The sequence below is a fragment of the Lethenteron reissneri genome, chromosome 18 (genome assembly GCF_015708825.2).
Source record: "Lethenteron reissneri isolate LAM-NWPU_2019-01 chromosome 18, ASM1570882v1, whole genome shotgun sequence".
Classification (NCBI taxonomy): Eukaryota; Metazoa; Chordata; class Hyperoartia; order Petromyzontiformes; family Petromyzontidae; genus Lethenteron; species Lethenteron reissneri.
Genome location: NC_083796.1, coordinates 5,518,361 through 5,794,115, shown reverse-complemented (window position 1 = coordinate 5,794,115; position 275,755 = coordinate 5,518,361). Strand labels below are relative to the sequence as shown.

Here is a 275,755-nt window from a genome sequence, read left to right as displayed (position 1 = left end):
CAACAGATTTGTGACCACAGAGGTGCCCACAGTGAGGCTTGTCCTCATGGCGGAGCTGTGAACAATCTCCACCTACGCAAATAACAAAGACTTACACACTCGTCTCCAAGGAGCTGCTCAACACCGACGTACATCAAAAGGACAAAAGCTAAATCGTAAAAAAACGAGTACAATGACGCGATCTGAAATCGGAGCAAAAAACAACCGCGTCACAGAAGAAACAACGCAATAATAACGTCCATAATAGAGCTTGTTTGGGGTAGATTGCGTAAATATATAAATGTGTCGTTAAACCCGCCACCACCCGACACAGCGAATTAGTAAGATTTGTCACGTAAACAGAACGTGGCCAATTCGTGACTAGTACAGCACACCGGTGTGTTGGAGAGTAAATCTACAACATTTACAATAACGTAATAATGATGATAATGTGAGTGGCAGCCAAGGTATGGAAGACGTCCCACAGAGGACGTCAACTGTGGAGATGGAGCGGTGCGATTAGTTTCGCGTGCAGATATTAGGTGGATGGTGACATCGCGGGATCGGATTAAAACACAACTTGGCAGAACCCTGCTGGGAAACAAAGACTTGTGAGGCTTTCCTCGGTAAACAAACGTGAATAAATAAGATATGGATCACCATTGGAACCTCATTTGCCAGTAAAAATATGATAATTGTTTTTTTACCCTTATATCTGGCAACAAAACTGACACTTTTTTTTACAAGGAGTCATGTTTACATAGACCACAATACCTGCAGTCATAATGCAAACAAAAAACATAACTCTGATAATGTGCACTGTCCTGGACCAATCAACTTCAAGGACAGTGCACATTATCAGAGTTATGTTTTTTGTTTGCATTATGACTGCAGGTATTGTGGTCTATGTAAACATGACTCCTTGTAAAAAAGGTGTCAGTTTTGTTGCCAGATATGAGGGTAAAAAAACTATTATCAAGATATGGATCGTTAAAAGTGGCGGCGGCGGCTTGGGGAGGCCTTCATTGGTTCATCCAGCAGTGGCTTGATCATGGTTCACGAGTACGTGTATAATGAACACAACGAATGCCAATCATAACATTTAGTTCAAAGTTCATTTATTAGTATTCTTAGGTTTTTTCGGTAAAGTCACGTAGGTAAAAAATAAAAATTAATAAAAGTAAAATAAAAATAAAATAAATATTTTTTATTTTATTTTACTTTTATTACCGAAAAAACCTAAGAATATGAATACTTGCAGTCACGAAAGCTTCAAATATAGAATTCATTTATTAGGTATAGCCCTGTGAGCCATTCGGCTCTTGAATCGGGTGCAACCGCAACAAACAAAAAACAAAAACATGCACAAGAAAACATCTTAAAGTGACTATGTGCAAATAGAAAATCCAAGAAAAGACATGAAAATATTGCAGAAAAATCACCATACACCAACCCTGTGCAAAAATCCCAGTGGGATGCAAGTCAAACAACAACAACCACAAGACAACTTAGATTAAGGCCATCAGTCTAACTCTGTACTACAACAAACAAACATGGCCAAACCAAAAAACTTTTCGAAAATCCCCAAAATAAAGCCATAAAAGCAATGAAACAGTGGTCACATGAAAGGGACTGCACAGTAATTCGGCGGCAATGAGCGCTGCTTTTAAATAATGCCCTCAAGCCGTGGTGGTGGTGGTGCTTGTGCGTGAAGACTACGAAGTTGAGCAGTGAACGGGCTATGGGTGAACCATTGGTACAGCCTTTTAGCAATCAGAATCTTTATTTGTACTGGGGCAATCCGATGAGCGAGACATCTACTTAAAGCTTTCGTGACTGCAGGGATTCATCTTCTTGGTTCTTTCGGTAAAGTTCTGGTCTTCACCTGAGGACGGCTGCTTGCGTTGTGGCCGAAACGTCGTGATAATTATTTTATTATTTTTATTATTTTATTACTTCCCTTCTACGTGACTTTACCGAAAGAACCAAGAAGAGACATCTACTTTTCACACATGTCCAGTAGGGGCGGGTGAGAAAGTTACAAGAACAAACAATACGAAAACACGACATGAGTGCAGAGGAGAGGAAAGATTGCCATGTATTTTATCAGTGCACTGCTGGATTAAGGCCCCCCCAACGCCGTGCTGGTAATGGGGGCGTTGTTTTACCATAGGGGCCGTCCATAAATGACGTCACGCGATTTTGGACGATTTTTAACCCCCCCACCCCCATCGTCACACGGCGTCACAAAGTCAGACCCCCCCACCCCTCAAATGACGTCACAAAGCCCTGCCCCCCCCAAATAAATATAAAACATGCTTCAAATCGCTTTCAGCTATTGTCATTGTAGGGCGTATTTAATGTGGCGTTGCACCCTGATGTTGTAGGAGAAAACATTTATTTAAAAAAAGTCTATTTAATTAAGTAGAACGTGTTGTCTATATTTATTTAAAATTGCGCATTTTGATGTGACGTCACATTTCTCACCCCCCCCCCCGTCACACATCGTCACAAATGTCTCACCTCCCCCCCGCCCCGCTAGGTGCGTGACGTCATTTATGGACGGCCCCATACTTCACCACACTGGTTGGGCACAGGGATCAGATATCGTTCCAATTGGTTAATTTAAGTACAGTCCGTGCATTCGCCCGTTATTTCCAGATAAACACACATACTGCGAGAGGCTCTGATGTGTATTTGGTGAATATGGATGGCATGTGTTGTTGTGATGCTGCAAGTCGAGCCGTAGAAAGAGTACACATTGACCATTGGGCTTTTGTGCAAGGGGATTGCAATAAGACAAAGTAGGTCTCTGGTGTGTGTTTGCATCGCTATTACATCAGCTGAGGAGGAGGCTGAGCCGGGATAGCGTTTAATGGAAAAGCAATGTTTAAAGTGGTTATAATTAACGATGCCCATTTCGCCTAGATGAGGGTATTAGTAACAAGTGGATCGCGAGCAGGCTCTCATCTACCTCATTCGAATAAACATCTCTGTCCCACGTCCTGGCTTTAACATTCCTTGAACACGCTGGCCGATGTGGACATCTCCTTCTTACGTGGTTAATTAAAGACAAGCCACAGTAGTGTGATTGTGGTCATGAAACCCAAACTAGGGATCACATAGCAAGCCACTGTTGTCTGCGCTGCTTTAACGGAAAAGCAAAACGACACGAACTCTCTCCTGAAGCTTTCTCGTGACTACCAGACCTCGACATTGGCAATTAGCGCCTGAACACATTGCCATCATACGCAAGAATAGAATTAAAGTGGCGAAGGCGCCAGGGTTTGTGGAGAAGTGGGGAGTTCATCTTCTTGGTTCTTTCGGTAAAGTCACGTAGAAGGGAAGTAATAAAATCATAAAAATAAAACCGAAAGAACCAAGAAGATGAATCCCTGCAGTCACGAAAGCTTTAAATCGAAATTTAAGTGGGGAGTTGTTTAATAGGGAGTGTACGAAGCGGCCGTTAAATAATTTTGAGCCGATGACTCGAAAGCACGCCAGTGTTGCCTGTTTACCTTAATGTGGATAAGCTAGGAGCGTTTGTGGGAAGGCAAGTCGGAAGGATGGACAGGAGTGAACAAGGGGTTGGGATTTTTCAGCATAAAGATGGGAGGTTTGACTTCTGAGGACTGAGATGATGAATGAGCTCGGGGAAGACATGGAAACCTGTGTATCACAGAGAGACGGGCGACTTGAGTGAGAGCATGCGGGTAGGGTGGTTGTTGTGAAGACGTGCTATCTCGTGGTGTGAGAACACTGGGCAGATGGGGTTGGGCAAAACCTGGAAGCTGTGATGCAACAAAGTAATTGTTAATAAAATGCGGTTTAAGCTTATCCATTGCTGTGGACGTTGTTGTGTTGGGTCTGCTATGGAATGACACGTGAGTGTCATGTTAAAAGTGTTCATGCTCTCAACGTTATATTAAAAAGCACAACTTTTCCAAACAATCAGACAACATTTGACTGTCATCAAGGAAGCATGCATTAGTATATGTTGTGAGTGAGACTCAAACAGATTTAATGTAGACATAAACATTCGAGATTTTCAAACTTGTGTTAAATGTTCCATTACTTTATTTTGCAGCACTGGGTAATATAATCAGAAGTTAATGAAAAGTATACAATCATAATTTAGCATTTAATATTTTACATAGAAAAGCAAAACACTACAGCTGACATTGAATATGTCAAATCTTTCCTGATTCATGTAAAAGTATATCACGATGTCAAGCAATTGACACATTAAAGTTACACTATAACCACACAAGCAACATTTATATATCGGGCAATGTTTCGTTTCTATATAAAGCACACGCTCTTTACAAAAATGTGTTAATTTAACAGTTTTAAGATGCAGATGCAGTACACATGTAGATATACCCCTTTAAAGAGTTTTGCGACGTTTCATCATATTTCCTAATGAGCTAAAAGTGACAGATGAAACTCAGAAAACTTGCATTTTTAAAAAAATCTAAGGCCAATTGATGGCACAGACGATGTCGTGGATTTGAAAAAAACAGATTTCCACCGAGTCTGCTCCATATCTCCGTGTAACAATTTCCCCCCCTTGGAGCTCGATGAATTATCACAAATCATGGTCATTACAAAAAAAAAGTGATTTTTTTCAAGAATAGCATAACTGAATAGAAAACAATAAAGTCGTGCAAGCAAAATTCGATGCACTAGCACGAATATTGGATCTCATTTAAATCGATAATTGATGCATTGTTACATACCCAGCTCGGTCCTATTTGCATCTTATAATCACAGCAGCCTGAGAGAATTTGCCGAAGTGGCTCCAATCAGGGCCCATAGGCTGGGTGACATTGGCACCACGATGTCCACATACCCAAGTGTCAACAGCCCATTAAGTGGGACATGACACATCCCACAGGGCAGTGCATGTGCCTAATACGACACATTAATGCCCGACCACGATTGTCTCATGCTATAGAACAATGACTGAATATTCTTAATAATCCTAATGGTGCTCTATTACTGCTATCGTTGGTGTATCCACGTTTAAATCTTGGCTTCTCCATTTCTGATTTCTCTGCCTCCCTCTGTTCTCTCAGTGCTGTGTCTGTATGCTCTCTCCTGGGTTCTATTATGTATGCTTTCAATTGTCATCTGGGACCCTGGATCCATCAACAGGTCAGCCAAATTCACAAGACATGAACTGCAACCAAATGATCGTTGCATCTCAAAAGCCAATTAAAGGGCACATATGCTAATGATGACCATGTGTGCAATTCACATATTTTGCTGCATCTCAAGCAGATATGAGAACAAAAACAATTTACCTCCCAATAATTTGATGCATTGTTACAAATACATAGCTTGCTTACCTTTGGAGATGCGAATTTGGAATAATGGGCAGATCACAAATATACTCAGTACATATGTCCAATGTTTGAATTAGACTTAGTTCCACGTTAATTAAAAGCCCAATTCGTGTCCTTACGCTTGATTTGGCTTAATTGCTTAAAAACAGACTGCTCTGCCAGGTTTTTATGGTCATTTGCGAAAATGTGATTAACATATCTGTCTTTTATACACTGCTGAACAACGATTGTTTCTAAGTCATTATAGTAATAATAGTGGAGATGTTCATTGTAAAGTTGTCATATGTAGAACATGCTGAATAACTCTTCACATTCCATTTTAGTGATGGTTATTTGTGGCTCTTTAGCACAGGGTAATCTGAACATCATGCTAACCTATGCAACAGACTTCATATCAATTAAATATGTTTGGAAGTAATGTTATTGCAATTGCTCTTAAATCATTTTCTCGACTGTAAATCGTGGTGGATCTCTATAGAGGGCCTTGCTCTCTGGATGCCATTGAGATCTTTGACAGCACGGCACCCATACAAATGGAGTAGCTTTAGCCTAAACACAAATCCACAAAAAGAGAATAAATATCATACAACAAAAAACAAAGTACATCCATGCAATTATATACTAAATATGCTTCATATAATCACGTCAATGCATGTGTGTATATGTTTTACTTATATAGAGATTATACCTATGACAATTCTCCACCAGTTTATGAACTGCATTTTCTGTGATGTCCTGACAGAAGCTGAGCTTGACACTCTGCAAAGAGTCACGGCAGTAGGATCCTAGGAGGCACACACTGCAGGAGATGGGCACACGCGCAAGCAGAACATTGAACACAGCAAGCAGAAATTACACTTGGAAGTAATGGAATGCAATTAATCTTTTATATGGCGCATACATTCCAAGTAAAGGTATGTTCGGAATGGTCATCTGATAAAAGACTGCACCCAGCCCTTATCAATGCCTCAACTATTTAGTGGGGTAATTGCCGAACTGGTAATATAACACAAGTTGTATTGGTGCTGTGATGAAGCTTAGACTCTGCCTCTACATTTGCAAAATACATTAACGCCTACTTCCGCAAGCTAAAACATTGAAAAGATATGCAAAAGCATGCTTGATGGCCAACTTTGCATTTAGGAACTACAACACAAAGGACAAAGGTAAGCCACGATATTTGTTGCTATGTTTGCTTCTCTTCATATGATCGATTTTCGACAACATTTACTAAACATATTTAAAATATCAATTATATGTTTGATAACTGACAACATATTTAAACGCAACATATTTATAAATGATGTTTCATTATAGCCAACATTACATGCAGCATATTTAGATTTGTTTGATAATTGTACATGTTTGATACCTGTTGATGTGTCCTCGATTATCAAATATTCTTTATTGTCGATAATCAAACATAAGACTTGTTATTTATAGTAACACGTGCAACAAACGTAACATTTTCAATTCTTGAACATTATTAAATATGTTGTCGATGATTGAGGATATATTAAATACGTTCCTTAAATATTTCGTCGATGTTGGAACATAGATGAAGAATCAAACGCAGCAACAAATATCACGCCAAACAAAAGGAAAGTCCATCTATCTTTTGTTCGAGACAAATGGCTACGCCAAGGTGAAGCTCACGGAGGTTTGTTTTGTGTTTTTGTTTGCCAATACTGTAATGACATTACCTATTCAGACAAGAAGCTGTACTGCACGTGAAAGGTACCATTGAGAATGAAACACCGATTTCCATGGCAACGCTAAGAGCATACACTTCTGGCATCCTGGGCAGGAAACACTAATTATCGTCGGAATTTGTAATTTTAAAAATACGTATATTTCTCAATGTAGGTAGTTACAACAATACACTCTCCTTAGATGAGAACACACATTAAAATAGATACCACATTTTTGCACGCACCTGTTGTTTAGGTGACAAAACTTACTAATTGGCTGTATGTTGGTGGCGGGTTTAACAACACATTTATATTTACACGATCTGGCCCCACAAACGCCTCTATTATGCACGTGTTTCCGTTTGCATTTGTCTGCATATTACACAAAAGTTAATGGAATACAACAGCGTGATCTTTGCAACCTTCATAAACAGTACATGGAGGCAATGGAAATGTTGTCAAATTGAGTTAAATGTCAGAGGTCCTAACACGAGGGAATGCTTTGTGGTCTAATTGAACACCTACATACATTATGCACACTGACAATGAAGGTACGTTGCAGCCTGCTTCTTGACAAATTATGATTCGTAATAGGATCATTAAGGCTTACCATAAATTTTACATGCAACTAATTCGCTGCTATTTTAATCCGAGTAATATAATTAAAGTACTGTGAGAAAAAAAGACAATATTTTGGAAGACGCTCTTTATATATATCAATTATAATTATTTATACACATAAAATACGAAATATGCTTTGGAAATATAACATGGAATAAAAAAGTGAATATTGTACAATATATATCAAGCCAATTATAATTAATTTTAAAATTCCAATACCTTTTATTATAGATTGCATTAAATGGGTGTCCAGTTTCTACCAAAATTAACGTGTTTTATACAATGAAAACAATGTATATCTGTGACTATAATAGACACAAAGTCAATTTATCAAGATATTCAAGTGCTACATACATTTGAAACTTGATTAACATTGAACACCAGCAAATATTATCCAGGGTGGTCCAAAAGTCAGAACACAGCGGGTTATTTATTTTAATAAATCAGAAAAGGGTTCTTTCATTTATATGTAAAAATGCTTAAACTGACTTCCACAAACATGAATGCATGCATTAATTACCTTTTTCAAATTAATTTAGGATGTTGTATTTTAAAGATTACGACTGTCACCTTTGAAAGCTCATCAATTACGTTTTGTCTCAATTAATTCGGGGTTCTTGGTCGAGTTCTGTAAGCAACGGATTTGAGATGACCCAGAGGAAGAAAAAGAAGAAAACTAGATATTACAATAAATGAAGTAACCCAATGTGTCCTGACTTTTGGGCTACCTTGTACATCTCACTTGTGTAATGTCTTCATAGTTGTTGAGGTGATAAACCAAAGAGAACTTTAATCTTAACATAAACACTGTCAAGAAGTGAATGTAATATGTCACTCGGCTCTCCTAGCAACAAATCAAACAAACTGTAAAATATATGTACGAGTATATACATTACAACCTGTCTGGTTAAATTCCATTAACAAGTATTGCCCCTTCAGCTAACACAGTTGTCACCATTAAGGCCACGTAATATTGTGATTTTTTTTAAACAAACATGCATTGGGATAACTCCTATGAAAATGGACAGACTTGGATTTTACCACTTTTATGTCCACACATTCCAATTTACTTGCTTTCAAAGCAAATGTTGTAAAGCACTGTTCAAGCAACCTTTCAAATCTCTATAAAATTATCCATTAACTACTGCCTACTTATATTTATGTAAACCTTTACATGCACTCTTCAAGACCCCTACATTATCTATCTTTTGAAATTCAATTCACCACTAACTACTAGACACTTATTCTTAACAACATGTGCATTTAATTGAATGCCCATGCACTTTTTTTATCTGCCCTCTATTATTCTACAACACACTTTAGTTTGAGCGACAGTACTAAAGAGTTTAATGATGCAACAGCATGCATAATAAGCATACCCATAATGATAGCGATGTCAAACGGCCAAAGACATCACCTATTATTTCCACGCATTCCTCTTTAGAACAGTATTATTGATATTTATAATGGAGGAAGTGACCAGGACTGCAGTTAATGTCTTTTAAAGTGTCTCTGACACACTGAGATAATACTGAGGGCAGAGTTAGTATAACATGGATCGAGGCGTAAACCAGCTCCTTAAATAAAAAAAAAACGAAGTCCGTTTTACAGCTATAGGTCTCAAGCCTGTAACATATGGAGTTCTACACTCCGAAGTATCTCCATGGCCCAGTAGGACGAGGTACCCTCGTTTGGAGATGGAGGTGGAGCTTAGGTCCAGGGTGTTTAAGAGGCGGCAGTTCATGGCCAGAGCCTGCACTCCAACATCCGACACGCGCCTACATCCACTCACATCCAACGAGCTGCAGCAAGAACAGAGCACAAAGGAGCCAATTTACGGGGAATTCAATAGCAACGTTTGACACCACTATTTTATTCGAGATGCAATTGCCCTCCTGAGCTTATAATCATGGTGAGCAACATATTATAAATGAAGTATATAATGAACAACCCCACGAAAGTAAATATTTTGTTTAGAGCTATATTGAATGCAGATGTACAATGAATATATTTCCACAATTCTTATCTAATTGTATTTTTGTAAATGTTGAAGAAAAATAAACCTATTGAGGATTATGATTATTTTCTGAGGATCATTATAGTTTTTTACTTGCATTTAATAGCGTAGTAAACACAATACAGATGTTTATAAAGTGTTTATTCATTACAATCCAAATGTGTTGTGTCTTTGTCATACTAATGGAAACTGAAGCAATGCATTTAAACGTTTTACCAGCAGCTATTATAATTTGTAAACATTACCATATTTTAGGAAGGTAAGTTGCAATCTCCACCAGCGATTTATCCGTTATCTGGAGGCATGATGTGAGGATGAGATGTTGTAGATTTGGACAGTGTTGAGAAAAAATGTGAACACTTTGATCCCTGACCTACAAAATATGACAATACAGTAACACTATCAAAACAAATTCCATTATGCTTCACAAAAACATATATAAAATAAACTATGGTCTTATAATCAACTACAAGCACTTCATCATGATTCATTCCAATACACAGTTTAATACCACAAAATATATTCTTGGGTCTTTCAGTAAAGTCACGTAGATAGGTTCAAAGAAAAAAACCTATCTACGTGACTTTACCGAAAGACCCAAGAATATGAATTCCTGCAGTTACGAAAGCTTTGAGTTAACCACAAAATATGTTGCGGTATTGACTTGTGTTGTTATTTGGGCAGTAACACGGCCTAGTGGTAGCGGGTAAGCCACTTGCTGCAGAGATTCAGGGTTGAATGGCAGCGGTTGATCTGATTATTACTGTGGGTGCAATAGCCGTAATACTAAGCGCCGTCTGCTTCACAGTGGCCGTCAAAGATCCCGACGTCATTCGTAAGAGTAAACCAACTACGTGCCTGCGTCAGTGTACATTTGCAAAATTCGAACAACTCAATTGAGAATATACAGAGCAATTATTGTCCACTATTGGCAGACTAATGCCCGTTTGCAATCCAGGCGCTGAGTCACCTTGTGCCCACAGGGACAGCTGCCACTGGGGATGCACTTTTAAATGGGTTGAGATGAGATGTTATGTCAAATGCTCTGGGACGCCTTGACATATAGGGCTCTGTCAAAAACCAATCATTATAACCATTAACGATGTGAGCAAGAATGAAAAAAGTATCACCAACAGCAGTAAGTGCAGTCAGGTTTAAAGTCTGCACAAGCTTCATGCTGGTGGCCAGTCGCATCAGGCAGGTGTCCGTAGCCTTGGGCACTCGGCCCAAATTGAGGACCCGCAGTGAGGGGCACTTCTCTCCCAAGTGCATCAAGCTCGACGGTGTTAGGGCATGGCACCCAAACAGCTCCAACTCCGTCAAACTGCAATTCACAGGCAGAGATAATGTATTACTTCAACAAATAAACTGATGAGTGGATTTCCCAGATAAAACACAAAGCTAGGTTAGGATCATTGTCATCCTGATGAGCTACTATCCATCCACTGATGAATGAAGGCCTCCCCAACCTGTTGCCATGGCTTTGGCAGTGGGCAGGTCTTGCATAATGATGTCATGACGCTGTGGAATCATTCGGTCACCACACACTCCAAGCCATGATTGGCCCACTGCATGAATATCGGCATCGGGTTTGGCGGCTGGAGGGAAACCCGTCTCATATACGAATCACATCTCTGTAGACATGGGTTTAAATAATAAAACACTATAGAATAATAAACATTGCTTTACATAATCCTTAGCAACACCACCACACAAACGCTGTTGCCCTTTCCCTGGCACGTGGTGCTGTTGCTAGCTTGTGCAACATCCTTATCGTCAATAGTTTAATTAATTATGAACAGTATTATGAAGAACTATGAAAAATATATCTGCTGCAGGAGCTAAACATTTACGATATATTAGTCAGAAGCCGACTTTGTTGTATCCATTCATCCCCTCAATCTGTTATGTAAAACGCTAAATTAATATAGGCTGATAATTTTACTCTTTGATATCCTGGATTAAGCTAATTCATGACTTTTCTAATGTTTAATCCACAAAAATCTTTACCAGCTCTCTGGAGTATACTTTGCAAGCATTTTCCACTCTCCTGCTTTCACCCATACTCTACCTTCAGAGCTGAGTGCATCTAAATCAACAGAAAACACCAATTCCAGACAGATTTTATGTGCAGTCATTTGTAACCGAGCTGAGGCCATCAAACGTGCTGCACACAAGAACAATCTCAGACCAAAAATGACAACATTCATTTTTCGCTTCATCGCTTCAGGGTTTTAACCCAGTCACTTAGGTGCCAGCTCGTAGGTAATGGCTTTTAGGTGACGAACCACTCAACTTTCTCAGTTGTGTTTTTATTGGGAGCAATCGTGAGAAAAAAGGAATATGCATTTACTTGCATGCATGCAAAAAGTCTCTACCAGAACAATGCTGTCATAACAAATACTATCTGGAATTGACAGATAGGCAATAACCATCAAGAATTTCAGTTGACATTTTTTTGACAAGAACTGCATTTTGCAGAATCTGAAGATACAAATCTTTATTTCTCTTACAGGTTGTTTCATTTTCTAGAAAGCCATATTCAAAAACTTTGATACACAAATGGTGGTCTATTCACATCATGTCACAAACTATAGACGGTGCCACGGTGAATATCCTGAATAACGCCTTTTATTTACATTTTATGTGCAGTTATTGCTAAATCATCTGAACATAGCACATTTATGTCAGGCTGCAGGATATTAAAAGTGGCTTAAATATGATGATTGCTCTGCTTACGTCAAACAGGTCGTTAAATCTGTCGCAGAAATTACGCTCATCAGAAATGACTGCCTTTAAAACCGACAGGCTACAGATACACATCAAACATGAATGAGGGCATGTGTACTTAGCTTTTTTATTTTCTTTGATTAGACATATCACAGGCTATATATTGTCCTTTCAATAGCTAATCACAGTGTACACTTCTTCTCAGCTCACCACTGTCCGTGCAGCTCCAGCAAAATGTTGATGGCTTCATCGGTAACTGGACATCCGTTTAGATTCACCTTCTCCAATCTACACGTGTAAAGTTACATAAAAACACATGTCCTTTATGAAGTCAATGGGAGGAAAGCCTCGTAGATTAGAGAAATGCTGCTAATTTGTAATATTACATCAAAATAGAGTAAACAGCTGTTCAGCGGATCGAGAGCAGTGCGTGAACGTGAGTGAGGAGGTGTGCGTGCAGAAGAACGGCAGGGTGGGCGGACGATGGCCTCTCACCGGGACACGGAGCGGGCGAGTGCAATCACCCCATTCTGCGTGGCTGCACTCCAGGCTAGGTTCACGTTGGAGAGGTTTCTGCAGTGCGTGCTCGCATGTAGCAGCACCGAGTCACCCGTCAGGGTAACGCCAGCAGAGTTACTGACATCCAGCTCCTACAAAAAACAGCAGATTGTGATAAAAACAATTATATTTTTAAAGCAGCAGCACGACAATTGCTTGTTTATGCTGGTGCTGCCATATAGGCCTCGACTAGAGGGGATACAAGAAAAGCCCCTCGAAAAATATATTTGGCCTCCAGTTCCACACTGGCCAGACATCTTGGAAGAAGTGGGATTATCTCCACTTTTCTCTACCGCGCATGGCCTGCCAATGCCCTAACTGTGGTGTGCCAATTTATACTGCTGAGTGGACAGAGGTGGGCGGAATTAAGACACCTGTCCATTGCTTCAGATGCCGTTCCGGGAGATCAAAATGGAAATCTCTGGATTGCAAATCTAGTGTGCTCACCATCATACCATGACAGCATCCAAAAATGTGATAATCGTTCAAGAATAGCAATTTTTACGTAAATATCGTCACACGTTGATCTGCGTGGTACATCTCTAACAAAAATACGATGCATGACACAATGCCAACAATGCGGTGTTGTATTTAGGCATAGATGTAACTGTGACATATCATCCACACGATGAGTCATGTGAAAAATATATTTAAACGGTCAAACAGAGGTTACTTCTCTGAGATTTCCAAATGGATGCTTTTGTCTCAAGGGCATTATGCTGACAGCACAAATGGAATGAGCTGCTGAGAAAACAACGGCAAAAAATGTCCCCCAAAATTGTTCCACGTGTTGGTATTATACTTTGTGATGTCATGGACAATTATTTTTTGTGGGTGTCAATTTACTTTTGTTCACACATAATAAAAAAAGACTTACGATATACTTAAAACCTTTTAGCAACTACTCTAATTAAAAACAGAAAGCGTTTCACCTTAAATAAAATGTATTATTGTACATGTAAACACGTGCAATGTATTGATGTAATCCTACAGAAATATACAATGTGCATCATACACCACCTTTCTATCACACTCGAGGACAAAATTGCAGTGTTAGCCTTCTAAAACCTTGATGCAATGAATTTTGTCATTTCTAGATATTGAAGAATTTTAGGACATTCTCTTTAAATCGATCAGTCTTTGATATATTATGGGTATAATCAAGGATGGAAGAATAATTTCACTTCATAAGCAGAAATATTTCCTGAAGCTTCAAATCTACAAGAGATATGCTTCACGAACAACATGTGGTTTTGCACCACGACCACCCATAAAATTGGTAGCATGCTTGAATAAATGTATTTGCATACTGACAATGCACAGAAGCCCAGCCATTACATTTCCTTTCCCATTAGTGAATGCCAATTAGAATTAGCAATCTGGAATTAAAGAGCAATTTTAATTAACACATCACTCTTTGTACATTATGCACAGTGTCAATGTTCACACATTTTCTTAACTTGTTTTTTTCTACTGCAGATTTGCTAGCTATTGTTATTTCACAAAGATTATTAAATTGCGTTAAATACTAAAGGTTCTTTAGAAAATGTTATATTTACGAAATCATGTAAAAACCCATTGAAATAAATCCGGAAAGTAACTATCCAAATATCTGTACATTTTATCAAAGAGGAACAAAATACATCTGTGTATAGATATTTCCAATATTTTTTTAATTAACCTTACAAGGCATATATACAGTAAAACCTTGGATTGCGAGCATAATTCGTTCTGGAAACGTGTTTGTAATCCAAAGCACTCGTATATCAGTTGTGATCACTTGATGCTCGTCAGACAAAGCGTATACGTCCTACTCGTATTGCAAGACCTCGCTCGTTTATCAAATGAATATTTATTGAAAAAAATTGCTCGTCTTGTAAAACACTCGCAGACCAAGTTACTAGCAATCCAAGGTTTTGCTGTACAGTATTTTAAAAGTTATAATGTGTCAGTTTAACACGTAGGCTTTCGTGACCAATATCATCCATAATACAGGTTTTATTTACACCCACAAATCTGGCTGACTGCCTGATGATGCGGTTGTAATTACTGGCGAAACGTCGTACTCAGATTGCAAATGTTGTGGATTTGCTCTCCAACACACCGGTTAGTGCTGTACTAGTGACGAATTGGAATATTGTGTTTACGTGACAAAACCTTAATTGTCTGTGTTGGGTGGTGGTGGGTTTAATGACACATTTATATTTATGCGATCTAACCCAAAAACCTGTATTATGGAGTTATAATGTGTGTTGGCAGGCAGCTGTAAACGCCTCTGTTGAAAAACTAAAATGTCAAGAGCTCAACTTCTAAGCCGTTATTGTGCTTTCACTGTTTACAGGCAAAGTTCAACAACAAATAAAATATAGGTTCAACTAATCAGGAGACGGAGCGGCATTGTAACATAATAATACAGAACTTGAGTGTCTTAGGATTTACTAAATAACAGCAAGACAACAAAGTGCACTTATAACTAGGGTGTTTGGTGCGGTTATAAACTACATAACATATCCATGAGACCCTTTTGCTCGTATTAAGAATTGATGTCTTATAATAGGCGTTTATTCGGCGTTTGAACATCTTAGCGCCTGTATCAACTACATAACAGATTACATTTTAAGGCAATTAAAGCAATTCGGTTTACCGGAAAAAACATGGCTACATGTCATGTTGTTTGGCTTCATAATATGCCTTATAAGGTTCATATTAATGATAATAATGCGATGACCTCAACGACTGAAATAATGTCTTTAGAACTGCTTTTTAGGTTTCGTTTGTTTTCCCCCTACACCTCCGATTAGCACGGTTGGCCACGTATGGTGCCAAAGAAGTTCAACATACTGTAGATACATCTATATATTATTTAGGAATAAAATGGCAATGATTATTTTTTAACCAGTGCCAACGTAAAAAAATACATACCCTGGAGTGTCTATTAAAGTGATTTTAGAAATATAAAAAGAGTTACTGTATAGGCAAGTTTGAACATTAGAACACTACACCTCCATCATTGCATCAGACCCCTCGAGTCAGGAATCACACTGCCCTACCATGAACATGATTAATGTGCCCAAGCACACTGCAAACAAGATCAACTGCTTTTCCATGACAATCGAAAAAAAATCCTATATATAAAGGAAAGCGTGTTTTTACTGTATTCGAGCATTATTTGTGCTTGATTTAAATGCATGTCAGACCATGGATGGATGTTTTTTCATGGTAAAATGCCAGACAGAGCAAGCAAGCAGCAATGTCGGTCTTGTCTTGATACAATAAAAAACTGTTCAAATTATCCGAGAAAAAAGACGTGTCGCATGTCTGCCAGTTATGTATGTGACTGTACCATTTGTGTCAAATATAATTTGCACAGCCAGGAAAATATTTGTGAAACAAGACAAATATAAAACGAAGGCACAAAGCACCGGGTTTCCCAGGCCATTGTGTATTTTTTAAGTGTTGTCTTGCCCCAACTTGTCTAGAGCATTTATATTCAAGAGATCCATTCGGTGCCATCCAGCATAATTATTTACACACGAATTTAGAATAGAGTCCACGATATGTTTGCCTCCTGAGATGACACACAAGAAACGCCTGCACCTGCAATAAGCGTTGTCAGCTACATACGGTACAAAAGAAGTTGAACATACATACGTATAAACACCCAAATCATCAATTGGCAAAAACTTTATGAGAGTCAGAGAGCAGCTCTTCAGAATCAGAATATGTATTTATCCTGGAGGAATCCGATGAGCTATGAAGCTCTTTGTCACAGGGGCAAGTAAGAATGTTACAACAACAAACAATACAAAAACATGATCTATCAAAATCTTACAAGAGCGATAGCAGAGACTGCAACATAAAACGTCCTAGAAATACGCAGGACCTGAAAACGAAGTGTATGAATCATTTAATTACTTGGTGATTCTGAGTTGGCACTGAACATATTTGTCAATAACACTGTGGTCTTCAAATGAAAATATATATGTAATTGGTGACGTTTTAAGGTAATGTATCTTCTTCATCGCACACACAAACACACATTTCAAACTTCGTCTACTATACATGTTTGTGTTAATAACAAATGAGTAAAGTTTTCACATGAATAATACGATCATTGTTGCATTATTTGTATACCGTATTCTGAAAAACATAGACCCGACAAATATTTGACAAGCATTTGATATTCAACTATGAATTGAAGTTATATTTCTAGAAAGCCATTAAACAAACATATGCACGTAGACACATTTTATTCTGCCTTCGTGCTTTGAATGGTTACATAGAAATGGTGAACATATGTTAAACATTCACAACAGACTTAATTTATTTTGCAAAAACGTACCTTCAGTGTAACGTTTGATATCTAGGTCCCACATTAGAGGCTTTCGGGAGTTTGTTTTATTACCAGTAACTCGTTTTCCTTTTTTCCCTGGTTGATTGTGTCACTGAACAAGTTAATTTTCACCGTGCCATTAAACAAAGTCCCTTTCTGCCTCCAGATGGTCTCCATGGAAGCAGCCTCCCGTTACAGCTGAATGTCACTCTTTATGAGAAAAAAAAAATCACTGTTCACACAAAGCCCTTCTGTTTACAGACCTTTATGTTTATTCCATTAATTTAACATTCTGATTTCTTCCGCACATTTCAATTAAGGCCCAGCAGGCATATAACATGCATTGATTTAATGATTGCAATAGATGCTTATGTTCAAGATACACATATTAAATTGCGCATCTAAGAATCGATATTCACTATTTAAGAACATTAGATACACATGTTATGATAATGATATATCAGGCTTACGGAACAAACTAAAATGTACGAAATAATGTTATGAAAAAAGAAACAATGCAAATTATATGGTAAAATGAGACGAAAAATTGTCAATTCTTGAATCAAATCCAACTCATCACATCACTAAATGGATAAATACATTCCTGCGGAGGGAGCTGGTAGGAACGTTGAGTTGTTCGGTCAATGGTCAGGGTCAACGGCGGCGTGGTGTATTCCGCAAATATGCCCGACTGAGGGCGGGCACAAGCCGGCGTGAGTATGTTAAACGTTGAGTTTTATAAGGGCACCATGAGGTGACCAGCCCCTCCCCACCCAGCCCCCACCCAGCCCCACCCTCCCCACCCAGCCCCTCCCCACCCTCCCCACCCAGCCTCTCCCCACCCTCCCCACCCAGCCCCTCCCTCCCCACCCAGCCCCTCCCCACCCTCCCCTCTCCACCCAACCCCACCCCTCACATTTTTGGATGCACGACGGACGGACACAATAATCCCCTGTGGGCTGGTGTAACCAGGAGGTTCCTACCAGTATTATTCCATGCCTTGTGCTCAGTATGTAATGTACACGGTAGACATGCAAAAAATTGTTGCAACTGCATGTTATATTTGGCAGAGGAGCGAGAGAACCTGAATACAGATACTTTAGGACAGAGGTTGTTTTTTCTTACATCTGATTAAGTTATTTTTGTGAACTTTGTGAATCAATTCGTAACTTCAGTGTGCTCTTCCATGTCACAGTACATCTTTATCAAAAGGTCGTTGCAAAACACATTCTCTTATTGCTAGACAAACTCAACCTACATGAATTTGTAAGCACGTATTTTATTGCCAACAAGGACATTCAATTGATTTTGATAACGTTGAAGTGTTATGCAGAACCCATTATTACTGGCCAAGATTAGTTAGAGAATCAATTTAAATTGAGAAGAATTCCAATAATTTTAATCGCTGTGATAGCTATAGACTCAGCGCAGCCTGGAAGCGTATTGTTAAGTAATACACAACACACATTGCAATTCCTTACAGGTGAGTCACATGCTAAGTGGTGGATTACTGATCTATTACATAATTGCATACACCCCCACCTCCGCCTCTGATCTCGAATCCTGATGGAGTTCTACGATGTTGACGTCGTTCTGCACTATTTAAGACTGGAAGCAGGTGGATGGCTTCACTATTCTGGCAAATCGCCCGAAGATGCTGGATGTAATTTCCAGCGAAACGTCGTACTACTCAAATTGTAATTGTTGTGGATTCACTCTTCAACACACCGGTGGGCTAAAGTAGTGAACTATTTGTCTTTTGTCAACGTGACACATTTTTCACTGATTGGCCGTGTCGGGTGGTGGAGGGTTGCGACACATTTATAAATAACGTGATCTAACCCAAAAACCTATATTATGGACCTATTTCATAGCAAAATATGGGAATGAACACTGTCATGTTTGTCCAAATCAATTTGTGAAGATCTTAGAACCAGATCAACACGAGACTTATTAGTTAATTACGATGTTATTAAAGCAGATTCTAATAACATTTTATCTGTAATTATTGCTTTTCATTGCCTATTGATCTAAATCAGTATTCTAATTATTCAGTGTGCTGCATTAATGATATATTATTTCTGCTTTCTTGACAATCTTTGATAATTGAAACCAAATTAGCTCCAAGCCTTTTTATAAACCACAGGGGAAAAAGGGGAAAATGATGCTTCACTCACAGAACTTTTTTTCTCTAAAGGTCACCTTCCACTCCATCAATACTCAGCAGAACAAAATATTCAGCTGCAATGGCGGAGCAAGGATTTTCAGGTAGGGGGGCAACCCCTCCAGCAATGAAGAATGATATAGTTGTTAGTAAGTAAGGATTTGTGCCTTGCTTTTTATTCGACGCGTGTGCGGCAATGGCACAACCATCGATCGAGAGCCAAATTCGAACCGTGTGTGATCGGCATCGCGCTTTCAGGGAAGTCGTGTGCTGTATACGCAACTGCACACAATTCTGTGAGTCCCTTATAACTGCTTTTCCGTTACTTATTGCCAATTATGGACTCAAGACTATTGACCAATCATCTCTTAGAGTCCCTGGTACATAATATGCTACACAGGGGCAGTGGGGGTCACAAAATGCCGATTTATTACTAATAAACCCCAATGATCCGATCGAAATTAGGGATTTCGATCGGATCATTGGGGAGGCATGTGCCACCCCACTCCCCCCACTGGCTCCGCCAGTGTTCAGCTGTGTATGGAGCCACTTACTCGTGATCCAGTGTTTAGAAGCTAGGGTTCGTGGAGCACCTTTGAGATTTCTGGGCATTTGATAATTCTGCAAAGTGGGTTTGTAAACTTTCCGTGCAGACTTTTCAGCGTTATCCCATAATAAGCATGGAAGAAGAAGGCGGCAGCGATTATTTTCATGTCCGTGCAAGGATTGTGTATACTCGCCGTGATGCGGTCCCCACACTGCTTGAAGAGGGCTCGCAGGCCGGCCGCGGTGACGGTCCCCCGCGTGTCGCGACACCTCGTCAGGGACAGGCCCTCTGGGCGTCGGCGCCCCACGCTGGCCAACCATGCGTCGCTCAGCCGCACGCTGCCCTCAATCCGCACGGACCTCCCTGTCAAAAGACGCATGTGCAGGGCACCGCCGCACACACTCATAGCTGTGTCCTGCCCAGGGGCTTTCTGCTACATTTTGGGTATTCTCTCAAGTGTCTTTTTCAAAGTAATTTTGGATGGCATTAAAGGTGTACAATGCTGAGAAATAGATTTACACATTGAAGTAATGAAGACAAAATAGGTCTACATGTATAAAATGTATGAAATTTAAGCACACATGATAAATAATTGCCACTATTTAAAACCAATTTTGCTTGACATTACATTAGATTAAGGTTTTTGAATTGAACACAGCTATCAGGGAACGCTTTACGAGTACTCATTTTAAATCATTAATGCTGTGGAAAATATGGCAATGAGTGGGCTGTGTAAACGCTCATACTTAAGTGAAATTAATCATCTCCACCAATTCAATGAGATGGTAATTTTGTTTAATCATATTAAGGTGACAATGATGAACGCAATATTACAATTTAAAGTTCAGTCAAGGTTCTCTTTGGAAGTTGTGTTTTGTTCTCCAAATGAAATGTAAACATCTTATTTTCAGAGACTGAACGTGGCTATTGTTAGTCGTTGATAAATAATATAACTATTTCGGTTTCAAATATCAGTGGAGCAACTTTTTTTGGTTAAAATCAGTCAATGTTTATAACATATGGAGGTCGCTGGATGGCTCAGACTTGAGTGTACTCAGGTGGCATTGTTGAGACTATTCAAATATGGGCATCCACCAATATTATTCTTTAGTGGTGAGCTGCATTTTTCCATCCCAGTCATCACAGTGATTCCAAAAACAATCACACTACTTTTGTATATTTTTTACTTAAATTGGAAACGGTTTAACCATTGAAAATTAAAGGTTTTGGTTTGACTGCTATGAATTGAACATCTCTAGCGCATGACATATGGGAAATTGCATCGCCCCTAAGATTAAAGAGGTCACTTGAAGGCATTTCAAAAGTAGTTGTTTTACCACCTTCTGTAAAGAGGGGTGATCGATTGCTCTACCAGAGTTAATAATAAATTTTTGTTTGATGTCAGCAGCACAAATTAGTTTAAGAACTCTGCAATCACACATTATGTCAAGGTAATGACACACATGGACATTAAATGTAATCTAGCATTGGGAAAAACATGGCTGACTTGTTTTACTTCAGCCTGTGAAATGTGTGTGCTTGGGTATTCAGTATAGAGACCACATTGACAAGGGGGTCCAAAGTATGTGGGTTCTTAACCCTGATCTCAGCACTTCTGGTAACTTGTACAGAGAACGTCATTCAAACAAATAAGGGAGCAGTCATTCGGAGGGGACGGCCAGTTAGCTTACAGACAAACATTCTACAATAATATTTAATTTGTTTTTATGCCAGTATGTTAATCATTTAAATATAATTTAAGCTAAGCATTGGTGACCGAGCAAGCCTCTGACTACGTGTTATGCAGAAAAACTGTGAATTTGGGTGGAAAAAAAAACCCTCGATGATTCTTACAATGATCACTTTACTTCTATGGTAACACACTGCATGCAAAAGTAAAATACATGACAGTATAATACATATTGGTCACAAGTGATAATTCATATACATTATAATCAATATAGTTAATATAGTAAGCAAGATTAAAAAATATATAAAATTATGTACTTTGTATATTCCTATACTGAGATGTATTCTATCCACTGCTGGATAAAGGCATCCCCAACCCTCATGATCTTGTGATATAACAATCCATCTGTCTCCTGCACACAAGCTGATTTTATCACTTGATTTTCACGGTGGACACCCTATTGGGCGTGCTCCTCCTGTAGCTGCCACTGTCATTAGTCTTGATCAACAGCCATCGTCCGCCCATTCTAGTGTCGCATCCTGCCCAAGTCCACTTAATTTTCTTAACAGCCAATATGTCGAGAACTTGTGAATGTTTTCTAATCCACACATTTCTCTCCCTGTCTCTCTGTATAGGTGTAGCTCTCTACGGGTTTTGCTTTCTTCTCAGATTTTGTTCCATTTCATATACAAAATATTTGTAAACATTTTTACAATTATGCATTGTACAGTGAACATTTTTTTTATGAAGTGTCACTGAATAAGACCCACGAATGCACCTACAGAGGGACTGGTCAGAAGTCAGGCGGTTGAAAAGATGGCAGGTGCAGGCAGCTTGTGTGAGGTCACCATGTGACAGGAAGGAAAAGACTCGAAGCCACAGTTCCTCAGGTAGGTAAATCCACCTGGGGATGCAACCTGCACCCTGCACATCACCAGCACAGGATATTCAGCACCAAGCAATAATGTAATTCGTTTATCTGGGAGAGATTCACCAGTCTCAAGAACATTTTTCAGAATGGTCCTGCATTGGAATGTTCAGCTAACATCGTTTTTGAAGGTGTTTTGTGAGTGTGAATGAGGAAACCAATAAAACTCACACATCGGGAGGGATAACACTCACATGATCCCACTTGCTATACAACCACTAACAGACCACCTTATAGGCAAGCAAGATTCGGAACTGTGAAGTTTAATTAATCTACATGATCCAATAATGTGGATATGCATCTCCAACAAGAAAACCATTGCAGTTTATTTTAAAATTAGGTATTTTTGAAAGGATAAAAGAAAATACACTTTTCGTTTAACAATGTAAATTTTATTATGTATTTGTTTTTTACAATTACAAACATGTGAAGGTGAGTGGAATTACTTTGTCAAAATCCCAGGGATCTCGTGATTGTCACAGTATTTCAGTATGCACTGGATGTTATAGACTATGATATACTGTGCGTTCAAAATCATGACAGGAGATGCTGCTTTGTGAAATACCTGCTTCTTGATATTATTTATGTTTATTTTTTATGCTATCGAATGCAATATATATTTACATGTATCTCACCATTGTGGATGCGGCTGTGTAAGCCTGGGAGTCAGAATTGTTTGCCATCCACTCGGTAATTGTCCCTTAATCCACATATACAAATACAGAAAGTAGCACAAAATCAGAACTGCATTGCCAATGTTATTTTCTATTTATCACACGATGATTGACTGTCACACACGCGCATTACGACCACCGCCACTCGCAATGTTGCTTCCTCTCATAATCGTGAATTGCGTGTGCTCACGAAGATCCTGGTCAACTTGTTTGGCCTTTCCTTAAATCTGTAACTTGCTGACCCACCCCTACTGGACATCTGTAAAAAAGAGCTTCACAGCTCATCGGATTCCTCCAGTCTAAATAAAGATTCTGAATTAAATTTCGTGGAAGAGTAGGCCAAAATTCCCACTAAAAGGGCTATTTAGAACTGTATTCTTAGGTTTTTTTCCGGTAAAGTCACGTAGGTAAAAAATTCAAATTAATAAAAGTAAAATAAAAATAAATTCCAAGAAAACAGTCCTTGTATATATACTGGTTGAGGTTGGGAGGAGCCAAGGTAGGCCCTGAATATTTTTATTTAATAATTTTAATTTTTTACCTACGTGACTTTACCGAAAAAACCTAAGAATATGAATCATTGCAGTCACGAAAGCTTCAAATCTAGAAATATTTAGAACTGCATCGAGTGGAGGCCCTTCCATCAGCAGTGGTGGCGAGAGCAAGCAACAGCAGTACAGCGATGTACCTTTACCATAATTCCATTTACAGGGCGCAATGTGTTGTAAACGCATTAATCAGACATCAGAGTAGACTTGAAAGTGGTATGCTGGTCCTCTCTGCTATGTGGTGGGCACTACATTGTAAACGATCCTTCAGAAAATATGCACACACAGTTGTCATTACTGTAAGGCTGCTAGATAGATCCAATTACTGAAATGCATGCTTATTGTATGCACATACTCATGTAATCATCAGGTTTCACAGCCAAAACGTCTTTGTTATTTGCCACAACCGGTGCGAGTGAATTCTCATAAACACAGGAGTGATCACAACTGTAAAAGTTCACCATTACTCTATAATTATAAATGTAAACATTGTTACAGTATTGTATTTAATGCTTGTACAATACCATCCTATAAAATTAGACTGAACTTATATTTGCATACACACTGTACGAGGCATATTGTATTTGTACCACACGGCGATTACACTGTGCCAGCATAGTGAATCACATAAAGACAAAACTCTGGGAAACAAACAGGGCTGCCTGACAACATTCTGAATGAGTAAACATACCTCAAAGTTAGTAAGGGAAGCCATTAAAGCACTCCAATAATCCAGTACATGTTAATCAATCAATATAATAGCACCACGAGAGTGCTGATAATGGTTTTAAGCTTCAACCCCTGTTACGCAGCCTGAGACACATAGCCTAACAGGTAATTGTTTTTTTTATTTTCTTAGATTACATCTGCCTGTCAACACACAATTCTGTTCCAGCATTAACGTACATGCATTTTTCGCCTTCATAAACGAAGGGATAGTTGACAGTTGATGCTCATCGGAGATGCAGTCACCCGCAGGTCGGCTACTGACTCTCTTCACTGCACCCACACCCTTGCTTCCAAGAGTGGCATTGGAGCTGGCCGGCCTCTGAGGCAACGGTTTCAACGAGTCCCGCACAGCTCTCCGATTCCCGACTTGAGACTCACAGGAGGAAGCGGCAGTGGGACCCTTAGTGCCTGTCACTGTCGTTTACAGACACGTCCACATTAGGCACACACAAGTCGAATATACATCGATGGAACTTATGCTGTATTGTTTAACGCATTAGGCATACAGTAGTAGAATAAAACGTTACGGAATTTCTTAAGTTGTATTGTTTTGCACAATCAGGAAATTATAAACAATTGCCTGGAATAACAAGTTAAGTCTACGGTGCCCCAAAAATACAAAGGTCTGGTGTTCTTACATGGCGTTGATTTTTGTGAAGTAGTTGTTACTTGATGCAGTAGAATGTTTGCTGTTGCTGGTCTGTTTCTAACTGCTGATCTAAATTGTGAAAATAAGAACAATTACAAAGCCATTATTATACAATGTTAATGATGCAAAATGTAACGTTTTTCAGAATGAATAAGTAATTGGCTTGTTTACGCAGCAAATAGTCAACATGTATTACCTATAAAGGGGCATAGCATTTGCAGTTACATTCTGCCAATCCAGATTTGTGCTGAATGCAATTCACTTTGCAGGTATCGATCTTTCAATCTAGAAAAACCAAAGCCCATGGAGTTTAGTTTGTTCACTGTGATTTGTGGGATTCCTTTTACCCAGTAACAATGAACAGAAATCTGGACATGCATGTGAATAAGAGGGCCCAATGCAAATTGACTTTAGGACGAAACATGTTGTCTCTAGCTGAAGAAACTGCCATTATGGTTACAGCTGAACAACACTATCCATTATGGTAAAAGCATGCCTGCATTGTGCAACAGACCCACTATTATGTAGCAGTGACACACATGAATGATACTTGATATAAATGATTCCACTTTTTTTATCAACTGTGTAGAACAAAACTGTATAATGCTAAATATATAGTATATTATATTAAACTCTAAATAATAGTGTGATGTACTTACTTTGGTTTTAGTTCTCCACTTTGGTAGGTTGACCAATCAATGCTAGACCTGTCCCAGTGCCTCCTGTAGCCACTGCGTCTGATAAATTCGGTGGTCTTGCTCTTTCCTACAAATACATGGAAGCTACAAGATTACATATGCATTTCAATGAAATGTACAGAACTGTAAAAAAGATTAATAATTTGTCAGTTTAAACCCTGTTTTGATGGCAAATAATTTAACAATAAAAATATAACTGGCTTTGAAGTTTTCGTGACTGCAGGGATCCATACTCTTTGGTTCTTTTGGTAAAGTCACGTAGGTATAAAATAAAATAAATTAAATCACGACGTTTCGGGCGCAACACAAGCGTCCGTCATCAGGTAGGACAACCACAGCAAAAAACAATTGCTGAACCAAAGAGTATAAAAATATAACTACAATGTGTTAGAGATTAAGTGTTTACCTTGTATTTTACTTTTTCTGAGGTTGCTGCCATCACTTGATGTAAGCTTTCCATTTTCTTGTTTCATTCTTGAAGCCTTTATTCTCGGATTGGAGGATGGTGTAGGGCATGCCAGTGATTGCATTTTTTTACTCCACTCTGCACTATTCTCACATCTTCCCTCTCCCTCGTCTGATCCAGGTCTGTTGGAATCTTCATTTAGCTGATCAACCACTGCCTGCTTCACATAAGAGCCTTCATCCGAAGAAGTGTCAGAGTTTATATCCACATTTATTGATCTAAACTCTGCCTGTGGTAGATATGAAAGAGTTGAAAAGGATTCTGCAAATTTCATTACCGGAGCCTTCTCAACTTCGCTGGACTCGGCTACTGCTTCCAATTTACTGCGGCTGAATTCTGCAGGCCTCCTCGAAACAATGTTCACAACACCTCCAGATTCCACATCCCAATGATCCCTATCCTGGCTGTTGTTAAAACATTTACGATGGATTTTGTCATCTTTATCAGTATTCCTTTCTGAATCGACATGTTTATCAAGCACATCATGTAAGGATACATTGCCGAGATCTGGTGAATATATTGCTTCCCGTTCACTAGCCAACTCTGATGATGCATTGTGCACATCATCTCTTTTTGTTTGACCTTTTGTTGACTTCACAGAGGTCAGAATAGGCGCATGAATCACTGGTGATGAATTATTGTGGCCATGTTGCTTTCCATTTTCTGTCTGGTGTTGGCGAGCCTCTGTTAGGCTACTATCACATTGAAATATCTGAGAACCTATATCATTACCTTCTCTGTTGCTCTGTTGATTTTCTTGGATTCTCAACCTGTCTAAATGTTTTTCAATGCTCTGTTTGTGCCGTGCTGACTTTAGACTTTTCGTGTTGATGCTTCTTTTAGATTTCCTAGATGTATCCAATGAGCTGCCTACATCTTGGTCAAAGGACTGCAAAACAATCTTTGACGCTATTGGTAAATTTGGGCCAGTGTCCTCACCACGCATGAAAAAATGTTGAAGACTTTGATTTTGACTTTGACACCAATCTTCAGTGGCATCTTTATAACTGGGCACCATATTATTAAAGGATGAGAGATGGCTTTCTGTGATGCCACTCGTACATTTATATATTTTCTCACCATTTTCATTCATCTCTGAAGTTATGTCATCCCGAATATAAAGTTTATCGGTATATGGGTTCTCATTGACAGAACTAATGTCACTTTCAATTTCATTTGCCATAATATCAGAATATCGAAAGCAATACTTGACAGGGATTCTGTCAAAATGTTCATCTTCAGGATGTGGGACCATTAGATCACTATGACCATTATCTGTAAAACGCTCACATGCAATATTTTGCATCACCACAACAGCATTGTCCTCATCATCACTAGAATCGGTTAGTTTCTGATAACTATTCTGTAAAATGCATTTACTATTTTCCTTCAAAGTGTGCTCATCCTCTACATGTTCCACACATAGAGATGATTTGCTGACGAAAGCATTTCCATCAAAATTTAAATCTGGAAAAGTTTTGGTCTCACCTACCTCTTGTTTAAACTTTCTTGGTGAAGCTGAAAATGGGGTTTTCATTTGTTTTGTTTCCAATGACCTAGAAGGAGGAATATCTGCCCGAAATTTAGATTGACGGTTGCTATCACTTTCATCAAAGCTGGTATTGCAAACGGACTGAGATGAATATTTCTGAGAATGTAATTTACCACAGCCATAATTTCCATCATCTACTTGTGTGGAGAGCAAAATATCTGATTTGCTGTTACATTTTAGCATACCATCACCTTCTTTTACACCAATGTGGATGTAATTTTTTGATAATGGTGAACAATCATCTCCATTTTCTGTGATTCGTGAACCAGACCCTGTATTAATACATAGAGGCATCTCCAATTGTCCCGCATTCAAATCGTGATTTGAATTTACCCTTCTCAGCTGCCTATGTTTTAATATCTTACTTGCATAGTCAAGGACATGCCTCAATTTTTGTGTCTCAGAGACACTATTGTCTTCTAATATGTGATGTAAATCTGAATCATTAATGAGCAGGTTCTGGTTCGCTTCAGCTCCGCGCTTAATAGATATGTGGGGATGATCTTCTGAATTACAACCAGAAGCTTGCATAATTTGATAAGATTCTTCTGTAATGGGGTCTTCTCGGGCAATACTATTAATTTCACTTAATAACCCACATTTCGATGTTTCATTGTTAAGCATGTTCGAATCAATGTCTAAGTGTATAACTGCACTTTTGCACTGAGAATCTGACAGACGGTCACTATTGTATGGGTTATCTACTTGAATAATTTCATGCCTCAATTGATCAGCTCCTTCCAAGATCGTTTTGTCTAAATTAGGTTCAAAAAAGGATTCAGTATTACTTCCTGAACATTTATCAATTTCTTTTGGTGCTGGTTTCTTGCATTTGTCTGCCTGTGGAGCCTGGATTTTTTGTGGAGCTGTCGTAGATTTCAGCATCCTGTCATAGTAGGCAACTCGCTTTGATCGTAGACTTTTTACATCTCGAGTCCGGGGTGTGTCAGTTTCAAGGACAATTTCTGCCTGCAACCGGCGTAAAGTCCGTGCTGTGGTAGCTCCGTTCTGCATCTGCAAACAGGCAACCAATAAAATATCCGTACAGTACTTTATTGACTTGAAAGATAAAGTTGAACTTTCTGTGATGTCAGGTTGCTTATTGGTACGCTCTACTTATTTTCCAAAGCATTTTTGCAAGTGGTATTAATATCCATGTTGTCATGTCATTTTAACCAATTGCTTGATCTAAGAGATTATGACAAAATGCACTCAAATGTCACGTAGGGAAATGTGGGGCCATGGCTTGTTTAAAGGATGATGCTTAGTGAGTGGGTGGAAACATCAATAAAGGTTAGATGTTTTAGCAGACCCTCACTCACCCCTTAGCAGTTCATTGTCTTTTGAATGTCAGTGTGCTGTGCATTATTCGTCAAAATGAGCTTTAAAAAAAATTCTAGAGAAACAAAAAGACACCAAAAACAACCTACTGCCAAAAAGAGCAAACGTAGAAAAGTCCAAACTGAACGTACTGTTTATTCTTGGTTCTTTCGGTAAAGTCACGTAGAAGGGAAATAATAAAATAAAAAATATATAAAACAATACAATTCTCACGACGTTTCGACTGCAACACAAGAAATCATCATCAGGTGTGAAATCCACAACAAGAAAATGTTCTTGCAACACTGAAAATTTTATTGTTGTGGATTTCACACCTGATGATGATTTCTTGTGTTGCAGTCGAAACGTCGTGAGAATTTTATTGTTTTATATTTTTATTATTTTCTAATTTCCCTTCTACGTGACTTTACCGAAAGAACCAAGAATACGAATCCCTGCAGTCACGAAAGCTTTAAATAAAAATTTGAATGTACTGTATTGTCATTTGTGTCACCTACAATAAGAAAACAAATGTAAATTCATTAGGAATAGTGCTAAGAATGTATCAAATGAAGCCTCCATACGTAAGCAAAGATATAACAGGGCTTGCATAGCTCAGCACACATTTGTGAATGCACATGTAACGTCGCTCACGCACCTTTGGTGACCCATTGGTTGCAGCAGATGAAGCCATGTATCGCGAAAGGTCTGTTATGCTCAGAAGTCAAGCATAACCAAACTGAAAGACAAGGTTTGCATATTTTAGGCATGTCCTCAAAACAGCTTTGAATTGTATATGTACTTGAATTTCGGTGGCCGAGGCATGTCAAGTTTCAAGTTTAATCTATTAGGTACCTGTATAGCCCTGTGAGCCATGTGGCTCTTAAGTCACGCCTCGCCCGTCGCCACCACTGATGTCCTCTACTAACTATTGTATGTAGAGTGTGGAGACAGTAGATACTACTATTGTATGTAGGTTGTGTATGCATATATACAAAATACATTTATTTTGGGGGGGGGTGGGGAGTAAAAACAAATTGGGGGGGGGGGGAGGTCGACAATTTTTGTAAACATTTTGGATCATCTTTTTACCCCCACATCTGGGGGGTGGGATCCCCTTTCTATAACTTTTTGATTCAGGCCTTGTGAAAGGCTCCTATAATTTAGTTGACGGACAAACGCAACGGCGGGATTTAAGAATAGATTTTAACACATTCCTGCGGAGGGAGCTGGTAGGAACGTTGGGTTGCTCGGTCAATGGCCAGGGTCAACGGCGGCGTGGTGTATTCCGCAAATATGCCCGACTGTGAGGGCGGGCACAAGCCGGCCTGAGTAGGTTAAACGTTGAGTTTTATAAGGGCACCACGGGGTGACCAGCCCCTCCCCTCCCAACCCCACCCTTCCCACCCAGCCCCTCCCCACCCTCCCCTCCCCACGCAGCCCCTCCCCACCCTCCCACCCAGCCCCTCCCCACCCAGCCCCTCCCCACCCCTCCCAACCCCCACCCAGCCCCACCCCACCCTCCCCACCCAGCCCCTCCCCACCCCTCCCAAGCCCCACCCAGCCCCACCCCACCCTCCCCACCCGGCCCCTCCCCACCCAGCCCCTCCCTGCACGACGGACGGACACAATAATCCCCTGTGGGCTGGTGTAACCGGGAGGTTCCTACCAGTGTAATCCCCAAGCTTCCCAATGCAGTGAATGAATAGACTAAAGAGAATACAGTAAAGAGCGCCACCTCGTGTCTCAAAATCATATAATACGAATACCACGTTTAATACATTTTAATGCTCTGCTGGGCAAAGTCCAGTCAAAAGTCTTTATTGTGCATCCTTACCAAAGTGAAGTTACGTGGCTTAGTCTAACCTTAAACATGACAATCACTTTCAGGTTGGCGAAGCTGTTGCAACCTCGCCGGGTACTGGTCACCAGAACTCACGATGGTTTTTTTAAAAATAAAAATGTACTTATGTTATTGTAAAAATTAGCATTTTAACGCATGCAATTACTGTATTACTGTAGTTAAACAGAATTTACAACCTATTGCAAACCCACTGCTGTATGAAGGCCTCCCCACAACAGGTGCATGTCATGGGGGTTATTGAACCAAACCCTCATCACCACGCTGGTCAGTGCTGGTTGGTGAAGGGGCCCAGCAGGACCGCTTCAGATGTCACTCGTGGCAGCTGCCGAACCAGAGCGCGAATATTCTCCCCAAAATATTAATACGTCGTCGTTGTTGTTGTTCTTCTTGGTTCTTTCGGTAAAGTCACGTAGAAGGGAAGTAATAAAATAATAAAAATAAAACATAATAAAACAATTCTCACGACGTTTCGGCCACAACGCAAGCAGCCGTCCTCAGGTGAAAACCAGGTCCGTCGAGGCGACATTCAGACTCTGTCGCCTCGACGGACCTGGTTATCACCTGAGGACGGCTGCTTGCGTTGTGGCCGAAACGTCGTGAGAATTGTTTTATTATGTTTTATTTTTATTATTTTATTACTTCCCTTCTACGTGACTTTACCGAAAGAACCAAGAAGATGAATCCCTGCAGTCACGAAAGCTTTAAATCGAAGTTGTTGTTGTTGTTGTTTTCTATCACAGTACTAAGCACAGGCCCAAAAGGTCAAGCGACTAGCAACGAACGGCACTCTTTAAATGTTGCAACACGTTTTAATTGAATGAACAGGGTTACTATACGAACTTTGGATGGGTAGGGGTGGGGAGGAGATGATGGGAGGGAATTCGAAAGCGGCGCAATTGCCATCAAATAAGGAGCAAAAGAAGCGGAGGGGAGTGCGAGTGAGCGTTTAAATGAGTGAGTTTTGTGAGATAATGAGATAGTGTTTATAGTGTGAGTGAGTGAGTGAGTGCGCAGGTGGGCGAGTGATGATGGTTCTTGTTGTTGTTGTTACCTGCAGCCGTCTTCGTTGTTGGTGCTTGAACAAAGTTTGCTGGATGTTGCCGACACGCCCGGCAGACTGAGTCCTCAACGTCGGCGGAGGAACCAACAAGTAACCAAGGTAGCAGTAGTAGTACCAGCGACAGAAAGGTTATGTTACTAACTACTGATACATTACAACGCGTTCGTCAAACCTCAAATACATGCGCGCGTCCAGAGGCGAGTGAGTGAGCGCCCCCTAGCAACCACATTTCCCAAGCAGCATAGGCAGCCTCGGACACACGTGTTTTTGTTCCCGTACGCGGATTGGTCGCGGGTAGTAACACGCGGACCGTCGGGACCAATGAGAAGGCGTCTTGCGCCGTGGGGGATGGGGTTGGGGGGGGGAGGAGTGACCTATCCGCGTTGGGAAATGTAGTCTTCATGCAAAGTGCTGGCGACGCCGTTGCCGGGCAACCGAGCGCGCGAGACCACCAAGCTCCGCCCCCCCCCCACTTAGCAACGCCCACGTGGCCACGGCTCGAGGGGAGCTTGCCAGGTTAGAGGGATCCCCCCCCCCCTCCTCCGGGTGTTGTCAATGGATACAGGCGGACGCGGGACGGGACGTGGGGCGGGGGGGGACGCGGGGCGGGGGGGACGCGGGGCGGGGCGGGGGGCGGGGGGGGACGCGGGCGGGGCGGGGGGGGACGCGGGGCGGGGGGGGACGCGGGGGGGGGACGCGGGGGGCGGGGGGGGACGCGGGGCGGGGGGGGGACGCGGGGAGGGGCGGGGGGCGGGGGGGGGACGCGGGGCGGGGGGGGACGCGGGGGGGGACGCGGGGGGGGGCGGGGGGCGGGGGGGGACGTGGGGCGGGGGGCGAACGCGGGGGGGGGCGGGGGGCGGGGGGGGACGTGGGGCGGGGGGGGGACGCGGGGGGGGCGGGGGGCGGGGGGACGCGGGGGGGGGGCGGGGCTTCGTCTCGACACCGGTTGCCCTTCACTCATTTTCGAATCGGTTGTTGTGTCGGGGGTCGGGAGGTGCACTTTCGCCGATAGGACATCAAGCGTGCGGGGCTGCCACCACACATTTTAAACCATTGCGGGGAGGGGGGGGGGGTAAGAGCACGGTTTAGAGGAGGGAATATTGGGGGGTGGGGCGCACTAAAGGCCACCAGGGAGCGCCAGTGGCCCACGGGCCTTGCGATGAAGAACACCGAATTCATGTTAGGAACCGGGCCTCATAGCAGGAGGTGAGAGCGGTGAATCCGCGTGTGGCCCGCTCCCATTATTTTATTATTCACCACTTTCATCCGCGCCTCTTCCCCCACTGCCCACTTGTCTCAGTGTCACAGTTTTGTTGAGCCCACAAGCTGCTAACCCCAGAGCCGGCCCAGCCACTAAGCGACCCTTGCAATTGCAAAGGGCCCCGTGGCCAGCAGAGGGCCCCCTAGAGTCACTGCTAGCTCGTGGGTGAAAAAAATCATACGTCAAAGGGGCCTCCAACCAAATTTTGCTTAGGGCCCCCAAAGGTCTAAGGCCGGTTCTGGCTAACCCAGAGCCAACATGAGTAAAAGTATAACCCGTAAAAACAAAGTTTTTTTTTACTATAAATCCTTTATATGCGTGGCGGCTAGAGTCCTCTCGTCCTCTGGCTTGAGATGGCTGCCACCTATGGGTCAGATGATTGCATTGCACCATTAAGCAATTGGTAATAAAATATAATATTAAAAAGTGTAAAATTTTTGAAAAAATTTTCACGAACATTAATTGTCACGCAACACGAGTCTGTGTGGAAAATGTCAGCTCGATTGGATCACGGGAAGTGGGTTAAAAAACGACCGAAAGATTTGCACGGTCCTAAGCAAGCAAGCGAACTTAATATAAAGGATTTAAAAAAAACGTCGCTGGAGAGCTTCTTTGAAAACGGGGAAAGACCCAATGATGACCCCCCCCCCCCGGTCCGTCAAAACATTTTCTTCCACAAAACCGGTGCCAAAAATGTTGGGAACCGCTGATTCTAAATTCTATATCAAAGAATAAACTAATTGGTTACTACGGGGGGTGGGGGGGGGGGTAGCACACTGGAATTGCAACCTAAAGGTCGACGGTTCTTATAAGAATATGTTTGACCCTTTCTGGCAACAAAACAGGTGTTAAGATGTTAAAACGGAAAACAGAAACCTTTTGCAAGGAATCACGTCTGCATTAACCACAATAATTGTGGTGAAGATGCAGGGGGAAAAAAGCATGCTCTGATAATATATGGCCTTGTCTTTGAAACTGATTGGTCCACACCAGAGACAGCTTTCTTTTGAGCCTAAACTCAAACAGTGTTAGACCAGAGAATGCCAAAAGGCGTACAGCACAAAGACAATGCCACTTTCAGGGCATATATAGCCAGGTAAGAGCAGCTACAATATGGTATATTATTGACAGAAAGGGTTAAACTTTTTATTATATTTTTGATACTGACAAGAAGGTCCCATATCGCCGGTCCTTCTTGGATCCCCTGGCGCAACAGTTGCATCAATGGGGCACATTTCTGAGATCCCATCGCCTGTCCTCTCAGCAGTGTAGGTCGCTTGTGGTGGTGGGGTAAAGTGTGGGTGCCCGCCTGGTATGCAGGAGGTCGGGGGTTCGATTCCAACTCTGACGCCTGTATATTTGGAGTTGCAGTGTCTCTCTCCACGTGGTCATGTGGATTTTTTCTCTGGGTCCTCTGGGTTTTCCCTCCACATTTAGAATCGTGCGTTTAGGGTCTTTAACTTATTTGGCTGCGATAATGATAATCCACTTGGTTAGATCAATCATTTGTGGCCAGGTCGCTTCGGAAAAAGAAGCTAAAAGCTTAGTGGGCCTTTAACTACTAAAATAAAAAAAATCGTGATTTACTTACCCTTCCTATACTTTGCACTACTTTCGTGTCTTTGTATTATTTGTTGTAACTTTCTGACCCACCCTTACTGGACATCTATAGAAATTAACTTTAGGGGTCATCTATTGAGTAGTTATGCAAAAATCTGTCAAAACTTGACACCTCCCTGTACGCACGCGTACTTTGTACAGACCCCCCCCCCCCCCGAATCCTATAGAACGGCCGATATGTAATCCACGCAGAAACGATCAAGGATGAATAATGTTCACATGTTTAAGCAAAAAGACAACATTAAATAATTAAGTTGCGTTCCTTGGCCACTTATTTTGCTGAGCTGCGTGACAGCTCGCAGTCAGGGTGGCATACAAGTGACACCTCTCCCACAGTCCTATTGCGTGTAGTCACTTTAAGATGTTTCTTGTTCATGTTTTTGTTTGTTGCGGTTGCACCCGAGTCAAGAGCCGCATGGCTCACAGGGTTATATCTAATAAATGAAACTGAAAACTTAAATAATTATCCCGGTAATACTTGTCTGACAGCTGAAGAAACTGAACTGTGGCTTATTTGAATGCCAATGTAGACAAATTATTATCGAGGCTTCACCCCCCCCCCCCCCCCCCCCGCTGTTTCATATGCGTACGTACATTGTCAGTAGACTCCCCCATACGCAAGCGTACGCATTTGGGTTAACCCCCCTCCATGCGTACGTACTAAATGGATGGCCCCTTATACCTCATTGGATTAATCCAATACAATTATACATTCTGATTATGAACTTTTCCAAAACGTATGGAGAGCCAACAGTGGTCTGAGCAAGACATTGCACGTTTGCACCTCTACAGACCATCACCATCAACCCAGTAGTCCTGCAGTTCCTCTGGATCAGTGTTTTTCGAGCAGTATTTAAGCAGTAAACTGGACTGGTTTGGATATTACAGGTAGGAACAACAGGTACCACACTGCCCACCAGGGATTATTTGTCTGTCTGCCGTGCATATTTGTCTGTCGTGCACGAATGCACTGTCCAACCAAGTTCCTACCTGCCCACTCCGAAGGAACGTGTTCTGAGTGCCATCAGCATTGCCGTGGCTTCTTGCATAATAATCTATTGAATTAAAATTGCTATTCAGGCCCCTTATCTTGACTGACCATACATGTAACGTACTTGAAAAATCTTTTTTTCCCACTTATAGGCATAGGGTATTGATGAAAAAACACGTTTTGAAATATCTAGAACATTAATTTTAACATGTTTTCACAAATTAGTGTACAAATTTGTTTGCTCTACAGATGTGAAGTGTTTTCTTTTACGGTTATTTATAATGGAATTACAGTAAACACGTTTGTAAACATGCTATGGTGACACACAACATGCAGAAAAACAGCAATATATATTTGTTAAGAGTGCAATATATATGTACACCAAATGCCACCCACTCACTTAGGGCTCAGCTTAATTAGCCAGGGTATGTTCATGAACGTGCTTTGCAAAGCTTTAGCAATCTCATATCGTGCAAAAACAATATGAAAGAAAACATACGCATTCAGCAATTATTTGTGTGACCAACACATTTATTTACATATATTTATGAGCAAAAAAACCCTGCACATGTGTGGCACATTAGGAATGGATCACTCTTTTAATTATGCCCCGGTGCAGCAAGGGAGTAAAGTGTGGTTCTGTGAAAGTCCTGATGTGCTGTGCAGTGCATCAATGCATGTGTGTACAGCAGCATGTGATGACTGAGTTGGGCCTGTAGGTGGCTGGCAGGGTTAATGAATAACCGCACGTGTAAACCAGCCACATGGTTAATGGCAGAGGTGGGACAAAGTCATTGTTATGCAAGTCCAAGTCGAGTCTGAAGTCATCAAATTCATGACTCGAGTCTGACTCGAGTCCAAGTCACATGACTCGAGTCCACACCTCTGGTTAATGGCGTCTCGGAAGAATTGCTGCGTGTAACACGCGCTGTTGCATTTTACAGAGTGACGGTGCGGTTCTTCACAAGATTAATATTAACTACAATAAATAAATGTGCTTGCCCTCGATTTGTAGCACCTGCCCACGTCCTTCATTTCGAGTGTGCAACACATGTGTCCCAACTATTACCACTGCATCAGAGATGATCCAGAGAAAAGACATGTGTGGACTCACCAGGGTCCCTTGTGACATGTTTAATGTAGCCTCTATATTTGTTTCATCGCGACCAATTTGAATGCAGTAAATATGGAATGTTGGGCCAATGTTGGGCCAACAATGGTACAATGGTTCCCACTAATAACCAACGTTTTCCCATCATTGCATGTTTACTGGGAAGACGCTTTTGGTACCACCATTTGTCAGATACATCAATATAAATATGCAGCAATTCGATTTTACTTTCACACTGGTGCACACACTTTCAATTGTAGGTGTAGGGATGTTGGAGAGAGGGCCGTTATGCATGGCAGCCTATGGGAAAGAAACACAGTGGGCGGGGCTACGTGTGTGCACAGGGAGATGCCCTCTGCGACGTCCGAGCCAGACACCCTGGGGGGGGGCTGGTTCGGCGTTACGATCCCCCGGGGCCCCACCCCTCAAGGAGGGTTGGGTATAAAAAGGGGTCGTTATATGGGCTGAGTCAGTTATGTTATAGTTAAGCTAAGAAGTCGGAAGACGTCGTAGCTAGAGCCCTGGACTCCCCCTGATCGCCGCCCTTATCAGGGCCCCACGGGATCAGGCTCGAGCCAGTGGCGTGGTCCCGTGAACCAGAGCCAGTGCTCTGGGACTCCGGGTACCGAGCCCGATTACCAGTGTCGGGCCAGACAGCCTCCCCTAGCTCTTAGTGGAGGACTCAGGGGATAGGCTATGGATAGCTAGGGGTATTCCCTGAGTTATACGGGTGAGGGGGCCGCTACCCCCTCTAGGGCTGTCCTGTACTGGCAACTTGTTAAATAAATATACGTGTGCCTCAACTCCGTTGTCAAGCGTCCTCGACGGGTACTTCATCTGGCGTCAGAAGTGGTAAAAATGGAAACGCGCCATACAGCTCGGACCAGGGTACCACAAGAGGAGGACGCCGCGGAGATCGCCGAGCCCGAGACAGAGCAACAAGATGGGGTGCAGCCGGAGCCTGGCGCCTTCTCACCGGGACGTCAGCATGGAGAGGGGCCGCAGCCAGATGCACTACGACTGGCTCACGAACGGCTGGCGGAGCTACTTTATGCCGCTGCCGCCACACTGGAAGGCATTACGCGGTTGGGGGCTGGTGGTCCACCGCAGGGCGAGGAGAACCGGCGGCCGGAGCACTTTCCCGCCATTTCAGCGACTTCACAATTTGAATTTCCCGCCATGGACGCCGCGGCTGTTCGGGGCGTGGCCAGCTTAGACATCGGCTCCGACATCGCCGTCGCCGGGGCTGCAGCGTCATCGCAGCCGAAGGATGCGTCATCGCTGCCGCGACAGGCGATGCCATCGGCCAGTCGCGCCGAGGCACCGCCAAAGGGAGGTGAAAGCAACCTGCGGGAGTCCACATCGACCGCTGCGCTTCACCAAAGGCTGCCCCCGCTGAAGGAATTCATCGGTGCGGAGGGTGACTGGGGCGGCTTCCGGCGACGCTTCCTCGCCCATCAGGAGATGGCGCGGTGGTCCGACGAGGAGGCCCTTTGCGCGCTGCCGGCGCTCCTCGATGGAGACGCGCTCGCCGCACTCACGTCGGCGCCAAAAGAGAAGCGGGCTACACTACCAATGGCGCTACAGCTGCTGGCCGGGGTCTATGGACCTTCAGCCGAATGCCGTCAGCAGTTCTACGATCGCAGGCGGGGTGAAAAAGAGTCGCCTCTGGCTTTCCGGACAAGTCTTCTGGCGCTGGCAAAAACAGCCTTTCCCCGCATGGACGACGACGGCGTGGACGCAATGGTCGCGGAGAAGATCCTCCTCTTGGCGGACGACCTCGACATCGTCGTCATCGCACAAGGGGATGCAGAAATGACCTCCCTCCAGGCTGCGCGACTCCTCCACGCCAACCTTCTGCAGCAGCGGCGAAAGGCAAACAGGGCATCGGCTGGGCGTGCGGTGGCTGCAGCCACCCTTCCGTCAGAAGAACTTTATGCCGTCGACCATCGACGGCAACAGACGACGGGGGCGCGGCCGGGTCGGGACGGGCCGAGGCGTTTCGACCGTCCATCGTCTCCATCGGCGCTCCCGCGGTGCTTCAACTGCGGCATCCGGGGCCATGTCGCCTCGGGGTGCCGTTCTCCTCGACAGCGGGGGACGACGCCTCGACAGGACGCCGGCCCTCCTCTTCCTCCTCCCAAGCTCCAGCACCATGATCCGGCGAGTCGCGGCACCTCACATGTTTGGCCAACGCACCCACCTGTCGCACACTCTCGCACCGTAACGAACGGGGGGCCGGTGGGGCGCTGCGATGGACCGGCGCGGATCACTGCGGGGACTCAAATCGAGCCCGAGCGGTGGTCCGTGTTGGCCCATCGCGTGGTGGCCGCGGCGTCGGGATCGTCGGCCGTAGTCGGTTACATTGATGGGGTGGAGGTACGCATCATAGTCGATACAGGGGCATCGGCGACAATTATTTCGGAACTAATTTACAATATTCTACCGGTGCAGAGCCGTCCTTTGCTACCGGTTAATGTCCCTTTCTATGCCGCTAACGGGGGCTCTCTCGGCATCGTGGGACAGATTCGAGCGCAAATTTCTATCGGGGACATCAAATTGTCGGGGCCGATTTTTGTCTCCTCCTCACTGGCAGTTCCGTGCCTGCTGGGGACGGACTTCTTGGGCAGGATGCCAATTCGTATTTTGATCGACCAAGGATGCATTGAGCTTCCGTCGGGGCGACGTATGGCGTTCCTGCCTTCCCCTGTAGCGACTCGGACGGCGTTCGCGACGGTACCGGCGTTCGTCGTAAAAACAGTGCGTGTGCCGCCGGGGGCACAAATGCTGGTACCTCTTAAACTTCGTAGGCCCTTCGCTAAGGGTGTTGGGGATCAGGGTGTTGTGCTGGGGCCGTCTAGGGCCGGGGTTAATGGGCCTCATTTAATTCCGGCCCAGACCATCGTAAGGGGGGACGAGGATCCCTTCATCGCGGTCCTCAATGTCGGGTCGCAGACAGTAGTGGTTCCCCAAGGGACTGTGCTCGCTCACGCGACGCCGGTGCCCTGCGAGGAACCTGCCGTGAACCACATTGACACTGCTGCTCGGACGCACCCGCATTCGGACGGCGATGAAGGGTGGCTCGACGCGCTTTGTGCGGGATCGACGAACCTGTCCAATTTAGAGCGCCAACGGCTTAGATCGCTGCTAAAGGAATTTTCCGACGTTTTCAGTCGGAATAAATACGATTTGGGTTGTACTCACCTGCTGCGTCACCATATTGACACGGGTGACAGCGCGCCTATTCGCCAAAATCCTTTTCGGTTGAGTCCCGCCGAAAAGGACCATGTTAAATCGGCTGTCGATGACATGTTAGCCGCCGACATTATCTCTCCCTCTACCAGCCCTTGGGGAGCACCGATTGTCCTGGTTAAGAAACAGGATGGCTCGTTGCGGTTTTGCGTAGATTTCCGTCGCCTTAATAAGGTTTCGGTTGCCGACGCATACCCGCTCCCACGGATGGACGAATCGCTGGACGCCTTGGCGGGAGCGCGATTCTTCTCCACACTAGATTTACTTTCGGGATTCTGGCAGCTTCCTCTGGACGATGATTCGAAGCCTAAAACCGCTTTCCGTACACCGCACGGCCTGTTCCAATTCAACCGGTTGCCGATGGGCTTACACTCAGCGCCGGCAACCTTCCAGCGGTTGATGGAATTGGTTTTGGCTGGATTGCAATGGGAATCGTGCCTGATTTATTTGGATGACGTAATTGTTTTTGGAAGAACCTTTGACGAACATCTCCAGAGGCTGCGGGCGGTTTTCCAAAGGATGCGGGCTGCTAATTTGAAATTTAAGCCCCAAAAATGCTATTTGTTTCGCGAGTCAGTGCGTTATTTGGGGCACATCGTGGGGCGCTCGGGTATTGCTACCGATCCCGCCAAAACGCAGTGTGTCAGCTCCTGGCCAATTCCGACCTCGGTGGGGGAGGTGAGGTGTTTTATTGGCTTCGCTTCATATTACCGACGGTTCGTCGCTAATTTTGCTACAATTGCCAAACCCCTACATGCTTTGACATCAAAAGGGGTTCGGTTCCACTGGGGTCGGGATGAGGAAGTAGCTTTCTGCTCCCTTCGGGATGCATTGGTGAAGGCTCCTCCTTTGACTTACCCCGATTTTTCGAGGCCGTTTTTGCTCGACACCGACGCGAGCAACACAGGTATCGGAGGCGTGCTTTCCCAGGTGGTTGATGGCGTGGAACGGGTGGTTGCGTACGGCAGTCGGGTGTTGTCTCCAGCGGAGCAAAAATATTGTGTCACCCGTAGAGAACTGTTGGCAATTGTTTTCTTCATCCAACAGTACCGCCCATATCTGTACGGTCAGCATTTCACTGTCCGTACGGATCATGCGGCACTGCAGTACGCCCTGAAGGTTCAACAGCCATCGGGACAATTGTCCCGATGGCTGGAGGTCCTCCAGGATTTCGATTTTGACACCACCTATCGTAAGGGCATTCGCCACACAAATGCGGACGCTCTGTCGCGCATGCCAACCACCTCCGAATGCGCATGCCTCCTGGGGTCGGGGCGTTGCAAGCCAGCTGGGGACATGACGGTTCCAGTCCTGGCGGCCGCCGCCGATGTTGACACATCGCTCCCCGATGAGATCGGGAAACAGGGAAGGGATTCCCTGCTTGGGTTGCCTGTGATTGAGTGGGGACGCCTCCAGATGGAGGACGCCTCCCTCCTCGCGCTGCGTCGTCGCGCCAGGGAGAGGGGGTGTGGGACGGGTGATGCCGACAATTGGGAAATACACGCGGGCTTGCTCATGCATTGGGACGGTAAATCCCACCGTCACCGGCTGGTAGTTCCTGCGGGGTTACGGGGTAAGGTGGTGTGGGCTGCTCATGAGCGCCTCCTCCACCTGGGTACCCAAAAGACCCTCGCCTCGCTCCAGCTGGATTTTTTTTGGCCGGGCATGACACGGGATGTCACGGATCTCCTGGCAGCATGCCCCCGGTGTGCGCAACGCAAACCACCAGCTCGGGAGTCGAACCCGCCGTTGCAGTCCATCACAGTCTCCAGGGTGAACGAACTCGTAGCGTTGGATATCCTGGGGCCGTTTCCCGCCACCCCTAGGGGCAATAGATATTTGCTAACAGGGGTCGAATACTTCACACGCTGGCCTATGGCCTGGCCCCTGGCAAATCAGTCGGCAGCAGCCATCGTGGACGCCTTTGTCCAAGGCTACGTCATGGACAAAGGTGCTCCGGAGCGGCTGCTGACCGACCAGGGTAAAAATTTTTCCGGGAACCTCCTCAAACAAGTCTGTGATCTCCTAGGTACAAAGAAGATTCGTACCTCTCCCTATCACCCACAAACTGACGGGATGGTCGAGCGTCTGCATCGTACCATCACGTCTATGTTGTCGCACCTGGTTTCGGAGTCACAGACCAATTGGGACTTGCAAATTCAAGGGGTCCTGGCAGCATATCGATTGGCCCCCCATGCTGCCACGGGATTTTCACCCTTCTTTCTCATGTATGGTCGCGAACATGACCCACCTGTTCGGGCACAGCTGCAGATCCCCGCGCCTCTAGGTAAAATTAAATTGGACGAGCACGTTAAATTTAACCTTCAAAAGCTAACTGAGGCGCGGGATGCTGCCATGCTCAATTCCCGCATGCGCCAAAAGGCGAATGAGCGCCTCAGACTCGCGCGCGCGCACGTGCTGCAGTGGAAGCCAGGGGACAGGGCATGGCTGCACTGTCCCCAGGTACCGCTTGCGACCTCCTCGAAACTGGTACGGCCATGGCGGGGCCCCGTCGAGGTGGTCGAGGTTTTGCGACCGCAGTGCGTTCGTATCAAGTGGGGGAGGCGCCGGTGGTTCGTTCACCCCTCTAGACTAAAACCCTTCGTTGCGGTGCGGGACTCTGCTCCACACGCGCAGGGCCAAGCATGTGAGGGGTCGACCGACCCGGAGGGTCCGCCTCTGTTGATCTCACCTGACGTCTTGCCGGTTGCCCCGCCCCCAGGTTCTCCCGGAATGACGGGCTCGCGCACATCCCTCACGGGGGATGCCGAGGGTCCCGCCACTCCAATTGCGGACTCGCCTCGGATGGGACAGCGGCCACCGAATGGTCCGCCATCTGAGGTTGGCCCTTGTGACGGGCCTGCGGCAAGGACGCGCGCTAAAATGCGCAGACTCTTATAAAAACACTGGAACGCGAACAAGAAGTGAAAACGAAACGAAAATAAGAAGAAAATTTTTTTTTATTTTTTTTGCGTTTTCTGGTACACTTTCGTGTGCTATTGTTACTGGACGCTGCGTTCGTGTGGCGCTCTTGGCGCGTTGTTGTATTATGGCTGTGTGTGTGTGTGCGTCTTGTGTGCGTGTTGTGCGTGCGCTGAGGGTTCCGGGAAATGTACATATCTTGCCTCTACGGATTTCGTATTTATTCGGGGGGGGGGGGCGCGTCGGTTTGTTCTCCCTTTAGGGGCATTGTTAGTGTTGTTGTTCAATTCTCGTTCTGTTAAATGAAAAAAATGGGGCACACACGGGGGGAGTCAAGGGGTAAAGATTCATTTGTTGAAATTGTTGCAGCCGGGACGGCTGCGAGCTATGCGGGGGGGAGTGATGTAGGGATGTTGGAGAGAGGGCCGTTATGCATGGCAGCCTATGGGAAAGAAACACAGTGGGCGGGGCTACGTGTGTGCACAGGGAGATGCCCTCTGCGACGTCCGAGCCAGACACCCTGGGGGGGGGCTGGTTCGGCGTTACGATCCCCCGGGGCCCCACCCCTCAAGGAGGGTTGGGTATAAAAAGGGGTCGTTATATGGGCTGAGTCAGTTATGTTATAGTTAAGCTAAGAAGTCGGAAGACGTCGTAGCTAGAGCCCTGGACTCCCCCTGATCGCCGCCCTTATCAGGGCCCCACGGGATCAGGCTCGAGCCAGTGGCGTGGTCCCGTGAACCAGAGCCAGTGCTCTGGGACTCCGGGTACCGAGCCCGATTACCAGTGTCGGGCCAGACAGCCTCCCCTAGCTCTTAGTGGAGGACTCAGGGGATAGGCTATGGATAGCTAGGGGTATTCCCTGAGTTATACGGGTGAGGGGGCCGCTACCCCCTCTAGGGCTGTCCTGTACTGGCAACTTGTTAAATAAATATACGTGTGCCTCAACTCCGTTGTCAAGCGTCCTCGACGGGTACTTCATAGGCATCAGTAGGGAACGCAGTGTGCCAGTGTGAAGCCAGCACATTACTGATCTGCAATCTAACTCATATACTTCTGCAAAATGCATTTACAAGTGTATGCACTGCATTTCCAGATTATAAACATATTTAAAAACTATTCGAATAATTACATTTCCTCAAAAGACTTTATGCTTTACTAGTTTTACTACCCGGCTTCGCCCAGGACTTGGATTCTAGTCTTGGATTAATACATGGCCTACGCGGAGGGTGAGGGGGTGACATCATGCGGGTGACATCACAGATGTGACGTCACAGCTCACTTGCCGTGCAAATATATGCATTATTGCGCCCCCCCCCCCCCAAATACAAAAGTCTATTGTTATACTTTTTGCATTGTGTACAGTGTGGAAGCTACCCACATGCCAAATTTCAAGTTTGTTGCATGTCAAGGAAGTATGCTAAACATCTCAAACAGACACACATATTCACAAATTTCCCTTTTATATATATAGATTATACAAAGACCCTCCACTACCGGACATAGCCAAACAAATTACATTGTCACGTGTACAAGTGTTTAAAGTTCCAATTATAATTATTTCAGTTCACCAGAAAAGTGCACATCAATGAAAATTATGTGAAAACGCTTATACACGTGACAATAGAATGTGTTTGGCCTAAGTCAGGTGGTGAAGGGGTTTAAAGACAGATCACAGTGTCCTTACACAAATAATTAATCATTCATGAAACATAACATTGGCTGCGAAAACACATGTATTATTATTCTTGTCTTTTAGCACGACAAAATAAAAAAAGGCTGAAATGTCAGATGATAAACATCCACAGCACCAAAGCACATCATCTATTGCTGTCCTGTGAGACTGCCCAATCTGTTTTTCCGTAACGTAATTGGTTTCCGATCATGCAAGGTTTGCATTAATAGCCTGTGAACATTGTGAAATAGAGCTTGTTAGGCATGGACATTTTACCAATGTCTTGAGGCCTGTAATTTGAGATCTGCTGCGAGTTAAACAAGCACAAGGGATGTCCACAACCCACTCCCATCGTACTTATCATTTATCCCTAATAATCATATTTAAACCATACGCTTTGCGTGACTAGGTTTTTTGAATGTCTTGGAAATCTGGGTTTCAGTGTAACTACGAACAAATATTTTAGGGCTGCTGACTAAAATATAAATGTTACAAAAATCTATCATACAAAACACCCCTGCACCCCCACCACCACCCACCCTCTAATGAGTGTTTTAATATAATTATAAAAAGCTAGTTGGAACACCCTAAATACATTGTTATTTAACCAGTTGGTACTTGTTATGTATGTTTAGACATATGTTAATGTATTCTTTGGGTCTTTCGGTAATGTCACGTAGATAGGTTGAAAAAAAAACGTTTCGGTCACAACACAAGCGATCGTGTTGTGATCAAGATGATGACGATCACAACACGATCGCTTGTGTTGTGATCGAAACGTCGCAGTTTTCTTGTTATTTTTAGTTATTTTCTTTCAACCTATCTACGTGTCTTTACCGAAAGACCCAAATAATATGAATTCCTGCAGTCACGAAAGCTTTAAGTCAAGATATGCTGATGTGTTTTAGAATTCAGCTTCCAATTTCCAAACACAGGATGAGATTGTTCCTTAAACAAATACGGTACTCAAAAGCCTGAATAAAAATTTACAAATGCAGTCTGTCCTGTAAACAAAAGCCTAAAGGCAAGAGGGTAGTTGAAAATAATTTAATGCGCCCTTTATAGCACTAAATACTGCCATGTCTTGTTAAAATAAACCAATGGTTTTCTTTGAAATATATACACCTTCTTAAGATAGAAAAAACTCACAAGTCTAATGTATAAATACACTATAGCAAATCCTGCAAATGAACATTTTATTCAATCACCTTAAACTGTATAACATAAATGCCTATAGAAAGGAAAATGTGTGCAAGGAAACAGCACTCATTCATTCATCCGACTAGATCTTCTCATAAGGTCATGTCAACTTGAATGGTTCCTAGCCAATGTTTTTTTAAATGACCGCAAGAAAATATGCAAGCTCCCATCATACAGTGCTCCGCTAAAGACACCACAATCTGGCACTGTCATAAACAATGCTTTTAAATGATCAGTCATATGGAAGGAACAACCTACTGTCATCATTTATATATATTGTGTATAATGGGTCTTTCAAACTGTCTTATTTATATATGTAATAATAAGAGTCTCAACTCATGTATATGATTGGAGATCATGTTTTCCAAAAACTCTAAATCAACGGCGAAAAAGAATAAAATTTTGCATATATCACAAATTAACGTTCTCTTTACTGTTCTCTTTACTGAAATATGAAAACATACATAAATGATTCAACTGAAAGGAATTACATATTATTTTATCATCTGTTTTTAGGAATATCCAGAGTTATGATATGTACTATTTTTTAGCGTTATTATACATGGATGTATTCATGAAATATATTCATAAGCCACAGTGACTATACTGTTGTCGTTGATACTCACGGTATGCATTTACAAAATAAATAGCAGAGGGTGAAAACGCTCCGTTTATTTCACCATGCCGACCAACCCTGTGAAGCAGAGCACTTAATGCTCATTTTTTAATTTTTAATGAAATTATAATTTAGCTCCCACCCCCACCCTTCTTCATGATGAATCTGAGCGAACGAGGCGGATCTTCAGTAGTCGACCTCGGGGCTGGAGGGCTGCAGCCGGGTGGACAGCCATCGACGTAGCGGGCTCAGGTACTCGCGATGCAGCTGCTGGAACTCGGGAGTCTGACGGATCTCGCGCAGTGGCGCCGCGTCCAGGCCGGCCTCGAGCAGCAGCAGTAAGAGGCCCAGGGAGGCGGCGAGCGCCAGCAGGAGCCGAGCCGTGCCGCACGCGCACGCCGCACCGCGCCGTGCCGCGCCGCCAAGAAGGCGCGTGCCCAGCAGCTCCAGTCGGTCGCCCTGCCAGCCCGCGTCCTCCTCGGAGTCGTCGCAAGCGCCATCTTCATCGTCGTCGTCGTCCGTCATAACCAGCAACGAGGTCGGCTCGAAGTCCGACCCCTCGCAGGTGGACTCTGTGTCCGGCTCCCTGTACCTGCCACGCACAGCGATGGATTCGACTTTAGTATAGAGCGGAAAAAGCCTCCACGCATGCTGAGGACTGGGTCTACCAGACTGACTCTTTCTTCTCCTCATTATGTACCGTGTTCAACAACCACACCGCAGGTCAAAACACTTCTCTCTCTCCTTCTTTCCTCACACTGCTCGACTTTTGAGTTCCCTCCCATCATCTCTTTTCCAAAGTTCTCATAACTTTGCTCGCTTCGACAACAATATTAACTCATCTACAGTGGTGGTTGTTTGCTTTCCACTGGAATTTTGTGATATACATTTTGGCTTTGAGGTGGCCAGGGAAAGATTGCACAGAAATGGATTATTGAATTCTTTGATGTACTGCTCAAAGCTCGAGTGTCACCCCCTCCAATGTGTGTGATTTCTCAAAGTACCCTGGTTTCCACATGAATGGATTGACCAACCTGTGCTCAACTAAATGGCACCAATATAGAATGAATCAATGATAGCTTGGTCGACCAACTACTATTTAAAGAACCGCATTTTTTTTTAAACATTAAATTATCAGTAGATGCCTACATGTCATGTTATATGCCAACGTTTGATAAGTGCTTCATGATTTACTTGTTGTTGCACGCGAAGATGCTGTCTATGGTGACGGTATCCTCCACGGGCGTGGGCATGGTGCTGGAGGTCGGGCTGTAGGTTAGGTCGGCGATGATGAGCGGCTGCTCACCACCACCCGCATCCTCGCGGTCTTCCAAAAGCCCCAAGCAGCCGCCTGGCCAAACCTCGGCCCGCGACTGTGACCTCGGGTGTTTGCCACACCCTGAGCCTGACCACGTTATGGCTCGTGACTGTCCACTCAAGGCCGGGCCAAGTCTTGACCCTACATCCACCGCACACCCTGGATCCTGTTTGGAGCTTGAGCCTGGCATTGGTGTTGAATGTGCGTCCGCCTTCAACGCCGATAAGCCTGCAAACATGAACGTGCTTATGCAGAGCATTTCAATAGAGTAATACCTCTCTTCCACTGGCACATCTGAGCCAAGCCAGAGCAAGCCTCTCACAGAATCGGTGGTTTTCCACTATTTTTTGTGTCGAAACATGACCATAATTGCTATACACTGGCCTCACAAGACATCTGAATCTACCTCAGAGCCCATTAGAGCCAGGGCCAATGACACATTCATTGCATGTCACGTCAGTCTACACTGAGGACACAGCTTCACTGCATCATCTACATGCGTCTCAACGTCACACATAGTGTGTGATGTGAGTGGCACGGCTCAGCTTCTGCAATGTAAAAGCAACCTGTTCATCCTGAACTATGATGGCCTGGCTCGGCACTGCTCTGGCATGGCTCAATCTATCTCAGAGCCCATTAGAGCCAGGGCCAATGACACATTAATTGCATGTCACGTCAGTCTACACTGAGGACACAGCTTCACTGCATCATCTACATGCGTCTCAACGTCACACATTGTGTGTGATGTGAGTGGCACGGCTCAGCTTCTGCAGTGTAAAAGCAACCTGTTCATCCTGAACTATGGTGGCCTGGCTCGGCACTGCTCTGGCATGGCTCAGACGTACCAGTGGAAGGATATAACAGTACATGTATGGCAATTTACCACATCTCAAATAAGGATGCGCATATACTTGCAAGTTATTAATTGAGATCTAAAAAACATTTCCCATTGCAAATATGTTTTTATATAAAATATTAAATCAAATTGGCAATGTTAGCTTTAAACAGCATTCATAATTGATTTTTGAAAGTGTTATAATGTTGTCGTGGCATTCAAAACTTTATTTTTATTTTTTATTTATCAAATTAGAAGGGACAACGATACATTAAATGAATTACAAACATTTCAGTATGCTTCTTGAAGTGCAATTACAAGAAAGCATATAAACATGTAAACTACCACATTTCATGAGATTTATATTACAGTGCAGTGCAAACAACAATGCAAAAAAGGATAGAGACATATACAGAGGCACAGGTTGCTAATTGCAACGTATGGCAACAGGCATTACGTTAATTGAATTGGAAAGCACAATTTATTTCTGCAGCCGATTATCCTCTGTTCATTAAACGTAAGTGCTAATAAAATGTCATTTTGTGCTACAGCACATATTTATGATATATGTAACTCTACTGTGGCCAAGAGACATATCAAAGTATCTTTCTGAGTACCTTATGATGATAATCATTTACAGCCCTTAGTCAATTCACTGCGAGGGCAAAGACCTCATGGGGTTTGTTTAACCATATTTTACCAGGCTGGTGGTTGGGGGTTGAAGACATGGTGCATTGGGCAGGTTCAGATTTCATTCGCCACTGATGTCAGCCGTGACCGGGAATTCAACTCATATTGTATTGTGCGAACAACTGTGCCACAGCTGCCCGCTAAGATAACGATAATTAGGCATCGTTATTAATGTTTTCAACAATACAAATGTTATACTAATTACTGTAGAAATAAGTGAAAGCACTGCAAGTGCATTGGATAAAAGTAAACGGATAATTTATTTAATTTGTTGAACATACTGTATATTGTTCCGTCTTAAATTAAATTAAACTTTTTGTTCTGTAAGGAATGTAAAGAGTCTGCCTCAGAACTCAACCCGTTATAATTGATCAAGGCATGACAGCATCCGTGCCACAGGGAATAAGCTAAAAGGATTGGAGCTTTCAATGGCAAAAAAACTCACCAGGTTTCATTGCTCAGCCAATACTTTCTTGAAGCAACTTTGTTGATTCAGGATAACACAAAAGCGCGTGCCGCATTCTTTGCAAAGTGAGTGCTTTGTGTGCAAACTCAATGAATAGGCATACATTTTACAAACATTATTTCTACTTGGAGAGATCATACAGAGGTTGTTTAAAATAACCAAAAGAGATTAAATCAACGGCATATCATTTAGGCTAACTGGAGAAAAATTTCCAAAGTGGTACGTTAACTTATTAAGCCGTTCTTCTTCATTCGTGTGGCTGATGTAGATGCAGAGCAACGACTACAATTTCAAATTCAGGTGGTCAAGCCAGATAAGCGCGTCAGGAGCAGCGGCGTGTATCGATGTGATGTCTTCTTCGTATTTGTAGATCGGGCATTGCGTTGTTATGTGTTGTATGCTCTGTTCTGTATAACCACAGTTGCATACTGGAGAGTTAAAAAAATGTCCATTTGTGCATCAGGTATCCACATCTACCATGATTTCGAAACGTTTTTTGGTTTGGCCATGTTTGTTTGTTGTAGTACGGAGTTAGATTGATGGCCTTAATCTAAGTTGTCTTGTGAATGTTGTTGTTTGACTTGCATCCCACTGGGGTTTTTGTATACAGCGTTGGTGTGCGGTGCTTTTTCTGCAATATTTTGCTGTCTTTTCTTGGATTTTCTGTTTGCACATCGTCACATAGTCACTTTAAGATGTTTTCTTGTTCATGTTTTTGTTTTTTGTTTGTTGCGGTTGCACCCGATTCAAGAGCCGAATGGCTCACAGGGCTATACCTAATACATTAACTTGAACTTGAACCATGGTTCGTGCAGATGTGGTTTAGGGTGGACCATGAGCTTCGTGGAAGATCAAACCATTTCCAAATAATGTGCAGGTGACTCCATTTGCATTTATTCTGTAGATTCAAAACATTTTGGCGGAGAAAAAAAAAGTGTGGCATTGCTTTCAGGGCAATCCTTGTATATAGTCATTAATTTATTGGTATTCAAAAAAATATTGAGGTTAATTAACCAAAAACAATGTGGCTGCATCATCATTTTAATCCAATAGCCCCATGCGATTGCTATGATCCAGTCATGTGTTCTGAAACTTTGTGCAATGGATAGTGCTGGCTCTCGCCACATGGTGGTACTCAAACCACATGCGTAAATGAAGCCCAAATTGATTCCACCGTAGAAACAAACTGTAAATGCTGAATGGTAAAATGTTAAGGTGCAGTCCTACAATTGGTTGCTTTACGCCACTACTGGTGGAACGGCCTCTACTAGAGGGAGCTCTAGGAGGGTATTTGGCCTACTCTTCCATGGTGGCTAGATGTCTTGGAAGGGGTGGGAGTAACCAGAATTCATGCCAGCACACGCAACCTGCCGATCAACTTAACAAATTGAGGGCAGTGAAATAAGGCTTATGTGACGGTTGAGTCACTATGATGTATTGGCCCTCACCACAGTTATAAGAGGGTGTTTGAATCCCACAGTACTTCGCTTTGTCGACAAATAAGGGAGACAAGATACAGTATTTGTAAATATAAGGGGGAGCTGTGGATGGCGACTCATTCAATAATTGAGCTGCTGCTAAGACAAGTCATGTGGGACACCCCCAGGTTTAGATGGCACATGCCAAATTCCTTTTAATCGGATATCTAAATCGGTCAATATTTTACGAACGATAAAAACCCAACACGTTCGGCAATATCATTGGCCTAAAAGAAATAAATATATATATTGACAAGATGAGTGCCTCCCCCCTTTCTTACCTATATAACCTCTTGCCATGGCAGCTCTCTCGCCTACTTCAGCATTTTCTTGCTGCGGTTGTTCCACCTGATGAAGATTTCTTGTGTTGCGATCGAAACGTCGTGATTTGTTTTATTTGATTTTATTTCTACCCACGTGACTTCACCGAAAGAACCAAAGAGTATGGATTCCCTCAGTCACGAAAGCTTCAACTCAAGATCGAAGACCGTTCTTCATAGCAGAGAGATGCTGTTCAGAAGGGCCATTGACCAAAACACCGGGCAGAGAGATGCGATGTTCATTTTTCTCTCTTGAGGGCAGTGCTACTGACGAATGCGTTGAGTTTTTTTTTATTTGTGCTCGTGCACCACTGCCAAGGCAGCATCAAAACAACAACAACAAAAGTGTATTGTTAATCAGAGATGAGGGGCAACGCACCTTGTATGAAGGAGCAGTCAGGAAACTCAGACGAGGCATGCTGGGTCGTGCAGGTGGACACACTCTGCTGGGAGAAGGAAAGGCTGCTCCTGCTCTTTCCTATGGAGCTGTCGTCAACGGGGTCACGCATCACTCATCGTCATCAACACCAGCGTGGCATTAAACAAAAACGTCATCCGCAGTTGACAGTGGGCATGTGATGATGCGTCGATGCTAATTATTCTCACGATCACTATTTTTTAGACCTGTATTGGAGGACGCGTGCGAGAATAGATTCACGCACTTGAAATTTGTGCACGTTGTATGTATGGCCATCAGAGGCGCTATATTTACAATAACGTAAAAAAAAAATTGATGTCTGAATCGTGGCCCCGAATGGTGACAATTATTCAAATTGTGAGGCGGGTGATTGATTGCATTTCTCATTGACAAAATTCAATTTAAACATTCTACCAAGTGTTTCGGGATGAATGGCAATTCATGCCACACGCTTGAAGCTTCTTCAGCTTATTCAGCTTTTTGTCTGTGTGTTTAGTTTGTTGTCCTTTCCCCGCACCTTGGACATCGTGTGGAACAAAACGCAGCGCAATCCAAAAACACATCGGAGAGCCGTATAGTGCAACAGTAAAAGTCTAAGCGGAAATAACAAAAATATATTCATAATCATTTTCATGAAAATTATTACTTAATAACAATGTGGTTCCTTCATGTCAAACTTTTCCCCAGGCTTCATTCTAAATAATGAATTATCTCATACCTCGGTGGATTGTCAAGCAATTGTGATTTAAGAACAATGAAAATAACCCTGATTACCATGCATATATATAGTGATGTACTGCATGAAAAATCAATGTAAGCATTTAACAAATATTTAATTATGAAGTACATATTCAGTCATACATGATTATTTTACCATTACTTTATTATTACACTTGTTTACCCAGGAAAGCCTCAATGAGTCTCATGACTATTTTTGAGGAGGATCTTGCCATATTTGGTAGTAGGGCAATAATTGCTAAGTATATTTAAATTGAGTAAATTTGGGAGTACATTTTGCAAATGTGGAAAATTTGGAGTACGACGCCGACACACAATGGCCTACTCTTGCGAATGATGTCACGGGATCCTGAAAATCGACTGGTTATGGTTAACGTACACCCACAATATTAACCAGGGCGGCCGCCCTGGTTAATACTGCAACAACAAGCGGCGAATGCGTTGCCGCAGGGCCATGTAACCTTCCCCCCAAAAAATAGGCACAGTAGACATTTTTGGAAGCGGAGCAGAGTAGTTATTTAAAGTAAAGTAATGAACACATGCTAAGTAACCAATGACATATTTACGTGGCGTGTGTGGTTATTTTTTAAATAGCTTACCGCTGCACCTCTGGAGACTTGCGCTGAATCCTGGCACTTGCCTCTATGACCTCCTTGGCAACCCTGCCTCTGGTGACCAGAAAGCCCTTGGTTAGAAGCGGTCATCTATTCCCTTCCGCAATTGCAAAATCAACAACAAAAATCATGAAGTTGCATTGGCAGTGGTGTGCAAGCACACATAATATAAACTCAAAACATTCGTCAATAACACTGCTCTAAAAGTAAAACATTATCTCTCTATATATATATTTTAGCCGATGTTTTGGACAATGGCCCTCCATAGCATGTAAGAGGCCACACAGAGAGATATAGTGAATAACAGTTGTCAACTGCACATATAATACTGTACGCTTGACCAGTATGCCACAGAATTGTTTTAATTACATTTATCAGACATTTGGTTATGTAAATTCATTTTAAATCAGGAAAAAAATAAGATTGCATTGTTCCTTTAGGAAGTCTATGTCGTGATTTCCCACCTGTATCTGAACCTTGACCCCCGGAAGAATAGGTTACTGCTCAGGACTGTTTTGATCTCACAGGATTTCTCAAACCTGCGCAGATGGGTGAGTGTGGGCGCACAGGTTAATGCATTAGAAGAGAATAAAACAGCAGCTACAGCGAACAAAAATGCCCCAAATAAACTGAAAAGCAGAGAGACGTGCAATTCTGTTATACTGTGTTTTAATGCACTACTTTGCTTTTCTTTTATCGCTCGGTTCATTTTAGACTTGCTGTGAAACACCACGAATGCACTTCATACAACAAATAAAGAACGCACAGTGCCTAAGAGCAGAACACAATTGTGAAAATTATAGCCCAGGCGCTGGCTATTGTAAAGCCACTGGATGTCTCTGCACTTGATTTGTTTAACCTGACATGTTCAGAGTGGAAAGAACGTACATGGTGCCCCAAAGACCAACCAAGCCGTTGGCAACAAAGCTGAATTGTAAGAGTCAACGACATGCCGATTCAGCCTCGGATATGCACTGAAGCTGCATTGTACAGGAGTTCTTTACGCACAGAGCATGCAAGAGCAAGGCATAAGAATTAGTTCATTTTACCCTGTGCAACTTGATCTCAAAGGTTTAAGCAAATCACGTAAGACACAGCACCTGAGCAGAATGTCATAATTGTGCGACGTATGGGAGTTGAATGGGACGTAGTGCCTTGTAATTGTTTTATTTAATTACGACAAAATCATAGTATTATACAACCAAATTCACTGCTGGATGAAGGCCTCCCCCATGCCGTGTTGGTTCTGGGGGTTGTTTGATCATACTTCACACCACACTGGTCACTGCGGGTTGATGAAATGAGGTGGGGAGGCACCCAGGACCAGGTTCATAGCCACTGTTCCAGCCCTATAATTTCAATAACATTTAATAATACTTAGAGACTATGACACATGATCAGAGATATACTCAATTGTCGCTATTTTCACAGCATCAAAAATGTATCTTACAATGTTTCCCGTATGTTATTTATAATCTATTGGATATTCATATATTATCCTGTCCAACTATTCCTAATCGGTGGATTATAATTATTTTGAATCCTTCAAATATGTGAATCGTAATTCGTTTGAATTCTTCTTAATTCAGCTTTATTCATTATTTTGTTTATAAGAGCCCGGCACAAAGCGCGAGCGGCGAGGTGGTCCAGATATTCCCCAGGCGAAAAGCCTGAGGCTGGGTGCTCATGGGGCAAGAGAAAGGGAATAATGTTGCCTGTCTGCCCTACTCACGTAGGGACAAAGATCGGGAACATGGTATTTTTAGGGGAGGTGAATATGAGGGAAAGGAGGGGATTGGGGGGGGGGAGCTTTATTCATTCTTAGCGTGGAAGAGTAGACCAAAGGCCCTCGTGCCAGTAATGGCATGAGCAAGTCATTTGCAGTTATGAATTATGCCACTGTCTGAACGACAGTGTCTGTGATAGCGCTGGCTATACGCAGGACTGGTCTGTAGTAGAAAAATAATGAGCAGGACATTTAAACAATATGAGTTTGAAGCTTACTTGTAAAAAGCCTGATTTTCCACACCACACTTCCAGAGGTGCTTGCAGGCAGACGGAGTGGGTGCATGGTATGTTAACACAGTCTTCTTCTAAAGGAAATGAGCAATTCAAGCATTAATAATGTTCGGTACGAAGTACATAATTACCAAGAGGCACTTCACTGGTTTCTACCGAGTCAAATTTGTAATTTTCTATATTAAAAAAAACTATTTTTATTCCTTTCCCTTTCATTTAGAACAGTAACGCCAATGTCACTTTCCTTTTTTTCCAGAAATGTATTCAAACCGTTTATTACAAAAAAAATCCCTTTAAATATACATGCTGGGAAATTGCCTTCAAAATGCATGGATTTTAATCGCTGTTTTAGAACTGCCGTGAACACTGCCAATTTACAGGAACTTACTGGAAATAACGATGAAGCAGACACCATTACGCTGTGAAACTATGCACTTTGAAATATAGATTGAAAACTAATTTCTTTAGAACGTTTTTTTGTGTTTAGTTTGTTGTCCTTCCCAGCCTCTCTCATTAGCATGGTTGGCTACGTACGGTGCAGATGAAGTTCAAAATACATACGTACAAACTTAAAGATATTACGTGCAAAGATAAGTAAAATAAATAGGATATCCAATAAACCTACCCCATTTTGCACACCGTGAACATAAAAGCTCTTTCCTTCACATTTCAGCTTGCCGACGTCCATCCTAGCAGCAGATAGATTAAAAAAGAAAGAAACAACTATAAGCACAATGAACTTGGCGATTCAAAACCAAAAACACTACAGATATTATATCACATTTACTCTTCCCAAAAAAGTATAATATACCAATCGCCAAAGGCCTTTGTGCTGTTGGCGAGCACCTATGACGGCCGCCACGGCGCATGCGGGGGTTGTAGGTGGCCAGCGCCGTGCCCGGTCACGATCATCTCGTCGATGCTTTTTTAGACACTGCACCAGGTACTCATTTAAGGCTGAGTCGATCGAGAGGAAACCCAGGACCGGTTCAGATAATTGCCACTGATATTGGCTGCACGCGGATATGTAAACTCGGGTCACCGGATTCATAGTGCAGTATGCTAACCGCTGCACTACCCATCTCCATGACAACACACCGTTCGAGTGGACACACGTAAATGTGAAAAAGGGCACATTATTTGTACAAAAACCAAAAAGACCAAGGCACAATGACACTGATGTGGGTTACACCCTGTCAGTGCATTGAGGACAACGTGGATGATAAGGATGGATGACTGGCGAGCTGGGGATGAACCAATCTGGGGTCATCACCCTGTGAGCTCACCACTTAAGCAGCTGTACTCGCTTGTTCCCTTGGAACCCGACGAACCCTGCGGGCGTGAAGCCAAGGAAGACCGTCGCTCCAGAAGGATCCTGCGTTCGGGGAGAGGACATTGCCGAAGGCTTTGCTACAAACAAGGGCTGCTCGCTATCCATTTGTACAACACCGATTGATCAGTTTATACCGATTCTTGAGTTCACGGTACATGCATCGGATCGCGAGATTATTGTTTGACATTTTTTTTCTTATCTCGGTTGCTGAGCAGAAGGACCCAAGGTCACAAATTGCAAGCAGCCAGCAACAAACAGCACCGCTAAACCTGTACAGTAATAGATAAGAGTAATACATTGCTTGTACTTAACAAGATGATACGAACTTGGGAAAAGTGAAGATGGGGATGGAATTCCAAAGTCGAGCAGTTTGAGGGTCGAAGCAGAGAGCAAAGTGTTTTGCGCTGTATAATCAGAATCAGAATATTCATTTATAGTGGACGAATCCAATGAGCGATAAAGCTCATTTACACTGATGTCCAGTTGGGGCAGGTCAGAACATTACAATACCGAAATAAAAAAGAACACGATCCGATTGCAAAGCATAGAAAATCACTGAAAAGAATATACAAATAAAACGAAAGTATTTTAATCTTATTAGGTAAAGCCCACTGACCGATTACATTCTTTTTCAGAAGCGACCCAGCCACAGATGATAGCTCAATGAAGTGACATGTGGAAATTTATAGCAGAAAAATCATCTAAAGACGTTAAACTCATATTCATATATGCGCTATGAAGGGAGAGAATTGCCCAATATTCACTTGTATATATTTATTTCCTTTTCAGGCAGTGTTATTGACAAATGTGTTGAGTTTTTTTTTTGCTTAATAATTTGATTCGTATGCGTTGCTGAAAGGGACGATGGCCGGAACCAGCGTGGAGACGGAGCGATGGGATCAGCTCGTGTGCAGCAGTGAGATGGGTCTGTGCATCACGTGGCAATGAAGGGTGGTAACAGCTTGATAGAGGTCATTATCCATCAGTGGATAGACGAGTATTATTACGATGTGTTTTACGTGTCAAGTTTACACGAACCTTAGAGCCACTTGTGACCATTACATTCACGGCAATGTAAAGCTATAAGTCAAATCATAGATCAAATCATTACCCTGAATTGGAACAATTCATTGCACTATGGGGGGCTGGGGAGGGAGGTACATTGTTTCACCTTTACTACAGGTAAACAAGAATAATACTACAACACACATTCTAAGCAGCCAGCAACACACGGCACTGTACAGTAATAGATAAGAGTCATGTATTGCTTATACTGAATAAGATAAGAACTTGGGAAAAGCGAAGGTGGAGGTAGGATTCCCGAGTCGAGCAGTGAGGGACGAGGCAGAATATGTACTTATTTATACCAGTGGAATGCGCCTTACAAATAAATGTCAATAATTATGACTACACCAGTTGGTTTTCAGCTTTGTTGTAATGGCTGTACAATCACCTATTATACCTTCATTGCCATTGAAGGCTCATTGGCTCGGTGTAGTTTCAAACGTCAGAGCCCAGAATAGCGGTCCATTCGCTCGGTTGAAAATACAGTAACAACATGACCTCGCAGTCATTGAAAATGCAGGTCGCTATCACCAAAATTGGAACTTCTTATCAAAGAGACTATTCTTCTTGGTTCTTTCGGTAAAGTCACGTAGAAGGGAAATAATAAAATAAAAAACATAATAAAATACAATTCTCACGACGTTTCGGCCACAACGCAAGCAGCCGTCCTCAGGTGAAGAACAGGTCTGTCGGAAAGACAGCTGTCTTTCCGACAGACCTGTTCTTATTATTATTTTATTATTATAGACCTGTTCTTATTATTTTATTATTTCCCTTCTACGTGACTTTACCGAAAGAACCAAGAAGATGAATCCCTGCAGTCACGAAAGCTTTAAATCGAAAGAGACTATTTTCAAAAACGATCAGTTCCAAACAGCAATTAAAATATACATGGAGCACCGAGAAGCCAAACTCATACATTATTCATTGTTTTCATAAAAAATTGATGTGGTTACTGATTTTTAATGCAAAATTTTCTTCCGTATAAACACAAAAATATGTATTTTAAGCTACAATCAATACACTGCCTGGTCTGGAATTTTGCAGCACGCCAGCAACTTGCTTATTATTATTTTTAATATATGAGGCTGCAGAATAAATACTGCAGAGTAAGGTAACAAGGCCTCGACACCAAGAGCTTCTTATATAAAACTGTACCATCAACAGAGCCGGTTTTATATTCAAGGCGGGGTTGTTACCATGTCCGGACAAAGGCAGCTGTGAATTAGCAAACATTACCCTTTAAAATGGGCCTTTGTGATTAGGCGCATACGACGATTAATGTATTCCTGAAATGTCACCGTCCGGGACAAGCCCAATTAATAACACCACGCAGCGCGCCCCCTTCTTACAAAACGCCAGCCATCATTATGCACACAAGCACTTTCAGGACACCCATTTTTTTTTTCACGGACAATTGTAAATAGTTCATGTCAACGCGAGCTTGCCTAAACATAATACATAACAACGCCTGAAAATGTCTACAGCAGGTAAAGGTGCAGCCCTGAAATGTCTTGCTCACGCCACTGTTTATGGAAGAGCCTCCACTAGACGGAGCTCTAGAGATTCCCTGATAGAGGGTATCTTTGCCTACGAATCCACGCTAAACAGACGCCTTGAAAAAAGTAAGCGTATCCCCGACCTTTACTCTGTCACATGTGACCTGGCAATTGTTCTGCTGGGTGGACAGAGGGCCTTCGCGAGCTTGGCCATTGTCTCAACTGGGGGTACGGAAGTCGACTGGAACCGGTGACCACTCGTTGCACTGCAGCAGCACCCCTCGGAGACGCAGTAGAGATTGGGAGAAATGAATGAATACATGGTTTGCGAGCACTTGATGTGAAATGCAAGGCTGTAGGCATGGAGTCAACATTGGGGGGGACCAAATCTTCCAGGGGGTCTGGTGGTCCCCCCCCCCCCAGAAAAAAAATTCTGAATTTGAAAACGAATTTCCTGCCTAAAATATTAAAAAATTCACTAACATATAGGATGGACTTTTTATTTATTTTTTACAATAATGTCTAATAGTGTATTGTATTACATTGCTCTGTTTTTTCTTTTTTTCCTTTTCTTGTTTCATTGTATGTAATGGCAGAGATTAGGGATTTATAAAGTACAATCATAACCACAATCATATAAACAGAAATCTATTTTATAGCAATATATTTGGGGGGGACATTTTTACCTGCTGTCGACATTTTCAATATATATTATAATTACGGCCTTGGTGAAATGTATTCACGTTTAAAAAAAAAGAAGAAAAAAACACGAACATGTACGCACCCCCCACTGCAGATGCCTCGGAGGCACGTTCACTTAGTGAATACTTTTGCCTTGAAAGAGACATTGTTTGGATTTCAGCCGGTGGAGCAGATATTAATCCGAGGAGCTTTTGCTCCCCCGGGCATGAGGCTATTTGTGACAGAAGCCCTGCAGAGGACGAGTCAATGTGATTGTGCACCAGTCACGAAGGCAATGGTCTCAAAATGAAGAGGTGATGATGACTGGATCTGTCTGAGCAGAGTGAGGCACCATTGTTATTTAATCATCATCATCTCGTAGTTCACATTTATTGACCGGTGAATGCCAAAAAAAACAAAGAGGGCCTGAGCACTTTTAAGTTATAGCCACACATTCAGAACACATTCACATCCAAAATAACTTGCACAATACGTTTTGAGAAAATGCAGTCGTAATTCATGACCCACAAATGTTTAAATACTGAATGCAAGGACCAAAATACAATTTTAGACTACGAATGTAATAATTAAAAAAAATTCTGAAAATGTATATGATTTATGTAATGATATCTTCAACAAATAAGTGAAGATTAAGCATGGAAAAAGTGACATTCTGATACACCAATATTCATCAAGTCATCAACAAACACTTGTCATGTTGTCGACCTAGAAATATAACATCACAGCTAATAAAAAAGCTTTGTATGAAAACAGAATCTTTAAAATGAGAGGCATGAATGAACATAAAGCTTCATGAGATCTCAGACCCTTACACGGCACTTGGGCATCAGCTGACATCTAGTCATGCATCTAAACTCAATTAACTTTCAGCCTATATGACCAACTTAAAGAAACTATGAACAAATATTTATGGCAGTCGGCATGCACCACCTGACCCAAGAACAATCCCCTGGTTTCCCTTACAGCCTGAAACTGCAAGTGGTTTCGTTAAGTTATACGCGTGCCGTTGAGTCCTCACAATCCTGGGAGGGAATCCTCCGTTCGTACTGCTGACTCCCTGCTACTTTCTCAAGGATCGAGGCATTCCTCCTCGCCCCTGCTTGTTACTGAGTGTCCTCTATCTGTCAAGTGTCTTTAACGGCACCCTACATGAAAAATAGATTGGCCTCCCTTGTCGGCGGTGCACATTTCCCGATTTTGCATATGAAAATAAATTTTTTAGACGCGATATAAATCCACATTGTGTTGTTTCACAATTGATATTTGGGTCAGATGGTATAAGTAAGATGTGTGTCCTCCACCCTCCTCCACCCAGCATAGCCAATTAATGAAGTTGTCACGTGGCGAACAAACGTGCCTCTTTATTACTGCTTCAGCAACACACCGGTATGTTGGAGAGTGATCCACGTACATCTAACAATTGGGTCGTCCAACTTTTCTCTGGTAGTTACAACCATCATCATCAGGCAGTTGCCAGATCTCTGGCTGTCTTGGGTGGAGGAGGGTGTTCGGCACGCATTTTACATACGCGAACTGATCAACATATCAATAACACTGTCAACACACTTTTTCTGGCATAAGGTATTCCAACGGTATGAATGTAATTTTGGGCTGCTGATTCCAAATCTGGCATCAGTTTTTGTCTATCACGTCAGGTTTTTGAGATATCAAAATATTGCATTTTCAATAAAAACTGCAGAAGAAAAATATTAAATAAATGTGGATATCTACATAAAATTATATTATAAACACACTATCCTAAAAATACAGCACCATATTTTAACACTTAAGCAGTCACTGACTCGCAACAACTTGCAATCATAAGTGACAGAGTTAATTTCGGGTAAAATCAATGAAAATGGGGTATGCCGATAGCAGAAAAATGAGATGTGATAGAGCAAATCTGAGATCAGATTTGGAATCAGCACCCTGAAATTAGTCTAAAACAGCTGCAAAAGTCCACGCCAGAATTTTTTTTTTTGTTGACCAGTGTAATGAATCATAATATTGGTTGCAAAAGCCTACGTGTTGAATTGACCAAATTTTATCGCATTTTAACGATTCATCGCCGACTGTAACGATGATTTTCCCTTCCTTCCATGTTGAGTCCCAAACGGTGTATTATCCTGTCATGTGCTGAAGAGGACGCCACGATGGCACGAGTGACCAGTTCCATGGACTCGATTACCGCGGACTCGATTTACCTTGCAGGGATGAGGGTCCACTGTGTACGTGTCCAAACCTTGGGCCCTTATCAAGAAATTGATTTCGGCCACAGCCGGAGTCTGGCCTCTGTAAGGGAATTCAAAGACAATAGACGCAAAATGTGTTAAAACAGGGCTTCTAGCATTTGGTATGCGTGCAACGTGATACATATTGAAACGTAATCTACTGCCATAGGTGCAGCCCTGCAACTGTTTGGTCAAGCCACCGCTGGCAGAAGGGGGCTCGACACGAGGGAGCCCGAGAGAGCTCTCTCTCTCTTACAGGGTACTTTGGCCTACACTTCCACACTGCCGAGATGTCTTGGAAGAGGTGGGAGCACCTACACTTTCTAAATATATGCTGGAATTTTGGCCAAAATTGAACTACATGACAAGCAGTGCTGATAAAGTGTGGAGGATTTGCCTTTAATTTGAGACATTGAGTACAAACTCTTGGCTTTCGAGAAAATGTTTCACAAAAAAAGCAAGAGCACACCTGCGAAGAAAGCAACAATGGTTAAATTAAATGCATCCAGTCCCCGTGTGGTTCAATGCAGTGAGATTATTTGCCTTTCGTTGAAGTGAAATAGTTCCAGTTGTTAAATGGATGAAAGCGTCCAACTGGCTGGAAAATGTTTGATAAGAAATTGTCTGGCAGGCCTCCTCCCACTTCATGTGTCAGTAGAGTTGGAGAAAAACATCGGTTTAGTGGCTTTAAGCTACAGCCAATTTTCCAGCGACGAACACATTTAATTGCATTTTATTCATTACCATAATGCGCCTGTGATGTGCATGCTTTTCATCAATGTGAAAAAAAGGTTTCTTTGTAGCCTGCATGTAACCAGTGATAGTTTATTATATATTTCTATTGGAGAAAAAAAATCCTACATTAAAATTTTTCAGGAGGAAAATAACGTTACAACTGCAATAATGTTTAGTTTAATCACGAAAAATGTTTCGTTTTATATAGCGCCATTCATGCAAATTGTGTCTCACAATAGCTGCAAATAACACAGACAAGATGTAAGAGGACTGCAAATTCCAAGCTTTGCAGGACTGAAAAGCCCAAGTGTCCAAGCTTTGCAGTCTTCTTCATATTTACTGGACATCTGTAAAAAAGAGCTTCATAACTCATCGGATTCCTCCAGTATAAATACAGATTCTGATGTTAAGATATGTTCAGTAAATTAATGAGTGTTTATAAATGTGGACGGAAACCGGAGTACCTGGAGAAAACCCATGCGAGCAAGGGAACAACAGTACTCTATTCCATACAGATGGAACAGATGGCGTCCACATTTGCTCTACCGCCTTCTGCTAGAAACCCAGGGCATGGCCCCTCAATGCAAACGGGATGGTAATTTCACAACATTCGAGCGATCCATCAACCCTTGCCTCCACAGTGGTGGATTACAAGTGTGCACCACCTCCACCAGGCAAAGACAGTACTACGTAAGCATAACTAAGCACAGGGTGGATCGTGACACATTGGTTAGCGCAGTACGCTACAAACCTGGCCACCTGAGTTTGATTCCTGGCTATGGCCAACATCAGTGGCGAGCAATATCTGAACTGGTCTTCCCTCCAACCTCCACCCTTTGCCAACCCACAACAACCAGTGCACTCAAACAACTCTCAGGACCGACACAGCATGGAGAGGCCATTATTTCAGAATACGAATATTTATTTATACTGGAGGAATCCAATGATGTATTAAACTCTTTTTAACAAATGTTTAGTAGCGCTGAATTGACAAAGGGGTGTGATGTATTCATTATTATTATTCTTGTAAATCAACAAAATTCCAGCATACTGCATATTTGTAATGAATTGTTTAAACAAATCTACACAAAAAAGGAGAAAAACATAATAGAAAAAAAGCAAATGCACTATGCATATTTAAAAAACAGACGGAAAGATCAATATTTTGACAAAGAATCAACGGTAATTCCCCACAGCCGCTGGACATGCATTGACTGTTTTCTTGAGTAATGACAATTTAGGATTTCATTGTTTTACCAAAATGTGGTGAAGCTGTCGCCCTGCAATTACTTGCTCACACCACTTCGTATCGATCTAACTGCTATGCCAGGGAATTGCACTGGCTTACTCGGGATTAAAAGTCCAGTGTGCTAGGCATTACACTAAGCAGCAAACAGTCAATTGGCAGGCCACGTATGCTTTTGCGAAGTATGGCTACTCCAAACTCCTCCCCAGAATATCTGGTCAACTGGACATCAGTCAAAAAGAGCCTAATAGCTCATCGAATTCCTCCACTATAAATACACGTTATGATTCTGATTGAAAGAGTAGGCCAAATACCGTGTGTAGGGGATATCTCGAACTCTATCTCGTGGAGGTCCTTCCACCAGCAGTTGTGTAAGCAAACAATTATCGGTCTGCACCTTTACTTTTAGATTTGTTCGACCGCGGGGTTTCTTTGAGATGAATGTCAACTGGATGGGAACTGCACTTTGCGAAGCGTCCACTACAACCACAACATACATCCCAGGTGTGCGGGAAGTCAGTGAGCTATGGGTTTCTCTGCGATGAACGACGGACCTCCGTGACCTGAAACATTATAACTGGGGCCACTGCCACTGCCTATAATACTACACCTGGCGAAAATGAAAATTTCTACGCAAGAACCTGACGGTATTGACTGAGCCCATTCCTTTACCCTGACAATTATTAAAACGGAGCATATTGACCACTATAAACGCACCCACATTCGTTTCTATTCGATATATGTTATAATAAATAGTGTTTAAGTGATTTTGTAAGTACGATATTTATGGATTCAACCTTACATAAAAAATACATATTAACCAACCTATGTCATCTTATCTTTTGTATTCATATTTAAATGCTTTTAAGTTAATAGTTGATTAGTGTTTCTCTCATTAAGATGTAAAACAGCCTAATGCTTAGGTCTTCTCAATGTGCAAACATCGATGAGAGTGTTGGATTTAGGCATCCTAAGCTTGTCGCTCACTTTGTGCTCAAGCCCTATAAATTTGAATTTTCCATCATCATCATCAACTATGATTGACCCACCACTGGATAGAGGCTTCTCCAATCCATTACACTCCCTCTAGGCCTCGTTATGCAACGATCCATCGAGTTGACACACGAGCAGATGTTATCGCTCCATCTCCATCGTGGACATCCCCTGGCGCTGTGTCCTGCACCAAAGCCCAACTATTTTCCCTTAAGAACAAATACGATGCCTCGAACTTATTTTTGTTCTCCGATCCATCTGTTCCACTTTATGTCTCTCAGCAGCAACCTGGGACCAGGTGAAAGCTCTCGACGCACGCTCACTCAACGTCGCGCATTTCGCTGATCTAGTCCCCAATGACCACTCGGTTTTGCATGTGCCAAGACTGGGTGTGAAGAGAGGTGGGGGTGTAGCTCTGATTTTGCAATCTGATCTCATTTGGAACATTCATCCAGATCCTAGAGTCGGGTCGTTTGAGTATGTGATGGATTGGAGCCGAGGGATATATTTCACTCTTGTATACAGGCCACCTGGTCCCAGTGGTGATTTTGTGCATTATTTGTCCGAGGTGATCTCCCCACTGATGTTGTAATTCCCTCGCACTATCGTGCTGGGAGATTTCAACTCTTGGGTTGTTGATCCCACAGACGAATTTGCCATACATCTGTAGTGACATGGAATGAGTCACTGTAGCACGTGGCGCTGGGAGATTGGTAGACAATGGAATTCGGGGTAACAGCCCGTTTAACCAGTTGGACCCGTGGGCCAAGCCCGGAGCCTTCTGGGGGATCCAGAGAGGGTCCGTGGCCGAGGGCGGAGCCTGGCCACGCTGGGGAGAATACAAGGCGAGCTCCGACTCACAGTCGGAGCTGCTGCCATCGGGAATGGAACTCGTCATGCTGTTGTCGTCGTGGTCTTTGCCTCTTCAAGTTGTGGGTCTGGAAGCACGTTGGCTGTCCCGACCCGGTATGGAGTGATCCCCTGTGGCTGTGAGAGCCGGAATAAACAAGAGGGATAACGCCACCGACTAGTGTCTCTGAATTAGTTAACTACACATCTACTGGACACAAGGAGGTCTATGGGGTTTTCTCAGTCTGTGGTGCAACTCATGATCATGGTCATACACTCGACCTGATCTTCGCCCAGGGTGCTAAAGTTGGGGAATATAGCTTTCTCTCTGCTCCATGGACTGATCATCCACAGGGTGATCTAGGCTTTAGACCAGGGGTCGGGAACCTTTTTGACTGGGAGAGCCATAAAAGCCAAATATTTCTAAATATATTTCATTGAGAGCCATATAGTATTTTTAACGTATAATAAATTAAATATGTCTTACTTTTAATGCGACTTCTGGTCACGGGATCCGTGACCCGAGAAATTTTATCTTCAAAACTAATTTCTGTTTACTTTAAAATGACACAGTATTATTAAGCAATATCACAAGTATTTTAAAATCAGTTCCAAACTGATTTTTTTTTATTATTATTTTTTTCAACTCAAAATTGTCTGGGAGCCATATGCCATCACCGGAAGAGCCATATATGGCTCACGAGCCATAGGTTCCCGACCGCTGCTTTAGACGGTGCAGTGGTTTCGAGTCTCGTTGGATTCAGTCTAAGAAGCGAATGGATCCTATTGAGTTCGATCTCGTCCCAAGGATCCATTTAGCCTCATTCCCAAACAGGGGCACCACCATTGAGCAAGTCGATAAGTACAACGGCAAATATGATAATTGGTTTTTTACCCTTCTATCTGGCAACAAAACTGACACCTTTTTACAAGGAGTCATGTTTGCGTAGACCACAATACCTGCAGTTATAATGCAAACAAAAAGCATAACTCTGATAATGTGCACTGCCCTTGAAGTTGATTGGTCCACACCCGAGACAGCTTTCCTTAGAGCCTAGTCTCACATGGGTTGGACCAGATGATGCCAAAAGGCGCACAACTCAAAGACAATGCACCATCAGAGTATGAGAGCTCGGGGTAAGCGGTTCCAATGGTACGACGGCAAACTTTGCTCTGCCGTTGATGGTATCGTGCCTCGTCGGTTAGCCCCCGTTCGCCCAGTGGTGTCTGCCCCTTGGTATTCCGGCGAGCTCCACTTTTGGAAGCAAGAACTTTGGAAGAAGGGACGCTGTTGGCATAGATCTCATTGCAGATGTTGATGAGGAATCTCTGGTGGCTTGTCAACAATATTACTTTAAGGAGGTTTATCTGGCCAAAACATATTTTATTGCAAGGAAATTGTAATTCAGCAAGGAACCACTCGGCTGAGCTCTTGAGGATGGTCGACAATTTGTCACATCCTGACTGTACACCCATCAGGATTATTCCTTCTGTTGAGCGATGCAGAGATTCCCATCAGTTTTTTACTGGTAAGATTGATCTCATCCGCAATACAATCAGCCCCCCAGATTGTCCCATTGTCAGCCTCATGGCAAATACTCATCTCGTTCTGGATAAGGTTTGCCCCAATTTCTTCCTCAGCCCTCTTGCAACTTGCTTCCGGGTTGAATCGGACTACCTGTGATTCGGATCCCTGCCCTTCGTGGCTCCTTAAGGAGTCATTGGAGACAGTAGCTCCAATGCTTACATCAATCATGAATTCCTCCCTTTTGAACGACGAGGTCCCTGTGTCCCTTAACAAGGCCGTGGTACGGCCACTTCGTAGGAAAGCCGGGACTGGATGGTGATGTATTAGCAATATATCGCCCAATCTCCAACCTCCCATTTCTTGGGACGTTGTTGGAGAAGGTGGTCTCAACCCTGTTGGTACATTACCTTGAGTCTGTTATTTTTTTTATATTACTCAGTCCGGCTTTCAAGCTAGGCACAGCACAGTGACGAGCCTCATTTGTGTGGCTGATGACCTTCAGTCCATGGATAGGGGACAGATATCCATCCGTCTTGCTTGATCTCTCAGCAGCTTTCGACACAGTTGCCCATGCAGTTCTGCTACAGCACCATGGCAGGAGAACCATGGCAGTGGAGGTGATATTACATTTAAAATAAATACGGAGTACGGTGGAGAACGACATGGGACGACGGCAACATCCCCACCGAGAGCCTCGCCGCCGACCCCGGCACAGAGACCTGCTGGAGCAGGAGCTGCCAAGGAAGGCAACGGTCCGCTTCGAGCCGCGCGTGGACGTCGCACAACAAGGCGCCCCGCCGGTCACACCGGCGGAGGATGGAGGAGCGGCCGCGGCCGTCGAAGCCAAACGGTGGAACAGCGTCTTCTGGCAATGCCCGCTGGCGACGTCTCGGAATGTTCACGGCGTCGCTCCCATAGCCCTCGACTGGCTCACCGACTTCGATATCAACATATGCAACGTTTCTAGTCACTGTGCCATGTGAAAGGAGGAGTGTAGGTATTTATGTTGAACTTGTTTTTCACTGTGCGTATCCAACCGTGCTGATCGTAGATGCAGGGGAAGGACAACAAATGAAAAGTGTAATGCAAGCATGCATCTGTCAATGCTTCTTTGCACACTTTTCATCTTTTGTTGAATTTTATTTTCCAATCTATGTCATAGCAGACATGGTGTCTCTTGCCTCTCTTTATTTAATAATTTTCATGGTTCCTGGGCCACATGCAATAATTCACTCTAGGTGCACGTGATTTGCTACATCACAGAACCACAAGAAATGGCGACGAATTAGAGAGGCCTTCCTCCAGCAGTGGATTCATCATGTCTGATAATGATGAACCTAATTTTGCTGTTTTCATGCTCTAATTTTATGCTCTTGACTTTTTGCCATACAACATAGATAGTCTTTATTTAGTAGTAATAAAATATTAATGTTGGGGTTCCCCCCCCCATCCCCCATTCACTCAGAACTAATTAAGGCCAAGTCTTTGTAATTTGGTCATTATCGAGCAGAAAGGTTACAATTAGAAGGCTCCCTCATGCGCACCACGAATGCTTTTCAAAGCCAAAACAGCGCTACGAAACATATGAAAATATATCACTATTCTGTGCAAAGGTTTTAGTATCGGTGCCTTTTAGACACAATGCAAACCCAGCGTGATGCCCTCTAACAACAAAATTGCGTGTCAATGATGAAAAGGTTTCCTGAAAAAATGTGATCGTAAGGTTCCCAATTCTGTACTTTACAATATTGCCCTTTTCTGTAAAATAAAATAAAACGAGTGCGCCGCCTTGCGCACATTCCTATCGTTCCGGTTGACTGAGTGGCTTATCGATCGCACGACTGCTGCATGTTCTGTGCCAAAGTCTGAGAGCTTTGCACGTCGTAGGCACCTGGCGCTCAGCACCACGTGGCCACGCCAAGGGCTGTGCATTCCGGCAGAGCTTTGAAACATCCATCCATGAACACCAACACGTATGCTGCGATGGTGTCAGCACACGGCACCTCTTGCAATCCAGAGGTACCCCGGTTTAGGTTTCGTCTCCCAGCGCGGGACTCGAAATCATGGGTGAAATGTCTTCATTCTCCATCCCCCGTAACCCCCCTTGTCACCATCTCTGTCCACCCAGCAGTATAAATGGGTGCACCACAGTTTTTATTTGGACAGGTCACGTGTGGCGGGGTAAAGTATGATAATTCGCGCATGTTCCCGTAGGCAAAATTCCCTTGAGGGGCTCTCAAGTGCTCACTGTTGGAGGTCCTTCCACCAGCAGTGGCATGAGGAAGATATTGTTTGGGCTGCACCTTTCCTCCAGACACATCGGAAACCCTCGACCTTTTTATTGCACGCTCTCATGTTGCCCAGTCTCTTGGCCGTGCCATGCAAAATGTTTTCGTGGCTGGTGTTGGCGAGAGCGAGTAACGAGGGTGCGGTGGCGCGGGGTGAGAGCGTGGAGACTCACCTCAGCTCGTGGCGGTGAATCTCGGCCACTCTTGCCTCCAGCTTTTGTGAGAGACGCGGGAAGAGCTGCATGGCCGAGACGTATCCATCGTGGTGGTCCAACGGGTTGTAGTCTCCCAACTCGGCTGCCAGACATCGACGGTTACAAGACAGTTAATCCTTGGCAAGATGGAGCTTTGCGGCCAGTGCATGCCGCCAGCGAGCTGAACTCAAAACACATGAGTTCACGGCAAGATTATTAGCTCCAAACTTTACAATACATCTTGACTTAAAGCTTTCGTGACTGCAGAAATTCATATTCTTTTGGTCTTTCGGTAAAGTCCCGTAGATATGGCCGAAACGTTGTGAGAATTATTTTATTATGTTTTCTTTTTATTATTTTATTACTTCCCTTCTACGTGACTTTCCCGAAAGAACCAAGAAGATGAATCCCTGTAGTCACGAAAGCTTTAAATCGAAATTTCACGTAGATATGTTCAAAGAAAATAACAAAATAACAAAAAAACTACGACGTTTCGATCGCAACACAAGCGGTCGTCATCAGGAAAAAGGAGGGTTAGCTTCTAAAGACAACTGCTTATAAAGGTCTTAAATGGGCGTAGCCCAAATGTCAGCAGCCAATGCCAATGCAAGTGGTGGGCTGCGACCGCGACGGTGGTGGGCTTTCCACCAATCAAAGGGCTGCCAGGGAAAGATTAGCATGTCAATGCAAGATCGCTGAGCATCCTATCTATGTGAAATCTTGATTGGAAGCTTTCGTGACTGCAGGAATCCATACTCTTTGGTTCTTTCGGTAAAGTCACGTAGTTAGAAATTTTTTTTTTTATTTCTAACTACGTGACTTTACCTATATACGTCACTTTACCGAAAGACCAAAAGAATTTGCAATACATTTGCCTGCTAAGGGACACAGTCTGTTAAGATTACTCTTGCGTTACAGAACTGCTTTTTGTGTTTAGTTTGTTGTCCTTCTCCAGCACGTCCGATTAGCACATGTACAGTACGAAAGAAGTTCAACATACATGCACCTTCATGGAAACTGTCTGTATAGCACTCACACACACCTCGTGCTGTCTAGTACAATAGACAACCGTGTGTTTTTGCAACAAGGCGAGCAGTTTCTAAAGAAAACCTCAATCTGATTAGCACCTAAAAAATGTAAACACCATCAAAAGTGAAAAGTCAAAGTATCTTTCGACTCGAGTAACATGGGACGGTTCTCTTTACATATGTATAGCACTGTGCCAGTGATGGATATGCCACATTCCGATAGTGGGGATGAGCTTACCCACGGTAAAATAGAGTCAACCCCGAAACGGGGTATGAACTTGCAACCTCCCAGTTGCGAGTCACACACACTGTCATAAGATGTAACCACTGACCAAAATACGAATCTACAAAAACGTTAACATTTGAAATTGAACCACATGACTCCAACAGAAACAGTCATCTTCATTCCCTCCCCGGTGACATCCAACACTCATGTTCACACGTTGATGACAGAACTGAAAGAATTGAGCACTGTTTCCAACGAATTTTAAAATAGAAGTGCAGGTTTCACACATTAGGCTCGAAAACCTGCAGAGGAATGCTCACTGCGATTTCTTGAAAAGTCTACCTAATATTCGGGGAGAAAATTACATTTCATGTATATGCAATTCTATCGCTTGCGTACTGATGATGTCGTCTTAAAACATGAGAAGATGTCGTAGCTCTCCCGACATGTTGTTCGGCACTATGTCAAACATTTCTCAGCACGTGCCGGGAGCATCTTCAGGAACTGAATTGGAAGCTCCCATTAAGTATGCTAAACAAAACATAGGACTCATATTCTTAGGTTTTTTCGGTAAAGTCACGTAGGTAAAAAATAAAAATTAATAAAAGTAAAATAAAAATAAAATAAAAATCACGACGTGTTGCCTCCGAAACGTCGTGATTTTTATTTAATTTTTATTTTACTTTTATTAATTTAAATTTTTTACCTACGTGACTTTACCGAAAAAACCTAACAATATGAATCCTTGCAGTCACGAAAGCTTCAAATCTAGAAAAAAAAACATAGGACGTCGTGCCTAACAATGCATGGTACAAAATGAAAAAAAACACACACTAGTGAGCTAAGGAGCACAACCGTGAAACTATACTCAGTGAGAATACGTAATACCAGTCAATGGAATGGGCAAACACAAATTCCGGACCCTCTTTAGAAAGAGTCCCGACACTTAGTGAGGCTACCCTGGATAAATATATAAACAGTGCCACTGTTACTGCTTCTGAGGTGGAGCAGTGGCGGAGTGGTTAGCGCATTGTGCACTGCATCCTCAGTTGACTCCCAGCCAACTGCTGACATCAGCGTCAGAAAATATACGAACTGGTCCTTGCAAACAAACCGCCATGGCTTACATGGTGTGTGGGGATGCCTTCATCCTACAGTGGATTGACAAAAAATTGTTGAATCTTATCAAATAACAAGCACAACTGGTAAGGATGGTGAAAACGTTCAACATTGCCTTAACGAAATCCAGGCATCAGCGATGCAACATACTGCCGGTGAGTGTGAATCCTGCATGTTTAATATTTAAATGCCATGCTTCTGACAATCTGTGAAATATATTAAAAATGCTGGTGTGTATATTAAGCACATTTTGGATGTGCGCTGTCTGCATGAGGTGAATGCAGAACAGTTGTGGCTGTATTTTTGGCAGATGTCTGGACTGCTGTATCACAACCTTTTTTTGGCCTCTGGGCGATGCCTCTTTTGATTGACATGTCCCTTTGGACTGGCAGTGCAAACGTTATCATTCTTATTTTTGGCTGCAATTGCAATATCAACAGGGGATTTATTTTAAAATTATTTTAAAATCCCCACAAATGTCAATTGCCAGGGCTTTATATTTTACAGGTGGAGAGTTTGAGCAAGTGGTTAGAAAGCTGCGTTATGAACCTAGCAACCTGAGTTAAATTATATATTCTTGGGTCTTTCGGGAAAGTCACGTAGATGTAAAAAAGCTATGCTTTTGCCACATAATAATAAAAATAATATAAAAATAATACATTTAAAATAATAAAAGCAAAAAACCCACGACGTTTCAATCTGAACACAAGCGGTCTTCATCAGGCGGAGAGAAAAGAGGGGGCAAGCCTCCAAATGCAACTGCTTATAAGTTAAATTCCTGGCTACGGCTAACACCGATGGTGCATGATATGTGAACTGGATTCCTGGGCTACCAGCCTTTACCAACACACACTGACCAGCGTGTTGAATTCTTGTCAAACAACCCCCATGACTGACATGGCATGGGGAGGCCTTCATCCTGCAATGTATGGTAAATAGCTGTAAATTATTATTCATTTAATTGTAAATGAATTCAATTGTATGCATATGCAGCATTAGATAGCCTTGGTGCAGTGGTGAGTGCAATTCACTACGAACGCAGCAACCTGAGTTCAATCGGTGGCAAGATGTTAACTACCTCGTCGTGGGTTTGATCCCAACCCTGACACCTGTATATTTGGAGTTTGTTCTCCCCATGGTCGCGTGCATTTTTCTCCGGGTCCTCTGATTTTCCCTCCACATTTAGAAACATGGAATTAGAGTATTTGGCTGCTCTAAATTTCCACATGGTAAGCCACTTAATTGAGCTACCATTTGTGACCAGGTCACTTCTGAAAAAGAGCTATATAGCTCAGTAGGCCTAGACCTGGAAAAATAAACATAGGTTATTTTAAATATCTTTTTGAGGAATTCAGAGGCCCCCAAGCATACGGAGCAAAACGTCGAACATCGTGCCGCATGGCGCGGCGTACGACCCGAAAACACGTTAGAGGGTCACAATCACTCGATGCAAATTCAGGGACAGTACAGACAAACGTCGCGGAATTTTAATTCCGGTAATTATTTTTCTGCTCGTTTTTTTTTTCAAGTCCAAAGTGGGCCCAGCCCACTCCACTGTTGTGTGCCAAGAGTCGAGATTATGCAGATGGGGCTTGAGGTATTGCAAGCATGAGTACCTTGCAGGATGCAGGCTCCCAGCCAGGCGGCCTCAGATGTGGGGCACAGCAGGCGCCCGTGGACGACATCGCGCTTGATCTGAAGGTACAGCTGGTACCTGCAAGCACATTGCGGAGCCAGTGCACACTTGTGGCTGCATTCGTATGCATGTTGAACTTCTTTCGCACCGTACATAGCCAATGCTGCTCATCGGAAGAGCAACGGTATGCTATAGCTGCGCAACCTTTACACCTTTTACACTATGAGACATCTCCTTTATCAGTGGCAAAATATAGTGATAGATTTTTACCCTTTCAACTGGTACAAAAACTGACACCTTTATACAAGGCATCATGTTTGCAATAACCACAACACAAGCAGTCAAAATGCAAATAAAAATAAAACAACTCTGATAATGGTATGCACTGTCCTTGAAGTTGATTGGTCCACACCCGAGACAGCTTTTCTTAGAGCCTAGTCTCCATTGGTGTTGGACCAGATGACGCCTTTTGGCTGTCTTGGGTGTGGACCAATCAACTTCAAGGACAGTGCATATCATTATCAGAGTTGTTTCTTTTTGTTTGCATTTTGACTGCTTGTGTTGTGGTTATTGCAAACATGATGCCTTGTATAAAGGTGTCAGTTTTTGTAGCAGTTGAAAGGGTAAAAACCTATCACTATAACCTTTACACCGCATGGAAGCTGTGGCCCTATCGTGCTGATTTATAAGAACAGTGTAGCCCTGCAATCCGTTGCTTACGTCACTGTTGGCGAAAGGGCCTCCACTAAAGGGAGCTCTAGAGGGCTTCTCCAGAGGATTTTTGGTCTACTCTTCCATGCTCTCCAGACGCCTTAGCAGATGTGAGTTCCCACACTTCACCACACCACGTTATGATGTGCGCCCCTGCCCCTCAGAGTTCAGTGAATTGTCACAATGCAGGGTCACAATAGGATTCAAGAATCAATTAAATTTTTACTCCATTGTGGTGAACACAGAGGCTAAAATGGCTGCAAGGATGACTAAATAAAATTGTATACGACACATACGCATCCAAAGTTATCGATTCTTGCACGCATAGTTTGATGCATGTATCTGAAGCAAGAATATATCTCAATCAATTAATGTATACATCGTTACATGCCTACTATGTACTATCATTTGTATTCATTCATCACAGGTATTCAAATACATTAGTATTGGGCTGCAAGATGGCCAGTAGATGGTAGTGTTGAGTGCCACCCCATAATACATGTGGGTTTTCTCTGGGTTCCCTGCTTTTCTCCCACATGAAGCCAAACTCTAATGTATGGAATTGGTCCAAAATTTCTAAAGTCTTGGGATTCAGTGAGGCTTTCCTAGGTAAATTAATGGCATTATTATTTTAATAAGCTCACAAACAGGGCACATATTACATACATAGTGTTCTAAACTGCATAATCCACGAATGGAATTTTATTTCGTAAAAGCTGCAATATATTTTGGCAGGATAAACTCATTGTTTGCCGCACGTACCAACCTGGGCGAATAGACTATTGATTAGTAACCCACTGTGAATGAGAATTAAGGAGTGCCAGCAATTCAGATTCACGGTCGGATTCGCGGCAATAGCAATCGCTCTGTGGGCTGCTGTTCTCTCGTTGTGCTCATCGTGCTGGGTGCCGGGACACCAGCTGGGCACAAATCGCAAGCTCCGACAGCCGCCCACAGGGATCCACCGTGACACCCACAATGCCATGGCAACCAAAATTTAAATGGGTTTCACCCGCCCTCTGCAAGGCCTCACATCATTATACACGTCAGGAGTGACTACACAATTCAGTTACTTGATCCACTGCGCCGTTTGAAGGAATCCGCTTGCAGGGAATTTATTTTCTTGGTGGATTAAGGTAGCATTTTGCAAAGGATGTGTATGCTGTTACTTAATGCTAAATGTGATGGGGGGCGGGGGTGTAAGCATTTTAGCGTCACGGTGTCTGGGTCAGCTTACTCCGACTGTATAATGTGGACACATCTGACACAGGGGATGTTGCCGTGGTGGAATGATTACCACACTAGACTTATAATCTGGAGATCATTGGTAAAATGTTATCTCCCGGCGTGCAATCCATTGAGAGATCAATGCTCAAATGCCCTGCGCAGCAGTTGAAGCAATGGGCACATTTATTAAACCACCTGGCCTTTGTCCATACAGCAGTAAAACATGGGTGCACCAGTTCGTCCATTCACAAGATTCATCGTGTGTGGTGGGGAAAAGTACGTGCACTCTCTTCTCTCTTCCAAGATGTCTGGCAAGTGTGGAAGAGTAAGAGAATACCCCCTGGATGGGCTCTATAGAGCTCCCTCTAGCCGAGGGCTGTACCTTTAGCATTAATCTCTGACACAAACCTCCAGTATGGCTTAACAGTTTTGTTTTGCCGTGTACCATTCAAACAATTAATACATGAATATTTTCGAACGAACAAAATGTGCCCGATCTTATTCAATGAAGAAGAATAAAAGCGATACCATCGTCAGAAGCTTACGTTTCAAAAAACAAAAGGAAAACTTGCGCTGCGTCCAAAAGTAAAATCCTTTCAACTCTCCTCTTATTTTGAACTTCAACCAAGTGCGGCAACAGCAGCCTGGATCAATATTGCTCATCGACGTGTTGCCAGCTTGGCCCTTTCAGAAACATCAAACGCTGATGTGCGAGTGCCAAAATAAATAGCCACCTGGCACCTCCAGACATGAGCAACTGAATGAATATTGATTGGGCTGCACCGCATAAAAAAAACGCTGGCGAGTTTTGCCACGCGCTTCTTTTGACTTTGGCCTCGTCCGGACGTTGTGCTCAGCTGCCATGAATGTATGCCGCTCGGACAGATGGGATGCACAATGCCTACACAACCTTTACAGGAAAAACAGAGGCGTTTCATAATTTGATAATGCACAGTATAGTAAGTTAATGTATTCAGTTGTTTTGCTAGCCACGCACATTTTGTTACCGATTCCTTCACCAACAGGCACTAATCAGCGTGGTGAAGCATTGCCAAATATCCCCCCCCCACCACCACCCACGGCCTGGACAGCATGGGAAGGCCCTCGTTCAGCATTGGATTGAAATCACGGGCATGCATATACAATTATACGTGCTACTTATTGTAGGATAAAACTATACATTAGACTCTTAATAATCTTCACTTTAGTTTTCCGTGTCATGAAATACATTTAGAGCATTATTATTGTAACATTGTCAACATATTTAAATGTGAGCTAGAACAGGAACACTAAAACAGAAATAAAATGACATTCACCGATATATATCGGTGAATGTATATATCATCATCGAATGTATAAATATCGGTGAATGTCAAGTAATGTACTGAAATAGAATATACTTAAGTACATTACGTATCACAATAGTACTTTTAAAAATCACAATTAACATGAATATAAAAAATTCTAAATGTGGCACAATAATATGTAATATGTTACGAAAAAATATTTGTGGTTTAGCTTTAATCTATTCTAACTATATTATGCTTGTTTACCCAAGAAAGCTGCCTCGAGTCTCACGACTCTTTTTTTTTTAAGAGCTTCCAGCAATTTTATTTTGCAGTAGCGTGTGATGATTGTGATCTAGATTGCAACTGAGTAATTTGCAGGTACCATATAAAAATTTGGCAAACTTTGACCATGACACTGGCGCACAAATAGCCTACTCTTGGGAATGATGCCACAGGAATTTAGAGTCCACCGTCAAGCAAATGGCGTGCATTTTCACGGTTAATACGGCTGCAGTAATAACCAGGGCGGCCGCTGGATTAAAATCGGAAACTTCCGCAACACACGTCAAATGCGCCACCACTAGGCCATGTCACCCGCCCTGTAACTAAAGAATAGTATAGATGAGGCCTGTGCTATAATACTTAGATCAACCAAGGCAATGCTAAAAAAACCCATCAATGACTGTCATTAACAAAGAACCACTACTGCGAGCTTTGTCTGAACCACAAGAGGCTCAGCCCTTGAGAGAGTTGACATTCTCAAAGGGGAAGAATTAAATGAACCGAATCGAGAAGGTTTTGCACATGAATGATCCAGGGAGCATTATATTTCTGCAATACGCTCACCTTGTGATTTCTTCTCTGACCTTTGATGGCTCCTGAGGGTAAAACTTTACTCGGAAGCACATAGTAAACTGGTGGGTGGCCTGGGAAGAAAGGCGTGGAGGGGGGTGCGGAGAACAAAAAACACTTAAAAATAAATTAGAGATTTCTAAAAGGAAAAATTGCTTACAGGTCGAAGAGATGACACAACAGCGTTGAAACACGATATTTCGTGAACCATTCATTCAATCATATGTCAGTGTTTCGTTAAATAAATTTGCATTACTGTGCTGCTCACTTACATTTCATTTGTCTCACGATCGATTTTTTAGGATCAAGCCAATGCTGTACAAAAGAGAGGAACAAAAAATTATACACAAGGCATTTAAAGTGACACCGGCCCAATGCGACATTGTACCAAACATGACTGCCTACGGAACATTAACATTACAAGCAATAATACACGCACAAGCTGATTTTTTCACAGCGAGATGTGCAGTTGCGATCATAGGATCGGTCTTCCCACCATCCCTTGGATGTCTCGTGACTTCGCCTTGCTGCTTGTATAACTGTGCATATCCTTGACTTAAGGCCACAATCTCAACAGAACTAACATTGTTTTAGAAGGGCAACATCAACAGAACAATGAGACAACAGTAAACCAGTTTCACATCCTTGCATAGGAATCATCAGCACAGCCATCACTGCCTACTGCTGCCTTGTGCCTCCTCAGGAGGTTGTTGTGAACAAGACCGCCCTGGTCAATGTGGGAGCAGTTTGGCACTGCCTAAGGGTGGCAATAAATTCACGGGGCTGTCAGAAGGGAACGACGTGAAGGAATGGCATCGTACACGTCCCCTCCAACCTGCCCCGGCTCATCAACCACACAACTCACCCGCTGCTTGTCAGGGTCGACGAAGCGAATTCCAAAGTAGTCGCGCTCCAGTAGGTCGAGATGGTTGCACACGTGGTCCATCAAGAAGCGCCCCTTTGCATCCCGCTGGCATGGGCAGCGTGCCGGCAGGTGCGGGGGGGGGGATAGGGTGACAAGGCAACGAGCAAACACAGGTGTTTTATTACAATCGTACGCAACCTGTAGTCCTTTCACGTGCGACGCCTGCGGATGTGAACACATGATTCTGATAAGATCCAAATGCATGCCGTGCGCAGGCTACGAATTGTTTTCTCGACGAACGATTGCGTTTGAGATCTGTGTTTAAATCCGGGAACGGCCGTGTTTTGCTTTGCATACTAGTGACGCTACTAGCGACGCTTGGGTTGCGTTTATTAATTGATGTTCCTTGCCCAGACAGAGCAATACGGTGAATGTGGAAAGATAGAAAAAAGGTAAGATACAGAGCATTTCCAAGGTCATGGCTGTGACTTTAAGTTGAGATAATTTTCCTGGCAATGGGAAAAAATATACGTTTGCAACATGAAATCTTCGAGTTATGTTCGTGCGCATGCATATCAGGAAAATAGAATTAGGCAGCCTAATGCATTTTACGTGTCACTCAATAAATGGCCAATTTAAAAACTCATTAGACAAATACGGCCTATTAAGTGAGTGGAGTTCTCCACAGTGAAAGATGAAATGGCACAAATGGGAGAGTTTTCTGCAGCCCTTACGGACAATTTAAACAGCTCGTGTAATGGGCATTGGACATACTGCCTATAATTCACCACTGTCACTTAATTTATAATGATCTCCAGTTGAGGACACTTTTGGCAAAAACCCTTTCAATGATTGTCACAATGTTCCCTGTCCACTGTGACTTGCGGCACTAAACTAAGTTTAGAGACAAGACAACAGCCAAAAGGAAGGGGCTAATCAGGACGTTAAGTGCTGATGCATAATTTATTACCGTTGTAAAATGGGTAATCTGCCGGCAGTGTCCTGTAAATAGGATCTCCACAAAGAAAGAGACCTCTTAATGACTGTTGCTTGGGAATACACAACATATTTATTTTCAGTAGAATTTTTTCAAACCTGGTATGCTATGACAATTATCTGCCACCGTTGATACAAAATAATAATAAAAACAATTATTTTCGGTGACCATGTGGCCCAGAGGTCAAATGGCTGAGCCAACACTGCTGAGGTCAGGGGTCAGAACCTGGGTGCCACGATTAAAATGGGTTCTCAATTTGATATTTTGTTGGACACCAATGACTGCACACACACACACAAAACATAATATTAAATTGCTTTTGTACTTAATTTGCCTAAATTCCAGCTCTGAGGATTACAAATTTTGGTTTCACAGTCATCCATAAAAACTGGGAAGTGCCAGCCCTGTTGTGTAAAAGATGAAGGCCACTTGAAGGATTTTTCAGAAACCCTTTTGGAATATTCTCTTCTGCAGCTGTTCTGACACATAGAGTGAGGCACTGCTCCACAATCTTCCCAAATGGATCCTTTGTCTTATGACACGATGCTGATAGTGCTATTTTAATAAATAATAGATGAGATGGGAGAAAGATGAACACATGTTTTTAAAATCACGTTTTTTACGTTCCACTTCAATAATTATGAGGCTGCAGGATATGAATACAAATCTAAAAGTGAGCTGGTATTGTCAACCTCTCCCAAAGGCAGTGCATTATAAAATAACGTTACTTCAAATCTGGAGGGGAAAAAGGTTACTTTCAGTGATAACTGATGGAAAACAAATTGTCCAGCAACACACGTGGTGGCTGTAAATATTGAGATGATCGGCATGTGAAAATTAGATCGTGTGTATGGTCTAAACATGCCAATTACAGTATACTCTATTGCAACGATGGCAATCCATTACTTTGTTTTATTATCCTAAAGTACGATTTGGTTTATAGATTTTACAACTGTGTGACCGCACATAAATAAAGGTACTAAAAGCATTGAAATTCTGTCCAGCAACTTTTTCAAAAGCTTTACAAAGCAGCATTGAAAATGTTTTAAACTACGGCAGCAGGGATGGTATTATTTGTATTCCTGTCGTTGCAAAAGTGCAGATCTGCAACTGCTTGCTCATGCCACTGCTGGCGAAGAACGACGACAAAGGCGGGAGCTCTAGACAGCCCCTCTAAACAGGGTTTTGTTCAGAGTATACCCACAATTTACCCCACCACACACGACACGCCAATTGACTTAGCTTTGGTGTACCCATGTACAGTGCTCGGTGAACAGCGGGATGATTTAAGACATCTCACACCCATGGCGCTGAAATCAAACCGGTGACCACTGGATTTAAAGTCTACTTTGATAACCCTTACACCACGGCAGCATCCTGTTATAGAGCTACGGGTAAATTAATCAGGAGGAATATTTTTTGCCAAAATATTAAGAAAATGGATGTCAATCTTGATTTGAAGCTTTCGTGACTGCAGGAATCCATACTCTTTGGTTCTTTCGGTAAAGTCACGTAGGTAGAAAAATTAAATTGAACAAAAATAATTTTATCACGATGTTTCGTTTGGTTCAGAAGTTCCACTGCTGGATTATTTTTTTCTGCCTGAGGGCGACTGCTTATGTTGCAATCGAAACGTCGTGATATATTATTTTTTGTTTATTTTATTTTTCTACCTGCGTGACTTTACCGAAAGATCCAAAGAGTATAAAATGGTTAACTGGAGAACACAGACTAAGTGTTACTTACCTAACATTAAAACTAACAATTATATATTTAAGAATCACCATTAAGAACAAACAACATATATACTATTCGAAAGAATGATTAAAATAACATGTTTTTATTAGTATTTAAAATCTCATCAGTGGCCATAAAACTATCCAGGAAACTATTCAAGTGGCCCGACCAGGCCATTTAAAACACCGTGAGCACCAACTGAAAGCCGCGAGGGAAATGTTTGCAATTTAAAAGTGGTACTTGAACACCACGTCAGGAGCAAAGCTACAGATGCACTAAATGCACTGGGCATTTGACTCATTCTAACCGCAGGGAAACCCCAAATGATGATAATCTGAGCACTGCCAGTGGCCGCTGTTGTTCATTGCACCATTGCAAGTTCAACACTGCTTGCAGATCATGCGATGGCTCCTTCCATGCCCTATTCTTTCATTTTCCTCAAGTCAGCCAAACCCACGACTCACACCTCTGATTAGCGAGGTTGGTGACGTATGGTGCGAAAAAATACATATATACTCACTAATCAGTTGTGAAACTTTCATTATGAGTGTAAATTAAATTCGATTTTTTTTAAATCAAATTTCCTGCACCGGATTTTCTCATGTCAGCATTGTGGATAGAAGAAATGCTATGATATGAAAGCATACAAATGAAGCCTGAAATGTAAAATGGCTTATTCCATTAAAAATAACCTCAGCATTAACTCTCATTATGTTTCCGATCCGACAATGTATACTCTCAAGGCACAATCAATCAAGCTGTAGAGAGGGTTTCTACTTCTGAGGTGGCAACCATGTCTACAATGCTACGAAGAAGGACCATCGCCCAAGACGTCTCCTCTCGTATATATGTATTCCTCTTGAGGAACGGTGTTATTGACGAGCATCCTGAGCTTGCGCACCATTGCCGATGCAGTATCACAAAAAAATATCTCTTCATGCAGTTCTCTTCTGTCTCCACATTTTCACGGAGCTCTCCGTGGCTGCAAGTTTTTCATCGATGGGTGGGGGGGGGGGGTGGCATTTTCTAGTAAATCAAGCATCCCAATGCTCACGATTACATCCGCTGTACAATCAAAACAGGCTTGCATCAACAACAACGGGGATACAGCAATTAAAAAAAAACAATTTTTATTTTACCAAGAAAGGCCCACTGAGCTATATAGCCCTTTTCCAGAAGCGACCTGGCCACAAATGATAGCCCAATGAATTGGCTTGTCATGTGGAAATTTATAGCAGTGAAATACTCTAAAAGCATGTTTCTAAGTGTGGAGGGGAAAACCGGAGGACCCGTAGAAAAATCCACGCATTTGAAAAATGTCTCTGGAGATGCATCCCTAAATACCTATTTTGTATGTAGCAGATTTGTAATATTCTCCTTCAACAGCTATTTCAAGAAAATAACATTCCGCAGCCATCCTCAATCTTTGAAACGTGTCCCATTGGGGCGATTGAACTAATTCCCATATACAATATACAAATGGGCCCTTTGAAAACAAATAATAAACACAATTTTATTGACTGCGGAATAATTCAGATTGTGCTGCTGCTGCTGCTGCTGAGTGTATTAGTACATAGCAGGACTATGAGAGGTGGTAGTGGCCGAGAGAAGCCTTCATCCAGCAGTGGATCGATCATGACGATGATGGCTGTACATTATTTAAGCTCTCGCGCATGAAGAGCCAGTGGATTTCAACCTTCACCGTTGCATTGTACTCGGCCGTGACACCTCCTCTGCACGGCTCACCGACCAATGTCAAGACACGTGACATGAACACCTCCTTCCGTTGTCGGTACAAGAGGCAGATTTTGCTCGCGCTGGTAATTATATTTGTGCATGGGCCTGCTGCACTGTGCAATCACTCGTACAGCCACCTGCCCCTCCCCCATTAACCGTGTCAATGCATGGGTTGTTTTTTGTTGTTTGCAAACAGACACGCGGTGACCTGCATTGTTGGGGCAGCACATCTTGCTATTCGTTATCAATTCTTGCTGTCATGTTTGACCCTCAAAAATATAATAATTCATCATCAGCAGCCATGAAGCAGCATCCACTGCCGAATGAATTCCTCGCCAATCCATCACCATCGCTAGCTGTCTTGTAATGCACACAAGATGAGTTCATTGATTTCCTCACTCCATCTCCACATGGACGTAATTTTCAGACGTGTTGCTCCTTTAACTGCCACTCCATTGAGCAATGTGTTGCTGCGAGCCCATTTACTTTTCTTGAATAAAAATAATTATGAAATTAAACTGATAGGCCTAATATTACTGTGGGTTTCCCGGTTGTGCTGTGTAGCTCACAAGAGTTGTTCCCGCATTGCATGTGTCATGCTCAAATATGTACATAATTATTGAACATTCAATTTAGAAGAAAAAAATGAAAATAGCAATTAAATAGTCCAGTCAATAGAGTATCATACGTAACCAAGCAACGATTATGGGGAAAAGAATACCCATGTAGTTATGCCTATGTGAAGTGGGCGTTCTATGCAAAAATGACATGTTATTTTTGGACAACGTTAAGCGGACGTTACCTAAATAAATGACCAGCAACCCCGTGCAGCTGCGGGTCGCACCAATCTTAAGGCTCACAACTTCCACGGGAGAGGCAGTCACCAAACTTCTCATTTACAGCCACTGCGTTTTACATGGACGTCATCGGGATGACGTTATCGGGATGACGTACATGTACGTCATCAGTTGTAATCGGAATAAAAAATTAAATAACTTTATCGGTATGTCTTCAGGTTAGAAGATGTACCGATAAAGTTCTTTTAGTTTAATTTAAGCCATGTGGGAGGGTGTGTGACACAATTTGTCGCCAGCTATCAGAGTGTGGTCGTGTCGCTACAGTTCGCTGTGGTGAGTACAGTACAATGTCTTTAAAAACAACAGCACTATGCCAACAAAAATTAATGCTAACCGCTTGCGCGTTGCAAGATTCAGGTGGTGAACGGGACTCACCCTGCAACTTGCAGATGTCTTGGAACGGTAAATGGGTACACTGCAGTTAGTCGATAGGTAGGTCACGTGTTGTGGTGTGGTAAAGTGTGGGAACTCCTGCACCTTTCAAGATGTCTGAGCAGTGGATCAGTGTGGAAGGGGAGGCCTACTACCCTCTAGGGGGCTCTCTAGCACTCCCTCAAGTAGATGCTGTTCTGCCAGTAGTGGCATGAATGCAGTGGCGGCTCCTGCAACATCTCTCAGGGGGGGCAAATGTCTGGATGATTGATAAGGATAAGGTCCACCCATGCAATGGATAAATTAACAGCTTAAGCATGTAAAGGCAACTTCACTTCTTTAATATTAATGAAAAATAAAGTGACTCTTACAATACATCTTGTTTGTTTCTATACTCACTATTAATATACAATCCACTCAAGTTTCTTTTATTAAAGATTCCACTAGGTGGCGACAAATTATATTGTTGGATGAAACGTGCTTACGTATGATGACGTAAGCACGTTAGGGTGAACCCTCCCGGAAGCCATAGAGAATGCATTGCAGCGCCCCCCGGTCGAAAAAAACATCTTTTAATGTAAGTCTATGGGGCCACTCGGGGCGATTCCCAGCCGGAGTGAAATCGCCCAAAAAGAGGCGGTACTCCACAGAACGTGACATGACGCTGATTGGACTATATCCAGAGGCACAGTGACGGCGAGCGTGACTCTGTGGTTGAATGACATTGGTGGTGTGTCGCCCAATCGCCCTAATGAAGAAACCGCCCCTGCATGAATGATCGTTTTTTTAAATATATATTTTGCAATAATAATGAGTTGCAGACGTTGTGAGAACAATGTGAATAGCGTGTATGAAAAAAAGTACTGAACATTTTTCCAAGACACATTTTAATAACCTCTTCATAATTTTAGCAATTAATTGAGTAAAAAAGTAGAGGTTATTAAAATGGTGCATTTGTCTTGTGTTCAGATTAATCTCTGGTGGGGGGATGGAATCGCCGGTGCAAAAAGGGAAGGCTTACAATACAGGGTGAGGTTAAAGGTGCAACCCTGCAATTGCTTGCTCAAATCACTGCTGATGGAAGGGCCTCAGCTAGAGGGGGCTGTGGCATGCCCATTTATACTGGGGGGGTGTTATGTAAAATTCGTAGTTGCAAACTTGTAAAAGCATGCCCATATTTGGTATGCATTTCGGCAGGTTAATTGGCACAGGAAGAAATGTTACATTTTTCACAATCTTCCTGGAAGAGCGCATTTGTACGTTCGTATTATTATTTAATTGCAGATGTTTTATCAAAATGTATGAATCAGTGTATTTTCACTATACCGTATTCCAAATTTGAGAATTTCATGGATTACATATAAAGTGGTTATATTTATATTCTAGTGTGTCTTACATACCAACTCTAGCGTCAATTATGGCTGATTAAACTCACACAATTTACATAGAATACAAATGAAACGCGACTATATCGCTAAAGATAAGATAATTGGATCAGAAACCCGAAGCATTGCATTTCCGTTGCGGGTGCCTTACCATTAATTGTCCTATTAATGTGCAATTTTCTTCAGATGTGATTACCTCAATGAAATGCTACTGCTAAATTAAGTAACAGGGTAAAAAATATACAAAAAAACAGTCCCATTAAGAAGAAGAATATACATCTAAACTACTGTATTATATTTCGAGTTAAAGCTTTCGTGACTGCAGGGATTCATTTCTTGGTTCTTTCGGTAAAGTCACGTAGAAGGGAAATAATAAAATAATAAAAATTAAACACGATAAAATACAATTCTCACGACATTTCGGCCACAACGCAAGCAGCCGTCCTCAGGTGAAGAACAGGTTTGTCGGAAAGACAGCGTTGTGGCCGAAACGTCGTGAGAATTGTATTTTATTATGTTTATTTTATTATTTCCCTTCTACGTGACTTTACCGAAAGAACCGAGAAGATATTGTATTATATTTTATGAGATAACTGAATGAGGTCAGCACAATCACTGCATTCTTAAATGTGGTAGACTTCATTTTTTGGGTACAGATCGATTGTTTTTGCTTCATGGTAACTATTTAGTCTAGACATACTGAACTGGGATCGAGTGAAAGTGCAGTGGTTCGTGCACTGCGCAAAGAACCCAATAACATCAGCCCGATTTCCGGCCGTGACTAAGACCAGTCGCAATTGACGTGTGCATCAGTCCTGGGCATTCTCCTTCACAAAGCCACCCTCACCGGCGTGCAGATTGTGGGGAAGTATGATCAATTGACCTCCATGAGTGACACAGCACGGGGAGGCCTTCATCCAGGAGTGAATTGACATTTTTCAGTAAAAATTTTACACAAATATATTTTTGTCTTTACGAAGGTAAAAATCTACCGTAAGTTACGCATGAGATCAATGCCCTCTGCAGACAATGTACCAACACATTTTTCACAATAAAAAAATATGTTAATACAACTATTTTGTTTTGCATATTGTTCAACTGGCTCGATGTTTCGTATGAATCTACTTCAGGGGTCCTCAAACTACGGCCCGCGGGCCACATGCGGCCCGCCGAGGACATTTATCCGGCCCGCCGGGTGTTTTTGCCGCCGCTGCCTGTCTGTTACTTTTTTTCTGCATGAGAAGGACGGTCATTGGTGGAAGAGGGAGAGGGGGCGGAGTTTCCCCCAATCAGACTGCATTGATGGGCAGTGCAGTCTGTATGTCTCTGTGTGGGCAAAGTTATTACTGGTATATTGTTTTTGTAGCGCTGTATATATTGGTATTTTACTAATAGTAATTTTGACTCCCTAGGAAACAATGATGTCAAGAAAGAGAAAAATTGACTCGGAGTGTAGGATATTCAAAGAACAGTGGACTTTTGATTACTTTTTCATGCAGTACAAGGAAAGAGCTGTGTGTCTGATATGCCAGAATATAGTGTCTGTGTTCAAAGAATACAATTTACGTCAACACTATAAAACTCAACATAAAGATAAATATGCTTGCTTGGTCGGAGAAGTGAGAAAAGATAAAATATTAAAACTGAAAAATACATTAACAACTCAGCGAAATAGTTTTGTGAAGCAGAAGCAGCTAAATATTTCATCACTGCGAGCAAGTTTTCAAGTTGCCAAGCTAATAGCATGCACTGGCAGACCATTCGTGGAGGGAGAATTTGTTAAAGAATGCCTTCTTTCTGTTGCCAAAGAGATGTGTCCAGAGAAGGCCGATTTATTTAGTACAGTGAGTCTTTTAGGACCTACAATTACACGGAGGATTGAAGAAATGGGAGACAATTTGCATCAGCATTTGCAAAACTCCACAAAAAAACTTTCCTATTTTTCCTTGGCACTCGACGAAAACAATGATGTTCGTGATTCTGCACAACTTCAAATTTTTATTCGTGCGACGAATGACTATTTCGAAGTCACAAAAGAGCTTGCTGCACTGCAAAGCATCAAAGGAACAACTACAGGAGAGGATATCTTTCGATTTAAAGCTTTCGTGACTGCAGGGATTCATCTTCTTGGTTCTTTCGGTAAAGTCACATAGAAGGGAAGTAATAAAATAATTCTCACGACGTTTCGGCCACAACGCAAGCAGCCGTCCTCAGGTGAAAACCAGGTCTGTTGGGGAGACAGCGTCTGAATGAAACAGCACACGAGCTTGGAGCATATATAAGCTGGGTTGGAAGCGGGGGAAAGAGCGCCTTGACAAAATAATTTCAATATCAAGAGGAATTTAGCATATTTATGGGAAATGCAGGAATGTGATTAGTACTACATATGCCCGTGCTGCATATGTAGTACTAATAACATTCCTGCATTTCCCATAAATATGCTAAATTCCTCTTGATATGCAAATTATTTGTCAAGGCGCTCTTTCCCCCGTTTCCAACCCAGCTTATTTATGCTCCAAGCTCGTGTGCTGTTTCATTCAGACGCTGTCTCCCCGACAGACCTGGCTTTCACCTGAGGACGGCTGCTTGCGTTGTGGCCGAAACGTCGTGAGAATTATTTTATTATGTTTTATTTTTATTATTTTATTACTTCCCTTCTACGTGACTTTACCGAAAGAACCAAGAAGAGAGGATATCTATGAAAAGGTTTGCCAAACTGTGAATGGTTTGGAGCTGAACTGGGCTAAACTAGCCAGTGTGACAACTGATGGTGCTCCTAGCATGGTGGGGTCTAAGAAAGGAGTAATTGCTCGCATTAACCAAGAGATGGACAAACATAACCATTCTCATCCAATAGCCATACACTGCCTCATCCACCAACAAGCGCTGTGTAGTAAATCACTGAAGTGGGACTCGGTTATGAAATTTGTGGTATCTTGTGTTAACTTCATTAGAGCTCATGCACTAAACCACAGCCAATTTCAGGAATTTCTGTCTGAGCTAAATGTTGACTATGAAGATGTTCTGTATCACACAGAAGTCCGTTGGCTGAGTCGAGGGAGAGTTTTGAAACGTTTCTATGACTTCCACAGATTACAGCTTTTCTGCTTTAAAAAAACAAAGAAGTACCAGAGCTCAATGATGCAGAATGGAAATGGCACCTTGCCTTTCTGACAGACGTAACAGAGCTACTCAACAGTTTCAATGTGCAACTTCAAGGAAAGGGGAAGCTCATCTGTGATATGCAATCACATGTCAAAGCATTTGAAGTAATATTAGGCCTCCTCATCAAACAAGTGAAGGAGGAAAACTTCTGCCATCTCCCCACAACTCAAAATCTGTTAGCGGAAAAACCATTGGTTGCATTCCCAAACAAAACGTGTGGATTCACTGGAAAAATTGCAAAAGGAGTTCCAATTTGGATTTAAAGAGCTTCATCTCCATGAACAGGACATACAGCTTTTCCGTAACCCATTTTCTATTGACATTGAAAATGTGGATACAATTTACCAAATGGAACTGGCTGAACTGCAGAATTGTGACTCTCTGAAAGACGCATTCAAGTCAAGCAGCCTTCATAATTTCTATGCATCTCTCCCCTCTGAGACATATCCTCATCTCAGGAACCATGCACTCAAAATGGCAACCATCTTTGGCAGCACTTATGTCTGTGAACAGACTTTTTCCAGAATGAAACATTTGAAATCTCCAACCAGATCTAGACTAATGGATGCACACTTGCATCACTTGTTACGACTAGCAGTGACAAATATGGAACCGGACATTGACCATCTCATTAGCCAAAAGCAGGCCCATAGTTCCCATTGAAATACTGGCAAGTTTGTTGATTTAACTTTACTTGTTCTTCATTTTAAATATTGTATTTGTTCCCGTTTTGTTTCTTCACTTCAAAATAAGATATATGCAGTGTGCATAGGAATTTGTTCATAGTTTTTTTTTAACTATAGTCCGGCCCTCCAACGGTCTGAGGGACAGTGAACTGGCCCCCTGTTTAAAAAGTTTGAGGACCCCTGATCTACTTGATAACACTACTCCGTTGTGTGTGTGTGTTTTTTTTTTAAGAATTACAGTATTTGACAGCAAATAAATTCTTCTACAGTTACTTATCTCATAAACAGTGAACTGGTCCATTGGAACAGTACACATTGATTTTGGGCAAAACACATTTACCACTCAATAAAACCACGACATTAGCATTGTCACCCATTTAGCGCCGAATTGCACTTTTAAGTTAAAGCATGTTAATTTAAAGCCCAATGCTACAGAGAAGTACATTTTTTAACAACAGTGCTGTTTTTCACATACTACCGAAAAATACCAAAAATCAGTTGCTGTAATGAGAGAAAAACATTTGGCTGTCAACATTTTAACAAGATAAACCATTTAAGTTAATGTTGTTCTGCACGCGTGGTACTGCCATGTATGCTAAACTGTCTGATGTGTTGTTGGGTTTGTGCCGTGTGTTGATTGAATCGATGACATCAACGCGAGGTACAACATGAAAACACAATGTACAGCTGCATGAATCCTACAGAATTCTCTTTGTTCTTTTTTATTTCATTATTTCATGTTAATTTATGCACTGGAAACTCTTTAAGATGGCATTTGTAGATTTGTATGCATTGTTTGCTTTACAGATCTTGAAAAAATGTGCTGTTTCTTTTCTGAACGTACGTGTATGTAGTTTTCCTTTTAAAAAGAGATTTCTGGTCTCAATGGGGTCATATTTTTACAGGCTATGATGAAGGCACCACACGCTGCACGAGCCACTGCGGATCTTTGAGCATATTTCACTACGCTGGTCAGTGTGGCTTGGGTAACCAAAGACCCGTTGAGATATTACTCTCCCCGGATTTTAGCCGTGGCCAATAATCTTATTCAGGTTGCCCGGTTCATAGCGTGGTGCGAAAGCCACTGCGCCACCGCTCCCCCACCTCAATGGGCGTTCACCTGGCCAAAAATAAATGTCTATTGCTACTGCTACTATTTTTATCACGAAACTAATTATATCGTGTTTTTAAAGCCCGAATGTATATGTAAGCAGCACCAGTGCCAGATGTGTTTCATGCTGTCTCCTGATTTTAATCAGATAGTCAATGTTTAAAATGTATAATATCCAATTTGGTTGTAAATTTATTTGCTGTATTGGGTGGCATTAACAGGGCTACAATTATAGTTAATTGCACGCAACATGAGAGGCCGAATAGTATTGAGAAAATAATATTAAACCGCATATTATGAAACACAAGAATAGGTTTTACTCTTTCTGGCAACAAAACAGGTGTTCAAATGTTCAAACACCAAATTTTGACCTTTTGCAAGGAATAATGTCTGCATTAACCACATGCACTTGTGGTGTACATGCAAACAAACATGTTCTGATAATATACTTGTCTTTGAAACGGATTGGCCTACACCAGAGTCAAACTTATTTTAAATAGCATGTTTGTTTGTATGTATGTTCACCACAAGTACGTGTGGTTAATGCAGACTTGATTCCTTGAAAAAGGTACAAATTTGGTGTTAGAACATCCTAACACCTGTGTTTCTAGTTTTCATACTTTGATACTGGCAAAAAAAGTCCCATGATAAACTGCATATTGTCAGACACGTATTGTTTCACTTTTCAACATTGTTAGTACTCAAATATCTATCATTTATCAAAATGTGTCTTCTATTATATGCCATTTGTTTACCAATACAAACGTTTGAATTCATCCAGAAATATGTACTCCGTAATGTTTTCTCAAATATATTACTGACAATCTTAATTTTAAATTGGTATTTCGCTTTCTTAATAGATACATATACCTAAACATTGGCAATGCTTCTCTGACAAGATAACACAGACATCATAATCGCCGAGCTGATCCACTTAAATTGCTATAGTATTCATTGCCTGCTCTATCATTGGTTAGCGTTAACATGCGTTTTACCACTTCATAGGTCTCTGTTTTTGAGTGAGCAACTCACATACAGCACCGTATACTTTTCAAAAATTACTTCAATGCACGGCACTTTAAGCAAGTACAATTTACAATTCCTGTACAAAACACAGATTGTGAAGAAGCTGTAATTTAGGACATATATTAACAAGTCCTCGACTCACAGTTGTTGAAAAAAAAATATTGCAGAAAATGTTATAATTTAGAGATAAACAAAAACGAATTAAAAAAGCATTTTGCCTTTGAATTTTTGTTGTGTAGGGTATGCCATCAATAAAAATTAACATTTCAATAACTTTCACTCTTATGCAAAAAAAAGATCCCGTGTTTATCGTGTCCTGGTTGTTCCGTAGCGTGACAACCTGGCAAGGATAATTCCATAACCCGGTGCTTGCATTGATGTTTATCTAAAAAAAGACACGTAAGATTAATTTTGTTTGGTTGTTTCGGTAAAGTCACGTAGATAAAAAAAACCATGAAGGGAATAATAATGAAAAAAAAACACTAATGTAGACTGTAGCCTGGTTATTAAGTTTGGTGAGTGTACTGGTAGTCTATAATGTAGACTGTAGCAATGGTTATTAAGCTGGGTGAGTGTACTGGTAGTCTATAATGTAGACTGTAGCCTGGTTATTAAGTTTGGTGAGTGTACTGGTAGTCTATAATGTAGATTGTAGCCTGGTTATTAAGTTTGGTGAGTGTACTGGTAGTCTATAATGTAGACTGTAGCAATGGCTATTAAGCTGGGTGAGTGTACTGCCAGTCTATAATGTAGATTGTAGCCTGGTTCTTAAGTTTGGAGAGTGTACTGGTAGTCTATAATGTAGACTGTAGCAATGGTTATGAAGCTGGGTGAGTGTACTGGCAGTCTATAATGTAGACTGTAGCCTGGTTTTTAAGCTGGTGAGCGTATTGGCAGTCTGTAATGTAGACTGTATCAATTGTTATTAAACTGAGTGAGCGTACTAGCAGTCTATAATGTAGACTGTAGCCTGGTTCTTAACCTGAGTGAGCACACTGGCAGTCTATAATGTAGACTTATTATTGGTTCTTTCAATAAAAATATAAAAAAAACAACCACGACGTTTCGATTGCAACACAAGCGGTCGTCATCAGAAAAAAAATGAATTCCTGCAGTCACGAAAGTTTAAAGTCAAAATTGACACGTAAGATTAATTCAATCTGCCATGGCACCGAAGACGCTAATGCAGTGAGGGAGTCAAGTGACCTACTTAACTCGCATTCTCAACGAGCACATTCAGTGCCAGCTGAGGTTCGTATTTTATAGAAAAAAGCACACGTGGAATTAAATGAATGTACAGTATATGCATTTGGGCTTAACCCACAAGTTATTTATAATGAGTTAACGATGCTACATTTTGCAAGCACGACTATTGCCTACTTCAAAGGCATATACAATTGTAAAAAATAATTATTTCAACAAAGTTATACCAAATTAGTTATTTTATAAATGTTTACCTTGTGGATAAATAACCACTCTTTGAAATAAATTCGTCACGAATTCATCCTATTGTTAAATCACTGGACACACATTTACGATACAGGACACATGCCTAGGAATTTGAGATGCTACGTGTGCCTGCCTACAGACTGGGTGCACATGCGATATACACACACACAACCATTTATGATGGAGCTGTCAGCTGACGAAAGCCCGCTAACAAGAATGAAAAGTCCCTCCTGCTACCTCCCACCTTCTTAGACCCCTGCAGCAGCACTTCAATGCATCTGCCAGGTCAATAAAAACAAATTCCAGTGAGGACACCTACACACCGAGATGTGCGTACGATAAATGTTAGACGTAGGCCCGATACCCCATGCCCTCAAATGTGCGAACATTAAAAAAAAAAATCCCCGAGAGAATTGTGACCACCATGGTGATCATTTCATGCCGATCGGTGCATGAACTGTGCACCGGTTTTAAAAAGGTGTTTTTTTTACGCCACGTCATATGCCAGTGCCCACTTAGGCCTGCTGTATAAACGCGAGGATGGAATTGAGTATTGATCCGAATGGCTGTCTACAAGTGGCAAGATTAGACACTGGAAATGCACTCCGCACCCTGTGTTCTGTACAAAAAAACGTTTCGAATGCGTTTTTTGAAAAACATTTCTACGATACGATATACAATGTGTGCAAAGAAAAACCACGAAACATTGCCCGTTAAAATAAAACGTTTGTAAGCTCATTATTACCGCAGAAAATTGTTGCTATGAATGTCTACTGGAAACTAAACATCAGAGTGCATGTTTTCATTATGTTCATAGCTACAAAGTTAATAAAATAATCGAGTAACTGCATGCAACTTTACAACATGTGTCATATACATCGTAACATGTGTGGTTACAGGGAGAAGCAGCACATTTGTTGAACCCGTTGACCTGAGTTCAGTCCCCAGCCACAGCGAACATCGGTGACGAGTGATATCTAACCAGTACTCTGATCCCCGCCACCAACCTACATTGACTGGCGTGGTGAAATATGGTCAAAGGACCTCTCTGACTCACAAGGCATTGGGAGGCCTTCACCCAGTAGTGGATTGACAAACGGCTTGTGAGTAAAATCACAGGACCACCACAGGGGATGTGCGCACTGTGTAATGTGTAGCCCTCATACATCTCTGACGCATGCGAGTTGTGTTTGGACCATGCCCCCATCGTCTACGTACACACTGCTGGATGAGGGTATCTCCACTGCGTGTGGGTCGTGGGGGTTATTCGACTGTGCTCAACAATTCTAGTCTGTGTGGCTTCGTGAAACGTAGGGGAAGGCAGAACAAAGTATTTTGCTGAATTGTCCTCGACTGTGACGATTGCTTTTGTGGATAGCGGTCTCCTATCCAAGCGCGATGCAGGCCACATCTCTGCTTAGCTTGAGGTCTGATGGAATTGGGCACATGTCTTTTGAACTGATCATAGCCCCAGCATCTGTACCGTGCAGGTAACCCCCGTTTGTGGCAGACATCCCTTGCCTGGGGATGCTGCCACGACACAAAAGGTGTCGCGCTTGTAATGCAGAGAGGTCATCAGTTTGAACTCCCGGCACAAAAGTTGATACAATGATGCCACGCTTCTTAAATATCCGGCCAGCATGGAAAAGTATAGACAATAAATACCATGTAGATATGCTCTCTAGAGCTCCTCCTAGTGGAGGCCTTTCCAACACAGCAGTGTTGTGAGCGTGTCATTGTACGGCTGCATTTTTGTTTACCTCTTTACCCTGTACGTGGAGGGGGAAACCTGTGCAATTGGGCGCAGTGGCAGAGGAGAGAGGGGGGGAGTGGAAGCAGTCCCCCATACCTGTATGAAGCAGGTGAGTTCTGAATGGTCGAGCAGGCGGACTGTGCAGTGGATCTCGCTGGGTTGATGTTGCTGCTGCTGCTGTTGCTGAGCCTTGGCAGCTCCAGGCAGACGGAGGCGCAGCATTGGCTCGGCTTCGTGGCCACAGTATCAGATCTCCCCCCTCATTAAAACGGCCCCGTCAAGCGCAGCAGCACCTACAGCCGGACCATTTTACCGGCGCGTCTCGACGTCCTCTCGGACAAAAACAACAACAACACACAAAAGCACAGAGAGACAAAGATTTGCCCCACCTCCCTCGCCGCCGACGTAGTGTTTTCGCAGACTGTTGGGGCAAAGTGTTTGTCAGTGAGCGCCCACCCACCGGCCGCCTTTGTCTCCCCAGTGGCGATGCTTCAAGCGCACACGCGGAACACGGACACGTGCTGACAGGTCCAGGGATGGACAGCGATCAAAGTAAGCGTTGTGTAACAACGACAGTGCAGTACTTTGAAAAGACGCAGAGACGCCTAAGCTTTAACGACAATGATCATTTTGTTGTGGACGCCACCGAGAATTTAAAACAATGCTACCTTCAGATGACTACATTCGGCCGCTAGTAATTGTTACAATAAAATATGCAGTACTGTATATATGGAACACGACATATACTTAACGTTGTGTGTAGATATACTCGTTTGTCTAAAATATAAAGCAGTGTTGTTTATACCGTATACATTTTGCACTGAATTTGCCATATGAACTACAGTATACATCAGATATATTCATCATTACCTTTAGCAGCCGTGATCTATCCACTGCTGCGGTGCATATGAACCATCAACAAATATCAGATTTCTGAACGCAGTCATAAAAAAATTTGTTAAGAATATCGTACTAAGATATAAACATCATAGTACGCAGTACTATAAGTACAGAGAACATAACACGTATCAGAATACGCGTGTCTATGTAACACACTCTACCACAGTACATATGCTGACAAAAGACCGTGCAATATATATTCTTCATATCACATTGTACCAACTGTTCAATACAGGATACACAGGAAACAATGCCGCTAGTACACTTTACAATTGCAGCACACACAATGTTATGACATCACTCTCCTTACAGGCCGTGTACATATCAACCACCATTCAACACAACGTGGCTTACACTACATATACAACGTCCAACAATACACAACACATACAGCCCGTGCAATTGGACGCGAATGCGCGCGCGCGTGCGCCCAGAATTGACCAACGCGCCACCGGTGCCTGCCCCCATCGTCTGGACTGCGACGGCAACGAATGCAACACAATCAATTGTCAACGTGCGGCGGTAACAATGAGGCCCGTTACGTTACAACGTCAAAGAGTTCTCACAGCGGGGGTGGGATGCACGCGCGCGCGCGCACGCACGAGCCACACCGGAGCGCTTCCTTGTGCACGAGATGAAGAGTCTTTGCCCCTGACCGATGCGCGAACATCCTGGTTGGCCGTTCACTCACTCGCTCGCTCGCTCCTCCTTCTTCTCGTGTGCCGCACGCTGTCGGGTGATGCTGGGAGCGAGAGCCCTGGCAGCTTCCCTTGCTCTTCTCATCCTCCTCCTCCTTGTCCTCTGCACTACCCTCCCCCACCTCCCACGCGCCCCCCCTTGCTCGCGTATTCATCTCCGCCGGGGATGATCTGCCCGGCAGATGACGCCTCCTTGGACACGAACGGGATGTGTGCAGCCAAGGGCACTTGGCGAGGCAGCTTTGCTGTTTCGTGCCGTTGAAAGTAAGGGGAGAGCCATCCTCGTTTCGCTGAGGTTATGCGGCACTTTGATGACACTATGGAACACAATTTTTGTTCCTGGGTGGTAAGTGTTATTTAGTAATTGCTTATGCCTAAAAAGTATAGAAAATAACTATTATTCCCCAGAAACTTTGCTTTTGTGACCAGGACAGTGATATTTTGAAATGTACCTACTTTTCAAAGAGAAAACGGGTGAATCTGTGTCTTTTCGTTTGCACAAAGTCAGAAAAAAACAACATGAATAAAAATTGTACATCTATTTATACTAAAGTAATACAAAACATGACTACAACAGATTTAGAAGTGAGTAGTTTTTCGAGATTTAGAATTATACTGTAAATCACTTTCACGAATCAGCCCCCAAAATGTAGTCTCCCATCATATTCTCGTTATACTGTCCTTGGTAGCGTCGTTCAAAGTCCAGTATATCCAGGTGGAAGCGTTCGCCTTGTTCCTCCGAGTACGCTCCCATGTTCTCCTTGAATTGATCAAGATGAGCATCAAGGATATGGACTTTGAGGGACATCCTACAGCCCATTGTGCCATAGTTCTTCACCAAAGTCTCAACCAGCTCCACATATGATAATTGTTTTTTTACCCTTTTATCTGGCAACAAAACTGACACCTTTTTTACGAGGAGTCATGTTTGCATAGACCACAACACCTGCAGTCGTAATGCAAACAAAAAACACAACTCTGATAATGTATGCACTGTCCTTGAAGTTGATTGGTCCACACCCGAGACAGCTTTCCTTAGAGCCTAGTCTCACATGGATTGGACCAGATGACGCCAAAAGGCGCACAACTCAAAGACAATGCACCATCAGAGTATGAGAGCTCGGGGTAAGCATTTACACCATTGGTACCTCATTTGCCAGTAAAAAAATATGATAATTGTTTTTTACCCTTTTATCTGGCAACAAAACTGACACCTTTTTTACGAGGAGTCATGTTTGCATAGACCACAATACCTGCAGTCGTAATGCAAACAAAAAACACAACTCTGATAATGTATGCACTCCACATAGTTTTCGACCTTGTGATTTCCCAGGAAGCCATGAACCACTGCGACAAAGCTGTCCCAAGCCGCTTTCTCCTTTCTAGTGAGCTTCTTGGGGAATTAATTGCACTCCAGGATCTTCTTTATCTGTGGTCCGACGAAGACACTGGCTTTGACCTTCGCCTCAGACAGCTTAGGGAAGAAGTCTTGAAGGTACTTGAAGGCTGCCGACTACTTTTCTACAGCTCTGACATTGTTTCACGGGGCCCAATTTGATGTGCAGTGGTGGCATCAGCACTTTACGGGGGTCCACCAGTGGCTCCCACTTGACGTTGTTCCTCCCCACAGAGAACTCGGTCCGCTGTGGCCAGTCCCGTCTGTGGTAGTGCGCCTTGGTGTCTAAATCTTTCGTCGTCATTTTTGTATAACTTTTTAAAAATTAATGTTAATTTTGATTCATATGTTGTTTTCTGACTTTACATGAACGAAAAGACAAATTCGCCCGTTTTCTCATTGAAATTAGGTACATTTCAAAATATCACTGTCCTGACTCTTTGGTTCTTTCGGTAAAGTCACGTAGGTAGAAAAACAATGGATCACAACGTTTCAATCGCAACGCAAGCAATCGTCATCGATCGAAACGTCGTGATCTATTATTTTTTCTACCTACGTGACTTTACCGAAAGAATCAAAGAGTATGGATTCCTGCAGTCACGAAAGCTTCAAATCAAGATCACTGTCCTGGTCAGAAAAGCAAAGCTTGTGGGGAATAATAATAATAATTTTCTGTACTTTTGAGGCATAAGCAATTAGGAAATAACACTACCCAGGAACAAAAAAAATTGTTACACAGTGTTATTTCTCGAATAACGGTTAACGGGTAAAGGTGCAGCCCTGCAATTGCTCGCACATGACACTGCCGGAGGAAGGGTCTCTACTGAAGGGGGCTCTAGAGAGAGGGGGGTGCATGATAGGGAGGGAGCTCAATCCAGAGGGTACTCTCTAGAAGAGCTTGTTTTGCCCTACTCCGTTCACGTTGGCCAGACGTTTCGGAATCAGTGGGAGGTACCCACACTTTACCCCACCACACGTGACCTTCATGATCGACTGTGGTGTACTAGTTTATGCCGCCGACTCAAAAGAGGCAGGCGGAGGGTTTAAGAATTTGCTCCATTATCTCAACCGTCGCGCCGCGTGATTTAATGGAGAATATATATTCAACTCCAGACCAGGGTCTTAGCTTACACGTCCTAAATCCTGTTCGTTTCAACAAATGCATTTAGGGTGTAGTGAAAATAATGAAATCCAGCGATTGTCAGCATTATGGGGCTTTTGCAATTACTCGTGCATTTCATTATTCAAATATCGTCATCATCGTGTTAATCGTCACCTTTGTCCAAGACCATATTCAAGTTTGGTCACACAATGGTGAACACTATCATCATTTAGTAGTAGGTTTTTATCCTTTTAAACTGGTACAAAACTGACTCCTTTATTCAAGGCATCATGTTTGCAATAACCACAACACAAGTAGTCAAAAAAGCAAACAAAAAGAAGCAACTCTGATAATGATAATGTATGCACTGTCCTTGAAGTTGATTGGTCCACACCCGAGACGGCTTTCTTTAGAGCCTAGTCCTCATTGGTGTTGAACCAGATGACACCAGAAGGCGTACAACTCAAACACAGTGCAATATCAGAGTATTATCATCGTTATTACATTGCAACCTCTTCACCACGTTTTACTTAACGCCAATTTTATGCTGCTCCAAACTACAGTAATATTTCATGCATATCATTGATACTACATGTGAAAGCTCTTCTTTGAATTCACTTTCAACGTGCGCGTTTTGGCCTTGAGAAATTACCTTCAATGCTACTTAGCATACTGCAGAGGACAATAACAAATCTCCTGCCATTCGTGACAAATCCACGAATGCAGTGGCAAGCCTTCATCTGTCAGCGCAGATTGATTCCACAGCCGTCGTTTAACAGGGCAAGAATTGAAATGATAAGTGATTGTTGAATGAGACGGCTCATTTATAAAGTTGGCACTGTACTATATAATTGCTAGATTGGATTTTGACTTAAAACTTTCGTGACTGCAGGAATTCATATGCTTGGTTCTTTCGGTAAAGTCACGTAGATATAATTTTTTTGAAAAGAAAAGCACAAAACCACGACGTTTCGATCGCAACACAAGCGGTCTTCATCAGGCCGGAGATAAATGAGGGGGCAAGCCTCCAAATGCAACTGCTTCTAAGGGCTTTCAGTGTGAGCAAAGCTAGTGCGGCGTAAAGTTAGACAATGGGGGGAGGGAGGGGTAGAGATAGGGGGAGAGAGGGGGGGTAGAGATGGGGGTGGAGCTGAATGCGAGAGCGCAGTCCAAGTGTGTTAGACAAATCAAGTCATGACCCAAAGTGGTTGATGACATCCTTCCAATGATTGCTGAGTTTACAACCGTCGTCTCGGTGAAATGTAACCGTTCGGATAGCTACATACTTAGTGCTTCTTGGAAGCGAATAATCAAATAATGCATTGTTTAAATGCATGCCTATGCATGTCACCATAGTGAATATTGATTAGCTGTGAGCTGACAATAACAGGCACTGCTATTTTAGTGCACACAAACGACAGGAGGTACAATAACAATGTGCATGCACAATGTACGTTGAATACCATATAAATAACCCAAACGCTGTAATTGATACCCATTGTAGTTTATATGCATTCATTAACCCCCCCCCCGCTTTGTACGTGAAGGGCTCACAAGTGACGTCATCACATCGACATCTCTATTTAAGGAACGAAACAAATCTGGCTGTTGCCTGATGATGCCGGTTGTAATTACAGGTGAAACGTTGTACTCAGATTGTAAATGTTGTGATTTTCTCTCCAACACACCGGTGTGCTGTACTAGTGACGAATTGGCACGTTCTGTTTACGTGACGACCCCTACTCGTTGGCTGTGTCGGGTGGTGGCTGGTTTAACGACACATTTATTTTACGCGATCTCACTAACAAAACCTGTATTATGGATTATATAACTTTTGAAAAGAACAACATACTCGAGTCCAAGTTTCCCACTCATACAAACGCACAATGGTTTATCCTGAAAGCACACGCGAATTCTCAGCGGGGGAGATATAAACAGAATTCAATATGCATCTTTTACTTACTGCACCAAAGACTAAATCAATGCGGCATCGTTACAAAGCTATATAGCTCGAGCACGTGCGGACATGATGCGGTAAAAAAAAGTTAAAAGCACAGCCCTGGAAATGTCTCGCTCAAGTTACTATTTGCTCTACTGCTTCGCGCTGGCCACTTGTCCAATTCGTCATGAAAGCCACAATGTATTGGATAAAGCCATTCAGACTCTGTCTCCTCGACAGACCTGTTCTCCACCTGAGGACGGCTACTTGCGTTGTGGCCGAAACGTCGTGAGAATTATTTTATGATGTTTTATTTTTATTATTTTATTATTTCCATTCTACGTGACTTTACCGAAAGAACCAAGAAGATGGATAAAGCCTTGTTAATAAAGAGTGCAACATCCTCTTCCGCCGGGTCCCCTGCATCTTTCCTCCCCTAGTATCCCGTGGATTTTCTCCGGGAACGTTGGTTACTACCCACGTACCCAGAAAGCCCCCTCTCCCCCACACCCTAAAGAATTATTCAAAGGGGCCGTCCATAAATGACGTCACGCACCTAGGGGGGGGGGTCAGACATTTGTGACTACGTGTGACGAGGTGGGGGGGGGGGTTGAGATTTGTGACGTCACATCAAAATGCGCAACTTTAAATAATTGTGAAAACAACACTCCTACAACATCAGAGTGCAGCGCCACATTAAATACGCACAACAATGGTAATAGTTTAAAGCGATTTGAAGCATGTTTTTTTTTTTGGGGGGGCAGAGCTTTGTGACGTCATATTTGAGGGGGGGGGTCTGACTTTTTTGTGACGAGGGGGGGGGGGCGTCAGAAATCGTAAAAAATCGCGTGACGTCATTTATGGACGGCCCCAAACGCCAAAGCACCCTGTGCTCAATATTGAGTTTACCAGTTGCTCACGCCGCTGTTGCTGCTAGAGGGAGCTCTGGAGAGTACCTCTCGAATATGTTTAGCCTCCTGATCAACGTTGAACAGACGTATCAGAAGATGTGGGAGTTCCCACACTTTATCCCACCACACGCCACCTCCCGATGGACTGTGGTGCATCAGCAGTGATTTACATATCGGGTGGACATTGCAAGGCGAATGTGCTAAAAATACTGAATAAACGAAAAAACAACGTGGCTTACATTATGAAACTAACTTTTGCACTACATATATAATTGCCCTTATTGGTTAGTGATGCTCCTTCGTTGCCAGTGGTGCAAAAAGGCAATTAACACTCTTTAATAAGTGGCTTTTAAAATGAATAAATAAATATAATAGTGGACGTTCTGGACAATGTCTAGTTCTCATAGCACATTATATTTTCCAGTTTCCCGAACGTCGCCTGTTACATATATTATAATTGTTTCTGTTAAGGCCACGTTGTAATTGACTATTGTGTTAAGCTCTTTACGTGTTCATATAAATGTAGAATCATCTTGAATATCCGTGCCAACGGTTAACATTGAAGCCTTCCATTGCAAATATATTCGCTGTGCCATTTCGTGTCGCTTCTTGTTGTTTGCACTCCCATCACCAACGCAGTGGCTGCCACCGCTGCCGAGGGCTTCATGGGGGGGGGGTGTTGGTGGTGGCGTGGAGGCAGTGAGCTCGAGCCCACTATGCTAAGTGGACCGTCCATAAATGACGTCACGCGATTTTGGACGATTTTTGACCCCCCCCTCGTCACACGACGTCACAAAAGTCAGACCCCCCCTAAAATATGACGTCACAAAGCTCTGCTCCCCCCCCCCCAAATAAAACATGCTTCAAATCGATTTAAGCTATTGTCATTGTAGTGCGTATTTAATGTGGTGCTGCACTCTGATGCTGTAGGAGAAAACATTTATTTAAATTATATTTTAATGTAACTAGAACGTGTTGTCTACATGTATTTAAAGTTGCCTATGTTGATGTGACGTCACATTTCTCACCCCCCCCCTATCAGTCACACATCGTCACAATAACCCCCCACCCCACCCCTAGGTGCGTGACGTCATTTAAGGACGGCCCCTAATGTAGCGGTCACAGTGACGCGCGCTGCTCCGACGTTTGCGGAAGCACGCGGTTGCTTGACGTTGCTGCTGCGAATAAAGTTATCGCATTGGGGGGCTGCAGTGCAACGATGATTGTGGTTCTCATGGGGGTGTGTGGATGCGGGAAGTAAGAGGCGTTCGTTGTGTCTGTTCTTTGCATTGCTTGCTTGACACACAGCACGGCTCGTGCGGACAGAGCGAGACGGACGGACGCAGTCGGGTAGAAGATTTGCGAGCTCAAACTCTGGGGTGGGGGGGAGGGTTGACTCAGCCCATCATCCCACCGGGGATCGATACAATTAATATCACTTTGTGGTGAAGTTTTAACAGAGGTTGTGCTGTGGGACTCAGCCCTGTTATGGGAATGTGGCATTTGCCACCACTGCCTCAGGCTTGTAAAACAGGCGGTGGTTACCGCCTCTAATTAAGATATCGACCATTCGCGGATACATCTGTACGGGTAGAGTCCTGGGGTTTGGCGAATTGTGTGTGCGGATGTGTGGGGAGCGGTGGCGCAGTGGTTAGTGCACTGCGCTGTCAACGCGGAAGCCTGTCTTGTGTTTTTTATTCCGCTGCTAGTATCAGTGGTGGGTGATGCCTGAACCGGTCATGGGCCCCCAAGCCTAGGTCGACTCAGCCTTAAACGAATGTGTACCAATTCTAGATTTGAAGCTTTCGTGACTGCAAGGATTCATACTCTTAGTTTTTTTCGGTAAAGTCACGTAGGTAAAAAAATGAAATTAAAAAATTATTTTATTTTTTATTAATTTTAATTTCATTTTTTTTAGCTACGTGAATGTGTACCAGCCTGGTGCGGTGTGTGAGCATCAGCACCGAGGAGACAAAGGCGGATTGGCGTGGATGCTGGCCACACCAAGAGCCTTTGCAGGCTACATGGCCCATCTTTGCTCGCTGTCGTGTCATTTCAGCGGTCTCGGTTGTAATGACACTTTCAGTAATGACATTGTGGGTCTAATGCAGGGGTCGGCAACCAAAGATTACAAGAAGAGCCATTTTTATAGAATTCGGTGGGAAGAAAAGGCATGTCCAAGGTACAGTCCTTAATAACTATCACAAAGTAGTCCTAACAGAGCCTCATGTGGCTCCGGATCTGCCGGTTGCCGACCCCTGGTCTAAGGTAAGCCAAATTTCAATGATATCAGGTGCAAATGTTTTAGTTGACATTTCAGCAAACGGGGAAGACGAGCAAGTACGTGGTATTCTCACTGTCGTGTTCTGCCACGGTCACGCCACATACAAATTGATCCAAGGACAACCCCCTGGATCAATGTGGCCGGTATCCAATTAAAGTCCCTAATGTCAGGACAGCTTTACATGAACATCTCATGCGTATTGTCTTTGTATATGAAGTAACAGTAGTGTATGCTCTGTATGGTGCAGTGAAGTCTTGTATGGTGTTTATGTTGAAGTCGCCTGTTGTCCAGTCACAATACAGTGTTCATGACGGTCCTGCATTGGGATGGTTGGCCAGTGTGATTAGAAACGGGTGGCTTTGTGTGGAAGGGAAATGCATGGTGAGAAATCTCACCATGCGTAGACATGAGGGTGACACTCAACACTGCCATCTCTTGGCCACAGTCAAATGTTTATAGGATGCGTTATTCTTCGCTGATATTGTAATGTATATCGGACGTTTTACATCTACGGACGTTTTACATTTACTGACGATGTTCATGGCCGTTTTTCTTGCATAGGTCGACGATTGGAAACACGCTTTCTGAAAAGGTAAAATAACCGTCATGTAAAACCAATGGTTTATGCAACAAAATTAATTTTAGATGGCTTTCCAGTGACCAGGGCTTCACATTTTTCTAATATTACTACTGGGTTCTTAACTTTTCAATCTCCCAAAATCAAAAAGGGCCTTAAATTAACCTTTAAGGTATTAAATTGAACCTTCAATTACCCAGTATAAAGCAGCACTAAAACATAAAAGAAAGGGATGAAAAGGAATTGATTTTTTTTCAATAGAACTATTAACCTTTAAGTTATACGCAGTGAACACTCCACCATGCACCATTAAGCAATATACGTGTAAAAGATGTACGACATCAATTACATGTTACATTACCTTCCCTTGTTCACACGGTATGAGTCATGTCAATTGCTATAAGAATTCAGAATTGAAGTGTGCTCACAGTCATGTATGTAAAGACAGAATCTTGTCTTCTTAGTTATTTCGGTAAAGTCACGTAGAAGGGAAGTAATAAAATAATAAAAATAAAACAATAAAATAATTCTCACGACGTTTCGGCCACAACGCAAGCAGCCGTCCTCAGGTGGAGAACAGGTTCCTCAAGTAGACAGAGTCGTGATAATTATTTTATTATGTTTTATTATTTTATTACTTCCCTTCTACGTGACTTTACCGAAAGAACCAAGAAGATAAATCCCTGCAGTCACGAAAGCTTTAAATCGAAACAGAATCTTGTCTTTAGGTGTTGTTTGTAGTCTACCACTAACTGCAGACGTTCATTTAATCTAAATTACCTCTACCATATATTGCCTCTTTACAAATAGTTAAATCATCGACCGCAGTCACAAGATCCATAATTTACCATCTCAACTTGTGCAAAACGGGCGGAGAGCAGTGCTCATTAATACTGAAACATTTTGCAATGCGGTACGCATCTGAGTGAAGATTGCGAAATTTCGCTCTGTTTCTGTCTTTCCTTGTTCCGAGGGTTGGCTCTGAGATTGACTGTCCTACACCACAGGGCTCTCTCTCTCTCCCCGGTAATTCTTGCGATTTTGTCCCATTTTGAGCCTTGTGCAAGCAAAAACAGGGTTATCAATACATGTATTTCTGGGTCGACCACGGCCTCACATTTGTAGGCCCAAGCCTGTCGCGCTCTATATATAGGATGCCGCAGTAGTAGCATGTGGTCCTCACCAAGAAGGGGGACCCTGGGTTTGATTCCAGACCTGGGTACATTTCAGTGTGCCGTTTGTATGTTCTCTCTTTACTCTGCATTAGTGTTTTTTTCAAGGTTCTCCAGTTTACTTCCGTAACTAATACAAAAAAAAATAACTGTAACCTGTATTGCCCATACTTCCCCATTGCTGAAGAATTATGTGCATATTATTTAATTGGGATTACGCAAAGCAGCAACAAAAACTTGGCAGGACCCACTTGAAAGAGAGCCTTGAGACTCAGTGGGGCTTTCCTGGGTATAAGATTTCAGGATCTGAGAGACACCCAATAAATGGCAAATGCTTCTTCGTTGCAGATGAATTGGAAGTTTCTGGATGCTGATGATTTTCATCCAAAGTGCAACAAAGATAAAATGCAAAAAGGCATATCTCTCACAGATGAGGTAAGGATGTTAAGATAATACATTGTTAAACATACTGTACACATATGATCTGCATTTCACTCCAATAAAAAATTGTCTTAATGCAAATTACATGAGGTTTAAAACATAAATGCATATGAAGGGGGTGGTGAAAAGGTTCTTAAAAGTACATATTTTTACATAAGTGAACACCACAAATGAACATTATTTTATAGTCCAAATGCTAATTCCAGTGAACTTAGAGCTTCACATTGTGCCTGTCTATCGGCACAGCTTGAAAGTACAGTTTACCACTTAAAGATGTTTGCGAAAAGGTTGACCAACTCCACCTGATATTTAATTGCTGTCAACTTGCAGCGATATGCATGACATATTTCGATGCATACAAAAAAACAATGAAATTGTAAGAATCATTTTGAAAAGAAAGACCTAAATAATTATTTTATTGTAGCGTATAAATAGATAGTTTTTGTAGGTACGCTCTGTATTTGTATGCACTTATTTTTAAAATGTTTCTTGGCACATGGAATGTATTTTTATAGGACAGGTTCCCTTGGCTGATGTCATTGCACAGTTTTCTAAGGTGAGATGGGTAATTATTTTTCTTGTAATGATGGTTACAGTCACAATATATTCTTACACGTACATATTAATGCCGCTATTCTAAATGATGCACACATTTTCACAGCGATCACCTTCTTAGCACACCGCCTGCATTCACCTTCTCCGCGCTGATGAATTGTTTTTCTGATGAACTAAGGGAAACTGCTGGAGGTGGTGGGAATGTAATCCTGGCGTGCTCTGCACTCAAGAAAGCCTACAGAGGAATACTCGCAAATGGCACAACGGACAAACGGGAGACGGAGCTTGAGGTCTTATTTGTGCATCTGCATGCTTCAGCAGAGACGATCAGAAGGAGACTGCAACAAAGACAAGGACACTTCATGTCTCCAGAACTTCTGCAGTCTCAGCTGGCCACACTGGAACCTCCCACAGCAGGGGAATATTTTATTAGCATCGATGTAGACAGAGACTTGAGTGCAATAGCCACAGATATAGTTAAGCATTTGGTGAATATTACACCGCTTCAGGATTGATATCAGAGTGAAGTTATGCATACTCAAACACAGAGACGCGTTTTCTCTGTGTGGCTATGTATCTCTCTCTATGTATCTCCGTGATATCTGTCTCTACTTATATGTCTGTCTATATGTCTCTGGTTCTGTGTTTTATCTCTCTCTCAAATTTAGCATTCTCAGATTGAACGTAATTAACCAGGTAGGGTGTTGACTGTTATGTTATCCGACTGTTGTATTACATTACATTTCTAAGTAGACTAGATTTGTGTTTCTATTTCATTTATACCTGATGATGATTGCTTGTGTTGCAATCGAAACGTCGTATTCTAGTATTTAATTTATTATTTTCTCTTTATACGTGACTTTACCGAAAGAACCAAAGAGTGAAGTTATGCATTTGTGAAAGCCAGTTCTAATCTAAAAACGCTAGTCGACTTAGCACAAAACGAGGAAAGCATTGCAATCCAGAAGAACCTTCTAGCTGCTACCCTATTACCCGTGATTTTTGTTGTCTCTGAGTGCCATTGGGTCCGCAAACCTCAATATTCACAGCCAAATTCTTCCAATTGCCCACGATTATATGCACTGGATGATAGGCTCTGCGAGATTGTTCCCGCACATTGTCATTTATAAAAGGCGTTATCCTATATATGTCATGGTTAAAATATGAAATTGCCAAAAAATGTTTAGCGTGACAGCCATTGAGCAAATGCAGTAATGTAATTTTGAGTATGAATGTAAAACGCAGCAAGTACGTGTAAGATATTTTAATTATGATGGATGCAGTGTACAACGAAATGATCTGTCATGAAAAGTAAACATTGTTGAATCTAAAAGTGTAAGCAGCCTGTAATGCGTATGAAGCATGACACAAAGCAATGCATAACAATTACGGACCATGAATTATGTCTGTATTGCTTTGTCATAATACCGGTTTTATTATGGCACATATACAGTATATTAAATACTGTACACTTAAAATGGGTAGAATTCATGCTAATTATTACACGCTTTTTATTAACTCTGTCTGTCCTTGTATCCTCAAATCTTGTAACTAAATTTTAACCCACTTCCCAATGTGGTATCGACTACAAACTTGGTATGCTTATGTCATACTGATGACAATACTATATTCTATCATAAAAAATAAGTATGTATATTTTTAAACATTGTTTTGATATGTTATGTTTCGGCTTGGGTATTATTGTCCACGCTCAACTCACGTTGGCTGTAAATCACCATGGTCCCTCACGTTATGGCAAGCTTCGGGGCCACTTCCTGGAGTTTTTCCATTACTAGTACGGTACATTTCATTAAAGCGTGTTTACATTTTATAATATTACTTATCTTATGTTGCGATTGGCTCTATTTTAACGGAGTGTATAAAAATACAGGTTTAATCAAACTGCTTCAAATTTTGAAATGTTAAACCGTTGAAAATATGTTTCTGTGTGCCATGTATGAGCAGATTATATTTAGATGCTTCCATGATGTTTTTGGATGGCTTTGAGTTGAATATTCTTGCTTTTTAAATCCTTTATATTAAGTTCACTTGCTTGCTTGCTTACGACCGTGCAAATCTTTCGGTCGTTTTTTAACCCACTTCCCGTGATCCAATCAAGCTGACATTTTGCACACAGACTCGTTGTGCGTGACAATGAATTTTCGTGTAAATTTTTTTTTCAAAAATTTACACCTTTTAGGAATTTTTTAAAAATATTTAATTACCAATTGCTTAATGGTGGCAGACAATCATCTGACCCATAGGTGGCAGCCATCTCAAGCCAGAGGACGAGAGGACTCTAGCCGCCTGTTTCAAAGACCAATGTGGGCTGGGTTGTGGCCCATTGAACACGCATATAAAGGATTTATAGTGAAAAACTTTGTTTTTACGGGTTAATTTTTACCAGTTACCCAGTACCTGCCGGTTCGAGAGCCATCTATGTAAGCCGATGCAGCAGATGTCTTCTTCGGAATGCTGCCAGGTTGGCTTTGAGGAGGGATTATGGACATATGGCACGACCACTAGAGTACATAAGCATGTATCCTCATCATCCTATAGTATTGTGCACTATGCGGTATTTCCACAATCCTATGACCAGTTTCCTAAACTTTAGATCCATACACTTACCCTTATGCTCTGTGTGGTTTTCATTAAAGTAAGTGTGATGTATGTCACACGCCACAATATTTCAACAACAGTATTCCAAAGTAGTTCCCAGAACAGCATTCCAGACTGTTCCAGATAAAATTAAGCACGCGACTTATTCCACTCTTGCACTCTGTAGGTTCTATGCAGTAATTGAATTTCAGATGAGTGTCTTGCAGGCATCGTGGCCTAGTTAAAAGTGTGTAACGGAATCATTTTTATTGTTTAGTTATCTAATGTGCCCTCTCCTTCTCTACGTACATTTTTAAATCAAATTATTTAGGAATGCATCATGTAATTAACATTTCGTTCATATTTATACAAACATTAAAAGAAAAAGTTGATGGGCCTATTAACCTTTCAGACTTATGTTAACTTTTGGTATTTGTTTAAACCCGTAAACTTTGGGCCAGTTTTTCAGATGTCGGCCTCATCAGTATTGTCGGGAATACTAACACACACTGCTGGTTTGCCAGATGTTATAACTAAATGCCTATCACATTCACATTGCTTATGTAATGCGGTTGTAAACGGCCCTTCTGAGGTGCCGTCAGGGGGGGAGGAGTTAGGTCACGTGGGGGGAGAGGGGTTGAGTATAGAAGGAGGGGAACCGGAAGAGCAGGGGGAGTGACTGGGAGCCAGGAACAGAGGAAGGCCACGTAGGGCGAAGCGGGGTGTGGCGAGATCGCCACGAACACGGGGGAAGCGAGGATCGGCACCGTTGGCCAGCGGTGACCGACCCGAAGCAGCAAGGAGGCTGCAGTCAGCAGCGGGGCTGCACAGAGAGAGTGGGCAGCGGGTCTGCATACAGTGACAGCCAGAGGGTCTGCACATAGGGGTAGCAGCGAGTCTGCAGGGAGGAGGTTACAGTAGATGAAGCAGAGAGTCAGAGGGGTGAGGAAGCTATAATAGCAGTGAATAGCCGGGGGCTACAAATACAGGAGTTATAACAGAGTGCCGTGTGGGTAAAGACGTGAACCTGAATAAAGACACGAAGACAGAAAGAAGTGTTCGAGTCCTTTTATTACACTGGAGTCAGAAGTGAAACGGCATGGCGAAACAACTGAGGAAGAAGAATATCCCATCTCCGGCGTCGGCTTCATCATCGGACGACGACGATCTTCCTCCTGAGGTCGGCTTCACTTCGGCGGAGGGAGAGATCCGTGAGGGCCCGGGTGTGGAGGAGGTTGCCGCTGCGCCCGACCCATCTGCGTTGAAGGACGAAGATTTAAGATGGACCCGGATGGCGGAGCAACTGGCGACCCTAAAAACCGTCATCACGGAGTTGTGTGACCTTGTCACGCCAAGGGCGGCGTTGGAAGGTGATGGTGGTGATCGGCAGGAGCCCGGGTCGTCTTCGATGGCGCCGCCATCGACCACGCGGCGTGAAGACGCCATCTTGGGCGTGGCGCACCACGGAAGGCGGGAAGCCGCCATCTTGGGGCCGCCACGAAGATCGTCCGCCATCTTGGCGACACCGCGTTGCGACGCCTTGCTGAACTTGCCGCCGGAAGAGTCGGTGACGGACGGAAGCAGGCCAAGGAGCCGCAGTGGTCACCTTACAACTGTTAAGGAGTTCTCCATCGGGGGCGATTGGAGTGCGTTCGCTTGTCGATTTTTGGCGGCGGTACGAACGGCAAGGTGGACGGACGCCGAGGCGCTGGAGGTGCTTCCGACTCTCCTTGACGATGAGTCTGTTCGTTTTTTTCGCTCTATAAAAGCTGCGAAGAAGAAAACATTGCGTGGAGTGTTCGACGAAATGGCGGACGCGTACGAGCCACCGGATGACGCCCATCGCCGCTTCGTGCAGCGGCAACGCGCACCGGAGGAGTCGCCTGTAGCGTACAGGGGCGCCGTGCTGGAACTCGCGATGGCCGCTTACCCGGAGACGGAGCCTGACCTGCTGGAACCTCTCATCTTGGGGAAGATGTTGGAGTTATCCCGGGATCTGGGCATTCCTATGCCGGCTTGCGGTCACGAGAAACTCACGTCCCGGACCGCGGCTAAGTGTTTGGACGCCCAGTTCAATCTCCGCCGCTGGAAACAAGTCACGGCGTGGACGGGCGGTCCTGTCGTCGATGGGGGGGCCGTAGGGTGGGACCCTACAAAGGCCGTGTACGTGCCGGATGCGACCGGCCCAAAGGAGCTGTCGGCCGCCTCCACTCCGTGGCCGGCTCGAAGCGAGCCGGGGCCGCGGGCTCCGCCGCCGGCGCGGCCACGTCGGGACGGGGTGCCTGCTGCGCGCCGACCCGACGTCGACTGTTTCCGCTGCGGCCGTCGGGGCCACTATGCCAGGGACTGCTGGGCCCGGGTTCCGGGGCCGCCCCAGCAGGAGGCCTCGATCGCGGACGTCCCAAAGAAAGACCCTCCGGCACAGGCAAGTCGGTGCGCACCAGACACCCGGCAAGGCCTGACACCTCACTCATCGCCGTTGTTGTGCGACGCGGATGTTCTAAAATATGGGAGGCCAGTATCTGCGCCTTGTCGCTCGATAACGCAGTGGCGTAAGTTGGCTCGGCGGGTTGTCGCGGCCGCTACAGGTTCGTCCACTGTACCGGGGTCGATCCAAGGGGTGGACGTGCGTATTTTGGTGGATTCCGGGGCGTCCGCGACCATTATTTCGGATGTCATATTCCATCTTTTGAACATCCCACCGGGGGCCGTGAGGCCGGCTTACGCTTCCTGCATCGCTGCGAACGGGGGTAGTATGGGCATCGTGGGACAGGTGGACGCTAATATTTCTATCGGGGGGGTCTCGGCCTCGGGCGTTGTGTTAATTTCGAGGTCCCTGGCGGTTCCTTGCTTGTTGGGCACGGATTTTTTGGCTAAGATGCCCATTTTAATTAGAATCAATGAAAATTGCATTGAACTGCCAGGGGGCCGCAAATTGGCGTTTTTACAGTCCACCTGGGGGCGACCGGCTCCGGTTGCCCAGGTGCAGGCGTTATCGGAAGTTTCAGTTGATATTCCACCTGGCTCGCAGATGCTCATTCCCCTACGATACCGGAAGCCGGTTCCGGGTCGGCAGAGTGCTTGTGGAATTTTGCTGTCGCCGTCCGCCGCTGTTACGGGCGGATTGGCACTGGTGGGGGCGCAAACCATTGTCCGTCCGGATCAGCGCCCGTTTTTGCAGGTGTTAAATGCGACTTCTGAAAGCGTGTGTGTGCCGGCTGGTACCGTTGTGGCACACGCCACTACGGCGTTTACGGCTCAGAGTGACATTCCGGACGGGGGGCTGGTGGGTGGTGTTTCACACGACGGAGGGGTGGACGATCGTTGGATCGCCGAATTATGTGCGGAAAATTCGGCCCTTTCCGCTGAGCAGCGTTGTGCGATTCATAAATTATTAGCGAGCTATTCCGATGTGTTTAGCTCGGACGATTTGGACTTGGGACGCACCTCGCTGCTCTCTCATCACATCGAAACGGGGGACGCGGCCCCTATCCGCTTGAACTCGCGTCGGATGAGTCCGGCTGAGCGTGAGCACGTTCGAGGGGCAGTGGAAGACATGTTGAAAGCGGATATTATATCTCCGTCTAATAGCCCGTGGGGTGCGCCTGTCGTGTTGGTTAAAAAGAAAGATGGTAAATTACGATTTTGTGTGGATTTTCGGAAGTTAAATAAAGTGTCGGTGGCAGATGCGTATCCCCTGCCGCGTATGGACGATTCTCTCGACGCCTTGTCAGGGGCTAAGTTTTTTTCAACGCTAGATCTCTCTTCGGGCTTCTGGCAGCTTCCCCTTGACGAGCCCTCGCGGGAAAAGACAGCGTTCCGTACGCCGCAGGGGTTGTTCCAATTTAACTGTCTGCCGATGGGGTTGAATGCAGCCCCTGCCACCTTTCAGAGATTGATGGAGTTGGTATTGACGGGGTTGCAGTGGGAGACATGTCTCATTTATTTAGATGATATTATTGTCTTCAGCCGCACATTTGATGAGCATTTATTGCGGTTGGAGGCCGTTTTTGCCAGAATGCGTTCTGCTAATTTGAAATTCAAGCCTAAGAAATGTCATCTACTGCAACGTTCCGTTCGATACTTGGGACATATTGTTAGTGCGGACGGGGTGGCCACGGATCCAGAGAAAACTGCGTGTGTCCGGGATTGGGCAACCCCCGCCACGGTGGGTGATGTGCGTCGGTTTTTGGGGTTCGCCTCATATTACCGGAGGTTTGTTCCGAATTTCGCTACTATCGCCAGGCCTTTGCATCTCCTTACTGGGAAGGGGCACAAATTTGTGTGGGGACCGCCGGAGGAGGCGGCGTTTCGGAGCCTGCGCGACCTACTGGCTACTGCGCCGACGTTGGATTATCCGGATTTTGAACATCCCTTCATTCTGGATACTGATGCGAGTGACACCGGGATTGGGGCGGTGTTGTCCCAGTCAAAAGGTGGTGTTGAGCGTGTGGTGGCGTACGGGAGTCGGGTTTTGTCTCCCGCGGAAACTCGTTACTGCGTCACTCGCAGGGAACTTTTGGCTATTGTGTATTTTCTCCGCCAATTTCGACCGTATCTGTACGGTCGGTCGTTTATTGTCCGAACGGACCATGCGGCCTTGCAGTACGCTCTTAAGATGGACCAGCCATCCGGACAATTGGCGAGATGGCTGGACACGTTGCAAGAATTCTCCTTCCAAATTCACCATCGGAAGGGTGTGCGTCACGCTAACGCGGACGCACTGTCCAGGTTGCCGCAACAATCCCCTTGTGCGTGTGCGTCGGGGACGCATAGGTGTGGACCGGCTCAGCCCCCCCCTCAGCCTGTCGCGCGGGCAGTGGATGTTCTCGAACCTCCGCTTACACCGGGACCGGTTGAAGGGGGACCGGCTGACGGGATTTTGCGTCTTCCAAGGTCTGTGTGGATTCGGGAGCAAATGTTGGACGATTCTTTGGTGTCGTTACGGAAACGAACGGAGAAGGCGGGTAAGGAAGTCGGTGCGGGTGGTAATTCGGAAACTGCTCTCCGAGATGGGTTACTGATGTGGAGGGAAGGGATACAGGAACACTGGCGTCTCGTTGTGCCTGCGTCATTGCGCTATGAGTTGATTAGATCTTTGCACTGTGACACACTTTTACACCTGGGGGTGCAGAAAACCCTATTGACGCTGCAACGAGACTATTATTGGCACGGCATGACGACGGATGTCGTCGGTCACGTTCGCGCGTGTCCCGATTGTGCCCGCCGTAAGCCGCCTAAACATCCATATGTTCCGCCGATACAATCGATTAAAGTATCTCGGGTTAATGAGTTGGTGGCGTTAGATATTTTGGGACCCTTTCCGCCATCAGCTAAAGGGAATAAGTATTTACTGGTGGGGGTGGAGTACCTCTCTCGCTGGCCGATGGCCTGGCCCTTGCCTGACCAGTCAGCGGCGTCTATCACGGACGCCTTCCTATTTGGGTATGTAATGGACAAAGGGGCTCCGGAGAGGCTCCTTACGGATCAGGGACGTAACTTTTCGTCTAAATTGTTGGGGGAGGTGTGTGCGGCTCTTGGAACTAAAAAGATACGGACGTCCCCCTACCACCCGCAAACGGATGGTATGGTGGAACGGTTGAATCGGACTCTGTCCGCCATGCTGTGCCATACAGTCGGGGAAAACCAATCTGATTGGGATTTGCATATCCCTGGGGTGCTTTCGGCGTATCGCATGACGCCGCACGCGGCTACTGGATATTTGCCGTTTTTCCTTATGTACGGCCGTGAGAACGTGCCGCCGATTCATGACCAGTTGGGAACCGGTGCGAGGGGGCCTGTTAAGCCTCTTCCTGAGTATATTAAGGACAACGTTCGGCGTGTCGCTGAGGCGAGGGAAAATGCCCGCATGGCTACTGCCAAGGCTCAGGCCAGGAATGAGCGGTGTGCCCGACGTTCAAAGGGGGAGTGTCCCTGGAAAAAGGGGGACCTGGCCTGGCTTCATTGCCCACAGGTGCGGCCAGGTACATCTCCTAAATTACATCGACCTTGGCAGGGTCCGGTCCGCCTCATTGAGGTTCCCAACCCACAGTCGGCGCGTGTTCAGGTTGGTGCACGGCGTTGGTTCGTGCACACGTCCCGGTTGAAGCCATACATTGCCCCACGGCCGGATGCGTCATCTCCCCAAGTTGCCTTGCCGGGGTCTGTTGCTGCCGACTCGCCCTTGCCTGTGTCTGCTGACCTTGCGAGAGCGCCTGTCGTACCCTTCACAGACAAGCCGGCCGTGACAGCGCAGGGAGGAGGACCTTCCGCTTGTGGGACGCCGACCGGAGCCGCAGAACCCACGGGACCTGCAGCTCTTCCTATCCCTCCGCGGACGCGAGTACGGGATGTTTCTGGACGCGAGCGGGACAGTGGCGGGCCTCCAATGGCGACGGAAGAACTTGCGCCCGTCGCCCCTAAAACCCTTCCACGTTCCCGCTCGGCGGGTGGGCCGCCGACCGTCCGGGACGGCCCGGCTACCCGTACTCGCTCGAAATCCCTCACGTTTCGTTAGATTGTGTTGTGTTGTGTTATTGTTATAATGTTCTTCAATGCTTCGTGTCTTTTTGCGTGTTGGCCCTTTACACCCGCATTGCTTTTCAGGTTGCAATTCAGCCGAGGTCGGCTGGATTTTCTTTAGGGGGGAGGGTGATGTAATGCGGTTGTAAACGGCCCTTCTGAGGTGCCGTCAGGGGGGGAGGAGTTAGGTCACGTGGGGGGAGAGGGGTTGAGTATAGAAGGAGGGGAACCGGAAGAGCAGGGGGAGTGACTGGGAGCCAGGAACAGAGGAAGGCCACGTAGGGCGAAGCGGGGTGTGGCGTGATCGCCACGAACACGGGGGAAGCGAGGATCGGCACCGTTGGCCAGCGGTGACCGACCCGAAGCAGCAAGGAGGCTGCAGTCAGCAGCGGGGCTGCACAGAGAGAGTGGGCAGCGGGTCTGCATACAGTGACAGCCAGAGGGTCTGCACATAGGGGTAGCAGCGAGTCTGCAGGGAGGAGGTTACAGTAGATGAAGCAGAGAGTCAGAGGGGTGAGGAAGCTATAATAGCAGTGAATAGCCGGGGGCTACAAATACAGGAGTTATAACAGAGTGCCGTGTGGGTAAAGACGTGAACCTGAATAAAGACACGAAGACAGAAAGAAGTGTTCGAGTCCTTTTATTACACTTATGAAAGCAATTGCTCCTGCATGCAAAGAAACACGTGGGTTCCAGGGAGAGGATGTCAACTGGTGCTCATCTGCTCCGATTTATTATGCTCTCAAGACAATCATCAGCAGATGATATTCTATATGCACAGTACATTGAATTGAAGAGGTGAACGAAATATTTTACAAATAATTATCTGCTCATAAAACTTCTGCAAAATAAGGTATATATTAAGACATTCATATGCAAAAGAAACGTATTATAATTCTAGATTACTATCACTGGTACTAGTTAAAGTAATTGATTATTGTATAGTTAAATGACTATTGTAAGCCGATTTATTGTATGTCTGGCCAGGTGGCTGGAGCAGTAGAGCGAGTGGCTCACAATTGAAAGTTTGCGAGTACAAATCTTGGTTGGGAGATGACTTAGCCCATCATCATTCTGGGGTCAGTAAAATGAAAACGACATTGGATAAGTCAACGATAGTTGTCCTATGGAAGAACTCGCCCCCACCACAGGAACGTGGAACTTCCATCACTGGCTCAGGGCTGTAAACGGAAGATGAGCACCACTTCGATGCTCACATTGAGCAGAAAATCACATTTATATTTTGTACGTTTAATACCCGTTCCAAAAATTTTATGACAGCCCTGCTGTTAGTGCATGTATATAGCATATGTGCAGTAATTACTAAGTTAAACCTGTACGTGATATGAATATACATTTTCTCAGAACTCATTATAAAAAAAAAATTGGCGATTTAGATTATTTTTAAACAATGAACACTGCCTTAGTACATGTATTTTAGCAGATACCAACTGTGGAAGTTGTACAAATATAATTCAGTTCAGAATTGACGCTACACATCGTTTAAAGGCACAACGAAATAAGACGAGTCGTAACGTTTAGCATACATCAACTTTATTGGCACATAATGTAGCTTATATTACATATTAACAAAATGCAATTGTACGGTCAAAACAGTAATCTCAAGTCAGCGATTACTCATCTTGGCATTTCCGGATGACCTATTTGAAAGCGTGTACATGTATCGGCACGTATGACGGCGTGTTTCTCTTTAGCTGCCATTGCATGAAATAAACTAATGAGCCATAGTTAATCATGAATGGATATTCTTCTGAATGTAACGTATGGAAGCGTGTTGTTATCCATCACTTTGACACAAACATGTATTTTAACAACATATGCGTAAAAAAGAAAAGTAAAAAAAATAAGAGAAATTCCGAAAACCCTTGCTTGAGATCATTCATGATGTACAAGAATATTTGTACACTCATTTTTTATTTCAGCAGAAATTACAATATAGGTCGTGTATGCATACCTGGACAGTCAAACACAAGAGAACTTTAACTTTTTTCTCGAAAAAAGTTCGAGATCTTAATGGATGAAGAGGATCTCTGTGAATGTGAAATAAAAACTAGGTGACTTATTCAATTCTACCATGTTTACATATGACTACACGTAAGATGCATTGCTATTTTATGTTCTTAATACTGTACGTACTCGGTAAACTCTTTAATTGACTGGGCATTTCATAATAAAATCTTATCTATCAATGGAAACATAGCCATTGGTTTCAAAACTCAAATGTATGTGGTAGAGGATGCGCTAAGCTTTCAGTTTTCAATAGCATGTACTCAAACGTACACGTAACAATAAGTACCGCACGATGGTTTTTACTCCTTACGGCAGAACAAAAACACTTTCTAAAAGCCAATGTCTGAAATAACGGATGGTGAAGTCTACAGTTTATTAAAACTCCATTTCTCGACTCAAGTCTAATTTGAGTGGGCCACATTTTTCGTGATGACTCTCAGTACAAGGTTGTCACACATTGCATGTGGAATGCACTAAAATATAGAGCTATGGAAAAGCAGTGAGTATGAACATTTTCTCCATGTGGCAAGAGGCGATTGATCACGCTCCCAAACCTCAGCAATTTGGGTCCCGATAAAATGTGGTGGAATTAACAACAAATAAAGTTAAAATACATATATCATACATGGCTAGATAATAGGAGTTCAAGAATTCCTGACTGGTAATTTAGAACGTTAAATGGTTTATGTTCGCCTTAAGTTAGTCTTAATCAGTTTGTGTTAGTTGCCATGCTTTCATGTGAAATTATCTGGACTTTAGATCTACTGTATACATGGCTATAACCTGCCTGTGTTGAAGAATATTGTTTCGCAAACCTCACATGTACTCTGCAGCTCTTTGCGAGGTGCTTTCCTATGCACCGTCACTGGCATCCAGTAAGTAAATCTTCACTCTCATGGATAAAAAAAGTATAATTTGAGTGCAAACATTAAAAAAATAAATTTGCTTCTTGAATCCTACCGGGGGAAAATACTAAAAGGCCAAAACAACGCAACATTGGATTAATGTGATGGCGCTTCCATTTGCTAAGAATGCAATGCTTTCCTGAGACAATTACAAGACGCAGCATGCAACCCCCTTTGTGAGCGGAGCAGATTATAATAACCCCATCCCATAGCTGGATGGACTCCCCCATTACCAATTAAATTAACTTCAATGCGTCGCATATATCCTATCTAATTCGTACAATGGGATCCCAATTTACAGGATATACAAGTGCTGCAGTTTTTAGTTTACCACGTATCATCCATAAGATATTGGACTGTAGTTTTTAGATTACGTAAATAGGACTAATGAAAATAATGGTCAATTACATGTAGCTCATCAAGGTGGCTGGTTGGCGAGCTCTTTGAGCGTGTGTTAGTACATCAAGTTATATTCAGGAACTGTATATGTAATCACTAATGAATGGCCAGCAGTTTGTTTACATCTGAAATGACTGGCGGCTGTATGGCACATCAGTTGTAGAGGACATTCCCCCCATTTAACATAGAAGCAAACACCTATGTCCCTTGCCTGGATTAACCGTCTGGAATATTCCAGACAATTACTGGTTGACAAGATTGCAAAATAAGATGAAGTGTATACTATTTAGATGTCACCAGTCCTGTGGCCACATGCCAGCCTCAAGAACTGCTCCCCTAAATGGACAGTGCTTTATTGGCAGTTACTTGTTTAGTCTCCCAGCACAGCATTCTGGAGTTAAAATTAGGCAAATTTCACTTTGCCTCACCTTGCCGTACAACTGCACAGTTGAAGTGAGTACGCATTTGTCGTGCGCACAGACGAAATAAATCGTGATTTCTTGCTCAAATGAGCCTTGAGGCGGTACTCCTCTCCTGTTTACAGCCCAGGGAGCCTGTGGTGGCAATTCTCAAATTAATATGATGGGGCAAAGTATATCCAGAGGACACCCACTGTTGACTTCCCACTCAAAGTGGTACTTATTCGACCACAGCGGGATAAACAGGCCAAGTCAACCTCCGACCAGTATTTGAAATGGTGACCTTTGCACTGCGAGCCACGTGCTCTCCAGCTACCGCTTAGCCACCCGGCCGGTTTACGGACAGGCAGCAAGTAATTGATCCAGTGCTGAAACGAAGAGGTCTGTGAGGGTATGAACATTTGGCTTCTACAATAGAAACCGTGGTCTCCTTGGTTATATTCTACGAAACGTACGGATGACTGCGAAAATAAGAACACGAGACATGCTTAAAAATATTAAAAAATAGCGTTTCCAGTTACCCAGCAACTGAGACTTTTTTTTTACAATTATATATGGAATAAAAAACAATAATGCAATGCTGTATCTTTTTTTACAAGGCATGTAGTATCTGTTTTGAGGACGTTACAGATATGATGCAAAATTCATGACAAAGCTAGTTGACTTAATGCTGGTAAATACTGTGTAGGAATTGTGTTTACAAAAATATGAAGTTATGCCTCTTATTGAATATATATATGTACTGTAATGCTAATCATCCACCATATAGGATGAGATGTAATATTTGGGGGGGGGGGGGATATACTAAAAATGCACTGTGAACTCTGAAGCAAATTCATACAAGCAGATAACTAGAATTGGGACCGAAGCTTGAGGAATGATGTGAAGTAGCATGCGCACATCCACACTGCCATGGTAAAAAATACAAAAGCTAATGTAACTTAAAAAAAAATCATGATAATCATAATACAAAACCACATACACATAAAAAATACGGGTATTAACTTGGAAAAGTGGAACAATCACACATCATGCACCGTGTATCAATCCGTTTGCGATGTAAGGTTTCCATTCTCCAAAATAGTCTACGTTCATCATTACAGTACAATATTTACAATTTACAAAGATCACTGCAAACGCGAAAATTTTGATTTCTGGCTTATATTGAAAGAGTTATAGAGATGGAGGTCTGACCTCGCCTTTTAAATGTTTATATGCTACAGTCGTCAGGCAAAGTAACACTTTGTTAAGCCTATAGTTTCAAGCGACCCATTACAATATGGTCCAACATGCAGAGCAAGCAGAATGCTTTAAGTAGGGAAACCTTTAAAAGCAAAGCTCCGTACAATAAATGTGGCGACTGTAATAATACAAGGATGTTCCTACACAGAAACAAACTCGGCACCCTCAGTTCTTTGGCTAATTAAATATAGACCTTCATTTCTTTATTTGTTGTTTTGCTTTTTATCCTTCCGATTTTCTTTTCCCTTGGTTTTATTCGCTGCTTTAACTTTAGCGTGAATCTCTTTAGCAAGAGCTGGGACTTCATGAACACATCATCCCTTTTAAAACATGACTTTCACAAAAGTACCTTGTTGTGCCTTGCAAGATGAACCTCTACGTGCAAAGATCTGGTCACGTGTGACATATGCTGCTAGACATGACTAAAACGCAAACTAAAATATACTTAACTTTATTCCTCATAACGGTGAAGAGGCTGCATGTCTCCACCGGCGAGGAACAGAAGGAGTTTTGATTAAGTGTTGACTTTCTGTTTAATTCATGTGAACAGATTGCTGGATTTTTTCCTAAAGCTTGAAAAGTGTAGATCATAATAACAATTTACAACTCTCTGCCGTTCCGCTGCTGGATGAAGGCCTGTCCACGCCATGTCGGTCATCTGGGGTTGTTTGACCATGCTTCACATTGTTCAGTGCTCCGATTAGCATGGTTGGCTATGTACCGTACGAAAGAAGTTCAAAATACATACATACGAACGGGGGAGTTTTATCTGGGACCAGTGCAGATATCATTCTCCATTGATGATAGCCGTAGCCGGGAATAAAACAAAATCAGGTTGGCAGGGTTTTCATAGGGCCATGCGCCACCCACTGTGCTACTTCTCACTGAAACCCAAATGTAACGGTCCGTAATTGTGTTTTATGTAGCAACTACGATACGCTGAACAGCAATTCCTGTCTCACTTCACTACATCCAGAATTATTACCCAATTATCATGAGAATTACTCTCCTGTGCAACAGCTTCAGGTCTCTGCACTTTTACATTATCAAACCGCCATTACGTTGACTTTGTTCGATAAGCTGTCATAACTTAAAAACAAAATGAACGTAATACTCCTTGCCTGTATCTGATAGCGAGTCAAAAAAAATCCTCATTTAAGAAATTCCACAGCACGTATTCTTATACAGCCCCTCTACTTGACGTGGACATCATTCACGTACTTCTCACATTGTACAATGTACTTGTACGTGTTTGGAAAAATATTATTTTGTAATGCTGGCAATTAATATTCAAGAAAGGGAATGATCAATCCAGTTTTTCAGGAATATTTTAAATTCATTTTTTTTTTCAGAGTTCATACTTGGACAGGGCAGGGGGGGGGGCGGGGTATGGGCGAGAAAAAAACAAGAACACGTTAAGAGAATTTACATTCGTTCAGCACTCCATGCCCGATGACATCTCACTTTGAGTCAAAGGCGGGGGGGGGGGGGCACCGTCGCTTTTCTAATTTTCGCCGGCAGCACAGCGGCCCGCTGGACCCCCCGACCCGTGTCTAGGTCCATGTTGCGGTGGAGCCACGAGTCACGACTTGCCGCCCCCACCGCCGCCGCCGCCGCCGTCGTCCTCGGGAGAGGACTCGGCGTGAACGGGCGAGGAGCAGGGAGACGAGGAGGGGCTCAGGCGGGCCGGCAGGAGGTCGTAGTGGCCGGGGATGTGGCTGTTTCTTGGGAGGTCGTACGGGCTCTGTCCGAATGCTCCGACGTTGCCGTATGTACCGGGCAGCGTCATGGTGGGCTCTGCGAGCGGCAATGCGCGGTACAGTCAGTTGACCGCGCTTTCGGTAGAAATGATTTACTTTGCTTTGTATTGTTGCTTTTGCACACTTTAAACGAATGTTTTCCCTCTAGATTTGAAGTTTTCGTGACTGCAGCGATCCATACTCTTTGGTTCTTTCGGTAAAGTGACGTAGGTATAAAATTAAATTAAATCACGACGTTTCGGGCGCAACACAAGCGTCAGGTGGGACAACCACAGGAATAAACATTTCAGCCCACTTCAGCGATTGTTTCTTGCTGTGGTTGTCCCACCTGATGACGGACGCTTGTGTTGCGCCCGAAAAGTCGTGATTTAATTTTATTTTATACCTACGTGACTTTACCGAATGTTTTTCGCAGTTGTATTCCATTGGAGACATTCGTGTCATGTTATAAGATGAAGTGTTCATTCAAAACTGTGTTAGAGAACAATCTGTAGAAGGTGATATCACAGGACTACTTGTGAAATACATTCAGCAAGTTACCTAGATATAAAAAAAAACTATTCTCTGAGACATTTGTTATAAGAAAGGTGCAATATAGCAGGAAATCACTTTTTGTATTCAAATGCTTTTTTTGTATTAATAACGTTACAACGTTATAGTGAACGTGGCTTAAAACCTTAACAAGAGTAAAATGACCAACCGTGACACCATTTAAACAATTGCAACTGCCCATCTGCATTCTGCCAATGTCAAAACGTATTTTAATTACAATGATAATCTCTAGAATCAAGTGCAGCTATGCTGCAAGCATGCGCTATTGACGCAAATCCCCCTCTCCATCAAAACATCCAAGCCGTGCCAGCTCAGGGCCGTCATGGCACAGGTGTGGGTTTTCCACTGGCTACTTTCCGTGCAGACCCAGAACCAAAGCGTGAACAACTACGGCCTCACAAAGCATCTGTGTGTTTGGCTCGGCACATCCCTGGTGTGGTTCGGATGTATCAATGGGAAAAAATTAACCCGTAAAAACACAGTTTTTCACTCTAAATCCTTTATATGCGTAGCGGATTGAGTCCTCTCGTCCTCTGGCTTGAGATGGCTACCACCTATGGGTCAGATGATTGTCTGCCAGCATTAAGCAATTGGTAAATAAATAATTATTTATTTTTCCCTAAACAGTGTAAAATTTTGGAAAACATTTTTCACGAAAATTAATTGTCACGCACAACGAGTCTGTGTGGAAAATGTCAGCTCGATTGGATCACGGGAAGTGGGTTAAAAAACGACCGAAAGATTTGCACGGTCGTAAGCAAGCAAGCACGCAAGCAAGCAAGCAAGCGAACTTAATATAAAGGATTTAAAAAGGGGTTTTGTCCCCTGTAGTATTTAGTCGGGGGGGGTGTGGGGGGTCGGCGCTTACCAGGTTCATAGACGTTGCTGCTGGCCATGGCGGACGCTGCATGGGCGCACAGAGCCGCACCGCCCCCCGCCGGCTCGCTGTGCCCCGGCGAACGCATCTCCACATAGTTGCTCTCGGTGCCTGGCAGGTCCTTGATGGTGGCGTACGGGTTCTCGCTGTTCAGGGACGCGTTGCTGGCACTGCAGCCCGCTTCGTTCAGCACGTCTGGCGAGTGGCGGGGGTTAGGGGCATAAACGAGAGAACGGCGCCGTCTCATATCCACTGGATGGAGTCGCGTTTGCAAATGTCATTTGGAAACTTTGATCACTGCCTGTGTATCGATAGTTCAACGTTAATGTGCCATTTTATTGAGGGACTGTGTGTTGTCTTGTTGTGTTCTGGGACTGTTTTGTTGTTGTTTTTGCTGCCTTGTCCAATCTAGATAAATCACAAGTATTTATTTTTATATTTATATCTATATTTTGCACTATGGTTTTTTGTATTATTTAAGTTGTAACTGTCTGACCCACCCATACTGGACATCTGTGAAAAAGAGGTTCATAGCTCAGCAGATTCCGCCAGTCAAAATAACGATTCTGATTCACTGCTGGATGAAGGCCTCAGTACGTCGTTAAGACCATACCTCGCCAAATTAGTCAGAGCTGAAACCGTGTCACCAGGTTCGTAGCCGAGTGCGCTAACCGCTGCACCGCCGCCTCGCTCCCCCAGGACGCAAAATGCACTGTGGATCTGTGGATGAGTCACTGGAAATATGACCCAGGGTCTCTTATCTGTGCTACTGTGACGTGAACTTTTGTGTAACAGAGCCATGTAATATGTGTATGCAAAGCACCTGCTGCACTGAAGGGAATGAAATTTGAATGGTTGGCAGTGGTGCGTAGGTGGGTGATAATTCAGTTCTCAGCGATGAAACAGGAATTCGGTGAAATCAACGACAGAGTAGATCCCTCTTCCATCATTAAAAAAAGTAATAATTCCAAGGTCTAGATGAATATTTGCATTGACATTCTTACAAATTAAGGGATACATTGCATACATTATTTTAAAACCAAGAGATATTTATATAAAACGTCAACTATTTATTCAGGAAACCTTTAATAGTTTGGAAATTATTTCATGAGGGTGCTACATTGGGATGTTTGATTAAATTTCATTAATGAGTGTTTGGAAACTGAGGGAACCAGAGTATCCGGAGAAAACGGATGCATACGAGAGGGTGAGACACTCAGCATTGTCATCTCCTGGCCACTTTGCAGCCTTATGGCTCCAACAGCTGACTAACCCTGGTGGTGACCAAGGCGTAAACCAGGCCCAACCACGTGCTTGGCTTCTGATGTCCGCCATATTTAGGCCAATTTAAAAATAGATCAACACATCAACACGACTAGTGAATCACCATATAGATACAATGTGGTGTCCATAATACCTTTTAGTGATCTTCCATGGCCATACCTCGTTTCCATTCCAAACAAACCTACAGAGAAAATTCCACTTCTGTAAAAAAAAACTGCACATGCATACCGATTTCGGAGACAAGTGAGCGGTAGTGATTGGCTGAGTGTTAATCCCTGCACGAGTGTGCGTGCGTGCGTGTACGTACTCGAATGCGTACCCATGTCGTTGGCATGGCGCTCGCGTTTCCAGTCGGCTGGCAGTGTGGCGGTGTGGCTGATCCCGCATGCACCGCGCTTCTGCTCGTGGTTTTTCAAGCCCACATAGTGCTGCAGGAACACAAGCGGGAACTATGTTACACTATATGTACATGTGTATGCTGAACTTCTTTCGCACCGTACGTAGCTGCCAACCGCACTAATCGGAGGTGTGGGGGAATGACAATAAATTAAACACAACAGTCAAAAAAGTGAGTTTTCAATATAGATATAAAAGTGCATTGCTCCAGTGGCTTCCTAACATCGAAAGATTATTTTCAGATGCAGAAGCGCATCTGAAAGCGTGCGAACGCAGTGACCGTCTTTGTTCAGTGGTTATCCAAAGGCCGCTGTTTGCGTGATGGTTTGAGCTCCTTGACGAGAAGTGAGGTTATATAGAAGCCAAACGTGGCGTGGTAATTTTGTCGAGCAACATTCACTGGCAGCCCTAAGGGTATTTGGGGCTACTCTTTCATGCTGGCCAGACGTCGTGCATGAGGTGGGAGCATCTACCTCTTAGCGGTGTAGCTATTTGTACACAGTTGAGTAAACAGAAGCTTTAACAAACGTGCCTATTATTTAAACTGCCAGGAAGGGAGATTAAATTTAACAGACAACTTGCTGTATTGCAAGTACATTGTGCTGACCATGACATCACGTCAGTGTATCCACATTGGCAGTAGACAGCTCATGTGAGCCACAAAACAAGACTTAAAGCTTTCGTGACTGCAGAAATTCATATTCTTTGGGTCTTTCGGTAAAGTCACGTAGAGAGGTTCAAAGAAAATAACAAAAAGTAACAAACAACTACGACGTTTCGATCTCAACACAAGCGGTCGTCATCAGGAAGAGGGGCTGATGACGAACGCTTGTGTTGCGATCGAAACGTCGTAGTTTTTTGTTATTTTCTTTGAACTTATCTAAGTGACTTTACCGAAAGACCAAAAGAATACCACAAAACAAGCTTATTTATTTCATTCGGTGTAACTCTTAAAGTGGGAACAAAAAAAATTAGCCATGTAAAAAAACACATGGACATTTTCAGATTTCTTTGACATGTACGTGCAATTGATCACTCTGCTTCGCAGACTTTGAGTTATACATGGGGTTTTTTGTACAATGTTGTCGACCTCAGTGCTGTTTTGCACCCAAGACTTTTTATATGTGATGCCCATTCTACCAGCCTCGCGCTGTATTCGTTGCGCTGGTTGCACTGTGCTGATGCACGACCTTGCCATACGAAACATAACCGTGCACAATTGTTTTTGGATTGTTTTGCAAGCATTTTTGCAAAACCATGTCCCCATCGAAAATTTGCAATTTTTTTGCCCAATAAGTTTTTACCTATGCCCAGAACAAAGAGAAAAAATTGACTTTCCCACGTGAAAAATACAACCGCTCGCCAATCTCATTCCGTGTTGACGACGGTCGTGCGGCAGATACGGGTGAAAACATTTTCCGTGAGAAAACGCTTCGTCTCGGGACAGGTGCTCGCTAAAAAAAAGCGAGCCCAAGTCACCTTGGTGTTGACGCCTCTGCTCAAGTTGTTGGGCATCAGAGGTGGCGGGCTGCTGCTCTGAGACAGCGTGTGGTAGCTGGGGTTTGAGAAGTAATGTCGTCCGTGTCCATTGGGCGCAGTCTGGTCCACTGCAACGAACAGCAATAGCGCCGTGGTTATGAAAATTGTCACTTTTCAGGCTAAAAAATTAGGAAGCGAAAGGCAAAATATACACGAGTTTGTGACTTACTCTACGTGCAATCGCACAGTATGGTTTAAAAATGTAAAGGTGCATCCCTGCAATTGCCTGCTTACGCTCCTGCAGGCGGAAGGGCCTACACTAGAGGCAGCTCCAGAGAGCCCCTCTGGAAAGCATATGTATTTTTAGCCTACTCTTCTCCACTGGGCAAATGCCATGGAAGATGTAGATATGCCCATATATTACCCCACCATACGTGGGAGGGGGGGGGGCTTAAGAAACTTCCACCGTTGTTTCAACTGCCGCGCCCTTGAATCGGCGAGCTCTGGATTGCAAATCCAGTCCAGTGTGCAAACCATTTCACCGTGGTGGCATCACTTCAATGCCATGATATACGAGGACAATTTTGGGGTCAGTTGATGTGACACTCGGAATTGAGTGATGGAGTTCTATTTATGCAATGGAAACAACGTTTGTTGAAAAGCGTTGAAAGGCGTCTCTGATCAACAATGATTGGTCTACAGTCCACACGAGCTTTGGTAGTCACATGGCCTCTGTTTGCAAACGCCATTTGCCCACTAGAGGGAGCAGCCATCCTACTGATGTGCCGACATACGGGAAACTAAAGAAACTTGTCAAAAAATTAGGAATTTGTTGACTTTAGGCATATTAAGTTTGATGACGGTTGCTGTACACAGGTGTAAAGGGCCAAAATGGCAAGCAACCAGCAACAAACAGCACGATTGGAGGTGTAACAGGATAGTCCCTCGGTTCCTTGAATCGAGCAAAGTTAAAGTATTAAAGGTCAACTATTTCCAGTTGAATGAATACCTCTCAGATATTTTACAATGGAAATCGTTATTGCCGGTGACAACTACCAGCAGCACCTTATTGTCCATCCACTGCTGCTGGATGAGGGCCTCCCCACACCGGTGCAGGTTGTTGTTGGAGGTTGTTTGACCGTACTTCACCGCGATGATTGGTGCGGCTCGGTAAATGCTCGGTGAAGGCCCGTCGATTGGGGATGCCGCGGTGGCAAACTATTAATTACCTCGCCTGGTATACAGGAGGTTGTCGGTTCGATCCCGACCCTGACGCCTGTGTATTTGGAGTTTGCATGGCTCTCTCTCTTCCCCTGGTCGCGTGGATATTTATCCGAGTCCTCCGGATTTTCCCTTCCACATTTTGAATCCACATCACGAGTATTTGGTGCTATAAATTTCCACACGATATGCCACTTCGTTGAGCTATCATTTGTGATAGCCATGTCGCATCTGAAAAATAGCTCTATAGCTCAGTGGGCCTTACCTGGTAAAATAAGAATAGTTTAAAGTTTAATAATTCAGTTTAGATATCACTCCACATCACCACGACTCAAACTCAGGTTGATGGGTTCATCGTCCAGTGTGCTAACCACTGCACCACTGCTCCAACCTGGTAAAATGAAAAAAATATGTAGTTTCGATTTAAAGCTTTCGTGACTGCAGGGATTCATCTTCTTGGTTCTTTCGGTAAAGTCACGTAGAAGGGAAATAATAAAATAATAAAAATAAAACATAATAAAATAATTCTCACGACGTCTCGGCCACAACGCAAGCAGCCGTCCTCAGGTGAAGAACAGGTCTGTCGGAAATTCATTCAGACGCTGTCTTTCCGACAGACCTGTTCTTCACCTGACGACGGCTGCTTGCGTTGTGGCCGAAACGTCGTGAGAATGATTTTATTATGTTTTATTATTATTATTTTATTATTTCCCTTCTACGTGACTTTACCGAAAGAACCAAGAAGAAGAAAAATACGTAGTTGTATCTACAGTTTCGATTGCTCTGAGATTTCCTCGGCTCGCTGCCACACCTGCGAGCGTGGGGGGCTCTCCGTTGACGACGCGCAGCGCGGGCGTGTAGGACACGGCCGGCACGTCGTGCCCCTTGTCCTTGCGCTGCCGCTGGCGGTAGAGGAAGACGACGATGAGGACCAGCACCAGCACGATGAGCAGCACGATGCCCACGACCACCACCACGTAGTGGCCCTCCGTAGGCACGGCCGCACTCGTCGCCTTGCTCAGGGAGTTCGAGCTCTCCATGATGATGAGCCCGGCTGTCGGGAAACACACGGAGACGGCCTCGGTGAACCCACGCGGTCAATTGCCAGCGGCGTAGCCGCGGGGTTTAAACAGCCTGAAGCATAGCCACTCGCGGTAGGCCCAGCGGTTAGCACCCCTCTGTTTGGAATTACGTCACGCACATATCAGGATAGATTTGACAAAATGTTTTAGTTTCACATAGCGTGGTCGCTCATGTACATTGCATCTCACAATCGGCGGGGAACTGCAGACAAGCTGGAAGGTAGTTTGTCAGTACAACAATTGCCCAAGATCTGCTGTCCTTACATATATAACTTTTTTTTTCCCCCAGCCTAAATCATGAATTTTTATACACGTGGGAGGACTGCTTCAGATATCAATCACCACTGACGTCGTTATCGGTGGCTCTTCATCGAAGTCGAGTTCAGGATAAATGGTCCAGAACATGTGTTCATTGCTCTCTCGGACTGATTATGGAAATATGTTGAACTTATTTCGCACTGTACATAGCCAACTGTGCTAATCGTATATGCGGGGGAAGGACAACGAACTAAACACAAAAATATTTAATTTTGCAAGGCATTAGCTTATTTGCCTATAGCACTGATCTGCCGGTAGCCCAAGTTGTTGTTTCCTTACCATTATAAATGACTTAATGTATTCCACGTGGACATCTCGGCCCACCGAGGTGCCCACTTACAAAGTAAATTTCAAATCGTGGGAAGGTTTTCAGATTAACTCGGTCGCTTGTGTCATTGGCATAAACACGCAGTAATCCTGCGACGGTGGTACTTGTGAGGAGTGCTAGCCCATTGGGGTCTCAAAACAAATCGGTACCTTTGGCGCCCACGCATTCAACGTAGCCAAAAGACAGCAATGAACGGTAGTGAGATCAAAGGAACGTGGACAAAAATAGATACACGCAGTGAGGTGAACTTGCTAGGCAAAGGGTGTGAATGTAGGTGGATGCGTGAAGAGCCACTGATAATATAGAGACGTGTGAAATGAGAAATATGCACTCAGGAGACCGTTTTCGCTAAATCCACGTGCATATTCACTGTTTCGATTTAACATGCACAGTATATGGTAATGCAGAATCAGTAATCTGCAGAATACAGACAAATGCTTGATTTATAAATCTAATTATGTTTTGTCATTTCCATTCAAAATATGGAAATACACGAAATACACATGTGATTTTTTTAAATCTTTAAAACACCCCGCCCCCCAGTGCTTTGTTCACAACAGAAACTGAAATAATGGATGCAAATTAAATCCACCGTCATTAAAATCGATGGATTATGCTTAATGGTATCTGTCTCATATGTGCATATTCATTGCACAGTAGTATCCTCTGGCAAGCGAAAAGTATGCAGCCTAAAGCATTTATGAGGGAGTTCTTCCCCCTGTTGGATCTTCGTTGTATGAGCACAATCGTGGCCAGCATACAAAGTTCTGATAGCCCAAATCTATGAACCACAGAACCCAAGTTAGTGAGAAGAAAATTGTTGCGGAAAAACGTGGCACTTCTTGATACAACATACAAGGACAAAGATTTCCCCACATAGCCTACACAGGCTGTTGGGGCAGGTGCTGTTAGCATAAAGGCCGGCACGGTACACGAGGGGATGGTGTGGCCATAACCATGAGGATGCCACCTTATCCCGGGCCAAAAAATGTCTAATGATAGCTGTGCCTCCACTAGAGGACACTACAGAGCTAATCAAGTACCAGGAGTGTATCCATTTATATTGCTGGGTGGACAGATGCAGAGGAGAATTTGAAATAACTTGCGACATTGTTTCAACTGCCTCACCGGTGGATCAAATGGAACCGGCGACCTCTGGATCGTGAGTCTGGTGTGATAACCACTGCAATCCATGTGGGCATCATTTTGACAAGCTGAGGTTGCTTAATTTAGTAGGATTGCCCACGGGAAGCATATCTGGAGCTCCCACAACAGTGCTGCCGCTGGTTTAAAACAAAATATTTTTCTGGTTGGGATGGAGGAGGGCGGCCGTGTGTGGGTGTACCAGCGTCAGGGCACACACCTTGGTCACAGCGAATGCCCTTCCAGCCCGGGTGGCAGTAGCAGGCGCCGGTCACGTGGTCGCACGTGGCGTTGTTGAGACACTCACACAGCTGGCGACAGCCGTAGCCGAACGTACCGGGCAGGCACTCTGCAGGAACACGAAACACACGCAGACACTCGCATCACGCGGCGGTGACATAGGGTGAGCGGTAGCGCGTTCACCATTTGTTGTAAAGATTCGTGGTGTGAGACTAGCGGCCACTCTGGTTAATAACGGGGGCGTAAAAAAACATTAATAGGGGCCCTCTGCTTTACATGGATGTTCAAGATCCCGTGACGTTATTCAAAACGAATTGGGCCGTGTGTGCCAGCGTCATGGTCCAGATTTGATCAATTATAACACTTAAAACGTTTCTTACTTTGGAAAAGCCACAAAACGATGTCGTCCCCCTACGGGAAGACCAAAGCCCACTTGGCAGGCCAGTAGTGCTGTTACCGTTGTGCTGCACAGGGACAGCTGCCACAAGGGGTCACCTTGATTCTAGATTTGAAGCTTTCGTGACTGCAAGGATTCATATTCTTAGTTTTTTTCGGTAAAGTCACGTAGGTAAAAAAATTAAAATTAATAAAAGTAAAATAAAAATAAAATAAAATTAATACAAGTAAAATAAAAATAAAATAAAAATCACGACGTTTCGGAGGCAACACAATCGTCACAGCACCATTGCTGCATCATGACTATACCACAGAAGGGCATTGGAATAGGTGAGATAAGATGTCATGTAAGAGGCTTAAATTGCTGAGACATGTAAGCGTCCTATACATGCACGTCCTAAACCCTTATAATTGCACTTACAATCATTCGAGTAAGAAGCCCACATAAGTTTCATGTATTTTTGTCCCCAGAGGAAAATGCCACAGCAATGCAGGGAGTATTTCGTACATAATTTTAAGTCAACTGTTTTATTGGAATGAGTGTTGTTTTATGGAAATGGAACGTTCTGTAAAACTGAAAGGATTGATAAAATATATTTACGAGTGTTTGGCATATGAAAGGAAGCGAAAGTACCTACAGATACAAGGGGATAATGCTCAAAGCACTACAGATATGGATTCAAACCACTTTCTGGACTGCCATCTGCTGGTCACATTGTAGCACGAACTTACAACTGATATGTCTCAGTCTACCATCCAAGTCCGAACCAGGCTCCAACCTGCTTATTACTCCCGTAATTTGAAGAAACCTGCCACATTCCAGGTGATGTGCTTACAGGTAAATGTTATACAGTGGTAAATGTGGAGCAGTAACAATCATAAGAAGAATGGTACTGCACCGTTTATTGCTATCATCCAGACCAGGTCTCCAGGAGGAAGCTTTGATGAAGCCTCATTAGTTACATTCCAATAATTCAAACGATCGCCTTTGTGTGTTCCACACCCGAGACACAAATCAAAGTGGAGTTGATCGCCCACATCAACTGGAGAGCCCCATCCAACCCCCCCCTCCCACCGGCCCCCAGCTGTGCATCAAGGGCACCCACTGTGGCACCATCACGTACTCGTCTGACAGTGGCGTCCCATGAAACCCGTGCGGCACGTGCACTGGCCCGAGATGTGCTCGCAGTCCGCTCCGTTCTGGCACAGGCACGGCCGGGTGCAGTCCTTCCCATAGAAGCTCAGCGGGCAGCCTGCGTGGAGGAAAAAAAGGCAGAGCGGGAGCGATGGAGTCGTGCTTATCAAATGACCACGCGGCTCGGCACAAATCAAAAGGGAGAAACCTCATTTGGGCATCTTGCTGGGTTTTCTTCTTGCGTACGGAGTCAAATATTCTAGTTTGCGTAATGAGATGAAGGTCATAGCAAAGGTGCGACGCTGCAATTACTGGCTCAAACTGCTGTCGATGGAAAGGGCCCTCCACTAGAGGGAACTTAAGAGAGCACCGCGAGAGGGTATTTGGTCGACTCTGCTATGCTGGCCGGATGTCTTGGAAAATGTGCGAGTGCCCACACTTTACCCCACCACATGCCAACTGCCGATTGACTTAACTGCGTTGTAGCCACTTATACTGCTGGGTGGACAGAGGCGAGGGGCGATTATTCGAAACTCGCCTCTCGTTTCAACTGCCAGGGAGGTCATATTCCGAGTGGATCACGAGAAATGGGCCGAACGATGTAGACAAAACGAAACAAAATGGAACGAAGGAGAACGGGGGACAGAAGGACAAGGTGGGGTAAACGCGGGGCCGCGATGGCCACTCCAGGCGACGACGCCGACTCACGCTGGGTGCAGTAAAGCCCCGTCCAGCCAGGGCTGCACTTGCATTCGCCGTCGTAGGCGCTGCACGCCGCCCCGTTGTGGCAGTTGCACGTGTGGATGCAGTTCGGCCCCCAGTGGCCCGGAGGACAGGCTGCCAGCATCAGACGCGAGAGAAGACGGGTTTTTTTGTGTGTGCGCCAGTCGCACGCCCTGTCGCTCTCTCGCCAGGGCATTAGGGAGCTCGCACAAAATCGATTCATTTTTCGGCACACGTTCAGTCGGGTTGGGTGTCTGGCATGGGTCCTGGTGCAAGAGATCAAATGAGTCCCCCATCCTATTTGACTTCCCCACGCTTCGAAAAGTTGAGTGCCCGAGCCCCCCCCCCCATTCCCTCTGGCTCAGGGCTGCCGGTGCAGTTGCATCGCCTGTACACTCGCCACTGTATACAGAGTGATAGCATTGGGGGTCATGCACCATCTCGAGGTCTAAGTAAGCTGGGTACTGATGCGAGTCCTGTCTAGGCAGGTGGCCTCAGCCTGAAATAATTGATGTCATTTAGTTATCAATAAAAGTGTCGCTGAGTCTCAATATGTTTTCATAAAGATCCTGTGAATAACATGTTGACACTTTATTTTAACTACTGTTCTTCAACTAGGGGCAAACTGGACTACCCATAAAAACCAACACATAATAATGGCAATGTTTAGTATTATATGTCTGCAAGGCAACCAGGAAGTAAGCTAGCACCAACTATTGCCCAGACAATTAGTGAGTGTTCATAAATGTGGGAGAAAACTAGAGCCCCCAGAGTAAACATGCAAGGCAGTGACACTCAAACTAATTCATGAGCCCACTTGCTGTACTGTCATCAATCCTGGCCACCTTCCATCCACAGTGGGTTTTGGGTTTGTCACAACTATTTAAAACGAAACTATTTTTTTTTATTTTACCAGGTCAGGCCCACTCAGCTATATACAGTAGTTCATTTTCAGAAGCGATCTGGCCACAAATTATAGCTCAACGAAATGTCTCATCACGTGGAAATTTATTGCAGACAAATACTCTAAAAAAAAACACACAAACATGGGGAAAACATGCAAACTCGAAGTGTACAGGCGTCGGAGTCAGGGTTGAACCCACGACCACCTGTATACCAGACGAAGTAGTTAACATCTCGCCACTGTGGCGCCCTTATGTGAGCCACCGACCGTGCTTCCAAAGTACCAGATCACAGGCGTGCACCACCATCCCCGGCTCGTAGACAGAGCATAGCGCATTTCTACGGGGACTTCAGAGATTAAAGGCAACGCAATGCCATCTAAGCCCCCGTTATCCGCAACACATCACACAGCTTTTCAGACGACGGCAGCATTTTCTTCCATAAAGTGCCTGATTTGTGTTTAAATATTAATGGTCAAAGTGCATGGTGCGTTTTAAAAATGCTTGAAATTAAGTGTCCGACTTGGGGTAATGAGGCAAACGCTGGGTGACATAGATCGCGCGGATGAGCTTGAATGTCAATTTCCCCCTAACTCAGGCTGATCCCTCCGATCGGTGAGGTTTAGAGTTTCCTTAATTGCGCTCACAAATCCGCGCCGTATCTCCAGACACTCGAGCACGCAGCAACGGTGGGGGGGGGGGGGGGGGTGACGGAGGTCAATACTTGCTTAAGCATCGCGGTGACAGATCAAATCGCAGGAGCCAATAAACTACACTAATTGTAGTAATCCTTGATAAGTCCGATTGAATCCCAAATGATTGGTTTAAGGTAATTTCTTATTGACAACAGGAGCGCCTTTAAAGTTCCACAAAGCAGCTTTGTTTCGCACTTTTTCTTCTCTGCACACGCACTGCAGTGAGATCATTCGCCTCCACCTTGAGGGATAATGCTAGTTTATTGTTTTAATTAAACAGCAGAGTCACGGCAGTTGCGCTTAAAGGCACTCGCGTGCTTTGGGATGGCGTTCTGTTGGAGCGTAACCCTACAGGCGATATACACACTTAATCAGTGCTCACTCCCTTAAAGCCTAATAATAATAAAAAAAACACAGCAGGGCTACCAGCAAGTCAGTCGGGAGTTGTTCGATGTTCAAACTGTCAAGTTTCCTATCTGTCACGTCAGCCGGGATGGCTTAACGCGGAGCCGTGTGGCATCACGGGCAATTTATTTATGATAGTTCGGCGGGGTCCTGTGAGCCATTGAAGTCAACGGCGCTGTTCATTTGGAAAACTTACGGTGTCCACTGATGGTTCTCTTATCTCCAGATTGCTGCATAAGCATGGCAGGACAGCCCAGTCCAAGCACTGTTTTTTTGTGTGCCAGCATCGTTAAGTAGCGGTTAATTCTGACTGTTCATTCGAAGTGGTGCACGCCACAAATGCATCCGTTTCCTTTCTACAGCATCTTCACGTGGGGCAGACTGTTGTATCATCCTACCTGGTGGTGCAGGTAGCTTTATACCTGATGCTGCGGTGTGAAACGTGATGTGGAATTTAGTCAAACAAAACGACTCTTCCTGCAATGCTGCAAGAGTCATATTTTTTACCTGCTATGAGTGTTTTTTTGCAAATAAGGCAAAACCCCCTAAACCTTATCCCTAACGGTATCAGCAGTGTTATACTGTGCATCGATAGGCATATCAGAGTCGATTGGTATCGATAGAGGTTCTTGCACTGTCTTCTTGGTTCTTTCGGTAAAGTCACGTAGAAGGGAAATAATAAAATAAGAAAAATAAAACGATATTTTATTATTTAATTATTTCCCTTCTACGTGACTTTACCGAAAGAACCAAGAAGATGAATCCCTGCAATCACGAAAGCTTTAAATCGAAAGTTCTTGCACTGTTCATGCAATAGGTGAATGTATCCGTTATTCTCTCCAAGTCGAGGAGAAGAGAGAGTGAAACAGAGCTTGCATCACCTCAGTCATGCACTGCACGTGAGGAGCGGTGACTTAGCGGATGGCTGAGCTTTCCCCTAGGTCGACTCAGCCTTAAATAAGCACCTGCTGCAGTGTGTAAATATCAGCAATGGGGAGATAAAGGAGGCTTGGCTCGGTGCTGACAACACCACCCCCTCGTGCACCATGCCAGCCCACCTTGGGTGCTCGCTTACAACACTTGCCCCGACAGTCTGTGTCGGCTACACAGGGGATCTTTGTGAACGTGCGTGTGCGCGCGCATTTTGGGGTGCGTGTATGTGTGTAGAACTTCTTTCGCACCGTACGTCGCTAACCGTGCTAATCGGAGGTGCGAGGGAAGGAAAACCAACTAAACACGAAAAGCGGTGCGAAATAAATCAGTTTTCAATCTAGATTTTAAAATGCATAGGAAACCTGAAAAGGCTTTTCGCAAATATGCACTCGAGTTTTACCCTGACCACCACCTTTCAGCTTCCATGCCCCTAAGTAATACTTCCAAGGACAAACTCGTGGTTATTATTTATATATTTGTATTGTTTGCACACACTTGCTAAGCATAGGCAAAAAGGCCCACAATGCCACACATCCAGCGACGGACAGCACCGCGAAAGCTGTGGTCGACGAGCGGGAACACGTTGCCTTGAAACTGAGCGAGATTATGAGAGACGACACGAAGGGAACATTGGGAAGGGCTACAAAGAGGGCGAGAGAAGCTATGCTCACAAGGGGCCTTTCCTCCGTGTTTGTGCACGCACACAGCAACCCCTGGTCTTGGTCGCTATCCGCAGGCAGACACTTACACTGCGAGCAGTCGCTGCCAATCCAGCCCGGGTAGCACTGGCACGAGCCGTCGATGGGGTTGCACGTGCCGTTGTTGGTGCACGAACAGGTCCCAAAACAGTTCTTCCCGTAGCGCTTGCTTGGACACACTGCAGTTGGTTTGCAAGCCCACAAATGTGTATACGTGTGTATTATATATCAGGACAGTGGTCACCGTACATCTGTCTAATGTTTAAAACATTGTGCCAACAGTATAATTGGCATGACATCGGGGGGGGGGGGGGGGGGGAGGAAAGACGAAGGCTTCCATTGAACTGCTTGCTACACACCTCCGATTAGCACGGTTGGCTACGTACGGTGCGATAGAAATTCAACATAAATAGACATACACATATTGAATCACTGAAGGAACGTGCTCATTATGCATTACATTGTTGAGTAGAAAATAAGAAACATCAGGCAATTTTAAATACATTTAAGGCCATTGTAAAAAAATAATCACATTTCTGCAGCACATTGGTGAAAACTTAAAAGTACATCATTCGTATTCTAAACAAGAGTTCTTTTGTGGCAAATAAAACCAATTAAAACACGATATTCATTTGACTCGCATTTTCCCAGCGTCAATGAATATTCTTGGGCTTGAACTCGGCCACGTGATCCCCACAATCCCCGGCGACGCTTACGACTTACCCTGGTTGCAGAGCGAGCCGTGGAACCCCGGCAGGCAGTCGCACTGGCCCGAGATGTGGTGGCAGGGCCCGTTGCTGTGCACGCACTGTGGGCAAGCCTGGCTACAGCGAGCTCCGTAAAACCCTGGCGAGCAGACTGGAAAATAATGTTAAAAGGTCAAGGGTCGGCACTGCGACTTGCCTCCTCGTGCCAACTGGCTGTGGAAAGGCCTGCACCACGAGGCAAAGCTCTTGAGAGCCCCCCATCTAAATGTCGATTTAAAGCTTTCGTGACTGCAGGGATTCATCTTCTTGGTTCTTTCGGTAAAGTCACGTAGAAGGGAAATAATTAAATAATAAAATATCGTTTTATTTTTCTTATTTTATTATTTCCCTTCTACGTGACTTTACCGAAAGAACCAAGAAGATGAATCCCTGCAGTCACGAAAGCTTTAAATCGAGATTTAAGATACTTGTGCAGTGTGCAAGAACCGTGCCCGGGTGGGAAAAAAAACGTTGACTTAAAAGTGATCTCCAATTTCACTCTGGCTGTTTAAACTGTTCTTCTTCTTAGAATGAAAGGGAAAATGCACTCACCCCACCTTTAAACTTCACGTCACAATGAAAGAGTGGAAACTTTTGTTGAAAAATATGTCATTACTGCCGAGTAAATAACATTAGTAAGCAATCGGAAACAATCTGGAGTGTGATTTTAATGATGTGCTAAAAAGCATATCATGGAAGTGGATATTGGCCAAACACCCCAAGGCTAAAGAAATACTTGCAAATTTACTTAATTGGCATTACACATCGCAACGAGACTGCAAAACTGGACAAAATTCGTCGCATCTCAGGAGTAATGAATGTTGTTCGGAGCCAACAGATCAGCATCTGACGAGAATGAGTGAGAGAGAGAGAGAGACGAGCTTACTTCTCTGGCATGTGGTTCCCCGGTAGCCAAACGCGCACTCGCACGTGCCGTCATCAGGAGAGCAGGAAGCGCCGTTGTTGCAGTTGCATGACAGCGAGCAGTTTGGCCCCCAGCGCCCCTCCGGGCAGACGTTGTCGCAGTGCAGGCCTGCACGGGGACCACGCGAGAGGGTCGGTCGCGGGGCCTGTGGTGTACGCTTATGCGTGGCAGTGTCAACGTACGTGTGGCGCTTGTGGCGAGATGTTGACTCCCTCGCTGGGTACGCAGGAGGTCGTGGGTTTGATCCCGAACCTGATGCCTGTTTGTATATTTGGAGTTTGGATGTCTCTATCCCATGGTCGCGTGGATTTTTCCCCGGGTGCTCCGGTTTTCCCCTCCACATTTAGAAACGTGCGTTTAGAGTATTTGGCTGCGAGAAATTGCCACGTGATAAGCCACTTCGTTGAGCTACCATTTGTGATAGCCAGGTCACTTTGGAAAAATAGCTCAGTGGGCTTTACCTGGTAAAAGAGAAATATTTTGTTAGAATTAAATAGTTATCGCGCTGGACTGTGGGGTCACGTCACGGGCAAGCTAACAGCGGTAGCACCGTTTGTCGCTTGGCAGTTTGGTGACCCAGGCCACTCTTGCAAATGACACTATCCCGGTGTCTTGAGTTTTCACCTGGTTTGGCAAAATGACGTTGAAATTTGTTGCAGAGAATCACAGCTCGAGCACCGCAGCCGGCCTGGATATACGAGCACATTTGTTTACCCAGGAAAGCTTCTCTAAGTCACGCAGACTCTTTCGGCAGTAGGAACCTGCCACGTTTTTTTCAGTCGGGGCGATAATAGTTAACCATGTTACATTTGAAAAATTTGCGGGTACTTAAAAAGAAAATTGGCAAATTTGAAAGGTGATGCCAGCACACAATGGCCTAACCGCGCGAATGACATCACGGGATCTCTAACGTCCGCTGTGAAGCACTCACAGTATTTACCAGGGTGGCCCGCTTGAGATTGAACAGTGAACTTCTGAGACAAGTGGCAAACATGCCACCGCTCTATGTCCCGTCACTACCCCAATATCATAGGCGGGTGTATTCACAGTGGACATTTAAGATCCCATTAAAAAAGAGGTCACGTATGCTGGTGTCATGGTCCAAACTTACCAAAAAAAATCATTACCAATAAATTACTCAACCGGGAAATTATACAGCAACATTGCCCCCTACCATGAAGATTAACAGGACCCTCTTGAATAAGAGTATGGAGGCTCAGTGAGGCTTCTTTGGTAACTAAAAGCTATGAAAAAACATAACTTCACCTATCTTTATAATTAGCCTTCAGGATACTAAGTATGCGTACAGCTCTCTTGTCAACGCACAGCTGGTTGGCGATGCCTCCCCACACTATTCTGGTCATGGGGGTTATTTCACTATTCACTACATTGGTTAATAGGGGGGTTGGTGAAGGTGCGGAGTATAGACATTGGGGCAAAGTAAAGTACAACAATGGATTTTGTTTGACGCACATGGCGTCACGTGCCATCGGGTGATGCGTGAAGATATGTTAAATGTTATTAGAGTAAATAGTTCGAAAAAGACGAACAAATATCTGGCATTTATTTTTGAAAACCTAAAACTTCATTTTTTTATAATCATTTATTAATCCTAAAACTCATCACTAGTATATCATAAAATTAAGCATTCAACAGATCGCAGATATTTTCTTGATCAAATTAACAAGAAATTGAGGTGGTGCTCATCCACTTTTCACAGCCCTGAGCCAGTGGTAAAACATTCCATGTTCCTATGGCAGGGGCAAGTCTATCCATAGGACAACCACTGTTGACCTCCACAAAGTGGTACTCATTTTATACTATACTGGACATGCATGTGTCATGAGTTTTGTGCCGTTATGCACATTGTAATACATTATCCTGTTTGTCCACAGGAGGGCAGGATATGACTGCAGCCACCACTACAGCAACGATAATATTATTACAATAAAGTATCTCATTATGCGTGGACATTACATTATTAATTTATCTAACTTACCGGCTAATTAAATAGCTCATTAACGAGCAACATGAGTGCTCCTGAATAAAACATCTCTTTCACTTGCTCAACAACAACAAAAGGTATATCAATTAAGCGTCGAATTAGCTAAAACGTGGCAAATGTGCGTGGCGTGAACTCTAAATAAAAGGAGTAATTAATAAATAATCATGCAGTGTGTGTTTTTGTTTCGCTAAGCGTCAAAGAAAGAGACATTTGGGCAAAAACAACTTGGGGCCACACGGGCACAGCATTGTGTTCGACGTAAGGCGAGGTGAGCAAGAGACGTACAGGGACTCTGACCGGGGAACTCTCTGCTCACGCCTTTAGTTCCACAAAGTTGTGTAGTGGTGATAACTACTCGCTGTTCGCAAACTGTGAGAGAGCGGATCGTAAACAAGGTTTTCCCGCTCAATCAAACGGTCAGAGTCAAATGGGGTGAGGCTAGGATCCAAACGCCAGATTGGGAAGGACCAATCGGAGGGTTCCACAAGGTGGCCGGGGATTGGACAACCCGGCCACGAACAGGTATAAAAGCCAGAGCGCTGAGAGCTCTTGGCCAGTTCTGCTACACGAAGACCCAAGTCGGCCGAAGACATCTAGGACCCTGGACCAAGCCCTCCAGCCCTTATCAGGGCCAGGACTCAGTGTAACCAGTGGTCGGGGAGAGATCCCCTAGGTCCAGCCAGAGGACGCTGGGAGAGCAGGGAGATTAGATAGTACTGCAAGGCCCGGAGGCTGTACCTCCTCAGGGTAACGGGTGAGGGGACCATATACCCCTTTGTGTGATAGGGACTGTGTATTAAGATAATAAACAGTGTGTGCCATAAAGAAGTTTAGAAGTCCGTCCTTTACAACACTACAGTTGTATCAGGAGGACAAGTGACGGGGATTATAATGTGTGGTGTGGCCAGCCCATATGGCGTTGTACTTTGCCAGAGAGAAAGAAAAAAACAATCGCATTGAGCACGCTGCTAGATGGTGGATTATGATGATAAAATCCAGTGACAGATGTATTAAGCCCAACTGCTGGTGTTGTGAGCACACACAAACTGCGCTGGTGCAGTTGATGGGCAAGGAAATTGAAAAGATGGCTGCCAACAATGGCTTGTTGGCAGCTCCACTTTAAAGGGACCGCGGTAAAACAGTTACCGTTATACACCATTGGAACCTCATTTGCCAGTAAAAAAATATGATAATTGTTTTTTTACCCTTCTATCTGGCAACACAACTGACACCTTTTTTTTTACAAGGAGTCATGTTTTTCATAGACCACAATACCTGCAGTCATAATGCAAACAAAAAACATAACTCTGATAATGTGCTCCAACACATGTGAGACTAGGCTCTAAGGAAAGCTGTCTTGGGTGTGGACCAATCAACTTCAAGGACAGTGCAAAAAAAAGGTGTCAGTTTTGTTGCCAGATAGAAGGGTAAAAAACCAATTATCAGTTACTGTTATCTTTTAAATTCTTATTTTAATTCACCACGTAAGCTACTAGGGGCTAACCATTTAGTACTACGCATGGAGGGGGGAGGGGGGTTTAACCCAAATGCGTACGCTTGCGTATGGGTTAGATAGTCCGGCGGTGGACTATCTGTTTGCTTAAACACGTGAATATTATGAATCCTTGATCGTTTCTGCGTGGATTAAATATCGGCCGTTCTATAGGATTCGGGGCGGGGGGGGGGTACGTCAAGCAGGTGGGGGGGGGGGGGGGTAAAAAGTTTGCGTGCGTACAAGGAGGAGAGGAGGAATCAAGTTTTGATAGATTTTTGCGTACCTACTAAATGGATGGCACCCTCCAGCACGTCGAATGTCACTAATTTATACTATTCCCTATTATCACAAAAATATGTCATTAAATAAACGAAATCGATGTGATTGAAATGTCAAAATATCTCAACTAATATTTGCATATTAATATGGGAATGCCATAATTCTTTTTTGGTAAACACTTCATAATTTCAGTCCAATTACTATGAATGTTTACTTACATACTCTTATTTATGATCTCTCCGTGGTCTATTAAATCAGTGATACTGCATTGATAGTCAGCTGTTGGCTCTGGGTCACACATGGGCATGCGCTCTATCCCACTGTTGTTTGAAGAGGGGAAAGACTTTTGACCAATTCATTTACTAATTAAAACTGACTCATTGTTTAGGCTATTATTGTTTTAGTTCCTACAAAACCAATTCAATTTAATTCGTCAATATTTAAATTCACCACAGCACTTCAATAGTGTTCTGGCCAATTATATTTTTCAACATGAACTTTATTTCTTTGTTCCTCCGCCCATGTTGAGGACTCAATTAACTCATCCATACCGTGTTAACCACCACACTGCAGATCATTCACAACAACACACTCACCACACTTAATCACTCTCCCATCTGCGCACTCACCCATTCAGTCATTGACACACTCACTCACACACCAATTCCATTATTAACTCACCAACTCACTCATTCCCCCCACTCACTCTCACACCAATTCCATCACTAACTCACCAACTCACTCATTCCCCCCACTCACTCTCACACCAATTCAATCATTAACTCACCAACTTACTCATTCCCCCCACTCACTCTCACACCAATTCCATCATTAACTCACCAACTCACTCATTCCCCCCACTCACTCACACACCAATTCCATCATTAACTCACCAACTCACTCATTCCCCCCACTCACTCTCACACCAATTCCATCATTAACTCACCAACTCACTCATTCCCCCCACTCACTCACACACCAATTCAATCATTAACCCACCAACTCACTCATTCCCCCCACTCACTCACACACCAATTCCATCATTAACTCACCAACTCACTCATTCCCCCCACTCACTCTCACACCAATTCCATCATTAACTCACCAACTCACTCATTCCCCCCACTCACTCTCACACCAATTCCATCATTAACTCACCAACTCACTCATTCCCCCCACTCACTCTCACACCAATTCCATCATTAACTCACCAACTCACTCATTCCCCCCACTCACTCTCACACCAATTCCATCATTAACTCACCAACTCACTCATTCCCCCCACTCACTCTCACACCAATTCCATCATTAACTCACCAACTCACTCATTCCCCCACTCACTCTCACACCAATTCAAACATTAACTCACCAACTCACTCATTCCCCCCACTCACTCTCACACCAATTCAATCATTAACCCACCAACTCACTCATTCCCCCCACTCACTCTCACACCAATTCAATCATTACCTCACCAACTCACTCATTCCCCCCACTCACTCACCTACTCAACCACCACACTGCAGGTCACAACACAGCTCTATAATATTCTTTATCGCACTACTCAACTTTGGAATTCCGTCCCATCGTCTCCTTTCCCAAGTATCTATAACATTGTCCAAATAAAAATACGTATTAACTTTGTAGCTATTACACCTTCAAACAGTGTAGTTTGTTGCTGACCACCTGGCATTTTGGGACTTTGGGCCCCGTACTCGGCAATTACGATTACAATTAATTACATTTTAACCGATTAATCCGTTCAACGAAGCACATCGATACAATATTTCAATACATCACAGCACTGCAAAAGATTTAGGGGATTCCCCAAAATATAAGGACACTTTTTCCCTACTTTATGGTATTTCAAAAAAAAATTCGGAGGTGCATCTTATTACCTGGTGTGCACGGGTGGATGTGGGTGGGTGTGTGCACATCGCGATGAATCTGGCAACTTGAGTTCCATTCCCACTCACGGCCAACACCACTGGTCCTAGGCCTCCCCCACGTTGACTCAGCCTCAAATTAGTAACTGCTGAAGTGTGTAAACATCTCCACTGGATAGACGAAGGTGGCTGCGCGTGGTGCTGGCCACCCACCGCCTCGTGTGGCATGCCAGCTTTCATAGGCGTTTGCTAACAGCACTTGCCCCAAACGTTGTCAAGGCTATATGGGGGATCTTTGCCTTCGTTTTTTGTTCGATGTGTGACCAGACATATATAATTGTTTCGACCCCGGAAACAAGTTTTTCTGTGCGTCTTACTTTCCGGGTGCGTCTTACTTTCGTGGAGGGGAGTCGTCTTACAAATCGAACGAATACAATAAGAACAGCTGAGCCACACGATACCCGCGGGGGAACCAGGGAGGGGCGTTTGGTCTGTGCCGATGTCTGCCGGGCCACGCACCTGTCCAGCCGGCCAGGCAGCGGCAGGTGCCGCTCTCCGCGTCGCAGCCATCTGCGTGGCTGCAGTCACAGCGCTCCTGACAGCCGAGTCCGAACGTCCCGTCCTCGAGAAGGAAGAAAACATCGAGCAAAAAAAAGAATCTCCTTCAGTGTGGCCCGCGCAAGGAGCGTGCGCCAGCGCAGATGAGTACGCACGGAATACCCTCTCCAGAGAGGCTCTCTCCCTAGCTCCCTTCCGCCAGCAGTGAGCGTGAGCGAGCGATTTCGGGAGCCGCAACTGCACCTTTACCCCTCGGTGTTCACCATCGCAGCACTGGTCGGCTACAGGCGGTCAGAGAGAACACGAAACGCTGGCGTTCTGCATAAAATATCACTACAAGCTGTGTTGAAAATGCCATTTCATGTATTAGGCATGTACTTTCGGGAAGTTTAGAATGTTAAATGATGGCCTACATCTACGTACGTTTAACCCTGATGCACTTAAAAATGTACAGTTCTTGAATGGCATGTGTGATTCTTGTAATTAAGTTTGATGGGTCACAATAACAATTTGATGCCTGAATGCTACTATATATGTACAGGATTATAAGTAAATTAATTTCATGCTATTGGTAAAATTTAACAATAACCAATTAAAATGGACCACATGACAACCGTCTGCAATAATAATGCACACCAGTTCTCAGCAGATTCCCACAGCTATCATTAAAACCACCAGCATATCAAAATATCATCAATGGTTCCAATGAAAAAAGCACGAGTGAAGATAAACAAGCAAGATAATAAAGCATGCACATGTATAAAAATATGTACTGCTTTCTGTCTGTCGTAGAAAATATTTTAGTTTCGTAGTTATCGGCATGAGGAGTGGTCAGGGAAATTCGCAAATTCGCCAATCGTCCTTTATGCATGCTTTGTCTCCAAGTTTTGGCCAGAGCTTTTATTTACATTTTTTACCGGTTTTCTCTCGGGTAAGTCCTTCATAGCAACACAACATTATAGGAAAGTTGTAGTTGATACTTGACCATAATTACGAGAGGCATCATAATCCCACGGACAGACCGATGGACAGACAAGACATACGGACGAACAGATGGACGGAAAGCGGATATATTAACCCTTTCAGCCTGAGTTGGAACGCATAAAAAAACGTGGGCATTGTTGCATTCATCTCATCTTCAAGACCGCCGAACTCATGTGCGTGCGCGGTTCGGCAGGGGGAGAGGGCAAGCACGCTCACAGGGCACGGCACGTCGCAGTGTTCGCCACGCCAGCCCGCACCGCAGGTGCACTCCCCGGTGAGTGGGCTGCACGACGCGCCGTTGGCACAGGAGCACGACGCGTTGCAGGCAAGGCCCCAGGTCCCGCTGGAGCACGGGATGGAGCAGTCCACGCCCTGCCACCCTGCACTGCGCAGCATCGTCACGGTGCCGAAATGTTAACGAGCTCGCCTGGTATGCAGGAGGTCGTGGGTTGGATCCCGACCCTAACGCCTGCTGTATGTTTGGAGTTTGTGGTGTCTCTCTCTCCCCCGTGGTCCCGTGGATTCTTCTACAGGTTCTCCGGTGTTCCCCTCCACATTTAGAATCGACACGCGTTTAGAGTATTTGGTTCATATACATTTCCAAGTGACTGATAATCCACTTCGTTGAGCTATCATGTGTGGCCAGGTCGCTTCTTATCTAATAAAATAAAAAGTTTAAATCTATTTATTTCGGGTTTTTTCCGCAAGTATATTCCAAACGAGGGCCACCTCTGGACTTATATCCCAGTCCAGAGGTAGCTGGTTCAGTTTCACCTCCCAGCACGGCAGCTGAAAACAATGGGCCAAGTTTCTCAGTTCCCCTTGCTGCTTGTCCAATCTAGCAGCATAAATGAAGTCATCCAAGTAAGTCGATCGGCTGGTCACGCAGGATTGTATAAAGCGTGGGTAACCCCTGTCTTGACCAAGATGCCTGGTCAGCAGCAGAGAATAGGCCACAATTACCATCTGAATGGGCTCTCCAGATTCCTCGCTTGTTGAGTCCCTTCACCAGCAATGGCGTGAATAAGCAAGTATAGGGCTGAAATTTGTATGGTGGCATCTTAACATTTGACTGTACGTATTAAAATAGCTAATTACCACAGCACATTAGATCGTGCAACAAATCTCTGTAAATAATGGAAGAAACTTAAGTTGGGGGCCTTCTTGGTACTTGAGAAATTGTCTGGGAATATCTGGAGGTGTGTGCCTGGGCTGTTAGGTGGTCAAGTGATGGCAGTAGTAGAGCAATGACCATATTCTTGAATCTATTTGTACAGAGTTTTGATTGTTATCTCCTCGTTCGGGTGGGGGTTTTTCTGCTTAATTCCAATTTCTTTCCGTATCCCACTTAACGTTTGAATTTGACAAACATGCAAAAGTATGACTCTCTTGGAAACGAGCCTTAGGACTCTTTGACGTTTCCCGAGATGAACAAAGGGCATTTCGTTTTATTTCGATTTCGCTCACGAAACAGCCATTGGTCACTTTCACAGCTTCAGAATTTCTTCATTACAATTTCGTGATAGAAGGTAGCTTAAGCGATGTCCGTCATGTTCACTCACCACTGCCGCAGATGCACGACCCATCCATGGGTGAGCAGACACCTTTGTTCCTGCAGGTGCAGGAGGATGAGCAATTTGCTCCATAGGACCCGGAGTCACAAGGCTGGGAGCAATCCACACCCTGGTACACAAACAAACATAAGGGAATATATTCATCATCATCATCAGTCTTGGTCAATCCGAATGAAGGTCTCCCTACGCTCCTGTTATCTCTCATGATTCTGCAATGCAATAATCGACAAACCGCCAGCAAACGAGCCGATTTCATCACCGCCACCTTCTCAGCGGACGTCTTCTCAAGCGTATTTCATTCCTTGGCTTACACTTTGTCATTATTCTTAACCATGGTCCATCATCCCTTGCAGAAACATGACCTACCCAAGCACACTTACTTTTCTTAACCGTTTGAATTATGCCATTAACCTGCGAATGTTCCCAAATTCACGTGTTCCTCTTAATCTCTTTCTCAAAGTAGTTGCAGGCATATATTAATGTACTGCATTTTTCCTTTGATGATGGTGATGATGTATTACCAGCAGCTATTTTGTATTCACCGCTGGATGAAGGCCTCCCCCTGCCATCACCATCCCTCACGGTTCTGCAATACTGAAATCCGCATCACTCCAGCACTTGAACCTATCTGACAGCTCCATCTCAATCGGTAGTCATCCTCGCAGACACGTCCCATCAAGTAGCTGCCACACCAGCTTGAGCAGGACACATCGCGAACATTGTCTCACGTGTTCACTCGCAACTACTTTTCTCAACATTAATTTCGAGCATACTCGTGCTTAGTGCATGAAATAAGAATTTCTTCATTTAGCTTGTTGTGATGACGTTGATGCCAATGACGATGAAAACGATAATAATACAGATAATAAAGATGCAACATTTATTTTTCTGCTCTAATTTCGGCACAACAAACCAAGCCAATCGGAAAACCAATTAATATAAGTAATGCATTTTCAATATCAAATTTATGACATTGTATACTTCATATAAAGCAGTTTTATATAGGTATGACATTAATTATTGTACTGTAATAATTTTAACCACAAAATCAATCGCGGTAAATAATTGCCCAGAGCCCATCAGTAGAGGCACATGAAGTTACCTTCTAAGTTTCAAGCAAATTATCACTGCAAATTATTTTGCAGGCATAAACACGTCGCTCAAAAAACTCTTATTACTGTCTCTGCAATTTGTCGCACGCTCGCCACACAATGCTTTACTGGGCAGAGCCTTTGCCGGCTTGCCCAGAGCAATTAACTGATATTGCAGCACCTGCATAATTGCCACTAGCTAATAAAAGTGAACACTCGAGGGATTTTCCGCGGCATAATGAGTGTCGGCGAGCCGCAGACGTGCAGGAGAGCCACCTTAGCAGGTTTGACGTACTTAAAACCGCGGCGACGCTTCCGTGGCGCAGTCATTATCTCCAACGCTACGGGGCATTATGCACTTGGGGATGGCTGTTACGGGGACAGCCGCAGCTGACAGCAAAAATTCCCAATAATACGTTGCGGTTTCTTTTTCAACCCCCACCACTGCTTGGGATAGCGAAATGTGTGAAATCGAGAGAGGTGGAAGCCCGGACTTGCGTTTGTATGTAGGAGTGTATGTTGAACTTCTTTCGCACTGTACGTAGCCAACAGTGCTACGTAGTCAACCGTTTGCCCTTCTCCTTCTGAGAATTTTTTTCGGAGCCAACACTTGCTGGTGGGATTGTTTAATTCCAAATACTGTCGAGAAACATTACATTCATATATACACAAAAAAATACCCAACCAAAGAACATTTATTTTAACAAGTCTGAGACAGGTGGGAATAAATAAATAAATAAATGGATGCAATTCAAACCTTATGTGGGCCACGAGTCCGCAATATGTAACAGATTACATTGAACAGGGACCTTTGCAAAAGTTTTTTTTTTTTTTAGGTGAGAACTTTGGAAGGTCGTTGCCGATGCATGCACTACATGAAAAAAGACCCGGCCTGTCTCAAAGTCACCTCGAGAAAAAGACTCTGAACTTACGGTCGCCAACAGAAGTTCATTAGTACTCTGTGGTGGCATCCGGCAGCTGATGCGGCTGAAATAATGGGATGATTGTAATTAGGTTCACGTTTTTCTGTAAATGGACACCAAATGTCCGACACATCGCCCCCTTTGGCTTTTCATGCTGATACTTGTAAGCTACTGAAATCAACAGTCCTCGTCAGTTATCCAAGTTCCACTTAAACTATGACCAGAATTATAAAAAAGAATCACGTAAACTTAAATGCATTACGAATTTAACGCAAGTTGACTCATCGGTTAGGTTAATGAAAATTAGACAGCTTAACCTTTAAAAAGAATGGTTTCGTCAAGTGACGAAACTAATCATGTACCGCCAGCAGTGCCCTACATCTGAAATAATGTGTGAGCATGTGTAGTTCGAAACGTGTGGCCAACCCTCAATTTCATTGATTCCTGTCAACATTCTCTGAACCTGCCATTGTTTGGTATTTTAAACAAGCAGCATGTCAGCAGGTTGTGGATTTGGCGAGGACTAAAATAAAGTTAAGCAATGCACCGCGATGTGTTTTCGGGTTGTATCCCACGTTGTCCGTCCGGCACGATGCTCAACGTTTCACTCCGTGTGTTGGGAGCTTCTTCATTAAATGTTTTGATTCAGTTTCTGACAGCTGTACAACACGACAACGATGATCTGCGTAACACATGTTAAGCTTTGCATGCTACAATTAATGGGCTTGGGTTCATACGTTAATGAACTCTAGTTTGCATGCAGAACTCAATACATCAAAATGACCCCGAGCTCTTTTGCCAAAACACACCGTGTAAGACGCTTGGCAAGCCCAGGTCACCGGTAACGAATAAGCAAACAAATAAATCAAAGTTGTATTTTCGCACGAAAAACATGTAAATACTCTACACACATAATATACGTCCGTTTGTTAAAAAAATAAAATCACGCTCTCTGTCTGTTTATTAACACACACTTGAACGTCCTTCTGTAATTCCCGTCGCAGCGTTACATTTGTCCGGCGATAATATTGTGCCCATCAGGGAGATCACAGCAGCGCTGCCCGGACCGTAACGTTTCAATCACTGGCCGGCGAGGACGCGCCGGGCACTCTATCGAACGCGGGGCAGATTGCCACGGTTAAGGCTGTCACTTCAGTTAACCATCACTCGTTGCTGATGCCAACAGCGGAAAACGCCCCCACCTCCTCCTGCCCCTCTCCAATGTCTGGTCGCCCCCCCCCCCCCCCCACCATTGTCTGCTGTAGTGGCTGCTGAAAAAAAATTCCCCCCCAAACCATAACCAGTGGCAACTTTATTACCACACGGTATAAATAACAGCATTTCCACTGATCATACCGCTGCAGTTCCATTATTACTCGTGATTGTTTGATTTAATTTGAAACTGCATTGTAAAGCTGCTGCTGCTGCTGTTGTTGTGCTATGAGCGTTCATTGCTTCCCTCCACCACGCTCACAGCATACTTTGCATTTAGACTGACCGATATACCATTAAGCAAAGCGTGGGGTCGTATGTGAACACAGGCCACAATTTGTACATCAACGTTTACAAACGCATAAAAAAGCGAACCGTGACAACGTGAAATTACGTTGCCAGATGCAGAGAGAAAGTTTCACTGTATCGGAGGTAACAAAAAAAATCACGGGCAACCCGTTTCGCCATGCAAAGCAGGTGCGCTGTACGTTGCAATTAACATCTCAAGAGCAAAATTCTGAGTGCAAGACTGTAAATGTAACACCACACACGCAATTTCACCGGCCACAAAACGTCCTTGGCGGGTGTGCGCGCAATGTCAAGCAAGCCACAAATCCCTGCCTTGGAACCCAGCAACGACAACGTGACATGACTGGCGCTAATCGCGTCGATGACTAATTAACGAGAGCCCCGGGGGTGACAGGGCCCAACAGATGTAGGTTAGTCGCGATAATGACTGAAACGTCACGGAATGTCATTTGCGTGCGCCAGCCTGCGCCGGGCGCCACAACGTGTCAATATCGGAGGGTAGACGATCTCTCACAGCTGCGCGGTGGCTGCGGGCGCAGACGGCTGCCCGCGCTGATTAGGGGCACGAGAGCGTTGCTGTGGCCTGCATCCTCACGCCTCGAGATGATTTACGCATGCACGCAAGAGCCCTCTGCTCCCCGCTCGGCGTCACGCGTAGAGAGGTGACACGCGCGACGCAATACCTTTGGGACCGAACAGTTAGGTGTATTTTAAATATTAAGAAGATCACGATGTATGTTGAATTTTTTTTTGCGCGCCGTACGTCGCCAACCGTGCTCATCCGAGGTGGTGATGATGATCGTGATAGAAGTACCGGTGAGAATAACAATGATGATGATGGTGATGATAAAGAAGATTCTTATTCTTCTTACAGAATTCAATTTTCGACACGAAGTGACGGTGAGGTTTTGGTTGATGTCTAGTTTACACGCTCTATTCTCGGAAGAAATCGAGAGCTAAACTCAGTTCTCAGTTTTTATGGATACGTTTGATGGCTTTTTTTTCCTTTGCCACTTTTAAAACAATCAACATTCCCACAACTTGGTGCAAGCGTAGGGAGAATCTTATGTAAGCATATTGATTCGATAACAAGCAGCGTTGTGTATACAAAGTTTAAAGTGAATAACGTCAACTCCTTAGCGCCCATTAGTTCACAACAGCCCAGCGAGGATGCCTTGGAAGCCTGCGGATTTTAATGGGGTTGGGGGCTTTTAAGGCGGTTGACAGATATGAACCAAATTCCTTTTTTTGCTGCAAGCAGAAAGAGGAATATGCCCGAACTTAGCCAAATGAGACAAGCTTGGCTTAGCTTATGCTTGTGGGCCCCCCACCCCCTTACACCCCCCCCCTCCGTCTCGCACATTCACACCCCGAGTCGCCCGTCTCTGCTGCCAAAAGTGTGGCTTGCTAATGCTGACGCACAGATGCAGCATACTTATTAGGGCTTCACAAGCGAGGTGCATTTCAAAAGCTTATATATAAAAAAAATACCCCCCCCCCGACTATACAAGGTGAATAAATCAGTGTGGGGAGGGTGGGTGGGAGGAGGTGGGAAGAAAGAAAACAGGCGTGGAGCATATACACACAAGGCTTAATGGATTTTATTTTGCATTTAGCTGCCAAGGTTAAATACCAGCGCTGTTTGTTTGCGGTTCAACTTCAGAATCAAAATAACCGTGCGACAGCTTGGATTGAAGTGCAGTTGCACATGGCCAAGTTTCCTCGCCCCTACATTTTACCATCATGCAAACACAACCGTGTAATGAGAAGGATGAAGCAAAACATGGCAATAATTAAGCATTCAAAGTCTTCCAGTTGTCCACGCAGTGGAAACCTAATCACGTGAGTGTGCGGACTGGAAAACGTTACGCAAATAATTATGGGTCAGCTACTTGAACACGTTACAAAAGAGCAAATTAAAATTTTATGAAAAGGCCCCTGCAAAGTTTTATAAATTGAGTATGCGCATTGCAATACATCGGTGATTTCAGGTCGATTTAAGGGCAAGTTCAAGAGGTCATCATGGCCAATGCCTAGAATGTCACCGCAACTCGCTAGGGCCTCTATAATTTCACTAGGTGCTGGAGTTGTTGTAAAGGTGATACCTGACCATCAGGGTCCTCTCTTACAGCATCCCATCATGTGGCTCTAGGTCTCCCCTTGCTTGCCAACCTTTGAATGCGCTCCAATGTCGAATTCAGAATCCTGCCCTCCACTATTCTATGCATGTGTCCCATCCTCCACATCGGTCTTTTCACGTTTTTTTTTTTATCAACAACATTGTATTGTAATGTTCTATACTTAACTACGAAGTTTATTTTTTTTGTTACCCTATCCTTTCATTCAATTCCTGGAAACCGTCTGCAGGCAACAACATTCAAAGCCTAGATGCATACTCTCTAGTTGTGTTTGTCAAGTAGAGCTCTCCCGCCAGTACAGCAACATTGAACGGGGTGGCCTTCATCTCTTCCCAAGTGTTTCACATAACTCTGGGAGGGGGGGGGGAAGTGGGGGGGGGGGGAAGTCCAGCGGTCTTGTTTGGGGGTCAGCCAGATCAAAAAGGTTGCGAGACACTGCCATACACGAATGCACTATCGAGCAATGAACTGAATGGGTTATGTGCACGTAGAGTATGCATTTTAATAAGTAATGCTGTGGAAATCTTTGGAGTACGTTTAATTGAACATAATCAAAGCTGCCAAATCCTTATTCTTAGTTCCAGATCAGTGACACAGTAACAGACATTGCACTTTCGCAGCGATCCAGTTGCTGTTTTATTCATGGAAGTGCCGGTGGTAAAAATTTATGCAATGGAAAGTTAATTAATGCCGCATTAACACCCTGCTTAAATGCATTATGTATTACATATGCTTTAACCAAAGTAGATTAGCATTCTGGGTTTTTGCACTAGCAGAGAATTTTAATTGTAGTGTGCTTTTTTTTATCACGCAAATTGTACATGTACAACATTTGAATGGATTGTGTTTGTGAACATGAGAAGCATGGCATTGCTGTTTATTGAGTTTTCAAGTTGTGATTTAATTTTGTAAGAAATGTAAAAAAAGAGAAACGGGATACATGGTATGATGTATGTTGAACCTTTTTTTTTCGCACTGTACGTAACCAACCGTGGCTAATCAGGAGATGCAGGGGAAAGACAGCAAACTAAACATAATCCAGAGGTCGCCGATTCAATGTCCCGGCGTGGTAAATACACATGGGCAGGTTGTGAAATGTGTGATAGAGTAGAAGAATATCACACAATACCAGTGAGAGGGGGGAACCACATGCAAATCATTTCTCTTGAGCGGTGCATTGTATTCTTAGGTTTTTTTCGGTAAAGTCACGTAGGTAAAACATTAAAAAGTAAAATAAAATAAAAATCACGACGTTTCGGAGGCAACATAAGATTCCGTCTTCAGGTGGGACCGTCACAGCCACGACAGCTGTATCAAGTAAATGAGAGATTGCAGGAGCTACCACTCCGTTTATATAATGGTTGGAGAAGGTGGTGGGGCAAGGGCCGCAACTTTTTATTAATATGGTAAGGTGAGGCTTAAGAGGGTGAGCCTTTGTTATGGAGAGGTACGGTTTGTGAATCAACCTGTGACAGGGAGACAACCACTAAACATGGTATTGTATTAGTATTACGACAAAACGTTGACGTTTAATGTCCCAGACATACTTACCGATTTCCTACGATAGTTACCTCAAAAAGAGGATAAGCCTGAGAAAACCAGGACAGATGGCAAACCTAGAAACACGTCACGGGACTGAGACGGGCAGGTTGCAGAAACAGGTATTGGAGTGCCACCCCGTAAGGGCAATGCTGGCTGCGTTGACAGCGAATCACATTGTCAGCTGACTCACCCAGTGACCTGGTACACAGTGAATGTGGTGTGCATATAGAGGAAGCAGGCGAGGGAGCTGAAGCTGTTCCATATGACAACAAATCTGAGCCGAGGCGCTAAGGAAAGGAAGCCATGACAGAAAATGAGACGGGACTTTGCCCAGCAGTGGGAAGTTACAGGCTGACAACAAAAATCAAGGTCAGGGGCTTTAAACAACCTCAAGGCAAAACACAGCTCAACTCTTTGGGGCCACATAATTGGCACGAGGTGGGAGCAGGGAGCATGGTGGAGGTGACAGCATGGCTATGGCACATGGTGGAGGTGACAGTACGAGTGTGGGGCATGGTGGAGGTGACGGTACGAGTATGGGGCATGGTGGAGGTGACAGCATGGCTATGGCACATGGTGGAGGTGACAGCATGGCTATGGCACATGGTGGAGGTGACAGCATGGCTATGGCACATGGTGGAGGTGACAGCATGGCTATGGCACATGGTGGAGGTGACAGCATGGCTATGGCACATGGTGGAGGTGACAGCATGGCTATGGCACATGGTGGAGGTGACAGTACGAGTATGGGGCATGGTTGAGGTGACAGCATGGCTATGGCACATGGTGGAGGTGACAGCATGGCTATGGCACATGGTGGAGGTGACAGCATGGCTATGGCACATGGTGGAGGTGACAGCATGGCTATGGCACATGGTGGAGGTGACAGTACGAGTATGGGGCATGGTGGAGGTTACATCACGAGTATGGGGCATGGTGGAGGTGACAGTACGAGTATGGGGCATGGTGGAGGTGACGGTACGAGTATGGGGCATGGTGGAGGTTACATCACGGCTATGAGGCATGGATGCTCGTCTACCTTGTATCCGGGCGCACACATGCAGCGGCCTGTCACGTGCTGGCAGTCGGCCCCATTCTGGCAGGAGCACACCTGGGCGCAGGCCTCCCCGTAGAAGCCAGGCGAGCAGGTCTCGTTGCAGTAGAGGCCGGCCCAGCCCAGCCTGCATGTGCACTCCCCTGACATGGGGTGGCAGCTTCGTGCGCACGAATCGGGAGGCGGCGAGTCGAGGGCACGTTGCGTCAGTGCGTGCGGAGTGTAAGTCGGTGGAGGGTTCAGGGTCGTGGAGAGGTCACGGCAAGTGCAGACAGAGAGTGAGAGAAACAACATAAAACATTCAGCGTCAGTTATGTTATTATTTGACAATGTTTGTGGCGGGAAGCACAAGAGAAAAGGATGGCCTCGTGATAGTGTGTGGTCTTTGGTGACAATGCACAGCCGTGCACTCTTACAAAGAGGGCACACAACAGACCACATGATCATGAATTTCACAAAGGTATGACCCTGACTGAGCCCTTTTTTTGTAAAACTTAAAAAGCAAAGCTACCTTTAGCCTGGTCGGTGAATGAATGGTTGTTATAGGGCTTGTGCTGTGAAGAAGCGAGGTGGTGGCACTTCAATGGATCTTCACACTAACTGTGTGGACCTTGAGCGTCACAACCCGCGTGTGTGTATGGGTGTCTTCTCTGGGTGCTCTGGATGTGTTTCCCTCCCCTGCATGGCATGAAAACTGATCAATGCATTTGGCCGAACGTAACAATGCAGGAATCTCGTGAAAAAGATTCTTGACACTCCGTGATGCGTTCCTGGTTGAATTGCTAAACAATTACCGAACATACACAAAAATACACTTGCCTTTATTTGTATTTTTCTGACCTGTTTGGCAATATGTTCAAGGCTGTCTTCAAATGAGCTACGAAAACAGGTTAAATCATGTATCTACTCTGCACTGATGTTGCCTTGGTGCGATCCCTAGGACACTGGACTCGCAATCCAGAGGTCGCCGGCAGATCGAACCGGCGCGGCGATTGAAACAACGGTGCAGGTCTCCCAAATCCTCCCCCGCCACTGCCTCTGTCCACCGAGCAATATGAAAGGGTACAACCACCACAAGCGGTCAATCTGCAGGTTGGGATGAAGTGTGGGTTCTCGCACCTCTTCCAAGACGTCTGGCCAGCGTGTGAAGAGAAGGCCAAATACACGACAGAGGGGTTTCTCTAGTCGCCCATCCGCAAGCAGCGGTGTGAGCATAAAGCTGTGAGGGATTCACCTTGACTTTTACTCCGCTGCAATTGAGACATTGTCCATTGCGTTGGAGGTTAGTAGATGTAATATAAAACACCAGCGCGTGGGCAGAAAGTATTGCTGTTCTCGAGGAGTGCTTCCTTTGTAGCATTTTGCACGCCGCAGCCATGGGACAAAATAATGGATTTAAAATTGGGGAGGGGGAAATGTTGGCCCCGCATTGCTAAGAGCAAAAATCTTGTTTGCTATCGAACCATTCTACCCAGAGAAATAAATAGTGCATTCAACAAATAACTATCCATGACCAGAAAAAAATCACATCTGCGTGTTAATTAGTGGAAGACGTATGTGTAACAAATACATTCACTTCAGTTGCGCGTTTCCACTTTCACACTGAATGCAAAAAATCTGCTCAAAGATGTCAAACATCTCTGGCCTGTTTCGCAAAAAATAACAAGGGAGAGAAATTCCAAAAGATTCATGCAAAAATAACCAATCTCCTATGAATCTAAATTAAACTTAAAGTTGAGACTGTGTTGGCAGTCGTGTACAACCACAATTTAAATAATTCACCACCTTCATCAACAGCACTGCATCTCATCGCAAAAAATAAACACTGCGCTGACATCTTGGGCATTGACCCTTCTTCAGAGGAGAGAGCACAGACAAGAATGACTCACTTGCAGCGACTTGTAATGTTAAATGCGACCTCCATCTACATGCCAGTCAATCTGTCCGCTGCTTTCTTTGATTCAGGGCCGTCGTAATGCTTTTGATGAATGTGGTGATTTATTTTACTATGCGTGCAGGTTTTCGCAGTTGTGCTCTGTGGAGCTCTATGATGTGCTTTCGGATTGTGGCGTATTTTGTTTCTGAATGATGCCCGACGTTTCGATCCAATTGGACGCAGTTGGCCAAATACGCTCTCTCAACACGCAGAGACAACGACACGCGGCACGACTCGGACACCCCAGAGAGCGGTGAGCTTTGTTTATCGCCCTTGAAATAACGCTGAAGTTGCAGCGAAGACATGAAACAGCAACGCACTGCCAACTCGGACGCCTTCCTGAAAAAAAAGTAACGGAATACCCAGCAAGTGATGGTCAGAGACGATGGGGGCAAATTCATGGGTGGAAAAACAACGGGGGGTTGTTTTCCACCAATTTCAGCTACCCCCCCCCCCCTCTCTCTCCCTCGACACCAACCCTCCCCCCACAGGGGCGATGGGCACGGTGCCCTGGACATGAGCCGCCAAAGACAGCTGCAAGCGGCTGCTTTGCCCAATCGTCGCCTCCTGTCAATGCTGGGGCCACGCACGTGCAGCGCATAAAGGGGAACTTGTGCGATGGAAACGCGTCGTTAGCGGGGGGCGCCCGGCGCCGCTGTAAACAAGCGTCGGGCTTGGCTCGAGGTGGCTTCACGGGAGGGCTCAGGCGAGCAGGCATTGGCAGGCACAGCTGCACGCGTAACCTCGCCTTCACAGCTCTGTGTGTGCATGTGTTCACAAAGTGCCACGCAGTCTGGGATTGTGTATTTATCGGTGGAGTGAAATGACATTTGTCTTCATAATTTCAACTACTGTTGCCCTGTATGTAAAACACAATATTGTTTATGAACACTTTTAGCTGTTATATTTAAGGTGAAGGAAACCGAAGGGAGATTAATAAAAAAAAATATAAGTTGAAGCACATGTAAGCAAACTATTACGTGCGTGAGTTTTTTTTTAAATCATGATACCCATTACACAGATAATCCTCGCTGCATGACTTTTCTAATTAGAGTCAAGTTCCTTTTTTAAGCCTTGTGGTTAACAATGCCATTGTGTGATAGCGGCAATTCACATTTCTGTGACTCGCGAGGGCTTTCTTTGTGGCCAGGTCGCCAATCCCTGGCTATTACATATAGCTTTGTGGGCCTAAGCTCTCTTGGAGCCTCCCCAGAGTATTCCATTTCATTAACAGGCCGATTCCACTGCGGCCTTTCTGAGTAAATAATGCCACCAGGGAAACACCAACAAAACCCAATAGTGCTGTTTTATAATGCTGCTCAGGAGAGATTGAATTCTATGCTTTTTTCTGCTGTTATTTGTTTGGCATTTGTTTGGCAAGGAATGTGGAATGAGCTGCCAGTGTTAGCCGGTACATTGCTTTGAGAATAAACACTTGTGCATTACGCAGATGGATGCAGCATTATGGAAATGTACGACTGTGTTTGGGTTTGTATTTCGGAGGGCAGGAGGGCGCACCACAAATTTACGTGTGTCCCTCATGAGCACATTTCTGTGGAGGCGGCTTCGTGTTGGACGTCCGTGGACTGCCAGTCTTTGTACGATTAACCCCAACGCTAGCACTTGTTATGCCAATGCATTTCAAGGCTGTACTGAAGCCTGCCAATTTATATGATTAGTGCCTCTGCTCGTGGCTTGATAGTGGCAGCATATAACGTTATAATAATACTTCTATGTACATCTCAGACTCTTATAGATGTTGGTTGTTTCCCCTTTGTGTTTGCTCTATAGTCTGCATTAGAAATACTGTACAGACAATAGCAGCCACAAGTAATGAGCAGTCACAGAAAATATTATAGCTTACTGCCACGATTTAATAAATCAACATTAGGGATACTTAATTTGCCATCTCCCTTTGGACGAGCAATGCTTAATATTGGTTGATCTTTGCTCATATTCCATTCCATGCCCAGTTACATTACAACACAATTGCCATCTCTGTGTATTCGGAGCCACACTAAATTATTACACTGTGAAAAACGAACAACTATTTCATTGCAAAAACAGCAACGGTGGTTAAAGGGAAAATTCTGATGGGGGAGACAGATAATGAACCACCTTGCAGCAGGCTCCGTGCAGTGACACCATTCAACACATAAATAGTTTCTTCTTCGAGACGCTGCAGTATATCATCTGATTAGCACACATAAGCAGCCTGTGACCTCCAACACAGCTGTAGGGCTAAGGCCAAATGAAAAAGGACTGCTGATGCCCCATGACCCGTCACCTTGTCTCGGAAAAGGAGAAATCCTGCTTGGGGAGTCGTTTGTCTTTGCTGGGAGCGACTCCGAGCACGGTACTAGTTTTTCACTACAGCAACAACAGCTTGTCAATTCCACCTAAGATCTCGGGGTGAGATTAATTACAACATTCTAATGTGGAGCGCAGACTCGCCATGCTGACCTTCGGTGATAGGGGACATGTAAAAAAAATATACCTGGCCTTTTGTCACTTAAATCAAATGAATAGCAGAGTGCAGATGCAAGCAGTGAAAGCTCAAAGGTGGCAGCGTAGTGGATGTTGTGAGTGTGTAATTAGGGTGCAAACTGGGAAATATAACGCACTATATTCTTGGTTCTTTCGGTAAAGTCACGTGACTTTACCGAAAGAACCAAGAGTATGCATTCCTGCAGTCACGAAAGTTTTAAGTCAAAATTTAATATAACGCACTGTTAGTGCGTCGAACAGCTGCAGCCCGTTTTAATTAAGAATTATGACAATTACACCACAGCGTAAATCAATCATCTCACATCAGCGTCAAAACTGGGACAATGCAGAAACATTTCACATTTAACATTTAACTATGTTATGGGCGGCTTGACTAAATCTACGATTTGGGTTTAACAATGTCAAACATCCTTTTTAATAGCCCGTTTCTTTGTATTTTTTCAACTATAAGAAACGCTAAATGTTTCATATTCCATTAGTATAAAGTTTTGCTCCGTCTTGAGTTGGGCTTTTACCAGATGTAGATACATTTTTCAAGGTTGTGGGGAGACGCAAACAGCAAAAAATACAGGGGAAAGGAAATACTGCCTATTTTAATGCCCAAAAAACAAAAAAAAAACGAGCACATAAATATTCCAGGAACACAGTGGCAATAATCCTCACTGGGATTCAGGTGGGCAAGTGCAACATGTTAGTACGCGATTGCAATACACAGTGTTCAGTTTCTGTGCCCGCTTCGGGTGAAGGGTAGGTCGACCTTTGCCTACAGCTGCCTGCCAGGTTTTTATTCGAGAAGCCTCAAAAGGAATGGCTGCAGTCTATATGATATATACACACACGTGATGTATGCCAGTCCGATGTCCTTAATTTAACGATGTGACCGTGCATTGCGATTCATTATCTGTTTTGTGAAGGTGGTCTGAGTTATACGAGGCCAGATGAAAAAAAAACATTTATTCACTAGCCGTTGGCAATTTTTATCGGTATGAGATTTGGCCTATGATATCAGCACACTATTATGTAATCTCACGCACGATATTTAGCAAAAAATGCGTTTTTCTGAAATGCATCCTAATTTATCCGAGTTATTTACTAAGTTGAAAACCTGCAGCAATCTGTAAATTGGGTTTTCATTAATAAATAGGAGAAATATCTTGACCTGTTTGGATCCAAATTGCCCTGTTTTTACCCAACATTGAAAAACCTGCACATTTTTTTCGATTAAAATTTCCATTTTCCAAAAATGTAATAATTTCTAACAGCCTCAACTGATTTCATGAACTGTGGTGAATGCACCGATTTTGACAGTATCCTCCCAATTTGCCCAAATTGGTTATGTGTAGCTTGTTTTGGTTCAAAATATTCAACTTCATCCTATATGCCAAAACGCACGTATTTAACAAATATAACAGAACATATACATATTTATCCTGGTCATGTGCACTTTTTACCCATCCAATCAATTTTCAAAATAACTTTAAATCTAATAAACATTTAACATCAGGGGTTAGCTCTCGCATATCTTGTAAATTTATTTTACCGTTTTCACTGGATACATTTGTAGTACTGAAACATAACCAGTAGTGTCACAAAAACAAATTCAAATGATGAATTTTCTATTCCACATATCATCTCTGATTAACTATGTTTTCTTGAGCAGCCTATGTGCATCAGAGAGGTCATATACTACAATTACGTTGTCGGTAGCTCTGATGACATGCAGACAAATGTGATTTGGTTTTCCCCAAAAAAAAGATTCAGTTTGTAATGCATTTACTTGGGTTCAATAAAATATTGTCATCATCTTCATTATCATCAGCCACCATCTATTCACTGCTGGCTAAATGCCTCCCCAAACCTCTGCCAACGCTCTCGGTCCTGCTATGTGATGACCCACCTTGCTACGGCACGCTGGGCTCATCTCGTCCCTCCCTAGCACCTCGGCAAAGTCCTCAAGCCAATTATAAATATAAGAAAGTGAACTGGAAACACGGTATATTTTCACTGGCTCAGGGACCATAGCTACAGCGGTGAGGATGTGTGATGCAGTGGTGAGGATGTGTGATGCAGTGGTGAGGATGTGTGGTGCAGTAGTGAGGATATGTGATGCAGTGGTGAGGATGTGTGATGCAGTGGTGAGGATTGTGATACAGTGGTCAGGATGTGTGACGCAGTGGTGAGGATGTGTGATGCAGTGGTGAGGATGTGTGACCCAGTGGTGAGGATGTGTGACCCAGTGGTGAGGATGTGTGATGCAGTGGTGAGCATGTGTGATGCAGTGGTGAGGATGTGTGATGCAGTGGTGAGCATGTGTGATGCAGTGGTGTGGATGTGTGGTGCAGTGGTGAGGATGTGTGATGCAGTAGTGAGGATGTGTGATGCAGTGGTGAGGATGTGTGACGCAGTGGTGAGGATGTGTGACGCAGTGGTGAGGATGTGTGACGCAGTGGTGAGGATGTGTGATGCAGTGGTGAGGATGTGTGATGCAGTGGTGAGGATGTGTGATGCAGTGGTGAGGATGTGTGGTGCAGTGGTGAGGATGTGTGATGCAGTGGTGAGGATATGTGATGCAGTGGTGAGGATGTGTGATGCAGTGGTGAGGATTGTGATACAGTGGTCAGGATGTGTGACGCAGTGGTGAGGATGTGTGATGCAGTGGTGAGGATGTGTGACCCAGTGGTGAGGATGTGTGACCCAGTGGTGAGGATGTGTGATGCAGTGGTGAGCATGTGTGATGCAGTGGTGAGGATGTGTGGTGCAGTGGTGAGGATGTGTGACCCAGTGGTGAGGATGTGTGATGCAGTGGTGAGGATGTGTGATGCAGTGGTGAGGATGTGTGATGCAGTGGTGAGGATGTGTGGTGCAGTGGTGAGGATGTGTGACCCAGTGGTGAGGATGTGTGACGCAGTGGTGAGGATGTGTGATGCAGTGGTGAGGATGTGTGATGCAGTGGTGAGGATGTGTGGTGCAGTGGTGAGGATGTGTGATGCAGTGGTGAGGATGTGTGACCCAGTGGTGAGGATGTGTGATGCAGTGGTGAGAATGTGTGGTGCAGTGGTGAGGATGTGTGATGCAGTGGTGAGGATGTGTGACCCAGTGGTGAGGTTGTGTGATGCAGTGGTGAGGATGTGTGATGCAGTGGTGAGGATGTGTGGTGCAGTGGTGAGGATGTGTGATGCAGTGGTAAGGATGTGTGACCCAGTGGTGAGGATGTGTGATGCAGTGGTGAGGATGTGTGACCCAGTGGTGAGCATGTGTGGTGCAGTGGTGAGCATGTGTGATGCTGCAAGTGGAACATGCCCGGGTGGGCTATCCCACTGCTCCAGGACTACACGTCTGACACCAAGGATACTTTGGCAAGACAGCGAGTGGGAATTCAAACGTGGTGCATTACAGTTAACGTTCCCACCTGTCCCAGTTTTCCTAGACTCGTCCACTTATTTAGACCCACGGACTATGTGGAGCATAGCGCCTTTGTGAAAGCCTTGCACTATAATGAGCATAACAATGGTGCAAATACCAAATGTTTACCCAAGTCCGGTGTTTCTTGGTCGGGCTGTGTGTTGAGCATTTCCCCCCTCAAGCTTTCACCGCGTGCATCTCCATCCAGGAGGATATGGAAGGGGGGGGGGGTATATATAATTGTAAGTGCTGGATCACCTAAGCGTGTTGGCCGAGTGGCAGGGGCACATCTCGTTGCAGGCGATGCCGTAGAAGCCGTCGTGGCACACGCGGTCCTGGCAGCGCGTGCCGGTGAAACCCGCCTCGCACAGGCACTCGCCGCTCACGTGGTAGCACTTGGCGCCATTCGCGCAGTCGCAGCGCTTGCCGCAGCCCAGCCCGTAGCGGCCGATGGGGCATTCTTCCTGGCACCTGCGTGGTGGTGGGGAGGGGGTGGCAGGGGAGGGAGGGCCGATAGCGACGAGGCACGGGTGCCGCGTGTGTGAAGCGAGCGTTGATCGGGTACGTTCGACGCGGTGAGCGCCTGCTGCCTTGCAGCCACTGCTGTCACCTGCCCTGCTTTTTTCCCCTCCAGGGTTGTTCTCGTCTTGAGTAAGCTGTCCTGGGGAATATGTACGCATTGTATTCTAGGAACATTAACAGTCGATTTTTTGGACAGTTTTTGACAATATACCACTCAAGACCATGCATTTGTGTGTTGTTCTCCCCCTATTGCAAATGAGATACTCCTATTCACAAGGTATGTCCCAGTTTTTTGCAGCTCAGGTGGCAACCCTACTTGCAATCGGAGTGGGAAACCTTTTTAATTTCTGGGGGCCAAATAGGACTGCCAATACCTCTATCGGGCAACTCCACATTAACACACACCACCTCAGTCGTCGCTTCCCTCGCTGCAAGAGGCCCCTGCCGTCTAAAGTTACTAAGCGTGCTAAAATGTTATCTTATAATTATTTTGTAATCGAGGTGTTTGTCTTGCCAGGTGAACATGGCAAGGTTTGCACCCTATGCATTTGTTAGATTGTTTACATCTGACTATAGCGAATAATATATTTATGACGCTGGTTTGTTCTCGAATTCTAAACGTTGTGGGTTTACTCTCCAACACTCCAGTGTGCTGAACTAATAACGAATTGGCACGTTGTTTTACGTGACACGCCTTACTAATTGGCTGTGTCGGGTGGTGACGGGTTTAACGACACATTTATATTACGCGAAAGCCTACGCGTTAAACTGACATTCATCATGGACTAGCAAAACATACAAAAAAAACTGCCAGAATTTAAATATTCCACTCGAACAGGATACATGTGAATAAGATGCTTGCGGTGATGGATAATTCTCGTTTGTAGGCTGTTTAAATTCGGTAGCCCTCATGTGGCCGTGGGCTCTATGAAATTGAGGTGTGTGCCCGGCATGAGAGGACAACAGCAGCTGATTTTACGGATAAATTTTGGAAATGTTAATAACAAAAAACGTCATCGCCATTGCGGTTTACACCACTTTATTTGCTTTAAGTGGAACGCTCATCGATAATTATTTATCAAGTTTGATCTCAGGATGCAAACATTGAACCACGTGTGCAAGCATTCAATTATAATTTAGTATAGATTTATTATTAAGCATCGATGCATGTCAACCCATATGTGTTGCATGCAATATACGTACACCACATGCAATTTGCCAGACAAATACAGCAGGGTTTGCACGTTTGTATTTGTTAAACGGTTTATGTGTCTATATAATGCACGCTAATTTACCATAACTAATAAAACATTAAATGTTTATTCTCCTGTAACACATACAATTTACAAAGGCAGAACAAATAACCTTAACCCAATAAAATATCCAAAACGATTCAAATTTTGAAAACCAATTAACAGACGTATGGGCGGGCTTAGCATTTCATTAGTTTCCATTGTATCGTTAACTTCTCATGTGTCATAACAATTAGGCAGCAACAACGGTGTCCGTTAATCTACATCTATAAGGTGAAATGTGCGCGGTCACGTAACATTTCCAGTGGCGCAGGCATAAAAGCAGCATTACACATCAGGGGATGACTTTCTTATATGTAGTAAATTCACTATATCGTTTCACCAGGGACTTTTACAGTGCTAATGCATACACAGTAATGTCTCAATAGCACACAGAGATGACGAATTTCCTCTGCGACATATCGCCTTTGCTGGAACAATGTGTTCTTGTGCAACTCTGTGTATCAGACAAGGAGGTGTTACTTTACTATGATTCTGCGTCGTCAGCTGGTCCGATGGGATGGCAAAAATAATAATAATAATGAGTCAGTGGTGTTTCTCATCAACAAAAAGACATCGGAAAAGTTATGAAACAAATTTCTGTTGCATCACTAACGTAACTGTATTTGACGGCGAATATACTGCGGAAGTCGCAAGTATCTTGCGTTACATACCCAAAATCTAGAAATAATTTTAAAATGTGCAAAGAAAGCTATAGAAATGAACGAAAATTGTGCAAATAATCTGACAGTCTGGTTCCATTATTGCAGTGCAATTCTCACCAGCGGTATACTGCATAGCTTGGCAAAACAAAAACATGGGAACTCCTCGTCATTGCTACGTGGATTCGGAGGAGGGGGAAACTGCGGGTGGATAACGAATGTGGACGTCACGTGAGGATTCAAGACAAACTAACCACTGCTTACCGCCCTGGGCAAAGCAAATGCGGCATCTGTGGATTCATGCGCATGGGCTTTTCGAAGGCGTTAAGTTTCGTTGAGGAGTTGATATTTGTGCAAATTAATCCCACTATTTCAGCGTTTGCGTGATCGGAGCTGTAATTGTAATTTATGATAAAGATATGCCTCTTTGGCAGAAAAGGTTTTATTTATCTTAGGAGCATTATTAAACACTCGAGGATACTGTTATGCAAATGGAGATTTCATAAATAATGTAAAGTAATCAAAACCTCATATAAAAGCCTCACATAAAATACAATATTCAATAGTTTCCCACAAATTGGAGGCGAACACTCTTAAAGTGCCTTAATAATTAGTGCCAGCTATTTAAATCTAAACTTACAAATATTAATGAAATATTTAAATTATTATAATTACATTTTTGCAAAACATGCTACATTTTCTTTTATTAAACATCCAGCTATAAAGTGTTGGCTTTGTTTATCGTAACTTTTGTTTTACTTATGGTATAAAATATATCACTACAACTTCCATAAAGATTTATATAACGAACAAAAACATTGCATACTCTTTGGTAATTTCGGTAAAGTCACGTAGGTGAAAAAATTAAATGAAAATAAAAAATTAAGAATAAAAAAAATAGAAATATCTAAATATTTTTTTTTTCACCTACGTGACTTTACCGAAAGAACCAAAGAGTATGGATCCTTGCAGTCGCGAAAAGTGAGTGCATAATACAGAGAGAAAATGCAATGGAAAAGCATTGCATTTATCAAGCTAGATTATTCCTGCTTCTCTAATTCTGTATTTGTATGCATCATCATTATCATCAGCCATGATCAATCCACTTTTTGACGAAGTCCCCCCCACCCCAAAACCATAATGCTCCTTCATGATCCTATGATGTAATCATCCACCTTGCACAAACATTTTCCACTTGCACTAAAATCAAATGCAGTAGCTCCCTGGCAAAATGTTCGAGTGGGACAATCCAGATGTCTGCCAGCTGCCGCGGCCAGATCAAGTCGCTCCAGAAGGCACAGCATTCTACCCAATGTGCATTTCATTGCATTGAAAATAAACAAGTTCAAGTCGAGCTGGTGCGATCTTCCAGGGGAGATGATTGTATTGGGGCACAGGCAGAGAATTGGTCAAGCGTGGCACTTTGAGGTTTGCTTCTTGTAAACCTAGGGTTTACTTCTTAAACAGGCTGATTTATTGTTTATTTTGGCAGAGAGTTGATAGGCAACATTTGTGTGTTCATCTCAAGGTTAGTGAGTCATCCAGTGGGTGGATTCAGATGGAACCTATTGAATATCTCAACGGCTGCCAGTGAATGATGGAAGCAGGCAGTGGTGTTACTGCGCCGGCCATGGTTTGAGATTTGGTGACCACAGTCCAGTCCACACTCTGGGCTGTTCTTAATTGCCAATTAGTGTAAGAGATAGCTGCCTGATTTTCTTGCTTATCTGTCCTTATGAAACAAAAAAAACTGGAATTAACATACTACTGTGTTAACTCTATTGTCGTGGGAGTTTTACTGGCCCTACCCAAGACTGCCTATCATACTCTTATGCAACCTAATAGCTCGTACAATAAAAAGTTAATCATACAAATGGGTGAGAACGACAGTTAAACATTTCAGTTAGGGATTGCTTAATATTGGACCATACACCAGGGCTTAACATTTTTGCAGGTTCCTATAGGAACGTCTCGTACACATAAATTTCAGTCCTCTGGACACAATGCTCATACAGCAGAGACGATATAACATTTCCTGCCGCCACAAACCATTGTACACGTAATCGTAAAATGTCTACACTTCTTTAAATTATGCGTTGTGAGTGTACAACTGTTTGGATATTGCATTGGCAGGCACAATGTGTTTGTGACATTGTGTTCAAAACATGCAAGCATTATGGAATCCTAATTGTGTCCGCATTGGTGTCCTGTGGACCATTTAGGATGTGGCATGTTACAAGATGTTGTAGTTCAGAACAAGTTCGTCCGACAGCATTGCTCAATGGTGACCAAGACAGGAACGGGGACTTGCGTATAAAGAAGTTGGGATGACATGCAAACAGCATTGTTGTCCCAGGTGGCCATAGCAGCTGTAGATGTGTGCTCGGTGGATGGGGTTTTTCCTGAACGTGACATTACTCTTGGGAACATATGAAATTTAAAAGTTGAATTTCCTATGGGATATACCCTAAGGGTCACACTGTAGGGTAATGCCTACACGTATTGCATTTTACAGAAAATATATAATATTATCTTAGACTCAAGCAATGCTCATTCTTTTAGAAGACGTCACGCAATACAAATGCGCCGTTATTTTTGGGCCGAACAATTTTTGAATCGCTGAAAAAGTGCACGAAATCTGGCGTAAAGACTTGTGGTGCTGTGAACTCTTGGTTTTCCTATATCAGATTTCGTACATAATATCTCATTGGTTGATGTGTGATTTTATTTTAAATTGGGAGAAATAAAAAGCAACTGGGATTTCAGGAAATGACATTCTTCATGCCTTATGCATGCAAAAACTTTTAAGAATATAAAAATTTGCTTCAAACTAAAGAACACTTTTTTGAATTGGTATATTTCTTTATTTACGTTTTCACTTTTTAAAAAATGTAAGTCATCAAATTGCAGTTTTCACTTGCAGCGACTGACTGACACAAAGTGAACCAGATGTCCTTCGCACAACACCAAAAAACCAATTTGTTGCGTATTCTCCATCTTTCGACTTTCAGGAAAGATGGGGCCACATTTCCATTTGTGTAGGCTCATTAGTTTTTGATGCCCTCAATTTTCTATGCTGAAAGAGATCAATTTTTAATCAGTTTTTGTTTCTGCAGAAAGCTACCAGTACTTTTTCATTACAGTTCAACATCATGCGAGCAATTGTCAATGAATACGTCAACGCAAGTCTTGCGATAACAAGCTGATCTTTTTTCATGTAGACGTACATTCTAAAATTATATTCCTGTACATCGAATGCCATGTGAATTCCACTTGCGATTGCTCATAACATAATTGACTCAGGCTTGCTATTATATCATGTATTATGCACTCATTTTAAACTCATTTATTTGGAATTAGGCTCCTATTCTTTTGAATCCTTTACAAGCTGACCTTTACATCGAAAGTAATTAAAGTGAATAACCGCTGTGGCAGGGTGAAGTGAGGATTTTTCACAGGTCAGGGAATTTGTATCCTATGAGGACAACAACCTAACAATCACTTGTGTTAATAGAGGCTGGGGTACAAATGTGTTCAAAGTTAGTTAACAGGCAGGTGGCATGTGGTGTGGTAAAGTGTGGGCACTATAACCTCTCCAAGACATCTGGGCAGCGTGGAAGAGTAGACCAACATACCTTCTAGAGGGGCTCTAGAGCGATGTGTCGCGGAGGCCCTTCTGCCAGCAGTGGTGTGAGTGATAAATTGTATGGCCGCACCTTTACCTTTATACAAATGTATTTTGACTGTAGGGGGCAGGGGGGGGTACATGCCTACAATCCAGCGATTTGGAGGCAGTGCTGGGGAATCGTTCTGAGATGATATTCATGAGACACTCAGCTACTGGTCAGCAAGGTGCACAGAGTAAATACTATATTTGTAAAGTGTACATACGTGAAACAATAGTGCATCGTCCACACTTGTGCATTTCCCTTACAATCAGTGGTTAAGGCTTCATCGGGTTTCTTATTTGGATAATATGAAATGCTAGAACATTAAGTGATATATTGTAAGTGGTAAAATATTTTAAACGTAATGCAACTTCATTTCTTTTTCGCAAAACGTCACATATAGTTGAGTATATTGTGATTCCTTTTTGTCTTGGTTACTATTTCGACCCTGTGTCATTTTGGCTCTTTTGATCGCATATTCTGCATTGCTTTGCGTCCCAGGTCTCCCTCAAACGAGATGCCTTTAATCTCGACGGGCTATCAGCTGGAATATAAAGATTCTGATTTGATTTGACGTAAACAGCACAGCAATCGAGAAGGCTGCCGACCAATCTGTGTGGAGCTTAAATAATACTCTGAGTTTTCTTCAGTCATTCCAAACTCTCCCCAATGTGTAAAAAAAGACTCGAAAAAAATAACAAAACTACTAAAAGAATACTCAAAAAGGTACCTGCCAAACATTGAAATGCAAGGTTCTGCTCAAAATGAGATATTCACGGTTGAATAGAAAACAGCAACTTCCACAACGACATTTATACATTATGCAATGCTTGAGTCACTAAAATAACCGATACCATTTTTTTTATTGTAAGATGCTCCAGACAGTAAAAATGTGTGCCCGGTGTCATTAAAGTTATACAAATCAAACTCACATGCACCTATCAGATTACAATAAGATGCATCTCAAACTTTTTCTTAAAATATAGGGGGGAAAAGTGTGTCTTATAATACGAAGAATACGGTGTTTGTATTGCACAATGATCACGAATTAAATATGTTAGTCAATTCTGTCCTTCTAAATATCTTGTGAGGTCAACCAAGTTTCGAGAGCTGACAAGTTAGGTGGAGTGGGCTTCAGTACACAAGGTGATCACATGACACCTCCATAACAATGATCACAACAAACATCATCATCATCATCATCCATAATAATCAATCCACTATTGGACGATAGCCTACCAAAGCACCAACTGATTCCGGTTGACGTCATCTTGCACGGAATTGAGTGGTGACCAAGAGCTTACAAGAAACGCAAGTGCGCTATACTCAACGTGATGACCACATTATACCGACACAAGATGTCCACAACAAACATCATTCTTTTTTTTTCTCTCCAAGTAGAAAAGGCACGTGTTTTCCTGCTCATAATGGGATAACAGACGTACAAAAGTCACAAGCCATGGTGTCCAGCAACAGAGCAGCCCCAATAGTTACATCAGAGCAGCAGCAGCAGCAGCCTCACTAGAATGATATGAATGAAACATGCTGTTCTCACCTGTCTCCGGTGAATCCTGCTGCGCAGTTGCATTGTCCAGAAATGTGGTCGCACTGCCCTCCATTGTGGCACTGGCACTCTTGAGAGCAATTTATACCGTATTTGCTGGGTGGACAGGGCTGACCACACACAAACCCCTGCACCAGAGAGATAGAACAAGAAAAATAGAAAGCGCATTTTTTTTATTGCAGTGTTCATCTTTAAGCAATGTCGTCCATAGGACAAAACAAGAACGTTTATTCACCAGGTTTAAACTAAGCTTCCATGCATGACAGCTGACACCGTTTCCTGTCACATAAATTAGCGACCAAGGCAGACAGGTTTTTTTCTTGCATTTATCTATACCATAAATCTGCATATTGTTGTCAATAAATTCAAAGTGTGAAAGCTTTAATATTAAACATGTGACTGATAACACAGGCTGTGGCATCGAAGAAACATTTCATGAAATAAAAAGGGGCTTTAAAATAATTTGTGCTGCTGATTCATTGCATGTTTGTACCTGCCTTAACAACGGTGAACACAATACAAATTTAAGACTTTCCATTTTTCAACACAGAACTATGAATTTTCAGTTTCGAATTAAAACAAATCATATACATTACCTTGACATTTCTGCACAAAAATACCCTTAATTATAAAAAGTTCCACATTCTTCCGGATTTTTTTTTCCAAGGGATGAACTTTATAACAAGACCACCATGGCATCCCTGTGTTTTTGTCATGTATTATTACATCCATAATTCATACAACATTTGCTGTATGTCTTTTATATTAATATTTAATGTGGTGTTTATTACAAGTTTTTGCATTTTCCAGGGCCCGGAGATATGAGCAGCTCATGCAGCTGAAACTAAATTTTTATAGAATGTTGGGGCTTACTTACTTGTTGGATTGTTTTGAAGGCTCCTTGGAGTTTCCCCAAGTATCTAACACATTCAATAAAAACTAAAATACCACCCCAAGCTCACACTGCACGCGCACCCAGCCTCTGACCTCAACTTCAACCTACATCTCGCTCCCTCCATCCTCGTTGGCCTCATCCACTCATCTAACCGCCATGGAGAGTGTGTGCGCCTGTGTGTGGAGCGTCGGGGGGCGATAGTGCAACGGTTCGCGTGATGCACCACGAACCCGGCGACCCGAGTTTGATTCCCGCTCATGGCCAACATGAGCGATGACCATCTGAATCGGTCTCCCCTAGGCCGACTCAGCCTTCAATGAGTACCTGCAGCGTGTAAATAGCAGCACTGGGGAGACAAAGGCAGCCTGGCATTGCGCCGGCCACAAACCCACCCTCTCATGTGCCGTGCCGGCCTGAGTGGGTGTTCACGGACACTACTTGCTCCGACAGTCTGTTCAAGGCTATAGGGGGGGGTTATCTTTGGCTATTGTGTGTGTGTGTGCGTGTGCATATATACCATCCAGCCCGCTGGGCAGGAGCACTCTCCCGTTACGTGGTGACACACGCCTCCGTTCTGACACGGACATCGCAGCTCGCACTGGGCTCCGTGGCTCCCGGGAGGACAAACCTCCTCACAGCTGTCTCGGCACGCAAGCGCACAAGTGGACACGCGCACACGCACGCGCGCGCGCACCCCACGGGAACGACAAAATACGGTCAAACAATCACACCGATTTGTACAGAAAACGCGTAAGAAGCCTGCTGCCATCGTCGTCAGCAGCAGAAACAGCAGCCATGCTAAATTTCGATTTAAAGCTTTCGTGACTGCAGGGATTCATCTTCTTGGTTCTTTCGGTAAAGTCACGTAGAAGGGAAGTAATACAATAATAAAACATAATAAAATAATTCCCACGACGTTTCGGCCACAACGCAAGCAGCCGTCCTCAGGTGAAGACGAGGTCTGTCGGGGAGACAGCGTCTGTCGGGGAGACAGCTGTCTCCCCTGAGAACGGGTGCTTGCATTGTGGCCGAAACGTCATGAGAATTATTTTATTGCGTTTTATTTTTATTATTTTATTACTTCCCTTCTACGTGACTTTACCGAAAGAACCAAGAAGAAGCAGCCATGCTCTAACCACTGCTGGGCTGATGCCTCCGTCTGTTATGGTCTCGCAATGTACCAAGCTGCGAGCACGTGCACACGAGATGATTCAATCGCTCCGTGCCCTCGGTAGACATTCTCTCGGGTGTGGTTTGTCTCGACAACATTTCTAAACGACACGAAGACGACGTTTGATAATTTCACATGTGTGTATATGGGAGTGTCGTATGCTTGCTGCCCAGTCAAATTATTCAAAGCTATAATAATCCTTCATCATATTTTACAACAGCAACAATGCTCTATTGTACGCACTATACTAAAGTACAATATAGTGGGGTTTCAAATAATGATATAAATGTAAACCCCTTTGTCAATCCACTGCTAAATGAAGTGCTGTATATCAAATAAGTTGAGAAAAGGGATGACAATAAACAGATATCATATGCCTTCAAAGGTACAATAAATATATTCGTCTTCTCCTGCCTTGGCTCTTGAGTTACAGGAACACAACTGTCTCCTACGCCACAATTTTCTGTCCGTTGCTGCATCTTTAAATAGAGATAACTTACTCTCAATCCAAAATTAAATCACGGGAATGTTATACTTGGAAGAAGATTAATTTTATTCCAAACTATTAATATACCCAACGATAAAAACGAAACCTACACGAACGTAGCGTGTGCTTACTCATCTGCTGGTGTTGAAGCTCATGTGTGTTATTGAAAGTTAAACTATACAGTTTTGTCGAGGGTCATTCATTCTAAAGTTCTGGCTAGAATCTCACTAAAATTCAATAACATCTCTGGCCTGCCTGAATTCCCAATATGCAGTTCATTCTGATCAAATTGGGCTTCTTTTTCTTTAATAGGGACTGAGGAACCCTATAACAAAATAGAAAGAACAATGCATCTCAGAAAACATACCTAGATGCTCGTACCACACTTTAAATAAATGAATAATAATAATAAAACGAAAATAGTATTTTTTTATATGAGTATTTACTCAGGAAAGCCTCACCGAGTTCTGAAACTCTTTTTGCAGGAAGACAGGCAGACTAAAATCAATCAGCATCATTAGTTCGTGCAAGCAAAACTCTTGACCAGTTTAGACATTCTGAGTCTCATCCATCAGAGAGGCTTACTAAACTGGATCAGAGTCCAGAATTGTATTTTCCACAGAGTAAAGCCCGCTGAGCTAAGATGCTCTTTGTCAAAGGCGGCTTGGCCCAGCCGACATCAACAAATGCTGCTGGGTTTTACCAGATGTGATTAGCGAGGGCACTCCATCTGGAAATCCGAAAGGCTCATAACTTAAACATTATTTATCACGGAGACAGAATGATCGTCTGTTTATATATGTTATCAACCATGATTCTCCACATCTACGCATAATGAGCAGTGCCGGATGCGATGTGTCTACCAACAAGGACGAGGACATGCTTCCTGCTGCTTGACCACTCGGGCGTTCATCTTTCTTGGCCGGCTGAAACCCTCACGCATATCGGCGATCCTCCCACAAATTCATCATCTTCAGCGCTGCATTGCATTAAAAAAATTTCCGATGCTCCATACCCGATGGATTTTTTTGTTTTATTTATAAGGTTTTGATAAGAGTCTGCATCTGTGTAAAGGAAATTACTACTGGAGTTCTGAATAGCGGCGGCGGTGGCGGTGGTGGTGGTGTCGGCGCAGTCACTCACAATGCACCGGTGAAGCCGGGCGGGCAGTGGCACTCGCCCGTCACGTGGTCACACGTGGCACCGTTCTGGCACTGACACCGCAGCTGGCAGCCCAAGCCGTAGGTGGTGGTGGGGCACGACTCCTCGCAGCGCCAGCCCTGGAAGCCGGCGGCGCACACGCAGGCGCCGGTGATGGGGTTGCAGCGCGCCCCATTGCGGCACTGGCAGCGGTTGCTGCAGTGGGGACCCCAGTGCTCGATGTCGCAGCCTGGAGTACACGCGGGGGGGGGGGGGGGGGGGGAAACACGACGCCAATTAGTGCGAGGCACGAAGTCCGCGTCGCGTACCGACACTCCGAGCCCCCTTCGCCATTGTTGCGCTGCATGGCGAGCGCGTCTTCCAAAAATATCCACACTCCTTGGTTGTTTCGGTAAAGTCACGTAGAAGGGAAATAATAAAATAAACATAATACAATACAATTCTCACGATGTTTCGGCCACAACGCAAGCAGCCGTCCTCAGGTGAAAACCAGGTCTGTCAGAAAGACAGTGTCTGAAGTCTTTCCGACAGCCCTGTTCTTCACCTGAGGACGGCTGCTTGCGTTGTGGTCGAAACGTGGTGAGAATTGTATTTTATTATGTTTTATTTTCATTATTTTATTATTTCCCTTCTATGTGACTTTACCGAAAGAACCAAGAAGATGAATCCCTGCAGTCACGAAAGCTTTAAATCGAAAAATATCCACACTATTTTTTTTTTCACTGAACAAACGATTCAGGTACACACAGAGGGCACACGTGGGTGTTGACACCAGTATTCGACACAATGCGAAGTACAATTATTATTACCAACGTCTAAAATGTTTTACCTGTCAATGCCATGAATTTCAATAAACTCTACATCCCTGGTGTCGACTTCCTTCATATCCACACTTTTTAACGACGTCCAAATTTGTGACTTCATGGAATGCACGAGGTGCTAAATAGTCGCAAATCTTTCCCGAGAAATTTAAAATAAGGTCAATGCCGACGGATCATTGTAGCTCGTCGTACGTGTATATTTTTAATTTTATTTCGCGTTTATTTTGTATTATGATTAAGTAAGGGTAGTGCTTGGATGGATTTCCATTTTTCCCTGGTGATGAGATGGTCAAACACAGAAAGGTGTTATATATTTAATCAGATTTATATAAAATTGTTTTTTGTACACTGGAAATTATTCATAGTATCTTTCAATGCAAATCCCGTTTTATGAAAGCTAAAAATGGTGTTATTCTGAAGGTTTGTATATTACCATATCTGTAATGGAATCACTAAATTGTGTGTCAAGGAATTCAATGCTGCCTAAACTTATTTCTCTCATTACATCTACAGATCCACGTATCAAAGTGTACTAAGGAAGGAAGAGAATTATCTCCTTCTTGGCGTCCAGCTGATTAAGCTGCGATCAAAGGAAGGTCACGGCCCATAATTGCTGTCCAATTTCAAGGGGGCAACAAATAAAACAGCAAAACACAGTTTTCAAACACCGCAATGGAATCTGACACTGACGCTACGGTGTGACCGGTATCGCACTGGGCTTGCAGTCCAAATGTCGCCGGTTCAATCTCCCAGCATGGAAGTTCAAACAGCGGTGCGAGTCTCTTAAATCTCTCCACGTTTGTCCACCACCCGGCATTACTCTTAGCCGATCAGCAGGTGGCATGCGGGTGGGGTAAATTGTGAGTACGCTTGCCTCTTCCAAGTTCTTCTGGTGGGCATGCAAGAGTGCGGTAACAAAAGAAATACCCACGAGAAAGGCCATCTAAAGTTCCATCTCGCAGATGCCATTTCACCAGCAGCGACGGAAGCAAGCAACTGCAATGGAATCTCGATGTCAGTCCACATGTAAATTACCCCAGTAGGCACATGAATTGAACTAGGGGGCTGAAAGGTACGTATTACGCACTTTGCTGTAGATATGAATTATTGGCATCATCATAAACGCTCTTGTTTTCACACCGATGTGTACTTAAACTAAATTAAAACTGACTAAACGTTTAATTTTACCGGGTAAGGCCCACTGAGCTACATAGCTCTTTTCATAAGTAACCTGGCCACAAATGATAGCGCAAAAAGTCGCTTATCACGTAGAAATGTATAGCATGCAAATACTTTAAACGCATGTTGATTCAAAATGTGGAGGAAAAACCAGAGGACCCGGAGAAAAATCCACACGATCACAGGGAGAACACGCAAACTCCAAATATATAGGTGTCAGGGTCGGGATCAAACCCCTGACCTCCTGCATACTAGGCGAGGTAATTAACATCTCACCACGGCGACGAGAGGATACTCGTGTTGAGTCACCGTTAGCTAATGCCCTTGTTGTGATGGTGTACCACTACACTGCTATTTATGGAAGCGGAACAAAAGTTGAAACCTATTTCGCTGGCGTTACCCAGAAAAGTTTCACCGAGTCTCAAGGCTCTTTTTCAGGAGGGTTCTGCCAAGTTTTGCATTAGGGGGGCGATGATGTTGCGGCTATGTGTAATGCCATTTGAGTAGTTTGCAGGTAATTGGAATGTTTGGCTGAGACTAGTTATATTGGGATTATTTTTTAGCAATGGGGAGATATTGGAGGAAACCCATGCACAACAGGGGGAGAACATCCGTGACTGCAAGAATTCATATTCCTGGTTCTTTCGGTAGCTACATCTGGAGGTTGGCCCTCTTTTCTTTCCACCTGAAGAAGACCACTTGTGTTGCGATCGAAACGTCGTGAGTTTTTTGCTTTAAATTTAGATTTTTTTCTTTACTATCTCCGTGACTTGACCGAAAGAACGAAAAATATAGGGGGAGAACATACAAATTCCACGTCGAAAGGTGCACGAGTCGAGCATCGAACCCAAACAAGTCTTCCCGTGACACACAAGAGTTACCACTGTGCCACCCTGCTGCCCCATCAAGAACAATGAACCCTAATCTACAGATCTTTATCAAGCCACTGCTGTGTCTCTCACGGGGGTTGTTTGACCATCCTTCACCATGCCAGTCAGTGAAGGTTAAAGGAGGAGGAAAGTTGAGTCCCAGACTGACTGCGATTTGAACCTTACGAACGAACATTTTGGAATGTTTAGTCATATTCTGCGTGGTCCTTGTTTATATGTTGATGCCAAACCTGAACCTATACATAACATTGCTTGTAGTTGTATTATTTTATCATTCATCAAAAAAGTAAGCGGTCATTTCAAGCCTGGCATACTTTTCAACTGAGTGCACTGCGCATCACTTGCATCAGTGTGTACTAGTTCTCAGACAAACAATCAAAATGTAAATAAGACGGTGGCTATAATTGTGTTCACAACCACTGCACCCACCAAAGTGCATTTTTTGCTTTTGTAAACAAAAGTAATCTATAGCATACAGCATGTAATTTGGCTGAGCCGTAACTTTGTATTCTTCTTTTTCACAGTACAACAAAAGGTCACAATTTGCGATGATGGAACGGTGGGGGATAATGGCTCTCAGGTGGTTTGTGAATACAAAGCTGGCACGGCGTGGTACGCTGGTGGCACTAAGCAATACAAGTGTGGGCAATATCTGGGCGACAGTGGGTAAACTGAAATTAACACCCAGCCATTGGGACGACCGTGAATTGGGCTGTCTGCAGCCTCATGGCGACTCGGAGGGGAGTGCAACTGGTAAGGAATCTGTAATGAATAAAAAAAAAACGCATTCTTGTCAGAAGTAATATTGAAACAACGAGTAAGCATTATGTGTGCAGAGTTAGACTGCGGGTGCCACCAGGGAGGGTATCGTTGTGCGATGAGAATTCAGGCTGACCGAAGTTCCTTCGTCGTTTTTCGTGACCTTGCCTCACTGCATTACTAATGAGCCGCACGTTTCCTCCAGAGCTCGTCGAATTGTGCTCTTGTTTTTTTCCCCATACATAGAAACCCACTTTTTTTTTGTTAATAAGAACGACTCGAAAAGACACCTCCTTCATACTGCAAGCCATCAAAATAAGCTCAGCAAAGTACGACTGCTAATGCTATCCAGCAGTGTTAAAAATAAGACTAAATACCTTTAGAGGCATATGCCAGAAGAGTATTTTAACAAATCATAATAATATTGAATATAACCTTCATACGTGTAATAATCCAATTAATGAATATGACCCTTTATAAATGTTGAATTATTTATGTGGTGTTTCTTCTTAACTCTTATTAACATTAAATATTCAAACTTGCCTCAACACGTTGCAGTACTGCACGTGGAAAATGCTATAAAGAAAATGGACCATATACCTTCATTTTGGTAAATCTATCGGGCTGTGAGAAAATACGAATAAAAATTGCAAAAAGGTAGCATTGTTCATTAATCCTTTCAATATGAAGTTGGGTTATCTGAAGGCTTGGTGAGATCCATTCCACCTGTCCAATTTTTGACGGGAGCAGCTTGGAGTGCAAACAAAACCGGCACTACGGGCTCGCTGAGAACTTGAAGAAACATCAAATATCACCCTTCCAGATCTGCAAGCCGCCTTGTGTCAACATGACGGCTAAATCCGCTAAAAGTGTCTCCAATGAAATAATAAAAAAGAAAATCACCGCTTGCGAGCCCCCCCTGCTGAGGCTGCCTCATTGCTGGCGAGCAACACAGCAAGGCGCTTTGGTGCGTGAAGAGAATAAATAATAAATATGCGCGAGACGACCATCGCGATGCCATGCATAAGTAATTAGGCACAGGTAGCGAGCGGGGCCTCGCCACAAGGTATGTTACTGCACAGAGTGATGGATTCGAGTCGCCGTGGCTCGCTTCGCAGTGCAACGTGGTTTAATTATCCACAATAGAGAGGGTTTTTTGGGGGGTGGGTTAGATCGCGTAAATATATGAATGTGTCGTTAAAACCCGCCACCACCCGGCACAGCCAACTAGTAAGGGTTGTCACGTAAACAGAACGTGGCCAATTCGTCACTGGTACAGCACTAGTGTGTAGTGTATAGTGTAGTGTATAGTGTAGTGTATAGTAGTGTAGTGTATAGTAGTGTAGTGTATAGTAGTGTAGTGTATAGTGTAGTGTATAGTAGTGTATAGTGTAGTGTATAGTGTAGTGTATAGTAGTATAGTGTATAGTGTAGTGTATAGTGTAGTGTATAGTAGTATAGTATATAGTAGTGTAGTGTATAGTGTAGTGTATAGTAGTGTATAGTGTAGTGTACTAGTACAGCACTAACCGGTGTGTTGGAGAGCCAAGCCACAACATTCACAATCTGAGTACGACGTTTCGCCAGTAATTACAACTAGCTTCATCAGGCTACAGCCAGATTTGTGGAGGAGTCTAACTGTTTCGTTCGTTATATAGAGGCGTTTAACCACCTTTAATTCTGATCCATTGTGACGTCATCGCCGCACCCGATGGGTTCGGCGATGACGTCATGTCGCTCTATTTAAGACGGGAAGCACGTGGACATCTTCGCTATTCTGGCCAATCGTACGACGGTGCTGGTTGATGTATTTCTAGATTTGAAGCTTTCGTGACTGCAAGGATTCATACTCTTTCTAGATTTGAAGCTTACGTGACTGCAAGGATTCATACTCTTAGTTCTTTCGGTAAAGTCACGTAGGTAAAAAATGAAATTATTTTTTATTAATTTTAATTTCATTTTTTACCTACGTGACTTTACTGGTTGATGTAATCACCGGCGAAACGTCGTACTCGGATTGTGAATGTTGTGGATTTACTCTCCGACCCACACACCGATGGGATGAAGTAGCACTCTAATTGGCGCGCGTTGTTGACGTGACAAACCTTGCTGGCTGTGTCGGGTGGTGGAGGGTTTAACGACACATTTATACTTACGCGATCTAACCCAAAAAGCTTGATTACGACGTGTCTATATATAGTGTACGTTCGTGGTGAATCTGTCTCGATGTTTGTATTTATGTAAGCCTTTGTTAAAGAACTAATCCTAGACAGCTCCACCAATTTCAATAAACGAGCCAATTTAATGCGTACGATGTGCAGTTCATGGAAACGTGGTTAGAAGTTACAAAAGAGATCGTGACCTTTTTCAATGCATCACTCGGCTCATTTTGGCCAATTTGACCCAGGCGCTGCTCCTTATGCACGCCACCATTTGCAATCGCCCGCTGCGTGGTGCGAACACCGTTTATAAATCGCACAACGGATAGGTGGCGATCCGGAGCGCGGTGCCACTGGCCTGAAGCAGTGGTCCCACAGCCTTGTTGGCACCAGCGACCGGTTTCGTGGAAGACAATTTTTTCACGGATCGGTGGGAGGGGGTCATCAGTGGGTATTTTCCCCCTTTTCAAAGAAGCTCTCCAGCGACGTTTGTTTTTGTACTCATTTTTGGCAACTAGGGGCTAGCAGCTTGTGGGCTTACCAACACTGTGACTGAGACAAGTGCCCAGTGCGGGAAAGAGTTGCGGAAGAAAGTGGTCAATAATAAAACAATTGGGGCGGACCACGTGCGGACTCACCGCTCTCACCTCCTGCTGCTGTGCGGCCCGGTTCCTAACAGGCCACGGACCGGTCCCGGGGGTTGGGGACCCCTGGCCTAAAGAACCCACCTTTTCAAACCTGCCCCCACCTGATATACTCACTGAACCGACTGTCAAGATTATTGTGCTAAATATTGAGTTAATTTTATTGGTATAATGCAATCATTGTTTATTGGGGGTTTCTTTTGCGTATGTGTAACGGGTTCCGGAGACACTTGTAGAGGTAACTTCTTTATTACAATACAACACTCCAACAGTCCTGATACTCTGTTACAGCCTAGGTACACAGCCTAGATACTCTACTCTGGCTACGCTCTGGACTCGACCTCACAAGGTCGTAGCGTCGGGAGTTCCAGAGTCCCACCACTCGCTCTCACAGCGTCCCAGGGTCTTCAGATGGCTGGTCGTGGGTCTTGGGTCTTGCGTTACAACTGGGCCCCGATCGTCCAGGGAGCTCTCCTTTTATGCCTGGTCCGACGAGGGGTGGGGCCGTGTGCGCCACCAGACATCCCACAGAGCACACACAGCCCCCCCCCCCCCCCCGTTGGCGGCGCCAAAAAGGCTTAAGCGCCTGGGAACCCAACGCCTGGCGCCCAAAGGCTTAAAAGCGTCTGGACCCCCTGGGAACCCAGTGCCTGGCGCCCAGAGGCTTACGCGTCTGGACCCACCTGGGAACCCAGAGCCTACAGCAGCCCCTCCCTTCTTATGTCACTACATTACCCCCCTCTACGTAGCCTCCAGCCGTCCCGGCTGTCAATAATTAGAAAGTTTAAATTAACGAAAGGGAGAGAGAGAAAAAAATATATGCGAGCCTCAACAGGAAAAGAAAAGAGAACAAGAAAGCAACCATAAAAACCATAACCAACCTGTACAACTCTACACTATATACAAGCATCAATCAACAAAAAGGTGAAGCAATGACACGTGAACAAACGACCCGCGGCACACCTAGCCCTCCTCGGGATCCGCATAGAAAACGGGGAATTAACAACAACAAATATACAGATTCCGACGCGTTGGATGCACAACCAACACCGGTAATCGAACCAAAATCACATAACCACTGCATGGATGGCAGGGATTCACACCACTCTGCCAGCCTCCCATCCGTCAGGTGGAGAGAAGGCGAAGACTAACATGTCGAGCATCCCTCTACACACACTTATCCGGACGTCTGTCTACGTCCCGGGTCGAGAAGTCGTACTTCAGGGCCGACCCATGTACTGGGCAAAGAAGTCGCACTTCAGGGCTGCTCCAGTATCTACATTTTTAAATATATAAATAAAATTTACATGACACAACCAAAATAAATCTGCCTGCTCCTGTCCATAAATGGTGGCCGCACGCGCGAACCGCATCTCCAAGGCATCCTGTGCTTGCGTCCCAGCAGCCCTCAATGAGGACCACCACCGACATTACATGTCAACCGTTTGCACCCCCCGCCTTTCCAACGTGGCATCTCCATCCTAAAACCACGCACGTCGGCCATATCGGGGGGGACTTCAACCCAGTCTCTCTCCAAGACTCGCATCGCAGCATATAGCTGTACCGACCGATCTGAGACCCAATCTCTCTCCAAGACTCGCATCGCAGCATATAGCTGTACCGACCGATCTGAGACCCAACCTCTCTCCAAGACTCGCATCGCAGCATATAGCTGTACCGACCGATCTGAAACCCAACCTCTCTCCAAGACTCGCATCGCAGCATATAGCTGTACCGACTGATCTGAGACGACCCATTGTTCACTCCCTGCACAACATGCACCCTAACAACTGAGGGATACAGTCCCAACGTAACGGGACAACTACACCTGAACACCACGAATCTCCAGCCCACTGTTTCAACGCGCCTCGGAGTGTTTCAATCTCCGGGCCGTCAGGGCGAGCCTACAGCTCCAGACGTACCACGGAGGGTCTCAACCTCCGGGCCGTCAGGTCAAGCCGTCAGCTCTTCTATGACGGGACCACACTCTCTGAGCCCTGTGAGCGTGCAGCCCACTAGGCTAGACATGCCACGGAGTGTTTCAATCTCCGGGCTGTCAGGTCAAGCCGTCTGCCATAGCATGACGGGACCACAACTCTCGTGTTAGACACGCAACACCCGCTGGGACATCCTGGTCAGGATCTACACCCCAAGATATTTGAGAGCCAGCATGACAATTCCAATCCTTGGCAGCATGTCACCATCTCAAGATAAATGCCCCATACAGTATATACATCGTTAACAATGACAGCACAAGCTATACATTAACAATCACGAACAAAGTTCAATATAAACCATACATTGTTAACAATCACAAGCAAAGTTTCGCACACACATTGACAACACTCACGGGCGAAGCTCCACACAGTTTACCCAACAACAGTCACGACTCCCCGACGACAACGAAGAAAATATCAACAAAAAAATCATTAATCCGGAGCGCGTAAAATGTACGAAGTGTCAGGGGCCTGGTCTCCAGACCTCCAACCTTTGGCCAGAGCAGCAGGGGCGGCGAGCAGCGTGTCGGTCCATGTGCCGGCCCCGGCGCTGGTTACAGTAACAATGGTGCCCTCACTGTCCGCTCACAGCGCTGATGACGCGGTGTGCTAGGTTGCCAACAGCTGTCACCCGGCGGTGAGGGACGCAGCGCTGATGACGCGGCGTCGTCGGGTTGGCACACGCTGGGCCCGGAAGTGACGTCGCTCCCAGCGGTCACTGCTCCTCTGGTGGAAGTGATGTCATTCCCGGAAGTATCCCTCACATCCGTGGGGGGAATGGCGGCGGCGTTGGGCTCGGGCGAGCGCCGCGCTGCCTCTCTCCCTCCCGCCATCGGCCGCGAGCACCGCAGCTCGCCCAGGAGGGAGGCGGTGGCGCAGAGCAGCTCTGCGAGGCGAAGCAGCGCCTCCTCCATCTCTGCTCCCGACGCTGGAGAGGGGACGGTCGGCGGAGCAGACAGCAGCTCAGCCGGCGGTGCGGCGTTGTTGTCGGCCGGCGGTGCAGCGTCGCTGTCGGCCGGCGTTGGCCGCCCCATCGCTGCCTGCTCCTCTTCATCGCCGTCAGGACTGAAGGTAAGTGGCTTACTTCTTGTCTCCATAGCCACTTCTAACACCAAATGTAACGGGTTCCGGAGACACTTGTAGAGGTAACTTCTTTATTACAATACAACACTCCAACAGTCCTGATACTCTGTTACAGCCTAGGTACACAGCCTAGATACTCTACTCTGGCTACGCTCTGGACTCGACCTCACAAGGTCGTAGCGTCGGGAGTTCCAGAGTCCCACCACTCGCTCTCACAGCGTCCCAGGGTCTTCAGATGGCTGGTCGTGGGTCTTGGGTCTTGCGTTACAACTGGGCCCCGATCGTCCAGGGAGCTCTCCTTTTATGCCTGGTCCGACGAGGGGCGGGGCCGTGTGCGCCACCAGACATCCCACAGAGCACACACAGCCCCCCCCCCCCCCCCCCCGTTGGCGGCGCCAAAAAGGCTTAAGCGCCTGGGAACCCAACGCCTGGCGCCCAGAGGCTTAAAAGCGTCTGGACCCCCTGGGAACCCAGTGCCTGGCGCCCAGAGGCTTACGCGTCTGGACCCACCTGGGAACCCAGAGCCTACAGCAGCCCCTCCCTTCTTATGTCACTACATATGCATGTGCGACACAATAATTAATAATGTAGCTTATTGTGGAATAAAAATTCGTCGTGATTATTAAATTGTGTATGCATGTATGTTGGACTCATGTACGTAGCCAACCGTGCTAATCGGAGGTGCGAGGGAAGGACAACAAATTAAACACAACAACAAGCAGTTTTAAAGAAATGCGTTTTATATTTATCAATTAAAGTAAATGATTTGCTATTACCTTGAAGACAAGGTAATAGCAATGGTAATTCGTATTCACATTGCGTCTTAATGGACTTCCCATTTGTTTCGCGCATAATTTAAAAATGTAAACAGTTAAATTGTAATAAATGTAACGAAATAGATAAGCAGCCTTCTGGGAGGGCATAATGTCCGCAGCCGTAATGCATTATGGTACACTATGAGCAAATTCTGGACCCGTTTCAACAGACAGCGTCTCATCAGCAGTCCGGTGAGCTTTTACTGGTTAACTTACCAGATATTATCGGCAAAACTCTTTGTTTAAGACATGGGTCATATAGTTCGACCGCAAACATAACAAACGCATAACGCGATATAAACACCAGCACCTTGTGGATCATATTAATGATGCTCATGATATTTTTTTCCGTAACAAACATTAAAAAAATGCGACAATTGTTTTTACTTGCAGCGCAATGTCATGGACCTAAAAGTTTTCATCTCGCCTCAACACTATGGTAAAGTTTGAAAAAATTCCATTTATTGGTGGGAAAACGAGCGATTTGGCAGCGTTGTTTGATTCCACACTGATAGACAGGAGATATGGGACCATTACATGCCTTAGTTTAATAATAAAACCTCATTTTCAGGATATGCTGCTTGTGGTGCATTTAATCCTCTTAGCTTATGTGGCAGTTTGCAGATAATTGCCTTTTTGCAAGCTGTAATAGCCAAAAAACAGATAGCTTGAAACTCATCAATCTTTACGTTATCGCGACTTTTAGCCGACAGTAAATTAATTGCCGTCTTCATAGGTAAGTGGACAAAAAATTATATATGGTTGGAAAAGAAAAACTCCGTCTAAAAGCACGATAGCGCTACAGCACATCACAGATAATTGGATAACTTAGCATTGCATTGTAGAGTGAAAAGAGGAGCATCATATAATTAAGTGAAATGTTATTATAATTAACTTACATTAGTTCCACTATTGCCTATAAAATAAAAGTGCACTTCAGGATCTATACAGTAATGCATAAATGAACACATCAACCAGGACAAGTCAACGAGAATAATAAATGAGTTTTAATAATAATAATAATTACTTGTAACGCGCTGCAGAGTGCAGTATTCCCTCGTTATTCGTGAACATGTTATCTGCGATTTAGGCTATCCGCGAATCTCATCTGGAACTCGACACCATTGCACAGAAAGAGAAAGAAAGTGATGAGAGAAAGTGATGCGAGCAAGGGATGACAATGTGATAAGATATAGTGATGAAAAATAAAGTGATTAGATAAAAGATAGCTTTTTGTAGGCCAATATCATTATCCGCCAAATTTGCTATATCACGAGCATCTCCAGGACGTATCCTTCACAAATAAAGGGGGAATACTGTAGTCGATCATTCTCAACGAGAGAGAAAGATTCAGAGGCACGAGGAAGGCCGGAGCGAGGTGGTGAGCCGGTGCCAAATTCCCCTCTACGCGTTGGCCAATGAACGTTTACACATATGGTGGGGAAGAGGAGCACCCAGAAGAAACCCAGACGTGTGAGAGGGCAACACTCTATCCCATACAGTTGGAACGGGGGTAACATTTTGCTGTACCGACTTCTGGTGAGCCAGTCTATGGCGCACCTCGACACCCATGTGAAGAGAGTTATACAACTTCTTAGGTTTTTTCGGTAAAGTCACGTAGGTAAAAAATTTTAATTAATAAAAGTAAAATGAATATAAAATAAAAATAAAATAAAAATCACGACGTTTCGGAGGCAACACAAGCTTCCGTCTTCAGTGGAACCGTCACAGCACGATAGCTGTATCAAGTAAGAGAAATTCCAAGAAAACAGTCCTTGTATATATACTGGTTGAGGGTGGGAGGAGCCAAGGTAGGCCCTGGATATTATTTTTGTGAGGTTCGGTGCGGCTGAAGCACGCTGTTAGGAATGAGCCTTTGTTGTGTAAACTAGGTGCGGCTGATGTAAAGGTGCATGTAAATGGGACTGAGCCTTTTGTTATGTAGAGGTGGTGCGGCTGAATTAGAGTTATACAACATTTGCGTGATTCACCAACCCTAATCTCCACAGTGCTTGATTAAAGAATTGCGGCATTACAATCTGATATGCCGTCAATTTACCTGTGTGGACATGCAGTATTTTTAGGTGTTATTTATATTTGCATTTTAGCCAGAGTCATGTCAGAGAATCGTTGGTCGAGTTTTTCAGAATGTCAATCATGCCCTCCACTGATCCTCTTAACGATTAGGACCTGCCACTTGTGTTAAATAAAATGGCAATCAAGTAACGAGATGCACATCAAATGCAAATTGTGATGAAGTGCACTCATACAATCACGATGATAAATCTCTCGTCATTAGCAACACAACAGCTTGACCATTCGGACACGTAACCACCATGGCAGCGGGAAAGTATTTCCTTGGCAGGATGAAGGACGAGAGAGAGAGAGAGTGCATTGTGTGTCAAACCTGAAACCGGAGCGCAATGCCTACCACAGTGAAGCAGTCTGATATTAAACTTGATTTGGAGCTTTCGTGACTGCAGGAATTATTCTTTGGTTCTTTCGGTAAAGTCACGTATAAAGATAAAATAATAAATTAAATTAAATACTAGCATACGACGTTTCGATTGCAACACAAAACGTCGTATGCTAGTATTTAATTTAATTTATTATTTTATCTTTATACGTGACTTTACCAAAAGAACCAAAGAATAGTCTAATATTAGTTTCTGCCAGGTAATAAAACGCATGGCACGTACGCTAAGGCTTCCAGCTGCTTATGCCAATTTCGCCGATTGTCACGCCAGCGCACGGGCGGTGATGCGCCCCTCAAATGAACGCCCGAAAAACTTAGCCGACTCGGCGTACAAGCCGGAATTAAAACACTTAAACAATGGCAAGTATTATATTCATACTCTTAGTATTTTCGGTAAAGTCACGTAGGTAAAAAATTGCAATTAAAATTAATAAAAAATAAAATTAATAAAAAATAAAATAATTATTAATTTTAATTTCATTTTTTACCTACGTGACTTTACCGAAAGAACTAAGAGTATGAATCATTGCAGTCAAGAAAGCTTCAAATCTAGAAGTATTATATTGTTACATTTCTTTGGGGATTCGGGCAAATGTTGTTGGAAATTTAGATTCGAGGTGCGGTCATGAGAGATTCAAACGGCTCAATCTGATCGACAACGGGGCGAGGGTCACGATTCGACACAAACATCGCTTTGCAATATAATACGTAACGAGTAATCTCAGACGTTTTTAATGTGTTTTCCCAATTAGGTGTCGTAACGGAATGGCGCGATCGCGTTGTTGCCGATGGGACATTGCGTGTGAATTTTGGGGACTTGAAGCAAGCCACGGCACGCAACAGCATCAACAAATGTACCACGTCCAGGCGAGCTCTGCACACCAACCCAGACAATGGAAAACTCGACAGCTTGTCAAGGCTGTTTTTCTTTGCTCCTACCTTACCACGATTGCTTTGTCTGCATGCAGTTTCATTGTACACCCATCGCTTATTTTCTTTGAAAATGTATAACAACTATAACCATTTACAGCCCTTTGTCAATGCACTTCTGAATAGAGGCCTCCCCCTGTGCCATGTCAGCCGCGAGGGTTGTTTGACCGTGCCACACCAAACGGATCAGTGTGTATGTACGTACGTACGTTTAACTTCTTTCACACCACATGTAGCCAACCATGCTAATCGGAGTATGGGTTGGTGAAGGGACAGCCCAGGAAACGACTCGGGTATCACTCGCAACTAATGTTCGCCGTGGTCAAGATTCGAACTCGCGTCAGTGTATGTTTCTGGAATAATAAATCAGAAGAAGAAGAATCGCAGCATTTAACCCAACCGAATGAATACGCATGCACTAAAGAGCTTTTCTTTGGATCTTCACGGCACGAGAGAAAATCATTCAAAACCACTTTCCCTGCCAAGAAACACAAGCAGCTGGTGGAGGGGGGCAGTGGAGGAGAACACTTGTCTCAGTCAATCCCAGTCTCTTGGCTTTTTCCTGGGACGCGACAAACCCCTGGTGGCAATGTTAGCCGGCGGAACCCGGGAATAGCTTCAGCATTGGGTCAGGACCCAGGGATCAAGTTAATTTCGCCGCTGGGGCCAGCGCCCTCTGTTATCTTATCCAGTGGCTAAACGGGAAACTTTTCCCAAGGGTCAGAAAAGGTTGACGACGACTCTCCTTTCACTCTCACTCAGGCCGTCCGTCCAAAATGTGTTGGGTGCTCTCAGCGTCTGGGCAGCTGAGAGCTGCTTTGGTCACCTTGGCATGCACCTGACATCATGCACACGAACCCATGACTGCTATGCAAGCATTCTGTTTGCCTATTTCAAGAAGGCGGAGTGTGCAGCCAGGCTCAAGTTCGGACGGTGTTGTAAAAAGACACGTGTCGTACTTCCTGCACTCGCGGGTCACTTGACGAGTGCCGGGAATTATTTGGTATCGGCAGGGCCAAACGTCAGCACACTCGCCGAACCTGAAGACGTCTGCTGCCATTGCACCAGTGTGGGCTTCGGCGATTTGTTTCGTCAACGCCAGGATGATGACGTCGTCTCACGGGTCACCACGTGGCCTCACGGGAGCGCGCTCACCTTACTTGTTGCGGAGGTTCGCGGATCGAGTCCAATGGCCGCCGTGATCAATACCACGGGTGTTTGAACCGTGATGGTGGTATGCACCGTCTGCTTTACAGTAGATGTTAAATCGTCCGTGACATCATTTGGAAGAGTAAGCTATTGTCAAGTTTAAGCTATTGTGTTTTGGCGTTATGGTCCAAGTTTGAAAAAGAAAAATGTCGAAAATTACTTTGTTGGAACTTACATCGCCCACTACTGAGAAAAATTGGCAGGACCCTCCAGAAAAAGAGTTATGAGACACAGTGAGGCTTTCCTGGGTAAACAAGAATAACTATGATATATATAATACATAGGACTTGCAATTCAAAGGTCGCCAGTTTGGTGCGATCTCCTGGCATGGAAAATTAAACAATTGGGAGGTTTCTTAAATTTCCCCGGCCACCTCTGTCCACCCAACGGTATAAATGGGCACACCACAGTTCGTTGATCGGCAGGATCACGTGTGGTGGGGTAAAATGTGGGTACTTCTACCTCTTACAAGATGTCTGGCCAGTGCGGAAGAGTAGGCCAAATTTCCTCTCGAGTAGAAGGTCCTCTGTAGTGGAGGCCCTTCAACAAGCGGTGATGTGAGCAAGCAATTGCTGGATTGCACCTCTGCTCATCATGTTTTATAATACAACATGACATGATTGCATAATACATGTTTACTTGCACCAGAGCGTGGCTTTATGGACTTAAGCGTATGTTGGAATAAACATAACGTGGCAGCATTCTTTTGTTGTTTAAAATAGGGAACGCTGTGAATGCTGATACGCACAAATGGCCTTGTTAATCTATATTTCTCATGAATGCAGAGCAAAACCAACGCATCAAATGCACTATAATGGCCTTAATGTTAGAGGCTATGAGTTATAAAGAGCTGTCATGAGATTCGCCCCCGGCAAAAATACTTTGCATCTGTTTTCAGCAAAACATGATGAAGACAGTTCAAAACGATACACTACAAATGACGATTAAAAAAAACATAAAAACATTCCGATACACTCTACAGCTTTGTTTAGTTTAACATATCTGTAAAAAAAATTATGCACTGAAGCAAGTGATAGTTTGCCGATTTGAAAGTGTTATGTTAAGATGCGAATATAATTTCTCCATTGTTGTAAAGAGTAATATTGCATCTTCAAGAGTTTAACCCTAATGATTGACTTTTATTTTGTTGAGTAAAATATCTCATAAGGCGATTGGCTTGCCCGTATTCATTTTCACATTCCACCGAATTCAAAGTAAAATTTAACGCGTCTCTGCGCTATGCAATAAAATTGTCCCTGAAAATATAAAACTTACGGTATCGTACTTCTACGATAGTTTTCTTCTTTTAAAAAGACAGTCAGAAAGGAGGATATCTCAGTATATCGTAAACGCTGGCACATTACCGAACATCACTCATGATTTTCCTGGGCTTCAGAAGTAATTTTTTTTTGCATTGGTATAGGTAAGATAAGCAAAAATTGTGCCTCGGCTGCACATTAGCTAAAGTCACGTCTGCTTAGGAATAACTCACTCTCTGTGCCTCTTTAACCATACTTCCACTATTACCATCATCCACTTTCCAATTTTTCACGTAATCATTGCAAGAGAGTCACTCAGCGAATCCGCGCTCTGCTTGTCAATAACCATCAGCGGGTTTCATACCACGTACATGACTGCTTAGATGTGGGTCAATAGCCTATCAGATGGGGCAGCCTGAAGGGCAGAAAATTAATCTATCTCCTGCGCATGAATAATAAGAAATAAAGAGTTGCTAATTGACAAAAAAATACAATGAAATTATTTTTTCATTACAAGGACAGCCTTGCAGCCTTGCACGGTTGTTTTTGTTTAACGGATGTTGAAAATACTGTACATATTTTAGGTGGGGGGGGGGGGGGGGGGTCCAATGTTATTCCTTGTCGGCTCTCAGCGTAATGTAACTAAACACAGAATCCGTTCAGAAATCTCACGGGAATGGCCGTGCATGAGAATTTCACACAACATATCGCAGAAAACTATTTACGTTTTTTGCATAGGTTTATAATGTTGTATAGAGCTCCGATGTGTTTTACGGTATTTTGTGTTATTCGGCACGATGTCTAACGTTTCGCTACCCGTGCTGTGAGCTTCTTCAGGAACTGAATTCAATAGCTTACTCTCTCCCTCGATTATACAGCGTCTCCTAGAACGTGGAGCGAAACGTCGGACATCATGCCAAACAACACACAGCACAACCCTAACACAACATCTGAGAGCGACCCTTCGAATTTCCTTTGTATCTTTACACAATAAGGGGCACAGTTTCCCATACACTCTGCTACAAGATTGGAATTTTTCATACTACAGTTAAACTCACATTTCAATTGTCTGAGCTGGAATGTTGCCAAATTAAGTGAAAGTCCAAAATGAGTAGTGTGTTTTTTTTCGATTTAAAGCTTTCGTGACTGCAGGGATTCATTTTCTTGGTTCTTTCGGTAAAGTCACGTAGAATGGAAATAATACAATAAAACATAATAAAATAATTCTCACGACGTTTCGGCCACAACGCAAGCAGCCGTCCTCAGGTCTGTCGGGGAGACAGCGTCAGACGCTGTTTCCCCGACAGAATTATTTTATAATGTTTTAATTTATTATTTTATTATTTCCATTCTATGTGACTTTACCGAAAGAACCAAGAAAATAGTGTTTTTCTGTTGCAGTTATTGCAAACCAGGCTGAGACCATTAGCACACACTACATGAAAGCAATTATTGAGGGCCAACCATATTTGTACCTAAGGATCTCAGCATTGCTGGCCCAATGCTCTGCTATCTAAATCGCCAGGCCACCTCTTGCTAAATGTCTCAAATAAAATTATCTTATTTTGTCCTATATTTGTTATGCTAATTGCTATGTATTGTATCTGGAGATGCTTTATATTTAGATGCTATGTAAATTCATATAATAATTCATGTTATTATTGTGGTACACATTAGATCAGTCACCCGACAATAGTTTAACAATAAAAAAAAATCTTTAATTCGTAATTGCATTTGGATTGATGTTTAAATGTACAAACTCACACAAAGCAACATATATCACATGATAAAATACATTGCATTTGTTCTATAGAAATGTAGGCCCATCGAACGTTAAATAAGTAGACAATTATAAAGTTGCTCTTTAAAAAATCAAAAGGGTATTTAAATAAAATGATTGACTACCAGCTATGAATTTGTAGCAAAACAGGTCCAATGAAGATGCTTGATGACAAGCAGAGAAGAAAAATGAATAAATAACAGTTGTTCATTACAAAAGTTATTCTAGATATTAAAATAATTGCTATTGACTAATTTCCTGCCACATAAACAAATTATGACGCTATAATGAAGTGCACGGGCCAGACAATTTAACATTGTGCACAAATGGAAGTAAATTACATCAAAATCTAAAATAAGGCCAGCTAATCCTTCCATGAAAAAAAAACAATTACTCTTGCAACGATTGCCTGTTTTGTCAATTAATTTGTTTATTAGACCCAAACCGGAGCGCAGCGGCGTGCAGGCAGAATGGATCGATGAGCAAGAATTTAACGGAATTGTGGTCCTCAACGCTCGGGGGGGTGGGGGTGGATGGGTGGGGGGGGAGCCAGAAAAGAGGATCGACAGGCGCAGGCGGCCGTGCAAGTCGTGACGCACGAGGGGGGGGGGGGCAGCTAGCCCCCCTCCCCTCCCTCCCTCGCTTGGGGTCTCAGAGAGACGTCCCTGTCAACCGCAGCCTCCACCGGTGCCGGTTTGAAGGCCACCCCAAGACCCAGGAAGACCCGCGGACAGGACGCCCAAGTAAACAATCATATTGTGCCATAATAGCAACCCCTCCCCCCGCCCATACAAACAGGCAGGCAGGTGATAAAGGGTACGGTTGACATCACACTGCAGGGCTCATTGGTGCAGGCCTTGGCTCTTTGTGAAGAGAGATTTACCACAACAGGAATTGTCGATGACTTCAATATTGAGTATTAGTTTTCACTGACCTGCACCGTCAAGCACAATTAAGCAGGAATGCTTTGGTGAGTGATGGCAGTAGAGGTGTCATTGAGAGTCTATGAGACGCTAAGCAGAAAGCAAAATGCCCTAATGTTTATTTAAATAAAATGATGGGGTTTTTTTTTTACCAATAATAAATTAACAAAAAAGCTTTACCTTTCACGCTCCATTGCACATTCAATGCTGCTACTTAAAATGTAGGTTATTAAAACCGTAATACTGTAATGCACAAATGTGAGATAAAACTTTAGTTCATTATGTTACTACTCTAAGGATTATGCATAGACTCAAAAAACAATAAAAAGGCATTTGCTGAATGTGTGTTTAAATGACATCACTCGTCTAATAATGAACATAAATGTGGCATTTGAAAAGAAAATGAGAACTAGTCATAATGAAACTGGTAATATATGTGCATAAGACCAGCTCCGTTTATTAACAATCAAACAACGTTCTCTCTCAAATTCATGGGAGTAAATTTAGTGTTAATAAACTGGTAAAGGCATTTTAATTTTACCAGTTATTTTCCCTCTTGTATTAACAGGTCAATTCAAATAATCCATGCAACATGCTTTAATTGGTTGAATTATTGGTTCAATTTGTACCTCATTAAAAACGTAACTTTGCAGTGATTACAACTTGAATTGAATGTTTATAAATTGTAATTAAATTATACATTTATCGTAGAAATGGAAAATAGCGTTCCCCATCGTTCTTTCATACTTTTTTTGGTAAAAAAATAAAATTAGCTGCAAGATAAGCAATAACTGAATTACAGCGGTAGAATTGTACCACGCTGTTTCACATTAATGTTTTATTTTGCTAGTTCTGGAGCATAAATACAATTACTTAACACAACCAATTTTATTTTCATTACAGCTGTTCAGTAAGCCTACAGTCTACGAACGTGTTCATTACATCCAGCGCAGCTGTCTTTGCAAAATAATTGCAGCCGACGTTACAAACAGATTGTTCATTACTTATAATTTTGCCACAACTTCTGTTTCGCAAATACAAACAAGCATAAGTGCCCTTACAAACCAAATCAGTAACGGGGAGTGATTGCCTTCATTTGCAGTTTTGAACCTGTGTTGTAAATTCCACATTCCTATGGATGCAAAGGCCTTTATCCAGGAGTGGCAAGGCTGATAATGATGATGGCTCACACCAGAAAAACAGAACAATCACTATTGCTTTCCCACCAGGTGGTGCTCTGTTGGTGGCGGTGGTTTTACCAAAGAAGATTTGACCTCCAATCTCATGATTGGGAGAGCTCTTGCTCGTCCAATTGATCCTCATAATGGACAAATTAATAAAGGACACTAGTTCCTCGGCACGCGCACAGGCAACAGCAACATTAAGTGGCACACAATTACTAAGTAGCAGTATATCAATGACCACATAGGTGCGGTGGTGCAGCGGTTAGCACACTGGACGAAGAACCCATTGACCTTAGTTTGAGTCATGGTCACATGGAGTGATATCTAAACTCAGCTATTAAATTATAAACTATTTTTTATTTGACCACATAAGGCCCACTGAGCTGGATGGCTCTTTTTCAGAAGCGACCTGGCCACAAATGATAGCTCAACAAAGTGGCTTATCACGTGGAAATTTATAGCAGCTAAATACTCTAAACGCATGTTTCTAATTGTGGAGGGAAAAACCAGATGACCCTGAGAAAAAATCCACGTGACCATGGGAGAACATGCAAACTCCAAATATACAGGCGTCAGGGTTGGATCGAACCCACGACCTCCTCCTGTATACCAGGCCAGGTAGTTAACATCTTTCCACTATTTCGATTTAAAGCTTTCGTGACTGCAGGGATTCATCTTATTGGTTATTTAGGTAAATTCACGTAGAAGGGAAAAATAAAATAATAATACAATAATAATAAAATATTACGTTTTATTTTTATTATTTATTATTTCCATTTTACGTGACTTTACCGAAAGAACCAAGAAGATCTTTCCACTATTAAACTCTGTCTCCTTTACCATCATGCCCTGACCACCACCTCTCCACTGTCACCAACCACCCCAATCCCCACCCTCCTTCCAGCAACAACGAATTGAATCACAAATCAATTACACTTTAATTTACTGCCATTTGTCAATTTACTGCTGGAAGGTCTCCCAAAGCTGTGTTGGTTGTGGGGGTTGATTGACCATATTTCACCATGCTGGTCAGTGCAAGTTAGCGAAGTTGGAGTGGCCACGGGAGAGCCCAAGACAGGTTCAGATTTTACCCACCACTATTGTTAGCCAAGAATCGAACTCAGGTCACTGGGTTCAGAGTTCAGTGTAATAACCATCACGCCACTGCTCCACCAACAAGTAGGCATGAAGAAGTAACAACAGCAGTCACCGTGTGATGCAGTACCAGACACAAGAGCAGCAGCTACTTAACTGTCAAAGAAATCACATGCGGTTGAAAGTGTATGGAATTGCAAATTAAAAGAAATCTAGCAAACAAATAACAATTCTAAAGCACCTCTTAATAAAGGTGACAATTATATTTTTAAAAAATGAGATTCAGAGTCATGATGATCATGAACCATGAGCTTTCTCTTTTACTTCACCAAGCTACGTATGCGCACAAGCATCCTTTGATGCTATCAGAAGAGCTGCTTTGTAAAGAAGTTATAGAAGCTGTAAATACATCAGCCCATTTAAAACGAAAGAGTCGTTATTTAGCAGATTGTGTGCCAACTATATGAAATATTTACAGGAGAAAATTATAATACATTTGTGTCTTGTTTAAGAAGTTGCATTTATTAAGTCTGTATACATAGATATATGTTATGATAAAGTGAATTAGTGAATTCTAATGCACTTTCAAAAACAGTGCATTTTTTTCTCAATGTATTGCACCAAAACATTTAATAAATTGCGGATTTTTATTCTAAAATAAAATGGAAATAAGGGATTAAATATCACTAAGCAAGTTAGTTTTCACTAACAATCAGAATTTTCTTGGCTGCATAACTTTGCTGGAATATTCCCAATACAGTCCTTTGAGTGTTTTTTTTTGTTCCAAACTGTGTAGATTCCCACAGACAAATGGAATTCCAAGCAAGTGACTTCACAAGTCGTAACCACGAAAATGTACGCTCCCACTTTGCTTCATTTGAATGCCACACCAGTACTCCTAGCTTCCCCATAGCTTGCACATTATTATCATGGTTATATTCACTATTCAATGGTGATTATTTACTACATTATGTTGCTCAATAAGATTTGTCTCCTATAGACAAACGTGATTTGAAAGCAAGTCACAGTTGGGACGTGCTGACATTTAAAAAGACAGACAGTCCAATTACATGAAATGTGTACAATGCATCATATTTGAAAGTAACAGTGAAACCAGAAGGTGTACACTGAAAGTTGGGAACCCGCTCCTCGTGCTAAACCACATCAAACAACTTCTGAGCTTTCTGTTAAAACTGGAGAAAAACCGAGGCTTGTAAATGCCATTCAAAGCCAAATTTCAAGTGGGCTTTCCGGCTCAGGGGCATACGGGGTGCGAGATAGGGCCTGACTTCTGCTCAGAGATTCGTTACACAGCCTGTCACGCTCAATCAACAGACCCACAGCCGATCGGGCCTCTCTCTTGCCTTCCACAACTGCACTCCCATCGCTAATAAACACCAAAGAGGAAAACACAAAATTCCACCATCATATCACAGATATGCTCCCAACCCCAAGTCTGGTTTATGAAATGCATCTTTCTACAGGCCAAACATAATCGCCACATTGAACGGTGGTCGTTTAAATAATAATAATAATAAGTAGTTCGAGACCTCGTAATGCTAAATAGGACAAGAACGAACTTTTTTTTTTATAAGTGGGAAAATTTGTAGAATTGAAAATTATATAATCTTCAACTTTTGCAACACTGAGAGCCCAAATATTCATAACTAGACTGCAGAATTATAAGTAGAATTTAAAAACTTAACAATTGAGATACATTTAATGAAGAGCAGTCAGAAGCTCTGCCAGAAAGAAATAAGAAAAATCCACAGACTCAAACTTATTACTTTTTTAGTAGCAGCGATGTACCTATCACTATATTACACGATCGTTACACGATTGGCATACCGAGACTGAACTTCTAAACAGATTCTAAATTCTAATTTTGGAGCTTTCGTGACTGCAGGAATTATTCTTTGGTTCTTTCGGTTAATTCACGTGACTTAACCGAAAGAACCAAAGAATAGATTCTAAATTTATTCGGTGCGGTCTACTTTTCAGTGGTAAGCTCCGAGAGACCCCTTCGACCGCATCTTGTATACTTTTACAATACAAATCGTCGATGGTGCTGCCGAGATAATCAACCATTAATTTTGATACGTCTTTGCAAGGTTCGGAATACAACTCGGCACCCACGGAGAAACCCCCTGATAGACTGTTACAACGGCGCGAGACCCCCATTTTGAGAGTGGCGTTTTTCCACTTCCAAGTATCTTCTCAGTCACTGGTGTTGTTGAAATAGAATTCCTCTTGCCGACTTGCAGACAAAACACAAGTAATCCTTCATAGGACTGACAAGAAAAAGGCAACCTAATCACCCTAAATCTGTGGATGGCAGCAGCAGAATTTATAGAGTACTCATTTTGATGTTTTGCTTGATAACCCAAATATATTCTAATAACTCACGGTCGCCATTACGCGGTGACACGTTCCTATGTTTTTGAAATTAGATGTCCGAACGAACCAAATTTGTGTTCTGATCTTACTATGTGATTGATGAAAACACATCCATTTAAAATTTGTAATCTTCCCATAACAAATGCCACGTAGGTACTCGAATGTTGCCATATTCTGCCCTAATACGCCGGATTTTGTTTGTTTGGATTTGAACATAATGACACAATTGCAATTCAATTACCTATTTCCACGTAGACATGTTTGTATTTCTCTTTTAAAGGAATTGATATTTGCATGTGTATATAAGGATCAGGAAGAAGAGTTGTTATTACCATTAAAGCCAGTGTGCTTGTTAGGCTTCAAAATAGATTAAGACAATCTCATTAGGATTCCCAGGACCGGTTCTGTCTTTATTTATCAAAATCTGCTGAGACAGGGCAGTTCTGCCTGTTCTCATTGAAACCAATCACGCGGAAAGGTGCGGTGACCTCAATCGCTTTGGTATGGAAAACAAAGGGCGACGGAATAAACAAAATACACTCTCTCTTTGCCATCCCACAAGTCACAGCTTGCCACCCCATTCCGAACGTGCACCACTGCTAAAGGTCTATTTCCCCTAAGGCCCCAGGCTATACATATTGGATAGACACAAGCAATTACTACTCTTAAAGGGATCACGCTAAACAGGAAACATCAGCAGGGGGTATATTATCAAAAGCACAGTGCTATGGTATTACAAAGTTCAACTTTTAGAACTGTGTCCATATTTCAATTTCAATTTATATCGCTGCGGATGAGATGGCCCCTGGCAGCCGTCAGTGACAATGGCACTTCCAGCAAGACGTTTTCTTTCATACACCAAAGTGTGTCGTGCCCAGAAGCAGCCCTTCAGAAAACGCTTCGTCCAACGGCTTCACATACGCAAGTGCATAGCCCAGGGGTCGGCAACCTACGGCTCCGGAGCCGCATGCGGCTCTTTACAGGCTGCTTCTTGACGATATGTACAGTATGTACTCAGATGCATTGCGGCTCTTGAAATACTGAATTTTGTACCGAATTGGAAAGAAATGGCTCTTCTTGTTATTTTGGTTGCCGACCCCTGGCATAGCCCTTCACATGAATAGGCATCGCAATACCTCGCAATGGACTGGAGCAGTGTCTGCAGTGGTTAAAGCACTGCACTATGAACCATGCCCTACCTGAGTCCGATTCTTGACCATCGTTAACCCAAGCAGTGAGTGATACCTGAACTACTACCCCTTCAATAAGCGACAGCAACTCAGCATGGTGAAGTATGGTCAAACAACTTCCAAAATCGATATGGAATGGACAGGCCTTCATTCAGCAGTTGATCGACAAACGGCCGTAAATTAATTATTTAATTTAAATATACATCTTTAAACATTAAGGATTTTTACACGGCTCTAGTCCCTCAAGCTGGCAAACAGAATGTATAATACATTTTATGCCGCGTAAAAAAAGAGGAATGGAACGTATGAGTGAATGCCATACGTGGAATTAGATTTATGTGAACTATACTTTATGCACGGATTTCAATGGAAAGTATTTTGTGCTCTACACCTATAACCTGCAGTAATATCACAAACTACTGAATTCATATGTTTGTTAAAAACAAAAGATCTCCGTTTTAAAACGCAATATCATATCATGACAATGAATTCTGAATTCAATAATAAACTAAATGTCTACACATTTCACCTGAAGGTATCATTTCCATAATCGTCAATTTTTTGCACCGAAATCAAATCACTTAATCATCATGATCATAATCAACCATGGTCAATCCACTGCTGGATGAAGGCCACCCCAATCTGTCACCATCTCTCGCAATCCTGCGATGCAATATTGTACATAAAATTTACTGCGCACAAATAACATTAATACCAACGCATCTTCTATAAATGTGCATGCATGTTGCCCAACATACAATAGGAGGTAACGGTGTTTATCTCATTATGAAAGCTCTTTAATCACTTAAACTGCAAAGTAAGCATGGCTCAACTCAAAGTCAACCCTGCGGGTAGCAATGTACATTGGTATTGCTCTTTCAATCGTCCAAATTAATTAGCAGCTTTCTTTCTCATGGACAGATGGGCACAACCCGCATTCCACTGATCCTCGGATCTTCAGAATTGCGGATTTGTGAAACTAGAGACAATTCTCAAAGCCACACAAAACAAAAACACATCCGAGGCAAGGCTGGAACATGTCTTTAGAACATTTTGCATGTGATCCAAACCCCACAAAAATTGAATTATCAAATTAATTTATTCAGTCTTGAATTAATCACTCTCGTCGGCCCACTGTTTTTTTACTTTATATATGAAAGCAATTTTTTTCAGGGCTCGGCAAAAGAAATGATTAACTGTATACTGTCATTTAAGTTCCAAAATGCATGACTTGCTTACTGTAGTACACCGACTATACACACAAATAAATCATCTAAAATTATAAAACATATTGCAAGAAAAATGTACCTCCACTACATACTATGGAGTATGGGCACAGGGTGCAATTTTCACAAACCAAAACTTTCATCGCAAATACCAACCAAGCAATTGTGTGTTTTCGAATCACATAAATCAAAACATCAGGAATGTGAACCGATGGACAGGAATTCCGCGTGTTATGCCCTTCTGCGAAAACACAAGTGAACAAAAATGGTTGCCTGCTCATTGCTTCATTACTTAGATTCACATAGGAGGACTATGTCTGCATCAATATTCACGTCGTTTTTTTGCGTGCAAACTAACAGTACAGTACCATTCATACAAAATGTGACCTTTATACTTATAATCTTTTTTTTTTGCTGGGATGTGCGGTGCTGCAGTATTAATTTGTGTAAGCCTGAGAGAAGTACAAGCCTTGACTGGAGGGTAGATCTAGACAAGCCAGGCTTTCAATCAAAGAAATGACCAAGCAACCCACTCAAGGCATCAGCAGCCGAGACAGCACAAGGCACTCCAAATGACGAAGGGTCTGTCCACTTGACAGATGCCTGCTCATTTGTATCTTGTGTCGCCGCCGTGACTGGTTCAGAGTTGTCGATTGCATCAGAAGATTAAAAAAAAGCGCAAGCACGCGAACAACTGAAAGCACGTGCGGTTAAAATCCTTAACAAGGACTCTTAAGTGCAAAAATTCATCTCACTAAAAAAAATGCCCAATTCCATAGGGAAGTAAATGTTTATACACGTAGTTTATCGCCGTTTGTTTTCACAAGGCAAACGAACACCGGGATGAAACACCCTACGAACGACATGTTAACTTCTGCAATGGGATTGCCAATATCACTGAAGCAAGTAATCGATGCACAGACTCCCTCCTCCCCACTCCCCGTGCTGAAGAGAGCAGGCCAGGCGAAGGCAGACTTTATAGGTAGCATCCAACCGCAACACAAGTGAAGCATTTTCATTTGACTAATTGGCTCGTAACCATCAGCAATTCAACCAGATGGACAGTGCAGGTCCCCGGGTAGCAGTAAGTAACTCAGGTGGATGCTGTGCAGTAATACGATGCCAGGATAATGGTAAATAGATCACAATGCATTGCCGGGAGAGACTTACTGCCCTCGTGCCTGGGTCATTTCTTTCTATAAAAGACAATTTAATTATGTCTGGGGATTTCTAAAGTGTCTCGGGCCCTCCCCTATAGTAACGGAGCTCATACGGGGCCCCTTGCAAAAGCCATCACTGCCAATAAACGCTGTGCCGCTGCCTCCGTGGTCACGTGAACAAATGCACGCACAGAGTTCGTTTTTATTTTAAAAGTGTAAATATTAAAATTTCACAAATTAATTTGGTTGTATAGAGTGATCATTATAAATTTAACTTCAGCATTGTTCATTTTTTTATGAATATCACTTGCTGCCCAAGTCAGTCATGGGGGAGTTCTTTGACCATACCTCACCGTGTGAATCAGCACGAGGTAGTTAAATAGGGGGGGGGGGGGGGTGGAAGGTAAGGCCGAGGATTGGTACCGATATCACGCGCCACCACGGTTACGCATAGCCAGAAATCAAACTCAGGTCACTGGATATAAATCTCAGTGCACGATCCACTGCATTGCCACTCCGCCCAGAAACGTGAGCTTTCTTGTGATTTAAAATTGTTTACTATAACCTAGTATTTGGAGACAACGGTTACGTGCCCTTCCCATAACATCACAAACGTTGGCACCAGCATAAACACCGTGACACTATGCTCAACATTTTAAGTTCTAAATCCTAGAGTAAACCAAAAATCTCAGGAACATAAAGAAGCGATTAGTGCCCGTAAACATTCTGCCGTGCCACGCGGTGGCATGTGGAAGACACCGTTAACGTGCAGTTGCTGCTCTTTGGGCTTGTGTGCAGCGTCGCGTTGAAAGCATGAAAACAGGATTATGGTGCCCATGCTGTGTGTTGTGTACCAACACTTAGGGCGTTTTGAATGTGACACGTTTAAGCTTACTCTACACGTCGGGGTGGGGTTTTTTTTCTTGCAAAAAAATCAGGCAAGAATGATTATCGTCATAATTGTCAAAGCTAAGATAAATAGATAAGTAAATATGTAAATGCCTTGGCTTAATCTCCAAGCTGTCAGGAAGCGAAAAGTGACGTGGGGTTAAAAACGTTTCATAACTGAACACAGTCATTATTGGCCAGAGAAAAATGCTGATATCAGTGCACATAGATCACAGACGATGACCAAATGCTACTGTATAATTTTCCACACTCACATTGTTACAAAATTTTAAAACTGTCACACAAATGATAGATACACCAAAACTGCAGGTCACCTCACTCCACCTTCTGCCTCTCCCCCTCAAACTGCTCGACTTTGGAATGCCCTCCCATCGTCTATGTTCCAAATTTCGTATGTAGCCTTGCTCAAATAAAGAAGAAAAAAACGTATACACTCTTATTTATTACAACTTTTATAGTGCCGTTTGTCTCATAGCCGCTTTGGTGTTTTGGGCCTTTTGACCCTGTGCTCGGCAAACCGTGATACAAAAAAAGATAAAAATCTAAAAACTCACAACGTTTACAAATCTCTACAAGAAACAGATTTGCACTCTGGGCCTTTCTCTAAAGAAAAAAAACTCCCCACTGTATTCCCAGTAATAGAACTCCAAGTTCATTAGTAGATTTCTTGTGATCAATTACCATCGAGTAAACGTTGACCAATCAATTTAAGTGAACTTGCATTTCTCTTAATCCTTCCAAGAAAACACTAAGACATTCCATGTGTGGTGCTCATAATTTACTCAGTTGCAAACGCAGCAACCTTTTTTTTAGCTCGACCTTTTAGAGTCGCACGGTTATTTTTTCCATCATGCATTGTTCACGCTTAGAGCCGGAGCACCATACCCACATGTGGTTCTCTGTGGCACGGGCATCGCCTGTACTTCGGTGAAAGGATATATTTAAATAACTTGATCAATGGAACACATCTGTGAGTAAAATGGCCCTAAAAAGGAACAGAAAATGTATAACAGGTGACCTTTCTGGGAGAATAGCTGAAATAATAGAGGGAAGTGCAATTTCCCAAAACATCATCTGTCCTTTACGCCGGTGACGTGCAGTGAGGTCAATGGCTGGGGAGGCACTGACTAGTGTCAGAGCCAGATTCACACACGGAGGGGGGCGTGTTAGACACGTCCCCCTCAGTGAGGCAAATGTGATAGCTGCCTCCCCTGGTGCTTTTTCATTGCAGTTTCATGACGAGACCAGCGAGCCTAAATATCTTTATACACATACGTGAAATAAATAACCTGGAGTATGGAAGGCGAAGGCATGAAATGAAGGGGTCTACAAACATTACATTGGTGACATACTGAGATAGTAACAGGCACGCGCTTATTGCCCGCGCTCCGTCCAGTTACTGAGGGGTTGCGCAATCAGAGGGGAGGCTGAGCTCGTCACTGCCTCACCTCTCGTCGTCTCTTCCTGTATTTGCAGCGGAGCTCCGCAAATTTGGCGATTTTGACTATAAAAATGATTGTTATCGTACAGAAATTACCTTTATAACACAGATCAGTGGAAAAATCTTAATATTTTTTGTTTACTTTTCGTAACAGCTATTTTCATTGGAGTATGCCAGGTGAGGCTCTGTCTCCCCTGCCCTCCCTGACCGCATGTCCCTGCTTTACGTGGCAGTGTTATTTATTCATGAATGTGTGGATTTGTATCTGTCATGGTACTTGTGTACCGTTGCTAATGCAGTTTTAGTTTTGCTACAAGGAAGTTGAGCGAGTTGAAAGGTAAATACAATTGGTGCTCTTTCCGACCACGTTTGACAGCATGTGATTCTCAATTTGTGATCAGTGCAGCCAAGAAAGCCTCGCCACAGAACTATTGTGGAATTGTTAAAAATGCGATTATTTGCGGTCTTACCTTCGCCATTTCAATGTCTGTCTCTTTTCCTGTCTCGTTTGTAAAAAAAAAATATTTGCCGATGATTTCAGCAAAACGTGAAATAATCTAATATTATACGCACGATTCAATGTTATGCATCATAGAGAGTCGGAATCGTTTGAATCAATGAATCAATGCACAGTCTCATGTCTTAATTGAAACCTATTCCAGAAATGAGGCGTGCAACCTCCAAAATGACTCATGTAGTTTTTTAAGGCGACTCAGCCTGAACAATGACAACAATTGCATTAGCATCACAAATAAATCAACACTCGAGCAGGATAAGTCAATATATGTTCTCCAGTACAGTATTGATTTTGAATTTGGCACAAACCTTGCTTCAAACACTAGTGTATTCTTCTATTTTGTTTGTGTCATTCAACCAATTCTGTTCGTGAGAGAAAATAATGTTATAACTTGCTAAGTTGTTGGCAATCTGAATAATTGTTATTATTGTATGATCATTACATTATTAAATTAATCACATCTGATTCGTTTTTATCGCAATGTTCATGTTGCCGGGTGGCTCAACGGTAAAGCAAGCGGCTCGCAATCGGAAGGTTGACAGTTCAATTCCTGGTTGGCGGTTAAATCAGCAAATCATCCCTGTGGGGTCAATACAATGAGTATCACTTAATGGGAAGGTCAACAGTGGTTGTCTTTCCCGCACCTCCGATGAGCATGGTTGGCTACATATGGTGCGAAAAAGTTCAATATACAAACATACATGGAGATCATCCCCGCCATAGGAATGTGGAATGTCCACCACTGGCTCAGAGCTGTAAACAGAAGACGAGCACTGCCTCAATGCTCCTTTGAGCAAGAAATCAGTGGCAATTCCAAAAATAATAAAACACCCCTCTATATGCACCTGGATAAACGAACTACCTCTTGTCGCATGGTTTGAATTCATATCTTTTTGAATGTTAATTTTGCAGCTATTCGTTTGCAATGGGCTATATATTAGTGGATCCTATTATCCACATTTAGTCATGGAAATGATTTGTTATCCGTTCGGCTAAATGCAGATACAGTAGTGGCATGGGGCATCCCAAAACTACTGAAGGGTCCCCGATTCATTAAAACAATACAGTGTATCCAATATCAATTCAACTTTAAATCGTAATAAACATGGTAAGGTAATGAACATACAACAGCCAACTACTCTCGATCGTGTCAATCTCACCTGCAGCCTATCTCCAAAAATATATATCTATTGTCGATATCTCTTCTGTCATATCAATTGGATTTTATAAATTGAAAAGTGGGCTCCCAAAAAATATTTCTGCACAGGGTCCCCAACAGGCCAGCACCAACCACTCTGCAGATAAAAGCAGACGTTACTGGTAGGAACCTCCTGGTTACACCAGCCCACAGGGGATTATTGTGTCCGTCCGTCCGTCGTGCATCCAAAAATGGGAGGGGTGGGGCTGGGTGGAGAGGGGAGGGTGGGGAGGGGCTGGGTGGGGACGGTGGGGAGGGGAGGGGCTGGGTGGGGAGGGTGGGGCTGGGTGGGGAGGGGCTGGTCACCCCGTGGTGCCCTTATAAAACTCAAAGTTTAACCTACTCACGCCGGCTTGCACCCGCCCTCACAGTCGGCCAAATTTGCGGAATACACCACGCCGCCGTTGACCCTGGCCATTGACCGAGCAAACCAACGTTCCTACCAGCTCCCTCCGCAGGAATGTGTTATATATGATCGTTGCAAGGATAACAGTAATTGCTGTGGATTTATTTTGGTGTGCAGAAAATAGCAAGAGGAGATACGAGCGGCACGGATAAAAGGGGTTTCACTGTGGCATGTCAAGTAACAAAAAATAGAAAAGCAGACGGACTCCCTGAAGGCTCACAATGTAAGCGAGGCAAGTGGCTGATGTTGCAGAAGGGAGGGAAAGCAGGTTGCGTTATAGCCCAGCCTCTCTGTTGCTGGCCGTCTGCCATTCTCAATGTTTGCATCCAGCCGACACTGACCCTCCTGGGACGGTACCTTTTGCCACTAATAAACCCGCAGGCTTCCCAAGCTTATGCCAGACTTACAGCAAAGGTTGGTGGTGGTGGGGGGGGGACAAAGGGATGGGGCAGATTACGGTAGAGAGGAACGATCATGGCGTTTACCTCTTTCATGCATTTGCCGAGACCACACTATTATCAAACGGTCATTTTATGCAATGCGTTGATTCCCCTTTGGCGGAGAGTCAGGTTTTTTTAATACATCCATCATGCGTTGCTAATTTTATTATTGGCATTTTTCTGCCATTATTAATGCGGTGTGCTTTTCTGTTATAGAAAAAAGTGGAACTGAATGGCGCATATAACCTCCAAAGCAATGCCGTTTTTCACATTGTGATTTAACTTCACCCATGCGGCACCTTTGATTAATCTTGAAATTATATTTTCTTTCATCCTTGCAAATGATACACCAAATAACATGGCTACCGATCGCGTCGGTTATTGTTTTTGCAGGTAAAAAAAAAAATCTATAATAACGAGCCCCAAAACCTGCGCTGGAGTTACCGGTGCTTGAGCGATCACCCAAATCAGGATCACCCTCTACCACAACCCGTCGAAAAGCCCTACCGTCGTATTTGTACGGCGTCTTTATTCATCAAGTTACATGCATTTTTGCCTCCGTCGGCTGATCTTCGCGTGTGAATAATACATCTTGTTTGCCCGCCAGTATTGTGCTTGAATGTCAAAGTAACCCAGCAACAAGCTCATGAGATTAAGTGGCAGTCGCAGTGCTGTCGACTCTGCGTGAAGCGTGACGTCACAACCAGGCCAAGCGCAATTGGGAGCGAGATCGCTCCCATTTTGGCTCAACCAAAATTTGGCCACGAAGAGATATGCCAGATTAGGATATTTTCCACTTTCGTAAGAGACTGGCTGTTGCCATGCTGTTTCGGCACCCTGCATTGAGTGCAGATAACACTGGTCAACAAAAAAAAACACATTTTTTTCTGGCCTGGATTTTTGCAGCTGTTTTAGACTAATTTCAGGGTGCTGATTCCAAATCTGATCTCAGATTTGCTCTATCACATCTCATTTTTATGCTATCGGCATACCACATTTTCATTGATTTTACCCGAAATTAACTCTGTCACTTATGATTGCAAGTTGTTGCGAGTCAGTGACTGCTTTAGTGTTAAAATATGGTGCTGTATTTTTAGGATAGTGTGTTTATAATATAATTTTATGTAGATATCCACATTTATTTAATATTTTTCTTCTGCAGTTTTTATTGAAAATGCAATAATTGATATCTCAAAAACCTGGTGTGATAGACAAAAACCGATGCCAGATTTGGAATCAGCACCCCAAAATTACCTTAAAACCGTTTGAATACCTTATGCCAGAAAACGTGTGTTGACCAGTGTAATCCAAGCAGGTAGCGTCTGCCCGCGGTGCGAGACGCTGTCTGCAGAGACCGGGTAGAGAGGCCACACACAAAGCAGAAACTCTGCCAGAAGAGCAGGGGAGCAGCCACATTTTAAAAGTTGGAGTTGTCCTTCCATAAAATGGGTCCCAGTGGTTATTGGTTCGATGACAGATAGGGTCCGTGAAGTTGGCGCTCTCCCCCACTTAGCAGGTCTACTGTACTATAACTTATATTCAATCCACGCAGATACTGGCTACCGACTCGGTCCTGAGCCAACTGTTTTTGCGCGGCTGTGTAGCTAAAGATTCCGTCAGCATTATCAGCGTTTATGCCACCTTTGTGAAAGGAGAAAAATGTGGACTCAAAAAATACCATGATATTTGTACAGAATTGTACGCATCTCTTAGCCATACCTAAAACTGTCAGGGGTGTCTGGGCACTCAACACAATTTACTTACTGGAAAGAAGAAATTAACAATGCGTGCGTTGAGTGTCCCTAAAGTAGGTAACAGCCGTTTTGCTGTAACGCGATTAAATGACTTAACTACAAGTTGACTCGAGCCCGGATATAAAGCCTGGAGAACCTGATGCTCCTTTACTCATGAAGCTAATCCAATCTGCGTTGCTCCCTCGTCTCTCAAGATTCAACAAACTCATCGACAACTTTTCCTTAACATAAATATATATAAGTAAAAATTGGCATACCATGTGCTATGAAGAAGGGTCATTGACTGATATATTGGCAATTCCACATATATATTTTAAGGCCACAATGTTATTGATGAATGTGGTGAGATGTTAACTCCCTCACATGGTATACATGAGGTCGTGGGTTCGACCCCGACACCTGCTGTATATTTGGAGTTTGCATATTCTCCTCGTGGTCACGTGGATTTTTATACGGGTCCTCTGGTTTTTCCCTTTACATTTAGAAACATGCGTTTAGAGTATTTGGCTGCAATACATTTTGACATAAGCCACTTCGTTGTGTTATCATTTGTGGCCAGGTCGTTTCTGAAAAAGAGCGACATAGATCAGTGGGCCTTACCTGGTAAAATGAAAATATTGTTTAAAAAAGTATTTGTTTTTGTTAATTGTGCTCGCGCACCTCTGCTAAAGCAGGATGGCCAAATAATTTGCTTCATTTGAAAGATTAATTTCCCTGAAGGTAGAAACTTCCGCCCATCCAGGATATGGTGGAGCCTTTACCTCTCAGTCATGAAGTTTTTTGTGAGAGAATCATGGAAAGTGCAACCCCTGCCTCAGGTGGAATGGGAACAGCTTTGCGAAGGGACCTCAGCAAGGAACAGAGAGCCACCTTCTCTGGTTGGGATATTATGAGAGGCCATTCACCAAACAAATGCTTGAATTTCTCATATTATGTGGTGACGAGCAAGAATGCTACCTTGAGAGTTCAGATATTCTCCGTCACAGTAGCCAATGGCTCAAATGGCAGCTTCGTGAGAGCATGAACCACTAACTGCAGATCTCAGAGCACAAGCAAAGTCTTCCTTGGAGACCTGTCCAATGATGTGACCCACAGCAATCTGGCAAGGATGGGAGACTGTCGCACTAAAGCACACTCAATAGGGGCATTATATGCCTATAACGTAGAGATACACACCCTGATTGATGCAATTGGCTTGCCCCAGTGGATCTCTTCCTGTAGATGCTAAGCCACTATCGGCAGGCCACATGTAATTGGGTTTTGCAGCCTTCTTGATGCACCATTGGCAGAATGCTCTCCAATGATTCCTGTAGACACCTGTCGCGAACTGCTCTCTGGAATGGAGCAGGAGGGACTGCACCTGCTCTAAAAGACCTGGATTATTGAACTTCCTCCTCTCAATCTCGAGGCAGCCAAGTGAAACACTCTTGACATCTGGATGGAGCTGACCTCCTTGGTTAAGCGGATCGTTCCACTGCAGCAACGGGCAAGAAGGGTGGATGAAGATCTCTGGTGGATTGGAGAACCAGGAGCTCCTTGCACAGTTGGGAGCAATCAACAACAGCAGAGCACTGTCCTATAGAATCTCGCACCGCAAGCTGCGAATAATGCTGGGTGTGGTGTGCATAACACTCGAAACTAAACTGTCAACGAAATTTGTATTTTAGCAGGTAAGGCCCACTGAGCTGTTTAGCTCTTTTTCAGAAGTGACCTGGCCACAAATGATAGCTCAACGAAATGGCTATTCACGTGGAAATTTATAGCAGCCAAATACCCCCTCTATCCAATGCAACTACAACAACTAGCAGTTGTGACGCACCCAAATTGCAACAAACGTCACAGAACACAGAGACACGTAGAAAGTGTGGGATGGACCAAGTAAGGGAATGAGAATGACGAAGAAACTCTGAATATGAAGGCCTGGGGATTGAAGAAAAAGACGGTTTTGAGGAGAAACTCTAAAGCAAAAGGAGAAGTCGTCACTTGCAGAGCTCTTGGAGTCCTCGTCCACGAGCAGAACCTTGTCTGTTAGTGCTCGTGGTCTGATGTGCACAAATCGATGGAGAGGAGACCAAAGTGCACGTTGATACCCTGGAACACGGACAGGTCATGTGTCCACTCGCCCACTCGGTCTACTCGGTCTATCCATGTTTGATGAGGTGATCAGCCGCGGTGTTGTCGACTACCACAAGATGGATGCTCTGACAGAGATCCCACTGTTCTCAGCCCTAGACAGTAACTCCCAGGCCTCTTGCATGAGGGCCTTGAAGCGTCGTGAGCCTTGATGGTTTATCATTTGAACAGAAGGAAGGGTGTGGGCAAAAAAACTCCCAAACACCATTAGCCATGTTTCTACTGCTTGTCTGAGGAGAAGGAGGCTTGATCGGGCTGCCTTGAAGAACGCCATCTTCACGCCTTGCCGTGAGCCACAAACAGGCAATCCTGAGATGATTGTTCATAGGAGGCGGACTGCTGGATGTGGAGAGATGCAGGCCAAGCCTTGAACCACAAGCTGTTAAACGATCGATGTGGTTTCTTAAATTCCTTGTTGGTGTCAGAAGTTCTTTACCCTTCCTGGTAGATCCTCATAAAACAGTATCCTGTCATCGAGTGACTATGAAGCACGCAAAGCATTTTTAATTGAAATTGCCATTGGAAAGTGCTGCTCCACACCGAAACATTCCAACGGAGTTGACAAAGAAACAAGGCATATCAGCGAGTTGGATGGCCAGAGTGAAAACACACATTTTATCATAAAATTAAGAAAGAAACTAAATTCAAATCGTGGTAAAAAATATGATCCCACTCTGCTTAATGGCTTTTGAAAGAAAGATGGGGATGGTCACGGTGAGGTCACGTGTTGACGGGGCGCATCTACTGACAGCACGCTCGTATCGTTGAGTTGCCTTCTCTCTGCAGACAGTGGCTATCACCATAGGAAGATGCGATCTGTTTTGATTCATTCTATTCTTGGGTATGGAAATATGTTTCGGAGCTAAAGGCCAATGTCGAGGTCTGCTTGCCATGAGAGGGCGTCAGGAGAGAGCTCATGTAGTTTTGCTTTTCCTCAGTTGAAGGAACACAGACTACAAGTCCAAAGTTTGGGTTGCGTGGCCATAATTGCACTGTGGCTTGTCTTTAATTCTCCTTCATCTACACCTACATAGGCACAAACTACGGTGGATGCAAATATGTGTTTATGACAATCTAAGATGCTATGACATGTCTAGCTCTTACAAGAGTGTGTTGCATATGAAAGTCTTCAGAAGCACCAATGATATTTTACGAATGAATTTTTTGATGAAACGTTCTTCCATCGGGTTATGACACTTTTTACTTATTTAAAGACACCAAGAAAAATAACCGTTTATTCTTCCAACTTTTTTTGGGTCTTTTTTCACAATTTGTGCTGTCAGCATCATGCCAGGAGGTGAATAATCCATTTGGAAATCTCACAGAGCAGTGCAACCCACATGACAGAGAATGGCCCACAGAAGCAGATATCACAAAACTACCTCTGGAATCTCTTTAAGTGGCCTCCCCACAGTACAGGGCATCAATTTGCATCATTCCTGCCATCCCATGGCAGTCAAACCCATGTTATTAATGCTCAGAGCTGGCATTTAACCAATGTAAGGGCAAAGCCAAATTGAATATGATGGTTTATTCTACAGTTTTGGTTACTGACCTAAGACCATTAATGTACTAGACTTGAGAAGCAGTTTAATCGCATGTGGCTGCCTGGATTCAAATACAGGTTGTCAGCATTGTCAACGCAGCACTCTGACTTCTGAGCTATCGGCCACCTCCTTCGAAGCAAAATTTCATATGATAGGGTTTTTTGTGCGCAGTCATTGATGACTTGGCCTGAGACCTTCAACTCATTACACTTGAGGATTCAGTTTTAATCACGGGTGGCTGCCTGATTTTGAAAGCAAACATCTCAGCATGGTCCACTCTGACCTCTGAGCCACGGAAGGCACACCCTTACATCTAAAATTTAACATTAATTCGATAAGTCCAATATGAAGCTGGCCTGAGATATTACTTGATCAACTAGGCCTAAAATCGGTACCTGTCTTGACAGGTGGTCAGGCAAAGTGCTGGTGCCACCACCCCACTGTATGTTATACTCACATTCTCACATGGTTAAACACAAATAAAGTATGTGTTTGCTAACAACATTGCTCAACGAAGCTGGGATAATTTCATTTGTATTATATTCTAACATCACTTTCCTCAACAGTCTGTTAAGGATATTCTGGGAGATTTTCGTCTTTGTGTATGGGTGTGTGTATATGCATGCATGTGTGTGCATCTGTGTGCGTGTGTATTTATAACTTAAGATAGAGTGTATGCGTTGCTCACTCACCGCTAGAGCAATCTGTCCCACCCCAGCCAGGTTCACACTGACACGTGTCAGGAGCGACGCATCTTCCATGGACACATTGGGATGTGCATTCAGCTGCGGAAAACAAACGGCATACGTGAGCGCAGACCGATTACAAGCGTGCACATTATTAAGCAACGCGGGGGGCATGGCAGATGAGCAAAGGCAAGGCTGCTTTATCCTCTCAGGGTACCCGTAAGAGTACACGGATGTGTGCACAAAGGGGACGTATGTTGAGAGGGGGCACATCGCAGCCGGATGACTTTTGAGCACATTATGAAGAAGCAATTTTATTAGTGAGAAATGCCTTTTTATTGCCATTTTTGGCTGGGTCATCTACAGGCCACTGCAATATATAAAAAAAAAGCTGCAGCTCTTTGCCAATCCTTAAAGCACACACCACTGACATGGACTTTGTCTGTTTAAGAATCACAGCGCTTCAGAACGTACAAAAGTAGGCAATGAAAAAAATTGATGCCTGGGCTAAAAGTCACTGAGAACCATCGGGGCAGCATCATTACACTCATAGAGTAGTTTAAAAAAATATATAAACTCAGCCTATCATTCTGGATATTCATGAAGCAATCAGCTCATTTATTACTTTCTAAACGCAACATTTTTTTAATATTGTTTCATTTTCCCAATCAATTTGCAGCCGAACTACCAAATTGTAATGGTTCAGATCTAATTTGATGTACTTTTCCACGTCTGATTGACTATATTAACCATGAGTAAGTTTGCTCTTTTAAGCTCTTCTTACGCATACAAGATTTATCAGATCCAATTGAAGCCAATGCCAGCCAGATGAGCAATGCAAGTTAGCATCATGTTTCTTCAACAAATCTGTTCAATAAATGTTAAAATGAGGAATATCAAAGCAGTGAACCTTATTATTAACATCATAAATTAATTGTGGAATTAATTAATTGCGCAATTTATTCATTATATCTCAAAGTACATTGCATGTATATTTTATGTATTGTTTTATATTGACATAGTACCATTAGTCAGTGGTAAAACACATTTATAATAAAATTTCATGAATGTTTGCAATATTCCTTTTGCTCATTTATAAACGTATTTATGAGTGACTTATAAATATGTACAGGTGCACCCTTTAGAAGGAATTATAAAAAGATCTTCTTTAAAGGGCATATGGCCTTTATCTCCACACTGACCAGATGTCTCGGAAGACATGGGAGTACCCCCCCCCCCCCCCCCCCCACTATACTCCACCAAACACAACTTTGCCAGTCGACTAAGTGTGGCATACCCCCATTGATACTGCTGGGTGGGGGTGACAATTAAGAAATTTGCTATTATTTCAATTGCTACTCCAGGAGAACCAATTCAACTGGTGATCTCTGGTTTGCAAGTCGAACGGTGGTGCTCACCGACACCACAGCAGCATCCACTTTTCATAAAGCAGCATTGTGTGTCAACAATCTTGGGCTAAACATATTGGAATGTCACCACAAATCTCACAGGCAGGCCACAAGTCAATATGATCCAGTCAGCTCTCGCGAGACGAAAAAGCCAAAAAACGGTTTCCTTAAGAATTCAAAGTGTTGCTTTCGACCCTTGAGGCCATGTCTGTGTAGTTGTCAGCCCATGCCCTTAACAAATTAATTAAGATAAATAACACAGTCTGGGAATTGTTTCATAAGATAGCTGCTCTGTTGTGGTGAGGATTTTTGTTCACCATCAATTTTAAGCACGTATTTATTGGCTCTTAGAGTTTTGTTTATCGCTATTTTCTAAGAAGTGCACACACACAACGGTTGTTTTCCCATAAAACCCAGAGAGACGAGAAATGTTCCACTTTTGGTCCATTCTCATGCCTACACATTCTCTCGACCCACTGCCCATCATTCCTTTAAAAGGCAGCATTAAGAATGCATACTTTTGGGAATTTTTTTTCATGGCACTAAATATAAAATGGGGGTTTTCACCCCCTTGCACCTGAACATTTTTTACTAGGACTGAGGAAATGCACCCACAAACTTGAGCCTAAAGGAAAACCAGGGAGGAAAATTAGACTTTGAAATACATGGAGAGATTATGTTCAATTATGCTACGCATTTTTTGGGTGGGGAGTGGGGGGGAACGCAGTGATGATTTGAATAGGAACGCAATATCACGAATTGTAGGATTTTAGTGTCGGCTGAATCTGTCCAGGCCAGAGTTTGCCTTATGCACCGGGTTATTACCTATGCCAGGAAGCTGCAAGATAATTAAATTCACTAAATCACACGTAAGGGATCCAAAACCCCTACACATTTTGAAATATGATGATGCTCTCCAGGTTGATGTCCCTAGAGCAATGCCTGTATTTACAATCGTTTACCCAACCAAATTGCCTGTTCATTATCATAATCATTACCGAATTATTTCACAACATATACGCACCCAGCAATTTAACGAACACCTAACAAAAGCACCCTAGCATCTGCTCCCCGCTTTGAAAATCTAATTTGAGAAAAAAGTAGTAAACAAAAATGTTCAAGTAGATATAAAGCCACAATATGTTATGCACAATACTATATGGTACGTAATTGTAACAAAGGCCTTTCGGGAAACATTAAGCAGCCACTTACCCTGCATTTGGCTGAAAGTAAAAATGTGCTGTTTTACTTATTAAAGCCTGTAGCGTGACAGTCATTACGAAAGTTTAATGTTTCATGATATTATTTATTTAAAAGCTACACCACAAGGCTTTAGGACCGGCAACATAGGACGAGCAGCCGTTGCATTGTCACATTAGATGCATGGCATTTGCCGGGGTCTATAAGCTTTAACAGATCACCGATCCAATAACCTCAATTGGCTGTCAGCACTGGAATTCAATAGCAGCTGGCTGGGAAAGAGTGAATAACGATTCGGTTTAATTTCCGAGAGCCATCCCAATTAGGACTCTGCAAGCACACGGTAAAACCCTTTAATTTAAGTAAAAGAACCGTTGGCCAAAGTTCAAAGCTTGCTAAGTGTATTGCGATGTGTTTATAGAAAAGTTCCTGCGGGTGCTCATTCACGCTTGTTTTTTGGCAAATACAGTCGCCCCGATAGATTTCCGATGGCTCTTGTCAAGGAGGAGCGAGCGATGTTTTGTAGGCGTTCTAACCTTTTGTTTTCTGTCGCGATTCGCAACTGGTAAATGTTCAAACGGGACCGAATGTGCTGTATTTGAGTCAAATATAAATGCGTAAAAATTGGACAAAACCGATCAGAAAAAGAGATCCTATTTCATATTTCCTTCATATTCTGGAGAGTGTGATCATGCTTATCCACAAATATTTGCACTCTGCTTAAAAAACACCACCAACATCTTGATTAACTCAGCGCATGACACTATCACCCCCAGGTGTAAACATACGCATGGGGAAGGAAACGCATGATTGCTTACAAATCCCAAAGCAAAATTGTAAATGCTGGGAGATTAGCATTCACCATTTACAGCATAATAATGAAATGCTATATCTAAAAAAAATGCGTCAGCCGAGCAGAAATACAAGTAAGCGATCATTATAAACAATCGATTCAAACGTGAAAGTGGTATTATGCTCCAAAAACTAAAATGCCCATACTTGATTACCTAGTAATTCTCCTGAACACCCGTGGGCTGCAGGTTGTGCCGGAGGTTCTGGGCTCAATGAGACCTTGGACCGAGTCAAAGGTTTTCTGGTTTGAACACCAATCTCTGTGCCTTTGTGTATTGAACACGCCTTTGCTGTGCAGGCGTGTGTATGCATTGACATGTGCCTTAAATAGGGTTCATAAGGAGCAATGCTTTATCGAACAAGACACGTACATCGCCCCGGAATGCTACCGTGGTGTAATGGTTTGGCGCACTGGACTGGCAATTTCGGAGGTCACCGGTCAGATTCCATCACCCGGCGTGGCAGTTGAAACAACGGCGCAAGGCTCCGAAATCCTCTCCCGCTGCCACTGTCCGCCCAGCAGTATAAATGGGTACACACCACAGTCGATCAATAGACAGGTGGCGTGTGGTGGGGTAAAGTGTGGCTATTACCAACCTCTTCCAGTACATGTGGCCGACGTGGAAAAGTAGGCACAAATACACTTCAGCGAAGGCCCTTTCATCCAGCAGTGGTGTGAGTAAGCAATTGCAGAGCTGCACCTTTACCTTTAATTTAGCAGGTTTGTCAACAATCGGGTGAGCCTTAAAATGAGAAAAATACATGGAATATTTTGACTTAAAACTTTCGTGACTGCAAGAATTAATATTCTACGGTTCTTTCGGTGAAGTCACGTAGATAGAAAAAATAACAATTAAATAATAAAAATCAAGGGAATACAAATATCACGATGTTTCGATCGCAACACGAGCGCTCGTGTTGCGATCGTGTTGCATCGTGATATTTTTATTCCCTTTATTTTTATTATTTAATTGTTATTATTTCTATCTACGTGACTTTACCGAAAGAACCATAGGATATAAATATAATAGGCAACGTTTTAGGCAAAAAAGTCACCGAATATATATAGTTCCTTTTACGGCGGTGTTATTGACGAATGCGTTGCATTATTTGTTAATCGCACTTGTGCACCACTGCAAATGCAGCGGCATCGGCAAATAAATAGTTTACCTTTTTTTTAATGTACACCCAAACAAAATGAAAAGCCGGTGCCTTTAATTACACCATGTAGAGAGCAATATTTTATGGAGCAATGGAGCTACAATGTAATGAAATTAATTCCCATCGTGTTGCGTTCCATGCCGTTGCTTGCTCTTTGTTTTGGTCTCGCTTTATTGCAGATATCCCTTTGGTAATATTAGCTACTTCATATTTATATTGCATGCTTTAATGGGGTCATTGCAGTGATATTACAAGAAGTGTAACTCAAATGCATGTAATACAATAATACTAATTATAATAACATACTTTAAGGGCTTTATTCACTACGTGCTCGTGATGCAATTAAAGACTTGTTAGACTTCATCTGGTGCCAACCAATTTAAATATTTGGGCACAAAACTCTCAAAACATTAAATAATCAAACAAGAATACCCTCCTGCAGGAAATCAATACAAACTGAGTTTGATTTATAATGCCAGAGTTGATTAAACTAATCTAGCAGTGAAGTTTAAATTAAAGTGGTTTCTTAAGACCAACCGAATGTTTGAATTTAACGGGTGTTTGCACCTTGTCTCAATGTCGACATTTCAAATGTGAAAAACATGTCAATATTACAAAAAAAACTAATCAGGATTGTTTTCCACACCGCATATTTCGACAGAATAGCATTTCCATGTTAAGTCAATAAATCTCAGCGCAGTGTAAATATTCATGGGGTATTAGGGTGTATCTTTGGATAATAGGCATTGCTCTGTTTTCCATTGGGCCTATTCATTCATTCAGACCACAGAGTGTTCCATCATCATATCTTTGCAAGACATTTTTTTATTTAATCCATCCATGTGGATGCTTGGTAATGCTTGCGTCGTTGCTTGGAAGGTGAACTGCCAGAGTTCTTCACACGGCTGGGTACGCTCAGTCACGTACCGTGGGACGCGTGAGAGCGAAAATTAAACGGGCTTCCTCGGCAAGCGGGTCAATCTGTCCTAAAGCACATTGCCATTGTCAGGTGGATTATTTTATTTGAGTGATGTGTCTGATGAGGTTTCGTCGTCAGGAACATTTCGCTCAGGCGCGAGGAAGCCAACACATTGCATGTGCACACACCGAATGCCATTTGCGGTGCATCTCTGAAACTTTTCCAACGAGAGCCAACATAAAATGTGGGGTCTTGACAAAATTCTGGACACTTTGTGACACAATCAGTCACAGGCCATTCCCACCAATGTCTGTTGCACCCTTCAACCTTTTTCCCCCCATGAAGGTGTGAGAAATTATGATAGCGATAATACATTTCATTTTAGTAAATTTAGCTTTTATTGAAAGCTCAGCCTATTGCTATTTTTGATTAATCGTTTCTCCATTTCTCGTTGGCAGTGCCAAAGTTATTTTGGCAGCTTGAAATCTCAAAATCATATATCAACCGTGTGCTAAAACTCAACCTTCTATGGAACTGAAAAAGTTTGAAACTTACAAATGTATACTTTTTACTTATTCAGTTCAATACGTATATTAATTTTACCAAGCAACTGTTTTTATAGAACTCCCTTTGATTCGTGCCTGTAAAAATGTGCATCCCATTGTAAAGTCACTGCTGGTTGAAGGCCTGATGACATCCCCAATGCTGTGATAGTCATGGGGGTTGTTCGACCATACTTCACCATTCTGGTCAGTGCGGATTTTTGAAGGGTAGAGGCCAAGGACTGATTCAGACATCACTCACTACTGACATTAGCTGGTACCGGGAAAACAAACACCCAGGTCACAGGATTCATAGCACAGTGTGCAATCCACTGCACCAGCACTTACAACTTCATGCAAATAATACATACAAAACTATTTACTCTCAGAGAACTATATTTATAGCTGCCCCATGCTCAGTTTGCTATGCATGTATGTATGTTGAACTTCTTTCGCACCGTACGTAGCCAACCGTGCCAAAAAGCAGTTGAGCCAAAACAAAACTTCTGCATTTTTCGATTTAAAGCTTTCGTGACTGCAGGGATTCATCTTCTTGGTTCTTTCGGTAAAGTCACGTAGAAGGGAAGTAATTAAATAATAAAAATAAAACATAATAAAAATAATTATAATAATTATAATAAAAATAATTATGTTTTATTTTTATTATTTTATTACTTCCCTTCTTTACCGAAAGAACCAAGAAGAAAAAAACTTCTGCAATTTAAAAATGGAAAAGCACGTTGGGGGGGGGGAGCAGTGGTTCATGCACCGATATGTGAACACAACGACCTGAGCGTGAATCCTCCGCCACGGCTAAAGTCAGTGACGAGCAATATCAGAACCCGTTCTAGGCCCTCCATTCCCCAAGCCGCCCTCACCAGAATGGTGAAATATCGTAAAACAAACTCCCATATATAGCGAGGGGAGGGGGCCTTCATCAAGCGATAGATTGACCGTGACCATAAATTATTGTCGTCAATACGATTAAAATTAAACATTAACACGTAAAAAAATGTATATACTCTCTCGGACACTCTCTCACATGGGTGTACTAACTGCACAAGCACACGGTGGAGGAGAGGATGGTTGAAAGGGCCATTTGTTCTCCTGGACTGTGTAAGTTTCCAACTATGTGCTGGCGTTTATGCAAAATACTTGGAATGGCGAATGAAAGGAGATAAACACGAGCTGCAATTAAAAAGTGGAGCTCATTCACTGCGTTTATTGAATTCCAGTCGGCAAATTGAATGGGATTGCGGCTGAGAGACGACTGTACACAATGCACAAAGATTGCAATGCCGTAATGTTGAGCCATTAGCGCATAACACACGCTTTAATTGGCCTAGGTTTTAACTTTAAATGTTCGTACACATAATGTTTAATTCCAATTCGTCTTTAATTGAAATCAGCAGGAATAACAAGCTTAAAAAAATGATTTCTAAATAATGTGTGAACTGTAAACATTTTTCAATAACGCAGCTGGCAAAAAAAGCAGATTATTTGAGATATTGCAGTAATCTTTCCCGAATGCGTTGTAATTATTATTTCTGTACAGAAGTACTTAGCTGATGTAAATATGGACTATATGGTAACCATGATGTGACTGAATGATAATGAAATGTTATTTAAGATTGAAAATGAGATCATTTGTATTTAAGTTCCACACTAAGACCTGTGCCAAATGACCCACATGCATTTTGAATGAGCCATGACAAGTTTCCCTTGTGCAGATATTCAGCAATTCTCGTTTTTTTTGCGTTGCTGCCTCAGAAACAATTCATAAAATTTTCAAAAACCATCTTAAATGACCTGACAAGGACAACATAATAACCACTCAGAGATGGACACTCAATTCCTCTCACTTGCCAAGTTAATTGGGTTCAGAGTTTTCCGTGGATATGAAAGAAACTTGCAAATATATAGACCAGACGAGACTGCAATGCATTTTCAAACCGTAGTTTCCCTCCCATCAACAGTGCAATGCACAATGCAGGTTTCACATCTGTTACTCAAATATCACGCAGGCACAAACTTTCACCCGCATGCACATCAACAAACGTGTTTCGTCTACCTCGGCAAACTGTGGAGAAGAACCAATCCCTCGATTGTCAATAGACCATGCATTCAAGTGACAGTAACCATTCACTGCGCATGCTTAAAAGAAAATAAACCAATTCAAATGGCACATCTGCACTGAGCATAGTGGACTCTCACAGGTCGGGTGGGTTTTGCTACTGGCTATATGCTGAACTGAGCCAGAACTAAACTGTGATACACTGGCCTCACAAGATATCTGAATTTGGCTCGGGGCCAAGCAGGGCCAAGGAGAGGCTAATGACGCAATCATTGATTGTGTGCCACGTCACAAACTACACCGCGTCACGACATCATCTGCACGCGTCTCAAACTCGTTTAACTGCGTGTGACGTCAGCGGCGGTGGCGTCTCCCGAGCCGCACCGGGCTGGCTTGGCACGGCCCCGGTGTGGCTCTGTTTGTCCCAGCAGGGGGGGAAGAAAAAAATAAAAATACGTGTATATAATAAGAGGCATACTTCGAGGTTCTACTTACGCAGGCAAGCATCGGCGTTTTCGTAGAACCCGGGGCAGCACTGGGATTTGCGGCGGTACATGGTGCGAGCCCCGCGCCGGTACGCGGTGCGGTAGCTGATCCTGCGGACGACACGCGCCGGCTCAGTGGCACCAGGGGACACACGGCCGGTCTTGCGCATTCTGGTGGCAAAATGGGAATGGCCCCGCCAGGCCGGCTGGTGCCAAGCGCCACGTGCGAGCTGCACGGCCGGTGGCCTTTACCTGTGCCGCGTGCATTTGAACCAGTTGAGGATGTCGGAGCAGCTGGTGTAGTACACCTGGTCGAAGGGGTGCGCGTAAGACTCCTGCACAGTCACCGCGTAGCTGATCGTGGAGGACAGGAAGGGAAACAAAACACAAGGTCTCAAGTCTCCCGTGTGTAAACCCAGGCTTGAGTAAGCGCCTGTGCACATTAAGTAGGCCTCACGAACTAGTGTCACCCTGTCCGTTTGTGTGTAAGTTGAGTCTTAAGCATCGTTCAGAGAACGTACACGAGTTTGAGACGTAATATTTGGTTGTTAAGAAAGGTAAGTGGGCCTTGGGCATGACACGTCACTACAAAAGGAAAATAGCCGGTGGTCGAGACTAATGGCAGATTGGCAACCAAAGTGGGAAACGCCCAAGAAGACGTCTATGGCACAATGTTTTTAACGCAATGATATCGGTTTGTGCTCAGAAGCTAGACCGGTTGATGATTCACGGCTTGGGAAATTCTCCATCCAGCAGTCAATAGATCATGGCTGATGCTGATGAAACGAAAATAATTTATTTGTAACAGTGACAGCTGGATTTTAACATCTTTGGAATAATCAACAAGCAGGTCCATTATGCAGCTGGAGACAAGATACGACTGTTATTTGGGGAGGCTACGTGGCATGTCCGGAAAACGAAGTAAAATGTTACCTGGCATGCAGGGCAGCGTCATCTGAAACATTATTTGACCATAAACAATGGATTTGCTGTAAATCATTTCCCATAAAAAGGTAGTCACCGTACCTGATTAACCATGCTTGCTGAATGTGTGTGGATCAATAGGTAGTGAAATATTTATAAAGTCAGAAAATTGCAATCAAACGAATTATTTTGTATTTGTTCATGATCTGCCCACATTTAATTTCATGCCCTGGCACACAAGCTAAGGTGCTGCATGCCCGACTCTTTAATTTAACATCTGATTGCATAACTAACCGTGACCTCCTGCTGAATAAGCAAAAATAACTCTATCACATTAAATTTAAACAAGATTATTTTTGAAAAATCATAACTTCGCATCACATGCACACATTGCATTTTAACGTGCAACTTTCCTTCTCGTAAAGCCACGTTGGAGATCAAATGCTACTCAATTAATTAAAGCCACCGAACAAACTGCGGAGCTCACCTCTCCCAGTGGCTGCACACGTTGGGGTCCTCGGGGTTGAGTGCCAGCAGCGCCGTGGCAGTGCCGAGGAACAGCGCCAGCCGGAGCGCCGTGGCCAGCGGCGATCGGCCACAGGCGACCATCCCGAACCTGCCGCGCGCCCAAAAAAAAAACCACACACACACAGGGCGTCGTCATCCGTGCCCCATCGCCAGCAGCTGTGATCTGAACACCAATTTCCGGTGCACACCACCGGTCCATGTGGAGAATGTGCTCTGTCCGTAATGGTCGCAGGTGTTGTGTGCAATTCGTGAGCGGTTAGCGCGCTGCGCTACGAACTCGCCTGCCCCGGGGTTGATTCCCACTCACGGCCAACACCAGTGACAATTTTCTGAACCGGGTTTGATTCCCACTCACGGCGAACACCGGTGACAATTTTCTGAACCGGGTTTGATTCCCACTCACGGCCAACACCAGTGACAATTATCTGAACCGGGTTTGATTCACACTCACGGCCAACACCAGTGACAATTATCTGAACCGGGTTTGGTTCCCACTCACGGCCAACACCAGTGACAATTATCTGAACCGGGTTTGATTCCCACTCACGGCCAACACCAGTGACAATTATCTGAACCGGTCTTGGGCCTCACCTAGGTCGACTCGGTATCAAATTAGTATCTGGTGTGGTGTGTAAGCATCGTTACTGGGGAGACAAAGGCGGTCGGGAGTGGTGCTGGCCACCCACCCCCTCGTGTACCGTTCCAGCCCGCTCATCGCACTTGCCCCTACAGTCTGTTAAAAGGATATATGGGGTGGGGGTCTTTGTTTTTTTTTAAGTAGGGATTTAAAAAAGTTCAAACTGACGGTATATGTATGTATGTTGGACTTCTTTTGCACCATATGTAGCCCACTGGGCAAATATATTTTCGCAAGCGGTCATCGATAACCCATCACACAGTTGTAGCCACCCACCGCTGGATGGAAGGCCACTTCTAAACCAGCACCATGATGGGTTCACCCCCCCCCCCGCCCCAAATAATTGGATATGAGAAACGGGCATAAATAAAATTTGCTGATGATTTTCTACTTATTGTAAAGACCAAGGACAGTGAACTACAGAAAATGGTAGAAGAGCTAAACCAAAGAGGATGCAAAGTAGAGCACAAGATAAATATGGTTTATCCAAAAGTCATGACCCACCACGCAGGACCTGTAATGCCAGACCGAATGTTTATTGTTTGAATGCACCATCCATCAAAACATTTTAATTCAGAAAATATTTTTTTAAAGTAATGACCCATAAGTTCACTACACAATTAAAGATATCTGTCAAAGGGAATTCAACTGGAAAACACATTGGAGCATGTGTACCTGGGGTAGTCGGGCCAGCAGCAAATGATATGGAGAACAGAGGTGGACGTCATGTGCAGAAGGCAGCACTTTTAGAAAACCGAATTTAATAAAAAAACAAAACGTCAAACCTCCATCACAACCTCAAACATCTATAAAATATATATGTAAAAAAGGTAAGATGAAATATTCAACATCTCTACAGTCATAATACATTTCCTTTTTTTAAATGAGCTGCATTTACTATTATGCATACATTATCATGTTTTAAAATCTGTATTGATATAACACCTATCCATTGGTAATATCCGCATGTTTTATTTTACTGCAGGCGCTCTTTAAAAACGGCTCATCAGAGGACTCAAACTTTAATAGTTAACCACCAACGTCACATTTGCGTCCTCATCTTGATGATAGTTGCTCAAGGTACAGTGCACTTCTAAAACAGCGGGATTCTTACAAAACCCCAAATGCATTTATTTTCACGATGTAAAATGCATCTTGAACATCACTCAAAATCACGTGCCGTGTTGAATATCATTTAACTCTAAGATTAACTGCTGAAACATCAAATGAGCACATCTCTCTTTTTTTAAAGGTAAATGCTAAAACAAATTAAAAATCTTCGAAGCAAATAGTCAGGGACATTTTACTACGACAACTTTCCTCGCAAGTTTTTTTTTCATCTCATTTCTGAATGCAACATCTCACTGGGTGTCTCACAAGATTAAAGCAAAATAAGATTTGCCACTCACTAGTGACGATATAAAGTGTTCCCCAGTGTCATTCGAGCAGATAAAAAGAACCAAGAATGTCAGCCTTTTATGTCTTCAAAGGTGGTCATTAATCAGCACGAAGCTTTGGCACTTTTGGAAGTGCTGGTAAAATCTATTTATGGTGTAAAGTAAGTCCTTCAAATAACCATTGCAGGCTGCATATGTACGTTCTATAGTACAGGGAACACAGGTAGTTTGCAATTCACATTCATGGCAATTGCATCATTATTGTCATCATTACCATCATGTATGAAGAAAATAAATTTGTTTCATCATCGATTATGATGTATCCACTGCTGGGTGAAGTCACCACCAAGTCATCGCCATCTCTAACGATCGCATGGTGCAACAATCCATCTAGCTCCTGAAGGTGAGCGTATCTCATCGTTCCATCTTTGCGACAGTAGTCATCTTAGGAACACTCCTTACTTTGGCTGCCACTCCATTGTTAGTCTCGACCACCAGTCACCAACCCTTCTAGCGACGACATGTCCTGTCCAATGTCAATATGATGTCTCTAACTTGCACATGTTCTCTGATCCATGTGTCCCTCTTTCGAAGTGTAATTAACACATTCCTGCGGAGGGAGCTGGTAGGAACGTTGGGTTGCTCGGTCAATGGCCAGGGTAAACGGCGGCGTGGTGTATTCCGCAAATATGCCCGACAGTGAGAGCGAGCACAAGCCGGCGTGAGTAGGTTAAACGTTGAGTTTTATAAGGGCACCACGGGGTGACCAGCCCCTCCCCACCCAGCCCCACTCCTCCCACCCCCCACCCAGCCTCACCCTCCCCACCCAGCCCCTCCACACCCTCCCCTCCCCACCCAGCCCCACCCTCCCCTCCCCACCCAGCCCCTCCCCACCCTGCCCTCGCCACCCAGCCCCACCCCTCCCATTTTTGGATGCACGACGGACGGACACAATAATCCCCTGTGGGCTGGTGGAACCAGTGGGTTCCTACCAGTATGAACGTGCACCTCTCCACGCTTCATTTGGCGGTGACACGGCCGAGCGGGAGCACGTTCGCCGCTCGTTGCAGAAGTTCGCGGTTCAAATCCAGAGGGCTGCTCTGGTTAGGACGTAATAACCACGACAACACGTGCAATCGACTTCGCAGTGGAAGTTAAAGATCCACTAACATAATTTCGCCACTTTGTGCTGGCATCAGGGTCCACATTTTACAAATTTGAAACTAACCTCAAATTACTTAATTGGATCTATATACTGTGAATAGCAATCATCGCTCCCGAGAGGCAGACTAATGCCCCAGGTGACGCTTGCAACTGAGACTCATCCTCGCCTCTTGGGGTCTCACCTGGTGAATCGGAGTCAACTTTAGACCTCTTTGCGCAGCGTATGCGAGTACAAATTCCCCGTGTTTTTGGCACAATTTATCGCAGCATTAATAACTCAAGCCAATGTAGGCGTTGTCTTCCCTTTCTGCAATTGCCTTTAGAAACCGTCCATTAAATAATATACGATACATTGCAATTATCGAAATTAATATTTAACATCTTAAAATGCTCTACAGGGCAATCACTGTGCAATGCACATATGTTTACAAACACGTAGTGTAATTACAAAAACGTGGATAATTTGTAATTCACTCAATTATTTATCAGCGGTGCAGGGCAGTGGTCCTTGCACTCTGCTAAAAGTTTGAGCCCCGATCAAGGCTAACATCAGGGGGCCGAATGATAGCCGAACCGGTCCAGGGTACATCCATTAAACAACGAACCGGCACAGTGCAGCATGGTGTGGTGGAAGCTCACCCTGATGGCTGAAATTGCCTTCATCCAACAGCGGAACTGTAAATTATTATTGCTAAAAACACACACTGCCGAGTTGTGGTATCCATGGCTATACCACAGTTTCAAAAGCAACAAATCATGGCAATTGTTTAGAAAATGCACGGCTATGTTGAGCAAATGCCATTATATAACATGTTACAATGTGAGTAGAAAATGGAGTAATACTTCATCAACATGCCTATTTCTAGAGTCGGCCACAATACCCAATAATTTGAATGTCAAAAGTTAATGGTGAAATTCTAAGAAGTCTCGTTGCGTTAGGGAGGCACTTTAACATTTCAAAGAGCCAATGCTCGCGTGAGCCGTACTTTTTGGCAGCCGTTAATTTTCACAGCACTTGAATCATGTATCGCAACACAAATGCTACGCATGCGTGTGTACTGTTACACAGTACATGTACGACGCATGCAGAACAACGATTCTGACAGCATATATATTGGCACGTATCAAAACAACTTTTTGGAAAAGACAAAAAATGCGTTGAAGCACGATGCATGGAATGAAAATGTAATTTTACAAAATTGAAATCGTCCACATTTCCAGTCCAGAATGTAGTTGTTTTAAAAACTGCCACAAACAGTAATCAATGCGAGCGATACCGTTACTTTAGGTGTACAGTATTTTTCTCTACAGGTAATTATCACAGCCAACAATATTTTTTGTGAACAATTAGAATGTTTCATTTATTTACGTTTTTACTCACTAATCATTCCAGTTGAGCTATGAGCTGGTGGCGGACACGTCGCTAAATAAAGGCATTTACATTGAAAACTTTTGCAGCCACTGCATTGCACCGCACATTGCCAGAGAGAGACCCAGAAAGATGATATGATTGAACTTATCGCCAAGTTACTTCAATACCAAGTTTAATCATGGGGTGCTGAAACCTGGATTTGAACCATGCATCTCAGCGGTGCTATCATAAGACATTGGCCCCGAGAGCTAATTCACCACCCTCTATTATAAGGATGTTTTGTTAAATTTCCAATTTTAGCCATCGTGTTATGTAAGAAAGCACGTCTATTTTTGCAATTAATATTTTTTTTATTTTGCTCACTTGTTTTTGTATCTATTCTAACGTGTATACAAAAACTGCCTAGCGAGAGAGGCTTTGCTGTTTCGATGGCACGCAGCTGGAAAAATTAAGGCGATGGAGTGACTGATAACCACTCAAACAAAGGGATTAATTTAAGCTGGGTCCGTCCGGGTGGGCAAACAAAACATTTTCCTCACCCGGCACACCACATCCAGTTTACACCAGACACTGTGGCTCCGGCCATGAGGCACGTGCAATCTAACTCAGTCTACCGGCGACCCAAGAAAATGTTCAGTGAGAATTAAGCCTGGCTGCACATCACCATGTATGAGTGCATCAAACTCACATGCATGCAACAACGCTGCCAGAAGGCAAAGCTAAATACATGTATCTATTTGTCATGCTAAATTTGTATTTGATTATTTCTAAGCTCAGAAATATTGGACCATGGGTGTCCTGTGGCCTATATAGAAAATGAATGTGAGCAACCAACGTTTTTTTATGAAAGATACAAGCAACATATTTAGCTTCACCAACATCCATGCACTTCTCATAAAGTAATTAAGCCTAATTGCATATAAATTACTTTGTTGAACAGATATGAAATGATTTATATGAAAGTTAATCCCACACGTCATCTGGTATAATGGGTTTAGGGGTTTTTTTCTTCTTCGAATTTATCCATTTGGATATTTGGTCCCTTGACTTACAAAACAAACATTTTTTATTTATTGTCTTCTACTTTGACAAAGCCAAAATTTTACGAAATGGTCAGGATTCATAATGAAACAAGCCGTTGCTTTTGCTTAATTTTTTTTTACATTTTCACCACAAGGCGATGATCATATTTAGCACGGAGGACATCCATCCAACTGAACGGGGAGTGTGTGGCTCACCCGTCAGGCTCCTCTCGCTGGTTAGCGAGCGGCGTGTGTCCATTCTCTTCATTTTCCAAAACAGTTCATTATACGAGCGAGCATATTCGATCTCGCTAATGGCCAAGCCGCGAGCCTGTCCGGCAGGGCCGTGGCTGCGGAGGTTTAATCTACTTAAAGAGCACAGAGTGCTGCTGTATTTGGAATTCCCGTTATTCCCCAAGTGCCCATAACCTGACTGGTGGTGGCCTGAGCACAAAACGAGGAGGCCAGACTGGGCTTGCCCGGCTCAGCGCTGCCATCCTGCTGTGCGTGCGGGATTGCGATTATCGACTGCACGGACAGCAAATCAACTCACTCCATCTTCCCTCTGGCAGGATCCCGGAGATCCGCTATGCAATTTTTACCACAGTTGTGGCACGGGGCGTTGAAGGTCGACCTATTGACATTGTCTTTATCTTGAAATGAAAACAAGGACAATTTGTTTTTTTTCTCTCTCTCTCTCATGGAGATATGGGAGGAAAGAACATTTGGCTCTGCGCTTCATGGTTTATTCATAGTTATTTCATGTAATTATTTATTTACTCTGGGAATTTGTTGTTATGCAGATAATCCAAACTTGATCCTTGGCAGAAATGTTGGAGACAATGTGCATCAATCAGACATGTGCTGCAATTTAATGAAAAAAACAAATTACCAAAATCAGAGATGGAAATATTTGTTTTACATCAATTTGATGCAGCAACACATACATCAAATAAATGGGCATATGGAACACAGACATTTCATTTTGTTAGCCGTGTACAAGAATATTACATTCAGCAAACGCTACCTATGGCATTGATTTTATTTCTAATCATCAGCAGCAGGAGCAGTGTGCATGGGAAATATTGTATGCTGCTTTTGGTTAATGGTCTTGATTTGGCCCTGCCAAGCAAACAGGTGTAGAGATCCTTAATTTCCCAAGGCAGCACACAGTGGGATCCGAACATAGCTCTCCCTTGCAGGCTTCTGTTACCTGTGTAATTTCTGAAGTGGCAACATGGTTGAGTAGTGAGAGCCCAAGCTACCATTTCTTCTGGTTTTCTGGTGCCAGGTCAATCTACTAAAATCAGTCTCGTGGGCCACGCAGACCCAGGAGAGGTGGGCTTTGAGGCTTTCGCTTCGGAGCGATAGCAACACAATTGTTTTAGTTACTTTAGATGTATTTTTCCATTAACATTTTAATCTTATGGATAAAAGAGAGACAACCGGGGGGGGGGGGCATTTTCACAATTGAGAGCGTGTCAAGGGACAGAGAAATTAGTGGGAGGAAAAAATGAATCGGTTCCCCCCAGATTTCCACGCCGAGTGTTGCGAGGCCAACGGCAGCCTTAGCAAGCTAGAGAGTGGGCGCTCTCTCTCTCTCGCTTGTCAATAAAACAAAACGTCGTGATGATGTTTTTGTTTGTTTTTGCTAAACTATAGTTGCAACTTATTTGAACGATATTACAAATTAGGAAATGAAGGGCCTGGATCGTGTCGACTAATTTGTGAGGAACCGCAATCTGAATTTAAAATAAAGTGCATCAATTGCATACGTTGTGCCTCCCCACTTTTTCATTTATTCTCCGAATAGGTTTAGTCATCGCGCAATCAAGTGTGATTAAAAGCATGATATCTTTGAAGGCAATGGAGCAATCTATGACACAATATGAAATCACGCATGCCAGCTCCTATTAAAAATGTAGGGCTATTTCTTTTCAAAGTACAATCATTTCTGACAGCTGTGACAAAAACACATTTTTATTGCCTTACATTGCTCGGCCAATTCGTAACTAAAGAGCACCATTGTGCTCATTAAAACATAATAAACAACACTCGGCAAACAAGTGCGTACAAATTATGTAACCCAATGAAAACCTCGCTCATTTTTACAGGTATAAACGTCAGCGGTATTGACAAGTGGAATGCTCCTATGCTGGCCTAGAGATTGAATAGACTGCAAGTCAGACACGCGGGTCACAAAGCACCGTGTAGCACCGAGCAGTTCTCAATTCTCTTGAGAGAAAGGATGACGAACAGTTGCTGCCGCCGAAGTAATATCAAAAGGTAAGAAAAAATTGCCGTACTCTATCTTTCCATTGTCATCCCTGATACAGGCCAAAAATGAGAGAACGAGTGCAATAATCTGCGTACGCCTGCATGCCCCTTCATCACCAACGCATCTGTGGCATCATAGCATGAACTATTCCTCCTCTGCCTCCTAGATTCCAGAATGTCCTTCCACAAGCCATCCGCGCTGTTGACTCTTTTCTCCCTGATAATTGTTTTTTTTTACCCTTCTCTCTGGCAACAAAACTGACACCTTTTTTTACAAGGAGTCATGTTTGCATAGACCACAATACCTGCAGTCATAATGCAAACAAAAAACATAACTCTGATAATGTGCACTGTCCTTGAAGTTGATTGGTCCACACCCGAGACAGCTTTCTTTAGAGTCTAGTCTCACATGGGTTGGACCAGATGATGCCAAAAGGCGCACAACTCAAAAACAAAGCACCATCAGAGTATGAGAGCTCGGGGTAAGCATTTACACCATTGGAACCGCATTTGCCAGTAAAACATATGATAATTGTTTTTTTTACCCTTCTCTCTGGCAACAAAACTGACACCTTTTTTACAAGGAGTCATGTTTGCATAGACCACAATACCTGCAGTCATAAGTGCAGGCTCAATATCTAGTTTTTTTCCCCTCTGCTATGAGCTGGCTGCCTCTAGATATGAGACAATTAAGTGTACCTTTCTGTATACCGCCTTGAGATGTGGTCACATTTAGATGTGGTATAAAATCCAAAAATCCAAACTGTGTTGCATTAAATTGCGATTCGGCACGGTTGGGGGTTGCATGCGTAGAACATTATTTGGACTCAAAGTTAATAATAACCTTCTATCAGAGAGTGTTTGGTGTGTGCGAAGTTTCTTTGTTTTAACGTTGACTTTTCCTTGCTACCCCTGGCAATAGGGCCAATTAAATGTATTTAAAATGTTGGGGGAGGGGAGGGTGTGTTTGTAATAAATTCTCATAAAGCCCTTCTTTGATGAGCAGACAATAATCTGCATGTTGCTTTCTAGAGCACAAACTCAGTTGGCCATGTTCCACAAGGTCACGCCAGCAGGTGTTGTTTGTATGACAAGGTGCAAGCACATGCAGCGGAGGACTCCAGTGGCAACAACTCAATAAATTAAACTTCTTTTTGTTCACGTTCAGGAGTTAAATACCAATGTCGATGTATGCTAGCCATGACAGGGGCTTCAGGAGAGTGTTGCTTTAGTTGTATTGCTCCTCCTCATCCTCTCTTGAAGGAGCTCAGGCGACTGTGGTTTACTGCATGGCCCATAGTTTTGGTTGCATGGCCACGAGCGCATTTTTCCATTTGTGAAGATGTGCACATCGGCCTATTGATGCTCTGATGTGGTTGATGGTTTTACCAGTTTTATCGAATATAAGTGGGCTACTATGTAGGTATTGTGGTTGCGCTGTCCAGCTCCCCATTGTGTTCTCAGGTTGTACAGTGTGTTTTTCGGTACAATGTTTTACTTTTCACTCCACGTGCTGGGAGTAGAACGTCGGACATCGTGCTAAACAATGCGCAGTATAACACGAAAACACATCAGAGAGCAATATAAATATATACACAACAAAACCGATTTTTTTTTTTAAAAGCCATTCATTTTCATGATTCACCTGAATGAAAACCACCCAAAGATACGAGATGCAGGTGTATTAAGACGCAAAATGTGTTCGTGGTTTAGGCCAAATGATTCCGACTCAAATCTGAAAAAGACGCTGTCTTCTCGACAGACCTTTCTCCACCTGAGGACGGCTGCTTGCGTTGTGTCCGAAACGTCGTGAGAATTATTTTATTATGTTTTATTTTTTATTATTTTATTACTTCCCTTCTACGTGATTTTACCGAAAGAACCAAGAAGATGAACTTGGGGGCTACTGTGGAGGATTTTTATAAGGCAGTGTGGTACAGTGGCAACACTTGTGTACCCTCACAGCAAGAAGGGCCTGGGTTTGATTCTCACATTGGGTGCCCTTCTGTGTGAAATGTCTACGTTCTCTCCCTCTTCTCAAGAAGTTTCCATCGCTTTCCTACAAAAGCTAATCCCCCCCCTCCCTCCCCATACAATGTTGCTGTTATTGGCCAGACATCAAGCTCCAAAGTACTCAATTGAGATTACACGTAGCAGCATTAAACCCTACTGTGAAAAAATAATTGGCAGGACCCTCCTGAAAAAGTGAGACTTTTGGGATAAAAAAATATAAAGATCAATGAAACTGCTAGATAGAGGCTAAAACGAACACAATACTGCACAGGGTCGTACAAATGTCTTGCGACCCCCATTCAATTCTCCAAAACTAGATTATTTTTTAAAGTTACATTTATTTAAGACAGAAATTAACATGCAAAGGAAACAAATGTTTGGGGTCAATTAATTGTGGATCCCAAGACATCTGGACCGCTCTGTGCACGCATTCTTCGCCCGGAAAAGGACGAGGGGAACTGGTTGAACGAGGCAATTGAGCAAAGAGACAGCAATGAAATCAAAGGTTAATATTCAGCACTTGACTGCTTTAAGGAAATTTATGCAAACCATAATATTTAAAATTAATATCTTGATTAGAGGAGCTCAACGTGCATGAAGGGTAAGCACTAGAGGCAATTATTAGTTACATTTGGGGGGGGGGGGTAAAATGTAAATTACAGAAAATAATTTAAATGTAACCGATGTAAAACATTATAATAATTAGGTACAAAAACGTCATGCAAGGTTCCTTGTCAGTAATACCTGGGGCCTCGTGTTTTTGCGAACGCTCAGAACAATGTATCGTTTGTTTCAAGCCCCTTATTTAATCCACTGCTGGATGAAGGCCGACCCATGCTGTGATTGTGATAGGGGTGTGGTTTGACCACACTTAATTCTAGATTTTAAGCTTTCACTTGATACAGCAAATCTGGCTGTGACGGTCCCACCTGATGACGGAGACTTGTGTTGCCTCCAAAACGTCGTGATTTTTATTATTTTATTTTTATTAATTTTAACTTAATTTTTTTACCTACGTGACTTTACCAAAAAAAAACTAAGAGTATTGACCACACTTCACCATGCAGTCGGAGTGTCAGTTGGTTCAGAGATCACTTGCCGTTAATATTAGACATTGCCAGGAATCAAACTCAGGTCAGAGAGTTGTATTTTATCGTGCGGTGTATGCGTAAACCACTGAAACAATATGGTAAAAACGGCACGATATGTTTCATAGCTATGCTCCTGCTGAAGGTGTTGACACGGTCAGCCAAAGAAAACAAACATTGTCATATAAGCATAATGACAAGTAAATCTCAAGAAAAATCATAGTCATTCTAAGCATGTATTCGCTCACGATAAACTTGTGGATTTCAAGATATTTTTTCTATTTTAAAGTGCACCAAACGCTTGTCAAACTTTAAGTTTGATGTTAAATTCACACTTTGCTTCCACCCCCCACCCAGCCCCTCCCCACCCAGCCCCACCCCACCCAGCCCCCACCCAGCCCCTCCCCACCCAGCCCCTCCCCACCCTCCCCTCCCCTCACCACCCAGCCCCACCCTCCCCACCCAGCCCCTCCCCACCCTCCCCTCTCCACCCAGCCCCTCCACACCCTCCCCTCCCCACCCAGCCCCTCCCTGCTCGACGGACACAATAATCCCCTGTGGGCTGGTGTAACCAGGAGGTTCCTACCAGTGTATATGTAGTATGTGTGCCCAGGTATTTATAGACTGCAAGCACAAAAACACAGAATAAAAGTTGCGATGGAAATCGAGTTATCTATATATATTTACACAGCAGCACATGGCATTTTCATAATGTGCAATTAAGTATGCATTAAAGAAAAACAACACACACAACTATATCCACACCAAATATAATTACACGTAAGCTGTACAATTTGCATAATATTCGTCTCTGTAGATTGCCGAGGTTAGAGTTAATCTGCTTAAGAGGCTTGAGCAATGCCAAAGATCAATTGAATCACCCCAATTTCCTCTCTACACAGCCCAGCCAGCCTGGCCTGTTTTGAGATCCGGAAAGAAATAAAAACCACACCACCTGCAAGCGGATGAGTGAGAGACCCTTCCCAGTACAATGCATCACACGTGCGACTTCCCTGTCCAAAAAAACCCACCTAATTCCAACATTGATATTCGGAAATGCTCAATGCTTCAGGAATTGATGACATGCATCAGTGCATTACATTTTTTTGTACACATGCAAAGGGGATAGATCAACAAGCCGTGGATGTCGTGTGCGTGCTGGTAATAATTGCGAGCAGCCACTGTACGGCGGGGACCGAGGGCAAAGCAACAACAGCCGACATGAGGTTAAGCCAAAACTAATGAGCTGCTGGAATCCCAGGGCATACATTACCGCAAACAAATAAAACTCCCGCCTAATTACGACCCCAGTGCCGATGCTGTCCCTCCCAAAAGGGTGGCGGCGGGTCTCGTGCCATGTAATAATGAGCATTTCTTGGTTTTCCACAGTCCACAGATCTTGCGTGCTCGGGCAACATCATTGTTAGAGATGGCAAAAAAAAAAATGTCGCGTGATTATATCAGCGACGACGAAAGACCGCGAACACAATTTGTAGCATTCGACAAATGGAAGCGCTTAAAGGCCAAACGCGCATAGTGAGTGCTTACTAAAAGTATGAGTTTATTAATGAAAGCATACTATCCAATCTAAGGCGACCGACCACCTTACAGCCGAGTTAATTTTGCCAAACATAGCCAAGTAGTGGGAGGCGGAATAATAACGAAGGGGGGCCTTCAAGCTGTATCGCGTGTTACTTAAATACAAACGCAACGAATATCAAAAATATATATACAGCACTAATGCCGAGACATTTCCTCTCTCTCTCTCTCTCCGCGCGTTATTTCTCTTGATTTCGTTTATTCGTTTGGAAATTGGCAAAAGTCGACTGACAAGCTACGATTTAGTTTCAAGTCAAAGTGAAATGCTGCTCAACTTCTGCCTGTGTGCTCCTACTCCCAGGGTGACCCCTCGGTTCTCACTTAGACAAATGGAACTCTTGGCTGGAACCCCAGAATATTTCCACCACCCCCACCCCCCAGTCCTATTTGACTCTCCCCTTTGCAATGTGGATATTTCACTGCGCTTTTCTGGCGCTGCAGCGTTACACACACGTGCACTGCATGTCTTGCCTCTGTCACACACCAACAACTTTTGAACGTTAGCAGCATCACCATCGCTCACTTAAACGTATTTGCTTCCCCCTCCTCCCTTCATTGTTTCTTATTTCCCGTCGTTCTTTTCAAACATTCACGCGCCGATATGTGCGAAATGCTGCCTCGGTGTGACGGTTTTCAGACTCGACTCAAGGTGGTTCAATCCTCCTGGGCGCTGGCAGTTAAAACGATGGGGCAAGTTTCTTAAACTCCCCCCGAACCTCTCTCTTGTCCACGTGTGCACCAGAGTTAGTCACGTGTGGTGGGGTGAAGTGTGGGTACTTCCTCGGACCTCTTCCAAGTCAATGGGCTTTACTCAGGAAATAAACTTCTGATTATGAAGAAGACGCCAAAATACTGACTTCAAACGTTTGTCTAGAGCTTCTTCGAGTGGAGACCCTTCTGCCAGCAGTGGCATGGGCAAGCTATTGTAGAGCTGCACCTTTACCTCTACTATATATGTGCTGTGTATCCTGTAAATTCACGTACAGAAGGCTCTCCTTCTGGATATCCACTCTGCTGATTACCCCCCCCCCCTCCCATGCTTTACGTCCAGACTTGAGACCTCCCTTCTCTCCTCCACTGTAATTCTCTGCCACAAGGCTTGTTATGTCCGAATAACACTCGCCATGACTCCCCACCAATCCCTTTACCCCTCCATCTCCATACTCATGTTCATCCCTCCCATTCTTGCAATGATTGCGTAAACTGGAGATGGTGTTGCCTCTCTCCCTACGCATCACAGCACAATTCGCCTCCTGCAGGGGTTATGGAGACCACGACAGTTTGCATGCTGCGTTTCACGCCGCTGCTCAATCTTCCGAAGCCATGTTTGGATATTCTGTTATTTATTTATTACGCCTGCACGTATGTGTTGTGTTATGTTTATCTGGCTTGCCCTGTACAGCTTATTTAGATGCTGCGTTATTTAAATGCTGTTTAAATTCCAATAACAGGATAATAATTAAAATGATTCTCCATTTCACACACGCAAAAAAACCAGACCAATACCCACGTAATTTTAGAACAGACTCAATGTTCTGGGAACAAAGTGTCTGATGGAAAATATTTCACCAACATTTCCAAGGGGTAAAGGCTTTTCTCAGCTTGAGAGTTGTACTAAAAGCCTCGTCTTTCATTGACGTGGAACAGAGCCAGTTCCTTTCTGAACTTAAATTCAAAAATTGGGTTGAGCAAGCATATGAAGATGAATATTAATGCCATCAACTTTGCCTGGAAGATTATATCGAGAATGGGAGAGTGTAGCCACTGGGTCACATACAAACAAAACTCATCTTTTCACTTGGAAGAATTGTACATTTATAATAATGTCATTTATTTATCCAGGAAAGCCTCACTCGAGACTTTATTTTCAAGAGGGTTCTACATTGGGATGTTTGACCAGTTTCTTTCTGCGAGATGTTTTGTGGGTGGAAGAAAACTGCAGAACTGTAAAGAAAGCCACACATAGAAAAACGATCGTAGTGAAAAGTCCACAAACACAGGTTCATGAACCCAGTTGTTCCATGGCTATCGCCTGGTCACCTTGCAGCCCAACATGCAAGCCCAACATGCAATGCCCATGCCTAGCTTACAGGCGTGAGCCCAAACTACCACTGAGCAACTAAAAACACTCAACGTCCCAACTGCTGTAGCACAGTAATGTGCCATACTTCTAACTCGGTTCCGCATGCATCTTCGCAACTCAACAGTGCGTGCACAATATGCAAACGTCTGCAGCCAATCTATTAACGGGTGACCTATGTGACAGTTGCCATTTTCAAGCAATGTGTGTAATGCACATAATAGGTCCGCAGTCAATCAAGTGACAGAGTAACCAAGTTCGGGTTGACATTAGCCACGCAACCGCTGGGATAGGCAGCCGAGCAAACATCCCGTTCTGCCGACCCATACAACATGGGGAGAATTTAATAGAAACGCAATCATTGTCGAAACCACTCCAGAAAATGAGCAACAATAACGGGAGGCAAATAAATGAATTACTTAATTTTTGCTAAATAAAAGTAAGTCATCATATTTTTTGGTGTGCGAAAGATAAAAGGTGCATCCCTGGAACGGCTTGCTCGTGTCACTGCTGGTAGAAGGGTCTCCAATAGAACGGGCACTCTAGAGAACCCCGCTAGAGTGTACCTTGGGCTACTCTTCAACGCTGGACACATGTTTGGGAAGAGACGGGTGGGGAGGGGGGGGGGATACCTACACTTTACTCCATCACATACAGCCCGGTCGTGTCCCCATTTATACAGCTGCGGGTGGATGGAGGTGAGGATTGAAAATCATGTGCTCATCGTTAAAACTGCTGAACCACGCGATCGAACCAGCAGCATCTGGATTGAAGTCCCGTTTGCTCCCTCGTGCATAATACAGCGTTTCAAAGCCCTGTTATTTGGATCAAAATGTGTGCACCAGTCAATAATACAACACATCCGTAAAAAGACCATGTCTCTCTGTAAGTAACGACTAATATATGCCAATAATTTGAACACCAGCATATATAACTTCCACTGTAAAGCGAAAGCCTATCGTCAAATTAAAACACATCGCCGCTGCAGTGCTCCGTGGAACAGCGAGTGGCAGATTAACGTCCTGCCTTCCAGTTCATTTTAACACGAATGCCGTTCTCCAAGCAGGGAGGATTGGAGCCATTAGGGCTCCCACTCTGCTTTTCGGAGAAAAACAAAAGCCACAGCCGGCAATTTCCATCGAAATCTAAACCTTTGTTTGTGGCACAAGAGAGGGTTTTGACAGTGTGCTTTTCTCACAATCTTTAAATTGTACCAGCCAATCACAATTGTGAATCAAAGACAAACAAATTGTGTTTTTTTCATAATACATATGGATAGTAAACAAGCGGTGGAGTAGGGGTGCAGTGGTTAGTGCACTGCACGACAAACCCCTGCAACCTGAGTTTGATTCCTGGGCAAGGCTAATGACTTCACTTTGCGATCGAAATCTGAAATGGTCCTGGTCACCCCACACCGCCACCCCCACCGGCCCCCCACCTCCAATCCCACCCCCACCCATGCATCAACCCGCACCGACCTGTGTGGTGAAATATGGTGAAAGATCTATGACAGACTCGGCTTGGATTCTACGTGACAAAGGGCTGTGCATTTTGGGTAGTCTTAGGATTGTTTTATTTAATAATTTCAACCAGGTGAGAACCCACTCAGATGAAAGCCACTTTCCACGAGAGAGACCTGGGTCACAAAGCTGCCCTTTGTACAGTATATATATGGAAAATTGTCAGAACATTGTCAAAAACCATCATTGCGTGTATTACATTAGAGAAATAATCACATTCACGAGGCTGACTTGTGCTAAAACTGTAGTTTTTTCATCAAAAAATATTAATGGCAAGGTTATGTTCCAAAATTAACATTATTGGTTTAAAAGCCATTGCTTTAAAGAGCCCCGCATGCTCATACTAATCTCACTAACACCTTAAGTCAGCAATATCACGGCCATTCCCTGAAGACATCGGTGTAGTAGTTTCAGGTCATTTCATCACAATGCACTTGAGACTCAGTGCCCCTGTTATTACACAGTGGCAAAATTGGCCATTAAAATGCAATGGTTTTCAGCTTGAGGACATTCCGGGTAAAAAATATACAACAGTAACACTTAAATGCTATTGATGGCTGCTAAATAAGGATGTAGTGGAGCGGTGGCACAACAGTTAGCACCAACCCAGCGACCCGGGTTTTATTCCTGGTCACAGTTGACGTCATGAAAATAAAACTGCATGGCCGACATGGTGTGGGAAGGCCTTGATACGTTGGTTGGCTGAGAACGGATGGAATTTAATTCGGGATGTGTCATAGAGTCGATGCGTGTAGTGCAGAGCGCTTTGGAAATAAACCTCAATGAAGTTAATTTTTTTGCGTGTAAAAATACAGGCGTTGCTTCTAATGAGCTGCTAGTTTAATTTACATCCTTAATCTCAGCCTCTTGGCAAAAAGTGCGTGTTTACAAAACACACACGCCCTTTGGACATAACATATTAGATTACATTCAGCAGCACATATAGATGAGCTAAATAACGCAATGCTTTAGCAGGATTTGCTAAAAACGAATGATAGAATAAATGAATGCATGCACACGCCTACGCAAAGCCAAACATATCAATCCGCACTATCTGTACTTAATATTGCCCAAACGCTCACTCTGCCAAACTAATCAAAGTCAGAGACTTTTGGTGGTGAGCCTAATGGAAATGGTTAATTTCATTGAACTTGATTAGATAAACAGGGCCTATCCTGTCAACGATGCATTGCATCTCGTGCTTGCCGATCCCACACAAGCAAGATGAGCAATGGTTGTCGTGGGCCCCACCTGCCACCGAGCTCACTTGAGATATTCTCGGGCAGTGTGACGCAAGAAGCCAACTCGTGCATGTGTCCGTGAACACAATGAGTCCAGTGTTCACCCAACAAGCACCTGCCTATGTCGATCCATTCGCATGGTCGTTGTGCCACCTGTTGGCTCGCAGAGCCCACGTGGATTTCATCTCCTTGGGGGGTAGGGGGTGGGTTTCGTGTTATCAGCACCGTCCCTCTAGCCCAACCTTGTCCACCCATGACTGCGACCTCTTGACCCAAACTCGACGCGCAACCGCGGGCATTAATGTAAACACACTCGCTCGCCGCCTGCACACGTTGTGCACTCATTGAACCCCATCCATTTAAATCCCATGGCAATCTAAACACTCTCGCGTCCTTAATGGGCATCGCTTAAAGACGACGACGAGCAGAGGCAGCGTTGTTTCTCGCAGTGTGGGGATTAGAAGCGCGCGCGTCTATCTACGGGCCAGGGGCAGGACAGCTCACGGGCACGCGGGCGCCGTGCCGCTGTGAAATCGCGCCGCCTCTATGGACACAATTGCCTGTACAGTATTCTTAGGTTTTTTCGGTAAAGTCACGTAGGTAAAAATGTTAAATTAAAATTAATAAAAGTAAAATTAAAATTAAATAAAAATCACGACGTTTCGGAGGCAACACAAGCTTCCGTGTTGCCTCCGAAACGTCGTGATTTTTATTTTATTTTTATAAATTTAAATTTTAATTTTTTACCTACGTGACTTTACCGAAAAAAACCTAAGAATATGAATACTTGCAGTCACGAAAGCTTCAAATCTAAAACAATTGCCTGTGTTTAACCCACCCCCTCCCCTCCCCTCGTATAGAGGGGGGGGGGGGGCAGAGAGGGCACTTATGATGATGCAGTTAGGGGCCATCCATTTAGTGCGTATGCATAGGAAACGAGGGGGAGGGTGGAGTGAATCCTCAATCATAATGTGTCTACATTGGCCTTCGAATGAGTTAGATAGTCCGGCGGTGGACTATCTGTTTGTTAAACTCGTTAATATTAATAATCTTTGATCGTTTCTGCGTGGATTCAATATCGGCCGTTCTATAGGATTCGGGGGGGGGGGGGTGTAAAAAGTACGCGTGCATACAGAGAGGGGAGGAGGGGTCAAGTATTGTCAGAATTTTGCGTACCTACTAAATGGATGGCCCCTTACCCCATAATTAGCAGTCATTTGCAGGTTACGTCAGCAACGACGTCCATTCTCCAAGCAAATGTACCTCTCTTAAATGAAAAGGAATGGTCAAGCGCTGACACATTTATCAAGTTATCATATCAGATGGCTGCCTAAATAAATACATCTGTATAGTAGTAGTCGTAGCATGGAGAGTTTAATTCTGCTCTTTACTTTCCTGCAGTGGTTATTTAACCTTCACTGCAGCCTTGTAGCCCTTTGGTTCTCAATCGTAAAAAAAAACATGCACAATGTTTAAAAAAAACACAGAGGTTTGATGATAAATACGGGGCCGTGCCTAATTTGTGCTTCGATGATTTACCTTCTCAAAAAATCTGCCCGTGTCTCGCACCCCCAGAGAGGGCATCTCGCACAGCCAGGGGGTGCGTGCACTCCAGGTTAAGAACCACTGCTTTACGGAAACAATAAGTGTGTGTGTGGCGGGGGGAGCAGCATCAGCGCAGTGGTTATCACACTGCGCTATGAACCTCGCCGCCTGAGTTTGACTTCCCAGCCACGTCTGACATCAGGCGCGAGGTGAAATCTAAAATGCTTCTGGGCTCCGATTTCACCGCCCCACCGCACTCGGTGTCGTGGTGAAGTATGGTCAATCACATTTTGTGGCCAACACAGCTCAAGGAACCCTTCGGCCAACAGTGTTTTATGAACTCTTATTAAAGCGGTACATCTTTTAAATTCCCAACTTTTTTGGCCGAATTAAGGGTCCATAAACCAACCTCCCCACACCGTGTAATGGCACTATTCGATGCAAATTATTGACATTACTGCAGACGAACACCGCACATTAGAATGCCACTTTTTACAAGTGCCAAGCCAGGTACTGTAATTAAGCACCATCAATTAGCACCTTTAAACGAGGGGGGAGGGGAGGCTTCGCTAAATTTACGAGCGCCGACCGTGCAAAGCGTCGCACGAACCATCGGCCATCGATTATCAATCAGTCACCTCGGCAGGAAGCACTGGTGAATAAACACGAGCGACTCGCACAAACCCACGGGCTTGCTCGGTAACTCGAGACGTGGCCACGAACGGCGGCCAGCGAACGGATGTGCAGTTGTTTGGTCTTCCAAAACCCGCCTGGCGCCAACCCTCCTCTTCCTTCCAACATGACGCGTTGCCCACGAGCGGAGGGGGGGGGGACCGCGACCGCGTGCCGCGGAAAAGTAATTATCTCTCATTGATTCGTTCTGGGCGCGGCGCTGGAACCAACTGTTCCCGTTTGGTTGGCTCGACGCTGTGGGGTTTTTTTTTTCTGTGTGCAGATGCCATCGCACAGTCAAACACCTCAATACATGCTAATGACTCTTGCTACATGCCCCCCAGGTTAAACATGATTACTTGTGACCTATGGAGATAATGAATAAATAAAAAACCATTTACATCATAACCGCGCTATGTAATATTAAAGGCTGTTTGTGTGACACCAGCGGATGTCAATGGTTGTACACAGTTCTTGCAGAAAATGCACAGAGAGCGTCGTAACAAGAGATAAAATGTACGACAATTGTGATACTGTTTTGGAATTTTACAAAAATAAAATAACACGATTTTGCAGGGTGTTGTGTATCGTTACTTTGTTATGTTGAACCAAAGTCGCCCAATGTAAACTTGATACTACTCTATTTGCATTATCGCCGTGGAAGCGTACTTAGTGGGCCAAAATACCGCGTAGAGTGACTCTCTCGAGCTGCCTGTCGCGGAGGCCCTTCTGCCAGCAGTGACGCGAGTGAGAAATTGCAGGAGCTGCACCTTTGCTTTCACCTTTTTTTACAATTTGCACACCACTCACATTTTTGCACTCGACTTGGAAGTTCATTCGCATTGAATATTCTCGAGAGTGAGTGAAGTATTCGAGCCCATTACGAGGCCAGTGGTGCACACTATTATTGTCCCCCTCTCACAATAACTACACGTGTTCTAAGCACTCAATGGCCCATTTGTGGTGGTCAAGCGTACACCTCCGACGGCCAGCCACGAGAGCGCATAGGTCAAGATTCACGGGGGACAAATAACTGCTGCTGCTGCCAACGAGATCTACACCGATAGAATCCGCTTGCGGAAGGCATGGCCAGGAGAGGTCGAGGAGCTCTGGCTTGAATCTCTGGCAGATTCGACTCGGCCCGCGTGCAGCAACACGCTGTGGGAATTCCGTACGTGTGTGTAACTGCATTTCCAGTAAAGTCTTGGAGATATGCGTGTTTAAGCACAGCATGGGGCGGGGGTGGCTACCCACATCTGTAAGTCAGCACTGCGGAGGCAGCGAGGGATGGTGGGTTACACAAATGTTGTGAAACTCCCTTCCCTGTGGGCGTCGAGGTGCCAAACATATCCCGGACTCCCAGGAAAAGGCGGTACAGCAAATGTGGACACCATCTGTTCAATCAATACGGGATATAGTGCTGCCCTACTTGCAGGCGGGGCTTTTCTCCGGTTGCTCCGGTTTTCCTCCCATACTCATTGATTGACTGAAAACATCTTTCTATATAGAGCACCGCAGAGCTTGGACAACTGTTGGCACTGGCTCGCCACCTGACTGCTGCTTCCTTGTCGCTCGTCTGTGCTTCCTCGCATCTCTCTCTCTCTTGGAGAGGGAGCCAACACTGTGGGTGTGTTATAAGTCGAAAGCATTATTAAACTGCCACTCAAAAACTGTAAATGTTGTGGATTCACTCTTCAGCACACCGGTGGGCTAAAGTAGTGAACTATTTGTCTTTTGTCAACGTGACACTTTTTTTGCTGATTGGCCGGGTCGGGTGGTGGAGGGTTACGATATATTTATAAATAACGCGATCTTACCCCAAAACGTTTATTATTAAACTGCCACCAACAACACAATAATTCAGTCAATAGACGCATACCAAATCAGCCCCTGGAGATTGATGAATGTTCATGATTCAGGGTCGTGATTCTATTTAAGAATTGATCTTTATTTATTTTTACATTGTGGTGAAGGTAGTACCCGCAAAGGTCATATTTAACCATTACAACAGAAATTAATCGAAAAACATTGATTCTTACACATACGACCCTGTGCATGTATCATGAGGTTAATCGACACATCGCGACTTCTCTAGAAGTACATATATATATAAATACTGTTCAAGGTGAACTTACACGACCTTAAATGACATTGCACATCCCAGTCTGCATTGTGCATTATTTGCACAGTGGCAAAGGGCATACACACAAACTTAGTGGTGCAACACAGTCGACTGTTTAAAGCATTCTCATGGGCTTCGCCGTTAATGCGTGCAATGTTTCAAGCGAGATGGGCGAATATGGCATTTTTTGGCAAGGAAACCCAAGTTTTGCGATTGCTCAAAAGACAAGGCCCCCTGTTTGGCGGAGTCCTGCAGCTGTCACGGTTTGAAACAGCTGCATGCAGCCTCACACTGGACACATTGAGCCTCGTGACTCGCCATCGCAAGAGGCCAGAATGAAAGAGAAACTGTGTGCTTGCAGACAGGCGCTTTGATATCCAGTGTGATGTTTAAAAGCAGAACGCTGCCAAAGCCTAATAATTCCAAAGGGAATTATTATCTTTTTGCAGTTTTCACGAATGCATCCATGTACGACGCCGGTTAAATTGTCTAAAGAGATGAGAAAAAGAAAAATATAAATCAGACCCAAAAAAGTGTAACGGTATTATTGTTTCTTTTGCAATCCCACATAGATGCCTGCTATGTGATGATGGTGATAATAAGCATAAATCATTATTTTGGGCCATCTTGCAACTAAAAAAATTGTATATTAATAATGATTTTCATAGCATATAGAATACTTTAAAAAGTAAAATTATGTTACGGGGTAGCGTTAATGACATTTGTAGCTATTTATAAATTCTAGCATACCACTGCCAATGGCGAGTCGTTAATTGCTTATTTAATTTTATATACAATAAGAATTGGCAAAAATATATTTGACCAGTTTTGGAAAAAACATTTGTCACACGGAGTGCTCGCCACACATGTGAGCTAGATAGAATAATACATTTGGAATGAAAAATAATTCACTCAACCGTCACCCTTACAACCAACCCCTCACTCTCCTCCCCTTGCTCTTCCCACTCCCCACCAACACCTCCTCAATCACCACCTGGACGACGACTTGCAAGCTCCAAACACTAACACACGGTATGTTGGCGAAGTAAAATAAAATCTCGTATTTTGCCGGCGTGAATACTTGTTTGCACAAATGAGTGTCAAAGCAACCAAAACAAAACGGCGAAATACAACTTTAAGAGCAGCCTTTTTTAAATTAAATTCTCAACCCTACACAATCGGCCATCGCGACCTGCATTTTAAGCAGCTGGCTTCGTCGCCCTGCGATGGCCACGTATGATGAACAGTAGAGAGTGAGCGAGGCAGCCGTGCCCCTGTTTTTATGAACACTGGCATCACCCTCTGACCAGGTGGCCTAGCGGAGGAGCGAGCGGCTCGCAGACGGAAGGTTTCGAATTTAAATCCTGTTTGGGGGTCGACTCGGTCCATTATGCCCCTCCACGGTCAATGGAAATAGTCAAACTACGTGGCAGAAGTTAACAGTGATTGTCCTATTGATAAACTCGCCACTGCCATAGGCAAATTGACATTCCACCATTGTGTCAGGGATGTAGACAGAGGATGAGCTAGACCTCAATGCTCAACAAGAAATCACTGCCTATTTTTACTTTTAAGCAACGTCCTGGATGACTGTGTAATGAGACTGACCTCTGAGCCACTCATTACAGACACGGGTGCAGCCTCCGTGGGTGTTCGGGCACCCCAATAGGTTTAGGCACGGCTATGAGACACGCCTGCAATATTTCAGACAAAAATAATGGTGTTTCTGAATCCGTATTTTGCTCCCTTCAACAAAGTGAGCTAAATGCTGTTTGTGCTGATAGAACATTTTTAATACGGAGTAGCACTTGAACAGTTGGCTCAGTGCTGTGTCAATCGCCAGTAATTGTGTCGATTTAATATAATCAGAGAACATTAGCACTCCTCTTATCTGTGACCGAGCAAGATGTTGGAGGGAGCAAACTCCGCGGATTCCCACCAGAATCTAACTACGCACCAACAACCATTTACTTAATAGAACACCACCAACCTCCGCTGCAAACAGACATTTTTGTTTTGTGTTCAAGCCAAGAGTTAAAGGCGCCTTTTCGCCCGGTCATGCACACGCTCGCTCTTGGAGAGTCCGGTCTGTGTGAGTGTGCCATCACAAGTCACAGCACGGCATCGAATTTGTTTGTGCCCTGTTTACATCAGCGGTAGTTTGTGTCTCCTGGTTGAGGAGGCAACAATGTTCGCCCCAGGTTTTACAGTTTTTGGTGATAACGGTAACGCAGGTGGGATAACTGAGAAACTTCAATATGCTGGCAGCGGCTGAATGACGAGCGCTCGCTATCATGACGATCCAAAGACTGACAAAAATACCCGTACATTGATTCTCACACAGACCCATAGACTCACATAGGCTCCAAAATACCCACACAGAGACTCACAGAGCTCCACTGAGAAACTGAAATGTTTTGGCAGTGACTTCATCATGAGCAATTTCACCAGCAGATGGCCACTCGCAGCCCACACAGCTTTACCAGGAGAACTGGTCTGGTGGGAGCCCAGCACTCCAGCATAATCATCACCATCACGAGTTGCCTTTGTATTCCAACGATGAATTAGTCCACCAGGACGTTTTATTACCTGAAACTGGAAAACTCGAAGTGGAGTTTGTAGCCTCTTAAAACTGGAGCACCCAACTGCCGCCACTGGTTTACATGTTGGATTTTTTTTCTTCCCTTTATATATATTAATGCAAAATCACAAAAAATACTTGTACTCAATGTCTGTTATCACATCTTAAAATAAAATTAGTGACATGGTGATAATATTCCATAAACTCCTCGCGTAATTCATGTCAAATATTGTACGTGTTATACTGAAGTTGTTAAATTAACTTATTGCAGAAAGTTTTTAAAACTATAGAAATATATAACGAATTTACCTGAATGACAATACGTCAGCCAACTATACTGATCAATAATGTAGTGTCCGCATTGCCTAAAAATTTTTCCAATTCAAGAAAAAAAGAGAAAAATTGTATTATTAAAAAATATGATGGCAGACTAGGTGAGGCCTTTATCAACAGCGGATTGACCATGGCTGATGATGATGAAGATTAACTCAAAATAAAGTTTGAATCTTCCAGCAAAAATGTTGCACCTGCATAATATTGCTTGATATTTCCACAAACTCGAAACAATGTGAGTGCAAACATATTTCAAAAAGGCACCTTTGAGAAATACATTTCATCCAAAACACACACAGAAAACAGCGAGTAACAAGTCACACTTTTGCCATTTGTCCTGGCTCCTGCAGCAATCCCTTATTCAGAGACGCTTTTGCGTGGATTCCGTGGGCTCTTAAGTGCTTTAGCACGAAAAGCTCAATGGCCTGCATGCAGTCAAGTGTGCTGTGCGACTCGCATGGCCAGAGGACATTGGCTTAAGTAGGATGGCCAGCCACACAATGTGTCAGCAGGGAAATTTACTCCAAATGGAAAAAATCGCTTCAAGCAAAGAATACGCAACAAAACATTCGGCACATTTGTATGAATGCTGGGAACATGTCTGGCTAATGTGTTTTGTTAAGGGCAGAACATTGTAAATAGCGAAAGAACTTTGATTTGAAGTGCATTATTTGTCATTGCAAATGTTAGAAACACACATTGCTTTGTTTGTATGAAAGGGATGCAGAGCTCCAAAATAGCTGACCTAAATAAAAATGTGCTTCTTTGAGGTCATAAATCATCTTTACAGCTTCATTTTGTTTACAAATCAAGTTTACACAACTATCATTCTAACACACTCTTTAAAAACTTCATTGCTTGTCTAAAATGGTTAAATTTAATGTTAATTTAAGATTATCTTATTTTATTTCCAATGTACATCCTACACCAGCTGACTACGAGTTGGAGGCAGGTTCAATCTCTTGTTAGGACCTCTCAGCCAACCACGTTGCACTGGAATGTGTACTGCAGTCACCTTCCATTATTGAAACAATATAGTCGACTTGAGAAGTGCAGTCACAGACTGAGTACACGGATCTCCCCCCCCTTACCCCCCCCTTACCACCCCTTACCCCCCCACCACCACCACCTTACCACCACCCCCCTCCCTTACCACCCCCCACCTTACCACCCACCCCCTTACCACCCTCCCCTTACCACCCCCCCCTTACCACTCACCTCATTACCACCCCCCCCTTACCACCCACCCCCTTACCACCCTCCCCTTACCACTCACCTCGTTACCACCCCCCCCTTACCACCCCCCTTACCACCCTCCCCTTACCCCCCACTCCCCCCTTACCACTCACCCCATTACCACTCACCCCTTACCACCTACCCCCTTACCACCCTCCCCCCTTTCCTCCCCCCCCCCCCCCACCCTTCCCATAATTCGCCACTCCGAAGACAATGACCCCCAATAACTTGCGCATGCTCAATCCACACACGTGAAAACAACACCGCTATCATTACTCCCCCCTATCATTACAATGGAAGAAATTAGATATTGAGAAACATCATTGTTTGGGTAGAGCGGTGGGGCGCAGTGGTTTGCCATGGCATCCAACTATCTGAGTTAGATGATTTCTGGCCACGGCTATAACATCAGTGGCAAGTAAGAACTCCCCCTTCATATTCACTATCTAAAAAATGATTTTTTTTAGTTAAATTTCATGAATATAAATGCGTAGTTAACATCGCCACCATCCGACACAGCCAATTTGTATAGTTTATCACGTAAACGGAGCGTGCCAATTTGTTACGATTACACCACACCGGTGTGTTGGAGAGTAAATCTACAACATTGACAATTTGAGTACTCAAATGCTGTACTAGTAACGAATTGGCATGTTCTGTTTACATGGCAAACCTTAATAATTGGCTGTGTCGGGTGGTGGCGCGTTTAGCGACGCATTTATATTTACGCGATGTAACCCAAAAGCCTCTAATGGATAATATTGGTCGTGAAAGACTACGTGTTAAACTACATTCACTAGCGTGGTAAAGTATGGGCAAACAAGCCCCATGACCAACACGGTGTGAAGAGGCATTCATCCAGCAGGGAATTTACAGAACTATTAATTATTTGTAGTAGTATTAAGCGTAGATTTACACAAAATGGAAATAGGAAAATGTTGTATACTTTTGCAACATCCAAAGGCCGAATTTTGCTTTAAATTAGTTTTTTTGCCAGTGCCCTTGACCCCAATAGTTTGGGTCAAGGGCACAATTGTCGAGCATTTGAAAGGACCTACAAAAACTTGTTTTTATATATAAATGCTCTAACTTGCTATGACATATGGATCAGAAACACGGACACTGACATAAACTCCAGAATGCACAGAGAGAGCGATGCTGCACGTTTGGGGTGAACTGAGATACAGCAAGAGGAGCACATGGACTGGAGAACAAGCACACGCTAAAGACATACATGTTGACTGTAAAGAAACTTGCGTAGGATTAGTGAGACCACGTCGCTGAAGAAGATAATGGCCGGCGGGCAAGACTAACGCAGGAATTGCAGCCAAACCAGAGACGTAGAATTGTAATGTATTACTTACTGTTAGTAGCTCAGCTTATTGGAGAGTATATTTAGTATGCTGATGATACTATGTAGTTTATACTTTAGTTGTTTACGTGGTGGTTTAGTTACTGCAGCTACATACTATTAACATTCCTTCCCTTTATTAATGTTACCCCTATCCCCTCCCTTTGATGCTGCTAATCCTGCATAATGCACGGGCATAATATGACTTTGAAACCCTCTCGCCAAACCTCCTACGCATTTCCCATAAATATGCTAAATTTATTTTGATATGCAAATTATTTTGTCAAGGCGCTCTTCGCCCCTCCATCCCAGCTTAAATAGTCGCTCCAAGCCTGGGGCGTGTCATTCAGACTCTGTCTTCTCGACAGACCTGTTCTCCACCTGAGGACGGCTGCTTGCGTTGTGGCCGAAACGTCGTGAGAATTATTTTATTATGTTTTATTTTTATTATTTTATTACTTCCATTCTACGTGACTTTACCAAAAGAACCAAGAAGATGAAACCAGGGAATGTGTCCAAGCGGATACCCGCCGTGGAGATGAAGCGATTTAATCAGCTCATTTGATCGTGTTAGGTGGATTATTAACATCGCAGGCCTGTGAGAGATGGTGGCAGCTTAGGTAAGGCATTCGTCCAGCAGTAGACTGATAATGTGATACAAAATCCACGTGAAACATCTGCGTTGATGACACACAGTCACCCGTGACGTCTGTCACGTGACTGTCGCTCCGACGACAGCGACGGCCTTATGGTGCACGTTGCCTGTGGATGTTCTCGTCACAAGGTCTGGGCAGATAAATGTCCCTCCTCAATTGACCGAAACACATGACTAAGAATTCCACCACAAAGCAGTGTTTAACGAATTATTCACGGCTCGAAATTACTTTTGTGGATGCGTTCTAAATTCTCATCCCCCCGCAGATTTGGTTAACTCGTACAATTACCGCAACAACAACAAAAAAACATGTGAAGCCGTGTCGCCGTGCACACGCTTTTGTGTCCCTTGCATATCACGACTCTGCAAATCGGGGAAATTTGAACAGGAAAAAGCGGTCCCTTGGGTTTGCAGTAAAATACTCTGTACTCTACAAATGCTGAGTGGTGATGCTTTGCAAAATTAGAGCAATTTGTTTGGCCCCCTGGGGGGGGTGTAACAGCGCACCTTGCTAACTCCCAAGCCCAATAGCGGCTGGCCAGCAACGTGCGTGCACACACAGGAGGGATACCTTCCCGTTCCCTTTTGCCGCGAGTCTTTATGCTCATTTCATTTTCATTTTTTTTTAAACGTGATGTTCCTAGACATTGACGGACTCCACTTTGTGAGTAAATAAGATGGGCCTGGTGTGAGTTATGAGATTTCCCAGCGCAGGTGTGACCAAAACAGACAGCTGAATAGTTTGCACTTCATCTGACACGACATGAAAATGTGAACTCTCCTGCAGACGCCCCACCGTCATGGAGAATTTGCAACCTGAACCTCATCGCTAAAACCACACCGAGATGTATCGGACAATAAGGCTCGTAATGCCGAGTCGATTCAAAGATTAAAATCGATTATTGCACTCGCAATTCATACGTCAACCCGTACGCGTGGGAATTGATTATGTCTAATTTATAACAATTATCAACACAGTGAGTCGATTGCCAGGTCATCTGTGGTGGGGGAAAAGTGTGGGCACTCCCACCTCTCCCAAGACGTCTGGGCTAGTGTGGAAGAGTAGACCAAAACACCCACAGAGGAGCTCTCTATTGCTCCTTCTAGTAGAGGCAATTCAGCCAATTGTGGCATGAGCAAGCAATTGCAGGGCTGCACCTTTACTCTTGCTTTTACCTTATGAACATTACAAGGAAATTATATGCTCATGTACCATGTAAGCTTATGGGGTGAACAAAACTGTACAAGAAATGCCGATATGAGAAACAATGCATCGAATCACTTGCGGATGTCACGCAAAAATGTTTTTTTTATATATATATAAAGAGTGACAATTGAATTACTTAGAGGGTTCATTATAACAAAAACAATTTTATATTCCAACTGCAGGACATTGGATACAATAGGTCTCTGATGTGTTTTCGGATTGGACCGCGTGTTGTTGTGCAAGAGGTCTGACATTTTCACTAGACATGCCAAGAGCTTCTTCAGTCCTTTGAACTTCTTGAAGAAGTTCCCAAAAAGCATATCTGCGACCTCAAACAGCACAGCGGCGAACATCTACGCAGTAGTACATTGGGCACACACACCCTGAAGATCCGATATAATCAGTAGCAGGCAGTACAATGAGTAACGCGTAAATTTTCATGGCCGATGCTTTTGCCCAGCAGGCTCAAAGCCATGGTTGAGTCTTACAATTGTCTACCTTGTGCGAAAGAAAGCCATGAAATGTCTCCTTATTCCTTGTGAGATGGCGTGCAGTGACTTTTAGGGGATGAATTGTCATCTGAGAATAGTACTTAGTTTGCTTTTATATCGCTGATTGCTACGCTTTAAAAAATCTGCAATGCTAAATAGGTACTGCTTTCAAAGCTGGCATGCTTGATGCAATAATTGCAGTTCTGTAGTTAAATCGTGTTTTTAGAATCGCCTCCGAGCCACCACAGATAAAATCAGACTGCACACTTTGTCAAACAAGCGTTATGTTGTCTTCATAGTACGAAAAATGTGATCCCAGCAGCCCGATAATAAAGGGGCCCTTTTGTTGCAAAGTACACATTGTGAATGTGTAACGCGGATACCATTCTCTCTTTTAATGCTTTTCAAATGTGTGCATTTTTCTCCTGTCATTCATGTTGATGGCTCATAGCATGTGCATCTGCCAACTGGTTTTGAAGGTAGAATTACAAGAAAAATATGTATTGTTTTTACGCGTATAATTATTTATATTAACGAGCATTTGAACCCACGACACATATGAGGAGGGGGGGGGGGGTGCTCACCCATCTAAATACAGATCAGGATTAAACCTGCTTAGCTTCCAATATCTGGCAATATTAGGTGCATTTAGGGTACTTTGTTTGGTGAAATTCACTCTAAATGAGACTTTGCTTCTGTGAATTATGCTTACAATGAAAATGATTGTTAGTGGTGTTCTTATTTATAACATCCCAGATTAGATTTGGAAAGGTTTTTCAATTGTAATAACCAGCCTACTATGTGTGAATAGTGCTATTCTCTATCACGCACAATGCCTGATGAGAGCATAATTCATGCGAACTTTCGCTTTTAAGTGTCGATCACCGAGTCAAAGTGACTGAATCTGAATCAAGTACGAAAGTCCCAACTCGTTGAGACGTCTCCTCATTTCCCCATAACAAGTGCTTTATCTGATGAGATTACCCATCCAATTAAAGTCATTGTGGTCATGGCGGTTGCGAGTTGGCAAGGAGATTCGTCATTCACCCACCTAATCTGCTTTTCTTTTGGGCCACAAAAAAAAATTCAAATCCCCTTGAATGGAATGCAGCGGATTAGCTTTATCGCTTGGCCACCACAGGTTCCTAGAGGAATGGCATTAGCCATGCAGCATAACCTGGTGAGGAACGGACAGATTATCAACAATTGCCTTCGTATTACGTTCTGCCACTCTCTCTCTCTCTCTCTGAACCAGTCACCAAACTTAAATAAGCTTAGCTTCGTCATTGCAAAAAAAGTAAAATGGTATTTATTTAAATGTACACTAACACATTATAATGATGATGCTAATTATGTATCCCCGTAAGCCATGCTGAGTTCAAATGCTCTTTCTTTTGCAGGAAGGTCCTGCATTGGCAAGTTCAGCTCATACAATTAACGAGTAATAATAGGGTTTGTCCCCTTTTTTCTGGCAACAAAACTGAAACCTTCTTGCAAGGAATCATGTGTGCATTAACCACAATACTTGCAGTCAAAATGCAAACAAAAAACACACTATGATAATATATGCATTGTCCTTGAAACTGATTGGTCCACACCAAGGACGGCTTTCTTTTGAGCCTCGACCCAATTGGTGCTCGACCAGAGGACGCCAAAACGCGTGCAGCTCAAAGACAATGCACTATCAAAGTAATGAGGGCTAGGGGTGAGCATCTACATCATTAGACCTCCTTTGCCAGTACCAAAATATAATAATAGGGTTTTTCCCCTTTTTTCTGGCAACAAAACTGAAACCTTTTTACAAGGATCCATGTCTCCATTAACCACAACACTTGCAGTCAAAATGCAAACAAAAAACACACTATGATAATATATGCATATATGATATATGCATATATTATCAAACAAAAACACACTATGATGAGCATATGACAGTCAGCCCCATGCCGACAACACCTGATAAGCCTCGGTTGTCTTCCACCCAAGCACGAACCAGACCCGACCAGTGCTTAGCTTCTGAAGTTTTCCAAGATTGGGTGCATTTTAGGTAGATTTGTACATATGGCAATTTTATAATAATACACTCCCAAGGGTGAGGGAAAAATGGTTTTTATCGTGGATTTTTTCTTTCTCTTTGTCCGGAGGTAGGTATTACAAGATGAAGAACGTCAAAACCACACATGAAAGCATGAATTTCACGTGACTTTATGAATTATGACAACGATACACCACCAAAGTGCTACACGAGTGATATTCTTATGGGAGTTGCATAAATGCACTTCCAATCAGTGCTCAGATTTAATGCACACAGGCACCATGGACAGCAGCAAAGTCATCTATGAACCACACGCTGCGCCCCTGTGACGGCTCACTGAAATGCTTTTGGAAAACTGCCGACGTTTTTAACCATCACACAAAAAAGATAATAAAAAAATAATAAAACACTTTTCAGAATGCAATCTCCATTTGTGCTCCATTCTGATGCATGGTCCCCGAATTATCCATCAACTTTGATTTTTCATTGCAGTGCTTCACTGCTCGCCCCCCCCGGTGAGGTTTTTTTGACGTAGCACTATTTGAGTCATGAAAACGTGAATTGGTCACCGTGATGTTGATTTACGGGAATGTCATAATTAAACAGCGATGACGTAAATGTTATATTTTTTGTTATTTAAGTTTGTACAAGCCCAGTTATACTTCTATTGGTCATCACTACACAATGCCTCTTGCAGGGGGCTGTTCTTGACTTTTGAATAGGTTAGGCCATGATGTCCACACTTGTTTAACCCTTTCCCTTTCCGAGACGTCTGCAAGTTGTAGGCTGGGTCCCGTTCACCGCTGAATCTCGGAACGCGCAAGCGGTTCAGCGAGCACCATTATTGTTAAAGACATTGCACTCACCGCAGGAAACTGTAGCGACACGACCGCATTCTATGCTAGCTGGCGCCAGACTGTGCCACACGCCCTCCCCGCATGGCCTTGTGGGAGCCTCGGCACCGCCAAGGTTGTTTTATTATGTTGTTTATTCCGTGTACGTCCGGAAGAAAAACTGATGATGTACACATACGTCATTGGAATTGGAAAGAGTTTTTAACAATAATTTCCAGGTGGCCAGGTGGCTCAAAGGTCAGAGTGCCAAGCTGGCACCACTTATATACGGGGTTCGAACCCAGGCAGTTGCTTGCAATTAAAATCGGTTTTCTCAAGCGCAGCGAAGTGTATGTCACTAAGCTTGAGAGCCCAGTCGGTCGCCAATGACTTCGCAAAACAACCATCATTAACTTTGCTCAATTCTAGGTCTGAAATGAAAATATCAGTTTGACTGTCATAGGACGAACACTGCCCATATACACCGAATGGGTGGCAAAGTGCTGCCCTTACTGCGTGAACCAGCTGTCACTGAAAATGATCTCAAACGTAGCTCTGTGATATCCACTTCCATGGGCTGTTTCTCTAACATGAAGATTTGCACCGCTCTTATAAAGTTACGAATGTATTCTTTGCCTGATAATATGATCTCGAGGAGCACAATCAGGATACATTTGGTGAAAATTACAAAACGCATTCAACAAAGAAACAGTACATCCCAGCTCAGCAGACACATTGGGGAGGTGCAGATAATGTATAACAAATGCATTGATTAGTCCACAGCATTTGTTAATCAGCATTCATGTACCGACATAACCTTGACCACTATGATGGCCAGTCACGTGCCATCACAAAATACATGTATGTGTACCTGTGTAGATAGTGTGCACATATTGTAGGTTTACAATATGCGCTGGCAGTGCTCACACGCATCCTTCATCCAGTGGACACTGATGACTATGGCACGATGCTAACAGCCCTAATTAATGTAAACTCAAGGACTTCACAGTGTGGCAAGGGGCAGCTCAGTGTGTTTCACCAAGGACAACCGCTATTGCAGAGGTCGCAAACGGGTTTTGATTCCTTACCCATACCCGTACCCGGCCGCACCAGGGTCGCAAACGGGTTTTGATTACCCATACCCGTACCCGGCCGTACCCGTACCCTACCCGTACCCGGCCGGGTACGGGTAGGGTACGGGTATCGGGTACCTGATTGCGACCTCTGGGATGAAGTCATGTTACAGGCGCGGGTGGGTTGATTCTAGGAACTTGAATTGTGAGAAGAGACAAGACGTTGGGAAATGAGTGACAATCAGTTACTCACCAGTACCCGTACCCGGCCGCACCAGGGTCGCAAACGGGTACCCGTACCCGTACCCGGCCAGGTACGGGTAGCCGGGTATCGGGTAGGGTACGGGTATCAGGTACCCGGTTGCGACCTCTGCGCTATTGTCGCGTGGCATTGCACACTCCCACGTAAGCAGCCGTTTGCAAGGAGGGCAATCTAAGCAATAACAAAGTTACATTTGCAAAGGTGCTTTTCCGCAGATACTCGTTGTGCCCATCATAGCGATGTGGTCCATTACAGCAGGTGCTGGATGTGCAATCCAGACGGGTGCAATGCAGGCAACGCTCCACTCCCCCTACCCCACACCCCCCCTCTCTATCTCTCCTCCCTTGCTCCTCCCCCCCCCTCTCTTACCTATATAACCTCTTGTTACAGCAGCCCTTTTGCCCACTTCAGCATTTGTTTCTTGCTGTGGTTGTCCCACCTGATGACGGACGCTTGTGTTGCGCCCAAAACGTCATGATTTAATTTATTTTATATCTCCGTGACTTTACCGAAAGAACCAAAGAGTTTGGAGGAATTGTTGTTGTCGTTGTCATATATTTGTCTTTGCCATGCAAGTCAAAGTAACATGACAGTTATGTTGAGATGCACTCGTGATCAATCGCTCTTCATCACCTCCATCGTGTTTGTTTTACTCTGGTCAGGTGCACGTTTAGATCACAGTCAAGCTAAAGTGGAACGGTCAGTTTGGTTTTGACAACAACATTTAAATTGAACACGTTGTTATTATTAGAATGTAAATGTGTACGGATTACATCGACAAGCATGCAACATTCGTGTCAGCTAATGTGAAGGCCTACCATTATGCTAAGCCTATGTAGACGATGAAAAGGGATTGGCTCAGTTGAAATTGAAGAAGTTATCCAAGCTCTCACAAACCGAGTCCTAAATAAACAACGCTTAAAAATAATAAAAATATATTTATAAAAAATAGAACATCTAAACCGAGCACGAATGAACAAAATTCATATTAGTAGGGGAATCAAGACAAGGGGACAGACTTTTGCCAAGGTTGCTCGCAGAGACGTAAAACATCTTTTGAAAAAGAATGGAGGTAATATCAACTCTCTCAGATTTGCTGATGGCACTGGAAATAACGTAAAACATAATTCTGCAATGCTGGGTTCAAGATAGATTTCAGCAAAACAAATATGATGTACAATATGGTCACTAAACAATTAGAGATAACTCTCAGCGGGACACAATTGGAATGGGAACTTAGGACAGGGATTGATACTGGACTGGCATCGAAATTGTTAAATCAAAATGTGACTGAGAATTAAGATGGAATACTTTTGGAAAACGGAATTTAATCATGAAAAGCAATACATACTATATACCACTATGCATAAAAAATAAAGCTTTAATCAGTGTTTATTATCTGTTTTGACATATGGATCATAAACATGGACATTGGCAAGGAAAATGGAACAAAAGCTTAAAACCGATTAAAAAGCACGTAGGAAACTAACAGGAATAAACATTTGCATGCTTTGAATTACACATAGTGGCAGAGTGAGAAACTCATGAAACAGAGAACAAATGTATTGACTTGTAAGATAACTTGGCTTGAGCAGTACACGTCACTATACGGGATGATGGATTGCGGTCAAGACTAACATTGGAGTGACAGCCAAAGGAGGATAGAATGGGCTCACGATGACATCCACCAACTGAGATGGAGCAATGAAATCAGCTCGTGTGCTCGAGCCAGATTGATTGTTGCATCGTGGGAGACAATGAAGAATGAGGGCAGCTTGGTGAAGTTATCATCCATCAGTGGCTACATCATGGATGTTGATGATGAAAATAAATGCAACGGGAGTACTGTATGTAGATATAAATGCAATGTTCCAACCTACATGAATGGATATAATTGCAGAATTAAAAAAAAATACACACGTTTACGGGAAATACTATAAACTTTGTCATTTGCGGATTAGAACATTATTGTATTAAAATTATTCAATGTGAATTGCAATCGCAAAAAATACATATGTCTAATAATCCTCTTTGCATTTGAAATTATTAAAATCAATTTTGTAATCACTTAGAATTTTAGTTTTTAAAATAGATTTTCAAGCAGCCTGTTTACTGTAATTGTTTTTTAATGGTAGATTTTATGAGATTCCTGCCCAATGCAAAACATAAAATTATTTCTATGCCCAACAGAAACAGAGCCACGCCTCTCGGTCTATACACTTCCTGCATTGAATGCAAGAAATGGTGAAAAGTATCTTTTTTACGCATTTGTCACAATTTTAAAAACAATGAAAAAATGTTTTTCTATGATTTATTCTTCAATGAACAATTTCGCTTTGTTTAATAAAAGTCTGCTTATTAAATTGCTATGTAACCCTTTCGTCATGGCATGCAATTTTAAATCAATTACACATTTACATTGATTGGAAAAACAAGAATGACATCTAGATTTGGGGCTTGCCTCTTCTGTCACTACTAATGTAACATTTGGCACAGTTCTAAAACTTATCTTTCTCCAAAACAACATAACAGTTGGTGGCTAACTTTATTTTAGAGAACACTCACACTGTGCACTTAAGTTAAATATCGCAGGAGGGTTTGTGAATTCTGAAAAAAATATAAATGTGTCATGTTTTATCTAAAATTTCCCACAGAAAAATGTTCACCCAAGTCCCGACACAACACCAAACGAGAGAACGTGCAAACGGAATAACATATTTGGTTTAACACGTAGGCTTTCACGACCAATATCATCCATAATATTGTTTTTTGGGTTAGATCGATTGAATATAAATGTGTCGTTAAACCTGCCACCACCCGACACAGCCAATTAGTAAGGTTTGTCACGTAAACAGAACATGCCAATTCGTTACTAGTACAGCACACCGGTGTATTGGGGAGAACATGCACAACATTTACAATCTGAGTATGACATTTTGCCAGTAATTACAACTAGCATCATCAGGCGGCAGCCACAAATCGGTGGCGAGATGTTAACTGCCTCGCCTGATATACAAGAGGTCATCGGTTTGATCTCGACCCTGACACCTGTATATTTGGAATTTGCATGTTCTCCCCATGGTCGCGTGGATTTTTCTCCAGGTCCTCCGGTTTTTCCCTACACATTTAGAAACATACATTTACAGTATTTGGCTGCTGGAAATTTCCATATGATAAGCCACTTTGTTGAGCGATCATTTGCAACCAGGTCGCTTTAGAAAAAGAGCTGTATTGCTCAGTAGGCCATACTTGGCAAAATAAAACATTGTTGAGTTCAGTAGTGTGCACGAAAAATTTCTACCTGTCGTCACGGGATGAGTCCACAAGTGTATGGCGGATACAATGACAGCGAAACCCACCGCCAGACAGACAATTGCTCTCAATTGGAGGGTATGCAGTGGGCACCAATAACAGCAGGAAACATGGCAGCTCACAACACGAGATAGAACGACAAAAGAAAATTGGGTGTGCGTTTAATTTTGACAATAGAACGCCGACGCCACCCTCTTTTTCATGATATTTTTTGCAGATATTTTCATTCAAACACAAACAATACCATTCGATTGGTCAGCCTCTGTCACTCTCCCTCACTTGCGAGAGAATAGCCCCGAGATTGAAGCTGAGTGGTTACTTAATGAGTAAACACAAACTACAAGAAATAAATCTAGGGGTAATAAAGTGTTCACAATTAGACGCCTTAGCCAACCAAACATTAAGTTCACTCTTGTGCGTGACTGATTTTTAAGAATAACGATATATACAGTTTAAAATGTTGTAAGCACGAGCTTAGTTAAGTGTGGTTTCTTATAATCCAAGGAAGATTTAATGAATTGCTCATAGCAATGTCCAATCGTTCAAACAAAACATCATGGTCGATGGCATCAAAAGCCGCACTGAGGTGGAATAGAAATAGAATGCTGGGTGAGCCAGTATGGTGGCAGTCAATAAATAATTTACCAACCTCAACAAGGCCATCTCAGTGCTGTGCTTGGGCTGAAAACCAGATTGGAAATTGTCAAGGAAGTCATTAGAAAGTAAATGGTGTTGGAGCTGAGAGGCAACCACACGCTCGATTAGCATGGTTGGTGCGAAAGAAGTTCAACATACGTACATTGAGAACCTTAGGAAGAAAGGGCAGTTTGGAGATAGGACAGTAGTCGTTAGGTCATACAGAATCATGATGTGGCTATTTGAGCAAAGGGGTGACATGAACGTATTTTAAAAGCGAGGGGACTGAGCCAGACCAGAGTGACATGTTCAAGTGGTGGGTGGCAAATGGACAGAGAAAGGTGAAATGATCACGAAGTAGTTCGGTGGGAAAAAGTGTCCAGGTAGCAGAAGATGGGTCGAGCTTTTGAGACCAGCGCTGAAACGTCAGATGTATTGATCTCAGAGAAGGAAAACAGGGTAGTGCCATGAAAAAAGTTAGGCAGAATGGAGGGTGGCTTTGTTCAAGGAAAATACTGCAGATTATGGCGGATAGCATTAATTTTGCAGAGGAATAACTCGAGGAATGTATTAATTTTTTTTGGTGGACATAAGGAAATATGACTGTGGAGGTATTAAAAAAAATATCCGAGTAGTGATGGTTGTTGGGAGCTATCAGCAATGAATTTAGAAAAATGCTGGATTGGCTTGAGCCAGAGCATCTCAGTAGCATTTTGCTTTGCACGCTGTCTTGTTGATGGAGCACACTTCGCAGTTATACCCAAGGAGATGGCCTGCTGGTCGAAATACTCCTCGTTTGAAGAGGGCATAACAAATCCATAACATCACCAAGGGATGAATTGTACAACTGAGCGAGATCATCCAATGAAAGTGTAAGATACGCTGGCCGAGCAAAGTGGGGAATGGAGGAATTTATCAGATACATATCTTGGAGTAATGTAGTTTATGCTACCAAAATTGGAAGTGCAATGTATAGCACAGATGGACGAGGGTATAACAAGATTTAATGAAATACAGTAAAATAATTTTAAAGGCCAGAAACACTTCTGATAAATTGGAAACCAAGATGCCACTAGCACAAAGCAGGTAAAAAGTGTGACTGTGAGAACGGATGGGAAACCTTGACGATTTCTGAAATGCCAAAGCAATCGAGAATCTCCACAAAATCTTTATAAAACGAATGACTGGCATCACCTGCGTGAATATTAAAGTCCCCAAGGAGTCGCTTACTGGTGCCTGTACACAGTACGGAGAGATATTATTTAGGAATCTGAGGAGATGCCTCGGAAGGGTGGTGGAGCAATGCCATCAGAATAAACTGGCTGGCTCTCCATTCCATCTCCGTGGGCTCAAACAACTGGAAGGTCGGAACAGCCACTGGCCATATAGTGGCAGCAGAGGGGTGCAACAATGCAAAGGCCTCCTCTCTTACCAGAATAACATGATTTGAGAAGGGAGGCATATCCAGAGGGTGTCAATTGGTTCAGTAACAAATGATCAGAAGGTTGGAAGCCAAGTATCAGTTAAGCACACAGGAAATCAAGGGACTGATTGACAATAAGGTTGTTGACGAGTGTGCCCTTATTCTTCTTCTTGGTTCTTTCGGTAAAGTCACGTAGAATGGAAATAATAAAATAATAAAAATAAAACATAATAAAATAATTCTCACGACGTTTCGGCCACAATGCAAGCAGCCGTCCTCAGGTCTGTCGGGGAGACAGTCATTCAGACGCTGTCTCCCCGACAGACCTGGTCTTCACCTGAGGACGGCTGCTTGCGTTGTGGCCGAAACGTCGTGAAAATTATTTTATAATGTTTTATTTTTATTATTTTATTATTTCCATTCTACGTGACTTTACCGAAAGAACCAAGAATATGAATCCCTGCAGCCACGAAAGCTTTAAATCGAAATGTGGCCTTATTGTTCAAGGCGCGCACACCGATGAGTGCAACCTGGGGAGGTCAGGCTGTGACACCGGCAGATGGGGTCCGATTTGTGATTGGTATCAAGGGTCACAGGTGAGAGAGGTTTGGCACCACGCGATCGGAGTTTAGGGCATCACCCACATGACCATACAATGGCTAAGGGTTCATCAGGACCAGTAGAGACAGAATGACAAATCTTGCTGAAGCCGGAAACATGATGCATATATGGCCGACGCCAAAGGATTCCAAGTGAATGGCGTATAAGTTGAAGTTCAGGAACCCAGGAGAATGTTGGTGATTTGAGGTTTTCAGGGAACGAGATGGGAGAAAGCAATCATGGTGATGTTGACTACCTTACTATTTATATAAGATAAATAATGCTATGCCAATGGAAGTCCTGTACCAGGGAGATCCACAATAGACAATTGTGGAGTGGATATGTTGGTATAAGAAAGCACAGTGAAGGAATTATAGGTTGACATGCTAATCTCGAATCTCTAGCCATACAATGGCTTATTCAGCACCGTCGTCGTGGGGTTACATTAACAGATTGAAATGCTAATCTCTAGCAATACAATGGCCGAGGTATACCTAGCTCTGCGATCTTACATTTACTTGCAAATTCCATCTCTAGCCCCGCCCACTTACCCTTGGGTTGTACCCATCTCAAACCTTTATAACCTCTTGCTGCAGCTGCTTTGCCGCTATATTTCTCCAGCCTCAGTCGTTCACCTGAAGACGATTGCTTGTGTTGCGATCGAAACGTCGTGATTTTTGTATTATTTTTTATTTTCTACTATCTCCGTGACTTTACCGAAAGACCCAAAGAGTATGAATTCCTGCAGTCACGAAAGCTTTAAGTCAAGATTTATAGGAGAGTAAACCAATGTTCTGAAGCTACAGAACAACACCAAGCTGTAGGCACCGGCGACAGGGTACGAACACCGCACTAAGCTCCATCAGGGCAGGCGACATCCCTGTGTTCTCAGTGTCTCTGTGATATCAGTATCTCGTATCTCTGTCTTGCCTCTATCTTGGTGTTGTCTATGTTGTATGTGACCCTGTTGCGTCTATATCTTTGAGGTATCTATGGTTCTATGTTGTCAATGTTTCTGGATTATCTGTCTCTATATCTTGTTGTTGTTATTTTATCCACTACTGGATGACCCCCCCCACTCCCCAAGGCCCACTATGTCAACACCATCCCTCATGGTCCTGTGATGCCACAATGCATCACGCTCTGGGACATGAGCTGATGTCATCACTGCAGTGGTCATCCGCTCGGGCATATACCTTCCTTTAGCTGACATTTTGTCACCAGTCTCATACATCTGCTATCATCCCTTCTCATGGTGCCTTTTGCCCAGTCCCCGCTTACTTTTTTAAATCGTCAACATGGCGTTTTTTTATATTTTGTTTGTGTGACTGACCCATGTGTTCATATTTCTGTCTCTCAATGGAATTTCCAGCGTGGATTTCTTAACTATTCTTTTTGTACAGGTGGGCTTTGCTCCACGTTCTGTCACATTTCTGACCTTTGTCATGACAGTTATAATGTTTGCTGAGCAACTACTTTATTCTTTAAAAGCACATTCGTGTGTTGCTTTAGATTATAAAATTATATTTCCGGCAAGCAATCTATCCTGCTCTCAATTCACCTCTTTACATCAAAATTCTGATCATCGTCTACCTTCTGCAATTGATATTATCGACACTTGTCCCTCAAACGATGATTTCCTTTTGTTCAGCCAACATGTGGTACTTGACTTTGGTTTCACTCATACTCAGCTTTGGCCCCGCTAAGTGGCCATCTTGTTAAGTTCTCCTGATTATTCCCTGGAGTCCACCCACATTTCCAGGCAGTTGAGATATACAATTTGACAACCTGCGCTAGACCTTGCAGGACATCTGAATGGCGCCTGCCTGAGTTTTCAGACAGGGTCGGCATGACATTTTCAGGAAATTGCAATGCATTGTTCTGCCTTAAATTTGAATATGGGTTAGACTGCGGCTAGCACATACGTATGTTGTAGTGTTTCTATGTATAGGTTTTAGGCCAGTGCGCTGTGGCAATGTCTGAGGTGTACCATGGTACTTTCCGAATTATAGCAAAGAACCTGACCATTTGCAGGCTGGGCCACACTCTCCATGCCGTTCAGTGGCCAATCCAACCCCCACCACCGGCCCTCTCCGTTCACTCGGTCACTCACGAGCAGTTGGCCAAACAGCTGCGACAAAGCATCCCCCCCCTCCACCCTCCTGACTACGCGGGTCCACAGTGATGTTTTGGTTCGGTGTGCCACGAAGATGGAGCAAGCTCAAAAGTATACCGCAGCATGAAAAATGTTGAAGCACTGGCTTAGACTATGCCCATTAGTGGCGTAGTACCTACATTTTATCAGCTCAGGCGGTACAGCGATCGTTTAGGTGGGGCCCCAATATTTGATTTGCCTCGCACAGTCGCACCAAGGATACAAAAAATTAACCCGTAAAAACAAAGTTTTTCACTATAAATCCTTTATATGCGTGGCGGCTAGAGTCCTCTCGTCCTCTGGCTTGAGATGGCTGCCACCTATGGGTCAGATGATTGCCTGCCACCATTAAGCAATTGGTAATTAAATATAAAAAAAAATTTCCTAAAAAGTGTAAAGTTATGGAAAAAAAAATTCACGAAAATAAATTGTCACGCACAACGAGTCTGTGTGCAAAATGTCAGCTTGATTGGATCACGGGAAGTGGGTTAAAAAGAGACCCAAAGATTTGCACGGTCGTAAGCGCGCAAGCAAGCAAGCAAGTGAACTTAATATAAAGGATTTAAAAATCCCGGCTCCTCTTGCCTCATCACAACATTACGCTCACGGTCTCAAACATTTAACGCTGCATGGGGCGCTCCGTTTTCGAAAAATGCAACCACTACAGCTCCGTAGCACCTCTTTGCAATAAAATTGACGTATATCTAATGAAATAAATATCCCAGAAACAGAGTTCTATGTCCAATATTATTTTACTCAAGTTACTATCATTTAAGGAAATTACGTTTTATTACGTTTCATTACAGTAATTTTTTATCTAAAAAAAAATAGCTACGTAAAATTTACACTAACATACACTATGATGGCAACAAAATAGAAACAAACATGCGATACGCAATTTGCTGAAGCCAAATGTTACCGCTGTAATTTGATTAAATAAAACGTGGAGCGTAGATTAAGCATTTTCAGCAAAAATACATTTAAACCATGTTTAAATAAGTTTTTGTTTTTTTACACTGTTGTTGAAAACACATCTCATGGCAGTTATCCAGGAGGCCCCAACTCAGAACTTTGGCCACCCCCTGCCCCCACGCTAGTTACGCTACTTATGCCCATACATTAGTACCAGTGTTGAGATGTATGTATGGGCCAGGCTTTGGCCATATGTTTAGTTTCCTTTAAAAAAAACTATTATTTTATGACAATGCTACTAATACATCAATACCCTCCAGAGGTGCTTTTTAGAACTCCCTCTATTGGAAACCCGTCTACCAGCAGAGGAGTGAGCAATATATATTGCAGAGATTCACCCTTGCCATTGTTTTTGTTTGCGAACAAATGGAAACGCTGCTATTGCATCCATCAAAATTCACACCACTACCGTTATTGTTGGTCACCTTACAACAGGCGGCCAAACAATATCACACGTGCACGTAAATCGCTCCTGGTATGCATGGCACAGCGATTGGTTATTGTACATTTCATTCAGCACTGCCATAGAGAGTCTCCCACGGCTACACCCTTATCTTTTGACGCACGCAAACGGCATTGTGGTCCGCGGTGTGTTAAAAGACATCATGATCTAAACTTATTTTTTTTATTTTAGCAGAAAGGGTCCCACTGAGCTATATAGCTCTTCTCTTTTTTTTCAAAAGCGACCTGGCCACAAATGATAGCTCAACGAAGTGGCTCGTCGTGTGGAATTGTATAGCAGCCAAATGTTCTACAACGCATGTTGCTAAATGTGGAGGGGAAAAGCGGAGGAGTCGGAGAAAAATCCACATGTTTCCACGGGGAGATGGAACATGCAAACTCCAAATAGACATACGTCAGGGTCTGGACTAAACCCACAAACCTCCTGTATACCAGGCGAGGCAGTCAACATTCTGACCACGGTGGCATCACCACATTCGAATTGTACCTCCCCCGCTCCTCCCAGTTCCCCCCTGCCCCCACTGTGATGTTGAGGGAGTTAATATGAGGAAGATTGTATGCCCGTATAGAAGATGAAAAAATGTGTGATCGATGTCGTTTGCGCCAAAGCGGTTTCTATGCAATCTTTATTTCAAGTGGGCACGTGCCCGATTGATTAGCAATTACAACACGTTACAGAGAACAATTGAGCTGTGGTTTTGAATACTGCGCCAGCGATTTAAGAAAAAAAAACAAGGTGCCATTGATACTAATTGCACATTTCACCCGCATCCAAACCTTCATCGGTCATAATCACGCGACGAAATTCAAATTATTTCGGCGGCGATACTGATGAAAATCAATTTAATACGCTATATAATTCCTGATCAAAGTCCAGCCTTAAGCCAAGGGTCACCTTAGTTTGGTTGTGGCGAAGACAACAACGGTGCGCAAGTTTTCCAGACACCCACACGCATAATTCTGAACGGTGTTGCGTTGTACGATATTGTGCGCACAAGTAATCTCAAACTTGCCAAAAACAAAAAAAAACTAAACCTCGCGAACAATTCAGGGCATTACAGTCGCAAATATGCTCGAGACAGAAGCGAATGCGAATTTATACGTACTTTGTACAATAGCCATCACGTAGCTTGATTTTTCTTTAAACTGCGGTTACCAATCAAAGACAAGTCCACAATTATCTTAATACAAAAGCGTTTTAGCTTCACGATCACTCTAATCAAGACTTCATCTCGCTGTCAGCTGTAACACAAATTCGCTGATGACTGGGAGCAGAATCACGACAGTGATAGAGGGCACAGCAAATACATCGCAGTAAGTTAACACGAAATCCGGTTGGAGCAGAGGCAGATGTGTTTATTAAGCAATTTATCTCTCACCCACCTTTCCACAGATGTTTAGCTTCGAATTTGTAGAGGGGAAAGGTGGACTCATTATCAATCACCATCATCCTCGGAGAAGCCCGGCTGATGGCTTTCATCACGAAAAATTGAACGCACAATCGTTGAATATTAATTCAATTCACCCACGTTCGGAACTCACCTATGGAAATAGCCACCAGACACAGCACAGGGATGACTGCGCATCCCAGGCGCAGACGAATGTAGGAAGATGTAGGGCAGGATGTGTTCGTGGGTGCTGGAGAGCAGATGGGGCCAAGAAGAGCTCTTGTGCAAATGATGTTCTCCACCAGCCCCAGCCCCAACTCCCACAACAACCAATAGCTCCAACAGTAGCTGAGCTCCTTCCCAGAGGTGAGTTTGAAGACAGCGTTGCCCGAAGGTGGTGCTGTAGGAGGCGAGGCAGTCACGTCGTAGCGCACAAAGTTTCAGTGGTTGTGAGAGTGAGTGAGGCTTTGGGACGGAGGGAGGTCGAGATGGGAGGGAGGGAGAATGGCAGGGGAGGGAAAGAGAGAAGGAGTTGGGGGGGGGGAGGCACGCTGGGGACAAAAGGGTGGAGGGAGGTGGGCGAACGGTTGTAGATGCAGAGAGGGGGAGGGAGGAGGGATGGGATGGAGAGGGGGTGAACAAATTGGAGTTCCCATCCCGAACCCACGCGCGCTCTGCTGCGTCATCGAATGCACGCAGCTCGTTGGCATGCTGTGACAATCGGGCGTCTGCTGAGTCTGGCTACGCCGGCTGCGAAAGGTTTTACTGTGAATTTTGTGAAAGTTGACCGACCCCACTAAAAAAATACATCGGCTCGTCTCTCCACATAGCTGTGAAGTGTTGTTTTTTTTTTAAAACAGACTCAACAGATTCGTCAATAGCACTGCCTTGAGAGAGACAATATAAAAAAGCGACGTTTCGGGCAATGGCCCTTCTCTCTGCTATGAAGAAGGGCAATTGTTTCCTCTTTACGTCAGTGTTGTTGACGAATGTGTAGATTATGTTTATTGTGTTTGCACACCACCATCGCTAGTATTACGACAATAAGAGTATTATAACAAAAGTAGTCATCAGCCTCCGTTGTTTTTGAGACCAAACAATTCATTTACAGTCCTTGCCAATCCACGACTGAATAAAGCTAAACCGCCTCACGCTCTTTTCTGGTAAATGGGGTCGTTTGACCATACTTCACCACGCTGGCCAGTAGGAGTTGATGATGGGGGTGACCCAGGATCACGTTTCAGAGATCACTCACCCACTGATGTTAGCCTGGACCGAGAATCGAACTCAGGTCCATGGGGTTTATAGCGTAGCGCGCCACCCCGACAGCCTCGGCTGTTATACAGCATCGTGTGTTTAAACAAACTTATTACCTGTTTCGTCCGTTAGCTTGTCATCACCCTGTTCAAACAATTCTTGCTGGATCGCCACAATTCTTTGCAGCGTAATTATATATATTATCAGTCTTATTCAACGCACGAATAAATCATTTACAAATACAAATTTCATCATGCGTTGTTTTGCATCGTACTCCCCAAAATATAGAGACCGCTAATATTCATTGTCGCAGACTGTTCGCTAAATTTATGTTGGCGAGCACCTATTCGCTCACACCTATACAGTACTGTGCATCATTGGAACCTCATTTGCCAGTAGGAAAATATGATAATTGTTTTTTTACCCTTTTATTTGCCAACAAAACTGACATCTTTTTTTTAGTTGTGCGCCTTTTGGCGTCATCTGGTCCAACACCATGTGAGACTAGGCTCTAAGAAAAGCTGTCTCGGGTGTGGACCAATCAATTTCAAGCACAGTGGATACATTATCAGAGTTGTGTTTTTTGTTTGCATTCCGACCGCAGGTATTGTGGTCAATGCAAACATGACTCCTTGTAAAAAAAGGTGTCAGTTTTGTTGCCAGATAAAACGATAAAAACCCAATTATCAGTACTGTACATATCACTCGCAAACTACAAAATATGATGAGATTGCATTGGTAACGATAAAGGCGCAACCCTGCAATTGCTCATGTGACTGCTGCTGGAATGGTCTCCACCAGAGGTAGCTGCAGAGGGACAACCTCTACAGTCAGTGTATTAGGTCTACTCTTCCACGCTGATCCTAACATTCAACGAATAAAACATTACCATTATAATAAAATAAATACAAATAGTGAATATTTCAATAAATATGCAGACTATAGATGACACATTACTGGACTGCGTCGCACGGTATGCCTTGTTTTTGTACCGTTAATATACATGGTATTTATAATCAGATGCGAGGCATTTGAGACCTCTTTTTTTTTACAAAGGAGACCTAAGATATGCATTAATATCCTTTGGATACATATAGGATATATGGCATTTCAGGACGATACGGTACAAAAACAATTGGCATGTTTAATAGAGGCAGCCATGGATTTTTAAAAAGACATTGAGCGTGGACTTAAACAGAGGGCAGGTGAGTTGACAGCACAGATGGCTGAGGAAATTTAGTTTCAGTTTATGGAAATGAATGTACTGCATAGTCAAGAGTATCAACAAATAAAGGGTCAAGTAAACGTTTAAATGATAAATATTTTTTCTAATATAAACTGTAAATAGATATATGAGTGGAGTGGTTCGTGTACTGTTCTTGCTATGAATGCGGAGACCTGATTTTGATTCCCAGCCACGGCTAACGTCAGTGGCGAATAATATCTGAAACCGTTCTGACCCCAACCCTCCCCAACCTGCGCTGGCCAGCCTGGTGAAGTATGTAAAAATCTATGACTCGCACAGTGCGGAATAGGCCTTCATCCAGCAGTTGACAAAGGGCTGTATGAGCACTGTTTTTTTTATTAAATAAACTGTCCCATCTATAAACAGTCGAAGAGTAGGCCAAAAATACCCTCGCAATGTGCTCTCTAGAGCTCCCTCTAGTAGAGGTCCTTCTGCCAGCAGTGGTGAGGGCTCGCAATTTTCAAGGCTGCACATGTACCCTTAATAAAAAAAAAAGTTAATTAGAACTGAAGCAGACTTACACATCCAAGTGAAATTCCTGCACGTTTACACTCGTTTAAAACAATGCAACTGAACTGCATATATATGCTTGTATTTATTATATTAATGACATCGTGGAGCTGGTAGGCATAGTTTGGAATCCACTCCAGTACGGTGACATGGCCCAGCGGTAGGGCGTTCGCTGCTTCTCGCAGTTCCAATCCGGCAGGACAACCCGCGTTAATTCTGCGGGTACATTAACCGTGCATATGTACTGTCTATTTCAGAGTAGATGTTAATGCCCCCCCCCCTGCCGTTAATCGAAACGAGTCGTCCACTGTGTGCCGGCGTCATGGTTTAAATTTTGCCGAATTCAAAAATGACCACCCAAATTGGTTTTCAATTTGGGATTGCACACCGCCCTCTACTGGCAGACCGAAGTGCAGGCCGATACAGAGTCATTTTGTGCGACACAGGAACAGCTGCCACTGAGGGGTGCCTCGAATTGTTTGAGATGAGATGTGATACAAACCACGTTGTGTTGCTGAGGAATTTAAGCAAGAGCCGTATAAATGCAAAGATGATTATTATTGCTATCCCGAGATTCCATATATGAATGATCTGGTCATGGTTAAAAAGCCACTCCTGTACACATGCATCGACACTACACCGACTGGCCTATAAAATGAACATATTTTACGCATTACGTAACAAATTATCTGCTTTTACATGAACAAATCCATACAAATTCGGGGTAGTTCTGACTCCTCAACGGAATGAGGGTGGAAAGCCGTCTCTGACGTCGAAATGCCATCCGCATTTGGTATAAACAGCGTGCAGATGCTCAATAATGAATCTAAATTCGGATAGTAAAATACGTAGGTTACACACACAAAAAACTACCACTTCTTCTTCCTAGCGTTGTTCCCGCTGTGGCGCAGGGTCCGCTTTTCGGCATTGTCTTCTCCATTTGGCTCGGTCCAGGGCATCTTCAGGGGATGCGTTGACCGTCTTCATGTCTTCCTTTATTCGGTCCATCCATCGCTTCTTCGGACGTCCGCGTGGACGGCGGCCCTCTGGCTCAATACGCACGGCAGTCTTGGCCACTGATGACTCTTCACTTCGCATCACATGGCCGTACCACCGAAGCCTTGCCTCAAGCATCTTGTCCGCAATGGGGGCCACACCAAGTCGCTTCCGAACGTCTTCGTTCCTGACACGATCCCATCGAGTGAGCCCGAGGCTCCATCTGAGCATCCTCATCTCCATGGTGTGGAGAGCTTGTTCGTGTACAGTTGTGGCTGGCCAGCACTCGGATCCATAGAGTGCCACCGGTCGGACGATGGTCTTGTATATTTTTCCCTTCAGCCTATCCGGCATTTTCCGATCACAGAGGACTCCGGTGACGTGCCTCCATTTCATCCACGCCGCATTGACTCGTGACCTCACATCAGTCGTGATGCTACCATCTGAGCTGATGGTGGAGCCCAGGTACTTAAAGTCCGTCACTTTCTTCAGATCTTCTCCGTCAATACTGATGGTGCCGTCGGTTTGGGGGCCACACTCCATATACTCCGTCTTTTTGATGTTGAACCTCATCCCGTTTTCGTCCAAACGTTCCTTCCACAGGCGCGTTTGTCTTTCCACTTCTCCTCTCTCTTCATCTGAGAGGAGGACGTCATCCGCATAGAGAATTGACCATGGAAGGGGCGTGTGCAGGTCGGCAGTGATCGTGTCCATGCACAGGATAAACAGGAGTGGTGACAGGGCCGATCCTTGGTGCACTCCAACGCTGATGGCAAATGGCGGTGATATGCCCACTGCACACCTGACTGCACTGGTGACGTTCTTGTATAGGAGTTGCACCCAATGCACGTAGGTTTCAGGGACTCCATGGGATCGAAGCGAGTGCCAGATGAGGTCGTGGGGGACCCTGTCAAATGCCTTTTCAAGGTCGAGGAACGACACGTGCACAGCTTTGTTCTTCTCTCTGTGCCTCTCCAGCAGGAGCCTCGCCGCGAATATGGCGTCCGTAGTGCCACATCCTTTGACGAAGCCGCATTGGTTGGGTGATAGGGTGATGATGTTTCTAATCCTCGTGTCCAAAACTCGCTCAAAGATCTTCATCGCATGACACAGGAGCCTGATTGGCCTGTAATTCGAGCATTCTGCCACGTCCCCTTTACCCTTCCAAATTGGAACCGTCGTGCTGGTCGACCAGGCTTCTGGGACCTCACTGGTGCTCGTGATGGTGCTGAAGAGCTGGGTAAGGAGGGCAGCACCCTGCCTGCCAAGGATCTTCCAGGCCTCAGCAGGGATATCGTCTGGGCCAGTCGCTTTCCCATTCTTCATTCTCTTGATAGCTTGTTCCACTTCAGTGATGGTGATAGGTGAAACCGGACCGAGGACGTGTTCAGCGCTAATAATAGGTGGGTGGGGAAATTCCTGGTTGCAGATTCCAGAGAAGTAGTCGCTCCAGCGTTGAAGGATGGCGGGCGGGTCTCTGAGAGCGCTGTGATTCTCATCCTTTATGCATTTGACCTGACCAATATCCTGAGTCGAACTACCACTATAATATGATAATTGGTTTTTTACCCTTCTCTCTGGCAACAAAACTGACACCTTTTTTACAAGGAGTCATGTTTGCATAGACCACAATACCTGCAGTCATAATGCAAACAAAAAACATAACTCTGATAATGTATGCATTGTCCTTGAAGTTGATTGGTTCACACCCGAGACAGCTTTCCTTAGAGCCAAGTCTCACATGGGTTGGACCAGATGACGCCAAAAGGCACACAACTCAAAGACAATGCACCATCAGAGTATGAGAGCTCGGGGTAAGCATTTACACCATTGGTACCTCATTTGCCAGTAAAAAATATGGCAAATGAGGTTCCAATGGTACCACTATAATACTTCATCGTGAATATGAAGCCATTATAGCATGACAGTGCCAAATGTAGATTGTGTATTGTTGATGACAGGGTGTCTTAATTTGCAAGTGAAAACACGTGGCTAGTGCTGCCAACTGGTCTAGCCATTGCTTCATCGCGCCCACCTAAATGTGTGCCTGTGTTTCCATCAAGGGGCCTCCTTTTGGAAGTGCTTCACAACACCAGCAGACATCACGTGCAGTACTTTCAATAAACACCCTATTTGTCACGTCATGTCTAGACACGTAAAAATACATCCTCGCCCATGACGTAATATACAACGGAGTCAAATTATAGACATATTATATATGATTTCTATGATAATTATTTTTACATACATTTTCCATATACATACTGTAATGTACCGTAATGATTTTCCAGAATAGATATTTTTTGTCTACCATCTCACCATCTGGGATGTGCTGCCACCTATTGTACAAATGTGTTATTGGTCAAGCAGCTATCAAATGTACACTTGAAAACGACGCTTAGGGCACGAATAATTATGATAATGTGAAAGTCTTACATTTTCATGA

General features: G+C 43.7%; 4 protein-coding genes across 9 annotated transcripts; 1 reads left to right on the top strand and 3 right to left on the bottom strand.

Annotated features, from left to right (window-relative positions):
• Positions 1 to 4,039: 4,039 nt before the first annotated feature.
• On the bottom strand, positions 4,040 to 32,404 carry LOC133343757 (F-box/LRR-repeat protein 7-like). 3 transcript variants are annotated; one of them, XM_061553550.1, is made up of 16 exons: positions 32,158 to 32,404; positions 29,901 to 29,981; positions 26,311 to 28,936; positions 25,866 to 25,971; positions 25,196 to 25,275; positions 24,735 to 24,971; positions 23,242 to 23,306; positions 22,461 to 22,602; positions 20,182 to 20,351; positions 12,882 to 13,036; positions 12,597 to 12,674; positions 10,791 to 10,980; positions 9,902 to 10,029; positions 9,325 to 9,441; positions 6,016 to 6,126; positions 4,040 to 5,876 (listed from the first exon to the last, which is right to left on the bottom strand). In XM_061553550.1, the coding sequence occupies exons 2-16, from the start codon at positions 29,934 to 29,936 to the stop codon at positions 5,768 to 5,770; spliced, it is 4,350 nt and encodes a 1,449-aa protein (XP_061409534.1). In that variant the 5' UTR covers positions 29,937 to 29,981; positions 32,158 to 32,404; the 3' UTR covers positions 4,040 to 5,767. The 3 variants fall into 3 exon arrangements, with proteins under 3 accessions (XP_061409534.1, XP_061409535.1, XP_061409536.1); XM_061553551.1 differs by lacking the exon at positions 32,158 to 32,404 and adding an exon at positions 31,364 to 31,458; XM_061553552.1 differs by lacking the exons at positions 25,196 to 25,275; positions 25,866 to 25,971; positions 26,311 to 28,936; positions 29,901 to 29,981; positions 32,158 to 32,404 and having other exon boundaries at positions 23,242 to 24,902.
• Positions 32,405 to 44,307: 11,903 nt separating this feature from the next.
• On the bottom strand, positions 44,308 to 97,168 carry FRMD3 (FERM domain containing 3). The gene is given in 17 exon segments (XM_061553549.1): positions 44,308 to 47,403; positions 48,006 to 48,357; positions 52,298 to 52,404; positions 53,674 to 53,742; positions 54,153 to 54,227; positions 55,693 to 55,778; positions 56,333 to 56,396; positions 56,994 to 57,082; positions 62,511 to 62,598; positions 70,350 to 70,473; positions 74,360 to 74,457; positions 78,453 to 78,520; positions 78,720 to 78,773; positions 79,324 to 79,428; positions 95,695 to 95,856; positions 95,858 to 95,930; positions 97,065 to 97,168. Coding segments are annotated over 17 exon segments (2,124 nt in total). The 3' UTR covers positions 44,308 to 46,997.
• A 6,506-nt stretch (positions 97,169 to 103,674) lies between these two features.
• IDNK (IDNK gluconokinase) lies at positions 103,675 to 110,732 on the top strand. 2 transcript variants are annotated; one of them, XM_061553547.1, is made up of 5 exons: positions 103,675 to 103,801; positions 105,390 to 105,420; positions 106,926 to 107,012; positions 107,534 to 107,574; positions 107,752 to 110,732. In XM_061553547.1, the coding sequence occupies exons 1-5, from the start codon at positions 103,764 to 103,766 to the stop codon at positions 108,086 to 108,088; spliced, it is 534 nt and encodes a 177-aa protein (XP_061409531.1). In that variant the 5' UTR covers positions 103,675 to 103,763; the 3' UTR covers positions 108,089 to 110,732. The 2 variants fall into 2 exon arrangements, with proteins under 2 accessions (XP_061409531.1, XP_061409532.1); XM_061553548.1 differs by having other exon boundaries at positions 107,539 to 107,574; positions 107,752 to 108,032.
• A 7,493-nt stretch (positions 110,733 to 118,225) lies between these two features.
• Positions 118,226 to 269,777, bottom strand: MEGF10 (multiple EGF like domains 10). Of its 3 annotated transcripts, none has more exons than XM_061553543.1 (25): positions 269,455 to 269,777; positions 224,506 to 224,634; positions 223,347 to 223,448; positions 223,105 to 223,205; positions 214,459 to 214,551; positions 176,228 to 176,474; positions 173,944 to 174,064; positions 172,523 to 172,659; positions 165,082 to 165,294; positions 156,963 to 157,137; positions 148,697 to 148,817; positions 147,351 to 147,514; positions 146,112 to 146,214; positions 139,889 to 140,035; positions 138,980 to 139,114; positions 138,307 to 138,435; positions 134,609 to 134,737; positions 133,890 to 134,018; positions 132,350 to 132,478; positions 130,070 to 130,312; positions 128,038 to 128,165; positions 126,470 to 126,590; positions 126,296 to 126,343; positions 124,870 to 125,073; positions 118,226 to 123,486 (listed from the first exon to the last, which is right to left on the bottom strand). In XM_061553543.1, exons 1-25 carry the CDS (start codon positions 269,496 to 269,498, stop codon positions 123,272 to 123,274), a joined length of 3,507 nt encoding a protein of 1,168 aa, XP_061409527.1. In that variant the 5' UTR covers positions 269,499 to 269,777; the 3' UTR covers positions 118,226 to 123,271. The 3 variants fall into 3 exon arrangements, with proteins under 3 accessions (XP_061409527.1, XP_061409529.1, XP_061409530.1); XM_061553545.1 differs by having other exon boundaries at positions 126,482 to 126,590; XM_061553546.1 differs by lacking the exon at positions 126,296 to 126,343.
• Between the last annotated feature and the right edge of the window lie 5,978 nt (positions 269,778 to 275,755).

Coding starts and splice junctions, on each gene's coding strand:
- LOC133343757 (XM_061553550.1), bottom strand. CDS start 29,936: ATGGCTTCATCTGCTGCAACCAATGGGTCACCAAAG. Junction 22,603..23,241: donor ACACAGCCGCATCCACAATG/GTGAGATACATG, acceptor GGTGATGTGCAG/GGTGCAGGTTGCATCCCCAG. Junction 10,030..10,790: donor ACCTGACTGCACTTACTGCT/GTTGGTGATACT, acceptor CATATTTTGTAG/GTCAGGGATCAAAGTGTTCA.
- IDNK (XM_061553547.1), top strand. CDS start 103,764: ATGATTGTGGTTCTCATGGGGGTGTGTGGATGCGGGAA. Junction 105,421..106,925: donor GAAACACGCTTTCTGAAAAG/GTAAAATAACCG, acceptor TCTTCGTTGCAG/ATGAATTGGAAGTTTCTGGA. Junction 107,013..107,533: donor GCATATCTCTCACAGATGAG/GTAAGGATGTTA, acceptor GTATTTTTATAG/GACAGGTTCCCTTGGCTGAT.
- MEGF10 (XM_061553543.1), bottom strand. CDS start 269,498: ATGCGCAGTCATCCCTGTGCTGTGTCTGGTGGCTATTTCCATAG. Junction 132,479..133,889: donor GGGACGCCACTGTCAGACGA/GTACGTGATGGT, acceptor GTGTTCCTGCAG/AGTGCCTGCCCGGTACGTTC. Junction 126,344..126,469: donor CGACATGGGTACGCATTCGA/GTACGTACACGC, acceptor TTTTCTCTGTAG/GTTTGTTTGGAATGGAAACG.